The sequence below is a fragment of the Bos grunniens genome, chromosome 5, assembly GCF_055505025.1.
Source record: "Bos grunniens cultivar Pamir isolate PY7600 chromosome 5, Bosgru_T2T1.0, whole genome shotgun sequence".
Classification (NCBI taxonomy): domain Eukaryota; kingdom Metazoa; phylum Chordata; class Mammalia; order Artiodactyla; family Bovidae; genus Bos; species Bos grunniens.
This window is the reverse complement of record NC_141169.1, coordinates 67520806-67809163: the sequence shown is the minus strand read 5'-3', so window position 1 is coordinate 67809163 and position 288358 is coordinate 67520806. Positions and strand designations below refer to the sequence as shown.

The 288358-nt window shown below is 42.8% G+C and overlaps 2 protein-coding genes, 3 long non-coding RNA genes, 1 other non-coding gene and 1 pseudogene across 6 annotated transcripts; 5 read left to right on the top strand and 2 right to left on the bottom strand.

The window, feature by feature from the left end:
• Window positions 1-18829: 18829 nt before the first annotated feature.
• LOC147372333 (U1 spliceosomal RNA) lies at window positions 18830-18993 on the top strand. The gene has a single exon (XR_015164998.1). It is a non-coding gene; the product is annotated as a U1 spliceosomal RNA (small nuclear RNA).
• Window positions 18994-39122: 20129 nt separating this feature from the next.
• LOC147372332 (small EDRK-rich factor 1 pseudogene) lies at window positions 39123-39315 on the top strand (annotated as a pseudogene).
• Window positions 39316-81298: 41983 nt separating this feature from the next.
• ASCL1 (achaete-scute family bHLH transcription factor 1) lies at window positions 81299-84130 on the bottom strand. Its single transcript, XM_086401057.1, has 2 exons — window positions 82777-84130; window positions 81299-82433 (listed from the first exon to the last, which is right to left on the bottom strand). The coding sequence occupies exon 1, from the start codon at window positions 83482-83484 to the stop codon at window positions 82825-82827; it is 660 nt and encodes a 219-aa protein (XP_086257183.1). The 5' UTR covers window positions 83485-84130; the 3' UTR covers window positions 81299-82433; window positions 82777-82824.
• On the top strand, window positions 83515-104873 carry LOC147372330 (uncharacterized). The gene is made up of 3 exons (XR_015164003.1): window positions 83515-83628; window positions 102132-102251; window positions 104430-104873. It is a non-coding gene; the product is annotated as an uncharacterized LOC147372330 (long non-coding RNA).
• A 6789-nt stretch (window positions 104874-111662) lies between these two features.
• LOC147372329 (uncharacterized) lies at window positions 111663-112002 on the top strand. The gene is made up of 2 exons (XR_015164002.1): window positions 111663-111747; window positions 111852-112002. It is a non-coding gene; the product is annotated as an uncharacterized LOC147372329 (long non-coding RNA).
• A 470-nt stretch (window positions 112003-112472) lies between these two features.
• On the top strand, window positions 112473-203166 carry PAH (phenylalanine hydroxylase). Its single transcript, XM_086401056.1, has 13 exons — window positions 112473-113064; window positions 120757-120861; window positions 137785-137968; window positions 158954-159042; window positions 172074-172141; window positions 183402-183598; window positions 187242-187377; window positions 188480-188549; window positions 192032-192088; window positions 195473-195568; window positions 196088-196221; window positions 200355-200470; window positions 202561-203166. The coding sequence occupies exons 1-13, from the start codon at window positions 113005-113007 to the stop codon at window positions 202602-202604; spliced, it is 1356 nt and encodes a 451-aa protein (XP_086257182.1). The 5' UTR covers window positions 112473-113004; the 3' UTR covers window positions 202605-203166.
• A 24129-nt stretch (window positions 203167-227295) lies between these two features.
• LOC147372327 (uncharacterized) lies at window positions 227296-284916 on the bottom strand. The gene is made up of 2 exons (XR_015164001.1): window positions 281695-284916; window positions 227296-228094 (listed from the first exon to the last, which is right to left on the bottom strand). It is a non-coding gene; the product is annotated as an uncharacterized LOC147372327 (long non-coding RNA).
• Window positions 284917-288358: the final 3442 nt, after the last annotated feature.

Sequence of the window (288358 nt, the reverse complement as noted above, 5' to 3'; positions counted from 1 at the left end):
TTTGGCATTGCCTTTAGGATTGGAATGAAAACTGACCTTTTCCAGGTATGGGTGAAAATACCAGAAAATAATTAGGAAGAGAAGAGGAAATGTGGCAGAGCTCATTTTAAGTTGACCTCAAACTTCCAGATAAAATGTTTGGCACTGGATCATGGAAAAAGCAAGAGAGTTCCAGAAAAAAATCTATTTCTGCTTATTGACTATGCCAAAGCCTTTGACTGTGTAGATCACAATAAACTGTGGAAAATTCTGAAAGAGATAGGAATACCAGACCACGTGACCTGCCTCTTGAGAAACCTGTATGCAGGTCAGGAAGCAACAGTTAGAACTGGACATTCAACTACAGACTGGTTCCAAATTGGAAAAGGAGTATGTCAAGGCTGTATATTGTCACCCTGCTTATTTAACTTCTATGCAGAGTACATCATGAGAAACGCTGGGCTGGAAGAAGCACAAGCTGGAATCAAGATTGCTGGGAGAAATATCAATAACTTCAGATATGCAGATGACACCACCCTTATGGCAGAAAATGAAGAGGAACTAAAAAGCCTCTTGATGAAAGTGAAAGAGGAGAGTGAAAAAGTTGGCTTAAAGCTCAACATTCAGAAAACTAAGATCATGGCATCTGATCCCATCACTTCATGACAAACAGATGGGGAAACAGTGGAAACAGTGTCAGACTTTATTTTTTGGGGCTCCAAAATCACTGCAGATGGTGATTGCAGCCATAAAATTAAAAGACGCTTACTCCTTGGAAGGAAAGTTATGATCAATCTAGACAGCATATTCAAAAGCAGAGACATTACTTTGCCAACAAAGGTCCATCTAGTCAAGGCTATGGTTTTTCCAGTGGTCATGCATGGATGTGACAGTTGGACTGTGAAGAAAGCTGAGCGCCGAAGAATTGATGCTTTTGAACTGTGGTGTTGGAGAAGACTCTTGAGAGTCTCCTGGACTGTATGGAGCTCCAACCAGTCCATTCTAAAGGAGATCAGTCCTGGGTGTTCTTTGGAAGGACTGATGCTGAAGCTAAAACTCCAATACTTTGGCCACCTCATGTGAAGAGTTGACTCATTGGAAAAGACTCTGATGCTGGGAGGGATTGAAGGCAGGAGGAGAAGGGGACAACAGAGGATGAGATGGCTGGATGGCATCACCAACTTGATGGACGTGAGTTTGAGTGAGCTCCTGGAGTTGGTGATGGACAGGGAGGCCTGGCATGCTGCGATTCATGGGGTCGCAAAGAGTCAGACACGACTGAGCGACTCAACTGAACTGATGAACATATTACAACTCCTCAGGCAGAGTTTGCAAATATGTAACAAAAGTACAGCCACCACTCTCCTTTCTAGCAACTGATGCAGACATCCTTAATCAACCACCGCACTCTCTCCCGTTAATCCTAGCTGCAGTCTCAGTCTAGCAATCCTCAGTTCAATCCTTCTAAGGCAGAGAGACTGCCTCCCCTTAAAAGACCAACTGGAAACCTCTATTTCATTATTTTCTGTAAGTTTTGTCCCTGATTTAAGCAGATCTGAAACCACGCCTCAGATGGAACTTGAACCCACAGTCTTCCAATTGAAACCACCCAACTCATCTCAGGACTTAATTAAGCTCAGTTTCTTTATATCTTTGTACAGAAGGAATTCAGTGAGAGGCAAAGAAATAGATAAGAAGAAGATACATTAATGGGCTTCCCTGGGGGTTCAGTGGTAAAGAATTTGCCTGCCAGTGAGGAGACAGAGGAAACTTCACATGTTTAATCCCTGGGCCAGGAAGATCCCCTGGAGGAGGAAATGGCAACCCACCCCAATATTCTTGCCTGGAGAATCTCATGGACAGAGGAGCCTGGAGGGCTACAGTCCACGGAGTCACAAAGAGTTGGATATGCCTTAGCAACTGAGCATGCATGCAAGAGATTTATTAACAAAGGACGCTTTCGAAGGATACAAGTGGGCAGTCAAAAGGCTCTACCCCAAGACCTAAGTAGGCTGCATTTTTACAATCAAAGGAAAAGTGGGAAGGAGAGGAAGACCAACTTCTTCCTCTTCCTTTGTAAAGATGTGGCAGGAAGATGGGGCACAAGAGGATGGTCATGTTCAAGGTCTCAGGCAAGTTCCTGAGACGTGTCTGACTCAGCTAAGTAAGGGTTCTTAGCTTTGAGCAGGAAAGAACACAAGAGTGAGTGATAATAAAGGGAGAGCAGGTTTATTGAGAAACACATTCCATAGGCAGAATTCAGTCCATCTCAGAAGGTGAGAGTGGCCCCAGGGCATGGGTTCATCTCAGAAAATGAGAGCAGCCCTGAAGTATGGGGTGGCTAGTTTTTATGGGCTGGGTAGTCTTTTAGGCTAATAAGTGGGGGGATTATACCAACTATTTTGGGAAAGTGATGGGGATTTCCAGGAATTGGGTCATGGCCCACTCTCTGGCCTTTTATGGTGGGAACTGTCCTGATACCTGTGGGTATGTCATTAGCATAGGCTAATGTATTACAATAAGCATATAATGAGGCTCGAGGTCTATGAAAAGTTGAATTTTCTGCCTGCTTGGGTCTAGGTTCTAACTAGTTTTTGTCATGTCCTCAAGGGCTATGGGAGAAGGAAATGGCAACCCACTCCAGTATTCTTGCCTGGAAAATCCCATAGATGGAGGAGCCTGGCAGGCTACAGTTCATGGGGTCACAAAGAGTCAGACACGACTAAGCAACTTCACTGGCTCAAAGGCTATGTATGTATGTATGCACGTGCTGTGCTTAGTCCACTCAGTCGTGTCTGACTCTTTGCGACCCCATGCACTGTAGCCTACTAGGCTCCTCTGTCCATGGGATTCTCCAGGTAAGAATACTGGAGTGGGTTGCCATGTTTCCCAACCCAGGGATTAAACCCATGTCTCCCGCATTGCAGACAGATTACTTACTGTCTGAGACACCAGGGAAGCCCCTTCAAAGGCTACCAGTTCAGTTCAGTCCCTCAATCATGTCTGACTCTTTGCAACCCCATGGACTGCAGCATGCCAGGCCTCCCTGTCCATCACCAACTCCCGGAGTTTACTCAAACTCATGTCCATTGAGCCAGTGATGCCATCCAAGTATCTCATCCTCTGTCGTCCCCTTCTTCTCCCACCCTCAATCTTTCCCAGCATCAGGGTCATTTCAAATGAGTCAGTTCTTCACATCAGGTGGCCAAAGTATTGGAGTTTCAGCTTCAGCATCAGTCTTCCAATGAATATTCAGGACTCATTTCCTTTAGGCTCTATCACTCTAAATGGTTGTGCTCTGCCTCCTTTCCTCCTGTCTCAGATCCACTCTAAGAGGCTTTGGGTCTGGGCCATTTATCTTTGACATGTAGAATCCTGTAGTTAGAGAAGGCAAAAAATTCTCCTGGATGGCTCGAAGAGGGCTTCTGAGAAAAAACTGTTCAGTACACACCAGGCACAGTGTTAGTTTCTTAAGGTCCATTAACACATTCAGTCATTGATACAGTCCTATGGAGGAGCTACCTGTCTACAGCTGGGGCTCAGGAAAGTTAAATAACATACCCAGAGCCACACAGTAAATTGCAGGGCTGAGGTTCCTCCCACCCCCAGAGTCTGGCTGCCTCCAGCACCTACTCCTCACCACCCCGTGCTCCACTGTGTTCTTGCAGAGATTCTCCTGCCTTTGAGGCCCCAGTAATGGCTTGCTTCCTAACAGGTCCCCACAGTGGAGGATAGATTTGCTAGGCTTTGGTTGGGCTGTTTTGTGCAGTGACCAGGGCACACATTTTGTTAGACATTCGGCCTGAATAAGGGGCTCAGGCCTTTAGTCTGTGGCTGTGGAACAGAGAAAAGCTAACTGACCCAGAAGGGGATTGAACTTGTGACCTAGATTTCAGAGCATCAGATTCTAACCACTGGGCTGCAAGACAGTCCCTCTGGAGGGCTGTTTTCTGAGAGTCCTGAGCTGCATCTTAAATCTGAGGCTTTTTCTCCCACCAGCACCCCCTCCTCATTGCTGGAGATTAAGAAACTGAGGTTCACGCAAGAGCAGAGTGAGAAGAAAATAAATCGTGATTTAAATTCATGCCTCTGGACGCGTAGCTTAGCCCACTGAACCCCTCTCTCTTCATCTCTGCCACCTCCATTCTGTGATTTATTTCAGGCGATGGCCCTCTGTGTATGTATAAAAATCCCCCTGAATGCGTTCCCTTGAGGGCAGTCAATGCGTCTCTCTGAAGTTTAGCGCCAATGCTGATGTGTTGCAAAGGGATGAAAAACGTACATTTTCAAGTCTCCCCAAAGCTTCGAGCCAAAAGAAGAAAAAAAAAAGAAAAAGAAAAAAAAAAAAGTTGTCCATTCCCCTTTTTCAGCCCTCGCACTTCAAATGCTAATGAAAAGTGTGTTGTCTTGAGCCGTGAATAGGTCTAAAATGCTCTGGTTTGGAAGTATTTGCATACCGTCTTGAATAGAGAGGCAGCCCGCAGACAGGATTAAGCCCTACACATCAACTCCTCCGAAAGGGAGCTGACAGCGCTGCAGAAAATTGAGTGTCGGCAGAAACTGACTGTAAGGTGAAGGGGGAGAAGTATCTTCTCCAGATATTCATCCTTTCCTCCTTTCTCCCTCACAAAAAATTTTTAAGTGAAAAAATACATAGACTGTACAAAGTCCTAGCAAAGGAATTTGCAAAAAAAAAAAAGGGGGAGGGGGGAATCTTACCCTATCACTTGAAAACCACTTGCATATTTTTAATTGTGCAATTCATCACATGTACACAGTTTTTAAATGGCTGGAGTTGTTTTGCATTTTTTTGGTGTTCATTTTACATTCTGTAATCACTATTCTTTTAGGCGTCTATGTAGCTTTGTAAAATAGTATTTTTATTAGTTACTTAATCTTCCTTTGTTGTTTAGTAAGTTTCTGTTAGTTACAAAAAGTATCTTCTGTGCTTATAGATTTTTGAGTCTGTTGAGTTACAGCTTTAGAATAAATTCCTTTGTGGTTTTTTTTAGGCCTAAATGGTTATGGATATTTTTTTGTATTTTTCTGCATTTTTTGTTTCTCTTTATAGTTTTATGTGTGGCTTATGATTTGTGAATTACCAACTCAGAATGATATCAAATGTGTGTGAATTTTCTAGTTTCCATTCAAATATATAATTTGTATCAATGTTAATTTTTAATGAATGCTTGTTTCTAAAATCTTTTTTTTTTTAACTTTACAATATTGTATTAGTTTTGCCAAATATTGAAATGAATCCGCCACAGGTATACCTGTGTTCCCCATCCTGAACCCTCCTCCCTCCTCCCTCCCCATACCCTCCCTCTGGATCTTCCCAGTGCACCAGCCCCAAGCATCCAGTATCCTTCATCGAACCTGGACTGGCCATTGTTCAGTCTGACTCTTTGCAACCCCATGGACTGCAGTATGCCAAGCCTCCTTGTCCTTCACTATCTCTCAGGGTTTAACAAATTCATGTCCCTTGAGTCAGTGATACTATCCAACCATCTCATCCTCTGCCACTCTCATCTCCTTTTGCCTTCAATTCTTCTTAGCATCAGGGGCTTTTCCAATGAGTCTAACTTTAATATAATTCAACATTTCTAAACATATTTTTACTATTTATTTCATCACTAGCAAAGATTTAAAAATGTTTTAAATTATGTGTTTCCTATTTGTGTTTTCTCATGGATGAACTAACTACCTGTTCTTCACCCATTTCAATGGGTTTGATATGGACCTCCTTTATAAACTTAAATGAATCTTTGCCATTTTTAACATGAGCATTCAGATGCACTTGAGTCATTCTAATCTGTTTCTATTTTATTGTAGTTTTGTTCTTTATTACTGTAAAAGTACTTTCAAATCTTTATATTTCCCAACTAATCAGTTTTTTGGTTTGTGATCCCAATAAATATTTTGTATGGAACAATGAGCTTCAGTCCAAATGTAGGCAGTGGATCAACTTATCCTGAAGCTGAAGGTGGAGGAAGTAGAGGAAACGTGAGACAGCTATGAAGAGCTGATTAAATGGAGCACATCTCCAAATTCAATATCTGGGATTCTATGACATACCTGCCCTTCCTTGTCCTCTTGTAGAACTCAGTAGTCACCAGCCCACTTGTTGGTTACAGGGCAGTATGATTTTCACTCCCAAGAAATCCCGCTTTCTAGACAAGGATGGCAAGGGTTCACTTCACCACCCATCTTTTTGCTAGCGTAACTTAGTTTGTACAAAAGAAGTTAACCATATAGTATTTATTTAGTTTTTTTATAAATTTATTTATTTTAATTGGAGGCTAATTACAATATTGTAGTGGTTTTGCCATACATTGAGATGAATCCACCTAAAGAATTCTTTCTTGCTAGGAGTGAACTGCAGATTAAAGATCCTTCTGCTCTTTAATACCTACAAAATGGCTAGCAGCCTGCATGAAAATGTATTCAATTTATAACAACCTTTTGCCATTTGAGCTGTAAAGGCAAATGAAGAAAAACATGTAACTCTTAAAAGCAGATTAGTTAGGCATCTCACTTCTGGGTCAGGAAGATCCCCTGGAGAAGGGCACAGCAAGCCACTCCAGTATTCTTGCCTGGAGAATTTCATGGACAGATTAGCCTGGTGGGCTGCAGTCCATGGCATCTCAGAGTCAGAGATGACTCTGTGACTAGCACAACACCCTTCTCCTTTTGTGAATTTTAGAGTTGAATTTTCTATCAAGAAAGATTAAATGATACAAGAAATTAATTTTCTTTCTTATGAAAATGACATACACTGTTGCTTTGAAGTAACATTATGCACAACTGGGATACCTATGAGGAGTTTTGAAATCTCTGTCTCAAGAGACCTCTTAAAGCAAGACAGCTACATACAGGTTTGTTAATGGATAAGTACAACTTTCCCTTAAAAAGATTTAAAAGCTTTCTAAAACTATTATGTTTTGGTTTTCTGTATATCATAAACTTTTTGCCCTCAAATAGCTTTTATTTATTTTGGAAATTTTCTAAAGAGACTTTTTTGTTTCTTTGTTGGCTTTGGCCAGAAATGGGTATAAAGGAGATAAAAATGCTGTTTTGGTTTTTTTTTTTTTTTAAGCTCTATCTACCTACTTACCTATCTCTCATTTACAGTCTATCAGGTATGTGCACATCAGGACACATTCATTGAGCACCTACTGTGTACAGTGTTTTCCCCAACGTACTTCGAGGTCACAAATAGATCTCTGTTGCTCTCAAGGAAATAAAAAGATAAATCGCACTAAATGGTAGTATTTGCTATATACTAAATTAGTGGTAAAGGGCTTCTCTGGTGGCTCAGATGATAAAAGAATCCGCTTGCAATACAGGAGGCCCGGGTTTGATCCCTGGATTGGGAAGATCCCCTGGAGGAGAGCATGGCGACCCACTCCATTATTCTTGCCTGGAGAATTCCACAGACAAAGGCGTCCATGGGTTCACAAAGAGTCGGACATGACTGAGTGACTAAGCACCCAAATTAGTGGCAAAAGTAAGAGATCCAGATCTGTGTTGCTCGATACGTAGTACATGGGCTGAGGCCAATCCCCGCAAAATATTTGTTCTGGTCTGAGGTGATACAAATACAGGAACCGAGGATAGGCACTGAGAAATTTTTATAGAAATTTGACAGAGGGATTTTATGCTTATTGAATCTCATGTTTCTGACTTTGTACTATGTATGGCTTTGTTATTTTAGATTCCTTTATTCTAGTATTTTTTAATTATGTTTTTCAAAAACATAAGTAAATGCATGGTAATTTAAAAAAGAAGCCTGATCTTTTACCCTGAGCAACACGGAGATAGCACATATCTACCTATCTATATGTATAATTGTATTATATATATAATTCAATTATGATATGTGTTAGTTGCTCAGTCGTGTCCGACTCTTTGCAACCCCATGGACTGGAGCCCACCAGATTCCTCTGTCCATGGGATTCTCCAGGCAAGAACACTGGAGAGGGTTGCCATGCCCTTCTCCAATAATTATGATATATACCTATCTATATTATATATGCCTATCTGTATTATATGTTATATATATAATATATATATTATAATACCTATATATTCTAAATATACCTGTCTATATGGGCTTACCAGGTGGAGCTAGTGGTAAAAAACCTGCCTGCCAATGCAGGAGACATAAGGGATGCAGGTCAATCCCTGGTTCAGGAAGATCCACTGGAGAAGGAAATGGCAACCCACTCCAGTCTTCTTGCCTCAGAAATTCCATAGACAGAGGAGCCTGGTAGGCTATAGTCCATAGGCACAGAGTCAGGCAAGACTAAAGCAACTTAGCACACATGAATCAATCAATAATCTGAATAATTATATATATATATGGCTAAGCATCCTCTCAGCAAGAAAGTAAAGAAATACCCTATGGAAGCGAGTGCACATGGATCTCCCCTCATCCTCAGTTATGGTCAGAAAAAGACAGTTCTCAGTTCATTTGACACCCTCCTCTTCTGTTTCAGAAGAAATCTCCCACCTTTACACGTATAGAGACTGTCATCTCTGAAGTTATTCATTACCATAATTCAGTCTTAAGGGTTTAGATCCAAAGAATGAAAGTCACATTTCCTGCCAAAACACTAGAATCTTGCAACTATCTTAAGGAAAATAAAACTAGAAGAATGCTAACATAAAAATTTAAAAGATATACTGTCCAAGTTTGTTATATAATTTTTCAAACATATTTGGAGAAATCACGCAAAGGGCATATTCCCATTTTCCATATTTGCTTGACAAACTTCCTATAAAGCTAAAGGAAAATGATTAAAAGTTCATACCTTGATAAAATATAAATACATATTATATATTTTACAAATATGTTATTATATATTATAAATATATATTATACATTTAATTATATTGCATAAATCACATTTTATCACATACAGTATATGTGATACATTTATATAATTTATATGTGATAAAATGTAATTATGTGATTTTATAGATTATTAATATTGATACAAGAATGGATTTATGAAATTTTGGAATTGAAAGAGATCTTCTAATTTCCGCCAGGCATTTTGCAGATGCAAAAACTGCAAATGTATATATAAAGTTATATATAGAGAAAAAAACTGTGCTTAAATAAGTTTGGCTAGCTTTGAGTTAAATAAAGTTACTGCTGCTGGACTTCTTAGAACATCTATTAATATTTTCTGAATAAGAGGTCTCTGAATTTTTGTTTTGCACTGAGTCCAAAGATTATATAGCTGGTCTTGCTGGGCAGGTTTAACTGTCAAGGAAACATTTGCACAGAAACATGAAGGATGGAAGAGAGAAACTGAGGCTATGAAAGGACATTCAGGGCAGAGGGACAAGCAAACACCCAGCCCTCGTGGCAGTGTGCCCAGGGCATTCTAGGCACCTCAAGGAAGGTAAGACATGAGCAAGAAAGGAGAAAAAGCAGCTAAGATCACAGTGATGCAGATGAGAGAAGAGGCATGAGGACTAGCATAGGACCCTGAAAGCCATTGTGAAAATTTTCAGCTTTTCTCTGAGAGGCATGGAAACCCATGAGAAAAAGGGCTTAAACAAAGGAGTGACATGATCTGACTTATTTTCTATCAGGATCACCTTTGCTTCAGGGTTGAGGATAGATTCCAGCAGGAGTGTGAGGGTGGGGAATTGGTGGGGAGAATATTAAGGCCAAAGCAGGGAGCCCAATTAGGAGGCACTGGCAATAACCAAGCAAAAGACGATGGAGGTCCAGACCAAGGTAGTAGCAGTGGAAATGATAAGTTATTCGATACTAGATGTTTTCTGAAGGGGCACAAACCATGCACACAGAAAATTGGCTGCAGTATGTTGGAGAGGGTCAAGATGACTACAAGAATTTTGGCTTACAAATAGGAAAATGGAATTGCCAATAAATGTGATAGAGAATACCGTGGATGGAATGGGTTTTAGGGAAAAACTTCCATTTTGGACATGTTAAGTTTGAAAATACAGACTGCTGCTGCTGCTGCTAAGTCACTTCAGTCGTGTCCGACTCTGTACGGCCCCACAGACGGCAGCCCACCAGGCTCCCCCGTCCCTGGGATTCTCCAGGCAAGAACACTGGAGTGGGCTGCCATTTCCTTCTCCAATGCAGGAAAGTGAAAAGTAAAAGTGAAGTCGCTTAGTCATGCCTGACTCTTAGCGACCCCATGGACTGCAGCCTACCAGGCTCCTCCGTCCATGGGATTTCCCAGGCAAGAGTACTGGAGTGGGGCGCCATCGCCTTCTCCGAAATACAGACTAAACACTAGCATATAAGCAGTTAGGGCTCAAGGGAGATGCTGAGGCTGGAAAACACAAATTGGCAAGTGATCAGTTGAAAGATGGTATTTAAAGTTGGGGGTTGGATGAGATTCCATGGGAGGTGGAACTGATAAAAGTAGGACACAGGTCTGAGCTTTGGGTCATTCTAAAGTGAAGTGACCAGGGAGATGAGAAAATACTCCCAAAGGAGGCTACAAATTTTCAAGAATACCAGAAGCTTTTCAGTCATCATCATCCTCTTTTGATACTCCTAATATTACTACATAATATCTACCTTATAAGGATTTCATAACATTATAGATATTTAGAACAATTACTGGCCCAGAGTAAGCATCAATAAATTATAGCTATTTATTGCTAATAATTAAAAATTGCTCTCTTAAAAAATCTCTCCAGTGAGGAAATAGGTTCAGTAACTTCTGTTGTTGTTCAATCACAAAGTGCCCAGCTCTTTGTGACCCTGTCAAATAGATGGAGCATGCAGCACACCAGGCTTCCCTGCCCTTCACTATCTCCCTGAGTTTGCTCAAACTCATGTCCATTGAGTCAGTGATGCCGTCCAACCATCTCATCCTCTGTGATCTCCTTCTCCTCCTTCCTTCAATCTTTCCCAGCATCAGGGTCTTTTCCATTGAGTTAGCTCTTTGCGTCAGGTGGCCAAAGTATTGGAGCTTCAGCTTTAGCATCAGTCCTTCCAATAAATATTCAGGGTTGATTTCCTTTAGGATTGACTGGTTTGATCTCCTTGCTGTCCAAGGGACTCCCAAGAGTCTTCTCCAGCACCACAATTCAAAAACATCAATTCTTCAGCACTCAGCCTTCTTCATGGTCCAACTCTCACATCCATACACGACTACTAGAAAAACCATAGCTTTGACTAGACAGACCTTTGTTGGCAAAGTGATGTCTCTGCTTTTGAATATGCTGTCTAGATTTGGCATGGCTTTTCTTCCAAGGAGCAAGTATCTTTTAATTTCATGGCTGCAGTCACTGCCTGCAGTGATTTTGGAGCCAAGAAAATAAAATCTGTCACTGTTTCCACTTTTCCCCCATCTATTTGTCATGAAGTGATGGGACTGGATACTATGATCTTAGTATTTTGAATGTTGAGTTTAAGCCAGCTATTTCACTCTCCTTTTTCACCCTCATTAAGAGGCTCTTTAGTTCTCCTTCACTTTCTACCATAGAGTGGTTATCATCTGCATATCTGAGATTGATATTTTTCCTGGCAATCTTGATTCCATGCTTGAGTCATCAGTAACTTCTAGAAGTTCCTATAGCTAATAACTGACAGAAGCAGGGTCACATCCAAGTTATTTTTTTCCTCCAAATTGCTGTGCTTTTCTCACTACTTATCCTATATGACTTAGTTTCCAAATATTTTACATAAACCAGGAAATGAAATGTAAAATCAATAACCAGAAAGCACTTCTTGAGATTAAATAAAGTTCAAGAAACAGGTTGGAATGGAAATAGAAACCGTTATAACGAATTGAGCACTTAACATATGATAAGCATTGTGTTATCCTGTTTAACACCCATGACAGTCCTATGAAAGAGGAAATAATATGATCCTTTTTTTTGTTTGTTTTACAAATAAAGAGTGTGAATCTTGGAGCAGTTAAATAAGTGTTTCTAGAGATGTGTGCATGCTACTTCAGGTATACAGTTTCAGTTTGGGATCTTGGTCAATCTCAGTATTGACAGTATTTACCAGTTCACCTGGGGACATGGTCTAGTGGCCAAAACTTTTTTTCAGGGGTGCCTCTTTATTTCTTTGCTTTCTGTTTTATAAGGTGTGGTTAACAAGTAAACATTGTAAGTATTTGAGGTGTACATTGTGATGTTTTGATATAAGGAAGGTACACCTACTCAGAGGAAGGTGAAATTCTATCAAGAATTTTTTCTGGACACTTTCTTCTTCCTTCTTACCTTCTTCTCTTCTTCCTTCCTTTGCTTCTTCCTTCATTTCTCCATTCCTTTCTTTTTCCACCCCCCTCACCTCCTCCTCCATTCCTTCTTTCCTTTCTTCCTTCCTTTCTCTCTTGCAGAAAGATGACCTGAATTCAGATCCAAACCAACTTTGAACAGGGTTATCAAGAACTGCAAGATGACTCACTCCAGGGTTTACACAAGCAAACAGAAATATTACTAACTCCACCAGATGTAGTAGATGATGAATTTTCTGGTGTTCCTTTGTTTAGTCAACTTTCAGTGTGAATTATGCAAAAAGCCTTCACCTCCATGTCCTTGTAGACCTCTGTTAAAATCCCCCTTTTTTTTGCATACACACTCAAACACTTAGTGGTGTCCAACTCTTCGCCACCGCATGGATTATAGCCTGCCAGGCTCTTCTACCCATGGGATTCTCCAGGCAAGAATACTGGAGTGGGTTGCCATTTCCTTCTCCTGGGTATCTTCCTGACCCAGGGATCGAACCTTATTCTCCTCCATTGCAGGCGGATTCTTTACCACTAAGCCACCAGGGAGGCTCTCCTATGTTATTTTGAAACATCTGTTTGCCTAATCTGTGTTACACTACATGCACCTTAAGGGTGGGGACTAGGCCTTTCAACAACTGATTGAAAGAACTTGGTTTTGTTGCTCACCAACAGTATGACCATAGACAAATTGTCTAACCTCCCTGGACCTGTTCCCACATCTTTGAAACAGAGGTAATAAAATCTCTTCCTTGGATGATTAGAAGAATTAAATATGCAGCACTTAGTCCGTGTTGTATATGATACTGTTCCCTCTTCCTGGAACCTATTCCCCAGATGTCTGCAAGGTTAATTGCCTACTTCCCTCAAGAATCTGCTTGGATGCTACCTTTTCAATGAATATCCTATTTCCCCAACTGTCCTATTTAAATGACCATATTCTCTTTCCCTATCTTGCCCTCCCAATTCCCCTATTATGATTTTGCTTTTTTATAGCATGCATTACATTCTCACATACTGTACAGTTTACATATTTGTTATGTGCTACTTACTAAACTAGAAATTTGATATTTGGAACTTAAGGAAATTCCAGTTTAAAACATCTGTGTCTGATTACCTGTTTCACGACTTACTAGAAATGTGACATTAGCATGTAATGCCTAAAGTTGGCATCATTTAAAATTAGTCCCTGAACACTAAACCTTCTTAATATTTGTTCCTAAAAAGCTAGAGGAATACTTCCCATGGGGCTTGTGCAAGGTTATTTGCAAATATTTGTCTCAAATGTTCTAGCTAACCTGCCACTTTTGGTCACAGCTGAGTAACTTCTATATGACAGACCTTCTTGAACATAACAAAAAAAAGTCTAGAAATAAGAAGTAATTACCTGAAGGGATTACCAAAATGGGCAGAATCTGTGGGTGGATTGACACTAGGAAAAAGAAAGTGGCACTGAGTGAGTTTCCTGTTTTTATAGCAACCCTCAATATTACCGGCTTGAAGAATTAGAAGACAGATTTCAAAGCAATTATAGGAAAAGAGGAGAGTCCCTGGCCAAAGGTAATAGAGAGACAGAGTCATAGTCTGTGTATAAACTTTTGATCAAGTCTCTGGCTGATCTCTAAACTATACATGCATAATGTAGATACAAACTCCTAACAATTCATTCAAAGCTCAAAGGACTGAATTAAAATTTCATCTGTTTCCTACTGCAGGGAGAAATAATTTTATAGCTGAGTTCAGCGAAGTTAACTGAAAAAAACAAACAAAAATCAATACTCCTCAGAGGAATATAACACTATCAAGAGTCTAGACAATGTATCATTCACAGTCTCCAGGATACAACTCAAAATTATTTGACATTTAAAGGAACAGGAAAATATGACTCATAGTTAAGAGACAATGGAAACTGACTCTGATAACAGAGATTTTAGAATTATTGGACAACCATTTAAAATAAGCTATTATCCTCATACTCTAAAGGACAGAAAAACCAGCCAAAAATAGAAAGCATAAAATTCAAAAGGAAATTTTATAACTGAAAGATGTAGTATAAGCAATAAAGTCACTGGATAGATGTAGCATCAGATTCCAGTACCTTGTTCAGTAAGATGACACAGGGACAAGGGTTCATTTCAGAGCCCCTGGTTGGGTCCTCAGGCAGTGGGCTTATTGCCAGCTGCACACCCAGGTGTGGCTCCTACCAGGTCCCTGGGAAGCCTCCTGCCTAGCCACTGAACACATCCCTAGGTGGGCAGGGCTGGCCCTGGACTGTGGTTGAAGAGAGTTAGAACCAACCCACAGACCTGTTTCAGATTACACAACCAAGATTGAGGTCTGCAGACCTGATTCTGAGTCTCCTACTAGTTCCCTAGGTGGGCTGGACTGCTCCCTGACTGTGGCTGGAGAGATTGGAGCTAAGTACAGGGCCTTTTCAGGATCAGTGGGGTGGGGGTGGGGGGGCAGGGCACGCTATAGACAGGTGTGTGTTTTATCAGGCCCCTGTGTGACCAGGACAGTTTACAGACTGTGGCTGGGATGGTCCAAAGTTCCATTGTGGGGGACCTTTCAGAATCTACAGTCTGACTGAAATTGGTGGGCTCGCCTCCAGAGGCTCTGGGACCACAGCTAAGAGGGGTTCATGGCCCACTTCAAGACTACAACTGGGACCAAGTTCTGTGTGCTTATTACACAATGCACAGATGAGTGTGAGTCCTCCAGGGTTCCTGGGTAAGTGGTGACAGGACCAAGATAAATGGACTGTGGCCGAGTCTTCAGGAATACGGAGCTGTTTACAGATCTGTCACCAGGATCGTGGTTGGTGAATCAGCCGCCTGGCACCTAGCTTCAGAATGGTTCTCCTCGGTCTTAGACTTTACCAGGGCTTCACTGTCTCATACCTGGACTACAAAGCTCCCACAAAGATACTTTCGTTTATACATGCATGCTCAGTTACACAGTCGTGTCTGACTCTTTGTGACCCCACAGACTACAGCCTGCCAGGCTCCTCTGTTTCTAGAGTCTTCCAGGCAAGAATCTTGGAGTGGGTTTGCATTTCCTTCTCCAAGGGATCTTTTGGACCCTGGGATCAAACCCATGTTTCTTACATCTCCTGCATTGGTAGGTGGGTTCTACCATGAGCACCACGTGGGAAGCCCCCTTTGTCCATGGATGGATGCCAAATTATTGTTGTTAAGAGGTGGTATAAGAGAGGACATCTTATTTGGCCATCTTGCTTTCATCACTCTCCATAATGTTGGTTTTCTGATCCAATTTTTTTCTATGGCATGTTAGGTTTCTCCACAGAAACAGAATCAATTTTATGTGTGTATGTGTGTGTGTGTGTGTGTTAGTTTCTCAGTTGTGTCCGACTCTCTGCAATCCCATGGAATGCGTATATATATATATAATTACGGAGAACGGCACGTCTAAGTCGTCAGTGTTAGCCAGCAGGCTCCAGACCCAGGAGAACTAATGGTACAGATAAACTCCATAGACCATCTGAAGGAAAATTCCTTCTTGTCCCAGGAAGTTGATCTTTTTGTTCTATTCAGGCCTTCAACTGATTGAATGAGGTACACCCACATGATGGAGGGAAATCTGCTTACTTAAACTTCACCAACATAAATGCTATTCTTATCCAAGAACACCTCCAAGTTGACACATAAGATTAACCATCATTTTATGGCTGCCTATATCATCATTGTCTTCAAGAGCCTTGATGTCACCTGGTAACAATATTTGCATTATTCCCAAGTCTGGTGGCAATGTAAGGGAAGACCCTCTGAAGCCAGGCAGTACTGAGTTTAAATCCTGACTCTGTGAGACTTTAGGCAAGTTTATTAAGCTCTCTGAAACTCATTTCCTTTTCAGTATGATTAAAATAAAAATGTCCTGGAGACATGTAGTTGCTAAAAAGATGAAAATAGTACACACCTAACAGAATGTCTGGTACATAGAATACATTTAAATAAATATTAAATCCCCTCCTTCCTTATTCCCAATTTCCTATAGTTTTCATACTCCAAGGCTATTATCTTTAGATACTTGTTCTTTGTCTTATTCAGGGATTCATTAGCTGTAAATTAGTAAAAGCCTGTCGAAATTAACTAAAAAGAAAAGTGGGGGAAGTGAGGATTATTATAATACTATAAGAAGCACCCTTACATATTTCTTTAAAAAGGAAATTAGATTCAGCTGAGCTTCACTGGGAAGGCTTTGGGGACTGGGCCACATCCATGGTATCTGCCTCATTCATTTCTCTTTGGAGGTTTCTTCCTCTTATTTCTATCTCACTCATCACTTCTCTTCCTTATTCAATTTGGTTTGCATCTAGTTTTGGTCAGAACTGACCGTGTTGCAACTTGGTGTGTGGGTCATTCTCTCAAGAGCGAGAATTTGATTGGCTTCCTGACACCAATAGACTTCCTGACACCAATGCAGGTGTCCATGCTGATCCAATCAGAGGGCAAGATATGGTGCATCCATGGTCACTTAGTTTTGCCTGCCAGGAAAGAGAGTGATAGAAAAGAGACTTCCATAGGGAAAAGCACTCCCAAAATATGTCGACCATTTCTACTTCATTTTCCATGTATCAAATACTGTATGTATGTATATATGTGTATGTATATATGTATATATATATGTATATATATATATTAATTTCAGAGAGATACATACTCTTTTGGGCTTCCCTGGTAACTCAGCTGGTAAAGAATCCCCGGTTTGATTCCTGAGTTGGGAAGATCCGCTGGAAAAGGGATAGCCTACCCACTCCAGTATTCTTGGGCTTCCCTGGTAACTCAGCTAGTAAAGAATCCATCTGCAATACGGGAGAGACCTGGGTTCCATCCCTGGGTTGGGAAGATCCCCTGGAGAAGGGAACTGCTACACACTCTAGTATTCTGGCCTGGAGAATTCCATGGACTGTATAGTCCATGGAGTCGCAAAGAGTCGGACACGACTGAGCGACTTTTCACTTCACATACTCTTTACTCTCCCAAAGAAGGTTTCTTCTCACCATGCTTCCTCCAGAGAAGAAAATTCTGTTTTCCCAAGAGAACTGTATTTTATTTTCCCAAGCTGAGATAATTCCAGTTTATTGAACCTCTTTTTAATAAGACATATTAAAAAACTGTTTGCATTGTTATTGTCCCAAGGGAGCCCTGTGGGCTTACTTTCTTACTTTTTGCCATGCCACTTAATTTAATTATGTCATCTTGTCATTGCTACACATAATCTCAGGGGACCCTGGGAAATAGGGCCATGCTGGATGCTATGCATTCCAAGCATCTCCAATTCTTCTCATCAAATCATAATTTTCTTCAACCTGATGCTGTTTATACAAAACAACCATTCCAAAATGGTAATGGCCACAGGGACAAATCCAAATGGAGATTTAAGGTATTATCTGATCAATTTGATCACTTTTGACAGCTGGTTCAGATAATTAGAGCAGAAAGGAAAAGATCTCTTTTTCTCCAAGGTTTGTCTTTTGGTCTAAATTGTTTATGTCACAGTTTTATATCTTCTCTTCACTTGATGGGTACACCTATGTTTTCTCCAGCCAAAGAGTTTATTATCTAGGCAGCTTAGTAAATTTTCAGCTTTAGCCATTTTTTCTGGGAAGAAAATTTTAATGGGTAAAATTATTCATTTTAGAGTGTACAAGGCCAAAATTGACTCTGGCATTTCACTTGATGAGACCAAGGATTGCATACAAAAGATCTACATACTATGCAAATGTATTTTCTATGTATATGTATAAAGTTTGGCAACTCCCTCCCCTAAGCCCTTAAGTAATGTGCTTTGATTTGAGATAGGTTAATTCAATAAAAGCTTCACTTTCTTTTCTGAAGGCATCTGAGGGGCCAATGCTGGTGTGTTATTGACACTGCCATAAAACAGGGTAATCTCACTCATTTATCAGTTTTTGCTCTGGAGGACCTAAAGCTGAGCTTATTTAGAAACTGAATTATCCCTGGCCCTCAGAGCCAGATGGCAAGTTCCTGTGAAGGTGGAGGAATATTGCTTCCAGGCGTTATTGGAAAGTAATCTCCACACCTGCCATAGCCTATGGAGCAGACTGATAAACACAGAACATGCTACATCCCTCCCACCAACCCACAGCCCCAAACAGTCCAAAGTCAGAACCAGATTCAGCATGAAATGTACAAGTGATGGCCTCCACCCTCCATGCATATCAGTCCCGTTTGACGTACACATACTCAAATACTAATGCTATATTTTCAAAAAGAAAAGTTGGGTTGGCTATCACTTTCCATCCAGGTGCTTAAATAAGTCTTTTCTTCTCCTCATCATTATGAAACGGCATGGTCAAAGACAGAGAAGAATGGGTAACACTCCTGGGTACATTTACCAGAGTATTATTAAAGAAAAGGAATTACTTTGCTTCAAAGGTGGAGATTTACAATACCTGTATAATGTTTCCAAAGGGGATAATGAAAGGTTTGGCCAGAGCTCTACATCTTACACTTACACAGGGGTTTTTGACTTGTTTGTATATGTTAAACACACGCACACAATATATCCATAATATATGGATTCCATATATCCTGCCCGCCTCTTGGAATTATCAAGAGAGTGATTCAGTACTTACCTGGCAGGAAAGATACCATGATTACAAAGGTTGTTTTCCCAGGACAAAGCTTATTCATTGCACTCTGGAGGTGCTACACCCTGCGATGTCCCCAAAGGTGGAAAACTCAACTGCATAATTTGTGGTAGTTGGGGATTGAGTTCGTGCTTTCCCTGTTTAAAAAAAAAATGAGAGAGAGGGAGATAGAGAGAAGGAGGAAGGACGATTCACTCATTTTCTCATTTAATAAGTATGTTTGGTTGAAGGGATCCAAAAACAGAAAAGACATGTCTAGTTTGTAAAGAAATCCATCTTGGAGAAAGGATTAAATTAGGTCATGATATGGATAGTAGCTCACATTATTTTTAAAGTTGTCATTGTGCTAAAATGGTTTCATAATTGTGGGTCTTTTATTTTCATCCAGAACGGCTGGATATAGGTGCTTTCGAAATTATTGGAGCAGGATGATGTATAGCAAAGACATCTGCTGTGTTGCTGTGTTGGTGATAGTTCTAGCTATCAGAATCTTATCATTTTTAAAAAGACTTGTTTGTCTATTTATTTGGCTGTGGCGGGTCTTTGTTGCTGTATGTGAGCTTCTCTAGTTGCAGTGTGCAGGCCTCTGCAGTGGCTTCTTTTGCTGCGGAGCATGGGCTCTAGGCCCACAGGCTTCAATAGCTGCAGCTCGTAGGCTCAGCGGTTGTGTCTCACTGGCTCTGGTGCACTGGGCCAGTAGTTGTGGCACATGGATTTAATAGCTCCCTGGCATATTGGACCTTCCCGAACCAGGGATGGAATCAGTGTCCTTTGCATTGCAAGGCAGATAGAAGCTTATTATTTTTTTAATTTAAATTTATTTATTTTAATTAGAGGCTAATTACAATATTGTATTGGTTTTGCCATACATCAACATGAATCCACCACGGGTGTACACATGTTCCCAATCCTTTACCCCATACCATCCCTCTGGGTCATCCCAGTGCACCAGCCCCAAGCATCCTGTATCCTGCATCAAACCTGGACTGGCCATTCGTTTCTTATATGATATTATACATGTTTCAATGCCATCTCCCAAATCATCCCACCCTCGCCCTCTCCCACAGAGTCCAAAAGACTGTTCTATACATCTGTGTCTCTTTTGCTGTCTCGCATACAGGGTTATCGTTACCATCTTTCTAAATTCCATACATATGCGTTAGTATACTGTATTGGTGTTTTTCTTTCTGGCTTACTTCACTCTGTATAATAGGCTCCAGTTTCATCCACCTCATTAGAACTGATTCAAATGTATTCTTTTTAATGGCTGAGTAATACTCCATTGTGTATATGTACCACAGCTTTCTTATCCATTCGTCTGCTGATAGACATCTAGGTTGCTTCCATGTCCTGGCTATTATAAACAGTGCTGCGATGAACATTGGGGTACACGTGTCTCTTTCAATTCTGGTTTCCTCGGTGTGTATGCCCAGCAGTGGGATTGCTGGGTCATATGGCAGTTCTATTTCCAGTTTTTTAAGGAATCTCCACACTGTTCTCCATAGTGGCTGTACTAGTTTGCATTCCCACCAACAGTGTAAGAGGGTTCCCTTTTCTCCACACCCTCTCCAGCATTTATTGCTTGTAGACTTGGATAGCAGCCATTCTGACTGGCATGAAATGGTACCTCATTGTGGTTTTGATTTGCATTTCTCTGATAATGAGTGATGTTGAGCATCTTTTCATGTGTTTGTTAGCCATCTGTATGTCTTCTTTGGAGAAATGTCTAGTTCTTTGGCCCATTTTTTGATTGGGTCATTTATTTTTCTGGAATTGAGCTGCAGGAGTTGCTTGTATATGAAGCTTATTATTTTTAACAGGAATGCTTCTGACTATTTTCCTTTAGCTGTATTAACTTAATAAGAAATAAGTGCTAGAGGTTTTAAAGCCAGCCAGACCTGCAGTTGACTCTTGGTTTTACCAATAAGTTACTGAGTGACATTGTTGGTGGGGGGAGTAGGGGGAATCACATAAACTCTCTGACCTTTATTGTTCTTATCTATTAAATGGGGATAATAGAATTAAGGATTCTCAAAGTTTTTTTATGAGTTATATATTCGTCTGTATTTTTAAAGCACCTAAGAGAGTGGGTGGTTCCATAAATGAAAAAAAAGATAGACAGCAGTCAGATTTTATTTCATAGGAAATCTGATTATTATAATATGACAAATTAACTGAAGGCCTCAGACAAATTAGGGATTCCCTGATGGCTCAGATGGTAGAGTCTGCCTGCAATGCGGGAGACCTGAGTTAGATCCCTGGCTTGGGAAGATGCCCTGGAGAATGAAATGGCGACCCATTCCAATATTCTTGCCTGGGAAATCTCATGGACAGAGGAACCTAGCAGGCTACAGTCCATGGGGTTGCAAAGAGTAGGACATGACTGAGCAACTTCACTTTCACTTTTTCACTTTTCAGACAAATTAATACCTTTTTGAGCCCAACTCTAGAGAATCGTCTCTCAGAGTTCTTGAAATTTTTAAAAAACTATATATGAATTCCCTAGGAGGTTTTTGTTATATTAAATCCATCTAGAAAATCATTGTATGATATCATTCTCAGTATGCTAGGAGAAAAAATGTTAAACCCAAAAAGAAGATGAGGACTTCAGGTTGCTTTTTTTCCATTCAAGATAATCTGTGAAGACTGGCATGAAAATGCAGATTCTTAATTGAACAAAGACAATTATTTCCAGATTGAAGTACAGTGGTGAATAGCTCTGTGCTCCAATTACCGTCAGACTTTTATTTCCAATGGGAGGCTGAAATCACAGATGAGTTAGCCTTAATTGGGAGAAATGGCTGAAATTGTGGTTTTAATACCCTACTGTAACATCATGTATGTAGGTCATCTTTTTTCATGTATACATGACTGTGCCCTGTTTATGTCCATTTGGGACAGCAAGCTGTGATGGCAAGAGGGATAGCCTTTTTACAAACAAAGGTATAAGCATCCAGAAGTTAATTAGAGCCATAAAACTGTATAGCTTTTAAATAAAGGAGTGGAAAAGTCCATTCTTTTTTATAACTATGTGTGAATTCACTGACTAATGTGAAAACCTAACTCAAGATAGCATTACTTCAAGCAAGATTTCCTCGATCCTGACTCTTCCTTCATAATATATTCCACTTAAGACTATCAAAGAGTAGCCCAGCCATGAATACATAGGCCCCCTCAAATTAGGTCAGGTCTAACAGATTTTCTAAATGTTGAAAAAAATACAAATACAAACGTCAGATGAAGTCTATGCTTTTCAAACAACCAGCGAACACCAAAGGAGAGTTTGTTGTATGGTTGAGTTGGACATGGTGTTGTGTTGGCAGAGATGAAGATATGGAAATGTTATTAGTAAAGATTCCTCTTCTCAGGTTCCTTTTTCACTCCAGCTGGGAATTCTAGAATCGGACACACGAAACCTTGTCACCAACCGTGGTGAATCATTTGTGTCCGTATAGATGTTTCCTGTTTTCAAAGGGATTTCACAAATTATTTCTTTTGATTGATCCTCATTCCTCCAAACTCCAAGCTAGGTGGGGTAAGTTTCATCACCTCTTTTTACAAATAAATAAACTGAGGCCCATATCCTTGCTTAGGGGGAGAGTGAAAGAGCATAGGGCTGGAACAAAGACCCAGCCTTTGATTAATAATAGCCAACCCAAAATGTCACATGTCACCAGAAAGTGAAAGTGTTAGTTGCTCAGTTGTGTCCGACTTTATGTGACCCCATGGACTGGTAGTCTGCCAGGCTCCTCTGTCCATGGGATTCTCCAGGCAAGAATACTGGAGTGGGTTGCCATTCCCTTCTCCAGGGGATCTTCCCAATGCCGGAATTGAACCCAGGTTTCTTGCATTGTAAGCAGATTCTTGACCATTTGAGCCACCAAAGAAGCCCTACATGTCACTGGAGGAACTGTAAATGACTTCCATGCCTTAGCATGTACTTCCCTGGTAGCTCAGTGGCAAAGAATCCACCTGCAATGCAGAAGATGCACATTTGATCCCTGGGTCAGGAGGATCCCCTGGAGTAGAAAATAGAAACCCATTCCAGTATTCTTGCCTGGGAAATCCCATGCACAAAGGAGCCTCATGGGCTATAGTCCAGGGGATCTCAAAGAGTCAGACTTGACTGAGTGACTGATTGTGCACACATGCCTTAACATGCCAGCCACTACACTTCCACTGTCTTTCAGGCCATGGAAACAACAAGAAAAACACTTGTGCTGTCTGTTCTCCTATAGTCATTAGCTTTCATAATTAGGGAGATATATATTGTTATCACCAACCTGCAGATGTGGAAACTGGTGCTCATAAAGGATAAGTGACTTTTTCAAAGTCTGACAATTAGTTAAGGGATGAAACTAGACCCAGACTAGCCTCACTGACTGACTCTAAATTCTGTGCTTTTTCCATTTGCCAGAAAAGACCCAGGTTTTTATTATACCTCCTTTGCTTCTGATGCTTTTCACAAAATGTATTCGTTTGCTCAACAAAAATCACAGCAGTGGACAAAATAGACCCCCAATCCCTGCCCCTATAGAGCTTACATTCTAGTAGGAAAAATAGACAATACACAAAATAAGTGAAAAGATACTGTATGTTTGATGGTTGTAAGTGCTATGGAGAAGCTGGAAAGGATTTTCAGGAGACAGCGAAGTTAAGATTTTAGACCAGGTCATCTGGGGAGGCTTCCCTGAAAGGTGGCATTTCAGAAAGGTTCAGAGGGAAGTGAGAGAGTAAATCTGCATTTCAGATGGAGGAAGAAGCAGTGGTCCCCAGCTCAGTGTTTGCCTGGCTTGACCAAGGAATAGGGCAGAAGTGAAGGAGGCTGGAGCTGTGAGGGTAGGGGTAAAGGAGGAAGACCACAGGTCCTAGGGTAATGAGAGGTCAAACAGAGCCAGGCTTAGGCCAACTTGAGGAGTTTTCAGAGTGAAATGGATGCTATTTGAGTGTTTTGATTAAAGGACACCGTTATTCTGACATGTCATAAGGAAAGCTCTAGGTCCGTGCTGAGAATAGATGAACAAGGGTCCAAATGGAGGAAGAAAAAACAGTTAGAAGGGAAATGACAACAATAACAATAATTATAATATTATTAAATTAAAACAGGCAAAAAATGATTGCTATTGGCTTCCACCAGGAAGATGATAAAAAGTGGTCAGAAAGAAATACGGCTGGCTGTACCCCTGTTGCAGCCTGTCTGCCTTGGTTGCTAAGTGTCTTGGGGACATGAAGAGGGAGGGAGCCCTCCCAGCACAAAGCTCCCAGGAGTGGCAGGCAGTCAAGAGAGAACCTCCTGAGGAGAGGGGCTGGTTGATGACCACATCTGCTCCCCAGATGCCATGCAGCAGGGTTCTCAGGGAGGCTACTCTCTCCCCACACTGCTCCTAGCCAGAGCTCCTTTCTCAGGCCATCTTTGCGCCAATCCTCCTTCATCCCCTTTCTCCCTTCATAGACCTGCAGCATTGACATACCTGGCCACTGTCATCCACCTCGGGCTTCAGTAGTTCTTTCTCTCTAATGAGGTTCTTGGAACTCCAGTTGGCATATCCAATTGTTTATTCTAGCCAATAGCAAATAAAGATCCTGTTCCTAACAAAAATAAATACAAATTGAGCTTTTACTATGTGTCAAAACCTGAACTAAGTGCTATACGTGAAATACTAATATATCTTTCTAACCTTTGTGCATGCTTAGTCATTCAGTCATGTCCAACTCTTTGCAACCCCATGGACTGCAGCCCACCAGGCTCCTCTGTCCATGGGATTTCCCAGGCAAAAATACAGGAATGGGTTGCCATTTCCTACTCCAGGGGATCTTCCCAACCCAGGGATCAAACCCATGTCTCCTGCATTGCAGGCGAATTATTTACCATCTAAGGCACCAGGGAGCCCTTTTAATCTTTACTACAACCCAGCAAGGAAAGTACTATTTTATGTACAAAGAGTATCAGAAAGATAATCAATTTGCCCAAATTCAAATAGCTGGCAAACAAAGACGTTGCCACTGAACTTAGACAGCTAGGGTATAGAATCTTAATTTTTGCTACTGTATCAATCTCAAGTCAGGTTCATGGCTCCTCTGACTCCAAGCCTCTTGGCTATTTGATGCCAGTCTGCTAATATGATTATAAGATTTTGATCACATGTATCCATGCGGCTCAGCAGGAAGCTAGTGCCTTAATGTGCTGGTACCTGGTATTCTAGTACCATCTCTATAGTTAGCTGCTGCTGCTGCTGCTGCTAAGTCGTGTCCGATTCTGTGCAACCCCATAGACAGCAGCCCACCAGGCTCCCCCATCCCTGGGATTCTCCAGGCAAGAACACTGGAGTGGGTTGCCATTTCCTTCTCCAATGCACGAAAGTGAAGTCACTCAGTTGTGTCCGACCCTTTGCGACCCCATGGACTGCAGCCCACCAGGCTCCTCCGTCCATGGGATTTTCCAGGTTAGGCTTTCCACCAATTCCCCAGGGCCATACAGTTCCACCTCTCTAGAAGACAGCTGTTCTTGTTTCTCTGCAAATATTTGTCTGATACCTGGCTAGTATCTTTGTCACATTTCAAAGTTTGTATTTTATCTATTTTAAGTGAAAACTATGGGATAAACTATCATGGGATGAAGAAAAGAGCCCTAAATTGGGATGAGAAGACCTGGTTTCGAGTCCCAACTCCAGCACTAAGGCAGTTGAAGATGCACTCCATTGCTAGACACAAAACCACATATGAGCTAGTCAAGGAAAAGAGGGAATTTATTTGGTCATCCTAACTGGCAAGTCCAAAGGGTGACATTAATTTCAGACATGACTGCATCCAGGGAATTAAATAACAGAGGACTCTGTCTCACTGGATCTATCACCTCTGTCTGCCACTGTTTGGGCTTTGCTCTTGGTATGTTCATTGTATTTTACAGTAAAGATGGCTCTCCCCAACTCCATGCTAGGTTTTTTTTAATACTGCTGCTACTGCTAAGTCACTTCAGTCATGTCCGACTCTGTGTGACCCCATAGATGGCAGCCCACCAGGCTCCCCGATCCCTGGGATTCTCCAGGCAAGAACACTGGAGTTGTTGCCACAGGACATTACAAAAGAAACCAATCCCCCCTCATCATATTCATGTAAACCCCTAAATACAGACATGATTGGCCTTATTTGGGAAAGGTGTTTGACCATGAACCAGCTGCTAGGTCTCAGTTGACGATGTATTCTTCTGGGCAGCCTGGATGATGAGTACACCTCTGCAGTGGGGAATACAGGACAAGCTAATCAACCATCACATCAGCAGGAGACAGTTCAGCAGTAAAAAAAAAAAAAAAATTGCTGAGCAGGTAAATGTAACAACTTTACACAACAATCATGAAAGGTCTTCCCAATACAGAACACATGCATGCCCCTCCACAGGGCAGCCCAAAGCCTCAGCCACCTGCCACATCCAGCTCCAAGTCCTAACTACTGGGTCATATGCAGTCCTCTTCATCAGGTCCAGATGTAACTCCTGTGATACAGCAAGTCAAAACAAGAAATAAGTTACCTGACCCTACACATCTCCTCTCACTCATACACACATATAATACCCTTAGAATACATCGTACACACACACAATATACTCAGTATACATCTTGGCTTTCTAGGTGAAAGGCATTTCCTATAACAAAGGGTTAAATCAAAAGAGCAGAGACTGACTCTCCTGGTGGTCCAGTGGTTAAGAATCCACCTTGTGATACAGGGTACCTGGGTTTGATCACTGATTGGGAACTAAGCTTCCCTGGTGGCTCAGAGGGTAAAGCATCTGCCTGCAATGTGGGAGACCCGGGTTTGATCCCTGGGTCTGAAAGATTCCCTGAAGAAGGAAATGGCGACCCACTCTGGTACTCTTGCCTGGAAAATCCCATGGACAGAGAAGTCTGGTGCAGGCTATAGTCCATGGGGTCGAAAAGAGTTGGACACGACTGAGTGATTTCACTTTCACTTTCACTTTGGGAACTAAGATTCCACGTGCTGTGGAGCAACCCAGCCCACTCACCACAGCTAGGAAGCCCGTGAGCCACAGCGAAAGATCCCACATGACACAACAGAGATTCTGCATGCTCCAGCTAAGACATGACTCAGTCACATAAATAATTAAGAGTAGAGACTATTTAGACCAAGAAATAAAGTACATCTTGTACAGAGGCATGTTACATATTGAATTGTGTTCCCCTCGGAAGAGGTATATTGAACTCCTAACTCCCAGTACCTCAGCATGTGACCATTGGAGACAGGATCATTAGAGAGGTAATCAAGATAAAATGAAGTCATTAGAGTGTGTTCTAATCCAATATGGTGTTGTTATAAGAAGAAATCTAGACACAACAGAAACACAGGTGAACATGAAGACAGCCATCTACAAGCCAAGGAGAGGGACCTGGAACAGCTTCTCCTCTCACAGTCCTCAGAAGAAAGTGACCCTGCTGACACTTTGATTTTAGACTTCCAGCCTCCAGAACTGAGACAATACATTTCTGATGTTTAAACCACCCAGCTTGTGGTACTTTGTTATGATAGCACTGTCAAATGGATATAAGGCCTCTATTGTTTTTGCCTGCCTATCATACATTCCCCCTATGGTTCTTCTGGGGACTTCTTCCCTTCTCCTCTTAGTTCATGTGGTTCTTCTGGATCTGATTCAGTCTATAGCTCCAGGAGTTAGCAATGACCCAGGCTTAATCAATCAGTGTATTCCATCCCCTGACCACAATGATTGGTCAGTGAAAACAGGCCAGGTTTTTTGCTGAAATCTTTTTCAGGAGTTGCTATGCTGGTAGAATGTAGGCCTGGAACTAGTGGTGTTCACCTTGCTAGCATGAGGTAATAACCTTCCTGAGAGTGGACCAATGCCGAGAAAAGCCAGTAAGAGAGATGGGAGTATAAGAATTCTGACAATATATAATATGAGCACCTGGATAGAAGTGTTCCTGAAATTGCATACTCCTCTACTTTTCCATATATATCCAACAACTTCTCTTTTATTTGGATTTGATTTGGGTTTCTTTCATAGCGACTGAAAGAGTTTGGATTAAATGATACTGTTCATTATTCCTAACTTCTTCCAACTGCCTTTTGACTTTCTTTGGTCACATTTTTCTCTGCTTCTTAATCCCATCCTGAATTCTCCATCTAAGAATTCTGCACACACACACACCCCTTTACACTTATGGAGAAACTCCAGTACAGAAGTGAGTTTAAGTAACATTTATGCACCTTTAATCTCCCTTCTTGCTATTCTTTGGAACTCTGCATTCAGATGCTTATATCTTTCCTTTTTTCCTTTGCTTTTCACTTCTTTTCTTTTCACAGCTATTTGTAAGGCCTCCCCAGAAAGCCATTTTGCTTTTTTGCATTTCTCTTCCATGGGGATGGTTTTGATCCCTGTTTCCTGTATAATATCATGAACCTCAGTCCATAGTTCATCAGGCACTCTATCTATCAGATCTAGTCCCTTATCTATTTCTCACTTCCACTGTATAATCATAAGGGATTTGATTTAGGTCATACCTGAATGGTCTAGAGGTTTTCCCTACTTTCTTCAATGTCAGTCTGAATTTGGCAATAAGGAGTTCATGATCTGAGCCACAGTCAGCTCCTGGTCTTGTTTTTCTTGACTGTATAGAGCTTCTCCATCTTTGGCTGCAAAGAATATAATCAATCTGATTTTGGTGTTGACCACCTGGTGATGTCCATGTGTAGAGTCTTCTCTTGTGTTGTTGGAAGAGAGTGTTTGCTATGACCAGTGCATTTTCTTGGCAAAACTCTATTAGTCTTTGCCCTGCTTCATTCCGTATTCCAAGGCCAAATTTGCCTGTTACTCCAGGTGTTTTTTGACTGCCTACTTTTGCATTCCAGTCCCTATAATGAAAAGGACATCTTTTTTGGGTGTTAGTTCTAAAAGGTCTTGTAGGTCTTCATAGAACCGTTCAACTTCAGCTTCTTCAGTGTTACTGGTTGGGGCATAGACTTGGATTACTGTGATATTGAATGGTTTGCCTTGGAAATGAACAGAGATCATTCTGTTGTTTTTGAGATTGCATCCAAGTACTGCATTTCGAACTCTTTTGTTGACCACGATGGCTACTCGATTCTTCTGAGGGATTTCTGCCCATAATAGTAGATATAATGATCATCTGAGTTAAATTCACCCATTCCAGTCCATTTTAGTTCGCCTATTCCTAGAATGTCAACGTTCACTCTTGCCATCTCTTGTTTGACCACTTCCAATTTGCCTTGATTCATGGACCTGACATTCCAGGTTCCTATGCAATATTGCAAAGCCTTCCTCAGCGATCAATGCAAAGAAATAGAGGAAAACAACATAATAGGAAAGACTAGAGATCTCCTCAAGAAAATTAGACATACCAAGGGAACATTTCATGCAAAGATGGGCTCGATAAAGGACAGAAATGGTATGGACCTAACAGAAACAGAAGATATTAAGAAGAAGTGGCAAGAATACACAGAAGAACTGTACAAAAAAGATCTTCATGACCAAGATAATCACGATGGTGTGATCACTCACCTAGAGCCAGACATCCTGGAATGTGAAGTCAAGTGGGCCTTAGGAAGCATCACTACAAACAAAGCTAGTGGAGGTGATGGAATTCCAGTTGAGCTATTTCAAATCCTGAAAGATGATGCTGTGAAAGTGCTGCACTCAATATGCCAGCAAATTTGGAAATCTCAGCAGTGGCCACAGGACTGGAAAAGGTCAGTTTTTATTCCAGTCCCAAAGAAAGGCAATGCCAAAGAATGCTCAAACTACTGCACAATTGCACTCATCTGACACGCTAGTAAAGTAATGCTCAAAATTCTCCAAGCCAGGCTTCAGCAATACATGAACTGTGAACTTCCAGATGTTCAAGCTGGTTTTAGAAAAGGTAGAGGAACCAGAGACCAAATTGCCAACATCCACTGGATCATCGAAAAAGCAAGAGAGTTCCAGAAAAACATCTATTTCTGCTTTATTGACTATGCCAAAGCCTTTGACTGTGTGGATCACAATAAACAGTGGAAAATCCTGAAAGAGATGGGAATACCAGACCACCTGACCTGCCTCTTGAGAAACTTGTATACAGGTCAGGAAGCAACAGTTAGAACTGGACATGGAACAACAGACTGGTTCCAAATAGGAAAAGGAGTATGTCAAGGCTGTATATTGTCTCCCTGCTTATTTAACTTCTATGCAGAGTACATCATGAGAAATGCTGGGCTGGAGAAAGCACAAGCTGGAACCAAGATTGCCGGGAGAAATATCAATAACCTCAGATATGCAGATGACACCACCCTTATGGCAGAAAGTGAAGAGGAACTAAAAAGCCTCTTGATGAAGGTGAAAGAGGAGAGTGAAAAAGTTAGCTTAAAACTCAACATTCAGAAAACAAAGATCATGGCATCTGGTCCCATCATGTCATGGGAAATAGGTGGGGAAACAGTGGAAACAGTGTCAGACTTTATTTTTTGGGGCTCCAAAATCACTGCAGATGGTGACTGCAGCCATGAAATTCAAAGACAATTACTCCTTGGAAGGAAAGTTATGACCAACCTAGATAGCATATTCAAAAGCAGAGACATTACTTTGCCAACAAAGGTCCATCTAGTCAAGGCTATGGTTTTTCCAGTGGTCATGTATGGATGTGAGAGTTGGACTGTAAAGCAAGCTGAGAGCTGAAGAATTGATGCTTTTGAACTGTGGTGTTGGAGAAGACTCTTGAGAGTCCCTTGGACTGCAAGGAGATCAAACCAGTCCATTCTGAAGGAGATCAGCCCTGGGATTTCTTTGGAAGGAATGATGCTAAAGCTGAAACTCCAGTACTTTGGCCACCTCATGCGAAGAGTCGACTCATTGGAAAAGACTCTGATGCTGGGAGGGATTGGGGGCAGTAGGAGAAGGGGATGACAGAAGATGAGATGGCTGGATGGCATCACTGACTCAATAGACGTGAGTCTGAGTGAACTCCGGGAGTTGTTGATGGACAGGGAGGCCTGGTGTGCTGCGATTCATGGGGTCGCAAAGAGTCGGATACGACTGAGTGATTGAACTGAACTGAACTGAATCTCCCTTACTCTACATGAAACTTGAAGGGAAAGGTAGTCTTAATCTGATTTTCCCTATGTCTCCCTTTTAAGCACACATTCAACATCAAGTTAGAGAAAATTTTGCCTTAATGTATCAAGGATATTTTGAGGGAAGAATGTGAGAAAAACATAGGTCTTGGTAAACTTAGTATCACTTACTACTAAGTAATATCAAGTGAGTAATTAAAATTAAGAATGGAATGCCCCAAATACTAAACACTAAAAACGTAGCATTCCCAAACAAGTCTTCTTTTTTGGAGTAAAAATATAATCTAAAAATAAAGAATGTATAAATAGAATGCATGTGTAATTTTACCTTTGAGTATGAAATATTTGATGAAAAAAAAAAAATAGAGCTGTCTGTGGTCCTGAAAATCCAATTATTAAAATCATGGATACTTTTTGTTACTTTTATTACAAGAAGGATGAGACATTTTCCCATAAAAACAGAATGATTCTTAAAGAATTCTGAATCCAGATAATTAATCTCATTTTCTTTGACTTTAAGTACTCCTAGGCAGATGAATTAAGGAAGCAGATTATTATTCTGACAGAGACCTTTAAGTTACAAGAATGTACAGCTACAAAGTAATAGTAAATACAAACAGGAAAAAATACTAAATAGGAACTAGTAAGTGTCATCTTCTTGATCTCAATTATAGTTTTCTAACAAGGAAAAACATTTAACTCTCATCAAAACTTAAGTATTGTCACATAATTTTCTTTGTTAGATTTTTCTTTCTTATATTTATAAACAAGAGCCTTTTCACAATTATGCTACTTCTTTTATTATGATATTTAAATAAATGTTCTATATTGATGTTTTCTTGACGTTTTTCCTATTTTTGGCACATTTTAGAGCTTAGTTTGTTGTATTTTGGATTTTTTTTTTTTCTGTTAAAGTTAGAGGGAAAAGAAACATTTCTGCAATGTGAGCATCTATCTTAGTCACTGAGCTTTCTATAATATGGCTTCCCACGGGGTAGAAGGCAGAAGTGTACCTGTGAAGAAAGTATTACACATTCCTACTACCAATGGGGAAAGCTGAGTTTCACAGCACTTAACATTGTTCAATAAAGAAGTTGCAGGATTCAAGCTAATTTTACATTTAGTGTTAGCCTTCTTCTTGAGGAAGGTGGCCAGGTAGTAAACTCCTGAAGACTTCAATTCATATGGCATCTTCTTTGATAAAGATAAGCCATGAGACCTATGGTCAGAGCATGAGCTTTGTAGTTGCACAGTTCTGCTTTCAAAGTTTGAAGTGTCAAACTGCTCTGAGCCTCAGTTTCCTCATTTTCAAAACAAAGCTGACCATACCTGCCTAGTATAAATGTGTGTAAAGAGTTTAGCAAAGTATCAAAGATGATACATCATAATGTTCAATAAATATTAGCTTTTATATATGCTACATATGTGTGAGATATACAGATAGATGGTTACAATGATGGATGCCTAGCATATAGCAGCTTGAATCCTTAGTAAACAAAAATAAGTGGTTTGGGAGGCTTTGTGGAAGGTTATGTGATAGCTTAGATTCTCAAGTAACATCAGATGCTGATAACAGGAGGTATAAATAATAGTCCCTCTTAATTCTCAGGTGAAACTCAATATGCTTTTGTCAAACTTGGCTTAAACGTTGGTTTGCCTCCATACACTTCTCTTTGCCTCATTCCATACCCTTTCTCTTAGCAACTTTTCTTATTCCTGTGCTTCAATAATTACTTCTAGATGCATTTCTAAATCCAACCAGATTATTGTTTTTTAGAGCTGTGGACCTGTATATCTAACTCCCTAGTGGACTGCTCTGTGTCCTGGGGTCAGTATGTCACAAAATAAGCTCATTATTATGCTCTCTGTCCCTTGCACTTCATCTCCATTCCTTATCCCAGCAAATGAAAATCCCATCAACTAACCAGAAACCCAGATTCTTCCTTACCCTCACATCCAATCATCCCCCAACTACTATTAATTCTATCTTCAGACTATCTCTCCCTCCACATCCCTTCTCCATCTCCACTCAAATCATTCACTGCCTCTGTTTTCCTAGTTAACATCTTCATCATCTCTTGTTTTTCTAAGTGAATTTACAAATGTCAATATCATGTATATCACATTTATCCTCTCTTCTATGTGTACAAACAACCCTTATGTCATAAAGAACCTAATTCAAGATTGTTGAGCCTTTCATTTTAGCTATATTTTCTCTAATATTGAATTCTATTACAAATTTAAAATTAAGCATCATGTTTTGTAATTTTAAGTATTTTCATTAAAATAAAACATGAAACAATATATTCGTGTCTTTTTTTAACTTCTACTTTGTATTGGGATATGGTTGATTACTTGAGTGTGTGTGTTCATGGTCAGTCATATCTGACTCTTTGCCACCCCATGGACTGTAGCCCACCAGATTCCTCTGTCCATGGAATTTTCCAGGCAAGAATACTGAAGCAAGTTGCCATTTCCTACTCCAGGGGATCTTCCCAACCAAGGGATCAAATCTGTGACTCTTGCATCTCCTGCATTGCAACGCATACATCTCATGCCTGAAGAATCCCATGGACAGAGGAACTTGGCGGGCTACAGTACATGGGGTTGCAAAGAGTCAGACACGACAGAGTGACTAGGGCTTCCTTGGTGGCTCAGATTGTAAAGAACCTCCCTGCAATTCAGAATACCCGGTTTGATCTCTGGAAAATATAATTATTAAATATATAAATACATTTGTAGTTCAGTTTTTTTAAAAAACAATCTTTACCATCTCTTTCCTTCTAAATCTCCTTACCCTCTCCAAACCATCCTCTGCCCAACTGCCAAAGCGACATTTTTTTTTCCAAAGCAAGAGACTTTACTAGGAAGGGGCCCCCAGCTGGACAGCAGGGGAATAAGAGAACCAGGAGGACTGCTCTCAAAGTGACACTTTTAACACAAAAGCCTCCTCATGCCGTTTGTCCCCATGCTCACCCTCCTCCAATGGTCCCCTTCCTAACCTCTGTAGTTTGCCTTGACATTTCAAGGGTTTAAAAAGCAGTACTCACTTGAAAGGAGTCAAAAACAGACAGAGATCAAAATGGCAGTTTTATTAATGAAAATACGGTCAAAACCAGGCTTAGGTTTGGGGAAACAATAGCTCCCTAACCCTGTACCCCAGAATTAGATTGCCTAACAGCTGAACACCCACAGTTAGGTTTTTCCATGTAAGGACAGACTTCTATTACAGGTGGCTGGGAATACATCAGAGGGGCTGCTCTATACAGGACAGAAGAGAAATGAAGCCCAACTCCCTAGGCCTGGACAGGAATGAGGGAAGAGACAGAGAAGCCAGGAGAGTAATGCTAATAGAAGTCCCCACTAAGGGAAACGAGAGGCCAGCAGAAATGAGGTTTCTGCTCATCACCCCAACCTCAAGAACAGACATAGCCAGCAAAGCCTTTTATGTTGTCACCAGTTACTTCTCCCATACCTCCCCACCCCAGCCCTCTTGACGGCCTTCTCTGTCGGACTCCCAGATTCTGAAGCTGCTCTTGCTGAAGGACTTGCAAGCTCCTGAACACATCAACTCTTCTCTTGTTTCTCTGCCCTTGCACAACCTCTTCTCTCTGCTAGGAGTGTCCCCTGGCTAGGTTTCTGCTCACTAAAATGTTCTCTCTTTCTCAGCCTTAAAGTCACAGCTGGCTCCTCTTGAAGTCTCCATCGCCTCACTCTGGCAGGATCCCTCTCTGGTGTTCCCAATGTATGTGCCACCCACCCACATCCAGCTGCCTGGTTATCTTTCCTTTGCAAGGTTAGAAGCTCTTTGAGGAGAGAGACCTACAGTTTGATCTTTGAATTAGAACAGCGCTTGGCACACAGACTACCCTCTAATAAATATGTGATGGCTGAATGAATATATACGGACCTTCATTATTTTGCCCCTTCATCATTCCATTCTCCCTCCTTATGGAAACAACAGCTTGATTTTCTCCTTGGGGAGCTAACAACTTCCTCCCCTGCCCCATACAGGGGCAACAAGATCCAATTTGAGTCTGGAGCAGAGGGTCACAGAAATCAAGAAGGGTGGTGCTTAATAATTTTGATAAAGGTGCCCAAAGGCAGCTAGTTGATAATGAAGGATGAATGTTTGTTGAAGTAAAGAAGGGAGTGAAAGGGAGAGAAGGAGGGAGGAAGGGGAAGAGGAAGGATGGGGGAGAGAAGGGAAGAAAGGAATAAGAGAGGGAGGGAGGGAGAGGGAAGAAGCAGCTTAGGATAGGGCTCTGGTCGAACCCTAGAGATCATTGGAAAGAATCTGCGGGGCTGAGCTGCAGTCTGGGAACTGTAAACCCTGGGGTCTGGACTCCTCTTACCTTCTCCACTAAACAGCCCTGTATTTAAATGGCTGCTTTCTCGCCTGGACTATTTTGGTACATCTATTATTGGCTCCCATTTAGTGTCTGTTTATTTAAATCTGCTTTCAACTGGAACATAATTCTCTTGATGATCCGTTGATGCTGCGACACAGTAGGAATACAGATAATTGTCACTGTGCACTTTCTGCTGGAAATATAAAATTATTATCTTTAGAGCTGTGGAGTAGGGTGTTTGAGCACGGATATTAGGCAGCGCGGGCACGTGGGATTTGCAGAGTGCTAATTTGCTGGCTGCTCTGCCGGGCTCCGCGGGGTGTCATAAGAGCCTCCCCTATCCCCCGCCCCGGGGAACTCGGGAAGACACCCAGCTCTCCAGCACCCTGCCATCACTCCGCTGCCAAGAGAATGCGGGTAGCCACTCTCTCAGAGACTTGAGGATTTCTTCATGGTCATCACGGACCAAAGGGCGGGAGGCTGGTCACCGTCTCAGGCTCCACGGCCTTTTGGAGGGGTTGCTGGAACCAGAGGACAAAGTCTGAGCCGCACAGCCCCAGCAGAGAGCAGCCTGAAGGCATGCAATTAGAGCCACGACTGGCTGGGCTGGAGGGCTCGCCGCTGTGCACCCCTTCACGACTCCCTGGCCTCCCGCTCCCCTCACCCATCCCACGCCTCACCCCTTCTCCTCACCTGCTCCCATCATACACCCCCCAACCTCTTACCCGCCTGCGCACCTACCTCCAGCCCTCAGCTCCCCACCCCCAGCGCGCTGCCTCCATTTACAAGCAGCATCACTAATTGCTTTTTAGGGTCCCTTTTCTGCTCTCTGTTCAAAATTCACGGGGCGTTCCCCGGCCCTTTTATGCTACTTTTCTGAACCTTTTCAGCCTCTTTTACAAACTTAGCACTTTCTGTGCCTCTTTTAGTCTTTTCGAGAAGAAAGAGACTTGAGAGAGGGCTTTTTTTTTTTTTTGGCAGTAAAGCTCCTTCTCCTGTACCCCCTCCCCCGCCTCTCCCCACCCCCCAGTCCCACCGCCACCCCCTCCAAAAGCACACGCATTGACCCTCCTCCCACTGAATGGGGCTTTGTGCAGGGAATTTCCGGAACATAGCCCAGTGCCCAGGCCTCTGTGAGGAGAGGAGGGGCCCAGCCGGGCAAGGAGACCCTTAAGCCCACCCCATTACCACGGTCACTGTTTGCCCTGGATTCTCTAAAAGGCCTATTGTTGCCGGTTGCCAGGTATTCCATAGCAACACTTAAGCCAAGCTGCCTACCCTATTTAGGCCCAAAACTTTTCAATGGCCTCCAAAACCCGTGCTTGTCAGCGCCGCAGACCGCTCCTCAAACAGCCTCAGAGGGGAGGGCGAAGCCAAACCATCCCCCAGCCGTCTCTGCCTTTCAAATATCCGTGTTTGAGGCTGCTTGGGGGCTCCTTGTCATTTGCCTAGGATCAGCAGGCCAAACAATCGCAATTAAAATTTCTCTCTCCCCGGACCCTGGCATCTCCCCCTCTCTCTGCCCCCCGGCCCAGTTGCAGACCTCTCTCTAACTTAATATTCAGCTGGGACTGGGTTTCATCATTTTCTGCAAGGGCCTCCTGACTTTCCTTGTCAACCATCTCAAAGGAAATTGCTTTATTATTTTAGGAGAGTTTGGGTGCACTTCCATGCACGGTTTATGCTCCTTCTCATCTCTGGTGAAGAGAAAGATAATAGAATCAGAGTCTATGTTCTAGAAGGAATCTTAATCATGGTCCCAGATGAGGGTCTGGAGGCCCAGATCCAGGAAGAGACTGGCTTGTGTCACAAGTTATTTAGAGGTGGGGGTCCAGAGCCCCAGGTCCCTGACCTCCAATCCCATGCTTATGCTCACTAGGAAGCTCCAATGTAACATGAGAAGGAGATTGGCAGAGTGAGGAAAAAGTACTCTGTGCATCTCAAAAATGAAAACGGGAGGAAGGCAGGTTCCACATTCAGAGGAATGCATGAACCAGCCCTTCTTGCTCCTTCCTTTCCAGGTGAAATGTGAATTTGCCCCCAGCCCAGTTAAAAGCAAGCAACCCTGGAGATGTCAGTTCAGCTCAGTTTTCAGTTCAGTTCAGTTCAGTTGCTCAGTAGTGTCCAACTCTTTTCGACCCCAAGGACTGCAGCACACCAAGCTTCCCTGTCAATCACCCAACTCCCAGAGCTTACTCAAACTCAGGCTCATTGAGTTGGTGATGCCATCCAACCATCTCATCCTCTGTTATCCCCTTCTCTTCCTGCCTTCAATCTTTCCCAGCATCAGGGTCTTTTCCAATGAGTCAATTCTTTGCATCAGGTGGCCAAAGTATTGGAGTTTCAGCTTCAGCATCAGTCCTTCCAGTGAATATTCAGGACTGATTTCCTTTAGTATTGGCTGGTTGGATCTCTTTGCAGTCTAAGCTTTACCTGCTACCTTACTTTCCTCCCACTGGAGATTTATGGCATCTCTCACAGGTCCTGAATTAGATGAGGCTCAACTTAGCATTCTAGAACATTCAGCTGCTCCACCCCCACCAACCCCACACTCATCGTTTGACAGAAATCATCAACTAATTTGCCCAGAGTCACAGAGCACTTAGCATAAAACCAAGCTCTGTCCCACAGCCTGCATGGCCCTGCATGATCTGGACTGGCCCATCTCCTGTCCACCTATTGTATTTATTACCATCATAATTATTGTTTATAGATATTTGGATCTTATTTCTTATTTGCTCCATTCTCAAACATAACCTCAATTAGAACTCTACATCTTGTTTATCTTGTACCCCCAGAGCTTAGCATAGTGTCTGAAACATAGAAGGTACTCAATGAATATCTGAATAAATAAATGAAGATATTTGCTCATTGGTGGTAAATAGGAAAGTTAGAACTCAAGTCTTCTAATTCACAATGCAACATCCTTTTTCCTGAGGGCATTGTAAAATGAGAAAAGGAATAGTGTTTATGTGTTTTTAAGTCCTTCCTTATAACCCAGTGTTTCCCAAACTTTAAAAAAATTATTATTACTGCTCCACTAAATGAGCTTTAAAGATTGTCTTTACCTCATTGTCTCCTATGAAATTATCAGAGATATGTTCTATATCTAATAATGTACTGTGGTCCTTTAAAGGGCTGTAAGTCAGTGTAATGTTTAAGATTTCCCCACCCTAAGGACCAATTTTTGCCTCTTTCAGAGTGATGTCACCTCCCTTGAGAATTCATGTGATAACCAACAACAGTCACTTGCAGTAAAAGCCTACAGATTTCTGATGGTGCTATAAAACCAGTGAATTAATTCTGTGCCTGATGAAAATGGAGGAGGATTGTCTCAGAGCTTAGGTGTGGAAGAATTCTAACCATTGAAAGTGACAAGAATGGGCAGAAAGGATGGTGGATGTGTTAACTTTGGGCTTCCAGCCCAGCCCTCATATTACATACTTCACAAAAGTTTCTAAAAAGATCTTTAGAAAAACCTTTTCAGCTTAGGTAAATGTGGTGTTAAACCACTAATCGTTAACCCCTTTCCTCTTCTTATTCAGCTCTTAATCAGATTATACAAAAGCTTTCAGACATCCTTGGTTTCCAGTGCCAGTGTGTGAGGATAAAGTAGATTTTCTAAACTACTGCCTCAGAAGTCAAAATTGTTAAACTTTTACTGCTGGGTGTAGGTCCACAAAATAAATTCTTCATTAAGAAAAAATGTCAGCACTGGGAGCACCTGTGCAAGTTCAGTCTTCCACACAGACAAATGGGTTCAGCCATGAAGAAGGAAGTCATTGCTCTTCCGAATTGCTCTCTTCCAGGCTCAGTGTGGTGGTCAGCATGGCCTGTGGAAATCAAGGAGAAGTTGCCCGTCAGAAATATGTAAAGAAATCCCAGAAAATTAGTAAGGGGAAAAGGAAAAGCAGGTAGTTTGATTACCTCTCAGAGGAAACAGAAGGAATCTGAAATCATACAACAAAAGCAGAAGGCAGCCAATGAAAAGAAGGCTATGCAGAGAAGAGAAAAACGATAACTATTTAGAAAATCTGGGTGCTACTGCTAATTAGGTGTATCATAAGTTCTATGATGAAGATTTTGTAGAATGAACAGCCATACGTGTGTTATATCCTTGTGAAACTATTTTAAACTTAAAAAACAAAAAAACAGCGCTGCCTCTTGGAAGCACCTGTAGATTAAGAGCTGACATATCTATATGCTTCCCTGATAGCTCAGTTGGTAAAGAATCTGCCTGCAATGTGGGAGACCTGGGTTCGATCCCTCAGTTGGGAAGATCTCCTGGAGAAGGGAAAGGCTACCCACTTCAGTATTCTGGCCTGGAGAATTCCATGGATTGTATAGTCCATGGGGTCGCAAAGAGTTGGACATGACTAAGTGACTTTCATTTTCACTATCTATATACAGTATGCTCATTTATGCATTCATGAATTCACCAAGTATTCACTGAATCCTTCTTATGTCCCAAGCGGTGTGCTAGAAGCTACACAGATATATTATTTTCACAGCATTTTATATGAGTACCAGGTACTAGGGAGCTTCCCAGGTGTCTCAGTGGTAAAGAATCCATGTGCCAATGCAGGAGAAGCAGGAGATTCAGGTTCAATCTCTGGGTCGGGAAGATCTCCTGGAGGAGGGCATGGCAACCCACTCCAGTATTCTTGCCTGGAGAATCCCATGGACAGAGGAGACTGGTGGGCTATAGTTCATAGGGTTGCAATGGGTCCGACATGACTGAGTGCCTGTGCACATGTACATGCATGGACTAGGTTCTAGAGAATGGAATATACTCTTTGTACATTCATGATTAAAGGAATGATTATTACTTGGCCTTGCTGATACATATTATCTAAGCATGGAGTTCTTGATGATGCTACACGAACTCCATAATCTCCTTAATAGAAAAGTTAGAAGTCTATCCTCAGTATAGTGGACATCTGCTTTGTTGCCTGCCCAGCACCCTTCCTTTCCTTCTTGTCATTATAGCAACCTCCTCTTCTTAGGGGAAATAGCTCTCTTATTCCATGTGGTCCTGCAATTATTGCAATTCCGAGTACCCTTCTGTTCACCTGGATGGGAAGACAGATATCCTAGGCACAGACAATCCCTGGCCAATTCATTGCACCGGAGATGGAGAACTTAGCACCAGAGAAACAGAGAACAGCCTTCCTGTGAGTGCTTCTACCTTTTTAGAGATCCAAGTGACACCTCTGGAACCCAGGTTTCCACTTCTACTCAGGGGTCTGAGGGAAGGAAGAATGAATTTTAGAAGTTGAAGGTCCCTAAGACTCTTGAAAGCCACTGTTACTCACTGCTACCACATTGAGAAACAATGAAAGCAGAGGGCAAGTCAGCCTGAATTCTGAAAGGAAGGTCAAGGACCACATTTCTGAATATCAAGTCTAGAGTTGGATCTGAGAGTCAAGTTAGGAGTTTGGGGTTGATTGGAGAAGGTCTGGAGAGCTAATATATCAGGAACTGGCAAAAAAGGTCCTGGATGATCGAATCATACCCAATTTGGTGCCTTTGCTCATTTTATAGGTCAGCAAAAGGTAAATCCAGTGACTAGGAGATCCTGATGCTGGGAAAGATTGAGGGCAGGAGGAGAAGGGGTGGCAGAAGATGAGATGGTTGGATGGCATCGCTGACTCAATGGACACAAGTTTGAGCAAACTCCAGGAGATAGTGAAGGACTGAGAAGCCTGGCATGCTGCAGTCCGTGGGGTCACAAACAGTCAGACATGACTTAGCGACTAAACAACATCAACAGGAGGCTTAGAGGGTCTGAGGAAAGATTGTCAAAGAGTTTTAATTCTTTCTTTTAGAAATTTCTTGACTCATTTTTTTTTTCTGAGAAACGCTTATTGTCCAGGTATTTCTTTCTCTTTCTGCCATTGATGTGCCCCAGATATTTGCATTCAGCCCTTCTATTTCCTCATTCTATTGCCTTTTTCTCATCTACCCCTGTGGTAGGTTGAAGAATCTCCCTCCAAAGTTGCTCACATTCTAATCCCTAGAACCCGTGAACGTGTGTCTTTCTGTAAAAAGGGGATTTTTCAGATATGCTTAAGTTAATGTCTTGGTATGAGAGAATTACTCTGAACTGTCTAAATCAGAAGGGGAACCAGGATGCAACAACAAAAGCAGAGAAAGCAGACGTTGGGTGATGGACTTTGAAGATAGATAAAGGGGCCATAAGCCAAGGAATGGAGGCAGCTTATAGAAGCTTGAAGGGATAAGGAAACAAAACCTCCCGCTAAAGCCTCCAGAAAGAAGGCAGCTCTGCTGACATCTTGATTTTAGCTTTGAAAGACTCATTTCAGGCTTCTGAAAGATAATAAGTTTGTGTTAAGCCCCTTAGTTTTAGTAACTTATTACAGCATCAGTCGAAAGCTAATATAACCCCCATTTCACCCAAATCCATTAATCTGCCATTCTGACCTCTGTCCTGAGCTCCAGTAGTCATTTGTAACTCGTGGTTTGGACATCTCCACCTTGGTGTTTTCCAGGTACTTTAAATTCAACACATGAGTGTTGTCTCCTACTCTTGCTCCTCTACCTGTGCATACTCTCATGTTAACAGCATCACCACCTGCCTGGAAGAGGCTTATTCAACCAAAGAATTCTTTGGTTCTTCTTTTGTTGCTTCTTTTCTATGAAATGTTGCTCCATCATGTTCTCTACACCGGCCTTCCGCTCCAACGACTCTAGTTCAGACCTCTACATTGTAGATTATCCTGACAGTCTACTAATAATCTCCTTGCCTCCAGTGTCTCCCAACAAGTCTACTCGACAATCTTCAGTCTTCTACTTGAAAACATAAATTGGTTATATCACCTGGGACCAACACACCTACAGAATAAAGTCCAAACCTGTTATCATAATCAAATATCCTTGACATTGTGCTCTACCCTTTTTGGTCTCATACATTATCATTCCTTCTCCATCGTACGCACATGCACACATGCACACACATACAGACATGCACTATTATCATAGTAAACTTCACACAATTCTGCCACTCAAAGGTTTCTGTTTTTAAGTACAGCCTTCTATATATAACCTGCATGCCTGTTTACCATCATTCAGTCTTCTTTGCCGGCAAACCTCTTCTAACCTTTCACTGTCAATGCCAGGGTGAAGACTTCCCAAGACCCTCTGCATTTCCAGCCAGAATGAAGAGTCCATTCTGTGATTCCACACCATTGAGTTTATGCTGTTATGATGTTTATCACATAATATCATGGTCTTTCATTTGTACATCTGTGTTTTCCCCAATAATAGGGACTGGGTCTCATTTCATCTCTCTGAAGTTTCAGTTTCACCACCTGAAACTCAGTTGGTAGCATTACCTGTAAGAGGCTAAAGGAGCAAAGTGGACCAGCAATGTACTTTTTCCTTATTCCTGGAAGGCATGAGCGGGTGTAATTTAAGAGTAATGGGGTAAAGTAAAGGAACTCAACTTCTCTGCATAACAATTTACGTTTTCTTTCTCCATGGCAAGAGGTGCTTTGCAAGCTATAAGACCATTGGGTAAGCATTTTATTCTTTCCTGGGGGCTTAGTGTTTACTGGCACTGAGAATTAGTGTTTGCCCTTCAGAGATACATTTATGTGCTTAATGAAATAAGTTAATCTTTGCATATAAAAACCAAGAATGGGATAGCCAAATGAAAACTTGGAATATGTCCCCTTATTAAATAGACCTAACACTATGCCTAGCATAGAGTATGTGTCAAATAAATAGTTCTTGAATTTAAAAAGTGAAGGATTTAGTGTTTTATATGTTTTCCCTTGGACTCTAGAGAAGTCACAATTATCGAAGAGCTTTTAGATTTTTTCCCTTCCAACATTATAATTTTCCCTAATTACTCTTCAATGATTCATTACAGAAAGCCATAATCACTCCTGCAGCTCTATGTGAGGTGGTGCGGGGAGGTTAAAGCAGCAGGACTGTTAGAGAAGAGAGTGGTCCTCCCTCATCCATTTCTCTGGTGCTCTGCGGGAATCCAGGCAGTGACCCAAGGCGGAAGTGGGAGTGAGAGAGAATACAGGACACTGAGCAGCAGATTCCAAAGCTCAGTTCCAGAGAAACATGAGAGGAAAACTCCCACTGTTTCAACTACATACTCAAGGAAGAAAGTCTGGAAGGTGGGTTGGGGAAAGTAAGAGATGGAGGGGTATCAAAGTTGGCTGATACTGTTTTACAAGAGCCAATTGCTAAATTTTTCTGGATTTGTGAGCCAGTTTTTAAATATGACCACTATTAAAAGTTAAATTCAGTTCAATTCAGTTCAGTCGCTCAGTCGTGTCTGACTCTTTTCGACCCCATGAATCGCAGCACACCAGGCCTCCCTGTCCATCACCAACTCCCGGAGTTCACTCAGACTCACGTCCATTGAGTCAGTGATGCCATCCAGCCATCTCATCCTCTGTCATCCCCTTCTCCTTCTGCCCCCAATCCCTCCCAGCATCAGAGTCTTTTCCAATGAGTCAACTCTTCACATGAGGTGGCCAAAGTACTAGAGTTTCAGCTTTAGCATCATTCCTTCCAAAGAAATCCCAGGGCTGATCTCCTTCAGAATGGACTGGTTGGATCTCCTTGCAGTCCAAGGGACTCGCAAGAGTCTTCTCCAACACCACAGTTCAAAAGCATCAATTCTTCGGCGCTCACTCAGCCTTAGCTTACACCAAAATAAACTATTCCAAAATAAGTTATATCCAAAACTGATCATGTTCTTTTTCACTACATATTATTATCTGTGCTCTTGGGGTTATGTCTATTATATCTGCAGCTGTATGGTGGAAATATTACGGAATGCTGTGTTACTAGTCAACTCTTCCCAGCTCTGTGTTCAGTGATATCATTTTGATTGCTTGAAATCAACTGCAATGGAAGGATTTCCAGATAACAGAGAATACTACAAATCAGGCTGCTATTCCCCTCACTACAGAGCCAATGGTTAAATATTTTCTAGAACATCCCTAGTGAATCTTGGTTCTAGGGCTATAGAAAAATTTAATGGAATATTACTGTACTTGAGATAAAAGGGGATTCAGGTTTGTTAAGACCATAGCATGTGAAGGCACTAGGACATACTTTTATTAATGCATTTTAATTTTTTTTACCTTTTTATTTTATTTTGGAGTATAGCTGATAAACAATGTGGTGATAATTTCAGGTGGCATTTAATAATCATCATAATAACCTGATAATATTATTGCTATTTTTATAAACAAGGAAATTGAGACTCAGAAAAGGTTTTTTAATGTTTCCAAAGTCATTCAGCCATATACCTCTTTTAGTTCCAAGGGGAGACAAAGCAATGAAGATTTGGTCCTTGATCTGTAGGAATTTAAACTTGAAGTGAGGAGTCAAGTATAGTCAAGTCTACAGAAAAAGTTTAGTCTAAATTTAACTTTTAACATAAATTGAGCTTATCGAGATAAAAATTATAATACCTCAGGTGAAAAGAAACATAGATAGGATTAGTGGCAGATTGAAGGTTACTGAACTTGAAGATATAACAAAAGAAGCTATTTAAAATTAAATGAGAAGGAAAAAATGACTAGAAAAATAAATAGAACATCAATCAATAGGCTGTGAGAAAAAGCGTGTAACCATGTACCTAAGTAAAAACTGAAAGTGTCTGACTCTGCGACCCCACGGAGGTAGCCTGCCAGGCTCCTTTGTCTATGGAATCCTCCAGGCAAAATACTGGGGTAGTTAGCCATTCCCTTCTCCAGGGGATCTTTCTGACCTAGAGATTGAACCTGGGTCTCGTGCATTGCAGGCAAACTCTTTACCATCTGATCCACAACCTGTACCTACATAAATGGAGTCCCAAAATTGCAAGGGTTTGGTGAGGGGAGTATCTAGAAAAAAAATATTTAAAGAAATAATGGCCAATGCTTTTTCAAATTTAAAGAAAACCATAAACTCAAAATTCCTAGAATCTCAACAAGTCCTTAGTAAAGAAGTATGAAAAAATACCAAGGTACATCATAATCAAATTGCTTAAAGTCAGTTATGAAAAGAAAATCTCAAAATCAAACAGTGGGGGGAAAGACATTTACATACAAAGAAGCAAGCAAAAGGATTACATCAGAAAACTTATCAGAAAAGGATATAAGTGAGAAGATAATGGAACAACATCCTTATAGCACTAAAAGAACAAGGGCAGGGCAGGTGTGTGAAACCCTGCCAACCTAGAATTCTGAACTTGGTGAAAATCTCTTTCAAAAACAAATTTATCAGGCTTTCCTGGAGGCTCAGTGGTAAAGAATCCTCCTGCCAATGCAGGAGACGTCAGTTTGGTCCCTGTTCAGGAAAGATCCCACATGCCCTGAAACAGCTAAGCTCATGTGCCACGACTACTGAGGCTGTGCTCTAGAGCCCAGGAGCCACAGCTACTGAGCCCACATGCTGCAACAGCTGAGGCCAGAGCACCCTAGAGTCTGTACTCCGCAACAAGGGAAGTCACCACAATGAAAAACCCGTGTGTTGCAGCTGGAGAGTAGCCCACACTCCCCACATTAAGAGAAAGCCAGAAGATAACAGCAAAGACCCAGTAGAGTCAAAAATAAATAAATAAAATTCTTTTAAAGACAAACTTATCAGTAGATCATGACCAAGTGAAATTTATCCGAAAAATGCAAAGATGGTTTAATATTTTAAAATCCATCAATGTAATTCACCATATTAATAGACTAAGAAAGACAAAAATACGATTAAGTCCATAGATACAAAAAACTTGTTTGGTAAGATTTAACATTCACTCCTGATTTAAAAAAAAGGAAAATCTTCAGAACATTAGGACTAGAGGGAAGTTCTTAAACTTGATGAATGGTATCTGTGAAACACTTATGGCTAATGTTATAAATTAATGGGGAAAAATTAGATGCTTTTCTGCTAAGAACAGAAAAAAAAGAAAGATTTTCAATTTTTATGTATGTACATGGTTACACATCTTTTTCTCACAGCCTATTGATGTTCTATTTATTTTTCTAGTCTTTTTTCCCTCTCATTTCATTTTAAATAGCTTCTTTAGTTATGTCTTCAAGTTAAATACTCTTCAACCATTTAATCTGCCCCTGAGCCTATCTGTGTTTTTGTTCACCTGAGGCATTATAATTTTCATCTCTAGAAGTTCAAGTTAGGTTAAAAGTTAAATTTAGAGTAAACTTCCTCTATGACCCACCTCCTAGAGTAATGGAAGTAAAAGCAAAAATAAACAAAAGGGACCTAATTAAACTTAAAAGCTTTTGCAGAACAAAGGAAACTATAACCAAGGTGAAAAGACAGCCTTCAGAATGGGAGAAAATAATAGCAAACAAAGCAACTGACAAAGAATTAATCTCAAAAATATACAAGAAGCTCATGCAGCTCAATTCCAGAAAAAAAACAACCCAATCTAAAACTGGCCAAATAACTAAAGACATTTCTTCAAAGAAGACATACAGATGGCTAACACATGATAAAATGCTCAACATCACTCATTATCAGAGAAATGCAAATGAAAACCACAATGAGGTACCATCTCACACCAGTTAAAATGGCTGGTATCTGAAAGTCTACAAACAATAAGTGCTGGAAAGGGTGTGGAGAAAAGGGAACCCTCTTACACTGTTGGTGGGAATGCAAACTAGTACAGCCACTATGGAGAACAGTGTGGAGATTCCTTAAAAAATGGGAAATAGAACTGCCATACGACCCAGCAATCCCACTACTGGGCATACACACCGAGGAAACCAGAATTGAAAGAGACACATGTACCCCAAAGTTCATCGCAGTACTGTTTACAATAGCTAGGAAATAGAAGTAACCTAGATATCCATAGGCAGATGAGTGGATAAGAAAGTTGTGGTTATATATACACAATGGAATATTACTCAGCTATTAAAAACAATGCAATTGAATCAGTACTAATGAGTTGGATGAAACTGGAGCCTATTATACAGAGAGAAGTAAGTCAGAAAGAAAAACACCAATACAGTATATTAACATATATATGGAATTTAGAAAGATGGTAACGATGACCCTATATGTGAGACAGCAAAAGAGACACAGATATAAAGAACAGACTTTTGAACTCTGGGAGAAGGTGAGGGTGGGATGATTTGAGGTAATAGCATTGAAACATGTATATTACCATATGTGAAACAGATCACCAGTCCAGGTTCGATGCGTGAGACAGGGTGCTCAGGGCCAATACACTGGGATGACCCTGAGGGATGAGATGGGGAGGAAGGTGGAAGGGGGGTTCAGGATTGGGAACACATGTATACCCATGGCTGATCCATGTGAATGTATGGCAAAAACCATTACAATATTTTAAAGTAATTAGCCTCCAATTAAAATAAATACATTAATAAAAAATTTAGACTAAATTTTTCTATTCCCCAACACTGATTGGAAGTTCTAGCAAGTACAATAAGGCAAGAAAAACAGGCATTTAAACTGGAAAGAATAATGGAAAACTGTGTTTGTAGATGACATGATTGCCAATGTGGAAAATCAGATATTAATAGTACAAAAAAAATTACAGTAAACTAGAACTACTAGATTGTAGAATACAAAATCAAATACAAAAATCAAGTGTATTTTGATATATTAACAATGAACAACTGGAAACTGATATTTTGCAAAAACAATACCATTTATAATCACATAAAAAATTGTTGTTGTTCTTTAGTTGCTAAGTCATCTCTACATGGACTGCACTAAGCCAGGCTCCTATGTCCTTCACAGTCTCCCAAAGTTTGCTCAAATTTGTGTCCATTGAGGCTGTATGCTATCTAACATACATGTATGCTATCTAACATAACATGTATGCTATATAAGTATGTCATCCTTGATCCTCTTCTCCTTTTGCCTACAATTTTTCCCAGCATCAAGATCTTTGCCAGGAGTCAGCTCTTATCATCGGGTGGCCAAAGTACTGGAGTTTCAGCTTCAGCATCAGTCCTTCCAATGAGTACTCAGGGTTGATTTCCCTTAGGATTGAGTTTGATCTCCTTACTGTCCAAGGAACTCTCAAGAGTCTTCTCCAGCACCACAATTCAAAAGCATCAATTCTTCAGCATTCAGCTTTCTATATAGTCCAAATCTCACATCCATACATGACTACTGGAAAAACCATAACTTTGACTATATAGACCTTTATCAACAAAGTGATGTCTCTGCTTTTCAATACGCTGTCTAGATTTGTCATAGTTTTCCTTTCAAGGAGCAAGGGTCTTTTAATTTCATGGCTGCAGTCACCATCCACAGTGATTTTGGAGCCTAAGAAAATAAAACTTGTCATTGCTTCCACATTCAAAAATGATATTAACAAAATAAAAATAGATGGGAAAAAAATTAAGCAGAGCCTCAAGGATTTGTGGAACAACCACAAAAGATCCAATATTCATATCAGAAAAGGGAGGAAAAAAGGAAGGGTCTTACCAGATGGTCAATAATGAAATCAGATGAACTATATTCTCTGCAGCCAAACATGGAGAAGCTCTACATAGTCAGCAAAAACAAGACCATGAGCTGACTGTGGCTCAGATCATGAACACCTTATTGCAAAATTCAGACTGAAATTGAATAAAGTAGGGAAAACCACTAGACCATTCAAGTATGACCTAAATCAAATCCCTTATGATTATACAGTGGAAGTGACAAATAGATTCAAGGGATTAGATCTGATACACAGAGTGCTTGAATAACTATGGATGGAGGTTCATGATATTGTACAGGAGGCATTGATCAAGATGATCCCCAAGATAAAGAAATGCAAAAAGGCAAAGTGGTTGTCTGGCGAAGCCTTGCAAATAGCTGAGAAAAGAAGAGAAGCTAAAGGCAAAGGAGAAAAGGAAAGATATACCTATTTATGCAGAGTTCCAAAGAATAGCAAGGAAAGAGAAGAAAGCCTTCCTCAGTGACCAATGCAAAGAAATAGAGGAAAACAATAAAATGGGAAAGACCAGAGATCTCTTCAAGAAAATTAGAGATAAAAAGGGTTTATTCCATGCAAAGATGGGCACAATAAAGGACAGAAATAGTATGGACCTAACAGAAGCAGAAGATATTAAGAAGCAGTGGCAAGAATACACTGAAGAGCTATACAAAAAAGATTTTCATGATCCAGATAATCACAATGGTGTGATCACTCACCTATAGCCAGACATCCTTGAATGCAAAGTCAAGTGGGCCTTAGGAAGCATCGCTACCAACAAAGCTAGTGGAAATGATGGAATTCCAGCTGAGCTATTTCAAATCCCAAAAGATGATGCTTTGAAAGTCCTGCACTCAACATGCCAGCAAATTTGGAAAACTCGGCAGTGGCCACTGGACTGGAAAAGGTCAATTTTCATTCCAATCCCAAAGAAAGGCAATGCCAAAGAATGCTCAAACTACCGCACAATTGCACTCAACTCACATGCTAGCAAAGTAATGCTCAAAATCCTCCAAATCAGGCTTCAACAGTACCTTATCCATGAACTTCCAGATGTTCAAGTTGGATTTAGTAAAGGCAGAGGAACCAGAGATCAAATTGCCAACATCAGCTGGATCATTGAAAAACCAAGAGAATTCCAGAAAAACATCTACTTCTGCTTTACTGACTACACCAAAGCCTTTAACTGTGTGGATCACACCAAACTGTGGAAAATTCTGAAAGAGATAGGAATACCAGACCACTTGACCTGCCTCCTAAGAAATCTGAATACAGGTCAGTAAGCAACAGTTAGAACTGGACATGGAACAAGAGACTGGTTCCAAACTGGGAAAAGAGTATGTCAAGGCTGTATATTGTCACCCTGCTTGTTTAATTTATACGCAGAGTACATCATGGGAAATGCGAGGCTGGATGAAACACAAGTTTGAATCAAGATTTCTGGGAGAAATATCAATAACCTCAGATAAGCAGATAACACCACCTTTATGGCAGAAAGTGAAGAAGAACTAAAAAGCCTCTTGATGAAATGAAAGAGGAGAGTGAGAAATTTGGCTTAAAACTCAACATTCAGAAAACCAAGATCATTTCATCCAGTCCCATCACTTCATGGCAAACTGATAGGGAAACAACAGAAACAGTGAGAGACTTTATTTTGGGGGTTCCAAAATCACTGCAGATGGTGACTGCAGCCATGAAATTAAAAGTCGCTTGCTCCTTGGAAGAAAAGCTATGACCAACCTAGACAGCATATTAAAAAGCAGAAACATTACTTTGCCAGCAAAGATCCATCTAGTCAAATCTATGGTTTTTCCAGTAGTCATGTATGGTTCTAAGAGTTGGACCATAAAGAAAGCTGAGCACCAAAGAATTGATGCTTTTGAATTGTGGTGCTGGAGAAGACTCTTGAGAGTCCCTTGGACTGCAAGGAGATCCAACCAGTCCATCCTAAAGGAAATCAGTCCTGAATATTCTATGGAAGGACTGATGTTGAAGCTGAAACTCAAGTTCTTTGGCCACTTGATGCAAAGAACTGACTCAATGAAAAAGACCCTGATGCTGGGAAAGACTGAAGGCAGGAGAAGAAGGGGACAACAGAGGATGGGATGGTTAAATGGCATCACTGACTCAATGGACATGAGTTTGAGTAAGCTCTGGGAGTTGGTGATGGACAGGGAAGCCTGTTGTGCTGCAATTTATGGGATCACAAAGAAGCGGACATGACTGAGTGACTGAACTGAACTGACTAAAATGGATTTGAAGAAATAATCTCTCAAAGTGTCTCAAATTTAGCACAAATCTATAGATCTAAGAAACTGAGTGAAACCCAAGGGGAACAATCCCAAAGAAATTCATATCAAGAAAGAATATAAACTTCTGAAAACTAAACACAAAGATAAAATCTTGAACATACACAGTGCCTGTGTGTGCATGCACACTCAGTCACTTCAGTTGTGTCCAATTCATTGCGACCATATAGACCTTAGCCTGCCAGGCTCCGCTGTCCATGGGATTCTCTAGGCAAGAATTCTGGAGTGGGTTGTCACGTCCTCCTCCAGGGGATCTTCCCGACCCAGGGATCAAACCTCCATCTCCTGCATTGCAGGTAGATTCTTCACCACTGAGCCACCAAGAAACCCCCACAGGACCTATAGGGAAATACCAACTTATTGACTAGATTTACCATCTGAAACTGTGGAAATCAGAACAACATTTTTGAAGCGCTGAAAAGAAACTACTGCCAATCATGTTTCTGAATACTAGAGGACCTAAAATAATCCCAACAAATAAGAATAAAGTGGAAAGAACCACTCTACCCAATAATAAGGTTTACTATATACATATAATAATTAAGATAGTATGGTATTGATGGAGGGATCAATACATAGAATAATAGAACAGAAGAAAGAATCCAAAAAACCCTACATAAATACTCCCAACTAATTTTTGGCAAAGATGCTAGAACAAAACAATGGCGGAAAAATTGCCTTTTCAACAAATAGTACTAGAGCAATGGCACATCCACAGTTATAAAAATGAACCTTAACCTAAGCCTCATACTTTATGCATAAATTAACTCAAAATAGAGCATGAATGCAAGCATAGAATGTAAAACTATGGAACTTTTAGAAATAAAAATGAGAGAAAAATCCTTGCAGCTTAAGACTAGGCAAAGAGTTCTTAGACCCGACACCAAAAGAATGATCCATAAAAGGAAAAGTTAATAAATCAAATGGTAAGAAAATTAGAAATCTCTACTTTATGAACACCATGGGAAAAGGATCAAAAGATAACCTACACCCTGAGGAAAAAAATATTTGCAAACCACATATCCAACAAAAGACAGCTATGTAGGATATATAAGCAAGTTTCAAAATTCACCAGGAATCAATCTATCAATCAACCATTAGCCATCTGAAAAAATGCATATTAAAATCACAATGAGGGACTTTCCTGGTGGTCCAGGGGTTAAGAATCTGCCTTCCAATGCAGGCAACGTGGGTTCAGTCCTTGGTCGGGGAACTAAGATCCCACATGCCACAGGGCAACTATCCCATGCACTGCAACTAGAGAGCCCACTGTGCTGCAACTACTGAACCGACACTCTAGAACCCAGGCTCTGCACCTAGACAAAGCTGAAGAACCTGCACACTGCAGCGAAGACCCAGCACAGCCAAAAAATACAACAACGATAATAATAATAAAAACCATAATGAGATATCATTATACATCTGTAATAATGACTAAAATTAAAAATGCTTATGACAAAAAATGATGGTAGGGATGTGGAAAAATTGAATAACTCATACGTTGCCGGTGGGAGTATAAGGGGGTATATATACTCAGGAAGAGCAGACCACTAGAAGAAAGAGAAAATGCCATTTCAGAATGGGATCTTCACGACCCAGATAATCACGATGGTGTGATCACTGACCTAGAGCCAGACATCCTGGAATGTGAAGTCAAGTGGGCCTTAGAAAGCATCACTATGAACAAAGCTAGTGGAGGTGATGGAATTCCAGTTGAGCTATTTCAAATCCTGAAAGACGATGCCGTGAAAGTGCTGCACTCAATATGCCAGCAAATTTGGAAAACTCAGCAGTGGCCACAGGACTGGAAAAGGTCAGTTTTTATTCCAATCCCAAAGAAAGGCAATGCCAAAGAATGCTCAAACTACTGCACAATTGCACTTATCTCACACGCTAGTAAAGTAATGCTCAAAATTCTCCAAGCCAGGCTTCAGCAATATGTGAACCATGAACTTCCCGATGTTCAAGGTGGTTTTAGAAAAGGCAGAGGAACCAGAAATCAAATTGCTAACATCTGCTGGATCATGGGAAAAGCAACATCTATTTCTGCTTTATTGACTACGCCAAAGCCTTTGATCACAATAAACTGTGGAAAATTCTTCAAGAGATGGGAATACCAGACCACCTGATCTGCCTCTTGAGAAATTTGTACGCAGGTCAGGAAGCAACAGTTAGAACTGGACATGGAACAACAGACTGGTTCCAAATAGGAAAAGGAGTACGTCAAGGCTGTATATTGTCACCCTGCTTATTTAACTTCTATGCAGAGTACATCATGAGAAATGCTGGACTGGAAGAAGCATAAGCTGGAATCAAGATTGCCAGGAGAAATATCAATAACCTCAGATATGCAGATGACACCACCCTTATGGCAGAAAGTGAAGAGGAACTAAAAAGCCTCTTGATGAAAGTGAAAGTGGAGAGTGAAAAAGTTGGCTTAAAGCTCAACATTCAGAAAACGAAGATCATGGCATCTGGTCCCATCACGTCATGGGAAATAGATGGGGAAACAGTGGAAACAGTGTCAGAGTTTATGTTTTTGGGCTCCAAAATCACTGCAGATGGTGACTGCAGCCATGAAATTCAAAGACACTTACTCCTTGGAAGGAAAGTTATGACCAACCTAGATAGCATATTCAAAAGCAGAGACATTACTTTGCCAACAAAGGTTCGTCTAGTCAAGGCTATGGTTTTTCCAGTAGTCATGTATCCATGTGAGAGTTGGACTGTGAAGAAGGCTGAGCGCTGAATAATTGATGCTTTTGAACTGTGGTGTTGGAGAAGACTCTTGAGAGTCCCTTGAACTGCAAGGAGATCCAACCAGTCCATTCTGAAGGAGATTAGCCCTGGGATTTCTTTGGAAGGAATGATGCTAAAGCTGAATCTCCAGTACTTTGGCCACCTCATGCCAAAGTTGACTCATTGTTGACTCATTGGAAAAGACTCTGATGCTGGGAGGGATTGGAGGCAGGAGGAAAGGGGATTACAGAGGATGAGATGGCTGGATGGCATCACTGACTCAATGGACGTGAGTCTGGGTGAACTCCAGGAGTTGGTGATGGACAGGGAAGCCTGGCGTGCTGTGATTCATGGGGTCGCAAAGAGTTGGACACAACTGAGCGACTGAACTGAACTGAACTGAAGATTTGCAAAACTGAAGAAGATAAAGGAGTACCACTTCCATAAAACAGACTCAGGTGGCCTCAGGTGACTGGAGTTTACAGACGAAAAGACGAAAGCTCAGCAAGCACTATCAGCAGCCACACAGTCAGCCCTCAGAGGACAAGATGGCAATTTCATTGGCCCTGCCAGCATCCAGATCCACTTATTTTAGTTAAAGAAGCCTAATTTCTGCCAAAAAAAATTATTTCCTACAATTCTCTAACCATAAGCAGGTCCAGATAAGGTATTCAAACTCAGTGATTTTAACTCTTGAGTGAAGAGAAGTTGGAGTTGAACTTGACTCATTGCAGAGGCAGAACTCGGCAGGATCTTGCTTCCTGGGTTTCCAGAGAGGTCTGCCTTGTGCACCTCACCAAGCCTATGTCTTCAGTGACGCTTTAGTTTTCAAAGCCTTACAACATCTTGCCAACACACTTCCTTTTTCTCCAAGTCACCAGAGTTCATTTTTGTTGTGTGGTTCTAAGAACAAAATAGTAGACTCTAGATTAGTCTTGATTATTCTTTGAGATTCTTTGAAAAGCTTCTGGGGACTCAAAGCCACATGACTAACAACCCCCTTATAGGATCCTATTCACAACTCCTTTATACTCAGGACTCACTTCCTTTCTGCCTACATCTATTCCATTTCTCTTGGAACAGGACTTCTCTCTGTCTCTTAGTTTCTGTTTCCTAGTTGCTTCTGTTGGGGCTTCCCTTGTGGCACAGCGGTAATCGCAGTGCAGGAGCTGCAGGAGTTGGGGTTCAGTCCCTGAGTCAGGAAGATTCCCTGGAGGAGGGCATGGCAACCCACTCCAGTATTCCTGCCTGGAGAATCTCATGGACAGAGGAGCCTGGCAGACTACAGTCCATAAGATCTCAAATGTTGGACTGGACATGACTGAAGTGACTTAGCACGCATGCACGCAGTGGCTTCTGTTTACTACTTAGCCTCCTCTGATGCCATTTCATTGTTCGTATTTCTTTTCAGGTGTCTCCAGCCCAACCTCCTTAGGCGAAAAGAGTTCTCTGGGTGCTGTGTTCACCTGAAGGCTTAGAGCTCCCTTGCTGGTCAGCAATCTAAAGCCATGCTACTTCTTAGATTGCCTCCAGATCATTCCTTTGGGGGGAGCATTAATCTCTCCGATCTAAACAGCTGTGGTCATATTCATATGGCTAGAAAGCATCAAGATTTCTGCGTAAAGTGATTTCCCTCAAAGAGGGCAGTTGGTACAGCAGGTTTCATACCAGCCTTTGTCTGAATGAGAAAGAGTTGAGAGTGAGATGAAGAAGAGTTGAGGATGGACACTAAAAGGCTAAGTTTATAAATGAGGGGTCCCCAGGGGTATCAGCAGAGGGAGCCAGGCAAATGCTTTCAAGGCTGATTAGAGAACCCTAGAGAATACATTGATAGACATTTCGTCTTGCCCTGAGTTGCTCAGGCTGAAACTGGTCTAGGGAAAACAGTCTCATGGTAACTTGGAACAACCCCAGACTGATGGGAGCCAAGCAGGTCACGGAGTGTGCAGACTAGGAGGAGCTAATGAGGGACTTGTCAGAGATCCTGAGTCCTCGCAGAGCCTAAGATGGGCTGACAGCCCTGCCCCTCCCCCAGTAGTGGAGCTTTCAGGAACTTTTGTCCTCCTATGCGGCCAGTCTCCAGCCAGGAGAGTAGCTCTGCCTTTGAGGTTGAGTCACGACTGATGGTCAAACCTGGGTGATGCTCAGTTAGGAAAAAAACCCAGAGAAATCACTCTGGCTTCAGAGAGCACATGATTCCATCAAACCAAAATAACATGGAATTTTAATAATTGGTATTAATTAGAACTTTACCCTTTGCTTTTAAACACCTAACTATAGGTCATCTTTGAGGGATTACTATGGCCAGATAATGAACTAAGCATGATATAATATATAATATTATATATCACTATATATATATACATTATATGTCATTATATATATACATAATTTTATTTCATCTTGACAATAAGTCTTAAAAATAGGGGATATCATTCCTTTCTTACAGATAAAAAAATTAAGACTTAGAAAGGTTATATGATGTGCCCAAAGGCACACAGAGCCAAGACTCCAAATTAAGGCTGTTTAAATGAAAATCTCAGCCCTTACCGCCACATTCTACTTCATCTTTTAGACGCTAAAGAAAGCCAATAAAGGTAACATTTATCAACTCCATTTTTTAAGAGGAGCTATGCTAAGTCACTTCAGTCGTGTCCGACTCTGTGCGACCCCATAGACGGCAGCCCACCAGGCTCCCCCATCCCTGGGATTCTCCAGGCAAGAACGCTGGAGTGGGTTGCCATTTCCTTCTCCAATGCATGAAAGTGAAAAGTGAAAGTGAAGTCGCTCAGTTGTGTCCGACTCTTAGCGACCCCATGGATTGCAGCCTAACAGGCTCCTCCATCCATGGGATTTTCTACGCAAGAGTACTGGAGTGGGTGCCATTGCCTTTTCCGTTTAAGAGGAGAGATTTTAGCAAAATTAAGAGATCGTGAGTCTTGTTTCAGGTCACAGTACTTAGTAGAAACTGGACCAGGACTAGAATCCAGATCTTCTGACACAAAAGAAATGGACAGGCTTTGAAATCAGACAGGCTTACATTCAAATGCCTGTTGCAGAATGTATTTGCTGTGTGTTTTAGGCAAATTTATCCACATCTCTGAGCTATAAAATGGAATTTTTATGCCTACACAAAAGGGGAATTGTAAGAATTCAAATCAATGAGACAATTTATGTACCATTAATGTTACCCTTTTTCTTCCTCTCCAAATTCTCTGTTCTTTGCACCAATCTAGATAAAATAGCACAAGCTTACATGAATATACATATAGGGAAAGGTCCAGCTTACCAATGGATGGTGTTCCAGAGGTTCCATTAGCAGGTATTATTTGGAACCCAGAATGAATCTTCCAAGACAAGAAATTTTAGCGTGTGTGTTGTGAATTCACTTGTGTCTCTCAAAAAAGATAGATTGAAATTCTAACCCATGGAATCTGTGAATATGACATTATTTGGAAAGTTTCTGAAGATGTCATCAAGTTAAGGTCATATTGGATTAGGGTGGAACCTAATCCACGATTAGGTTCCCTGGTAGCTCAGCTGGTAAAGAATCTGCCTGCAATGCAGGAGACCCTGGTTCAATTCCTGGGCTGGAAAGATTCCCTGGAGAACGGATAGGCTACCCACTACAGTATTCTTGGGCTTTCCTTGTGGCTCAACTGGTAAAATATCCACCTGCAATGCGGGAGACCTGGGTTCGATCCCTGAGTTGGGAAGATCCCCTGGAGAAGGGAACGGCAACCAACTACAGTATTCTGGCCTGGAGAATTCCATGGACTGTATAGTCCACGGGGTCACAAAGAGTTGGACACGACTAAGTAAGTGACTTTCACTAATCTAAGAACTGATGTTTTTTATAAGATATGGGGAAATGGGAGAGACATATAGAGAACTGAAGACCATGTGATAACAAATGCAGACATTGGAATCATGCATCTATAATTCAAAGAACATCAAGAATTGCCAGCAACCACCAAAGCAGGGAGATAAGCACAGAACAGATTCTCTCTCAGACTCACCAGATGAAATCAATCCTGCCAACACCTTGCTTGCAGATATGTTGTCTCCAGAATGGTGAGAGAATAAATTTCCATTGTTTTAAGCTACCTTGTGTATGTGCTACTTGTTACAGAAATCCTGGAAATCTAAAGTACATGATAAATTATAAATCCTGAAAAACTATGGTACATTAAGTGGAGTGTCAGCTTTTATTACCCCCAAAATAAAACCAGCACAATGTTTAGTGGGTTAAAATAACACCTATCTACTTAGCTAATGATTGTATGGGTCAGCAATTTGGGCTGGGCTCAGCTGAGCAGTTCTTGTCCTGGCTACACAAGATCATGCATGTTCGGTCAGCTGCTGAGTCATCTAGAATGTAGCCGATCTCTTGAGGCCAGAGCAGAAACAGCTGGTCTCTGCATCACTGACTCTTATCCTCCAGAAAATTTGCCTGGTTTACTTCTGATGGCAGAAGGTCAGGGTTCCAGAGGCACACAGAACAGAAACGCACAAAACCTTTTAAGCTCTAGATTTGGAATTGGCAGGGAATTTTTGTCGTATTATGGCCAAACAAGCCACAAGACCAGTCCAGATTCAAACTGGGGAAATAAATCCTATTTTTTGATGGGAAGATGGCAAAGTCATGTGGCAAATGGACTTGGACACAAGGAGGGGAACAATGGTGACTCCTTTACTGAGAATTTACCTCAAGAGGTACAGAAAGCTGCTGTCGCTGCCCAAGAGGAATCTCCAGTAGCTTTTGTTCAGTCCCTCTACCCCTCACAGATTTTAGGACAAAATGAGTGCCTCCCTTCAAAATGCCATTCACCTCTATGGTCCTGTGTGTCTGCTGAGCACCTCAAAACCTGCTCCCTGTATCTTCCACCTCTCCGCTTTATGTAGTTATTTCCAACTAGCTTTCATTTCTGCATCCTAATAAGAAAGCTCTCCACTACTCTCAGGAATAGTATCTTCTCCTGCATTAGCAAATATTTGGCTAATGGGTGTTTCATTAATGACCAAATGAGGCTTTTGAGTTAAGTACAGTAGCTGACAGTGGCTGTTCATAGTGTGATTTTCTGAACCATATACTCTGTTGGTTCTTGAGTTCTTCCCTCTTTGACTTTCTATAATAATTCACAGCATTATGTGAGAGTAAAAAGAGACCACATATATGAACATGCTTTGTAAAATATAAATGACTGTTGATATGTAATGAGCCCTGTTCCCATGGTTGAGACACCAAACAATGGCCCTTTTGACATATGTAGCAAGATTGCTATTGTCTGCTCGTACCTGCTCTCATCTTGTCCTTCATAAATAGTAGACCACTAATTTTTTTTTTCAGACGAGTACATGGCTATCAAAAAAAAAAAAAATTCTCCAGATCCCTTTGTAGATGAATGTGGCCATGTGACTACATTTTGTGTATCAGCAGATCAAATGTGACTTCTGGGCACATTCCCTTCTTCACCTGGTCAGAACGTGGATGTGGTCATGCACCATCTTGGATCAGATTACACTTGGACAATTATGTGAGAGAATTCCTAGTCCAAGCTGATTTTAGCCAGTAGTATTTTGGGGGTCTGTTCTGTATCCTACCGCCTTATATCTTAATTAGTGCGACATATATATGCCAAGAAGGTGTCACAGTTACTGTGATTTTCAGTCCCTTATTCTAAGATGCTGGAATGCTGCTCAGCTCAGTTGGCCAAAGCACAGTGCTCAGATGAGGCGTGCCACCCCTCCCTGGGCTAGATAATACTGTACTGTTTCCAGCCACCTCTAGCAACCTCCTCTGGGCTGCAAATAAGAACATAGATACATGTGGGCAAATACATCCCTACTGTGATAGGTGAGAAGATTTCAGTGAATGTGTCACCTGTAAACAGTGGCACCGCTTGAAAGGCACAAATGAGAAGTGCCACATGACCCTACAGCCTGGTATAAGTTGGTTAGGTTATTTGGGGGGCCAGTTTGGCAGTATCTATTAAAGTTAAAAATGCTAATGCCCCGTAAGCCAGCAATTTTACTTTTCAGTGTCTATCCTAGAGACAAACTCAAGAATGTATGATGAGGTGTGTGCTAAGGGAAGTATCTGCAATGGATAGTCAGGCAACATTGACAAACAATGGCTGTCTTTAGGATGTAGATGCATACTTTGAAACTTTGTGCAGCTGTTTTTTAATGAGGTGATTCATTTGACCTATAGTAGACATAATAAGCACATCAAACAAGGGATTTCACAGATACTATCAATTAGGACTATGACAAAGTAAAAATTTAAATTAAAGGCATGAGTCGATTTTACATGGATATGGCGAATGTAATGATGTCATAACTGAATTAGTTATGTTTGAGAAAAACTGACCTTCAGCATTGCACAACAGGCTCTGTTTTTCTGTAAAAACTTCAGTGTCTGAAGAATCGAATTGTGTTTGTGTCTGTCTTCTCCATACTCTGTGAACTCCCCAATAGCCTGGACCATCTTTCTCTCCTTTGCAATGGCCAGGGCTATGGACAGAGCCTGTGCATAGAAGATTCTTAATGAGATACTGCCTGTGGACTGAGTGACAATCGTTCTGACACAATGAATTGTAAGATGGCTTTTCTCAATGACAAAGGGCCCTGGAAAGGTTATGGCGGAGTTGACCTGCTTGCTCTAGATCTGCGGTTCTTGACCTTGACACCTAGGGAGCTTTGTAAATTCTTGATGCTCAGGATACACCCCAGAACAATGAACTCAGAATGTCTGTAAGTGGGACCCATGCCTCTATATTTTTCTAGTTCCCAAGATGCTTTCAACATGCAGCCAGAGTTGAAAACCATGGAGTTTGGTGATAAAACTGTCACCAGCTAGGTAAGTAATTGAAAGCCAGTCAATCTCAAAGATGACAGCATCAGTAGATTCTTAGACTGTTAAGGACTTTCTTCTAGAGTATTCTTTTTACCAGATTTCTTCCGCCTTGGATATATGCCTGGCTGACTCCCTCATCTCCTGAAGATTACGGCCAAAATCCACTTTCTCACCAAGGCCTATTCTGACCACTATGTTTCATAATGCAGTCTGCCTCCAATGCCCAACCCATGGTGCTTCTGTTCCCCTTTCTTCTGCCCTAATGTTCCCTTTCCCGTGGTATTCATCATCCTCTACATAAACAATTTACTTATTAATTATCTTTTTTGTTAATGATTATCTCACTCCATTAGAATGTAAGCTTCTTGGGTATAGGGAGCTTTGTCTTTTTTTCCCCCCTAAATAGCTCAAGTGCCTGGAAGAGTGCTAAGTACACGCTGAGCACTCAGTGCATATCTGCTACATGAAGAAAACTCAGAGCCAGAAAAAGCCTATGAGCTTGTTTGCTAAATCCAACTTTCTCATTGAACTGATGAGAAAATTATAGCCCAGAGAGGAGAAGAAATGCATTCCCAGTCATTGAGCAAGGCAGTGGCTGAACTGAAGACCAGACCCATACCTTTTCTTTTTTCTAAAAGATTTTTTAAAACTTTTTATTTTGTATTGGTGTGTTGCCCATTAATAATGTCAGTGGTAGTTTCAGGTGGGGATTCAGCCATTCATATACATGCGTTCACTCTCACACACAGGTTTACCATTTAGACATGTGCACACAAACACTTCCAGACAGTACATGTGAAAGAGGAGCCTTTGTTTCCACCAAGAGTGTTTAGAACTTCACTTTTTGCTGTTGGAGGGTGTTATCAGCATTAGGCCTTGATGAATCCTATTCAAAATTTGGGAACACCCCTGCCTGCTGTCTGTGTAATCACTCAAAACCTAGAGATCAGTTTTTACCAGGCTTTTTTTTTTTTTTTTTTGGAGTGATTTTTGTTTTGTTTTGTTTTCCTTAATCTGGGCTGGAAAAAGAAAAAGAAAAAAAGCCAGGAGATCTGCGCTTTGGATTTTGTAAATGAGCCCACTGCTCATCGCACTCCTCAGCCAGATAAGGCCCAAATGGCATTTGCAGCAATGCTTTGCTATCTCTCGAGCAATCCGGCTCCTACGCGAGCCCCTTGGTAACAGCTTGGCAAATCCGCAAAAGGAATGCGACTATATGGTTTGTGTGTGGACCGCGGAGTTATTACGGCTTCCAGATTGCCGAGCAGGTCATTAATCATAGGCCAAGCTAGGCCATCACAGCCCCAGCACGGTGAAAGCGCCCAGCATAATGCCAGCGAAATCACGTTTCACATAGGGCTCTTGCCGGCGTAGATATGGCAGGGGGAGAGGGAAGGGAAAAAATCAGCCCCCTTTTAGGAAAGAAAACTTCTACTTATCTTTGATTTGCATTCAGTCCTCCCTCAATAGTCCTTAAGCCTGTTATTTAATTCATTTTGGTGCCAGGGTTCATCACAAAGCAAAAACCCTAAGCGAGACCTATGCAGTCTGTGACCTCCAAACCCCCTGTCTTTTCTTGTCAGTTCTATGTCATTTGTGCAGTTGCACTCCACCAATTTGAAATGCTGACCTCTTCCACAGACAACCTTATTCTCCTCCAGTGAAAGAAAGGCCTGGAGCCGACAAACCACTCAAGCGGGAGATGCAAGAAAAAAAGAGGTTGACTCAAAATCAATTTCCACAGCCCACCCAAAACCCACATGCACACACTAAACTTGTGTAATTTTTTTTTTAATTGCTGAATGGATTTATAAAGAGAGGGATCCAAGAACAAAATGTAAAATTATGAATTAGGATGGAAAGAATGGAAGCCTAAACTCTGACCCCCAAAGGACCAGAACAGAGCCCAGGATCTCTCCACTTCCTTATACCTGGACTGCTTGAGTTTGTTTGAAAAGTTGAAAATAAAAAATGTGAGAATATAGCACCACGTCACTGGCAAAGGCAATAGAAGATAAGGCGGCTCTGGGGACACCAGAAAAAGAGATTTTAAGCTATGCATATGTGTACATATATTCTATATATGGCTCATCTGCATTGCAATATCTTTGTGTACATGTATTGCTGGGCACAGGTCCTGACTGCCCCAAATATAGAATGAGGTAATGCCCTGTGACCTGCAGTTTTCAACAGTGAATGTATTTTTCATGTCATGTCTATCACTTTTGTTAAATTTTAGATCTTTTTCCATCAAAACCAGGCACCAGCAACATACTGTCATTTAATTAAAATCTGCATTTATTGAGCACCTACTATGTGTCTTCACTAAGCATTGAGTATATAAAGAACAATCTCTTTTCCAAATATCTAACAGTCTAGTGTGCAAACAAAATATAAAAGCTCTTTTTTATAAATATATATACATTTATATAATGTATATTAATGGGGTTTTCTAGGTGGCACAGTGGTAAAGAATCTGCCTGCCAATAGAGGAGATACACACGATGAGGGTTTGAGGTAGGAAAAATCCCCTGAAGCAGGAAACAGCAATCCACTCCAATATTCTTGCCTGGAAAATTCCATGGACAGAGGAGCCTGGAGGGCTACAGTCTATGAAGTCATAAAGAGTCAGACATGACTGAGCACAATATATATAAATACATTGTATACAATTTGCATTTATATAAGTATATAAGTGTGTGTATATATATATATTCTATGAATAGAAATATGAGTTTCTCCTTTACATGAATCAGTTTTCCTTAAATTTTCTCTCCATGCCTCTATTCTAATGCTAGGATTTTTTTAAGCTGAGGAAAAAAAAAAAATCTCAAGTCAGTTTGCATTTTGCTATAGACTATTCTTTCTGTTCCCTAGACTTTCTGACACCTAAAGAGAAAAAAGGAATAGTTCTCTTCTGTGTTCTGAAACTCAAGGGTTTGTCCCTATTATGAAGCATACACTAATGATCCCTTTTATTTCAGTTACTTTTAGACAATAAATGAGAATTTACAAATTGTTATAGTTGAGTGAGATGAGGCATCATGAAATTCCTGGCTCCTTTTCTTAACAGCCATTGTTCTCAGAGCAGCAAAATGCTCAGTGTAACTCCTGGTGGTCAATATGAAAATTGTCATCATTTCTCTTCTTGATACAGTGGAGTCTACTTTTTAAAAAAAGTGATTCTGGCAACTAAAAAAATTTTTTAATGCAATAAAGATCCTTTTCTTTTTCTCAGTTCTCCACTCTAAGAAAAAATGAAGGACTGTAATCAAATGAATTAGGGAACATCGTGATAAGGGCAACTAAATAACAACAGAATATGTAAAAGTTCCAGAAAAAAGTGATTCATCTGTGTAACATAAGGTCAAAGTAGGCTTCCTGGAGAAAGTGATGTCTGAGCTGGAACTTAAAGGATAAATGAATATACCAGACCAACAACGAGGATGTGTGCAAATGTAGTGAGGAGGAAAAGTAGGATGTGTGCAAGACTGTAAGCTGTTTGGTTTTGCTAGGATATAAAGATCAACAAGGATGTTGGAGATTTGATGAGGCTGCAGAGAGAAGCTAGGTCATCAGCCATTCATTAGAGTAGAAGCTCCAGTAGAGTAGCTGTCCTTTTTGCCTTATTCAGCCTCATATAGCTTAATACTGGCACATAGTGGGAAGCTCTATGGATGTTTGTAGACACGATAAGGTAACTACCTTCATGAACAGTGGGGAGACCATAGGAATGTTTTAAACAAGAGATATGAATGATTATATGTCAGAAAGATCACTTTAGTGGTAGCATGTGACATAATATGTGTCTACATATTATTTTTCAAGTACTCAGGTGACTGCAATGTGGAGGTTTGATTGGAGTGACAAGAAAAAGGAGATTAAGAGTCAGAGGTCCAGGGAGAAATGATAAAATCCTGAACAGAGGCAGAAATGATGGGCCTGAGAAAGCAGGAGCTTAACTAAGAGATAAATACAGGAGACCTTGAAAGTCCTGAAACAGTGAAAAATATATTTAATCAATACATTAGTTACATTTTCAAATAACATGCTTTATATGTTTCATATGTTTCCTTCAACTTCCAGATCAAAGTCTTAGGGTATAATCATTAATCTGGGGGGATAGTCCAATAAATAATGGAATATTCTCCCTATTTCTATAAATTTTTCAGACTTTTTTCTGGCACCAGGTGCCAGTTGAAAGGATGAAAGAGAGGATTAGAAATAATTCTTGGATTTCTGGTTGAAGATATTGGATGAATAACAGTACTAGAAACCAAGATTCGGAAAGCAAGTTTGGCATGTTCTTTCAACCAACATATTCAGAGCCTACTAAATACCTAGTGAAGGATGGACTGAGACCCTGAGAGATTCTAGGAATGGGAAGAAAATAGGAAAGACTGAGAATACAATTCAAACATTAATGCCAGTGCTATGGGATTAATTGCAGGTTCTATTAATGAAAGGAACTAGTTAGAAAAGATTCTCCCAGTCTTGATGGTTCGAAATTCTCGTAATCTTGAAATTTGATTGAGAGCATAATTTTGAAAGGATATATCTGGCATTCTCTCCACTCAGTCTAATTTTGGGTATACCGCTTACTAACTGTGATGTTGGGCAAAGCATTTAATAACTCTGGGACTCGGTTTATCATCTGTAGCTCAAAAGTTTGATAGAGGTTAAGTGCTTCCACCTTTAAACATTCAGTGGCACTGTCAATGATATCAATGACACTTAAAAATACAGAGAAACATAGAAGACTGAAAGGCCTGGGAGCAGAGCCAGCTTTGCTGGTGGGGGTCCATGAACTGGTACAAATCAACTCCCAGGGTGTTGTGATGTGCTCAGTTGCTAAGTCGTGTCTGACTCTTTGCAACCCCATGGACTGTACCCTTCCAGGTTCCTCTGTCCTTGGGGATTCTCCAGGCAAGAATACTGGAGTGGGATGCCATGCCCTCCTCCAGGGGATCTTCCCAAACCAGGAATAGAACACAGGTGTCCCACATTGCAGGCAGATACTTTACCATCTGAGTCACCAGGGAAGCATCTTGAGTCTCTTTGAAACCCAGTATCCATCCTCCCCTTCTTTCTTATTAACAGAATCCCACTTGCAAACTCTGGGAAATAGTGAGCTGCAGCCTGTGGGATCACAAGGAGTCGGACATGACTTAGCATCTGAACAACGGCAACAACAATGTTTGCAGCAGCAACAGTCCTGGCTTAAAAGTCAATTCCTGGCTTCTTTGGCCCCTTCCATTAGCCATTCGATATAGTTTGTTTTTATTCTTTTTTTTTTTTGTCTATTCTCTAATATGTTTTATTATTTATTTATAACTTTTAATTGTATATTGGGGTATAGTTGATTAACAATGTTGTATTAGTTTCGGGTGTACAGCGAAGTGATTCAGTTAAACATATACATGCTTTTTTTTTTTTTTTCAAATTCGTTTCCCATTTAGGTTGTTCCATCATATTTAGCAGAGTTCCCTGTGCTACACAATAAGTCCCTGTTGGTGATCTATTTTAAATATAGCAGTGTGTACAGTTCTGACCTGAGAGATATGATTGGGATTTACAGAGGGGGCTTATAGGAAAGCATTTTAGAGGAGAGCAGCTTTAGACAGCACAACCTTTCTGCTCATTATTCTTCCCCTTCTTGCCTAGAAAGCAGACATGATCTAGAACCAAGGCGGTTATCCTGGGACCACAAGGCGCCAAGCCAAACACTAAATAAGGGTGGCAGCTTGTCAGCACCTGTGGCCTGAGAGTGTTGTGGGCTAGCATACAACCCCAATAACTATATCTGGACCTCCTCCTTGGGAAGCAAGAAGGAAGATCTCTCACAGGTTGGATTTTCTGATCAAAGTGAGGATAACCTCCCTCATAGAGGGATGAATAAGCCCACTTCCCTGCAACATGTTTTGGGGAGAAACAGATATAACAAATGAGTTCTCCCAGGAGTACAAAAGAAGAAAAGCTTGTTTATAAAGACAAAATTAATTGAACATCCTCCAGGATACAGACCATGTTTTGTTCATCTTTATAGCCTCAACATTCATTAGAAGGACTGATGCTGAAGCTGAAGCTCCATTACTTTGGCCACCTGATGCGAAGAGCCGACTCATTGGAAAAGACCCTGATGCTGGGAAAGATTGAAGGCAAAAGGAGAAGAGAGTGGCAGAGGATGAGATGGTTGGGTGGCATTACCATTCAATGGACATGATCCTGGGCGAACTCCAGGAGATGGTGAGGGACAGGGAGGCCTGGCATGCTGCAGTCCATGGGGTTGCAGAGAGTCAGACACGACTTGGTGACTGAAAAACAGCAACATAGCCCCACTGCCCAGTGTAGACATGGCATACTTTAGGGTCAAAGTTTCTATGATGTAAATAAATGATGAAAAGAAGGAAACAGTCTTTTTCCATCAAGGAGTTATTTTATCTCTATGAGAGCAAACATTCACATCTGATGATTTGTCATTAAGTCCACTGGCCTGACTCTTCCCTCCCCAGGTCACATAAAAGCAACCCATGGGGACCTCACATAGAACACATAGGAAGCTACTGACTATTTTATCAATGTGACTGACATCCCCTTAGGAATAAACTAATACCCAGGCTCCTGGAGTGAACTAACTGCCCTTCTGAGACCATCCATGGCCAGCGATGATGACACTGGCCCTAAAAGGTGTGATAATGCCACAGAGCTGAGGAAAGGAGCCACTGGGAGACCAGGGGGCACCCTGGGTGGTCACGCAGGAGGGCAGAAGATAAAGGAGGCTTCTCTTCTTCTCTCCTCTGCCACACTCCTCACCTGGAGGGGGGGGGGCTCCACTAATGCTCAGATCTGAATTATCATTCTATCTGAATGCAAATATACGGTTGGTCAAAAGTTTCATTTGGGGGGTTTCATGCCATCACAGAAAAACCCAAACAAACTTTTTGGCCAATACAATAGTTTACTTGGGAAAATTCCAGGGGATAGTGAAGGACAGGGAAGCTTGCCATGCTGCGGTTCATGGGGTCTCCAAGAGTCAGACACGAATTGGCCGCTGAACAACAGTAATTTAATGCTATTAAGCCCCTACCTAGGAAACAGTTTTCATCATAAAACCAGCAGTTACCAGAAGTAAGGTAAAAAGATGAGAGGAGCAAATTTTAAAGAATTTCTGCGTTCTCCACCTGTGCTCATCTCCAGCCAGGACACAGAGGCAAGTTTCTCAAATTGCCTTAAGCTGTCACCACCATCCACACTCTAGAGCAAGGATATACAATCTATGACCTGAAAGTCAAAGCTTGTTTATGTATAAAAAATGTATTGGAACACAACTATATTTTTTAATTTGCATATTGTTCCTGCTTCTCTCATACTGCTATAGCAGAAAATATTTACTTGCAACTCTTTATGGAAATAGTTGGCTGACCCCTGCTCTAAAAGCTGTCTTGCCTTGTTGTTCACTATTTGGTTTGGTTTGGGGCTGCCCAGCATCTGAGCACCCTTCCATTGGAGGTTCTTAAGCATTTTGGTAGGAAGCAGAGTCCATCTCCTGCTCTAAAAGTGGGCAAGGTCAGACACTGCCTTCTTGGCCTGCCTTGCATCTCTGTGTCGACTAATCAGAAGCTCCCACCCCACATGTAGACTGGATGCACACATGCCTGTTAAGTCGCTTCAGTCATGTCTGACTCGTTGCGACCCTATGCTGTGGACTGTAGCCCACCAGGCTCCTCTGTCCATGGCATTCTCCAGGCAAGAATACTGGAATGGCTTGCTGTGCCCTCCTCCAGGGAAATCTTCCGAACTCAGGGATCAAATCCACATCTCTTACATCTACCTGCATTGGGACGTGGGTTTATTTTTATCACTAGTGCCACCTGGAAAGCCCATAGACTGGATAGCTAGTGTCATAAAGAAGCAAGGACAGCAGAGAATCCATTTTTGTCACAATGGCAGCTGGGGCTATGTGTCCAGCCAACGAGTTTCCACGCAGTGGCACCGTCTCTGCTGGCAGGACATCCAGGACTGTTCCTGGAGATGGTGTCAGTCTAAACAGCAGAGTCCAGAGGCTGGAGGCAGGGTGGATGCAATCTTACCCAGCTACAGTGCGGGGTGATTTTATCGATGATTTTGGCTGCTGCTCAGCCCCATTTTTCCCTGGTCACCTTCTGACTCTGCAGTTAACCTTTTCAGTAATTCTAGGAATGACTCAAAGCCATTTGATAAGTTTCTTTCCAGTTTAAATCAGCCAGAGTTGATTTCTGTTGTTTGCACCTAAGAGTTCTGACATTAAAAAAATATCTTTTTTTTTTTTTTCATATTGGTAGGGTGACTAGCAGATTACAAATCAGCATCACATAACCTGTTTTGTTCTTGCGACAACCCTGGTAAGTATGGTTTTCTGCCCACTTAACAGATGAAGAAACTGAGGCTAAGTGAGGTTAAGTAATCCCTCTGAGTCAACAGTGGAATCCCTTTCTGCTGTGCCAAACAGGCAAAACTCCTTTCATAATGTCAGGCGCACGATCATTGGTTTTACTTTTAAATTAAACAAACCCCATCTCTTCTTCAAAGCCCACGGAGGGCTGAAAGCTCTGTTGTGCCACTTACCAGCATCTTGTCATTTTTCACCTCTTTTATTCTAAGTCCAGGTGGCTTTATTTTTTCATTTGAAAATGTCATCACCACGTCATTAGCAATGCACTGTTACCTGACAGGAGGAAGAAGCATCCCCGGGCCATATGGCTGGGTTTAATCTACATGGTCACGGTGTAATCCCATTGAAATGGCTTCCCTTTGCAATCAAAACTGAATTTCACACTCTACCAAGATGGGGACAGCTCTCGTCTTCCCCAGAGTAATATAGATCTCCCCAGGCAGCCAAGGCCAATGGAAACGGCTTTCTTCTTGAGGCCAGCAGCAGGTGGGGGTCAGAGCTGGGAGGTCAGCGTGAATAGGAAGAAGGGGGAAAGGAGAGGTAGGAACACTTGGGGAGTCAGAGTCGAGAGTAATCCTTTGCATTCCCCGCCTACAGATTACCACTGGGGGCATTCAACCTTTGGCACCTGGGAAAAGTAAATTTGGAACAGAAGTCACCTTTATCCAATCAGTGGTCTTATCACAGTTGTTGCTTCTAAAGTTAGTTATCTGGCATATCTCCCCAGAAAGGCTAAAATTACAGTCACTGTCCAGAGCACACAGTTAATCAGGATTTATCTGTATTTTAAGGAACATGTATTTTGGGTAGACATCCTCCTGTGTTCATTATGAAGCAGTTCATCTCAGTCCAGCATATAAGAATCACTGATGTAAACAGATATGAAAAAGTAATTGACCATCATTGGTGATGTAGCAGAAGGAAAGGAGGAGGCATAAATTGCCATTGGCAACATTGTTTGCTTATTTAAAATGCAATAAATGTAATACCTGATGTGTACTCAATCACTGCTGGTGAAATCCACACTGTTTATATTAATATCTGCTGAAGGCAATTGTAGGTGATATGAATCTAAAAGTCTTCAGAAAACACATTCCCTTTAACAAAACAGTTCTTCAGCTGTGTGTTGGGAACATAGTCTTGTGTAATTGTTTGGTTATAAGATTTTTCATCACAGGATTTATTCACAAATAGCAAAAAATAAAATTAAAAGAAACCTCTGTGTAAAACTACAGATTGGTTAAAGATGTTATTCAATTAACATTTAAAACTATGTTGTAGAAGACTATGTGTGGATTTAGAAATGTGTAACTAGCAGATTTTGGAGTGTTTTTCTTACCTCATAAACTATAAGGTATGGGATTGCGTTGGTCTTTTCCACTACTGTATCCTGAGGGTATGGAATAGGGCCTGGGAAAATATCTGCTGAATTAATGACTCAGCTGATTAATGGTCATATTGGGTTGGCTGGAAAGTTCATTCAGATTTTTCTGTAAGATGTATGGGAAAAACTTGGATTAATTTTTTGGCCAAGCTAATATTTTAAGAAGAAAAGTGAATTATATTGTACCACCTTGTCAAAAAAACCACACATGTAGTTAGACATTGTCTGGTTTCCTTTGGCTGGCAGAATTATAGGCAATGGCTATTCTTTTCACTTATGACAAGATACTTATATCACAGATTATTTCCATGATGTGTGTGTGTGTGTGTATTCAGCTGCTTCAGTTGTGTCTGACCCTATGGGCTGTAGCCCACCAGGCTCCTCTGTCCATGGGATTCTCTAGGCAAGAATACTGGAGTGGGTTTCCATGCCCTCTTCCAGGGGATCTTCCCAAAGCAGGGGCCAAACCTGCAGCTTTTACATCTCCTGCATTGAAGTTTCAGTTTGTGTCATATTCTTCAACACTATGAAAAATACGACTATTACTACTACTATTACAAAAATCACTATTTGCTGTGTGTCTTTTGAGCGTGTCTGATTTTTTTTCCTTAGAAAAAGTACCTAGAATTAGAATTAGCATGTCTGTTGTCATCTGTAGAGGCTGCCTAGCAACCAATTAGCTCTTCTCTGAAAAGTATACCCTCTTTAGATGCCACAGAATAAATCCCCTTCGTGTGTGTGTGTTCTAGGGAAGCAAGGTATCAAACATTCCTGGGAATGGGGAGATGGGTGTAGAGCAGGTTTCTTCTTGATCGGTCCAACAGGAGAAGACTGGGGAAGGTGCCTGCCCAGTGCAGGTGCTGCTTCTCTCCCAAGCTTTGCTTCCATGTCCTTGGAAAGCAGAGATATTATAAAGTGTATGAATGCTGATGCCAGGCTAGTGCAGCCTCACCCTCTCCTAGGGCTGCAGTGCTGGCTCATTCTGTCTTTTCACGGGAAAGACCCCATCGCTAATTAATATAAACCATGAGTGTTAGACTCTCAAGAGTCTTCTCCAACACCGCAGTTCAAAAGCATCAATTCTTCAGTGCTCAGTTTTCTTTATAGTTCAACTGTCACATCCATACATGACTATTGGAAAAACCATAGCTTTGACTAGATGGACCTTTGTTGGCAAAGTAATGTCTCTGTTTTTTAATATGCTATCTAGGTTGGTCATAACTTTTCTTCCCAGGAGCAAGCATCTTTTAATTTTATGGCTGCAGTCACCATCTGAAGTGATTTTTGGAGCCTAGGAAAATAAAGTCTGTCACTGTTTCCACTGTTTCCCTATCTATTTGCCATGAAGTGATGGGACCAGATGCCATGATCTTGGTTTTGTGAATGTTGACTTTTAAGCCAACTTTTTCACTCTCCTTTTTCACTTTTATCAAGGGTCTCTTTAGTTCTTTGCTTTCTGTCATCTGCATATCTGAGGTTTTGAAATTTCTCCCGGTAATCTTGATTCCAGCTTGTGCTTCATCCAGCCCAGCATTTCTCATGATGTACTCTGCATATAAGTCAGATAAGCAGGGTGACAATATATAGCATTGATGTACTCCTTTCCCAATTTGGAACCAGTCTGTTGTTCCATGTCCAGTTCTAACTGTTGCTTCCTGACCTGCATACAGATTTCTCAAGAGGCAGGTCAGGTGGTCTGGACTTTTGAGAGTCCCTCGGACTGCAAGGAGATCCAACCAGTCCATCCTAAAGGAAATCAGTCCTGAATATTCATTGGAAGGACTGATGCTGAAGCTGAAACTCCAATACTTTGGCCACCAGATGTGAAGAACTGACTCATTTGAAAAGACCCTAATGCTGGGGAAAATTGAAAGCAGGAGGAGAAGGGGACAACAGAGGATGAGATGGTTGGATGGCGTCACTGACTCAATGGGCATGAGTCTGAATAAACTCTGGGAGTTGGTGATGGACAGGGAGGCCTGGTGTGCTGCAGTCCATGAGGTCGCAAAGAGTCAGACACAACTGAGCAACTGAACTGAACTGAACTGAACCAGTGATAGATCACTGGTTATACAAACTGTACAGTCTTCACTTTAGCAGTCTTATATCATGTTCTTGAGCTTCCTAGGTAGCTCAGTGGTAAAGAATGTGCCTACCAATACAGGAGACACAGGTTCAATCCCTGGGTTGGAAAGATCCCCTGGAGAAGGGCATGGAAATCCACTCCAGTATTCTTGCCTGAAAAATCCCATGGGCAGAGGATCCTGGTGGGCTACAGTCCATGGGGTCACAAAGAGCCAGACATCACTGAGAATGCCCACATGGTATCATGTTCTTGGGGCATGGCATATTCATATAGTTGGCCTGCCTTTCAAACACGACTGCATTCTGAACATCTTCAGCCAATGATATATTTTCATGAAATAGCTCAAAAGGAGACCTGTTTACACTCCTCCATTATTTTTGGCCAGCAGTCCATGAATTAATGATTATATATCCAGGACAGAATCTGTCTTCAGGAATACGAGGAAGGTGGACCAGGGAAGGAGGAAATGTGACACAGAGAAGGCCATGGAGAGCATCCCTGATCTCTGGAAGCCAAACAATTCACACTTGGAATCAGTGGAAAAACAGTCACTGAGAAGCTGACCACCTGTTGCAGAATTATGAAACCTTACTGGGATTATAAACTTTTCCCACTCACTTTCTTTTTTTTTAATTGGTATCTTGGAACTTGGAAAAACTGATTGTTGGGAGGCAATAGCAGTACTCGAGGTTTGGGAGTTGATGCAAATCTAAATAATCTAGATAATCTTGAGAGATGCAATGGAAGTGCTGGCAATCCCTTGAATTTCTATAAATGGTTTTTTTTTTTTTTTTTTTTGGAAAAATTTGCTTCTAAGACTTGGGAAGAGGCCACAGTTCTGAATCACTTCAGAATGCTGAGAGGACAAAGCTCCTGGAGTGGAGCCCCATGGCCAGTTCTTATACTAGGGCTCACTTTCTCCCAGCAAAGTCATCACTCCTTGGGGTATCTTTTTTGTCTTCCATGAACTGGGGTGACAACCTCCTCCCTACATCATCAGGGGCAGTGAGCAACAGCACAACTATTCTGCTCTTACCAGAGGAGGACCGCTCACTTCTCAGAGGCACTGAAACACTTGCATGTCACCAGGCAGTCCCCTTAACATCCATGAACATGGACTCTGCTTTTGCTCACCATCCTGTGGTCTGAGTACCATAGAACAACAGAAGACAAAATTCCTGGATGTCATATGTTTCATGAATATAATTGGATGTGTGGCATATAATTTTCTGATACACAAAAATAAAAGACTAAATCCTATATCATGTTCAACTGAATTTTCTTGAGTACCTACTATGTGCTAGATACTATGCTAGTCACTTCTACATAGTCTATTTCATTCTATCTTTATAATTAGCCATGCAGACAGGTGTTATTATCTCCATTTATGCAGATGAGGAAACAAAGATTTGTGACGATGCATGGAGAATCCCAGTCAGGTCTCTTAATCCCTAAGTTAAGTAGCTTCTAGAACAACATTTCATTCAAAGAAAATCAAAAGGAATCTAAGGAATCCCTCCCTTCCTCCCTCTTCTCCTATCTCCCTGTCTTTTCTCTTCCTTTCATATGTTTTGAGTATCCAGCACATGCCAGAATATTCTGGAAGCAGGAGATATTCTTGGTAATACAAGGAAGATGGCAAAGAAATGCTCACATATCGTAGCATTTTCAGATGCAGACAGCATAGGTCTTTGGAGAAACTATGGGCTGGATTATGGTGGAAAGAACTTGAAATCTGAAGTCAGACAAACCTGAGTTCAAATTCTGACTCTGCCACTACCTGGGTTTGTGATCCATCCCTCAGTTTTTTCATCTATAAGGCAAAATATAATAATGCATCACCTTATAGGATTGCCCTGATTATGAGCAAAATAAGATGCCCAGAGCTTGGGAAATGCTCAGTAAACAAGACATGAAGTAGTAGCAATTTAAACCATATCCACTGCAAGAAAAGGTCCTGCTCTCCTGCCCAGACCTGGGAGGTCTGTTTATCTGTCCATCCTCACATCTATCTCCTAATGACCTCTTTCAAGCACCTTGTGCTGACTCTTCCAAAGAAGAAGCTGAGTGTATCTCCTCACATCCTGACACTGCAGAAACCACACTCAGGCGGCCTCCAGCTTCTTTGGCTTTGAAATCCCTGCTCTTTTGGCTGGCGGGCGCTTCACGGGGTGGATGGCCAATTCGCCATGGCGGTTTGTATCTGCAGCCGGCCTGACAGGCTGGGAGAGGAAGGCGTTAATGTTTTCTGACAGGCGACCCCTAATTGTGGGAGCTTTTCTTCTTGAGCTTTCTGTGAAATTCTGACTTAGGCGAGCAGCATAACAAAATGGCAGGGCATTGAGCTGGGCTTGCACTACACTGAGCTGGGTGGTTGGGCGGGGGGAGGGGGTGTCTTGGGGGAAGGAGTGCTGGCCCAGCATTATTCATGAAGACTTTCAGCTGTTTTTGTCTTTTAACTAACCTTTGAGTTTGATCAGAGGGCTGACCGGCCTCCCTTTCGCCAAAGGCCCCGCTGGCACCTGGACAATGGAGGCAGACTGTTTTTCCTGGTAAAGAGAAGAGCTGGGGGAGGCCATGGGCTGTGTGTCCTGGAGGTAGGAAGGGAGGGTTGCAGAGGGCAGCTTTACTTCTGTCCTAGTCCTGGGCAGAGGGGTGGTTATTGATAGAACTTCCAACTGCCCCAATATAGGCAGCCGCCCTCCTACTGCTGACTTTCTAGGCTCTACATCTTTATCCAGGAAAATGCACACAGCTTCTAGTTCTCCCATTTGATGTTCAAATCCCCTCCCTTCCCCTCCAAGTAGCTTTCTTCTGCTCTTTCTCCCCCCCATCCCCACCCCTCTTTCCAAAGGACTCATGGGCTGGAGTAAGACTCCAGTCTACAAGTATTTGGGTAGTGCTGGTTTATTATTATTATTATTATTGCAAATAATGATGCAAAGTGGGTGAGAGCAAATAAGTCAAGAAAAGACAAGGAGAAAATGACCCTTGGATGAGGTCAGAGACCCAAAGAATGCTTAGTGGCTCAGTTGGGCCGGACTCTTTGTGACCCCATGAACTGTAGCCCGCCAGGTTCCTCTCTCCATGGGATTTCCCAGGCAAGAATACTGGAGTGGTTTGCCGTGCTATGGAGAATCTTACCCAGGGATGGAACCCAGGTCTCCGGCATTGCAGGTAGATTCTTTACCCTCTGAGCCACCAGTGAAGCCCTATTATTGTAAATAAGAATGCAAAATGGGAGAGAGCAAAAAAGTGAAGGAAAGAGAAGGAGAAAGTGACTCTTGGATGACGTTAGAGACCCAAAGAATGGTGGCAAGAGGGTTCAGGAGCACGGAAGTCATGGTGCAGCCTCCCCACCTGCAGGAGAGGAGGGAGGAGGCGAGGATGACTTGCTCTCGCTTTTGGCATGTGCCAGGCTTTTGTCCCCTGCATCCACTTCCTGCCCGGACCCAAGGCCCAGTCCTCTCCAACGCACTTTGCAGAAAAGTGACTCCCTTCAAGGAGTGTGGGTTGGCGCCTTTCCTCCATCTCTTCCCCAAAATAGTTCTGGTCGCCAGCGCATCAAAGGCTGCTTTGTAATCGGCGGCGGCCAGCAGGCTGCCTGGAGGGGGGCGCACGTGGGACGTTCTGGGAGCTCGTCCCACTGCCCTCTCCAACCTCTCTGTCTTCTTTCATTCATTCTCCTCTCTTCTCTTGCTTTGTCTCTAATTCCTTCTCGTTTTTTCTGCCTCCTCTTTCTCTCTCCCTCCGTCCCTTCTCTCCTTTCTCCTCCATCCCACCCTCTCTTTCTTCTTTTTCTCTCCATCTCTTCTCTCTCCTTCCCTTCCTCCACCTTTGGCTTCCTCTCTCTTTCTCTCACCTCCGCCCTCTTCCTTTTCCCCACCTCTCGCCTCCGAGCGAGTGACAAGCCTCCTCTCCCCGCCACCCCCATCACTGCCATCAGGTAGCCGGGCGAGGTCCCGGCGCGCGCAGCTGACAGCGGACGCATGCCTGCAGCCAATCACTGCCCGGATGCGCTGCAGCCTGAATAAATCATTAAGCCTGACACGCGCTCAGGGCCTGCTCTGTGCTGCAACTTGCTTCCTGCCATTAACCTACACACCCTCTTTTGTAACAACCTAATCTTGCATACAAAGGAAGTAGGAATATAACTTCGACCTGAGCTTAGAGCCCAGCTCTCATCATTCCCAGTGGGAAAAGAACGTTAGTGTCAGCGAATCCACTTCCCTCCCTCCCTTTGACTCCAGATAACCTGGAGTTTCTGGGGAAATCTGAAAACAGATCATTTCTAGGTCCAGGACTGGAGAGAAGGAGAAAAGAGTTCAGAGACTTCTCAACAACTGGAAAAGGAAAATAGCTTGGAGGGCATTAGGTACCTCAGAGAAGCATCCATTGTGTTCTGAAAACAGGTTGCCATGAAACAAGCTGAGAGAGTTCACTCTAGAAGATATAAATTAAGACAATTAAGTCCTAGAAATGTTGACTAACCTTAATCATTTGTCCCTCCCCTTTTATTTATGAGTGCATACATGGATGAGTGAGTGAATGGGTGAATGAAAACAAGAATAGCTTCCCAACAGCAGCATGGTCTTAGTTTATCTTGGTGGCAAGACCTCTTTCTTCACTAGGTCTGGCCCTCTGGCTTCCTGTTGGGTTTGGCCACTAGGAAGCACCACTAGGAATTTGTGAGGTAGGAGGGAAGGTAGGTCTGACCATGTTTATCCCTGCTCCTCACTGACAAGGTCCTCAGGTGCTTTAGCAGTGGCTCTGCTCTTTGGTCTCAGGCCACAGCTCTTGTCAGGACCTTTCTCTCCCATAGCAACAACCCTTGCAGAGATGCAGTGACAGCTTCCTCCTCTGTCCCCTGAAATCCAGAGATGCTAAGGATCCTCCCCTTGTTTCTAGTCTCTGGGTGCTGCATTTTTTTGGTTCCTTTATTTCCACCCACCTCTGTCTCTCCATTAGACTCTTTTTTCATTTGCGCTTTCAAGTGTGCTGCCGGCTCCTGCTGACTCAGTCTGGTACCCAGACTGTTTCCCTGTAGAATCTCAGGGATGTACTTGTTTTGAGTAAGATTCTCAGGGATCATAGGACCATCATCATGAAACTTCCTAGGGCAGAGGTAAACCTAGCTTTATTCAAAACCAAACTCTGGAAGAGCACTTCATCTTTTGGAACTGGGAATAACTTACTTGAAAGTTCGCAAAGTAAGTCAATTTCAGTTTTCTCTTCTAGAAAATGAGGATTTGTCCCTTGCATAGACAGATGGATAGAAAATGAAAGGGCTTTAGAGCTGCCCATGATTATATCAGCATAAAGGAATACCCACCTCTCATGATCTTCCAAAACCAGGTAGAGCGATGGTGCTGGGGACTTGCCACAAAGGTAAACCAAGACCATGCTGCTGTTGGGAAGCTATTCTTGTTTTCATTCACCCATTCACTCACTCATCCATGTATGCACTCATAAATAAAAGGGGAGGGACAAATGATTAAGGTTAGTCAACATTTCTAGGACTTAATTGTCTTAATTTATATCTTCTAGAGTGAACTCTCTCAGATTGTTTTAAGGCAACCTGTTTTCAAACACAATGGATGCTTCTCTGAGGTACCTAAAGCCCTCCAAGCTATTTTCCTTTTCCAGTTGTTGAGAAGTCTCTGAACTCTTTTCTCCTTCTCTCCAGTCCTGGACCTAGAAATGATCTGTTTTCAGATTTCCCCAGAAACTCCAGGTTATCTGGAGTCAAAGGGAGGGAGGGAAGTGGATTCGCTGACACTAACGTTCTTTTCCCACTGGGAATGATGAGAGCTGGGCTTTAAGTTCAGGTCGAAGTTATATTCCTACTTCCTTTGTATGCAAGGAAGAGGCAGAGCAGGGCAGGAGCTGGAGCAACTAGTAAGCTCCCTATCCTCATGGAGTTTACCTTCTAATAGAGGGCAATGGATAGCAACTACACAAACAAATAGGTGGGTTTTTGTTGTTTGTTGGAGTTTGTTTTGCTTCTGGTTTTTGCATAGTAGTAGATGGCAAGAAGGAGAAACAGAAAAATGGATAAAGAGTGACTATAGCCAGCAGAAAGCTGCTTTAGATAGGATGATCATGGAAAGCTTCTTGGAAGAGGTGGTATTTGAGGTAAGCTGAGCTGGGCTTTCCTGGAAAAACTACATCTATTCACAGATTTCTTTTTCCTGTGGGTAAACCTCAAATCTAGGTTGAATTGGATGCATCAACTAACTGACCAGTCCCATAAAAATGAGATACTAGAATAACAACACCAGGTGCTCACATTTACATATAGCTTGTAATCTCCCCCACAAGGCCTTGCGCTAAGTCCTTTTACATAGCATCCTGTTGCTTTGGTGGGTACCACCAGCCCCATGTTGCAAACAAGAAGATGTGGATTCTCTCATCTCACATCCCCAACTCTGCAAGAACAGTGAAGTGTTAATGCACATTGTACTCCCTCTTTCTCAGTCCTAGCCCTTTGATGCTCTAGGCAGAGAACAGACCGGTTATTTTTCCCTCTTCTTTGGTGGGCCCGGCTGCTAACCGAAGATATTTCTCCACTCCACGCACATCCTCCTCCTCGCAATTTAAAATTTTGAAAGGTAGTGTCAGGGAAATGAGATGTGCATCCCAGGAGCTCCAGTACAGCCTCTGATAATACTCGCATTCAACAGTTTTGCAGCCAGCGGCGGGTCTATTTTTTATCTTTCCTCTCCCGCCTGCTTGCTCCTCCTGGTCAATTTCAGGCGACTCCAGTCTTAACTCGGTGGTCTCCAGGCTTTTTTTTTGAATAGTTAAGATTTCTAAGTTAATAAAGTCAAGGCAGTTTTTTTTTTTTTTTTTTTTTTTCTCCAGCATCTCCCTCCCCAAAAAGAAAGCAGGAGAGGGGGCTCACGCTGGGGAGAGGCCGCGACTGCTAGCCGCTGGGGTCTACATTTTGTATTTCGCTGACAGCCCAGGGCCGCTCCAAAGCCCGCCGCGCAGCCAATGGGCAGCGGTGATTTATGGAGCTGACTAATGCTGGCTGAATGCGGCCTGTCAGAGAGCCCTGAATGGCTTCCCTTCGCCGCACAAGCCCCGGCTTTGTGTTGCTAAGCGATTAGAGCAGATGTAATGAGATTTTGCCCAATCCCCGCTTTGCCCTTTCCTAGCTTCGGCAAAATTGTGTGTGTTTTTGTGAATTTTTAGAGTTTGCCTCCGCATTGTGGCAAACAACGGCTAACTTTGCCCCGAGTTTAACGAGACTGGATATTTCCCATTCAGAAGTGAGTAAAAGAACACCTGTCTTCACAAGGAGAAGGGGGGAAAATCCCCTTTGTGGGGGCTGAAACATTATCCTAATGTTATATTCATAGCCATAAATGACTTGCTACACTTTCTTTGCGTACCTTATCTGGAAACTTGCAAAGGAGCTAAATTAAAAGAAAAGGAAATGCATAAGGGTCGGGAAGGGGGGGGGGGGTGGATCGAGGTCCGGTCCTACAAATGAGAAGATAAAAATAAAGCAGGCATCTCAAAAGCATTACTTCCCTCAAGTAAGCTCTAAATTGGCCCACTGCTGGCAGAAAGTCCGATTATTTATGGCGATGAGGAATTTTCTGATTTTTCCCCCCCTTAATTACGCTCATCTCTTTGAAAGGGACTGAAGCCTCAATGTGCATTCTATAGAGGGTCATTTAGCAAAATGACATCAGACGCTGGGGCGTGCTCTGCGCATCGCGGCTTTAAAAAATGATTATTCTGTGCCACTAAATGGTATAGATGTACCAACACAGACTAGATTTTTAACTCTGGAAGACGTGCTGGCCCCCCGCTCTTTGTTGGGTTTTGTAAGATGCATTTTGCGCTCGGCTTTCCGCTTGGCTGGAGACACGCTAACTGAATCTGCAAGTAATGCAAGCGGCAAGCGAGGAGCCCACAAGAGGCGGAGTGGGATTCTGATCACGTCCTTGCTAACTGACAAGAAGCAAGCCAGCCAAAAACCCACCAATTTCTTTTTGAATCTTGGTAATTGGGTACTTTTACACGCAACTCACGCCATTCGGATAGAGTCACAAGCTTAGATAGGCCAGTGTCTCAAAGCGACCACACATTTCTAAGGCTTCTATTTATTTAAATCTAACTCCTGTAAGAAATTTATATCATACGTACCCTTTACTTAAAACCGATATGGACAGCGTGTGCAGTGGGAGAAAGGAGTAGAAAATGCATGGCTGGCAGTGAAGGGAGAAGAACACGCCCACCCCTGGCAGTGTGGACAGGGCTACCTCCCCCAAGCCCAGACTCAGGCAGCACCATCCTTTCTCCCACTCCTGATGTTCATCATCTCATCCAGACCTGCCACAGTTTCACAATGAGAAACTCAGAGTGGAACTAAGGGTTAGAAAGTGGGGTGAGGACCCTCTCCTTCCAGTTCATTTTGGGGGGATTTTTTTCAGTGTACGTTTTATCAAAAGATGACGCAGCTGTTAATCACCACCTATTTGCTAGGTGTCTGCATACATTTGCAGCATAAATGTCAAGGAAAACTATCTATATATGTAGATATACAGGTAAAGATATATCTCCTTGTACAAGTTTCATAGAGTCACCTCAGATAGGCCTGGTCACAGCACTTATCTTTGTCATTTCTGCCACTTAGCATCTTTACACCACCCTCTCCCCCTCCCTTCCCTTTGGCATTTTGATAATAACTTGGATGGGGCAGTAGCGTCAAAGAAGACTTGGAGGCAGCTGATTATTTTCATTTGTAAAAAAAGAAAAAAGTTTTATTACGAAACTAGTTTGTATAAAACAGGGTTATACACGGGATATTTTCTTTTGTAAGTTTGTAATAAAACAGTAAGAAAAAAAAAGGGCAGTGGTAGAAATTTCCCCAAAGGCAACCTATCGAAACCAACTGGCTGCCCCTTTGTGTTTGGACAGTAGCTGCATAAACTTTGTTCTTCTTGAACAGTATTTAATAACATCATTAATACATTAACAAAGTTTCTATAAAGTAAGACACATTGGTGCTGAAGTACATCTGATGGCCTTTCAATCTCACCTATGAGGACAGTTCTTTACAAAACCACATAGGGGAAATGGCAGTTGTAAGGTGAACTACACATCTAAAATATGCAGAGGTAATAGCATTACATGTTAAAGTATCAAGATATACACATTTTAAAACATTTGTACAAAACTCTATAAATTTTTTTCTTTCTTTCTCTCTTATATACAAAAATATCTTAATATATCCCCAAACTGGTTAGGATAGATACAAATAGATTTTTCTTATAATAAAAAAAAATTCACAAAAGATTGGAAGCATTCTATGATCAAAATGGTGGAAAAGATGGTGTGAGGGAGTGAAGATTGGGGAGGGGGGCCCCAAGAGGCTGGGGGTTTTCAAAACCCGCGGAGGGTCGGGGTTTCAAATAGCATACTTTCACTGCAGACAAAAATCCACAGCTTTATCAGGGTGGGGCATACAGAGAGGAAGGACGCCAACCCATTTCTAGAGGGCCAAAGAACTGCGCTTTCAAGAGAGGGCGGGGAGGTCAGCTCTGCCTGTTAGCGGTGGGTGGGTGTTCCTACAGGGCGTGTGCTGCTCCCTTACGCCAGGAACCCACTGCTTTGCACACAAGCTGCAATCCGTGCATCCTAGTCATCCTAGGGTCCTAGTCACTCTATCTCCGTGAATGATTGGAGTGCAAAGATACTGTTCTGAGCGCATCCCTGTTTTGCGAGAGCCTTGCTTCTCAGGCGTGCGGCGCTTAGTTGATGTAGGGGTTGGGGTGCCTGGATTTGTTTGTTTTCTTCTTATTCTCTTCTTCTTTCTTCTCCCTTCCAACATCGCTGAGGAGAAAGCACTGAAGATGCAGGTTGTGCAGGCCCTATAACATAAGAAGAAGGGGAGAGGTTAGTGTCAACTTGGAGGCCAGTGGTGGGAGGAAGTGGAGGTTGGGAGGAAGATCTGTCAGGTACAGCGCCTTTTTTGACAAGTCTAGGAGTCGGTATACCACCTCGGTACTCCTACCCTGCAAGTCCTTGGAGACCTGGGCAAAGCCGCTCTCTGAAGCCAAGGCTGAAACTTACACGCCCGGATTTGAAAAGGACAAACTCACAAATCCTTTCAATCCACCCCTCCCCTCATCTCCGTGGGGGCAGTCGCCCTCCTACAGAAGAAAAAGAATGAAGACAAGAGAATCCCCCGGTTCCGGCCCCTATGCCACCTACCTGCTTCCGAAGTCCATTCGCACCAGGGCCTGACCCAGGCCGAGACCCTCAGAACCAGTTGGTGAAATCGAGTAGTTCTTGTTCCTCGGGGCTGAGAGGGTCGTAGGACCCCTCGTCCGAAGAGTAGGATGAGACCGGCGAGCCGGCCATGGAGTTCATGTCGTTGGAGTAGTTGGGGGAGATGGTGGGCGACAGGACGCCGGCCTGGAAGGCGGCGCTCACCGCGTCGTGCTCGTCCAGCAGCTGCTGGAGCGCGCGGATGTACTCGACGGCGGAGCGCAGCGTCTCCACCTTGCTCATCTTCTTGTTGGCCGCACCGTTGGGTACGTGCTCCCGAAGGGTGGCGAAGCCCAGGTTGACCAGCTTGACGCGGTTGCGCTCGCGCTCGTTGCGACGCGCCACGGCGGCCGGCTGCTGCTGCGGCAGGCTGTAGCCAAAGCCGCTGAAGTTGAGCCGGCGTTTGCAGCGCATCAGTTCGGGAGACGAAGAGCGCTGGCGCTTGACTTGCTTGGGCGCTGACTTGTGACCGCCCCCTGAGGGCTGGCCGTCGGCCGCGGGGCTCAGCTGTGGCGGCGGCGGCGGCGGCGGCGGCGGCTGCTGCGCGCTCTGTGCCGCCGCCGTGGCAAAGAAGCAGGCTGCGGGCGGTAGGAAGGGCTGCTGGGGCTGCGGGCCGGCGCCGCTGCTCTCCATCTTGGCAGAGCTCTCCATGCACAGCGGCGGCCAAGGAGTCGCGCGATCGGAGCGAGCGGGGACACGAGGTGCGGGACGCACGCTAGGGGTACACAGACAGGACCGGGGAGGGGCACGAACAGAGAAGGGAGAGAAGGGGAGAGATAAAGCTGGAGTCCCGAGGTAAGTTACAAAAATACAAAATCCCCGGGAGAGACTTCTTAGGGTGGGAGTGAGGAAGGCGCACACGTCTCCTCCTCCCTCCACCCCGCCTCCTCCCTCCCCTCCTCCCTTCGCAGGTTGGCTTCAGGAGCCTCGCGTGGCGCTCGCGTGTGAGGCTGCCGCTAGCGCCTTCTTGTTTTTTTTTTTTTTTTTTTAAAAGCAAGCAGCAGCAGAAGCAAAAGTCGGCGGTGAGCGCGCTCTGCTGTCTTCTGTTCTTCTCCCCTTAGGGTTGCGCGCTCTTGCGCCCGGTCTCGGTCTCTCCAGCCGCGACTCGGGCTGTTTGTGTTATTTGGTTAACCCCCTTTCTTTGCTTATTTCCTTCTTTTCACTCGCCCTCCTTGGCCGGCTCCCTGTCGCTGCGCCTTCCACGTTCCCTGGCCAGAAGTGAGAGAGTGCTGGGCGGCCGGAGTGCGGCCGCCTTTTCAACGGGACACCCAGCCCCACGCGCAGCGCTGGCCCCGCCTCGCCCCCCACTCCCCGCTGCTGCAGCGAGCGGCTGCAGCCCCCACCCCCCTCCTCTTACCGCCTCCTCCCACTCCACTCCCTAAACTCCCCCTCATCTCCTCCCCACCCCTTTCCCCCTCCCGCCCCCGCCCCCTCCCGTTCCCTGCGCCGGTTCCTTGCAAACTCCCCATTCAGCCGGGTTTGTTGTTGCAGTGCGTGCGCCTGGCGCGTGCCGGACTCCCGGCTGAATAAACAGGCGGCGCGCTCAGGGCGGGCTGCAGCCAGGGGGTGGTTCTGGAAAAGGGGGGGCCAGCGTCACCGGATAGGCGGATAGCTCTGAAAATTGGAGATGTAGGGGTAGACAGGTTTGGGGTGACGCGTCCCGGGATTCTCCTGAAAACTTGGAAAAAAGCACAGGCAAGGGTTTGGGCAGAAAAAGTGACACAGGGCAGTGTGGAGGTTAGGGACAGTAGGACTCCATTTTTCCTGTTTTCTTCTCCTACCCTACTGCCACTCTCTTTGGGGGGGGGGGGGCTCCGATGTCATTGGGAGCAGAAGCAAATTAGCTCCAGAAGTTCAGAAAGATGGGGAGAATTCTGTGGAACTAAGTGACTGTTAAAACTTAGGTTCTGGTACCAAGGCATCCTCTCACTAACTCTGTGACCCTGTTGAGCGGCATCCGCACCGAGCCTCAGTTTCCTCGTTGGGAACCACAGAAGGTTGGGTTACGTGGTCTCTAATGTCCCATTCAGTTGTGAGAACTAGAATATGCTCCCCAAAATTGAACAAGTGTGGAGGAGGTCAAGAAGGGAGGTGATCGCACTGGGAGGGGGGGGGGTTGTGATCAGCGCTTAGACAGGTGTGTACAGCACGGATACTCTTCCAGGGTGACCTCCCGCCTGTAGCATCGCCCCCAGCGCAAGGATTATTTCCTGACCGGCTAGGGGGATGCGTAAAGAGGGGAGCTCTTTGGAGTGTACCCACGGGGGATCTGAGAAAAGAGATGCGGGAGGTGATGGAGCTGGGGAACAGGGTTGGGGGAGCAGCTTCGCCGGTTGTCCGGCGCCGCCACAGGCACCTCGGGTGCCTTGGCGCAGCCTCCATCCCGCCCCAGGCGCGTGCCCGGCGGGCCGGTGGCAGGCGACTGGGAGCCGAGCCCGGCCGGGCCGCGTGCTGGCGCCGCGAGGGGGGAGGAGACGCTTGCAGCCGACGCTCGGCCGCTTGGACGGCGCCCACCCAGGCGCCCTTTCTGGGCCCTCGGCCCTGGCCCTCTCTGGCCAGAGCCTGGTCCAGCTTCGGGGCTCCTTGGGACACAGCGCTGCAGGGAACGCGGGCGCAGACGGAACCACGGGTCCCCCATCTCTGTGCCGCTCCGATGAGGGGAGAAGTCAACTGGGGCGCGTCTCAGGTCACCTTTACACAGGCTGAAAAAAGCAGAGCGTAACCATCTGGTTGATTTGTCTACTAGAAATAGGCAGTTCGGGTTATGGGTGCAGGAATGCTCTTGGTGAGGCATCCTAAGAATTGCTTCTCACTGAACTGCCCTTTGTGGAGATGGGTCTTTCTAAATGATCGTGGGTGACCGATCCTGGGAGCCGCCTTTGGTATGTGTGAGTGGCTGCGAGTGCTGGGGGTGAGGGGTGGGGCCTCCAGAGATGAATCACCTCTCTTCTCGGCCTCAGTTTCTTCTTTTGAAATAGACGGGTTTAGGAAACATAGGACTGCATCGTGCCAACAAAGCTCAGTTCTGTAAACCTCCCACCCACGCAGCCATCTCCCCGACGGGAACCTGTGGCTCGCTGACCCTGACAGGACTGAGCTGAACTCCGTCCTCTGGCCTTTCCCTCCCTGAGACCCACCGCAGAAAAGGAGCTGAGAGGGCTCCCAGATTACACTTGTCTCCTCTTCTGGGAAGGATAAGAGGCCATGAGGCCTAAAGCAGAGGCGCACCCCCACGCTTTCTAACAGGAGGAAGCCTCGGACCACCGGGCAGAGTAAAGGGCCTTCAGGCACATTCCGCCACCCACTTGCCCCAGTTGGAAATGTCGGGTGCGGCCGCTAGGCGGCGTCCACTCCTCCTTAGTAAAATAGAGGTTGAGGGCAGGGTGCAGGGTGGGTAGCCAATAGCAATGCATCGAAGTGCATTTTTCACCTTAGGCTACATCTTGCGCCTTGAACTCCGTTCCAATTCAGATTCTATCCTTCCACACTTGACAAAGTGTTTCGAGTTGTGACCTTAAACAGTCTCTACGGCCCTCAGTTTCCCATTCTGAACCAGACATGCACCCACCAGCTCATTTAGAAACGTCTGGGAGCGGGGAAATTTGCCGATGGCCAGCACTTGTTCTCAGTTTCCTTCCAGAGTGTGGGCTCCACAGGTACACAGAGATCCTCATTATCAGGAATGTCAAGGCCAGAGCCTACTCCCAACCTTACACACGCGTACGTGCGCGCGCGCGCACACACACATACACACACACACGCCACGCAATGGGCGCTCAAATAGAAGCGCCAACTAGTGAAGCCGCGCATTGTAGTGGCCCTACGCTTTGGCCTCCACCCAGGAGCAAAGACAGCGGGTGCTGCGATCCTTCCGGCCAAAGCCACAGAACATTTGTCCCTATTCTTCCCTCCCCAGTCCAGAGCCAAAATCCCTCCCTACTCCTGCATCATCAGCCTGTTTCCTTATAGGCTTTGCAAAATCTCCAGGCTTTCTCTTTCTCCTACTCAAGTAAACACAAAGAGTGCTCCCAGCCACCAACCCCCCTCACCCCAGCACCAACCCACACACGCTCACAGACCTAAGAGAGCTGCCACTTCCTGCCCCAGGCCCAGGGGTCTCCAGCCTTTACACAGGGGGTTAAGGCAGAGGGACTCGATTTGGTATCCAGGCTCTGTTACTTAAGAACTGTGACTTTGAGCTAATAGGGGACACTCTGTCTCAGTTTCCTCATCCGCATGCCCATGGTTAGAGCACCTACCTCCAAGAGGTGTGAGTTTCAGAGAGATGTCCCTGGAGTGCTCAGGAGGAGGTCAAACAGAAAGTGATGAATTTTAATGGCCTTTTTCAAATAAGGAGGAAGGCCCTGTTCACAGAGCTCACCCAGGAAAGCGTTTGTGGGAAGAGGATCCTTGACCCCCAGCTTCCTAGAACCACACTGCCCTAATGCTCCAGCCCTTGGAGAGTCAGTGCCACCATGTCTCACTGTCCCAGCATCTGGGAGTCTTTTCTGTCCTTTTTGAGGAATGGTGGTGATGCTCACTGGCAAATGGTGGTGATAGAGAAACCAATTTTATATTTTTTTAACACACACAAACAGTAACAAGTCAGATCAAATACAGACAAGTTTCATGGCCAGCCCAGGAATGGGCTTCAGCAGAGCCAGTGGCCCTGCCCTCCAGCTGTCTGTGGCTCCAATGACACCCAGTGGGCCTGACAGTGTAAATCTCCAGGCTTTACTTGACAGGGATGTTCAAGGTCCCATTTATCTAGAAATGGAAGGAGAAGAAGATAACTCATGAAAGGAGGGTTCCGTGTGAAGTGCTCAGATGCATAGTCATGTCCAACTCATTGAGACCCCATGGACTGTAGCCCACAAGTTTCCTCTGTCCATGGTATTCTCCCAGCAAGAATACTGGAGTGGATTGCCATGTCCTCCTCCAGGGGATCTTCCTGATCCACGGGTTGAACCTGCATCTCTTATGTCTCCTGCATTGGCAGGCAGATTCTTTACCACTAGTGCTACCTGGGAACACCCAGGGTTCCATACTTTCATCCATAAATGGAGTAGTGGCACTCCCTTTGCTTACCTGTCAAGGAAATAGGATGTTGTTTGTAAATTCACTTTGCAGATCCCTTCACAATTTACAGGGGTTGCCATTGTTGTAATAGGGAGGCAGGACACTGACCCCCTTTTGTGTGAATTACCCAGAATATAGAGCTTCCCACATGGCTCAGTGGTAATGAATCTGCCTGCCAACACAGGAGACACAGGAGACATAGGTTCGATCCCTGGGTCAGGAAGATCCCCTGGATGAGAAACTAGCAACGCACTCCAGTATTCTTGCCTAGGAAATTCCATGGACAGAGGAGACTGGTGGGTTATGGTCCGGTCCAGAGGGTTGCAAAGAGTCAAATACAACTGAGTGATTGAGCATGCACACACACCCAGAGAAGTGGAGAGGTTCCTCTTTCTCCTCCCATGCAAAAAGGTCTTAGTTTCTGGATCTTCAGATCCCTCTTCTATGTTAGGGAATCCTGGAGGTAGATGATCCCTTAGATGAAAACTGCATTCGACATCAGGATCTACATGGGGAATTGATGTTCTTGGTGATGCATAGGGATCAGCCACCCGGGACACGTGAGGTGCTGGGACCCTGAATCTCCTGCCATCTTCTTTCCACCCTGTTGGAGGCCAGGCCACTTTTTCTCACAGGCTGCACTCCCGCTCCCTACTTGTTCGCTTTCTGTCTGTGGAAAGGAGACAGGCCTCATCTCTTTCTCACAGTGGCTTCTGTGCTTTTTCTCTGGAGGGAAAGGAGTTCATGTTAAAAGTGAAACTAGGTTTCCCATTGAAGGAATCATTTAATAGAATTCTATTTAGAGTGGATCCCGAATAAAGGGCAAAGAGAATACAAAGATGAACACAGGCCTTAGAGCCTTGACTTGAACAGGAAATTTTGAGTGCAACCTTCAGTTGTGAACCCCATAAACCAGGGGGAACTTTGAGAAAAGTGAGTGTGCAGGAAATTCATAGCAGACATCCCATTCCCAGTAGCTATCATCTGTCTTGGGGTCTTTGCTGCCCCAAGCCTGTGCTGACACTGTCCTACCCAGGGAAAAGGAGAAGTTCATTACTATGAAGTCTACTCTCTCCAAGGCACCCTGCCCAAAGCTACTTCAGAAGCTGCCCAGCCTGGGTTGAGTCGACCAGCCTGGGATGGCCTGTGGGAGTAGGGGAGGGGATTTGGCTGAGCCTCTGGGTCGCAGCAGCCAGGCCTGCACCTGCATTAAGGAATCCAGGCTCCAAACCCATCTATTTGCTTTTTCAATACGCCTTACAAAGGGAGGGGAGGGGGAAAAGCTTGAAAAACAAAACAAAAAAAGCACAAACTATTATTTTCTCGTGGCTTTTTGGTGAGGGAGGGGAGCTGTGGGGAGAGGAGGAGGCAATTTGCAGCCACCCTCACAAATCCTTTTGAAGTTCTTCAAATAAGAAGTGATGCTGCAAAGTCTTTATTTATTTTTTTCTAAAGCCCCATTTACATTATGATTAAATACCTTCCTTGGATAAGCATAAAGAAAGTCGTTAATCTATATAGCTCTCCAAAGCACCAATACATTCTGAACTTTTGTAGGATTTGTTACACCCTATTTTGTTACAGTAGGCCAGCTCCTCTAGGTCTAGGCACATGGCTCTCCTCCCCTCCCCCCTTCCCCACCTCCTCCAAGAAAGGAAATAAAGTGAAGGTCTTTCACGGTAAACAAAACCAGCTGATTCTTCACAGAGAACCCATGAATAGCTGGAGAAGGAAAAAAAAAAAAAAACTTACAATAAATGGTGCATTTTTTCTCTGCTGGGTATAGTATTCAAGGATCGGGGCAGTATTCAAACAGAGGTCCATTTTTTGCTCAGCAAGAGAGTTTAGAAAGGGAGCGTGGGGTCCATTCAGCGCTTTCCCCCCTTCACAATCACTGGGTTCTATGAAACCTATCTTCCGTGCCTTGTCCGAGTGTTTCTGGGGACCAATTAGTGCTTTGTTGCACGGCTTCTTTGCTGAATCTTTGAGCAGCAAGAAAAAGCGCTCTCGACTCTCCCCTTATTTTGACCATTTCAGTCATTACTCAGTGTAATAATTAATATGACAACTGGACGCTCCGGTTTGTATAGAAACACCTCAGCGACAGGAGCGAGCGTGCAGTGGGTGGTAACGAGCGGCACATCAGCCCGGAGAAGCCACACACACACAAAAAGGAATGAATGGCCAGGGAGAAAGAGAAGGAATAAAGATAAAATAGTTGGCACAACGCAGAAGAACAGAAAACAGACGCGAATGCAGAGGGGAGGGGGAAGGGGGGACAATTAGAAAGGGAGGGGGAAAAACACCCGACGGAGGTTAACTTACTTTGAAACTGTTTTCTAAATAGGACCCTGGACGTGAGTGGCCGGTTGTCAGCCCAGTGCGTCCTCCCCCTCCCCCTCCAACTTTCTGAACTCTCTTGGAACTCAGTGGGGAGTGGGGGGCTAGGGTGCGGAAAGGGGGTGAAAGGAGGACTCCTGTATCCTTTAGGTTCTCCCTGAGGTCGCTTTAAAGGATGCACCCAACACACCACTCCGCCCAAATCCCCTACTCCTTGTTTGCCTTCCATTTTTGCGAAAATCTTGCTTTCGGCTAGCAATAGAGAAGATGTGGCGCGAGTACAGAAGAGAGTTGAGTGCTGAATTACGTCCCTGAGGGTAAGTTTTGGGTAGAGGGCACTTCTGATACACCCCCAACAACTCTGCGACGCTGCCTCCTGGAGCAGCGTCCCGCGGGGGCCCTGGCAAAAAGGGTCTCTCCCGGGTAGCGTGCAACCAGCCTGCGCGCTGCGCCTGCGTCCCCGCAAGTGCGCCCCGGGGTGGCGACCCGCTCCGTGACGGCATAATAAATAATTAGAGGGTTTAAGCGCGTTAGACACAGCTCATGCTAATGAGTCAGATAAGGGCTCAGTCTAACCCGAAGTGACAGTTTGCATATCGCAGGAAAGAAAAAAAAAAAAGCCCGGTTATTTTTCCTCCCCCTAACTTGATCGCCTCTTATCAAATTTAGGCGTCCCCAAACCCATATTCCCCTGATTCCCTCTCCTCACAGCCCCTTGACCTCCTGCCACACACGCAACACGCACACTCCACCCCCATTTTGACCCTTCCTCGTCTTTCACCCTGCCCGGCCTCCTGGTGACAGGGCAAAATCCCTGAGTGTCTCTATCTGACCTGCCAGGAAAGTTCACTCCCAGCGCGTTCGGGCCAGACTCAACCCCCAAGCGGAGATGGTTCGTGTGTCTTTCTTTGCCAAGTAGGGAAAGCACCGACGCACGCATCCTCAGGGAAGGACTTTGAGACTCAGGCTCAGAGGCCTCTGAGAGCTCCGAGGGCCCCCGCGCTCACTAGTGCGGGCGAGGGGCGCTACCTGCTGGGGAGAGGAACGCGGGCGCCCCCGGGCCCTTGAGCTGGAGCTCCCGAAACGCTCCTGCCGTCTCCGGAAAGCAGGGGCAGTTTGCCGAAGTGACTGAGGTCAGTCGTGTGTCCCCATTGTGTGGCCACGTGTCCGGTGTCCATCATCACCTCCCCGAAGTCCGAGCTCAGCCCGACTCCTTGCGGCGCGGCCTGGGAATGCTCCCGCCTATAAATCAGCCGGTGGCTGCGAGCCGTCGGCACCTCGGCGCAGCCCTGGACGCCCGCCCCGCCGGCCAAGCGGAAAGTTTGCTCGCACCAGGTTAGCTAGAAAGCCGAGGCTGCCAGGGCCCAGGGTCCGCTTGAGCAACTGTAAGCCCCCGCGGTGGGGCAGTGAATTATTTCCTCCCTCCCCACCTTCTTCCCTAGCATTTGCAAAATCTTTGGGGGGAGGAGGTGGAGGGAGGGGAAGAAGGTAATTTTTGATACATGGTTATTGTCATGGAACCTTCAACACACAGCAGTAAAAACAAAATTAAATGAGTTAATATTTGTAAAACGCTGAGAACAGTGCTGGGCATTGAGTGAACACTGTTTATACATTTGTTAAATAAATGCAGGCATCCTAGGAGATGCTCTGCTCATCTCAGAGGTTAGAAAATATTGCTTTGATTCCAAAATGATCAAGGTGGATATGCTTACTGATTGGTCAAATAACTATTGAACATAATCAGAGATAAATAAGACTATCTGCCTTCAGTAACCTTCTAGTTTAGCAGACAAAAAAGGAAGAGTAAAAGACAAGAACGTCCATTAAAACACAGTTTGAAAACATTGGAGAGCCCTCTACCTTCTTCCCTCATGGACTGTTAGTGTGGACTCCACCCCCAATCCCTGCCCCTTGTCGCCCTCTTGGTTAATGCAAATAAATACACAGTCTAGGTAAAAAGTGGACTTGTTGATGCAAACAGAACCAGGCCCTCTTCCCCAACCAGATGATCACTCCCAGCTTCTCCTGTGTGACAGTTCATGAGCAGACATTAATGAAGTAAACACACACATTTTTAACACCTGTTCAGTTCAGTTCAATTCAGTTGCTCAGTCATGTCCGACTCTTTGCAACCCCATGAATTGCAGCACGCCAGGCCTCCCTGTCCATCACCAATTCCTGGAGTTTACCCAAACTCATGTGCATCAAGTTGGTGATGCCATCCAGCCATCTCATCCTCTGTCGTCCCCTTCTCCTCCTGCCCCCAATCCCTCCCAGCATCAGGGTCTTTTCCAATGAGTCAACTCTTCACATGAGGTGGCCAAAGTATTGGCGTTTCAGCTTCAGCATCAGTCCTTCTAATGAACACCCAGGACTGATCTCCTTTAGGATGGATTGGTTGGATCTCCTTGCAGTCCAAGGGACTCTCAAGAGTCTTCTCCAACACTACAGTTCAAAGCATCAATTCTTCAGTGCTCAGCTTTCTTCACAGTCCAACTCTCACATCCATATATGACCACTGGAAAAACCATAGCCTTGACTAGACAGATCTTTGTTGGCAAAGTAATGTCTCTGCTTTTGAATATGCTATCTAGGCTGGTCATAACTTTCCTTCCAAGGAGTAAGCGTCTTTTAATTTCATGGCTGCAATCACCATCTGCAGTGATTTTGGAGCCCCAAAAAATAAAGTCTGACACTGTTTCTACTGTTTCTTCATCTGTTTGCCATGAAGTGATGGGACCAGATGCCATGATCTTTGTTTTCTGAATGTTGAGCTTTAAGCCAACTTTTTCACTCTCCTCTTTCACTTTCATCAAGAGACTTTTTAGTTCTTCTTCACTTTCTGCCATAAGGGTGGTGTCATCTGCATATCTGAGGTTATTGATATTTCTCCCGGCAATCTTGATTCCAGCTTGTGCTTCTTCCAGCCCAGCGTTTCTCATGATGTACTCTAACCACCTCTAGTGAATGTCAAATGAAGTGAAAAGGCAAGTCACTTGAAGTCAGAGACTCCAGGTTCTGGAATTTTCCAGCTCTGTGCCCTTAGGCAAAAGGCTCACCTTCTCCTAGACTATTCTCAGGTACCAAATGAGGGGACTGAGTAAACCACCCCCCCAATCAATCCCCCCTCCCCCGCCTTCACCTCTAACTACACAACTACACAGACAATAGAGGCATGGTCATCTACCCTTCTACTGACAACAGCTTTCCTCTTTGAGCAGACAAACATCTTTTGCTGATCTTTACTGGAAGAACCTTCAGAAGGCACATAACCTCATCCAGAGTTTCAAGATAGAGGCCAGCCCTTGCTAGTGCCAAGATTATGGCTCCTAGTGGCCAGAGGCTGAATTATAGGGTCAGCATAACTTTAGCCCTGGGGGTTAGATGGGCCATTGTCTCATGGGGATTCACATGCAAAGAAAAGAATACCATCACCCTGGGAAACAGGATTCCCCTCGACTGCCTGAGCAGATTTTGGTTTGGGATTTGGTACTTGGTAAGACGCGACGTCCTCCTTGCTGGGTTGTGTGAATCGCTCGCCACCTGCTGGTCATTTCGTGAACTGCGGCGAGGACTGCAATTCCATACCTTATACGTCTGTTTTGCAGTCGCTAAGTCGTGTCCGACTTTTTGCGACCCTATGGACTGCAGCACGCCAGGCTTCCCTGTCCCTCACCATCTCCCAGAGTTTTCTCAAACTCATGTCCATTGAATCGGTGATGCCATCCAACCATCTCATCCTCTGTCGCCCCTTCTCCTCCTGCTCTCAATTTTTCCCAGCATCAGCGTCTTTTCCAATGAGTTGGCTCTTCTCATTAGGTGGCCAGAGTATTGGAGCTTCAGCTTCAGCATCAGCCCTTCCAATGAGTAGTCAGGCTTGATTTCCTGTAAGATTGACTGGTTTGATCTCCTTACTGTCCAAGGGACTCTCAAGAGTCTTCTGCAGCACCACATTTCAAAAGCATCAATTCTTCCGCGTTGGGCTTCTCTTGTGGCTCAGCTGGTAAAGAATCTGCCTGCAATGCTGGAGACCAGGGTCCGATCCCTGGGTTGGGAAGATCCCTTGGAGAAGGGAACGGCTACCCACTCTAGTATTCTGTCCTGGAGAATTCCATGGAATGTATAGTCCATAGGGTCGCAAAGAGTTGGACACGACTGAGCGACTTTCATTCGTACTCACTGAGCCTTCTTTATGGTCCAGCTCTTATATCTGTACATGACTAATGGAAAGACCATAACCTTGACCATACCTTTGTTGGCAAAGTGATGTCTTTGCTTTTTAACACACTGTCTAGGTTTCTCATAGCTTTCCTGCCAAGAAGCAATCATCTACTAATTTCATTACAAGTAGATTCTACTAATTTTACCCCATACAGTTCAGTTCACAGAGCATTGTGCTGTCTGTATCACATCCACACAATACTTACATTAGAAATATATGAGATGCCTATTAATGTTCAGATTATAAAGCTTCATCCCAGACCTACCAAGTCATAATCTGGCCAGCTGGCCTTTTAACAAGCTATACAGTAATCATTTGGTACTCTGCAGATGGAGAATTAGTACTCTAGAGGTGTTCCAGGTGATAAGACATAGTCTTCATTATTCAGAGCTATGAAGAATTAATATTCTGATAAAGAAGTTACACTAGTTCCATAAATATACTTTCTGGGGATGAAGGGGTGTCCCAATGACTTCTGAAGGGAGTGGAGATGATTGGTAAGTTATTACAGAGATGGTCTTTGATGCTGGCCCTGAAGCACTGATGGAAATTTGCAGTGGCAAGAAAAGGTCTATGGGAGCAATCTACCCAACACAGAGCATCTAGCTTCCTTGACTTTTGAGACTTCAGCAAGCTTAACCGCCACTCCCCTTTGTTACATCCTGGGCGTGGTCTGCACTCAGAACAGCTCCACCTTGGAAATCTTAACTTCCCATCCATTCCTTCTCATCCTTGTGTTTTATTATCAAGTATATTCCCAACAAGGAAAGAAATTCTGCTTTTTTTTCATTTGAAGGGACTTGTCCAAGCATATCGGAGAAGGCAATGGCACCCCACTCCAGTACTCTTGTCTGGAAAACCCCATGGATGGAGGAGCCTGGTAGGCTGCAGACCACGGGGTCGATAAGTCGGACACGACTGAGCAACTTCACTTTCACTTTTCACTTTCACGCATTGGAGAAGGAAATGGCAACCCACTCCAGTGTTATTGCCTGGAGAATCCCAGGGACGGGGTAGCCTGGCGGGCTGCCGTCTATGGGGTCGCACAGAGTCGGACACGACTGAAGCAACTTAGCAGCAGCCCAAGCATATGATATTTCCCCCCAATTTTATAATTAATTGACAAGTTAAAATTGTATATATTTAAGTTGTACAACTTGAGGTTTTGATTTTCATATCGCAACACTCAAGTAATTAACATACTCATCAGTTCACATAATTACCATTTTATTTTTCCTCTCTCTCTCTCTCTGTCTCTTATGTGTGTGTATGTGTGTGTGTGTGTTGAGCAGACTTAAGATCCACCTGCTTAGTAAATTTCATTTATGCAATACAGTACTGTTAACTTTGTTGTGCATTAGCTCTCCAGAAAGGAAATTGTTTTAATCAGGGGCTGAAGAAAACTGAACACTTAGGCCACATTTTCAAGACTTCTGACTTTGAATCTAAGAGTCAGTGACCTAGGACAGAAACAGTAGGAATGTTCCTGGAAAACCTTAATTCTAGACAACCGGCAATAGCTATCCATGCAAGTGACAGCAAATGACTTGAGTGCATCTACTAAATACAGATTAAATGGATCTTCATCTTAACTTCTCCTTAGGTTGATCTCAAAAATGTCTGGGTCACTGCATTTAAATATTTATTCAGTACACTATCATATGTAAAATAGAGAGCCAGTGGGAATTTGCCATATGACTCAGGGAACTCAAGCCGGGGCTCTGTGACAACCTAGAGGGGTGGAATAGGGTGGGAGGGAGGTTCAAGAGGGAGGGGCCATATGTATACCTATGGCTGATTCATGTTGATGCATGACAGAAACCAACACAATATCATAAAACAATTATCCTTTAATTAGAAATAAATAAATTAAAAAGCAAAATAGAAGTAAAACCATAAAAGAGCATGCATGGAGGCATCTCTGAGAATGGCACTATTTTCATTGACTCAGCAGCCCAGAAGTCATCTTTGACCTGTTCTCACCCTCACCCACCATATCTAAATTGACTCTTTCAACCTTCTAAGTCTTTCTCAAATGCATCTCATTTTCTTTATCTCGTTTTAGTTCAAGATGTCCATTTCTTGCCTGAACAACTGTAATTACCTCTGAACTGCCCTTGCTATGCTTCCCTGCCCTCCATTCCACCAGTCGGAGTGATTTGTTATAATGCAAATATCATAAAAAGTGTTAGTTGCTCAGTCGTGTCTGACTCTTTGCAACACCATGGACGGTAACCCACCAGGCTCTTCCGTCCATGAGATTTCCCAGGCAAGAATACTGGAGTGGGTTGCCAGGCCCTTCTCCAGGGGATCTTCCTGACCCAGGAATTGAACCCAGGTCTCCTCCATGGCAGGCAGATTCTTTACTGGCTGAGCCACCAGGGAAGCTGGCAATCTCATAGAAAAGCACTGTTTTATTATATACTTCATTGGCTTGGAAATTCTTCCAGGAAAAATATTAAAAAAAAAAAACAACAACTCTTTACTTGGTCTATAAGAATCTGCATAGCCTAGCTCTCTCTAGCTCTCTGGCTACATCTTCAACCTTATTCCCCATTGTTTCTACCATATTTGACTTTTGCGTATACTTCTCCTTCTGCCTGGAAGGTTCCAGACAGTTCCAGATTCTTCCCTTCTATTTCATCTAGGTATTCTTAAATCAAGAAAACCTCCAGGGGAAAGCTTCATATGGTATCATGTGTGTCTCTTTCATGTTCTCTGTTACAGCTGTAAATTTGAATTTATCCCTGTAATTTTACTAACCCTAAAAAGAACATAAACTCAGGGAAGCATTTATACCTGGAACTAGAATAGTGCCTGTTTTCCAGCAAAACTTTAATACATATTTTTAGGTTGTATGAATGAATCTCACTGACTTCTAGTCCCCCTAAGTATCGTCTCAATCTTAAGAGTTCAGCTAGCTCCCCTCCTCCCACCAGTGAGACAGATGCAAAAAGAATTAGAAAAAAATCAAGGTCTAAGATCATGCATGTAACTGGGCTGCATGCCTCTCAAATTAATTACTCTATGAATAATGATCACAACCACTAAGACCGTAGCTTTCAAATGGCCAAGCCTACCGAAACTCTACAGGCACCAGGGATCTCTGAGTGGACAGAGGTGTTTATACCACCCTTGCCTTCCACAGAAGGCTCTTCTCTCACTCAAGAAACAATGGGAAAGGATAATGGGTATTTTTCTCAAGACTAACATCACCACCCCAGGTCTTTTGCTTATATCTCAGATTCCTCATCCATACAACATGAATATCCAAAATCTATTCCCCTGGATTCTAGAATGAATTAAATAAGATGGCCTCTGCAAAATGCCTAGTACTGAATAAATATTTAAATACAGAATAAGTATATGTTCCTTTCTGTTTCCAGAGAGGAGGAGACAGAAAGAGTAAAGCTGAGGGATAGCCTTTTATGTCTAATTAGAAATTCAATATGGCTTTGGGAAATTTTTCTAGGCAAGCTCCTTTATTCCTTGCAAATTTCCTTCCTTATATACATTTAAATGGAAAAGATAACAACCACAGCAACAAAACCTGTTCTCCCAATCCCATAACTAGAGAAAATTCCTCTTTCTCATTCTTTTTTGTTGTTTTTGCATGCTTCCTGACATATTTACACAATGTGGAATACAAGACTTTATGTTTTACTTTTATCAGTCATGAGTTGAATTGTGTGTATTTGGAGTATGATAAATGTTTATGATTTTAAAAAATAATTTTTATGACTATATCTATTATGTGAATAAAATATAATGTAATTAATTCCCCTATTGATGAAGTTTTCAGTTCTCCCCAAACTTTTTTGGATCTGAACAGTTTTGTACATATTTTTCTACATTCTTGATTAAACTAATATGAATGAGCACTTAGTATAATGAACCAAACACCATGCTTAGTCCTGGAATTTAGAAAGACTAAGATTTGGTCTCTAGACTGAGAGTTCTTAATCTTGAAGGAGGAGACAGAATAGTGAAAATAAGGCAAGAGAATTTATGTTTAGTTATTGATGTAAAGTCAAGATGCTACCTGAGTCAGGGAGGGGTGATCACTCCCACCTGGGGGCAGTGCTTTTTGGAAGAGGTGGTATTCGCCTTGACCAACTGAGTGCCAGCACTTACTTGTAAGCCCCACTACTGTGGCAGCTTCCCCTGGCTTTGACTTTGGATTCTTCTTAGACAGAATCTTACTCTGATCTGCTTGGATTTGGTGCCATAGCACTAGTGACCAGTGGCTGAGCCCACTCTGCCCCAAAGTGTCTTCAGCCCCGGGACTGACCTTGGTGTCCTGCCTCTGAGGCATCTGGCTTCAAACCAGTCCTTCTTGTGCTTTTGCTGCTGTAGCTGTTGTTGATGGGATGGTGGTAAATGTTTAACAACCTGCTGACTTCACTCCTGATGTGTGGTGTTTGCTGATTTCCATGGAGTAAATATTCCTGCTTTGGCAGATTTCAAGCTACCAATGTGAGTATGAAGTTGAGGACAGAGATGCAGTAGCATATTCTTATGTAGTGTTTTTACCACACAGATAAAATTGATGTAAATACCTTAGGAGCACGGATAATAAGATTTAGTAAAATAATTATGAAATAATGTCTTGAGGATTTATTACCTTTGTTTTAAATATAACTTATTTAATTTTAAGTTCATATAATTTATAATCAGGGATGTGTTTAGCAACAATCTCACAGAACTGAAGAATGAGATGTCTCATGTCTATATAAGCAGGCTTTAGTACACCATGGCTATAAATAGAAGAACTGGCTCTGCCCACCTCTCAAAACTCAGCTCACCCCTCTCTCCCCTTTACTATCTACTTCAGTCTTGACAGGCCTCTGTCTGTTCCTCAAAAAAGTTCCATTACTCATCGTTTTAGAGATTTTCTAAAATGTTCCCTCAAGTGGGATCCTTCTGCTCTCTCATGTTTGCATTTGGAGTTGAGCCTTCTCATAATTCAATTCTCAGTTCAAATATTACCTGGTTGAATAGGTCATCCTTTTGCATCCAACTCAAATTGGCCTCTTCAGAACAGTTTATTCCCTTTATAATATCTCTTTTTAAAACTTTATTTCTTCTTGGCCATCATTAATACTGAGTGTATCTTGTTTTTTTTCCCTTCTTGTTTAGTTATTATATTCCCCTTAAAAAAATGTGAAATCAGTGAGAGCATGGACTGTCCTGCTCACCAATGTCTTGAACTGTACCTGATGGTCCAAGAGTGTATTCAGTCACCAGGTCAGAAAGGTTCCCTGGAGGAGGAATGGAATATACTCAACAATTTGTTTAATGAGTGAGTGTATGACTGACAACGTATGAATGATACTCAGTGACTTCAACCTGATGTTGCCAAAAGGGCTAATGGCTCCAGAGTCTTAAGATTTCTATCTATGTCTATCTATCTATCTATACATATATATATTAAAAACCTTTGATCAAGTGCACTTGGATTACCAGCTGATTTTATTATAACCCAGGGAAATGTCTGAGTTCTGCTAATAATTCCTAGAATACTTTGCCTTAAATCTTACTTTGATGGAAACCACTATGTATGTTGATTATTAGTTTGTGTGAGCATTGATTGATTGATAGTGATCTTCAGATTTCTGGGTGATCTGTGTGGGAAATGTTAGACTGAAAAGAAGCAGGCCATAGGAATGAGGTTCTAAAGAAGCTCACGGCCAGTTGACTTTGCAAGGTGTGAAACGTGGGGGTCTCCAAAATTTTTTCCAATGAGGCACTGCACTGTTTTTTAAATTCTGATGAGGAAAGAGTAGTTCTTGCATAGATAAATCCATCTTAAATATTATTCTCACATCTCGCATATTGTTAGAAGTAGACTTGGCCGTGAGTGGCAGAAATTTCAAAATAACATGGGTTTAAACAAAATAGAAGTTAATTTTCCTCTTATGTCAGTGTCTAAGGCAGTGGCCCAAGGCTGCTGGAGCGACGGTCCACAGTGTCGAGCATCAGGCTCCTCCTGTCCTGTTCCTTCACTTTTTCGCTCTGAAAAGCGTGGCTCCCATTCCTATGCTCACCTCACAATCCAATATGTCTGCTCCATCTCCAGTCAGCATTTCTGCATTCCAACCTGCAATAAGGAGAAAATAAAAGAAGAAGGACAGGCTTCTTTTAGGAACAATTCCTAAATGTTGCACAGACTACTCTTTGTATGTGCTATGTTGTTTCAGTCCGACTCTTTGGGACGGTATGGACAGTAGCCCACAAGTCTCCTCTGTCCATGGGATTCTCCAGGCAAGAACACTGGAGTGGGTTGCCACCCCCTCCTCCAGGGAATCTTTCTGACCCAGTGATTGAACTTGTGTCTTTTATGTCTCCTTCATTGGCAGGAGGGATCTTTACCACTAGCTCCATCTGGGAAGCCCCTCTCTTTGCATTTCTTTGATCAAATATTAGACCTGTGGTCACATCTAGCTGCAAGGAAACCTGGGAGATGCTTTTATTTTGGGAAGCCTTGGGGCTGGATAGCTAACATTCTGAGCTTCTATTTCCTGAGAGAGAGAGAAAGAAAATGGGGCAACTCGCCACAGATGCCACATCTTTGTTTCTTCTCCATCAAGTGGGTTAAGCAGTTCCCAAATATCAGTGTAACTACTAGGCTGACGTGTCAAATTTCCATGAAATTGGCCGGTAAGGAAACAACAAACCCAAATGAATCTAGGCAGTAAATTTCTCAGAGCACAGCAGGCAAAGTGTTTTATGTTCATGTTGGCTCCCGTTGTCCCTCAAGTTCATGGGCATCAGTGCAGAGTGAATCTGGGCAGATGCTGAACACACGTTGGATCTGTGTCACAGCAGAGGAACAAGGAGCTCAGGAAACTCCGATCTTATTTAAGGATTGATGGCAACTTTCCCATCCTCCTCTCCAAAGTGAGACATTATCTTTGCCTTGGAACATATGAAAATCTTCTCTGGGTAGAGGAGAAAGCTTTATTATCATGGGATGTCTTCTGGGATGGAGAGGTTCTCTATCTACCATGCTGAACAACATTCTGCCCTTTGACACACAGAATCTTATCTCCCAGCTCCAAGGCTGTTTGCTCTGCCAATATCCTTGAAAAGGGGAGTCCAAGATATGTAGAAATGCTGTGAAAATTACCTCTCCACATGCTCATTTTCTAAATTCTGCACAAATGCATACCTAATTACACACGTAAAGGAATATCCAAATTTGTTTGAGACCTATAGTTCCTGTTATTACTCTAATGGTATGTTAAATGTGATTGTTTCGTGGTTGGTATTTTGGAGCCTGACACTCTATGCAGGACATTCTAAGAGATGCTGAAGCCCATTTTGCAACCCTCAGCTCAACACTCACTTTAAGGATTTATAAGGGGAGTCTAGGAGACTAACACAAATGGCTGGAATAGAAAATTTATTAGAGAGAGATTTGTTAGTGTGCTGAGACATCTTTCCTTTCCACTGACTAGTGTGCTGTCACGTTTCTCGTTTCTTTTTTCCCAGTCTCCCAATTTATCCCTCCCTACCCTCCCACCCTGGCATCCATAACGTTGTTTTCTGCCTCTGTAACTCTATGTTTTGTAGATAAGTTCATCTGTACCCATTTTTAAGATTCTACATAGAAGCAATATCATAAGATATTTATCTTACTCTTTCTTCCCAGACTTCTTTCTCCTTCACCTTACAGCAAGTTAGGGAGGTTAAAAAGAACCTGACAGAGACCATGGCCTTTGTCCTCTGGAATTTAGGGGATGGATGAACTATGCCTGACTCTTGTATAAAGGTAAGAAACTCTCTAGCTTATTTGAATATTAAACATGAATGTATGGTCACAGTGAAAGCAAGCTAGACTCCTCCGTTGGAAGGACAGAGGTATGTCTTTCTTGAACGAGGCTACATGGTGAGATGACTCCAAAGAGACAATTCACTGTGGGATGAACCTCTTTAAGTCAGAGGCCGTCACTCAGACCACAGAACCATATTTAAAATCCCCCAATAGGAAATCTCCAAGCTAAATACAAGACTCTCTGTTAGAGAAATAATCAGAATTGAGACATCTTTTGTGTGTGTGTGTGTGTGCCAGAGAACACCAGTACTAGATTATACCTATAGATGCTTCCATGAAGAGCAGGTATCTTCCACAGTGCAGTGTAACGGGTTGGGGGCAAAGTTTGGGGATAAAGCCCCAGGTCTCTGTCCTGTCCAATGATTTAAACTGTAAAGGGCAGGGGTATAACTCAAGGTATAAATAATTCACAGAAAAGTAAATAGACACCTTGCTCAAAGTAAAAGATATTCTAATTAAAACCATAATGAGTTTTTTCCCCTTCAAGATTTTCAAGGATTTTAAAATTTGTAAGTGCAGAAGAGGTCTCGTGGCCGGTATAAGGCCACATGTGTGGGTTCTCCTCTCACAGTGATGAATTCATAAATGTTCTTGGCTCAAGTGGTTCATATTAGTGTGAAGAGATGGTAATAAGGAAGTTAGTTCTAGGTTTTGTACCATAGCATCTTCATCAGCTTATGCAATGGATGGCTGAGGTCAATGATTTCTGCTTGATCCAGGAAAGGCTCTGAGATCCAGACCTGTCTTAGTCTCATGGTCATCAGTTGGTGTGAAGGCAAGTACTGAGCTTCCAGAAGGTCTGACAGATCTCTCATTCACTCAGATATTCTAGTCTGCCTGTGTGTACTCACCCAAGAAGGCTATAGCCCTGCTCATCCCCAGATAAGATTGATGACCATTTTGCTGTGAATCCTGACTTGGCAGATTTTTAGGTTTCTTCAAGTGATGTCTGGTTTTTCTGTGTATCTGAACCTACTTGTTAAGACTTGTCAATACTGAGGTAAGCAAACTCATATTGGGCTGGAAAAATTATAGGAAATAGATAAAATAAATAGGTAATAAATAAATAGATAAAATAAATAGAAAATAGATCAAAAATAAATAGATAAAATAGATCAGATAAAAATATTTATCTGATAGTGTATGAACTGTCAGAACCCATAAAGACTGGAAAACTCTTCATAATGATTTGCCTGAGATAGTCCCAATTTATACCTGCTATGTCAGTGTAATTATCACTAGCACCACTTTCACTATCAAAAAATTCTGATTTAGATGATAAATTATATGGTCACCCTCTGGAGGATAATTTGCCAGTATCTATTGAAATGATATAGCTCCATACCTTTTGACCTAGAAATTCTACTCACAGTCTATTTTCCATACAGACATAAGCTAACATACATGTAAAATGATGCACATAAAAGTTATTTATCACAGCATTATTTGTAATAGCAAAAGATTGGAAACAACAAAACTGTTAATTAACAGAATGCTAATTGAATTATGATAATTTATACAAAGAAGTACAATGGAGCTATTAAAAAGAGTGATGAGGAATCCCCTGGCAGTCCAGTGGTAAGGACTTCAAGCCTCCATCGCATGGTGCACGGCTTCAATCTCTGGTCAGGGAACTAAGATCTTTCAGGCTGCACAGCTCTGCCAAAAAAAAAAAGAATGAAGAAGGTATATAGTAAGCAGGATGATCCCAAGACATGTTATTAAGATAAAAGTTTAAAATGCCAAGGTACCACATATGCTGTGCTACTATTTGAATGGAAGAGAAAGAATACATGTACACACACAAATGCAAACATATATTTGCTTTAAAGTCTCTGGAAGAAAATGATAATGTTGGTTGTCTCTGGGAAAGAGAATCAGGCAGCTGAAGGATGTGTGAGTGTGAGAGAATTTTCATTATTTATGCTTTTACTTTTGGATTTTTGATCTACATGAGTGTGTAACTCTGCAAACAAGTAAATGAAATTAAACATTATATCAAAATGGAAAAAATAAATAACAACTTAGAGATAACCAGTGTCTTAGTTTGGTCTGCTATAACAAATATACCACAGACTGGGTGGCTAAAATAGCAATCACTTTTATCTCTTACAGTTTTGGAGGCTGGGACAGGATCAAGGTGCTAGCAGATCTACTATTTGGTGAGAACCCCTTTCCTGGTTTTCAGATGGCCATCTTCTTACAGTATTATACACAGTGAAGAGCAGAGAGAGAAGAAACAGGAGTGCCCTCCTCTCATAAGGGCACTAATCCCTCTCATGAGGGCTCCACCTTCACATCCTAATCACCTCCCAAATTCCTCAGTTCTAAATACCATCACACTGAGGATGAGGCATCGCAATATGAACTTTAGCGGGGACACAAACATTTCAGGCCATAACAACCAGCAAAGAAAAACAAATAGAAGGGGTAACTTTTTTATCATAAGAGCAAAACTTGATCTGTTCTTCCATAGAAAGATTAAAAAGGAGAAAATGAAATTAAAAGAAAGTGTAGCAAATGGAAAATATGAAATAAAATAAAAGAAATATGCCCTAATATACAAGTTGTTATAATAAATTTAAATGGGTTAAGCTTACTAATAAGAAGAAATTTTCAGATTAGATTAAAACACAAGATATGTATGTATATTATAATCTCTGTATAAATATTTGAACGTGTTGTTTGTGTTCTATATCAGTTTTTTGATCTGATCTATTAACTTCTGAAGTGAGCATGTTAAGATATCTATATCTATCTATATCTAAGAAATAAAGATTACCTATTTTTTATATTATATCTGAAAATGTTGAATATCTGAAAACAAAAATTGGCCACATGTACTTGGTCACCAAAAAAGCTTCAATAAACCCCAAAGAATCATAGTGACAAAGACTGGGCTCTTTAGCCATGAGGTAATTCAGTTAGAAATTTTAAAACTGAGAGCTAAAAACATCTCCAGTATTTTGAATTTAAACAACAGACTACTAATAACTCTTGAATTATGGAGATCATTATATTCAAAACTTAGAACCAAACAATAACAAAAACACTAACTGTATCAAATTAATGAGACACAGCCAAAGCAGTACTTAGAAACACTTCATTTTAAATGCATTTATCAGAAAACAAAGAAAATTAAAAACAAATAAACTAAGTGTTCAACTCAAGAAGTTTGGAAAAGAACAACAAAGCAAGTTCAAACACAACATAATAAATAAAAGTGGAGAAAAACAATGAACTAGATGACAACACAAACAAGAGGGAGGAGCAGTCTTATGAAATGCTGACTCTTACTGGGCAAACATCTGGCAGGATAAGAGAAAATTCAGATAAACAAAATACAAAGTAAAAAAGGAAAAATAAATATAGACACAATCAGTTCAGTTCAGTTCAGTTCAGTTGCTCAGTCGTGTCTGACTCTTTGTGACCCAATGAATCGCAGCACACCAGGCCTCCCTGTCCATCACCAACTCCCAGGGTTCACTCAAACTCATATCCATCGAGTCAGTGATGCCATCCAGCCATCTCATCCTCTGTCGTCCCCTTCTCCTCCTGCCCCCAATCCCTCCCAGCATCAGAGTCTTTTCCAATGAGTCAACTCTTCGCATGAGGTGGCCAAAGTACTGGAGTTTCAGCTTTAGCATCATTCCTTCCAAAGAAATCCCAGGGCTGATCTCCTTCAGAATGGACTGCTTGGATCTCCTTGCAGTCCAAGGGACTCTCAAGAGTCTTCTCCAACATCACAGTTCAAAAGCATCAATTCTTCAGCCCTTAGCTTTCTTCACAGTCCAACTCTCACATCCATACATGACCACAGGAAAAACCCCCCAAAATAAGAAAAGAATGTTATAAACAGTAATATGTTAGTTTTGTTGAGACCTTGACAGAATGAATTAATTTCTGAAAAAAAAAATACAAACTGAGAAGAAACATAAAATATAAATATGCCAATAAAAGTAAAATAAATTGGACTATATTACTTTTCCTGCTTTCCAAAATTTCGGTCCAACATATTTACAAGAGGTCCTACCAAATCTTCAAGAAACAAATACTTTCTATCTTCTATAGGTTATTCCAGAAATTATAAAAATGGGTAAGTTGTACAACTCCTTGTGCAGGATTACTATAATCTTGATTTCAAAATAAGATGATGGTACAAGTAATAAAATTTCAGTTTCATTTCACTACTAAAAAGAGATGGGAAAATCTTATGTAAAACATAAGCTAACCATATCTACTAGTGTAATAAAAATTAATATATTATAATCAAAGGTTTATCCTGGCATATAAGAAGAGTTTAACACCTACAAAATCTACCAATGTGATTCATTATATTAATAGATGAAAGGAAATACATCACATCATTTTCTTGGTAGATAGAGAAAAAGCATTTGCTAAATTCAATGCTTTATAATAAAAACAAGCCTCAGCACACAAAGGCAGAGAGATTTTGTAAATCCAATGCTTGTCATAACATCAAAAACCTACATCAAGTATATTATTGATGGAGAAACTTTGGCTGCGTTCATAAATTTGGATCTAGCATGTATGTCTACTCTTGACTGCTCCTGTTTAATACAAGTGTCCACAGATTATCCCACACATTCAGGGTCAAACTAATCAATGTTTCAGATGAAATATGGAAGAGTAAGTGTGTACTGATACCCAAATAAACTTTTGAAAACATACAAGCAAGAAAGGGGACCTGACAACCAAATATTAAGATATATTACCAGATCATATTGTAATAATAAATGTAGTATGATACTGACACACAAGAAGAGACATAATGCAATACACCAATGGAATAAAATTAAGCTTTAGAGAAAGACTCAGGTACAAACGGCAATTTCATCTTGACTCAGAAAATTCTGACATAAAAATTGGGGGAAATTTTTTGCACTTGTTATAGAAAAGCTGACTTGTGATTTGGAGAGAGAAGAAAAAAAAAAAAAGCTGGGTCATTACTGTATCTCATATACAAGAGATCCAGAAAGATTAAAGATCTGAATGTGAAAGAGAAAACTCAGGATGACAGAAGAAAGAAACAGTGTCATAGCAACATAGGAATAAGGAAGGACTTCTTTAAAAAGATCCCAATAGCACAAGCCACAACATTTTTAAGATCAATTTTTTATTATATGTAAATTATAACTTTTCTCAAGGAAAGACACCAGTTGACAGTTAACTGAGAGTGATTGGTGACAAGATGATATCTTTAGTGATCTGAGAAAGGCACAAGGCCTAATATCGAGACTACACAAATTATTCCTGCAATTAAATGCAAAAGCCAGGAATCCTAATATAAAAATAGGCAAAGTGTTTGATAAAGAACTATTCAGAGCGGAGCCTGGTGGGCTGCCATCTATGGGGTCGCACAGAGTCAGACACGACTGAAGCAACTTAGCATGCATGCATTGGAGAAGGAAATGGCAACCCACTCCAGTGTTCTTGCCTGGAGAATCCCAGGGACAGAGGAGCCTGGTAGGCTGCCGTCTATGGGGTTGCACAGAGTCGGACACGACTGAAGCGACTTAGCAGCATTCAGAGTGTAGTTCTTAAGTACATAGATGCTCAAACCCACTCATTAGACGTGTGTGTGCATGTGTAGTTGTGTCTGACCCTTTGCAACTCCACGGACTGTACCTGCCAGGCTCCTCTGTCCATGGAATTTTTCAGACAAGAATACTGGTGAGGGTTGCCATTCCCTTCTCCAGGAGGTCTTCCTGACCCAGGGTTCAAACCTGAGTCTCCTGCATTGACCGGCAGTTCTTTACCAGCTGAGCCCCTGGGGAACATAACTTTTCATATTGAACATACTGGCAAGGAATCAGACATTTGGAAAAGACCATATTGAGGATACCTAGCAACAGGAACCCGTTTGCTGTGCTGGTGGGAATGTGGACTCATACAAGCCATTCAAAGGGGGCAATCTGGCATTACTTTGTGAAATTAAGGATGCATGTTTCCTACGATTCAGGACCTCATCCTTCTATCCCAGAAAAAATTCTCACACAGGATGTGAGAAGACAAGGATGAGGATATTTACCACAGTATTACTGTTGAGGGTGGTGTAAAGTTAGAGACAGCCTAGGATTCATCACTGGGGAATGGAAAAATCAAATATGGTAGTTACACAGTGTGAAATATACTACACTAGTTAAAGGAGCAAAGAGTTACTACATTCAGTAGCATGACCATGTTCCAAGAATGTAGAAAGAAAAAAGTTAGAAACCAGAAAATCTATAGAAAATCTATATACATGGATATGCTATAGTAAATTTATACTGGGGCTTCCCAGATGGCTCAGTGTTAAGGAATCTGCCTGCCAAGGCAGGAGACACAGGTTCAAACCTTGGGTCAGTAAGATCCCCTGGAGTGGGAAATGGCAGCCTTCTCCAGTATTCTTGCCTGGAGAATCCCAGGGACAGAGGAGCCTGGTGGGCTACAGTCCACTGGGTCACAAAAGAGTTGGACATGGCTTAATGACTAAACAACAACAACAACAAATCTATATTATGACATCACTCATATTCATGAAAAATACGTACACACACCAATATTTCCTTGTAGCTAATAAATCCACGACTAAATATTAAAACATGTTAAGGATGTCGTATCTAGGGGAAAGGAATGGGAATGTGGCATGAAGATAAAAGAGAATGAATAAATAAAACAAGAGACAGGCCTTGGAGGTTTTGATTACTTGCCATGAACTCAGAGATTATGATTAACTCAACTCTCTACCTGTGAGGTTAAATGACAAGTTTTTGATAACCTGCAGTGATTGGGAAATCTTCAACTTCCAAGTGAAGGTCAACTCTAAGTTTACCAGGTATACAACTGCACATCTTGCGACATGGTGCCTACCTCTTCCTGGTCGGTCAGCAAATCTCAGTGGTGGACAGGCTGAATTCTCTCTCTTTTTGTAAAAAAAAAAAAAAAAGAATTTATTTATTTTAATTGGAGTCTAATTACTTTACAACATTGTAGTGGTTTTTGCCATACGTTGACATGAATCAGCCACGGGTGTACATGCGTCCCCCATCCTGAACCCCCCTCACACCTCCCACCCCCATCCCTCAGGGTTGTCCCAGTGCACTGGCTTTGAGTGCCCTGTTTCATGCATAAAACTTGGACTGGTCGTCTATTTCATATATGTAATACACGTATTTCAATGCTATTGTCTCAAATCATCCCACCCTTGCCTTCTCCCACAGAGTCCAAAAGTCTATTCTTTACATCTGTGTCTCTTTTACTGTCTTGCATATTAGTGTTTTTCTTTCTGACTTAGTTCACTCTGTATAATAGGCTCCAGTTTCATCCACCTCATTAGTACTGATTCAAATGCATTCTTTTTAACAGCTGAGTAATATTCCATTGTGTGTATGTACCACAGCTTTCTTATCCATTCGTCTGCTGATAGACATCTAGGTTGCTTCCATGTCCTGGCTATTGTAAATAGTGCTGCGATGAACACTGGGGTACACGTGACTCTTTCAATTCTGGTTTCCTCAGTGTGTATGCCCAGCATTGGGATTGCTGGGTTGTATGGCAGTTCTATTCCCAGTTTTTTAAGGATTCTCCACACTGTTCTCCATAGTGGCTGTACTAGTTTGCATTCCCACCAACAGTGTAAGAGGGTTCCCCTTTCTCCACGCCCTCTCCACACAGGCTGAATTCTTGGCTGTTCCTTTTACACTAATTTTCTTAGGGCTCACCACCACCCTTGTTCACAATAGCAACACATTGTATTCCATCCCAATTTAAATGATAGTTTAAAAAAAAAAAACAGTACAAAATTCATGTCATCAGCAATCTCATGGTAAGTGAGTTTTAATCTTATTGCATGGATAAATTTCCCCTTTAAGCCAAAACAATTTTGAAAAGAAGCTACTAAATGTTTTTCCCTAAAGCAGCAGACAACTAATTGTGCTCTTCTCCCAACACAGATCTGGGTCATTATTATAAGAGAGGAAATTAAGAATTTTATTTTTAGTAGATGAGAAAAGAAAAAAGAAGTGCTATTATTTTGTTGTCCTAAAAATCATTGCTGTTCTTAATTTTAGAAGGGAAGGAAGAGTATGTAAGAGCCAGTGCCTTGGAACTGGGTGAAATGTAGTTTGGCTTTGAACTACTTATTTAAACTTTCTGTGTCTCAGTTTCTTTATTTATAAAGTGGGGATTCATAGGTCAAGGTTTTGGAGGGGAAAAATGAAACCACGCATGGGGAATGCTTGGCAGTGTCTACTATACAGTGTGTACTTATTTAAGTAAGAAGCTGTTATTGCTTGCTTTCATTCATTGCATGCCTCTTAAATAGCAACATAACAGGGTTGTCACATTCATTGCTCTCCTTAGTATGGCAGCAACATCAAGGGATGAAGTGATGTTTGCAAGGCAATCTTGGGGTGGAGGAAAACTCTTCATCTCACGTCTGTGTGTATGTGCAAGCTTAGTCACTCAGTCATATCCTACTCTTTGCGGTCCCATGGACTGTAGCCCACCAGGCTTCTCTGTCCATAGCATTTTCCAGGCAAGTATACTGGAGCAGGTTGTCATTTCCTGCTCCGCGGGATCTTCTAGACCTAGGGGCTGAACCTCATGTCTATCACACTAGGAAAGCACTGGAGTCCGATACAGGATATGGATTCTCCCGAGGGTGGAAGTCAAGGTCTTGCTCGTCTATGTTCAACAACATTGATTCTCCATCTGACCACAGGGAATATTAATCACACACCCAAAGACTCCTTTTGGACATAAATTATACTTCCGTCTGTATTCACAGCAACCAGTAGAAAGCCAGACAGGTAATAGAGGCTCCAAGAATCCTTAACAACCCGCCCCATTTTATTTTATTTTTTTGCCTCTTAAATTTATTATTTATTTATTTTTAATTGGAGGATAATTGCTTCACAAAGTTGTGTTGGTTTCTGCAGTACAACAACACGAATCAGCCATAAACACATATATACCCCTTGCCTCTTGAGCCTCCCTCCCACCCCACCTTCATATCACCCTCCTGGTCATCACAGAGCACTGAGCTGGGCTCCCTGTTAAAACCCTATTTTAAAGACAAACTGAGGCAAGGACTTGGCCAAAGTTAGAGGTGGAATCAGGAGTCAATCTGTTTGTTTTGAATCCCAAATCTGAGATTTTTTTTTTTTTTAATTTTTTGGCAGGTGCCTGGTCATTCCTTCAAAGAATTATGGGAGGGGAATGGGTGGATTTCTAGCAGCCTCTCTTATTGGCTTGTTGACTTGTTTTCCCTTAGCCCATTACACTCTCCTGGCTAAATATTAGGCAGAGACTCAAGGCCTTGACAATCTTGATTTGTTTTCACATCTTTTCTGAACTTCTGTCTTTGCAGTGTTGTTTTGCCTGCTGGGAATGAATGTCTCGTCTCAGTGTCAGAACTGAAAAAGTGGAGGTGAATGACATCTTCCTGCAGATTAGCCCATCCCCCTATTTTATTTTCTTCAGAAGGCTTAACTCTGCCTAAACTTACTTATATGTTTGCTGTCTGTCTTCCAGAATGGTGGAAGCATGGTGGGGGAGGCAGGGTCCCCCCTGCATCTCCATCACCACCTGGCACATAAGAAAGGTCCGCAGTAAGCATCTGCTATGGTATACTTTTAAGCAGTATCCCCCAGTTACTGAGTGTTGAACTATACTGCAAGAACTCTGCGTGAGTACTAACTCCTTTTGGATTCTGTAACCTTGCGGCTCCTAGCCCACCAGGCTCCTCTGCCCATGGGATTCTCCAGGAATTCTCCTATCCCATGGACAGAGGATACAAGAATAGTGAAGTGGGTTGCCATGCCCTCCTCCAGGGGATCTTCCTAACCCAGGGATCGAACCCTCGTCTCTTATGCCTTCTGCATTGGGAGGCGGGTTCTTTACCACTAGGGCCACCTGTGAGGGTGGAGGGTGGAGGGGGAGTGGCTCAGAGGGCAAAAACTCTACTTAATGTTAAAGGTGTCACCTCGTGTTTTCTCTTACCCACAGTCTTACTAAAACGTCCTGGTAAGGCGGTGCTACCATCCTCTTCTGCGTGCTCCCTCCCAGCAGAGATGTAAACAGCTCAGTGACACACTGGCTGCATTTCAACCCAGGTCGTGCTCTCACCTTTGCTCCTTAGCAACAGTGCCCAGTATTCACAACGTCATCTATTTAGTTTTCTGAAGTCAGACCCCAAAAGTCGTTTCTTTGGTGGTTAATAGAAAGGAACCCCTCCCCAAACATCAACTAAGATACTGACTCTGCTTCTTATAATTTCATCAGGCAGCCACAGATTTACTCCAGTGGCAGAGAATCTGTGCCCAGGCTTTGGAGAGTCCTGGAAATGCCCAACCTGTCTAATCGCCAGGGCACAGGTGGTCCTGCCTCCCTCGCTGGCCTTCCAACATCCCAGGAGGACAGCCAAGTTCGGCCTCTCCGCGCCCGCCACACCCTCCCGGGCCGCTCCCCCTGCCCCTCCCCTCTGGGTGGCCCAGGTCCCGACCCAGAGCCCTGCAGCGTCAGCACAACGCCCATCGCGGGGCGTTCCTGCGGCGGGTACGCGTCAGGAGACATCTTGGAGGCGCTCCTCCCTAAAGCCAGGTTAAAAACCTCAGCACCACGTGTTGTTTGCGCTGTTTGCAAATCTCCCTGCGGCTGACGGCCGGTAACTGTAGAGAAGGCCAGTATGTCAGCTCTGGTCCTGGAGAGCCGAGCCTTGGGCGGGAAACTCAGCGACTTTGGACAGGTGAGCCTGGGGTGGGGTGGTGGGGGGCCCTTAGCTTCGCAGGGAGGGGAGTTTGCACCCCTCCCGCCGTGGAAAGAGGTCAGAGCAGTGTTGGTGTTTCAAACTCCCATCAACTCACCAGGACATTGAGAGTTCATTTGAGGAGGATGGAAACGTTTAGGAAGTTGACAGATGACACATGTGCTCAACACGTTTCCCAAGGAGAGGACATTCCCAAGGAGAGGACATTCCCAAGGAGAGAGCTCATTCAGGGAATGAGCTGCAGGAGTTGGGGATCGGCTTTCAGAGCTGCCACGGATGGACTCTCTGTGTGTCTTTACATAAGTCTCTGTCGCCTTCTTTTTCTTCTGTACATTGGTCCTTAACAATCTGGAATGGGAGTTGGGGTCCACCCGGATTTACTCTTCTGTGATGTTTACACGTGTTCTCAGCCAGGAATCAAAATGGCAAAATTGTAAGAAATTGTATCCTTTTTTTCACCTTTGGGAGAAAACGCCATGTCCCAGACTTACTCCCACCTGGGGAAGGAGAAAATTAAACACAGAGGAAAATATTCGAGAGTCAGCCTTGAACTTGGAATGTAGGAGAACCTTAAATGTGGCAAGAATAACGACCAGGGTGCATTCTATTCTCTAGAAAGTGTTTCCTGTCCCTTGAGGTGAACAACTGCAGAGTATGTTCTTTAATTGACTGGCCACATTCCCAGAATTTAGGGTTCAGACTTAAAGCCCACCCCTGGGAGATAAGGTGGGTCTATGGGGATTTGTCATCTGTAGGATTATTAAGAACGATTTAAAGACCGGGGGGCTGGAGGACAGAGGATGATTGATGTTTTAGTATAACTAGAGAGTGCGGAAAAGTGGACTTTTTTTTTTTGTTGTTTTTAATCCCAAGAGAAAGACTTCCTTTGGAAATGGTATGTAGGACTTGGGAGACAGAACTTCATGTTGAAGAGGGACGCCATGGGTGTCAGATCCCAGAACAGACCCCAGCTGTGGTGTTATTTAGCTTCTGTGCTGCTGGCTGTGGGATCCCCGCAAGCATGGCAGGAGGTTAGGGGCAACAATCTGGTTAGAGAGCCATGGGAACTGAAAACTTCATTTACAGAGCACTTAGAAGCCTAAGAATCACAAATTGTCACTATCAATGATGGCGGGGGGTGGGGGGGGGTGGTGTGTAAAGAGGAAGGTTTAGAGAGTGCCCTGTAACACCTGTGTGTTGAAAGCAAGCTATTTAACTTTGCAGAGCCGCAAGTCTATTCATTTGAAAGGTTGGAATAAAAATACCCATATCCTAGAGTTAGTATGAGAATCAAGTGAAATAATATCTTTAAAGCTCTTAGCACACTTTCTGGAATATAGGAGAAGTGCCAGGGGTATCTAGCCAGAAATGATTTGTTTGTTCAACAAAATGTGTCAGAATACTGGCAGGAGGAACACACACTGAGTCAAGCCCAGTGGCTGGTGGAACTTCTTAGTGGAAAGGTGATGGGCCCAGGATCAGGTGACGTGGACTCTGTGTTTAGTTTGCTGATGTTGTGTATCATCAAGAAGTCCCCTAACTGGGTGAAGAGGCTCAGTTTGGGATCTGTAAAACAGGGGGAGGGGGCTAGGAGGTGGGGGAGGTGGGTAGAAAATAGTCTCTAGGAGGGCTTCCCTTGGTGACTCAGATGGTAAAGAATCTGCCTGCCATGTGGGAGACCCAGGTTTGACCCCAGGGTCGGGAAGATCCCCTGGAGAAGGGAATGGCTACCCACTCCATATTCTTGCCTGGAGAATTCTGTGGGCAGAGGAGCCTGGTGGATTACAGTCCATGGGGTCGCAAAGAGTCGAACAGGACTGAGCTACTAACACCTTTGAGTCTCTAGGACTCCAGCTCTGACAGTCTACAAAAAGACACATTTATACCTTCCTGAAGCTCTAACCCAGATAAGCAGAATGCCCTAGGTGTAGTCCAGATAGAAGGCTGATCTACACATGCAAGCACAACAATCCTGCAAGAGATGTCCGGCTCGTTCGTTCACTCAACTCAACAAAGACTTATTGAGCACCTACTCTAAGCTAGGCACAGCTAGCTGGTATAAGGTCTGCCCTGGTGAAACTTCAATTCTTTTGGAGGAGACAAGACTGTAACATTTAACCAAATGAACTTATAATTTCATGTGGAGGATAAGTGCTGTGAAGAAAAATAGAATGGGGCGACGGATTAAAAGATGAAGGAAACTCAGAAATCATAGCTCTAAATGGCACAGAATCAGTGTTCAAACCCAGGTCTGACTCCAATACCCTGTGCTCTGCAACCACACTGCTTCCTCCTGTAGATAAATTCTGCAATATACCGGCTTAGTGTGTCCACAGCAGGATTTCTGCTCTTGTTTCTGGGTGTCTTACACTGTAGATGTGTGTTTGTATAATCACACATGTGAAAACACACCTCTGCCCATGACCCCCAAAAGCACTAAGGTCAGCTGTGAGTACCCCTGGAATATCTTTGCTGTAGATTAATTGCTTGTAGTTATGAAAACTGCTTTTTTTCCAAATATATTAACAATAGAATGTATTTGTTAGACAAAAGCAAAAAGAACTTATTTCTGTTGTTAAGTGTATTTCTCTGTTTAGTTCAGTCACTCAGTCGTGTCCAACTCTTTGACACGTGCTACCATGGACTGTAGCACGCCAGGCTTCCCTGTCCATCACCAACTCAAACTCATGTCTATCTAGTTGATGATGCCATCCAACCATCTCATCCTCTGTTGTCCCCTTCTCCTCCTGCCGTCAATCTTTCCCCATCATCAGGGTCACTTCTTCACATCAGGTATCCAAAGTATTGGAGTTTCAGCATCAGTCCTTCCAGTGAATATTCAGGACTAATTTCCTTTAGGGTAGACTGGTTGGATCTCCTTGCAGTCCAAAGGACTCTCAAGAGTCTTTTCCAACACCACAGTTCAAAAGCATCAATTCTTCGGCACTCAGCAGAATATAGTCTTTATATTCCAACTCTCACATCCATATATGACTACTGGAAAAACCATAGCTTTGACTAGATGGACTTTTGTTGGCAAAGTAATGTCTCTGCTTTTTAATATGCTGTCTAGGTTGGTCATAGCTTTTCTTCCAAGGAGCAAGCGTCTTTTAATTTCATGGCTTCAGTCACCATCTGTAGTGATTTTGGAGCCAAAATAATAAAGTCTGTCACTGTTTCCATTGCTTCCCCATCTGTTTTCCATGAAGTGATGGGACCGGATGCCATGATCTTAATTTTCTGAATGTTGAGTTTTAAGCCAACTTTTTTCATTAAGAGGTTCTTTAGTTCTTCTTCTCTTTCTGATGTAAGGGTGGTGTCATCTGCATATCTGAGGTTATTGATATTTCTCCCAGCAATCTTGATTCCAGCTTGTGCTTCATCCAGCCTAGCGTTTCTCATGATGTACTCTGCATATAAGTTAAATAAGCGGGGTAACAAAATATAGGCTTGATGTACTCCTTTCCCGATATGGAACCAGTCTGTTGTTCATTGTCCAGTTCTAACTGTTGCTTCCTGACCTGCAAACACATTTCTCAGGAGGCAGGTCAGGTGATCTGGTATTCCCATCTCTTGAAGAATTTTCCACAGTTTTTTGTGATCCACACAGTCAAACACTTTGGCATAGTCAATAAAGCAAGAGTAGATTTTTTTCTGGAACTCTCTTGCTTTTTTGATGATCCAACGGATGTTGGCAATTTGATCTCTGGTTCCTCTGCCTTTTGTAAGTCCAGCTTGAACATCTGGAAGTTCATGATTCGCGTACTGTTGAAGCGTAACTTGGAGAATTTTGAGTACTACTTTGCTGGCATGTGAGATGAGGGCAGTTGTACAATTCTCAGTGATCAAAATTCTTTTCTTCTTGGTTGCTAGTAAAGATTTTTTTTCTCTCTGCTTTCTTTCTCCTTTTCTAGTTTTTAAACTAATTTTCTGTACCTTTATGCATCCTGAGTGTACATGTGTTTTTAAGTCAACTCACATATCTATTTGAAGCAAATAATTACAGGTTATGAGCCAGTTTAAACACATTCTGGAAAAGATTTGTCCAAGATCCCATGCTGGTCCACAGAACAGTACTGGAATCAGAATCCACCCAAGATCACATCATTTCACAAAATTCCATAAGCTTCCTTTCAGTTCAGTTCCCTCAAGCTTTGAAAAGGGGAGCTATTGTTCCAGTTGGGTCACTGGGATTTAGATTAAGGATTTTGGAGTTATTGGACTTAGGTTCACTTTACAGGCTCTGCCGCTCATTAGCTGAGTGTCCTTGGACAAGCCACTTAATCTTGCTGAGTCTGTTTCCTCATTTCAAAATAATAAGGGTGGTGGTGTCATCTGCATATTCAGGTTATTGATATTTCTCCCAGTATATATATATATATATGCTGGTATATATATATGTACTACAACTTTATCCATTCATCTGTCAGATGGACATATCGATTGTTTCCAGGTCTTAGCTATTGTGAATAGTGGTGCTATGAATATTGAGGTGCATGTATTTTTTTGAAATATAGTTTTGTCCAGATATATGTCTAGGAGTGGGATTGCTGGATCATATGGCAATTCTGTTTTTAGTTTTATGAAGGACCTCCATACTGTTCTCCATAGTAGGAGCCTGAGTTCTTAACCTGCCATGCACTGCCTGTGTGCTCTCAGGTGAGTCACTTTCTTTGGCCCATAGTTTCCCCAAAATGAGATTGTGGACAAGCCTATCTCTGTGAGTCAGTTATTCTCAAGTCCCATGTGGGCATCAGGAGACAAACGGAATACCTAGATTGAGGAGGGATTATTCACCTTGGCTGAGGAGTACAGAAGTTTTCTGAGAGAAGTACTACCCGTGGGGCTTTTGAGGAAGGGTAATGGATTTGAAAGGGGAAGAGGGTAGGATGCAGTGCATTTCCTGTAATGAGGTGTTGAAAGGGGAAGGAGGAAGTCAGTTTTCTGGAAAGGAGTTTCCTGAGGGTGAATCTCAGGAGATGAGGCACCAACGAGACTTTTGAAAATTCGAAAGAGGTATTGTATATTGTTGGCTATGTTGTTGTTCGGTTGCCAAGTCATGTCTGACTCCTTGCGACCCCATGGACTGTAGCCCACCAGGCTCCTCTGTCTATGGGGATTCTCCAGGCAAGAACACTAGAGTGGGTTGCCATACCCTCCTCTAGGGGATCTTCCCAACCTAGGCATCAAACCTTGGTCTCCCACATTGCAGGCAGATTCTTTACTGTCTGAGACATCAGGGAAGCCCTAAATTCTGCTAGGAGCATCCAATCACTGCCAATCACTGAGGGCTGGATTGTTGTCAGTGGGAACCAAAGAAAGGCCTGACCCTGAGAGCCATTTCTGGAGAAGGTCAGGCTGGCTGGGTGGAAGTGGGGAGGTGGTGGCTGACAGAGTTCCATACATTCACATCTGAATCGCACTAGTCGTAGGTGACTTCTGTTGAAATGTTCTGTTTCCTGGAGGCCAACAGGAGAGGATAATGTTGCCAAGTGAACTAGAAATAGAAATGTTTCGTCATTTCAAGGAAACTGGGAAGAACTGAAGGCTTAGTGTTCTCTCCTAGGCAGAAGACTGACATCAGAGACTGATTTGTGTGTCTCTGGCAGGGTCAGAGACAGAAAGTAGAGTCCACAGGAAGTTGTGATTCATGGACAGAGTGCTGGCATCCAGTGACATGGGCTCCACTGCTAACTGTGCAGCTCTGGATGAGTTATTTAAATTCTCTAAGCCTTCCTCTTGTCATCAATAAAAACGGCACTTGGAGAAAACCTATTTTCTAGATTGTTATCAAAATTAAATGAGATAATCCAAATCAAGTGCTTATTATAATGCTTAGGACAGTATACTAACCAGGTGGTACTAGTGGTAAAGAACCTGCCTGCCAGTGCAGGAGACATGAGACAGGAGTTGAATCTCTGGGTTGGGAAGATCCCCTGTAGAAGGGCATGGCAACCCACTCCAGTATTCTTGCCTGGAGAATCCCATGGACAGACAATCCATGGGGTCACAAAGAGTCAGACATGACTTTATAGGGCTTTTAATATATGGTAGATCAAAAAAAATTTTTTAGAAAGATAGTACTGTGGTCCATACAAAGATATATAACAGTTTGGTCTTGCTATTCATCTAAGGCTCCCTCTAATCACACTTACTGATAATTTTGGTTCTTCGCCCACACTGTTTCAGGTGAGGTTCTGGGAAAATCTGAATTCTCTGAATTAAAAGAATTTCATCAGTGGCCACACAGAGATTAAGATGCCAAGTCACCAAGAGCCTGCCCAGCACAGTCTTCTCACTGAGATAACGCAACATCCATTCCACTAATTTCATTGACTTGCTTATAAGAGAGTAATTGTTCTGCATGGAGTTTTTGTTCCCAGTTTTAGGTATATGATGTTTATTTGAAAGCACACATGGAACTTTGTGTATTATTGTAAAACCTAATTTAATCCTTAACTTTAACATTTTAAGATTTTGGCCAACCCTTTCTGGAGTGGCAACCCTAATCCCACCTTAATTTGCTGTCACATGGCTGGAGAAAATATTAGATCCTTGACATTCTTTGCTGTTTTAAGATGTCTATCTTCCAGTGGGTTAATTGTGTGCTCTTATGTATTCTGTGACTCCTTTTCAACAATTGGTATCTCAGATCCCAGCATCTGGGAACAAGTTAATGCTCCTGCGAGCTCTTTCCTGAAGGCCAAGAAATCTTTTGTGGGTATTTTTAATATTTCCATCATTTTGAATGCTTTTATTAATATTATATTTTAAATATTTTCTGTCTTTCTTTCATCATCTGAATACTGTTTTGATAGGGCTTGGCATGATTATACATTAGCCTGATTTCTCACATGAGGAAATTAAGAAGGTTAAGCTGTTGGTCCCAAAGTGCTCTGGTAGGTCAATGGAAGAGAAAGGATTCCAACCCATGTCTTTGGAGCTAAAAGCCTGTGTGTGTTCTAATTTTAGTATTTTCTACCCTCTGTTTCTCAGTGTTTTCCTGGACAATTATTGAACCATCATACCACCTTTAAGATCTTTTTCTACTTACCTTACTTATTGTGTATGTGTCTATTACGTAAAAATTTGGGCTGCTGATGAATGGGGCATCCTCTTATTCATTTATTTCTCTCAGAGCCCTGATTGTACCTCGTACTTGTAAGTGTCACTGAAAGGCAATCTTTAGAGTGACTGGTGACATCAGTGAATAATTGTGTGTGTGTTAATTACTCAGTTGTGTCTGACTCTGTGACCCCATGGACTGTAACTGGTCAGGCTTCTCTGTCCGTGGAATTCTCCAGGCAAGAATACTGGAGTGGGTAGTGATTCCCTTCTCCAGGGGACTCTTCTCAACCCAGGGGTTGAACCTGGATCTCCTGCATTTAGGGCAGATTGTTTACCATCTCAGCCACCAGGGAAGCCCCAGTGAATAATTAGAGTTTTCTAAAATTGAAATATGATCTGTGAGCATCATTTAATGTTTTACTTTCCTTGATTTACTTATTTTCCCTTGCACATATACTTCTATATAGCATGTATGTAGCTCATTGTATTCCAAGGCTTAACTAGTAGAGAAAGTTCATGCTCACTTCTTCCTTGGGGGTTTCATAGGACTGAATTGTTGAGCTGTGAAGAAAGCATTTTACCCAAGTGCATTTACTCCTATAGGAAATGAGCTATATTGAAGGCAACTCTGATCAAAATGCTGTATCGCTGATCTTCTCACTCAAAGAAGAAGTTGGTGCACTGGCCAGAGTATTACGTTTATTTGAGGTAAGTGCTCTGTTCATTTCTGTTTTAAATAATGGCATAGCAGACTTCTGTGTTATCTTCTGGTTGGATGCAGTGAAAAGAACATAGAGTCTAGAACTGGAAGACTTGATTTTCAGCTTAGGCTCTTACATTACCCAACTGTGTGATCTTAGATAAGTCTTTCATTGTCTGTGAGCTAAGGTTTCTCCATTTCATAATTAGGATCATTCAGAATCATGGTTGCACACCCAGGAAGCCAACACTGGACTCCCTCTTCCTGTATCAAACTTTGCTTGAAGTAATTGAGTTGGCCTTCATATTTACAAGTCATACCGCCTTCAGATTCAACTAAAATTTCTATCTGGGGTTGGTTGAATCCACAGATGTGCAGCTCACTGGTAGGGAGGACTGACTGTATTCATTATGCTAGTACTGCCATTTTATATGAGGGTCTTGAGCATCCAGGGATTTTGGTACCCATGGGGTCCTGGAATCAGTCCTCCACGGATACAGAAGGATGACTGTACTATTCTCTCAATGTTCCCAAAGCACTTTTTAACTGTGGACTATAGACTAACACTTTCACAGCACTTATTTACCTTGTGAAATGCATACATTTCTGATTGATCCCAAGGATTGTTTCTTCAGGCAGGGAACCTTGTGTGAGTCATCTTTATATCCTCTATAGGCTCAGTTTATATATATAAAGTGTTCAGTTAAGAATGAAATAATATATGGAATCTAGAAAAATGGTACAGATGAACCTATTTACAGGGTAGGAATAGAGCCGCCGATGTAGAGAACAAGCATGGGACACACTAGGGGGAGGAGAGAGTGGGATGAATTGAGAGAGTAGCACTCACATATATACAGTACCATGTGTAAAACAGATAGCTAGTGGGAAGCTGCTGCAGAGCACAGGGAGCTCAGCTCAGTGCTCTGCCATGACCTAGAGGGGTGGAATGCGGTAGGGGGTGGTTGGTGGGAAGGAGGCTTAAGAGGAAGGGGATATATGTTTAGTTATAGCTGATTCACTTTGTTGTACAGCAGACACTAACACAACTTTGTAAAGCAATTATACTCCAATATAAAATCATAAATGAAAAAGAATGAAATTATATTTAAATGTGAGCAAAGGAAAATAGACTTTCAAAAATGCTTTTGCCCTGGATTGCAAGAAGAAATATTTTTGAACCAAATAATTTTTTACCCCTAGTACTTTAGGGGTGACTCTACCTGGTGACTAAATACATAAATAGGTGAAGAGACAGATCTCCCAGCCAGAAGAATGCCAAATAATTTAAACAGATACTCTGGAGTCAAAGAAGGAAAAGAATATAACTCTTCACTCCTTAGGTGTGGGCCATACAGAGTGACTTGATGAAATGGCCCTTCACCTCTGTGATCTTCTTTCCCTAAACCCATAACCCCAGTCTAACCATGAGGAAAACATCAGACAAATTCCAGTTAATGAACAGGGTACAGAATACTTGACTAGTACTCTTCAAAACTGTCAAGGTCATCAACAACTAGAAGTGTCTGGGAAGTTGTCCCAGTCCAAAGGAGCCTCAGGGGATATGACAACTCAATATAATGTAGTGCCCTGAGTGGGACTGTAGAGCAGAAAGAGGACATGAGACACAAACTAAAGAAATTCAAATAAAGTATGGTCCTTAGTTTGTGAAAGTGTATCAACATCAGTTCATTAATTTTAACACATCTTCAGTACTTATACATGACACTAATATTAGGGGAAATTGGCTGCAGAATATATGGGAATTCTCTCTACTAGCTTCTTACTTTTTTGTAAATCTAAAGTTGATCTAAAAAATAAAGTCTATTTTAATGAAATTAAACCTGGCTATCCAAAGTGAGGAAGAAAAATATCTGCCTGAGAGCAAGAAATGAGTGTAGAAAAGAGAGACAGAGAGGTTTCTGAATGGCAAGCTGATCCTGAGAAAGACTACATCTGTAAATACAGGAATGTCACATTTTTGTCTTTGTATTACACGGTTCATAAGCATTTTCCTTGTGAGAGTCAGAGCTTAAGGTTAATAAATTAAATAATAGTAAATTAACAGGATGTTTTCAACCTAATAAATAAGCCACAAGTAACTATTTACCAGGATGAAATGCACCCAAGAAACATGGCCTGCACGTGGGATGGTGAATGCCAAAGTTCATTGACTGTGACAGGTTGTTTAATGTGTGCCTTTGTTTACTCATCTATAAACTGGAACTAATGATCCATACCTCCCTAGGTCCTGGAGGTTGTATATGCTACATAAAATGCATGGTATGACTCTGAGTCCACAGAAGATTCTCACATGATGTCTGTTCCTTTACTGCTTCCAACTGTTATCTATGAAACCCATGAGAAATCTTTGAGACTGTGTGAAGAGGAGAAAGATGTTAGAAGCCTAGAGATATTCAGGAGCCTTGATTTAAATTTTTTTCCCAAAAAAGTAAAAATAAAAAAAAAATAGAATGAATGGCTTAGTGTGTATTGTGAGCATTTACAGCAAATTGCAATGACCGAGAGTCAAGACAGGACCATTTTAAAAAAAGCAGAATAGCATAGGGTGGCAAAGAGGCAGACACGACTGAGCTAGTAATCACAGCACAGTAAGCACAGCGTAGCAGAACCAAGGGGTTATGGTGGCCACAGTGTATTTGTATACTTCACATCTATCATGATACCCTCAGTGAGATGGAGAAGTAAGTGTTAGATACAAAGCCTTTAAATTGTATGCATGTGTGCTTGGTCGCTCAGTCGCGTCTGACTCTTTGTGACCTCATGGATTGTAGTGCACCAGACTCCTCTGTCCGTGGGATTCTCCAGGCAAGAATACTGGAATGGGTTGCCATGCCCTCCTCCAAGGGATCTTCCCCACCCAGGGATCAAACCTGTGTCTCCTAAATTGCAGACAGATTCTTTATTGCTGAGCCTGTGGGGAAGCCATTTATATTGTGTAGATGATGCTAAACTTCTGGATCATATAAAATGAAATCATTTTCTGCCAGAAAAAATAAAAATAAAAAGAATAAGGATGAATCTAAACTACACTTTAGGGCAGTATTTCCTAAACAATAGTCTATCAAATGCCACATATTATTAGGTGTTTTATTAGATGAGAGTTCCAAGGTTAAATAGGGTTGGAAAATTCTGCATCTAGATTTTGGAGACCCCTCATGCTTGTGAAAATATTAAAGAGTTTGGAAAGCCCTGCAGAGTGGAAACTTATTCAGTGTTACCTTACTCAGCATTTCCCAAATTTTTTTGACCATGGAACCTTGTTCAAGAAAGACACATTACCGTTTTGCAGGCACTAGTATCCCATTGAACTTATGCTATTATAGAGTTAGGAGGTCCAGACTCTCAGTTATGAGTGAGATTTGGGACCCACAGCATTGGGATTCAGACTATGTTGTCTGGAATCAAACTGTTTGGGTTGAAAATCCAGTTGTGCCACCTGTGAACTGGGTAACCTTAGGAAAGTTATTTATCCTCTTGGTGACTTAGTTTCCTCATGTTTAAACTGAAGGTAATAAGATTTTTTTGTAGGGCTGTTGTGAAAATTAAATGAATTAATACAGGCAAAGTACTTAATGATAGTATCTGTCACATAGTAAGAGCTCAATAAATGTTTGCTCTCATTATTTCTATGCAGTATCATTTTGGAGAGTCAGGGAGCATCAGAGACTTACATTCTTAGCTCTCTGACAGATAGCTAAAGGATTAAGATTAAGGTTAATTGATTTGAAAAGGGATTATGGGGTAAGGAAACAATAGTTTCATTCAAATATTTGAAGTGCCATCATGGAAAAAGAATGGGGCTTCCCTGGTGATTCAGATGGTAAAGAATCTGCTTGTAATGTGGGACACCTGGGTTTGATCCCTGGGTGGGGAAGATCCTCTGCAGAAGGGAATGGCTACCCACTCCAGTATTCTTGCCCGGAGAATTCCATGGACAGTGGAGCCTGGCGGGCTACAGTCCATGAGGTCAAAAAGAGTCAGACAGAAGAATACTGCTTATTTTTTGTTACTTCACAGGCAAAAGGACAAAGCATGAAATTACAGGGAGCATATTTCAAATCACTTAAAGGCATCATCTCTACTGTAGAAGAGAACTGGAAGACATTGATTTCAAGCATTATTACTATCAAAACAGCTAGTAAAAGGCAGGGCAGAATCAATGCAAAAATTATGGTATAAATAATCTTACCTTTCCTTAATAAAGACAAAGGAAAAATCCATTCTAGTTCCTCCAAAATTGGCAATGGAGGAGAAATGTTATATGGCGGAATCACCTGTACCTGTGAGTACCTTGCTAGGTACTCTTGTAGTCACCTCCATCCTTAATGAGCACGACTGTATTTTCCATAGCTGATTAACACCAAAGTCATCATCCCACTAAGTGGTGATACTGCCTGCCAGTGGGCTCATGGTCTATTAGACCTCAGCTAGTAACAACATCAGAATGCAATGCAAACCTGGAGAGGTGGGATGGGTGGCGGTGGGAGGGAGGCTCAAGAGAGAGGGGATATATCTATATCTATATATCTATATATCTATATATCTATATATCTATATATCTATATATCTATATATATATATATTGGAAGTGAGAAATAGATTTAAGGGCCTAGATCTGATAGAGTGCCTGATGAACTATGGAATGAGGTTCGTAACATTATACAGGAGATGAGGATCAAGACCATCTCCATGGAAAAGAAAGCAAAAAAGCAAAATGGCTGTCTGGGGAGGCCTTACAAATAGCTGTGAAAAGAAGAGAAGCGAAAAGCAAAGGAGAAAAGGAAAGATATAAACATCTGAATACAGAGTTCCAAAGAATAGCAAGAAGAGATAAGAAAGCCTTCTTCAGCGATTAATGCAAAGAAATAGAGGAAAACAACAGAATGGGAAAGACTAGAGATCTCTTCAAGAAAATCAGAGATACCAAAGGAACATTTCATGCAAAGATGGGCTCGATAAAGGACAGAAATGGTATGGACCTAACAGAAACAGAAGATATTAAGAAGAGGTGGCAAGAATACACAGAAGAACTGTACAAAAAAGATCTTCATGACCCCGATAATCACGATGGTGTGATCACTGACCTAGAGCCAGACATCCTGAAATGTGAAGTCAAGCGGGCCTTAGAAAGCATCACTACGAACAAAGCTAGTGGAGGTGATGGAATTCCAGTTGAGCTATTCCAAATCCTGAAAGATGATGCTGTGAAAGTGCTGCACTCAATATGCCAGCAAATTTGGAAAACTCAGCAGTGGCCACAGGACTGGAAAAGGTCAGTTTTCATTCCAATCCCAAAGAAAGGCAATGCCAAAGAATGCTCAAACTACCGTACAATTGCACTCATCTGACACGCTAGTAAAGTAATGCTCAAAATTCTCCAAGCCAGGCTTCACAATATGTGAACTGTGAACTTCCTGATGTTCAAGCTGGTCTTAGAAAAGGCAGAGGAACCAGAGATCAAATTGCCAACATCCGCTGGATCATGGAAAAAGCAAGAGAGTTCCAGAAAAACATCTATTTCTGCTTTACTGACTATGCCAAAGCCTTTGACTGTGTGGATCACACTAAACTGTGGAAAATTCTAAAAGAGATGGGGATACCAGACCACCTGATCTGCCTCTTGAGAAATTTGTATGCAGGTCAGGAAGCAACAGTTAGAACTGAACATGGAACAACAGACTGGTTCCAAATAGGAAAAGGAGTACATCAAGGCTGTATATTGTCACCCTGCTTATTTAACTTCTATGCAGACTACATCATGAGAAACGCTGGACTGGAAGAAACACAAGCTGGAATCAAGATTGCCAGGAGAAATATCAATAACCTCAGATATGCAGATGACACCACCCTTATGGCAGAAAGTGAAGAGGAACTAAAAAGCCTCTTGATGAAAGTGAAAGTGGAGAGTAAAAATGTTGGCTTAAAGCTCAACATTCAGAAAACAAAGATCATGGCATTCGGTCCCACCACTTCATGGGAAATAGATGGGCAAACAGTGGAAACAGTGTCAAACTTTATTTTTCTGGGCTCCAAAATCACTGCAGATGGTGACTGCAGCCATGAAATTAAAAGACGCTTACTCCTTGGAAGGAAAGTTATGACCAACTTAGATAGCATATTCAAAAGCAGAGACATTACTTTGCCAACAAAGGTTCGTCTAGTCAAGGCTATGGTTTTTCCAGTGGTCATGTATGGATGTGAGAGTTGGACTGTGAAGAAGGCTGAGCGCCGAAGAATTGATGCTTTGAACTGTGGTGTTGGAGAAGACTCTTGAGAGTCCCTTGGACTGCAAGGAGATCCAACCAGTCCATTCTGAAGGAGATTAGCCCTGGGATTTCTTTGGAAGGAATGATGCTAACGCTGAGACTCCAGTACTTTGGCCACCTCATGCGAAGAGTTGACTCATTGGAAAAGACTCTGATGCTGGGAGGGATTGGGGGCAAGAGGAGAGGGGGACGACAGAGGATGAGATGGCTGGATGGCATCACTGACTCGATGGACATGAGTCTGAGTGAACTCTGGGAGTTGGTAACGGACAGGGAGGCCTGGCGTGCTGCGATTCATGTGGTCGCAAAGAGTTGGACACTACTGAGTGGCTGATCTGATCTGATCTGATATATATTGGACTTCCCTGGTGGTTCAGACAGTAAAGCATCTGTCTACAATGTGAGAGACCTACGTTCGATCCATATACTCACAGCTGATTCGTATTTTATAGCAAAAGCCAATACAACATTATAAAGCAATTATCCTCCAATTAAAAAAAATAATAATACAAAAATAAATAGAGGTTCATTAACTCAAAAAAAAAGAATGCAATAGGCTTGATATTTGCATTGGAGATACAGAGGTATGGTGTTTACACGCATTGGTTGTGTGGTGACGGAGGCAGTGAGGCAGATGGTTTCGTGGATTGGGGCCAAACAATTAGGAACATACTCAAACCTCTGTCTGCTAACCCCCAAAAATCCCACTGTCCTCAGTACATTGATCTTTCAATTCTCTGCATTTTCCAAAGTTCTCTTTATTTTTAGCTTCTACTCTCTCATGTCCTGAGCCTACTTAGAAAAATAGTCTCCTGAGAGCCTTTATTGCAAGTGGCTTAGTAATGGGCTATAAAATTAGAATCAAACTCCTGGGGGAAGTTGCAGAGAAGAGGTCTCCCTTCCTCTGCCAGAACCCCACTAATCATTTTACCTCGAATTCCCTAAGGACGGGAATAAGCCATCAGGCGCATATACAGAGCTCTGAAGTGCATGATGAGTGTGCTCAGTTGTCATCATTTAACTGATGGAGACACACAGGTTCAGACTAAGCAAGCTGCCCAGGGCTAGACTCTTAGAGCTAGAAAATCCTTCCAAGTTCACCCTCCATTTTCACAGTAGATTTGAAAACAAATCTATATATGTGTTTACAGTCTAAATGTTTACAAGTACAGTCTGTATTTGTCACAGTCACTTTCTGTGTTCCCTCTCTGCCCAGATGACCCACATCCCACCCTCATAAGATACTCAATCAGCTCATACTGTCTCATTCATGCATTCCATTAACCTTCTGTGAGTATCAGCTGTTATCAGACCGTATATAGGTGTTGAGGAGACTGGGATGAGTGAAGCAGTCATTCTCTGCATCTGCAGAATGTGGAGAAGCTCAGGCTTCCATGAGCATTCTTAATCTAGGCTGGGGGAAAAATTTGTTAAGAAGTTTCTTGCAGACATAATGTTTAAGCTGAAACCTAAGGGACTGACTAGTGAGGTAAATGGGGGAGTAAATTCCAGAATGAAGAGACAAATGACTTGAGGGGAGAGAATAAACGCATGGCCAGGTCATGGAATCCTTGAATCCTTTACCATCCAGCAACCTCAGTGTTCCTGGGAACAGAAGCGGGGTTGCAGAGGAGAGGTTTGGCAGATAATAAGATGTTTACTACTCTCAAGTTTGGACTTTAGGTCCTGCCTGTGACTTCTGGGTCTGGTGAGCAGGACAGCATCAAGACTGAATCACGAGGGTTCCTTTTATCCTTTTCACCTTGGTGCAGAGCAGTTGTGGCAGTAACATGTTTACAGGGAACACTCCATATTTAATCAAAATAAGAAGAGCATTGCGTTTCACTGGGGAAAAGTTCTTACAACCCAGATGACTTTTTCATCTTATTTAAACCCCCAAATATAGATAATAGTATAAAGAATGTCCATGTAACTCACTTCCTGTTTAAGCAGTAAATCATTACAGGAATGACTTAAATCCCTGGGTACCCCTTCCCCATGTACCTCCCTCCTCAGAAGTAGCTATTAATCTGAATTTGATACATATTATTCCCATGCATCTTTTAAGACTTTGTTATATAAAGATATCCATTAGGATATATGGCATAGTCTTGCAAGTTTTGCTTTTTTGAAGTAAAGTTGATTTACAATGCTGTATTAATTTCTGGTATACAGCAAAGCAATTCATTTGTATATGAACATATATACTTTACGTATATAGACTTCATATTCTTTTCCATAATGGTTTATCACAAGATATTATATATAATTCCTTGTGCTATACAGGACCTTGTTGTTTATCCTGTAAGCTTTTAGTCTTCATAAGATTGGAGTCATATTGTAATAGTCTGTCTGCAGTTTTCTTTTTGGGGAGAAGAAGGGGGACATTGTTTTTGAGATTTGTGCATCTATTTCTGCTCATTCATTTTTTCCCCTCTCTATTTTCCATTGTATGACTATACTTTATTTCTTATTGATGGGTCTTTAGCTTGCTTCTCTTGTGTGTCCATGCAGATGGTTCTGCCTCAAACATTTTGATGGGTTTGATGATCCAGTTATTGAATAGAGGAACCTCAAATGGAAAACTGGCACTGGTTTCGGCTGTTTACCTGTTCAAAACCAGGCATATTTGAGAAACAGTAGCATGAAGCTGACTTTCTACACTTTCATCATAAAGTTCAGTCCCACGTTGTGAAAATGTAGACGGAGTGCTGTGGTCCATTGATGGTACGTGGGTTGTGATTGCTCATGGATAGCTTGGACTGAAACAGGCCACTGGACCATTTCGATTTTATCTCTTCGGTGCCAAAAAAAAAAAGTGGGGGTAGAAAGGGGAACCTGGGACAGGACAGCTCTTTCCTGTAAAGCCTTGAGAAGAGCCTGGATTAAGCTGCTAGCCCGTTTCTTCCCCAGGAAAGGGGTTCCCTCTGAAACGGACACAGTTCCAACCACATGGAGGGGAAGATGGGGAAGAAATAACCCAACAAAGAGGGACAAGACCAAGGGAGGGGAAGACCAGGAACTGACAACAGAGATACTCCCAGGGGAGGCGAGAGTGGGATCCTAAAGGATGGTTTCCAGGGGGTGAATCCTGAAAGTTAACTTGAACCTGCCTGAGAACGCGCCTCTAGCGTGGAGTTGGGGAGGGTCTTGAGCTCACTCTAGACTTTAATAATTGTGCTGCTCCTGTTTTCCTGAATGTTTTTGGTTTCCTATTTAGCCCAGTAGGTTTAATTTTTAGACTCTTAGTCAGCTGGGGCTGTTACTGGACCTCTGACAAGAAGAGATCAGTAAAATACACAAGAAGCCCTGCCTGTACCTCTGTGAGACTTCTCTATTTTTCTAACTGTTATTTCTCACCCCAGATGTTGTGGCCATCCCCAGACTGTTTCTGCTTTTGCCCCATTGCAGTCTTTCTTCTTTTTTTGTGCCCCACGGTTTGTGGGATCTCAGTTCTCTAACCAGGGATTGAACCTATGCCCTCTGCAGTGGAAGTGCAGAGTCCTAACCACTGGATCACCAGGAAGTCCCCAGTCTATCCTTAAAATACCTGCCAGAGTGCTTCATTGAAAACATGAGTCAAAATCTCTCTCTCCCTCTGCCGTACTACCTCTCATAGCACAATGGCAACCCACTCCAGTACTCTTGCCTGGAAAATCCCATGGATTGAGGCCTGGTAGGCTGCAGTCCATGGGGTTGCTAAGAGTCGGGCACGACTGAGCGACTTCACTTTCACTTTTCACTTTCATGCATTGGAGAAGGAAATGACCCACTCCAGTATTCTTGCCTGGAGAATCCCAGGGACGGATGAGCCTGGTAGGCTGCCGTCTATGGGGTCACACAGTCAGACACGACTAAAGCGACGCAGCAGCAGCAGCAGCATCATAGTTGATTTACAATGTTGTGTTAGTTTCAGGTGTACAGCAAAGGATTTAAGTTACATATACATATACAATACATATACATATATTCATTCTTTTTTCAGATGAAAGTGAAAGTCTCTCGGTTGTGTCTGACTCTTTGAGACCCCATGGACTATACAGTCCATGGAATTCTCCAGGCCAGAATACTGGAGTGGGTAGCCTTTCCCTTCTCCAAGGGATCTTCTCAATCCAGGGATCAAACCCAGGTCTCCCCCATTGCAGGCAGATTCTTTACCAGCTGAGCCACAAGGGAAGCCCAAGAATGTTGGAGTGGGTAGCCTATCCCTTCTCCAGTGGATCTTCCTGACCCAAGAATTGAACCAAGTGTCCTGCATTGCAGGCAGATTCTTTACCAACTGAGCTATCAGGGAAGCCTTTTTCAGATACTTTACCTTTATAGGTTATTACAGAATATTGAGTAGAGTTCCCTTTGCTTACAGTAGGTCCTTGTTGTTTATCTATTTTATACACAGCTTCTTAATGTCACTCCAAGTGAAAAAGTTAAGATGATGGCCGATAGGTTACTCTTGGCTGCTTCTCTGCCTCGTGGCCTACTGCCCCCTGCCCCCTGCTCATCTGCGCCTGTCACACTGGCCTCACTGATGGTCTTCAGTCATACTGTGAAATGGCTGACCCCAGCACCCTTCCACTTGCTGTTCCCTTATGACTTGCTTCCTCACTGATTTTAGGTCTAGACCTCCATGTCACCTGTTTATTTTTGGGGGATTTCACGACCCCATTGTTTAAAATGGCACCTCGATTGAACCTCTGGAATAGTCTGTCCCTCTTCCCTGCTTATTTTTGTATGTTCCATCTGAAGACTGTATATTTTATTTATTTATCATAGTTATTATTTGTGTCTTCCTTCCAGAATGTAAGCTCCAGGAGGGCAGGGATTTTTCCTGCTTTGTCTGCTCTTATAGCCCAGTGCTTAAGCCCTGGCACCAGGGAGGTGTTGGATTGAATGAGTTATGAAAGGCTCCTGTCTGTTTACCTGAGACCAGTGATATGGACCATCATCTGTGACTGTCTTTGGTGTTGCCTCCCACCCCAGAAAGCTCTGAAACCGACAAGGACATAACTTCATTTGAGCTTATGCCAAGGCAACAGCCTGTAGGAGGTCCAATAACTCAAGAAGCTCCCCTTTTCCAGTCTAATCTCATCTGAAAATATGCTCAGCATTTCATTCTCCTTTTGGAAACATACTTTCAGGGAAAAATCTGAGAAGAGCTTAAAGTACAGCAAATATTAAAGGGGAAGTGACTCGTCAACTTAATGTGTTTCAGTTTCCAGGAGAATAATATCTGTGCCAGGTTGAGAAAGGTAGGGCATACTGACTTCTTACTGAGTCACTGTGATTGAAGCCACAATGGTGCAAGGTGCTTTCTCTCTTGCTAATGCTCATTAAGCTGCCAGATAATATGATTTTTATATTAAACATGGAAAATAAAAGTTCATAATGTCTAACTAATGTATCCAAAGGTAGTGAGTACAGAACAGAATTTGAACTCAGATTAGTCCCAAAGCCCGCACCTTTTGCATTATCATTCTTCTTTCCTTGAGAAATGAAGTGGAAGAGGAGAGGAAGGAGCTTGAGTTCAAGAAAAGGTCCAGAAGCACGAATCCACTTTTCACATTTCATCATATTCATTCTGTATTTCATCTACTTGTGATGAATCCCCCTTTAGGAAGATTTTCCTCATGGGTGGGAGCACAAAAGGGTTTCTGGTCAACCCTTGTTAAAATAGACCATTCTTTTCACTTTGCTTTTTTCTGGACCCCACACTCTGTTCAAGAGTCCTGAGTCATCAGGTTGTTGCTCTGCCTTCTTGTATGCAGAAATTAACTACTGGGCAAATTGTGAAATTGTCTTTGCAGTGTTGAACTCTAACTTTTCTTGCCTCTGCCAAAATGTCCACGAAGATGTGATGAGTGTGCATGGGTCAATTTTTAACTTGAATAGAGCCCTCGTTTGAAAATACAAATTCAGGGACTTGCCTGGCTGTCCAGTGGTTAAGACTCTGTGCTTCCACTGCAGGGGGTATGGATTCAATCCCTGTTGGGGAACTATGATTCCAAATGCCATGTGGCATGGCCAAATAAATGACAATAAAAATTCACTTCTTAAAAGGTAACTATGATCATATTCAGATTTGGAGGTTCATTTCTAAAGCATTTCTTAGCAACCAAAATTATTGTTATCTAAGGATCCACACTATTAAACCAGAGAAACACCACTAAGGAAATTGCATGCTAAGCTAGAGAGCTAATTGATTCAAATGGGAAAGAAATCATCTGAAGAATTTAGCTGGGTGATCTTAGCCAGAAATTTCACTCACATTAAAAAGATACGTGGATGAAACTGGAGCCTATTATACAGAGTGAAGTAAGCCAGAAAGAAAAACACCAATGCAGTATCAGTTCAGTTCAGTTCAGTTCATTCACTCAGTCGTGTCTGACTCTTTGCGACCCCACGAATTGCAGCACACCAGGCCTCCCTGTCCATCACCAACTCCCAGAGTTCACTCAGACTCACGTCCATCGAGTCAGTAATGCCATCCAGCCGTCTCATCCTCTGTCATCCCCTTCTCCTCTTGCCCCCAATCCCTCCCAGCATCAGAGTCTTTTCCAATGAGTCAACTCTTCGCATGAGGTGGCCAAAGTACTGGAGTTTCAGCTTTAGCATCTAACGCATATATATGGAATTTAGAAAGATGGTAACGATAACCCTGTATGTGAGACAGCAAAAGAGACACAGATGTATAGAACAGTCTTTTGGACTCTGTGGGAGAGGGTGAGGGTGGGATGATTTGGGAGAATGGTATTGAAACATGTATATTATCATATGTGAAACGAATCGCCAGTCCAGGTTCGATGCATGATGCAGGACGCTTGGGGCTGGTGCATTGGGATGACCCAGAGGCATGGTATAGGGAGGGAGGTGGGAGGGGGTTTCAGGATGGGGAACATGTGTACACCTGTGGCAGATTCATGTCAATGTATGGCAAAACCAATACAATATTGTAAAGTAATTAGCCTCCAATCAAAATAAATTTATATTAAAAAAAGATATTTTAATTTTCGTTGCATGGGTAATAGTATGAAACTGTTGGCAAATAAATGGAAGTTACACATAATCTTGTCATAACATCATGATGCCTTTCATTCTAGCCTTTTTTCCTTGTGTTGGACAGAAGTTTTAAAACATATTTTAATTATCTATCACATACCTATATCCATCATAAGTATTTTCCCAAGGGTCTGTCATTTAAAAGAGAAAGTTAAATTTTAGTAATAAATATTGTCTTTCGAAAAGTTGAACTGTGATCAAAAAGAAAATAGAGACAAAAACACCTTGAGGCCCATCAGTGGAGTTGTTCAGTCACTAAGTCATGTCCAACTCTTTGTGACCTCACGGGCGACTTCCCTGTTCTTCACTGTCTCCTGGAGTTTGCTCAAACTCATCACTGGAGACCATCACTGTGGGAGTGCTTACTGGCACTTTGTTTTTAATGGTTTCAGGGTCTCCAGTGAATGATTATAGACTACAGTCCATCTTATATCCCACTATTATGTAGTCGGGTTACAAATTTTGGTAAAAAGTTCTCCCATAAGTTAGGTCTCTAGAATTATAAAAACTGAGTCATGGGGCATACATTGTTTTTATTTTTTTAAATTGGAGCAAAATTGCTTTGCAGTGTTTTTGTTTCTGCTGCGCAATGAAGTGAATCAGCTGGAAGTATACGTACATTCCCTTCCTCTTGAGGCTCCCCCTCCTTCCCTCCCTTCCATCCCACCCCTCTCGGTCATCACAGAGCACTGAGCTGAGCTCTCTGTGCTGTACAGAAGCTTCCTACCAGCTATCTGTTTTACTCATGGTAGTGTATATACAGCATACGCTGTCTTCTGGCTGTTTCCAAGGTGAGAGGCTTCTCCCTGGGAAGTGGTGTTGTGTTACGAGGGGTGGGATAGAAGTGGGGAAACTCAATCAGTGTAGTTTCTGCCTTCCAGCCTTTAAAATTTTTTTTTCACTCTACACCCCTTCCCACCTCCTATACCACCCGGCCTCCCTTGCTGTTCCACAAATGAACATGGCCAAGGTGCATCCACTCCTATTTCTTGGCTTTGCTGTTTTTTCTCTGCTCTTAACAAAGCAGGAATTGGTTAAAGTTTAAAGTTACTTTAAACTTCTTTTAAAGTTTCAGCTTAGGTCAATAGGCGGAGCTTAACCATTTGCTTTCATCCAGAGCCAAGATGGATGACATTGCTCTTTGTTTTCATTAGAAAGTCACCTCTATTTGCAAAGAAAGCTTTAGAGCAACTGCTATCTGCTCTTCCTTCCTCCACGTGATCTTCTCTGTCTCTGGTCAGGAGTCCCCACATTGGGTTACCTGGTCAGGGGTATGTTCTTCTGCAGCTGGTGCCCATGTATAATGGCTTCATCATGTACCCCTGAGAATTATGGGGAAGAAGGAGCAGGAAGCAGTGCCTGTGTAGGATTGCTTCTTATTGTGTTTACTCCCATAATGTTTTCACTTTGAGGGATGTGGCATAATAGTAATAAGAATGATGAGACCTGGTATTTGTGGGATGCTCATCATATCCCTGGCAGGACAGGGTGTGTGGTTAAAAGACCAATGTCTGAGGTTAGAGAAAATGAGCTTCTCTCTCCAGCCACTTTTTTTTTTTAAATAGGTGTGTAATTGCTTTGGGCTTCCCAGTGGCTTCCCTGGTGGCTCAGATGGTAAGAATCTGCCTACAATGCAAGAGACCCGAGTTCCATCCCTGGGTTGGGAAGATCCCCTGGAGAAGGAAATTGCAACCCAATCGAGTATTCTTACCTGGAGAATCTCATGGACAGAGGAGCCTGGCGGGCTATAGTCCGTGGGGTTGCAAAAGAGTTGGACGTTACTTAGCGACTAAACAACACTAATTGCTTTACAATGTTGTATTAGTTTCTGCTGTCCAATGCAGTGAATCAGCTATATGTATACATATATCCCCTCCCTTTTGGACCTCCCTGCTACCCAGCATCCCCCATCCCAGCCATCTGGGTCATCACAGAGCACGGAGCTGAGCTCCCTCTGTTACACAGCAGCTTCCTCTCTGGCCCCTTTTAACAAAGCATCTTTGTCTCTAATTTCATTCTTCACATCTTCCTTAACCTCTACAAAGGATTCTTGAGAAGGTCACAGAAGATAATTTGAAACTGTAAAGTGGTATTATTTGAATATCATTACTGTATTTAAGTATCATTACTGTAATTATCCATGCGCTCTTCAACCATATGCCACTAACCATCGAGGAAAAAGATGCACTTCTTGAACTCTAAGGTTGATGAATTTCATTTCTTTGCAATTATAGAATTATTCAAGTTAAGCATTTTTTTCTGGGTACATTTTGTCCATTTTAATGTTTGGAGAAATCCTCTTTTAAAGAAAAATTAATAAAGAGGATAGTCCTTGATTTTCTTCACAAAGAACAACACTGTCAATGAAATCAGAGTTTTGAATAAGTAATAATGAAAACCACACATTAAAATTTGAGGGCCAGTTTAAGTAAGTGACTCTTTTTTTACTGATGAACTCAATAAGGGCTAAAGTATCACCAGCTAGAGACATTGTAGTTGAGAAGCTGTATTAAGTGATTATTATTTGTGGCATTAAATGCACATGAGTCTTCCCTTCTCAATGAGACTTCATGTGTCCATTCTATTAAATACTGCAAACTGCCCCGTTGCACTCCAAGACTGCCTGTTCCCTTCACCCTGCTCTGCATTGTATTTTTCCCTAGGCTTTATCATTATAATACATAAATCAGTTATCTTTTTTGTTTGTTGTTTGTATCTTCAAAACTTGAATGTAAACTCTATTAAAGGAAAATATCTTTGTTTTGTTCACTACTGTATCGCAGCCACTTAGAAAGTGACCAGTACCTGGAAGGTGCTACATATACGTTTGTAGCATAACTGGAATGAAAAGTAATTATATAAAAATATGAGTGGTATTTGTACTGGATAAAATAAAATTTTAACTGAGCATGTTTTAGGTACCTGACAGTCTGTATGTATTGTCTCATCCAGTGTTTCCTACAAATTTATGAACCAGGTACCATGAATACCTGGAGAAGGGCATGGCAGCCCACTCCACTATTCTTGCCTGGAGAATCCCCTGGGCATAGAAGCCTGGCAGACTGCAGTCCATGGGGTGGCAAAGAGTCGGACACGACTGAGTGACCAAGCACCACAACTACCCACAAAATTACAGATGGAGAAACTGATGGTTAGAAATATAAAAGTACATTTTCTAAGGTCTCATAGCTGACATAGTTAAGAACCTTGATTTAAACCCAATAAGCCTGACTCTTGTGGACTCTATCCAAGCAGAATAGTGTTGCTTCTGTGTACCAAACTGAAATCTTATGTTTGCAATTCTAGGCCTTGAGCAGATTTCCACGTGATTAAATTCTGTGACATTTGAACTATTTCCCCAACATTTGGTTTGTTATTTGGTTTTGCAGAAGAAAAAGTAAATAGTTTTTGCTGTGTTAAAGGCTTTCTTCTACTCTTATATTGGACAAAAAAAGGAAGAAAGAAAAAAAAAGAGAACTCTTCTTCCTCACTTCTCCACATTTCGTTGTGTTTGCTCTGGTTTTGTGTTTGGTCTGTGTCAATTCCAGTTACTGTCCCCTTCATACTCCCTTAACTTCTCTTTTCTAGGAGAATGATATAAACCTGACCCACATTGAATCAAGACCTTCACGTTTAAGGAAAGACGAGTATGAATTTTTCACCAATCTGGATCAACGCAGCGTGCCTGCCCTGGCAAACATCATCAAGATCTTGAGACATGACATTGGTGCCACTGTGCACGAGCTTTCCCGGGATAAGAAGAAAGACACAGGTGAGAGGCAGGAATTTCACAAGGTAAATAGCTCTACATCCTCACCATAAAGTAACGGCAAAGAAGGACTTGCCTGGGAGCCCAGTGGTAGGACATTGCCTTCCAATGTAGGGGGTGCCGGGTCCATCCCTGGCTGGGAAGCGGCGATCTCATATGCCTTGAGGCCAAGAAACCAAAACGTAAAACAGAAACAATATTGAAACAAATTCAATAAAGATTTTAAAAATCATGCTCGTGCTAGGTTGCTTCAAAGTTGTGTCTGACTCTGTGCAATCACATGAAAAAAACTTAAAAAAGAATAATGTCAAAGGTAATCTCAACCATGAAAGACCAGGATTTAGTGAGAGGATGTAGTTTAGGGATGCAGAATAGGGATGTCATAGTTAGACATTTAATAGCTGTTCCTTTTCCCCTTCCTCAAAATAGCTGTTTCTTATATTAGTTGTCTTTAGTTGCCTTCTACTGCAATTTTTATACATTTTTCATTGGTGGATTTTTATGCTCTCAAAATTTCTCTGCCTCAGTTTCCTCTGTAAAATGAAAATTTTTGAGATTTAAAAGGTCAATTCTATAAAGCCTGTGTGTAGCTTTATGTTGGGTGACAGTTACAAGGCAGAAATCTCATCTTATGGCTTAGAGGTAGGATGGTTAGGGTGTCCAGGGTGCTTTCTATTTAAATATGGTGTCAGGACAAATTCTTTAGTAATCTCTGTTGCGTCTCATGGTCTCTCCCCATGTGCTTCTCATGAGCTGGAGCTCTTTGATTCCTTGTTCTTAGGACTTTCATTGTCTCTTCCACTAGATTACAAGCTCCTTGTAGGCAGGGAGAGTCTCTTACCTACATTAATATCCTTAGAGTTACATAGCTCTCAGCAATTATTTGTGCATGAATGACTAAATAGAGTAATTGTCAAGACTTGCTCTGCCCACTTGTTTACTTACTGAAATTGCTACCGAATCCAAACTGGTTCTGCTCTGTCACACGATGGACCAGTAAATCAGGAGACAAGTTCTTGGGGACAAGGAATAGTGACTTTATTCAGAAAGCCAGCAGACTGAGAAGATGGCAGACTGATGTCTCAAAGAACCATCTTACTCCAGTCAGAATTTGGGCTATTTTACAAAAAATAGCCCGAATTATATTTTTATGTTAGAAAGAGAAGTTAGTTGTCTATTGTAAACGTCTTGGTGCAGGAATCCTTTGTTCTTATAGGTGTCCCTGTAGGTCAGGTTATGATGTTCCTGTGAATCTCCAACAAAACAAATGTTATTCTCTGTTTTGCAACTTTTTACTCATATATGTATAAAGGCCTGAGCCCTGAGAATGGGCTATTCTGTATATTTTAAGTTCTAGGCAACATTCTTTTACAAAAGGTGGAGAGCCAGTGTGATTAACCACTGGCAGCAGAGCACAAAGGTTAAAATAACAGAAACATCTAATATGGAGTCATATTTGTTCTTCCCTATTACAAAATATTGCCCTGGAGAGGAGTTAGGGCAATAGAGTGTAGGAATTGCATGGGCTTGGCCTTGGAGAGGCTTCGGTTCAAGCCCTGCTTTTTTCCACTTATTGGCTTTGAGACCCTTGACAAGTCTCTTTAACAGCCCTGACCTCTATTTTTCATAGGACTTCTGTGAGGATTAAATGAGATCTTGCATAGTCAGTGCTTAAAACAGTGCCCAGCTGGGTAAATGATAGTATGTGGTGGTTGTTGAACTGATGAGCTGTGCTAATAGATGACTAATAACTAAAGACCAGAGTTTCCATTAGGGATAATGCTTTGCGTTGTATAGTCCTGTTGATTTTGACAAATACATAATGTCACGTGTTTGCTATTTCATGTCATACAGAATGGTTTCAGTGCTCTCAAAATGCGCTGTGCTCCACATGCTCATTCCTCTCTCCTTCCCCTTTCTCCCTGGCAACCACCCATCTTTTTACTGTCTCCGTGATTTTGACTTTTCCAGAATGTTATGCTGTATGAATATGGAACCACAGACTATATATGCTTTTTTAAAATATTTATTTATTTGGCCGTGTTCGGTCTTAGTTACATTATGTGGGATCTTTGGTTGCAGACTCTCTAGTTGTGGCATGAGGGCTTAGTTGCTCTGAAACTTGTGGGATCTTAGTTCCCCGAACAGGAATTGAACCTGTGTCCTGTGCATTGCAAGGCAGAATCTTAACCACTGGACCACCAGGGATGTCCCTACATCCTTTTAGACTGGTTTTTTTTTGTTTGTTTGTTTCATTTAGCAGGTTTCCTTCATGCCTTTTTGCGACTTGATAGCTCATTTTTTGGTAATCACTGAAAAATGTTCCATTGTATAGATGTACCGCATCTCATTTATCCATTTTGCTCAATCTATTGAAGGATATTTTGGTTGCTTCTAAATTTTGGCAATTATGGATGAGGCTGTTAAATATTCATATGCAGGTTTTTCTGTTTTCAAAGTTTTCAACTCATTTGGGTCACTACTTAGAAGTGATTGCTGAGATGAACTATTTTTTCCTATATAATCAAAAAATTTTTTCTGTTGTAAAATCTAAAATCAAAAGCTTTTTTTGGCCACAGCATTAAAGACTAGCTCAAGAGGATTTCAGGCTTCGAAGTTGAAGTTAACATGTTAATAATTACTGCTGCTGCTGCTGCTAAGTCGCTTCAGTCGTGTCCGACTCTGCGACCCCATAGACGGCAGCCCACCAGGCTCCCCCGTCCCTGGGATTCTCCAGGCAAGAACACTGGAGTGGGTTGCCATTTCCTTCTCCAATACATGAAAGTGAAAAGTGAAAGTGAAGTCGCTCAGTCGTGTCCGACTCTTCGCGACCCCATGGACTGCAGCCTACCAGGCTCCTCCGTCCATGGGATTTTAAATGAGACATAAGACTGCACACTCCTCCCCCCACCCCCCTGCCCCACATAGGCCATTGAAACATTTTCTAAAAGACTCCTCTGAAGCTATCCCAGGGGATCTCTTCTCTTCCTGCCCTTGCTCTCTGTGGCTGTAACCAAGACCAGGAAGTCCATCCTGGGTGTCTGCCCTTGCTGAGAGTGGCAGCCATGCATGCAGGCTCTGATCACTGGTGGGGAGCGGGGCACTTGGCATTCCTCCTCAAATTAACCCTATCGGCTTCCCTTCTTCTTCTACCTTCTGAGTGAGCTGCTTCTCTGATGACCTCCTTCTCTTGCTTTTCCGGCCACCTGCTCCCAACAGGAGCCTCAGGCCCTCAGGGCAAAGGGCCTGCCGGATCCTGGGGCGAGCTCTGCCTCTGCTGGGAGCAGGTGGAGGCCGGGCCAGCTGGGGCCCTGGGGTAGAAATTCAAAGCAATTGACAGGCAAGCAGGCAGCCCCTCAGGGAGGCAGGGAAGATGTACATAGATCAGCTGAAGGGCTGGCAGCCTGAACTGGAGGCTCAGAAAGCAGATGTGGAAGAGCAGTTAGGAGCCCAGGCTCCGGAACCAGGACATCCACTTGGTGTGATTTGGGGCAGATTATTGATCATCATAGTTTGTCACTGTATAGAATTCAAGTAAGAAGCCTCTGTCTTGCAAGATTAATGAAATAACACCAGTGGTGTATTGAGGACAGCCCAGAGTACATTTAAGGGCTTAATAGAGGTTCGCTATTCTTGTGTTATCATCATTATTATAAATAATGACTTGAGCATAGGAGCCATGAAAAGCCAGCCGGTACACAACTACATTTTCAGAGGTTCTGGGAACTGGAAAATGACCTCAGAGGTCATGCAGCCCAACATCCTTCTTAATTTTTCATCTGTTAAAATCAGAGGCCACAACTTGTCTTCAGGCACAGAGTGAATTCTGTGCAGTTGTGGGCAAGCAGGTGTGGAGCACCGCTCTATGCCGAGCACCGTGTTTGGAGCCAGAGGGAGAGAGAGAGCTGGCAGGGCCTGTCCTTAGGGAGCTCACAGGCTGATAAGGGCAGCTGGGCAGCCACGTGAATGCAGAAGAGGGGTGGGTGCTGTGATGGAGACATGGCTGGTAGAATTCGGCCTCAGTTCCACCTTAACTCTGAGGACCCAGCAAGTGTGAAAGTGAGGAAGCCCACACTCTGGCATCGAGGCACCGCATCATCAATGTTGGGCTCATCAGAGGTAGAACGTGACACAGGTCTGATTCCCTGGTAGGGCCCAAAGTGGCAGGGTATTGATGTTTAACATTGGGTTGATATTTTACCTAGTGAGGAAAACACTGCTCAGACTAACCCTCCAAAACACTATGTGTCTCAGGACCCTTGTTTCTTTGGATGGTTCTTTACCCCAGCCCATATTGGTTGCCCTTCCCTGGCATGGTTTCCTGACCCTTGCACCTGCTGAAAGACATAGCCCTTTGGGTTTCTGGGTTAGTTTTTGTGAACTGGAGTCTGGGCCCAGAAACAGATTTTTTTTTTTTTTTTTTAGGGGAAACAGCCATCCCTTTGCAGAATTGTTCTTTCCGTCAAACTCCATGGGAGGATGATTAGGAGAAGAAAGCATCTTCATAGATCTGAACCTTTGATTCTTTCATTCAACAAAGTGCCCTTTCTACTGAGGGGCTCAGATCTCAGGGGTGAGTCTGACAACAGGCTGAAGGAGGGGGAGATCTGAACCCCTCAAATCAATTGGGCTAAATCACTTTCCATTCTAGTTGTTAAACCATTCAAAAGGCCGTATGGGTGCTAGAAAATGAAAGTTTTCAGTTTCTTAATTGCTAAAGTTCCCCACCCAAAACAGCTTAAGGGAAGGCTAATTATGGTGACAAGTTAAAGAAACCCCAACCTTCTCAAATGGCTCTTGGCTGATAGGAATTTAATAGGATTTTAATCCATAGAGTCTTTTGAATACTTGAGGTCTATTCTCCTGTTCCCCTGTCTCCTGATGACCTCAAATCCTTCTTCAACCCAACATGAAAGAGTGTTAATATCTTCCATCGATTAGTCTACTAATCCTTTTACCTTTCTCTTTGAATCTTTTGCATGACATTACATTTAGCTGGTGGGGCGGGGGGGATGTAAAATTCCCACATGGAGCCAGATTGCAGCCAAGAGAAGCAGATGGACAAAATGTCTTGGCTAGACAGAGGTGTAGGATCATCACCTTTTGAGAAATTTATCTGTTTGGAGTTATTTTCCAAGAGCAGTTGGACTTGAGAGTTATTTTCCAAGAGCAATTGGGTAGATTTTGTTCAAACTGGGGTCACTATAGGAGTATTGGTGTGGAAACAAAGCACGTCCAGATTGCCAGGACAACTATATTTTCTGTGTGGAGTAGAAAGGCTATTTATTTACTTATTCATCTATCTACTACCTATCTAGCCTGGAGGTGCTTATGATTTTGTCTTTTTTATTTGGATTAATTCCTGAAGCAATGATGGAAAAATTATTGCAGAAGACAAAATAACATTGTATTTATTGCCTCCTTCTTATACATTATATTTATTCCCTTACTCTTCTTTGCCCCTCTCCCCTCCCAGCCCACTTGAGTTTTTCTCTTTTCTGCTTCAACATCACTGCTGTGAAAGGCTGATAAGGCTGAAGTTTCAGATCCATCATGGGAGGAAGAAGGGTAGGGTTCCTTAGAGGAGTCTGAATAGCCCCTGGGATTGTGGGCAGAATTGTACCTGCTTGCATATATTTTAGGAGAGAGGATTTTCAAAGGGGTCATGGTTCTCAAAGAGTTGAGATCCTGTAGAGAGAAGCTGCTTAGGGCAGGAGGGGGCTCCAGATGGTCAGGATATTTCTCCATTTCTACCACTGCACCTGCCTTTCCTCTGGCTCTTCCTCTGCTCTACCCTTCCATTTCCATCATCTTCCCTTTATCTCCCTCTCACTTCGGGACCTCCTCCCTTTCATTTCACTTGGCCCCACGTGTGTCTCAGGGCCGGGGATGCCCATGGACCTGGGTCTGCTGGAGACCTGGGATCTGCATGTTCATAAAGACATACAGGATTGATTGGCAGCCTTTTCCAGTCTACCTAGATGCTTGCTACCTGTGGCAACATCGCTCTAAGTCCTCTGGCAGCTGGGGATGGGACTTTTGTTTCAGTAGCCTGCCTCATCGTGACAAGCATGCCCACAGCTAAGAGGACAAACCTGTTTGTGAAGAGGTGGCAGCAACCCTGAAGCTGGAGGCTGCCCTAGGGTTTGCCCTCTTGTAAGCTGTCAGAAGCATGTCTATTCATGGTGAGGGAAGATCCTGAGTAAATGCGGTTTCTGAGGCCAGTCTGCTTCCTAGGTTCCAGGGCTTCAAGCTGAGGAACATTATAAGATTATAAGCAGGCTTTCATTCTAACAGGAATTCCTTATTTGCGGGCCAAATCCAAAATATTTTCCCCTTAGGTTGTCTCACTGAAGCTTTGCAACTCAACTGGCCAGAGTAAGCAGATAACGTGATTTTTATTCTCCATATTAGGAAATGAGGCAGAGGTACACTTGAATGGCAGTGTGGATTTTGGAGTCTTCATTTTTCCAGTTCAATTCCTGGGCTGTAGTTTTATGGCCAAGTTGCTCGCCCTCTGTAGGCCTAGCTTTTCTTGTCTGTAAAATGAAGATAACTGTGTGCCAGTTCAGTTCAGTTCAGTCGCTCAGTCGTGTCCAACTCTTTGCAACCCCATGAATCGCAGCACGCCAGGCCTCCCTGTCCATCACCAACTCCCAGAGTTCACTCAGACTCATGTCCATCGAGTCAGTGATGCCATCCAGCCATCTCATCCTCTGTCGTCCCCTTCTCCTCCTGCCCCCAATCCCTCCCAGCATCAGAGTCTTTTCCAATGAGTCAACTCTTCGCATGAGGTAGCCAAAGTACTGGAGTATCAGCTTTAGCATCATTCCTTCCAAAGAAATCCCAGGGCTGATCTCCTTCAGAATGGACTGGTTGGATCTCCTTGCAGTCCAAGGGACTCTCAAGAGTCTTCTCCAACACCACAGTTCAAAGCATCAATTCTTCAGCGCTCAGCTTTCTTCACAGTCCAACTCTCACATCCATACGTGACCACTGGAAAAACCATAGCCTTGACTAGACGAACCTTTGTTGGCAAAGTAATGTCTCTGCTTTTGAATATGCTATCTAGGTTGGTCATAACTTTCCTTCCAAGGAGTAAGTGTCTTTTAATTTCATGGCTGCAATCACCATCTGCAGTGATTTTGGAGCCCAGAAAAATAAAGTCTGACACTGTTTCCACTGTTTCCCCATCTATTTCCCATGAAGTGATGAGACCAGATGCCATGATCTTCGTTTTCTGAATGTTGAGCTTTAAGCCAACTTTTTCACTCTCCTCTTTCATCTTCATCAAGAGGCTTTTTAGTTCCTCTTCACTTTCTGCCATAAGGGTGGTGTCATCTGCATATCTGAGGTTATTGATATTTCTCCTGGCAATCTTGATTCCAGCTTGTGCTTCTTCCAGCCCAGCATTTCTCATGATGTACTCTGCATATAAGTTAAATAAGCAGGGTGACAATGCAGTTGTGTAAATTCTGTGATATGATTGTACAATGTGCCTGGCATAAAGGATCCATGCAAAAAGGTCAGGAAACTCATGCCTAGTCTTTTCTAAGGATCCCCAGTGAATCTCATGGTGGAGACAGAGTCAGAACCTCCAAAGTCCTGATCTTTGATAAAGAAAGGCTACCATGATGTGCTATTTGGATCAATCCAAAAGATGGTGAAGATTACAAAGAATTAGACTAAGAACACCCTTTTTCTCTGTACAGATGTGTTCCCTCAATTGAAGGAGGTAATAAGAGAATATGAAATGCTTATTATGGAATGTCAATTTGCCATTGATGCTGAGTTGAGGGAGCAGCATAGCAAGTAAAAAAGAGCAACTACTTGAAAAGAGTCAAGAGCCAGGATATGAATTCCTATTCTGTACAATGCCAGCTAGGCTTGATCTCATCTGACTTCCTGCCAGCTGGGATACCTCATTACCTCTTCTTCCTCATCTGTAAAATAGAGCTGAGATTCACTCTGTCACTTTCTGGGTCTCACAAGGGCATCATGCAAAATACTCTGTATGTTAGGATGTTTGATGGATTGTGTTGAACTTGCTTGAGTTGAAGAGGCCCTTGATCTTAGATATCCTTAAGCCTTAGTAAGGGGGGAGCTTTATGGTCTGTTGCTGTTGTTCAGACACTAAGTCATGTATGACCCTCTGCAACCCCATGGACTGTAGCCTGCCAGTCTCCTCTGTCCATGGGATTCCACAAGCAGTACTGGATTTCTTTCTCCAGGGGATCTTCCTGACCCAGAGATGGAACCCATGTCTCCTGCACTGGCAGGCAGATTCTTTACCATTGACCCATCAGGGAAGCAACTGCAGCTTAGTATCAGGCTATTTGCTACCACCAGCTCCTTGGGGTGGACACTCACCAGGCTAATAACAAATAGAGAGTTGGTGGCAGCCACTCTTTCACTGGGGCTGGCCCCACCAGAAGCCAGGGAGTCAGCTTCCTGTGTGGGATGATGTGAAGGCCCCTGGGGATGATCTCTCATTCACAAAGATGACTTCCTGTGAACATAGCTTGGGTGTTTGATATTATGCACGTGACTCTGTGTTATATTGGAAATAGCACTGGTGGGGGGCTGCTGTCTTTGGGGTCGCACAGAGTCAGACACGACTGAAGCGACTTAGCAGCAGCAGCAGGAGATGGAAGGCCAGTTTCACATTCAGATTTCTTGCTTTTTCCTCTTTGTTCTTTTCTTCCCTCCTTTTCTTTTTTCCCTTCTCTTCTTCCTCATCCTTCTGACAACATTCATTACCAAAAGCAGTAGCCTCTTTTTTGTCATCTTCCTCTTTGAAATATTTGTAACATTTGACAGCATTTTTCTCCCTGGAATCCTCTCTCTCCTTCATATTTGCTAAATCACATGGGTCTTACTTATTAAAATTCTGACAATTGGGGTTTTCTTCCTTTTTCTTTTATATCTTCTCCAAACTCAGAGTCTTCTTTACCACCTTCTTGTCATTCATTCACATTTATGCCCCAATTCAGTGGATCGTTCATCCATACAACTCATATATATTGAATACCCATTCAGCGGCAGCCACATGGAGGGATGCATTAGGGAAAATCAGTCACGTGTGGTGTCTTGACTCATGTGTCTTATGGTCTAGGAGGCTGCTGTTCAGCCATGTCTGTGTAGGGATAGGGGAGTGGCTGTTTGCCAGGCACACCAAGGATCTACACTGAGGCCAGTCTTGAGCATGGTGGGGAGAGGGGAGCAAGGGTTGGGGAGGGGCTCCTGTGGGGAGACAGACATTATATGGAAGAGGCTTTAGATACATTCTGTTTGAGCCAATGTAGGTTGACCATAACTCCAGAGGCAAGTAGCTGGTAATCAGATCTCACTGCGATGTGGAATTCAGTATTTGGGAACATAGTGAACATTCCCATCAATAAGTAAGTTAATAAGATAAGTGACATCTTAAAATGGCTGTAGGGAGGATAGCTCCAGTTTAGATTGGTGATTGGAATACACGCCCTTTTCTTTGTTCATCATTCACTGGCATCTCTCACTCATTCCATCCATTTATTCATTTTGACACCTTTTCAGTCTTTACTTCCTGGTAGATGCCTTTTACCCACCTGGTTTCACTCTCATAAGTGAGCCCTGCCTCCACCATGCTTCCGTTTGGTCCAGGAGGAGGGAACTGGCTTGGCACCATCATCTGCATTTGGCTCACCCATTCTTGCCAAGACCTTCACAGAGAGTGTTCCTTCTTCAGAAAGAAAATGGAAGCTCCTTAAAGGAGAAACCTAATGCCCTTAAAGGCATTCATCCTTCAGGAGGTGGGCACACCAGCTCTGTTGGGGTTAGTTTGGTGAAGGCTTCTCTGCTGGGCTGGAGGCCATGGCCTCAGAAAAGACATCCAGGAGCCTTGGAAGGGGGCGGGGGGGCGGGCAGGGCAGTGAACACCCTTCTATTTTGGGCCTTGGAAGCTGAGGATTTATTGCTCTCCCTGAGACAGGCTGGAGGCAGAAGTCTGGGGCAAGCCTGGGTGCCTTGCTGGCTACACCCTGGGGCTGGTGAGCATCTGGTGGAGGGAGGGGGTCAGATGGGATTCAACCTGCACCTTGAACTGCTATAAATCTTCCTGGCCAGGAAGCAGGCTCCAGCCAGGCCTGTGGGGGTGGAGTGGTGGTGGTGGTGGTGGTGATGCTTTTTGCTCAGGAGCACCCCCGAACCAGCCACTCCTCGGCGTCCGGGCTGAGCAGTTGACCCCGACTTAATGAGACTACAACGTGGGTGTCCAGGGCCAGCTCTCCCGTGGGCTGCTTCCCTTGGAGCCAAATCAATATTTATTAATGATCTGCCCCCCTCACCCCACCCCCGGATGCCTCTGGCTTCACAGAGGCCCTCTGTTGCACCAGCCTGCCTGAGTCATTCATTAACCACTGAGCCCCGCCGCCTGTGAGGCCGTGGAGGGGCTCACAGAGGCCAGCCCACCGCGGAGGTATTTGCAAAGGTCATTAATGAGCTAATCTGATTTCACTTTTCCAAACAGAAGCCTGGGTCGCTGGGGTCAGTCTCTATTCCCAGCTTTGTGAGTGAGTCTGGTTGGGAGGGAAGAGGCCTGTGACCATCACTGAAGAAGAGAAAGGGAAAAGGAAGGGGTCTTGGAAGAACTTAGAACTTGCATGTTAAAAAGCTACCACTTCTAAAGCCAGGGTGCCTGATGGAAGGTGAGGAAGACCTGGGGCTGTCCTAGGGATTTTCTATCAACCCCTCTAAATTCCTGTCTTAGTTTGTTATTTCCTCCCTCTCTCTAGATGGGAGAACAGAAATCTAAAATCAAGGGTCCCCACCCTCACTTTATTCTAAGCCAGCCCAGTGGTTCAGTGCACGAGCTGCCCCAGTTCTGATTCCAGGCCCGCCAGCTCTGTCATCTTGAACAAGTCACCTCATCTCTCTGACCTTCAGTGTGCTCCGTTAATAATGCAAAAATAATCCTGTCTACCCCCCCAGGGCTTCCCTGGTAGCTCAGATGGTAAAGAATCTGCCTGCAATGCAGGAGACCTGGGTTCTATCCCCGGGTTGGGAAGATCCCCTGGAGTAGGAAATGGCAACCCACTCCAGTATTCTTGCATGGAGAATTTCACGGACAGAGGAGCCTGGTGGGCTACAGTCCATGGGGTCGAAAAGAACTGGACATGACTGAGTGACTAACACAAACGCCTGCCAGGGTTACTCTGAAAATTAAAACAGACGGTGGAAGTCAAGTGCTTAGCACAGCATTTGGTGGCCGGGAAGCTCTCAGAAAGTGTAACTTTAAAGGAAAAAAGCAGTTACTATAACCTTGAGACTGGGAAAATTGGAAGAACCCATAAGTTGATGATGGGGACATGGCTAAGTGTCCTATCCTGGCCATCAGTGGACTGCGGGACCTTACTTAACCAGACAAGTGTGTTCTGAGCCTTTTCTGAATGATGATGGGGCCCAGAAGCTACCAGGAGCCCCTGGACTTCGATGAGGGCCCCATGGCCTCACAGTGACACCTGGGTCTCCCTGACAGTCTCCCTGATGGCATCCTAGACATTGTTAAGCTGCTTCAACCTTTGTTTTCTCTTTGCCAAGACTTAACACCTGGAGGATTTCCTGGTGGCTCAGATGGTAAAGAGTCTGCCTGCAATGTGAGAGACCTGAGTTTGATCCCTGAATCAGGAAGATCCCCTGGAGAAGGAAATGGCAACCCACTCCAGTATTCATGCCTGGAAAATCCCATGGATGAAAGAGCCTGGAAGGCTACATAGGGTCCATAGGGTCGCAGAGTTGGACATGACTGAGCAATTTCACTTTGCCAAGACTTGAATCCTTTGAGTCTTTGCAACCCTCTCAAGTTCTCTGATTTTTTTTCCCACCAAGAGGTCTGAACCAAGCCATGTGGCCCAAGTACAGAGCGTTTTCCTTTTGGAGGAGAGGAAAAGAGAAAAGGAGAGAAGAGAAGAGAAAAGGAGAGGAGAGCAAACGAGAAATCAGCCAAAGCTGAAAGTAAGCTGGTTCTGCTGCCCTCTGGCGTTCAGCTGGAAGCTGACCAGCACGCCCAGCTCTGAACCTGGGTGGGGACAAAGAAGCTTGTCTCTGGAGCAGAGCCTTGTTTCTTTGGGAAACAGTAGGGTCAGGCATTTGGGGAGCTGAAGAAACACAGTAACTGTGCTTCCGAGAACAAGTCAGGCTGACACATAGATTGACTGAAAGTGTATTTTCATGAGTGCCCTAGCCAGCGTTAGCCCTCCACATAGGCATATGAAACACCAAAAGGATCATAGCAGATATGAATCCAACAGCCTACATTTTTTGCAGAGGAAACTGAGCCCAAGATCAGAAAACCTGTTAACATCAGAGCAGAGCCTGTCTGAGAAGGTGCTTCTGACTCCTGTCTCCCTTCTTTCCTCCTGTTCCCTCCCCTCCTCCTCTTCCTTCACCCCTTCATTCCTCTCCTCCTTTTTCTTCTTCCTCATCACCACTGAACTTATCCCGTCCTAGTGGTTAACACCGATGGAACACTGACTGTGGCCAGTCGCTCTGCTCGAATGTGTCCCATTTTCTCTAGCATTTAACACAAGTGTGTGCATGCTCACTCGTGTCTGACTCTGAAACCCCGAGGACTATATAACCTGCCAGGCTTCTATGTCCATGGGATTTCCCAGGCAGGGATACTGGAGTGGGTGGCCATTGCCTCTTCTAGGGGATCTGCTGACCCAGAGATTGAATCTGCGGCTCCTGCATTGGCAGGCGGATTCTTTACCACTGAGCCACCTTAATGTACGTAATGATGCAGTAATATGGAAAGACAGTTTTAATTCATTTTGTGGTTAAAGAAACTAAGGCTCTGAGAGATAAAATGCTTGCTCAGTTACACAACAGAGTAAGTGGACAGATTCCTAGCCTCACTGGAAAACATTATGCTCTGCTCCCTGTATTATATTACTGCTACTGCTGCTGCTGCTAAGTCTCTTCAGTCGTGTCCGACTCTGTGCGACCCCATAGACGGCAGCCCACCAGGATCCCCCGTCCCTGGGATTCTCCAGGCAAGAACACTGGAGTGAGTTGCCATTTCCTTCTCCAATGCATGAAAGTGAAAAGTGAAAGGGAAATTGCTCAGTCATGTCCGACTCTTCTCGACCCCATGGACTGAAGCCTACCAGGTTCCTCCGCCCATGGGATTTTCCAGGCAAGAGTACTGGAGTGGGGTGCCATTGCCTTAAGGGCAGAGTAAAAACAAAAGCAAAGTCCCCGGAGTTTGTAGCTGAACAGTCCTAATACCGACATTCCTCCTCTATCGTGTTTTGCTTTACCATGCTTCACAGGTACTGTATTTTTTACAAATGGCAGGTTTGTGAAAGCCCTGTATGGAGCAAGTCCACAGCCTTCATTTTTCCAACAGCGTTCGCTCGCTTCCTGTCTCTGTATCCTATGCTGGTAGTGCTCACAATATGTCAGCCTTTCTCATGGTTGTATTTGTCATGGTGATCTGAGATCACTGATGTTACTGATGTTACTACTATGACTTGCTGAAGGCTCAGATGATACTTAGCATTTTTAGCGAATAAATATTTTTTTAATTAAGACATATACATTGTTCAGATGTAACACTATTGCACACTTCATAGACTACAGCACAGTGTAAAAACACAACTTTTATATGTCCTGGGAAACCTCAGAGTTAATGTGACTCACTTTACTGTGATATTCTCTTTATCATGGTGGTCTGGAACCAAACTCCCAGTATTCCCAACATGTGTAAGTGCTCAGTTGCTGCAGTCATGTCTGACCCTTCGCAAACCTATGGACTGTAGCCTGCCAGGCTCCTCTGCCCATGGGGTTCTCCAGGAAAGAATACAGGAGTGGGTTTCCATGCCCTCCTCCAGGGGATCTTCCTGATCTAGGGATTGAACCTGCTTCTCCTGCATCTCCTGCATTGCAGATGGATTCTTTACTACTGAGCCATCAGGGAATCCCTATTTCCAACATGAATCTGTATTTATTATGTGCCAGACTCTGTTCTCAACAGATCACACATATTAACTCTTTTAAACTTATGTCTTCCTATAAAGTGGTACTTTATTATCCCCACTTTACCAGTAGGAAGACTAAAGCAGGGTTAAGTATTTGTCCACTTGACTTCACATTCCAGGATGTCTGGCTCTAGGTGAGTGATCACACCATCGTGATTATCTGGGTAGTGAAGATCTTTTTTGTACAGTTCTTCTATGTATTCTTGTCACTTCTTCTTAATATCTTCTGCTTCTGTTAGGTCCCTACCATTTCTGTCCTTTATTGAGCCCATCTTTGCATGAAATGTTCCCTTGGTATCTCTAATTTTCTTGAAGAGATCTCTAGTCTTTCCCATTCTGTTGTTTTCCTCTATTTCTTTGCATTGATCGCTGAGGAAGGCTTTCTTATCTCTCCTTGTTATTGTTTGGAACTCTGCATTCAAATGGGTATATCTTTCCTTTTCTCCTTTGCTTTTCACGTCCCTTCTTTTCACAGCTATTTGTAAGGCCTCCCCAGACAGCCATTTTGCTTTTTTGCATTTCTTTTTCTTGGGGATGGTCTTGATTCCTGTCTCCTGTACAATGTCACAAACCTCTGTCCATAGTTCATCAGGCACTCTGTCTGGCAGATCTAGTCCCTTAAATATATTTCTTACTTCCACTGTATAGTTATAAGGGATTTTATTTAGGTCATACCTGAATGGTCTAGTGGTTTTCCCTACTTTCTTCAATTTCAGTCTGAATTTGGCAATAAGGAGTTCATGATCTGAGCCACAGTCAGCTCCCAGTCTTGTTTTTGCTGACTGTATAGAGCTTCTCCATCTTTGGCTGCTGGAGAAGGCAATGGCACCCCACTCCAGCACTCTTGCCTGGAAAATCCCATGAACAGAGGAGCCTGGTAGGCTGGAGTCCATGGGGTCGCTGAGTCGGACATGACTGAACGACTTCACTTTCACTTTTCTCTTTCATGCATTGGAGAAGGAAATGGCAACCCACTCCAGTATTCTTGCCTGGAGAATCCCAGGGACGGCGGAGCCTGGTGGGCTGCCATCTATGGGGTCGCACAGAGTCGGACATGACTGAAGTGACTTAGCATAGCATAGCATAGCATATCTTTGGCTGCAAAGAATATAATCAATCTGATTTTAGTGTCGACCATCTGGTGATGTCCATGTGTAGAGTCTTCTCTTGTGTTGTTGGAAGAGGGTGTTTGCTATGACCAGTGCATTCTCTTGGCAGAACTCTATTAGCCTTTGCCCTGCTTCATTCTGTACTCCAAGGCCAAATTTGCCTGTTACTCCAGGTGTTTCTTGACTTCCTACTTTTGCATTCCAGTCCCTATAATGAAAAGGACAGCTTTTTTGGGTGTTAGTTCTAGAAGGTCTTGTAGGTCTTCATAGAACTGTTCAACTTCAGCTCTTTCAGCATCACTGGTAGGGGCATAGACTTGGATTACCATGATATTGAATGGTTTGCCTTGGAAACGAACAGAGATCATTCTGTAGATTTTGAGATTGCATCCAAGTACTGCATTTCAGACTCTCTTGTTGACCATGATGGCTACTCCATTTTTTCTAAGGGATTCCTGCCTGCAGTAGTAGATATAATGGTCATCTGAGTTAAATTCACCCATTCCAGTCCATCTTAGTTCACTGATTCCTAGAATGTCGATGTTCACTCTTGTCATCTCCTGTTTGACCACTTCCAATTTGCCTTGATTCATGGACCTGACATTCCAGGTTCCTATGCCATATTGCCCCAGAGACCACATTCAAGCCTAGGTTGTCTGCCTGTGTAATCAGGGCCTTAACCATAGCTAGGTTGTCTCTCCCTGAGAAACGGGGGCCCTGATCTGGGCTGGGGTCAAACTCTGGCTGTTCCAGTCCCCTTGAGCAATGGCAAGCTCGTGTAATGTCTCTCTGACCTTCGCCCTGGGGTCTGGAGCCATGAGATGTTATATAAAATAGTATCTTCTTCCTTTTCTATTTCCTGGCACTGATTTTTTCTTCTTCAGGGACTTCCTGGCATTGTTATATTTTAAAATTTATTTATAGCTTATTCCTTGTCACTCTCTCTCGGATGTGAGCTCCACAGGAGTGAGGAATCCACTGTATTCACTCCTCAACATCCAGAGCCTGGCAGTATAAGTGCTTAATACGTAGTCATGAAAACTCCTTTGGGAGGGCTAAGGGTCCCCCAAGTCAGAAGATGGTGCAGTGAGGAAAGGCTGGCTTGCTGTATCTCCAAGGGCAGCTGTTACTGCCAGAATTATGGATAAACTTCTGGCAAAATAGAGGCTGTGAATGAGCAGGGACAGGCAGTCTTGGAAGGGAAGTGACAGGGCAGCAACACACTAGAGAAACAGGGAGGGTCTTACAGGGGGTCCTGAGTCCTGACTGACTACGATAGGACATCCTTCCTTATGCCCTCCCAGACCCATGGAGGGAACAGACCCCATTTTCAGTGCTGACAACAGAGATCCATCATGCAAGGCCCTGGATTCAAGGAGAAAGAAAAGCTTGGAGAGAATTCAAGTGGCAAAGTGGGAAGTCAGGTCTCATCTTCAGGGAGCTAAATGCGGGGCTGAGTCATCCCAGACTCCAAAGTCCAGCATCTGGGACAGCGGAGGGCTGTGGAGCAACTTCTCCTCCCTGCCCCTCGGCTTCCTCTTATGAAAATGGGGGTGATAATAATACCAACCTCACGGAGCTGGTATGAAAATTGGGTGAGGAAGGGTATGTAGTGTTTAGGACAGCACCTGGCACGAAACAAAAGCTCTGTGAGTCTTAGCTGGAATTACTACCACAATGTCTGTTCCTGTTATTACTATTGTAGGGAGCCTACCTTGAGAACCGGGCTGGGCTTAGGGGCATGCAGACCTCCAGGTGGGAAACTGTAAAGAAAATCAGACAGTCAGGCTCCAGAGCCAGCCCCTCTGCCCAACCTCTGTGCTCCCCACCCCTGTACCTGGCAGGATGGATTTTGTGGTCCAGACCTGAGATCACAGCATCATCCAGGCCCAAGTTTGAATACTGAATCCACTGTTTCCAACAGTGTGTGTGTTTGGGTTTATCACTTAACCTCTCCATATCCCAGTTTTTTCATTTTCAATATGGGATACCAATAGTACCACCAGGCTGCCCTTGTGGCTCAGACAGTAAAGAATCCACCTGCAATGCAGGGTTTGATCCCTGGGTCAGGAAGATCCCCTGGAGAAGGGAATGGCAACCCACTCCAGTATTCTTGCCTGGAGAATTCCATGGACAGGGGAGCCTGGCGGCCTACAGTCCATGGGTCTCAAAGAATTGGACACAACTGAACAAATAACACACAGTCAGTTCAGTCAGTTCAGTTGCTCAGTTGTGTCTGACTCTTTGAGACCCCGAGGACTGCAGCACACCAGGCCTCCCTGTCCATCACCAACTCCTAGAGTTTACTCAAACTTATGTCCATTGAGTCAGTGATGCCGTCCAACCATCTCATCCTCTGTCGTCCCCTTCTCCTCCCGCTTTCAATCTTTCCCAGCATCAGGGTCTTTTCAAATGAGTCAGTTCTTTGAATCAGGTGGCCAAAGTATTGGAGTTTCAGCTTCAGCATCAGTCTTTCCAATGAATATTCAGGACTGAATTCCTTTAGGATGGACTGGCTGGATCTCCTTGCTGTCCAAGGGACTCTCAAGAGGCTTCTTCTCCAACACCACAGTTCAAGAGCATCAATTCTTCGGCGCTCAGCTTTCTTTATAGTCTAACTCTTACATCCATACATGACTATTGGAAAAACCATAGCTTTGACTAGATGGATCTTTGTTGGAAAAGTAATGTCTCTGCTTTTTAATATGCTGTCTAGGTTGGTCATAACTATTCTTCCAAGGAGCAAGCGTCTTTTAATTTCATGGCTGCAGTCACCATCTGCAGTGATTTTGGAACCCAAAAAACTAAAGTCTGTCACTGTTTCCATTATTTCCCCATCTATTTGCCATGAGGTGATGGGACTGGATGCCATGATCTTAGTTTTCTGAATGAAACTTGAGCTTTAAGCCAACTTTTTCACTCTCCTCTTTCACTTTCATCAAGAAGCTCTTTAGTTTTTTGCTTTCTGCCATAAGGGTGCATATCTGCATATCTGAGGTTATTGATATTTCTCCTGGCAATCTTGATTCCAGCTTGTGCTTTATCCAGTGCAGTATTTCTCATGATGTACTCTGCATATAAGTTAAATAAGCAGGGTGACAGTATACAGCCTTGACGTACTCCTTTCCCAATTTGGAACCAGTCTGTTGTTCTATCTCCAGTTCTAACTGTTACTTCCTGACCAGCATACAGATTTCTCAGGAGGCAGGTCAGGCGGTCTGGTATTCCCATCTCTTGAAGAATTTTCCACAGTTTGTTGTGATCCACACAGGGCTTTGGCATAGTCAATAAAGCAGAAGTAGATGTTTTTTTCTGGAACTCTCTTGTTTTTTTGATGATCCAACTCATCGAATAGTACCCACCAATAGTACCCACCCACACCAATAGTACCCACACACACAATAGTACCCACCAATAGTACAAATACTAAGTAAAGTATTTGGAATTATACTCAGTGTTAGTTAGTTTTTATTATTAACAGAGGAGGAAGAAAGATTAGCATCTAAAATCTATGGAAAGGAGGCTGTTAAGTGGACCTTTATTACTTGTGTTCACATAATCATCTTGTTTTGATGGAATGCAGCTGTTTCCTGTCTGATGCTCTAATGTGTAGACCATGGGTGACAGTTCCCCAGTATCACCACTAGATGGCACACATGTTCTTTCCTGCCTGACTTGAGCAAAGCCAGACAGAAATAACACGCAAGCAGTGGAAAGCTACCTTTTATCATCCTGACGCTGGGCTGCATCCTTTGCCTACATTCTCATTTACTCCTCACAGCAGTCCCCAGATTAAAGGACATATTTCACCAAAAATGCTAAGCACAATTCCTGGCATATTGCTGCCATTTTTACAGAGTTGAGACTGAGACACAGAGAGGGTGAGTAGGCAGCTGGAGCCTGGGTTCTAAAAGGTAGACACAACCGGCTGCAAGTTTAGCATCTTTTTCCCTGAAATTTCCTCCCTCTGTTCCCTCTGCACATAGAACTACAGTGCAGTCTGGTTCCTAACTTCATGGAACTTACAGTCCAAAATGTCCTCATCTCTGTTCATTCATTCCTGGGACAGTTCCGCTCTCAGTGTGCCTTCTTTCTTGAAGGCCACAGAGATCTGGGTGCTGCCACCTGCTCTGCAGGACCCAGTCACTGTGGGTCACACCATTCAGACCCCGCCTTCTCTCCCACTGTACTGCTACTGCTTCAGAGCAAGCCCGTGGGTTTTTAGGTACTGCCCAGCATCGTCAAATCCCAAACTGCTGGATGGTGTTTATTCCATGTCACCACGGCTTTGACGTCAAAATATTTTGCAAGGTTTCCTGGAGGCCCTTGGGAGGGAGATACATGAAAGGAAGATGGGTAGCAAGAAGAGGGTTCTTGGGCTTAACTGGTGCTTACAATAGAAGGCTTCCCAGGTGGCACTGAAAGAAAGTGAAAGTGAAAGCTGCTCAGTGGTGTCTGACTCTTTGTGACTCCATGGACTATACAGTCCATGGAATTCTCCAGGCCAGAATACTGGAATGGGTAGCCTTTCCCTTCTCTAGGGGATCTTCCCAACCCAGGGATCAAACCCAGTTCTCCCACAATGCAGGCAGATTCTTTACCAGCTGAGCCACAAGGGAAGCCCAAGAATACTGCAGTAGGTAGCCTATCCCTTCTCCAGGGGATCTTTCCGACCCAGGAGTTGAACTGGGGTCTCCTGCATTGCAGGTGATTCTTTATCAATTGTATCAGGGAAGCCTCGTGGTAAAGAACCCACCTGCTAATGCAGGAGACATAAGAGATGTGGTTTCAATCCCTGAGTTGGGAAGATCCCCTGGAGGAGGGCATGGCATCCCACTCCAGTATTCTTGCCTGGAGAATCCCAGGACAGAGGAACCTGGTGGGCTAAAGTCCATAGGGTCACAAAGAGTCAGACATGACTGAAGCGACTTAGCATGCATAGAATGCATATTCCAAAATATATCTGGAACATATATCACATGAAATATTCTGCTGCTAAAGTAAACCATCAAACACCACTCCACTGTGCCATGATAGGTAGACAAGAGATGAATTTTGAGATCATTCAGAGAAAATCTTCAGGAAAGGGAATAGGTGAGGGAACATGTTTTAAGTGAAATAAGCGAGACAGAAAAAAAAAAAATACTGAATGGTATCATTTATATGTGGAATCTTCAAAAAGAAAAAAAAAGAAAATTCATAGAAACATAAAGTAGATAACTGGTTACCAGGGGCTTAATGGTGGAGAAATAGGGAGAAGCTGGTAAAAGGGTACAAACTTTTCAGCTATAAGATGGATGAGGTCTGAGACTTGCCCAGCGGTTCAGTGGTTAAGACTCTGTGCCTCCAATGCAGGGGGCACGGGTTCAATCCCTGGTGATGAAACTAAGATCCCATGTGCCGTGTGGAATGGCCCCCCAAAACAGATGGATCAGGCCTGAGGATCTAATGTAAAACATGGTGACTGTAGTCAATAACACTGTACTGTATTGTTGAAATTTGCAAAGAGAATAGAACCCTCAAAAGATAAATATGTATGGTGATGGATGTGTTAATTAACCAGATGGGGGGAATCCTCTCACAATGTGTATGTCTCTCAGACCATCATGATATATGTTTAAGCTATCGTCAGGTTTTGTTACTGGCTTATTCAACTTCAATGTTGAATAAACCAAGAAATATATACAATTTGTTTCCAAGGAAAATGAGATTTGACTTTTGAATAGGAATTTGGGGGTTATCTGGGACCCCACTTGCCAGCACCATGGGCTTGCCTCATTGGAGCTGATCCCCTGCTTCTGATCTTGGTGGCCACGTTACACCCATCTGCTAATCAGGCCTTTGCCCTTTCTGTGTTGCAGTGCCCTGGTTTCCAAGAACCATTCAGGAACTCGACAACTTTGCCAACCAGGTTCTCAGCTATGGAGCTGAACTGGATGCAGACCACCCGGTGAGCCCGTGGCCCCGCCCATGAGGCTCCCTAAGTTCCTCCCTCCACCCCCTCCACCCCCTTTCAGCAATGTGTCTTTGTTTGCTTGTACGACAAACATTTATTGAGTGTCTACTTAGACATCATCATTATCATGGTTATCTTTGAAGCAAATACAGATCACCATCCAGAAACTATTATTTATTTATCATATACGTATGTAAGGGATGTGTATTCATACATGCACAAAAACACACATGCACATATGTAAATCACCTTTACTTCTGATTTGGTCCTACCACAGAGGTTTAAATCAAATGCTTGGGCAACACTAAACTACTAACAACTCCACCAGGTACAGTGGGGCAGTGGGGGGTGGTGATCTGGAACTGGATTTCAAAGCCTGAGAACAGCCATATAAGGAAGCAAGAGGCTCTATGAGCCGAGGGAATAGCATATGCAAAGGCTCAGAGTCCTGAAAAGTATCTGGAATATTTGGACATGAATCTCAGCAAACTCCAAGAGATGGTAAAAGACAGGGGAGCCTGGCGTGCTGAAGTCCATGGGGCGCAAAGAATCAGAAACAACTCAGTTACTGAACAACAACAACAATATTTGGGGAATGGCTGAGTTGATGTATAGGCATGAGGGTGAGAGTGTCAGGAGATGAAGCTGGGCGGTGGGTTATGGTCAGATTTTAAAAGATCTGATGTATCAGATAGAACATTTGACTGTATCCTGTATCCATTCATATTTTTAAGTAGATGACCAAGGTTGGAGTCTTATTCTCCTTTTTAGGGCAGAGGACTCTAGAAGGAGCAGCCTTCTAGAGGCTGAGAAGCAAGGCTTCTAGAGGTGAGAAATGCCACCATCATGTTGACTGTCATTTACTCTCCAACCAGGCAGATGGTTCCTCAATCTTTAAACGACTTGGAGGCTGTTTTCATTAGCGATGGTTACTGTAACTCACTTAGAGCCTCTGCATTTTATCAGGACTCTGTTTCTCCTCCGTCTCAGCTATGTGGTCTTTACAGCTGAGCAGGTTGTGAACTTGCTCTTCACAAAGGCTCTTTTCAGTAAGCAAAGCTGATGTTCCCATTGTACTGACTGAGTGACTGAGGCACAACAAAAGTAAATGACTTCCCTAAGTCATCCTAAACTTTGGATCCTTCACCTCTTTCATCTGTGCTCATAGTACCTGAGGACAGAAGTCTAACCAGTGTCAGAAATTCAGGCCCTTTCACAGAGACGAAGAGCAAACTATTTGGGCAGGCTAGCCTTTTAAAATATGAACAGTTGTCGCTTGTTCCAGTTCAAATAGTAAACCCCTTAGAGTGGACTCAAAAGTGCAGAAAAGCGTGAGGAAGAATATGAAGATCATCCCTAATCTTAGTTATTTCTCTTTTTCTCTTGGTTCTATTCTGCATTTTTTTTTAACATGGAGAAGGTGTTTTATAAGCAGAAGCAAAAGTGAATTTCCCCCAGCTCCTATACTTCAAAACAGAAAAAAAAATCACCTGTTATACTGTCCAAAATCATCAATATTTTATTAATTTATTTATTTAGACACATGTGAGTACACATGGCGCTTCCCAGGTGGTGCAGTGGTAAAGAATCTGCCTGCCAAATGCAGGAGATGCAGGAGACTCGGGTTCGATCCCTGAGTTGGGACGATCGCCGGAAGTAGGAAACAACAGCCCACTCCAGTATTCTTACCTGGGAAACCCCTTGGACAGAGGAGCCTGGAGGGCTACCGTCTGTGGGGCCACAAAGAGTCGAACACGACTGAGCATGCGCGCACACAGCATGAATATACATATTTTAAGTCAGTGCTATCATGTCCTAACCCGCCCCCAACAGGAAGCTTGTAGGAGGTTTCAGTCTTTTAGTCTTAGGATGATTCGGCAGTGAATCCTCCTGCCTGTGCATCTTTATGTGAACTTCCCAGAGCTTCTTTGATTCTTATTTGTGAAATTATTTAAGGATAGAAACTGGATTTCGGGCTCCTCATATCTATTACTTAAACACCTGCTCCCTGCAAAAACTAGAGGTAAAGTTGCAGCATTTGGAATCTCGTCCCATCTTCCTGGGTAGAAAGCAGCCGAGTGGAGCCCGGGAAGAGGGGGCACACAAGGAGATGCTCTACATGCCCCATGACACGTCTGGGGCAGACCCACTTTGCTGCCTGCCCAGGGAGATGAGCATCTCCAAAGACTCCATTTCTCAGAAATGCTGTCGGGCCACCCTGACCCCGTCCCTGGGATGTTTTCTCCTCTTCCCAAGCTCCCCACCTCCCGCTCGGCTCCGTGTCCCTTCCGCCGGCCACATGCTGGCTCCCTCAGAGCAACGGGGTAAGAGGCCAGTCCTCAGAAACGGCCCGTTCCCTCTCCTTACCCTCGTGTCTCCTCAGAGGCCCTCAGGGCTGGTCTTAAAACTCCCTGGAATTCATTTTCATTACAGACCCAGCCCATGTCTTTGGCTCCCTGGCCTCTCCGTGTCATGCTTTTTATCATAAAAATGCGATTTATCAGGTACACAGTCCCCCTGACAAGGAGGCCAGGCTCTCTGTGTTCCTTTCTGTGACTTTTCATCAGATCTGGGGAACTGGCGGGCCAAAGACAGAGTAAACCCTCCAGGGTGCTTCCCCGCAGCCTCCAGCCCTGCAGGGCCTGGCCTCGCCGCGAGGGGTGGCTCGGGCGTTCTTCCCAAAAGGACCCTCTGTTCCTCCCGGTCCCCTGGTGTTCAGACTGACCCCCTGCCCTTGGCAGTGTCCACTGACACCTGACCCAGCATCTCACTCTTGGGCTTTCAAAACAGCCCCTTGAGAAAAGAGGACAAGGAAGACTTGTTCCCAAAATGCAGGGTAGAGGGCACCTGCCTTTCAGCAGGAATGTGGAAGGGGCCAGCTCACCTGCCTTCTTCTCCCAGCTCTCTCCTGCCTTCCCCCTCACCCCACCTTCCTTCCACAAACATTGATTAAGCAAATAACATCCACAGCTAATGTTTCTCCAGTGAGGACTGTATGCCAGATGCTGTGCTGAATGCTTTACCCACATTTTCAAAATTTCAATGTTATAACCTCCCTGGGAGGATTGAATTCTCTCATTTTCAGAGGAGACAACTCAGACGAGCAGGCTGTGTGGCCTCATGTGTATGTGGACTGTGTCCCAGGCTGGAGAGGAAAGGGGCTGGAAATGATTAGTGAGACCTGGTTCCTTCTGCCCTCCACAGGCCTTCGGTCATGGGGTGGGGTGTCCAATTTTCCCAAACGGATGCCAGAGGGGGCTAGGATACAGCCTCGCAGGCGGAATTCAAATGGGTCTAGTTATTGTTTTTTAGATCATGAATTAATTTGGTCGCTTTGGGTCTTGTGGGATCTAGTGCCCTGACCAGGGATCAAACTGGGGGGCCCCCTGCATTGGGAACAGAGTCTTAGCCACTGGGTCACCAGGGAAGTATCCCAAATTGGTCTGTTTGATCCCCGTTTCTAAAATGGACTCTCCTTTCTCTGACATCTCCCAGCCTCTGTGCTCCTGTTCATGTCATTTCCTTTCTCTGGGATATTTTTTCTTTTCTTTTTTTTTTGGGATATTTTTTCTTATCCTCTCACTTCTTTGCCTGCTGGCAAACCTGTCTTTTCATCTTTTAAGGCCCAGCTCACATACCTTGGCCTCCCTAAAGCCTTCCTCCTGAGCACTTTCTCCTGGTCAAGTTTTTCACACTGATGCTGCAGAACTAGGTACACTGAGTTTTATACTCTGAACACAGTATCAGCTCGAAATAAATTCATTGCCTCAGAGGACTTCTTTAATGGTCATATGCACAGTTCTTAAATTGTAGTCTTTGAAAAAAATTCTCATGATCAAGGAATAAAGTCTGTATTCCAGACTCTCATTTTAAGCATCTATAAGTTCCATTATCTCACTAGAAGGTTTGGAAAATCCTATAAAAATGAAACCCATTCAACCTCATGTTCCTTAAATTTATTTACCCATGGAACCCCCTTTTCATGGAATACCTAGCAACACCATCTTGAATGGTAGTGTTCCATGGAACATAGTTTGAGTTCAGTTCAGTTCAGTCACTCAGTTGTGTCCGACTCTTTTCGACCCCATAAACCGCAGCACGCCAGGCCTCCCTGTCCATCACCAACTCCCGGAGTCCACCCAAACCCACGTCCATTGAGTCGATGATGCCATCCAATCATCTCATCCTCTGTCGTCCCTCAATTCTCCTCCTGCCCTCAATCTTTCCCAACCTCAGGGTCTTTTCCAATGAGTCAGCTCTTCGTATCAGGTGGCCAAAGTACTGGAGTTTCAGCTTCAAAATCAGTCCTGCCAATGAACACCCAGGACTGATCTCCTTTAGGATGGACTAGTTGGATCTCCTTGCAGTCCAAGGGACTCTCAAGAGTCTTCTCCAACACCACAGTTCAAAAGCATCAATTCTTGATTTGGTAAAATCGTAACACACAAAGTATATGATTAAACATCAGATTTAAAGAGATAGTACATACTATCAGTTCTAAGGTCCCTGTGGACTAGAATGGTTTGGGAGGACTTCTGGAAAGAGGGAGATCTGAGGTGAACCCTCTAGTAACAAGGTCAATAGTTGCTGTTCAGTTGCTAAGTCGTGTCTGACTCTTTGCAACCCCATGGACACCAGGCTTCCCTGTCTTTCACTGTCTCCTGGAGTTTGCTCAGATTCATGTCCATTGAGTCCATGACACCATTCAACCATCTCATCCTCTGCTTCCCTCTTCTCCTTTTGCCTTCAATCTTTCCCAGCCTCAGGGTCTTTTCCAGTGAGTCGGCCCTTCCCATCAGGTGACCGAAGTATTGGTCAAGAGGGCCAAATGCTTATCATATGACCCCCAAATCTCTATGAATTAACCCAGTAAAAGTTCATTTCCAGTGTAGGTCAAAAGGGAAGTTTCCTCTCACACTCCTGCAGAGATCAAGTGTCCTTCGATCTAGTGGCGGCACCCTCATCTGGGTCCTGGGAGCCGTCTCCATTCTGCCAGGCATGGGAGAATTGCTCCTGGGAGGTATTTATGGTCCAGGATGAAAGGTGACTCACATCCCTTCACTTCAGTTCCACTGCCTGCAGCTCAGTCACAGGATTGCTACTCCCTGAAAAAGAGACCAGGAACAGTGGTTTAGTAATGCTGTCTGAAAGCAAAAGGGCTCAGATCTTGGGGACCCTCAGCAGCCTCTGCCACATAGACCCTAACCCCATAGGTCCCTCTTCCGGTTTTCCTGGCACCTGTTGCTGCTGCTGCTAAGTCGCTTCAGTCGTGTCCGACTCTGTGCGACCCCATAGACAGCAGCCCACTAGGCTCCCCCATCCCTGGGATTCTCCAGGCAAGAACACTGAAGTGGATCGCCATTTCCTTCTCCAATGCATGAAAGTGAAAAGTGAAAGGGAAGTCGCTCAGTCGTGTCCGACTCTTCGCGACCCCATGGACTGCAGCCTACCAGGCTCCTCCGTCCATAGGATTTTCCAGGCAAGAGTACTGGAGTGGGGTGCCATCACCTTCTCCATCCTGGCACCTGTACCTGCTTCTAAACTGAAGATCTGCATGAGGCGAGGCTTTCTGGTGGGGAAAGCATTAGCCAATACAACTGCTTTTCTGTGTCTCTTTCTACTTCTTGATTTAAATCTCTCAAATTACTTTTCAGTATTTCCAGAACATAGATGCTGAGTTTCCCTGCTCTCCAAGAAGAGCCTTGCTCTTTCCTGAAAGCAGGACTATCTTTCTAATACTTCTCTTTCCCTTTTCCTTTGCCCATCCAACCTTCTCCACCCCAGGGTCCTGTCAAGGTCTGTTCTAAGGATCAGTCAGAGAGTTGAGTCATCAAAGACTCCTTGTGCTTGTACTAAGCTGCTCTGTCAAAGCATAACTTTTAAAAAGTTAAAAACAACTGTCACACAGGTAGATAGTAAACATCTCTCAAAGATCTATGAACTCTGGAGTAAGGGAATCAATAACATGACAAGGACAGTGCAAAGGAAGATATAAGAGATGAAAACATATGGTCATTGAAAAATGGGATGCTAGAATGATATTACAAAGATGGGTACACGTGATTAATGTCCTATAAAACAATAAAGTCACAACCACGAGTGCTTTCTGTTGGACAGAAGTCATTTGCAACTTGATCATAAAATAAATGTTTTGCAACTTAAAGGTCCGTCTAGTTAAGGCTATGGTTTTTCCTGTGTATGGATGTGAGAGTTGGACTGTGAAGAAGGCTGAGCACCGAAGAATTGATGCTTTTGAACTGTGGTGTTGGAGAAGACTCTTGAGAGTCCCTTGGACTGCAAGGAGATCCAACCAGTCCATTCTGAAGGAGATCAGCCCTGGGATTTCTTTGGGAGGAATGATGCTAAAGCTGAAACTGCAGTACTTTGGCCACCTCATGTGAAGAGTTGACTCATTGGAAAAGACTCTGATGCTGGGAGGGATTGGGGGCAGGAGGAGAAGGGGATGACAGAGGATGAGATGGCTGGATGGCATCACTGACTCAATGGACGTGAGTCTGAGTGAACTCCAGGAGTTGGTGATGGACAGGGAGGCCTGGCATGCTGCGATTCATGGGGTCGAAAATAGTTGGACACGACTGAGCGACTGAACTGAACTGAATCTTCTTTAAGGGCTTCCCCGGTGGCTCAGCGGTAAATAGTCTGCCTGGAATTCCAGAGACAAAGGTTTGATCTCTAGGTCAGGAAGATCCCCTGGAGGAGGGCATGGCAACCTCCTCCAATATTCTTGACTGGAGAATCCCATGGGAGAGAGGAACCTGGCAGGCTACATTCTACAGTGTTGAAAACAGTCAGACATGACTGAAGTGACTTAGCATGCATGCAGTCTTTCTATAAGTCAGCCCTACTGAAGCAAAATCATACTGTTCAACACCCCAAGTAAAAAAATTGCTGAGATTAAGGTGAGAGATTCCAGGTGGACTGCGGGTGATGTTACGACTTTGCATCCTGTAGACTTCTCTCACCATCGTCCCATCCACTATGCCTCTCTTCTGCCTCCCCCCACCACTCTTTCACCAACAATATATTTTCCTGTCAAAACATACTTGGTTACATGCAGTGCAACCAAAATTGCTGCTATTAGCTTAATTGAGACAGGGTGATTATAAATAAATTATATGCAGTCCTACCGAAATTGCTGCTATTAGTCCAAATTGAGATGGGATGATTAGTCATCACCAACTGTAGCTTAATTCAGAGTGTCTTCCGCGTGGTCACAGAGCCCTGTGGCCACCTGGCAGCCCAGGGGATGCAAGGCCAAATGCCTGAGAGGTGGGCTTCCAGGCTGCAGATCTCTTTTGCTGGTAACAAAACAAAAGTCTGTGCTGCCTAGTTGGCAGGGTTCCTTTGAACATTGTTAATGGACTTCTTAGAAACTTGAAGTTGGAAAAGACCATAGTTAGAAAACTTGCCATATAGAAAATTTTTATAAAATATTAGTATACCTAATTATATAAATAACATATAATAATATATAAAATATTATGCAATATAAAATATAGTATTATATTTGGATGTGTATAGCTCACTGTATAAATCTTCTGTCCATTCCCATAATGATTTGAGATGGGTTTTTAATATTATTTTACCTTTTTTCTAATTATAAAAGGGGTAGAGATAAATTGGGCTTCCCCAGTGGCTCAGCAGTAAAGAATTCGCCTGCAGTGTAGGAGACGCTGGTTCAATCCCTGGGTCAGGAAGATCCCCTGGAGGAGGGTGTGGCAACCCACTCCAGTATTCTTGCCTCGTGAATCCTGTGGACAGAGAAGCCTGGTCGCCTGTAGCCCATATGTTTGCAAAGAGTTGGACACAGCTGAAGTGACTGAGCATGCATGCCAAGATAAATTTTCAAGTCGGGATTAACATATGTTGTTGTTGTTTAGTCACTACATTGTGTCCAGCTCTTTTGTGATGACCTGTCTCTTTTGTGATGGTAGCCTGCCAATCTCCTCTGTCCAGGCAACTGGAGTGGGTTGCCATTTCCTTCTCTATGGGAGCTTCCCGACCTAGGGATTGAACCTGTGTCTCCTGCATTGGCAGGCAGATTCTTTTCCACTGAGCCACCAGAGACTGACATATACACACTGCTATATATAAAATAGATAACTAACAAGGACCTACTATATGGCACAGGGAGCTATACTTAATATTTTGTAATAACCTATAAGGGGAAAATCTGAAAAAGATATGTATGTATATTTATTCAGTTATACATATATATAAATGTATAACTGAATCATTGTGCCATATACCTGAAATTAACATGATATTGCAAATCAGTTATACTTCAAATAAATAAATAAAAATGAAACAATAAAATAAACCCAACTGCAAAAAAAAAAAAAAAAGGAAGGAAAAAGAAACCCACATTCACAGTAAAAAAAAAAAATACTGTGTATTTTTACACATTAAAAATACATTTAGAAGCCTAAGTGGCACGGAAGAATAAGAGTTCCCATTTCATACCATTGATTGGATTTGGGTGTATTTATTCTATCATTGTTTTTGTTCTATTTAAATAATCCCTCTGACATAGTTGCTACCTATTGGAATACAATGTTATGTTAAGCTTTTTTTTTTTTTTAATTGGTGGAGAAATCTTTAAACTACCTAGACAAAATACATTGAAGGTAAAAGAAAAATGAGCCCAATGGTAAGAGAAATTGTCATGGGCATCCCATTCTGGAGACATCATAATAAAGTGGAAATCCACCGGTTAAGCGAATTTGAATTCTTCACTCCTCTCCCTGGGTAACTATCTCAGACTTCAAACCACATCTCACCACCTGGCCAGGACGGGAAAACCCAAGTGGAGGTGCTGTTTCTGCAGTTAAAGGCCCCTCGGCAAATGGCTCTATGGGCTTCACTTTCTGTATATCTACATCAAAATATAAAAATAGATATTCTCCAAGGCAACTTTACAAGTGCCTATGCTTTGTATTTAGGGACAGGGAAAAGCCATGACCATTAAACAGGACTTGTAATGAGGATGACTGTAAGTCAAGCATTAATGACTGACAAGCATTAAGGTTAAATTTTGAGTCTTTAAGTTTGGAGATGTGTTCTTCATTTAGCCCAGTAGACAGGTTCCTCAAAGTGTTTGTTAGCGCTGCTTGGAAATAAAATGATAGAATCCAATTTTCTTTAATTTATTTTTATTTATTTATTTTTGGACACACCACAGGGCATGTGGGATTTTCCCTGACCAGGGACCGAGCCCTTGGCCCCTGCACTGAAAGTATGGAGTCTTAACCCGTGCACTGCCAGGGAAGTCCAGTTTTCTTACTGTATTGTCCCAAAGCAACTTACTTTCATCCAGAAGAACTGGGTCTAGCAGTAGTTTTAAGTTTTCAGATTCCTAAGCTTTCCTGCTTGTAGTTAATGATTTAAAATCATTCAGTGCTTGAGGGAAAACACTATAGTTATACTTTGTGATAACTATTTTATGGAATCTTTTCTAAGCTGAATAACTGCTTAATTTGAGATTTAGTTTTGGAGTGAAAAACTAAATAATATGGAAATTTTACTTTACTTTTTCAGTGGGAAACATTTAGATTTTTCTTTTTCTCAAAAAAAGAACTATAAATATCCTAGGAAACAAACTAGGGAACTTCTTTCTCCCCTTCCTTTCTCTCCCCCTCTATTTATCCCTCCCTCCGCCTTATCCTTTTCTTCCTTGTCTATTTTAACAAGTGTTGGTGGTTCTTTCCATATGCCAAACAGACTCTGTATGCTATGGATACTCAGGTGAAACTACATTATATACATGGACCCCTGGTTCTTTGGAATTACTGGTGGAGTTGGGTTTTATAAAACAGTTCACTTCAGTTCAGTCGCTCAGTCGTGTCCGACTCTTTTCGACCCCATGAATCGCAGCACGCCAGGCCTCGCTGTCCATCACCAACCCCCAGAGTTCACTCAGACTCATGTCCATCGAGTCAGTGATGCCATCCAGCCACCTCATCCTCTGTCGTCCCCTTCTCCTCCTGCCCCCAATCCCTCCCAGCATCAGAGTCTTTTCCAGTGAGTCAACTCTTCGCATGAGGTGGCCAAAGTACTGGAGTTTCAGCTTTAGCATCATGAACACAATAACCAACCAACCAATCAAGTGAAGCAGAAAACAATATCTAAAAGTCAGAGAATACTTATCCTTTAAAAAGAGTCTTTAAATATTACTCTCCATGGCATAAACCTTTGTTGTTGATTCATTAATGCCTTGGTTTGGAGGGATGGTGGGACATAGAAATTGCAAGCTAAAGTGATGGATGGTACGGTTTATTGGTAGATGCTTGGAGGGAACAAAGCAAGGTTCTAGAGTGATGACACTGATATCTTGTTTAACTAAAATACAGATTATAATCAAATTTTTTTGGAAAATGGTCTTTTTTCTAGCTTTTTTGAAATATAATTGGCATACAGCATCATGTAAGTTTGGACTTACGACCTGCTGATTTGATATGTGTGCATATTTTAAAATGATTGCCATATGTGATTACTATATATATTGTAATATGATTACCATATGTAAGGTCAGTTAACACCTCTATCTTCTCACATAATTACCATTCTTTTCCTGTGGTGAAGACATTTAAGATCTACTCTCTTATCAGCTTTCAAGTATAAAGAGTAGTATTTTAACTATAGTCATCATCCTGCACATTAGATCCCTAGAACTTGTTCATCTTGTAACTTGAAGTTTGACCCTTTAACCAACAGCTCCCTGTTTCTCCCACTCTCCTCCTCTGGCAACCACCAATTTACTTTCTGCCTATGAATTTGGCCTTTTTAGATTCCACATATAAGTGATGTCATACAGTACTTGGTCTTTCTCTAACTTATTTCACTTAGTAAAATGCTCTCAAGTTCCACCCATGTTGTCAGAAGGTTTTTCCTTCTCTTTGTATATATGTACCACATTTTCTTTATCCATTTATCTGTCAGCGAACACTTCATTTATTTCTGTATCTTGACTGTTTGAATGGGGATGCAGTGGACATAGAGGTGCAGGTACCTCTCTAAGAGTGAGTTTATTTCCTTTGGGTATATACATACAAGTAGGATTGCTGGATCATATAGCAGTTCCATTTTTAATTTTTTGAGGAACCTCTGTACTGTTTTCCAAAGTAGTTATACCAATTTACATTCCCATCAGTAGTACACAAAGGGTTCCTTTTCTCCACATTCTTGCCAACACTCATCTTTTTGATAATCAGATCAGATCAGTCACTCAGTGTTGTCCGACTCTTCGCCACCCCATGAATCGCAGCACGCCAGGCCTCCCTGTCCATCACCAACTCCTGGAGTTCACTCAGACTCACGTCCATCGAGTCAGTGATGCCATCCAGCCATTTCATCCTCTGTCATCCCCTTCTCCTCCTGCCCCCAATCCCTCTAACAGATATGAAGTGATAGCTCATTGTGATTTTAGTTTCATCTTACTGATGATTGGTAATGTTGAGCATCTCTTCATGTACCTGTTGGCCATTTGTATATCTTCTTTGGAAAAATGCCTGTTCTGATCCTCTGCCTATTTTTAAATCAGACTATTTGATTTTTGTCTATTGTTTGAGTTTCTTGTATATTTTGGATATTAATTCCTTAGCTGATGAAGAGTTTGCAAATATTTTCTCCTATTTTATTGATTGCCTTTTCATTTGGTTAATTGTTCCTTTTGCTGTGCAGAAGCTTTTCTGTTTGATGTAGTCCCACTTACTTACTTTTGCTTTTGTTGCTTGTGCTTTTGGTGTCATATTCAAAAATTCATTTTCTAGGCCAAGGTCAAGGAGCAATCCTGAGAAAGAACAAAGCTAGAGGAATTACATGCCCTGATTTCAAGCTATATTACAAAGCTATAGCAATCAGAACATTTTAGTATGGGCATAAAAACAGACAGATGAAGTAATGGGACAGATTAAGAGCCTGGAAATAGACTCATGCACATATAGTCAACTAGTGTTTGATAAGGGAGTGAAGAATACTCAATGGGAAAGGATAGTCTCTTCCGTAGATGGTGTTGGGAAAACTGGACATTCATACGCAAAAGAATGAAATTAGACCCCTGTCTTACACCACTCAAAAAATGAACTTGAAATGCATTAAATTAAGACCTGAAATGATAAAACTCCAAGAAGAAAACATAAGGAAAATGTCCTTTTAACCAACTGGGATCATCTCCAACTCTAAGATGTGACCTCCCCCAACCCTCAACACTGAAAGACACACTTGGCCTCTTTTCATTCAGAAATGTTTACAAATTGCTGGGGAAAGGCTGCCTGCAAGTCAGCCTCAGAGGAGAAACTAGTATCCTGTTTATGCCCTGGGGCAGAATCTTAGTTAGTCAGGCCCCTGCCAAGTTGTAAAGGTTGATATTTCCTGAAGTGAAGTGAAAAGATTATGGAACTGAGTGATTCAAATCCTAACTTTACTGGACTGCTCTTCTCTGAACCACTCTTTATTCTGGAAAGAAAGGGATCATCACACTGGTTTACCTTACATGTTTCTTGTGAGAGTTATAAACTCCTAGCATGCACAGACTGGCACATAATAGACACTGAGTAAATGGTATTTTTAAAGATTGAAATACCAGTAAGCGTTTACCTGTTAGTCTGTTAAGAAGTTAGGAGACAGTGCTGGACTCATACCATTGGTCAGGACTTGAGTGGCTGTTGTCTATCTTCTTCCTAGACATTTACCCTAAGAACTCTGCCTAATTTAGCACATTTATAGATTAGAAATGCTATAGATGAGATTTCTTTAAAACCCAGACACCATTTGTGCTTAGGAATCCCAAGGCAGAGCTCGCATTGAATTGAAAGTGTGGCTAGTAATGTGTCACTCATGATATCTTATGGGACAATTTATGCTCAGATTAACTGAGACTTTATTTTCAGAGTATAATCAGGGGAAGGCGAGATGAAGTGTCAGTGGTCAAAGGCCTCCATTCAAAGAATGTGTAGATAGGCCAGGTTTCAAAGCCTGAAGAAATAAAGTGTCTCCTTTCTTCCCAGGGATTTAAAGATCCTGTATACCGAGCAAGACGGAAGCAATTCGCTGACATTGCCTACAACTATAGACAGTAAGTCTGCTCTGTGTGTTGGTGGGGGATGGGGAGAAGACCATACTCTCCTTTGCCCAAAGCTGGAAAATACCAGCTTGGAGAATCCTTCCCTCTGTGTATGTTTGTGTATGTTTAAATCCTCCCTTTAATAACACACATTTAAAAATTCACCACGAGATAAAACAATATTACCCCCTACACCAGGGCCCAGCTCTCTCCCAAGCTTTGTTGTGTAATTACGCAGTGACATCTGACATAATTATAAAAGGCCTCAGTCCTGAATAAAAGAGCCTCTGGTGTTTCTGCATTAAACCGGGAAAAAGGAGAAAGAAGTATTTACATTCAAGAAGGAGTTGGCTGCTTTACTGAATTAGTCAATCATTGGAGGTTTCAGGAGAGCCAAGCCTCAGGGTTCTACTTTGATCTGACCCAGATGCGAAGGGCAATTTTAGAATGAGTTTATTTTTTTCTCTCTGGGATTCTGCCAGATTTTAGCCAGAGGAAAATGCAAATATTAAATGTTATTTGGGAAGAGAATTGTTTTGCTATTTTGAGTTCTTGGGAACTACAGAAATGCTCCCATGAGAAACTTAGTGTTTCGGGACCTGAGCTCCATTCCTGAGTTAAGGGTTTGAGAAAAGACGTGCTCAAGAAGAAACATACAGGGTTTAGAACATGAGGTAATGGGACTTTAACAGCTTTGCTAGAATATGGGGAAGATAAAGGAGATGCTAACGCTTTGTATACAGAATAAAAACGACCTTCACAAGGGAAAGGCTTCCAGAGAAAATTTCTTTATCTGAATGAATCCTGGTAGTAGAAGGATCCAGAACAGTGCTGACCTTAGTCATGTCTAGACCCAGCTGGACTTTGGCTTGTGGCAAGCAGGAATCACAGAATGTGGTGACCTCTCTCCCGTGTCCCCATCATGACCCCAGCATGGTCAGGTGGACACATCAGACACAGACAAGAGTCCTTCTTCAGATAGTGAATAATAATAGGTCATTTTTAATCTCCTTGTTATGTCTGGGGCTTTGCTAAATGCTTAATGTGCATAATTTCATTTAGTCTTAATAATAACTCCCCATTTTTCAGATGAAAAAACTAAAGCTTTAGAATATCCCGTAAATAACTTGCCAAAGTCATAGAACTGGAAGGTGGCAGAGCCTGGTTTTGAACTCAGGCTTTTTTAACCACAAAGTCATTCTCAACCACTTCCTTGAGTGTCTGGGGAGTCTCCAAGTCAGGAGACCACACTTCTCCTGATGTCCAAGGAGCTGCTTACGGGGTGCATTCACTCCTTCTTGGCTGTTGGGACTTGAGGGGGAGAAACTCAAACCACCTCTTTTCCATAAAAATATTATACCTGGTGAATAAGTGTGGAATTGGTTGAATGCCTCATGATTCTGGATGATCATGAGTTAAACTGGCTACTGAAACCCATCCAGAGATGGCTGGTACTCAAAGGCACACCAGATATTTTCAGGCAGTTTTATACCTCATGTTCAGTTCAGTTCAGTTCAGTTTAGTCACTCAGTCGTGTCTGACTCTTTGTGACCCCATGAACCGCAGCATGCCAGGCCTCCCTGTCCATCACCAATGGCCAGAGTCTTCCCAAACTCATGTCCATTGAGTCAGTGATGTCATCCAACCATCATTTGTTATCCCCTTCTCTTCCTGCCCTCAATCTTTCCCAGCATCAGGGTCTTTTCAAATGAGTCAGCTCTTCGAATTAGGTGACCAAAGTATTGGAATTTCAGCTTCAACATCAGTCCTTCCAATGAACACCCAGGACTGATCTCCTTAAGGATGGACTTGTTGGATCTCCTTGCAGTCCAAGGGACTCTCAAGAGTCTTCTCCAACACCACAGTTCAAAAGCATCAATTCTTTGGTGCTCAGCTTTCATTGGAGAAGGCAATGGCACCCCACTCCAGTACTCTTGCCTGGAAAATCCTATGGACGGAGGAGCCTGGTAGGCTGCAGTCCATGGGGTCGCTAAGAGTCGGACACGACTGAGCGACTTCACTTTCACTTTTCACTTTCATGCATTGGAGAAGGAAATGTCAACCCACTCCAATGTTCTTGCCTGGAGAATCCCAGGGACGGGGGAGCCTGGTGGGCTGCCGTCTATGGGGTCGCACAGAGTCAGACATGACTGAAGTGACTTAGCAGCAGCAGCAGCAGCTTTCATTATAGTCCAACTGTCACATCCATACATGACCACTGGAAAAACCATAGCCTTGACTAGATGGACCTTTGTTGGCAAAGTAATGTCTCTGCTTTTGAATATGCTGTCTAGGTTGGTCATAACTTTTCTTCCAGGGAGTAAGCGTCTTTTAATTTCATGGCTGCAGTCACCATCTGCAGTGATTTTGGAGCCCCCCAAAAATAAACTCAGCCACTGTTTCCACTGTTTCCCCATCTATTTCCCATGAAGTGATGGGACCGGATGCCATGATCTTAGTTTTCTGAATGTTGAGCTTTAAGCCAACATTTTTACTCTCCTCTGTCACTTTCATCAAGAGGCTCTTTAGTTCTTCACTTTCTGCCATCAGGGTAGTGTCATCTGCATGTCTGAGGTTATTGATATTTCTCCCGGCGATCTTGATTCCAGCTTGTGCTTCTTCCAGCTCAGCGTTTCTCATGATCTACTCTGCATACAAGTTAAATAAGCAGGGTGACAATATACAGCCTTGATGTACTCTTTTTCCTATTTGGAACCAGTCTGTTGTTCCATGTCCACTTCTAACTGTTGCTTCCTGACCTGCATACAGGTTTCTCAAGAGGCAGGTCAGGTGGTCTGGTATTCCTATCTCCTTCAGAATTTTCCAGTTTATTGAGAGCCACACACTCAAAGACTTTGGCATAGTCAATAAAGCAGGAGTAGATTTTTTTCTGGAACTCTCTTGCTTTTTCTGATCCAGCAGATGTTGCAATTTAATCTCTGGTTCCTCTGCCTTTGTAAAACCAGCTTGAACATCTGGAAGTTCACGGTTCACGTATTGCTGAAGCCTGGCTTGGAGAATTTTGAGCATTACTTTACTAGCGTGGAAGATGAGTGCAATTGTGCAGTAGTTTGAGCATTCTTTGGCATTGCCTTTCTTTAGGATTGAAATGAAAACTGACCTTTTCTAGTCCTGTGGCCACTTCTGAGTTCCAAATTTGCTGGCATATTGAGTGCAGCACTTTCAAAGCATCATCTTTTAGGATTTAGTGAAGTGAAATTCACTTCATGTAGTGCTTTCACCTCGTGTAGTGAGGTGAAATTAAAAGACACTTGCTCTTTGGAAGAAAATATATGACAAACCTAGACAACATATTAAAAGGTAGAGACATTGCTTTACCAACAAATGTCCATCCAGTGAAAGCTATGGTTTTTCCATTAATCAAGTATGGATGTGAGAGTTGGACTGTAAAGAAAGCTGAGCACTGAAGAACTGATGCTTCTCAACTGTAGTGTTGGAGAAGACTCCTGAGAGTCTCTTGGATAGCAAGGAGATCAAACCAGTCAATAATAAAGGAAATCAGTCCTAAATATTTATTGGAAGGACTGATGCTGAAGCGGAAACTCCAATACTTTGGAAAAGACCCTGATGCTGGGAAAGATTGAAGGCAGAAGGAGAAAGGGATGACAGAGGGTGAGATGGTTGGATAGCATCACTGACTAGATGGACAGGAGTTTGAGCAAATGCCGGGAGTCGGTGAAGGATAGGGAAGTATGGCATGCTCCAGTCCATGGAGTCACAAAGAGTTGGACATGACTGAGTGACTGAACTGAATAGTGAAGTGAAAGTCACTCAGCCGCATCCAATTCTTTGTGATCCCATGAACCTCCCAGGCTCCTCTGTTTATGAAATTCTCAAGGCAAGAATGCTGGAGTGGTTTGCCATTCCCTTCTCCAGGGGATCTTTCCAACCCAGGGAACAAACCCACGTCTCCCACATTGCAGGCACATTCTTTACCAGCTAAGGTACCAGGGAATCACCTCATATAGATGAACCCCAAATGGTTAAGTGATGTACTGAAGGGCATATCTCTCATTAGGGACTGAACTTGTCCTCCATTTTAAAGCCTGTTTCTGACCTCATCTCCGCTCATCTCTTTTGAACTTCTGATGCTGTTTTCCATCCCTTCCTTCTTTGCTTTTGTCTTTTATCTCAACATCTGTTACAGTTGATTCTCATTCTTTGAAGGTTACTTGCTTACATTGATTTGAGACCCCTGCAAACACAAGGGATTTCCACACTCACCCCCAGATATGTGCAGAGCAAGGAAAAATGTGAGTCTCCTGATGCATCAGTTCCCAACTGAGGTCAAACAAGGCAACACTGCCTTGTTGTTTCGGCTTTTCTACTGTAAACAAGTGTTTCTTTTGCGGTCTCTTTAGAGCCATGTTTGTTGACTTTTTGTTCTTTTGGTTGGTAATTTTGTTGTTTAAAATGGCCCTCCAGCATAGAGCTGAAATTCTGTCTCATGGTCTTGAGTACAGGATGGCTCTGACATGCCTAATGGGAAAAATGTGTGTTCGATATGCTTCCTTCAGGACTGGGCTGTAGTGCTGCTGGCTGTGAGTTCAGTGTGAATGAATCAACCATACATTAAGTAAGGTGTCTTTAAACAAAGGTACATGCAAGACAAGGTTGGGATTATGAGTTGAAAATGTGATCTGGGTCCTGCATTTCACATAGGAGCAGCGGTTCAGTGTTCACTTACTCAGAGTTCATGGTGTCTTGATGGAACAGAACTTCTGTCAGTAAGGAGAATAAACTCTGTTTTGCTCTCTGAAGGTTTCCTTCCCTCCTTCCTCCTTCAGGCTTCATCTGTCTCCTCTGGCCTCCTCCTCCTACCCCAGAAATCATCATGCCTTTCAAGACCCAGTTTTGACCCTCTTCCTTGGGCTCTGCCAGCCTCCATGCCAAACAGCCCCACATTCTGGCCTCTAGCACCTTCCCAGTCATCCTCCCACATGGAGGTCAAAATCCTGCCCCTTGAGTCATAGACTCAAGTTGATCCAATGTGTTTACTCTCTTCCAGGACACATGCCAAGAGCAAGACCAACAAACTCCATATCCTCTGGGGATTATTGAGAAAGACAGACAATGACAAAAAGAACAATACATGCGATCCGTATGACCAAAGTCAAAACACGGGTGTCACAAGGCCATATAATTAGGAACTTTAATTCTGACTGGAGGGTATTGGTTAGAGGAAGTGACATTTAGACTGAGAACTGAAGATGGAGTAGGAGTTTATCGGCCCAAGAGAATGAGGAAAGTGAACGGGAGGGTAGGTATGGTTAAAAACAGGACTTTTGTTGTAAGATGTATATTTGGGTCCAGAACTGAATTACTGGAGGCAGTCAGAAAGCAGCTAAACCCTGTTAGCAACCTCTTCTTGGCCCATCCACCATGGGATGCTCTGGCTCCTCCCTAAGAATATTTAGCAAAAGTCTTAAAACATCAGTTTGAAGAGGCACTGTCAAATTACTCTTGTGTTTAGGGGTACCAAATTATTTGCCTTGGTAATGATTACATGTATGGGGACTTGGTGTAAAATAAGACTGAGTGAGGAAGCTGATACTTTCCTGGACTATAGGTGCTGGATTATCTTGAATGCCATCTTTGGTTGGTGGAATAATTCAAAACCAGTATCTTCTCCTTAAAATACGGTTTTGTTTTTGTTTTTGTTTAATTTTTTTTGGAAGAGAGATCCCAATGGGCTGAAATCTTATTTCAAGCTAAATTGACAATTTTTATTTCAAGCCAAATTAATACTTTCCCTCAAATATCTTGGTTTATTTTACTTCATGAGATCATAGTTTGGTAAAATAATTGATGATATATTCAAAGACTGAGGATCTTGTGTAACCTAGGTCTCTTGGTAGAAGAAGATGGAAGCAAATGTGCAGAATTTAATTCCTAAATAGACCATGGATGGACAGAGGAGCCTAGCAAGGTCACGTGATTTAGTGACTAAACAACAATAAATATTCCCAGAACATCATGGGTGTTCAATAAATATTTGTTGAATGAATACACAAACCTAGGAGACCCTATGACAGTAGAGATTCAAAGTACCAAGTCAAAGATGGAGCTAGGGATTGTGTCTAGAACCACTTATAAGGCAGCTGCTGCAGAGTTTGATTGTTTCTGGAGTGGGGCTTAAACTTTAGAATTTTATCAAAGAATATGCTAAATGGACTATAAGAATTTTTATCTTTTAGCCACAATTGAACTGAAACAAAAGGGGTGTTTTATTGGCTCCTATAAGTACAAAGTGTAAAGGGAATAGTTGAGGTGGATCTAGGACTCCACATCTCATTCTCCTTCCTTCCCCCTGACTCTGGTGTCCTCTGTAGTGACCTTGCTCTGAGGCACTGGCCTTATCTCTCTCAGAAGTGAACCTAGCACCTCTAGGCTGACACCACAATCTGGCCAAAGGTTCTATCTCTTTTCAACAGAATCAACAAAAGTTCTTTCACTGAGTCTCATTGGCTCTGATCAGGAAATGGGCCTATCTCTCAGCCAATCACTGTGGCCAGGGAAATGAGACACTCTAATAGGCCAGGCCTGGTCACATGCCCCCTCTGAAGGTAGGAAGGGTGGAGTCTCCTCTTACTTGAACCTGCAGACCGAGAGGGGAGAAGGGTTCTTTACTGCAAGAATGGGAATGGGTATGGAACTCTGGAACAGCAAATGTCAACCAAGGGGATATCTCATTGCCTAGTATGTTACAATTTCCTGAAAATTTGTTGCTCTTATAGCAGAGACTGTTTTCTAAATGAGACTCTGTTACGGTGATAATTTCCAACTATCCAATGGTATTGTTTGTCAGCACCAGTGTTAGGTACTTTATACATAGCATTTCACTTACCTCTCCACCATACCCTCCAAAGAGTTACTTGTTATTAGCCCATGTCCTGGTTGTATAGGTTCAGAGAGGTTTACTAAATTGCCTGAGGCTACTCAGTCAATGGCAGAACAAAGCAATCTACTTACCTCTGACCTTTTCCAAAGCCTATTTTTTCTCTTGGTCAGCACTTAACCCCTGAAACAATGGTGCCTCTGTAGGCAGGTCTTTTGTGGTGTTCTTTTCACAGTTCCAACACCATTATAGACCCTCTGGGCTTTTAATTCTTAAAGAAAAATTGGTCTTTTCCCCCTACCCTCTGCCCATCATTTCATGGAACATAACAGTGACTTTGCTTTAATGTCTTTGGAAGAGCTACAACTCTGAAAGGGCAAGAGGGACCTAGTTTCAAGCCTGAAGACGATCTATAATTCTAAGGTAAACAGTCTTGCCTTGTCCCAGACACTGTGTACCCTGTTAGGAAACAGGCCAGCAGCCCAGAGAACAGTCATGGGCCTTTGAAGTCAGGCTTTGTTTGGTTTTCATTTTTTGCTGTTCAGAATATGGCTCACTCTTAGCTGGTTTTCAAAAGGACCTTTTGAACTAATGACGATTGGATAATAGAGTGTCACCTGGGAGTATATTGGAATCCAGAAGCCTGGGCTCTCCCCTCCCTCACAGGTTCAGGATATGAGGGGTTCAGTTCAGTTGCTCAGTCGTGTCCGACTCTTTGCGACCCCATGAATTGCAGCACGCCAGGCTTCCCTATCCATCACCAACTCCGGAGTTCACTCAAACTCACGTCCATTGAGTTGGTGATGCCATCCAGCCATCTTATCCTCTGTTGTCCCCTTCTCCTCCTGCCCCCAATCCCTCCCAGCATCAGAGTCTTTTCCAATGAGTCAACTCTTCGCATGAGGTGGCCAAAGTACTGGAGTTTCAGCTTTAGCATCATTCCTTCCAAAGAACACCCAGGACTGATCGCCTTTAGAATGGACTGGTTGGATCTCCTTGCAGACCAAGGGACTCTCAAGAGTCTTTTCCAGCACCACAGTTCAAAAGCATCGATTCTTCGGCACTCAGCTTTCTTCACAGTCCAACTCTCACATCCATACATGACCAATGGAAAAACCATAGCCTTGACTAGACGGACTTTTGTTGGCAAAGTAATGTCTCTGCTTTTGTATATGCTATCTAGGTTGGTCATAACTTTCCTTCCAAGGAGTAAATGTCTTTTAATTTCATGGCTGCAATCACCATCTGCAGTGATTTTGGAGCCCACCAAAATTAAGTCTGACACTGTTTCCACTGTTTCCCCATCTATTTCCCATGAACTGATGGGACGAGATGCCATGATGTTTGTTTTCTGAATGTTGAGCTTTAAGCCAACTTTTTCACTCTCCTCTTTCACTTTCATCAAGAGGCTTTTTAGTTCCTCTTCACTTTCTGCCATAAGGGTGGTGTCATCTGCATATCTGAGGTTATTGATATTTCTCCTGGCAATCTTGGTTCCAGCTTGTGCTTCTTCCAGCCCAGCGTTTCTCATGATGTACTCTGCATAGAATTAAATAAGCAGGGTGACAATATACAGCCTTGACATATTCCTTTTCCTATTTGGAACCAGTCTGTTGTTCCATGTCCAGTTCTAACTGTTGCTTCCTGACCTGCATACAAATTTCTCAAGAGGCCAGTCAGGTAGTCTGGTATTCCCATCTCTTTCAGAATTTTCCACAGTTTATTGTGATCCACACAGTCAAAGGCTTTGGCATAGTCAATAAAGCAGAAATAGATGTTTTTCTGGAACTCTCTTGCTTTTTTGATGATCCAGCGGATGTTGACAATTTGGTCTCTGGTTCCTCTGCCTTTTCTAAAACCAGCTTGAACATCTGGAAGTTCACGGTTCACATATTGCTGAAGCCTGACTTGGAGAATTTTGAGCATTACTTTACTAGTGTGTGAGATGAGTGCAATTGTGCAGTAGTTAGAGCATTCTTTGGCATTGCCTTTCTTTAGGATTGGAATGAAAACTGACCTTTTCCAGTCCTGTAGCCACTGCTGAGTTTTCCAAATTTGCTGACATATTGAGTGCAGCACTTTCACAGCATCATCTTTCAGGATTTGAAATAGCTCAACTGGAATTCCGTCATCTCCACTAGCTTTGTTTGTAGTGATGCTTTCTAAGGCCCACTTGACTTCACATTCCAGGATGTCTGGCTCTAGGTAAGTGATCACACCATCGTGGTTATCTGGGTCGTGAAGATCTTTTTTGTACAGTTCTTCTGTATATTCTTGCCACCTTTTCTTAATATCTTCTGTTTCTGTTAGGTCCATACCATTTCTGTCCTTTATCGAGCCCATCTTTGCATGAAATGTTCCCTTGGTACCTCTAATTTTCTTGAAGAGATCTCTAGTCTTTCCCATTCTATTGTTTTCCTCTATTTCTTTGCATTGATCGCTGAGGAAGGCTTTCTTATCTCTTCTGGCTATTCTTTGGAACTCTGCATTCAGATGCTTATATCTTTCCTTTTCTCCTTTGCTTTTCACTTCTCTTCTTTTCACAGCTATTTGTAAGGCCTCCCCAGACAGCCATTTTGCTTTTTTGCATTTCTTTTCCATGGGGATGGTCTTGATCCCTATCTCCTGTACAGTGTCATGAACCTCCATCCATAGTTCATCAGGCACTCTATCTATCAGATCTAGGCCCTTAAATCTATGTCTCACTTCCACTGTATAATCATAAGGGATTTGATTTAGGTCATACCTGAATGGTCTAGTGGTTTTCCCTATTTTCCTCAATTTCAGTCTGAATTTGGCAATAAGGAGTTCATGATCTGAGCCACAGTTGGCTCCCGGTCTTGTTTTTGCTGACTGTATAGAGCTTCTCCATCTTTGGCTGCAAAGAATATAATCAATCTGATTTTGGTGTTGACCATCTGGTGATATCCATGTGTAGAGTCTTCTCTTGTGTTGTTGGAAGAGGGTGTTTGCTATGACTAGTGCGTTCTCTTGACAGAACTCTATTAGTCTTTGCCCTGCTTCATTCCATACTCCAAGGCCAAATTTGCCTGTTACTCCAGGTGTTTCTTGACTTCCTACTTTTGCATTCCAGTCTCCTATAATGAAAAGGACATCTTTTTTGGGTGTTAGTTCTAGAAGGTCTTGTAGGTCTTCATAGAACCATTCAACTTCAGCTTCTTCAGCATTACTGGTAGGGGCATAGACTTGGATTACCATGATATTGAATGGTTTGCCTTGGAAACGAACAGAGATCATTCTGTAGTTTTTGAGATTGCATCCAAGTACTGCATCTCAGACTCTTTTGTTGACCATGATGGCTACTCCATTTCTTCTAAGGGATTCCTGCCCGCAGTAGTAGATATAATGGTCATCTGAGTTAAATTCATCCATTCCAGTCCATTTTAGTTTATGATTCCTAGAATGTCGATGTTCACTCTTGCCATCTCCTGTTTGACCACTTCCAATTTGCCTTGATTCATGGACCTAACATTCCAGGTTCCTATGCAATATTGCTCTTTACAGCATCGGACCTTGCTTCTATCACCAGTCACATCCACAGCTGGGTATTGTTTTTGCTTTGGCTCTGTTCATTCATTCTTTCTGGAGTTATTTCTCCACTGATCTCCAGTAGCATATTGGGCACCTACCGACCTGGGGAGTTCCTCTTTCAGTATCCTATCATTTTGCCTTTTCATACTGTTCATGAGGGGTAGGTCTAATATATGTACTTTAGCAAACTCTCCATAGTTTTGTTATGTCATAGCAACAGATGCTGGGTAAGCAGATTTTTTACCTAGCATGAATTTAAATATTCTTATAACATCCTAGGGGCAGAAATACCAAATCCAGCAAGTTTATGCCCACTCAACAAGGGATCTCAAACTCATGGTACATGTAGTAAATCCACTTGAGCTCACAGGTATGGTTGCTTTAGTTGACAATACAAAACACTATTGTTTTGCTTGAGCTTGGATGCTTTTGTTCAGAAAGAGGATGTATTCTTCACTTGTCTCAGTCCCCATCCTCCTATTATCTATCCCTGCTACTTTACACATTTATGTTAAATGCTAAATGTTAAATGTACTTCTGAAGGTAAGTGCATTTCCACACTGGGTAAAGAGTAGAAGATAGAAGAGCAGAAAAGCCCAGTGGTTTCCCAAAATGAGAAGAAATCCTTGGTGCAGTGGGTAAGGTTGCAAGCTTCTGTCCTTGCTTAACCAAGTCACATGAAAATTTCCTGTATCAAGAAGTGGAATTTTCCTCTTTCAAATAACTTATGAAATAGGAAATCCACTGTCTTCTGGGGTGGCAGCTCAGGGACTTTGGACCCATGTCCCTCTGCCCAAGCTCCTTCACCTTCTCCTCTGCACCTGCCCTGCTGCTGACAAATATTTCATGTCTGTTTCCTAGTGGGCAGCCCATTCCTCGAGTGGAATACACGGAGGAAGAAAAAAAAACATGGGGGACGGTATTCAGGACCCTGAAGTCCTTGTATAAGACCCATGCTTGCTATGAGCACAACCACATTTTCCCCCTTCTGGAAAAGTATTGCGGCTTCCGCGAAGATAACATTCCCCAGCTCGAAGAGGTTTCTCAGTTTCTGCAGAGTAAGTGCACATCTGGGTCAAAAGATTGGGGGCTGGGGATGGAAAGGGGAAGAGAAGGAAATTTAGGCAAGTGTGATTGTGTTCGTGCTGATGCAGGCAGGTTGATTTTCCCAGGAAAATGAATATTTCACTGCTGGGCTCTGCCTCCCTGCCAGGCCCCACCAGTATAACACTGTCATCCAAGAAAAGGCATCCAGTGTGGATTTTGCCATGTTTATATCCCTGAAAGGTTTTTCTAATACTCAAAGCCCAAGGTGTCTAGTCAGGGTTCTCCCCGCAGCTCCTGCTATGTTATGAGCTGGCTGCAGTGTGCATTTGTGTAAGATATGTACTATTGGTGCCAAGAGATCTGAGCCCTGTCTATTTATCTGGTCTTTGGAATCTTGTTTTGATCCTCTCTAGTTGGGAGAACCTTCCTTAGATTAATCATTTGTCAAATGGAGACCATCCACCATTTAGTCTTTCTCACAGGTAAATTGTGAGAATGAAATCAAATACTGAACGTGAAAGCCTAGCGCTCATGTGTAGTAGGTGCTCACTGAGTTTGGGATGCATTGCAATCTGAGTAACTCAGTAGGTAAACAGGTGATTGAACTGACCTGCCCATCATTTCAGGGGAGAAAAGTGTTTTCTTTTCTGCCAGGAGCTGTTGACTCAGCAAAACCAAGATAAACAGTCAACACATGTTAAACACCTACTATGTGCTAGGTAAAATGTGGGAAATTAGGGAGACAGACCAGGTTATAGGTTATAGGTTATAGAAGGAAGAGTTTTCTATGCCTCAGAGCTATGCAGAGACGATGTGGCCAGCTCTAGGGCAAGAAGCCAGGGAAGCTACCTAGTAGGGAGGGAAGTGGGAGCTGGACTAGATGGGGAGTGAGTTGGATGACCTTTTGAATCCCTTCTATTTAGAGTCTTTACTATTCAGATAAAGAGAAGAGCAGGGCTCAAGCAAAATGAACTTCAACCTGAGGGTCTAAGACACATAAGCCAAGGGACAAAGGAGTCTTAAAGATATTCTCTGGCTAATTACCTGTGTTGCTATGGCCAATAACAAGAAGAATACAACAGCAATGCTAGCAGTTGTGTGTGTGTGTGCTCAGTCATGTCTGACTGTTTTGCAACCCCAAAGACTGTAGCCCATCAGGCTCCTCTGTCCATGGAATTTTCCAGGCAAGAATACTGGAGTGGGTTGCCATTTCCTCCTCCAGGGGGTCTTCCTGACTCCGGGATTGAACCCATGTCTCCTGCATTGGCAGCTGGATTCTTTACCATTGTGCCACCAATTTGTGGGGTGGCAGGTGGGGGTGGGAAAGAAGTATGTGCTAAGTCATTCCAGTTGTGTCCGAGTCTTTACAACCCCATGGGCTATAGCCCTCCAGGCTCCTCTGTCCACAGGGATTCTCCAGGCAAGAATACTGGAGTGGGTTGCCATGCCCTCCTCCAGGGGATCTTCCCAACCCAGGGATCGAACCTGGGTCTTCAGTGCTACACATAAATTCTTTACCATCTGAGCAACCAGGGAAGCCAGTGGACTATATACTGCACCAGTGCCTAGGAGAGAAGTACAGTTCAGTTCAGTTGCCCAGTTGTGTCTGACTCTTTGCAACCCCGTGGACTACAGTATGCCAGTCTTCCCTGTCCATCATGAACTCCCGGGCTTGCTCAAACTCCTGTCCATTGAGTCAGTGAAGCCATCCAACCATCTCATCCTCTTTTGTCCCCTTCTCCTCCTGCCTTCAATCTTTCCCAGCATTAGGGTCTTTTCCAATGAGTCAGCTCTTCACATCAGGTGGCCAGTGTATTGGAGTTTCAGCTTCAGCATCAGTCCTTCCAATGAATATCCAGGACTGATTTCCTTTAGGATGGACTGGTTGGATCTCCTCGCAGTCCAAGGGACTCTCAAGAGTCTTCTCTAACACCCCAGTTCAAAAGCATCAATTCTTCAGTGCTCAGCCTTTTTTATAGTCCAGCTCTCACATCCATACACGAGTACTGGAAAAACCATAACTTTGACTAGACAGGCCTTTGTTGGCAAAGTAGTGTCTCTGCTTTTTAATATGCTGTCTAGGTTGATCATAGCTTTTATTCCAAGGAGCAAGCTTCTTTTAATTTCATGGCTGCAGTCACCATCTGCAGTGATTTTGGAGCCCAAGAAAATAAAATGTCTAACTGTTTCCATCGTTTCCCCATCTATTTGCCATGAAGTGATGGGACCAGATGCCCATTGGAGAAGGCAAGGGCAAACCACTTCAGAATTCTTGCCTTGAGAACCCCATGAGCAGTAGAAGAGAAGCATCAAGTAGCGATTATAGAAACAGACTCTGAAGCCAGAGTGCTGGTAGCTGTGACCTTGGGCAGAGCTTTAATCGCTGCATCTTCTCAGGTCCCCCATCTGTAAAGTGCAGAGAATAGGAGCTCTACTTCCTAGAGTTACGATGAGGATTAATTCGTGTATATAAAGTGCTTAAACCTGTGTCTGACACATGGTGGGTATGATACAGTGTTAGCTATTACTATGGAGAAGGCGATGGCACCCCACTCCAGTACTCTTGCCTGGAAAATCCTATGGACGGAGGAGCCTGGTGGGCTGCAGTCCATGGGGTCCCTAAGAGTTGGACACGACTGAGCGACTTCACTTTCACTTTTCACTTTCATGCATTGGAGAAGGAAATGGCAACCCACTCCAGTGTTCTTGCCTGGAGAATCCCAGGGACGGGGGAGCCTGGTGGGCTGCCGTCTATGGGGTCACACAGAGTTGCACACGACTGAAGCGACTTAGCAGCAGCAGCAGCAGCTATTACTATCATGATCATGGTCGTTACCATTCTCCTTCCAAGTCTGAAATTAGGGAGATTGAGAGACAGATACAAGAGCCAGAGGATGGGTGATCAAAATGGTATTGGTATTTTATTACCAATAGAAGCTGCTTCAAGAATGTGGTATAGATGTGTAGGCAAAATGGACTTTCTAATGTTTCACCCCTGGCTTAGGTAAACTAACTTGCCAATTAATTCAGTGGCACAGTATCTAGTCATTGGCTGGCTAAAAGCAGACTAGAATGTGTTCCTGTGTGGACAGTCAAGAGAGAAAGGGCAGAGAGGGTGAAGTTGAGAATATTCATTTCCTCTTCGCAAACTCTCAGTCAGAGAAGTCACTGTTCCTCATGGGGTATACCTATATGAGCTATATGGAAAGCACTACAGAAAAGCTAGAAGTGCTCCTTTCATATTCTTCCCTCCTGGGAAGCAGAATGAAAATTCCCTGCTACTCTGGAAACATGAGAAGTAAGGAATAAGTGTTCCACCCTAACAAACAGTAATGAAAGTTTAAATTTACTGGAAGTTTCCATGTGCTAGGCTCTAAGTCTTTTATACTTATTAGCTCTTCTGATTCTCAGAATAATCTTAAGAAATATTTCCCCACATTTTGCCCATGAGAAAACAGGCTCAGAGAGGTGAAGTGGCCTGACCCAGATCACCCAGCTAGAAAGTACTAAAGCATAGATTTGAAGTCAGTTCTGCTTGGCGTCCATGTCCGTGCTCTTGGACAGTTGAATGTACTGCTTTCCTCCCCAGTGGTCTTCAGGCCCCTCTGGCTCCCTGTGATGGGCTCTGAGTTTTCTTTCTCCTCTGCTTCCCAGGTTGCACTGGTTTCCGCCTCCGACCAGTGGCTGGCCTGCTCTCTTCTCGGGATTTCTTGGGTGGCCTGGCTTTCCGAGTCTTCCACTGCACTCAGTACATCAGACATGGGTCTAAGCCCATGTATACACCAGAACCGTGAGTACTGTCCTTTTGCTATCAGTTTCTAGCCACAGTGAGTTGCATCTCACCCGGCTCCAGGAACAAGGCTGGGACTCACTGTGGGCTGGTCCACAGGACTCATTGCCTGCATTGTTTGATGATAGTGCAACAAGGGAATTTCATCTCTTCTGGGGATTTTCCCCATCCAAATAGACTGTACTGATTGGAGATTTAGGCATCTTCTGAATCAAAGGTTCAGATGAGAGAATGAGAGTTCACATTCAAATTCCAAAGAGACTGTAGAAAAGTCAAAGCTATGAAATGCCAAATGGGAATAGGAACAAATGACAGCCAGGTGGTCTCAACACTTCCTGATTCCTGGATCACATCTAGATGATTCTCATCTCTTTGCCTAGGTTGGGTCTCAGCTGAAGATACAGAATGTCTGGCCACTATGCTTCTTATTTTTGCATGTAGCCATCTCCTTAGACAGCTAGAACTGAAGTAGTTTATGTGATCAGTCAGCAGGATACCCCAAATGATCTTTCCCAGCCTACAAAATTCATTACTAGAAATCAGAAAAGACCTATTACTAGTAAATCTGGCACCTAGAGTGTTAAATAAATGTAAGTTTCCTCCTGTAACCAGTGTCAGCCCCCTCCAGGATAAGACAGGAGCATCATTAATATTATTATTGTTGTTGTTACTGTTATTATTACTTCTACTATTATTATTTAGTTCTCATGGAGAATAACTGAGCATATTGTATCTGCCCAGGGATGTCAATACCAAGGAGAAGACTTGGGATGGGAAGTGTTTGTGATCCACAGTTCATTCAGGTGTATGGCTGCCCATAGGTGTACTGGCTCTTTTGTTCTGCATCCCACTGGGCATATGCTCAAAATCCCCTGGCTACTGTGTTCTGTCCTGTCCCTTACATTTCTTTTCCCTTCTTCTTTTTCTCTTGTATCTTGTTTCAACTGATACCAAGCCTTACATACCCCTTATTCTTAGGAATGAGGTTATAAGACTGAATGAGTTGCTTGTTGCTTTCTGCCCATTCCTTGTGTAGAAAGACTGAGTCCTGCATAGCTTATAGCCCTCCTCCCCTCCAAGCTCTGTGCTTTTTGTTTTTCAGGGACATATGCCACGAGCTCTTGGGACATGTACCCTTGTTTTCGGATCGCAGCTTTGCCCAGTTTTCCCAGGTGAGCAGTTAATTTCTCTAGACTTCTAGTTACAGGGTGAGACCTGGATTGCTCAGATAAATTGAACCCATGGAGGGGCTCCCATGTCCTCTGCGAGGGTGGAATCCAGGTATAGTTCTGTGACCCCATCACAGGTGGGAATGTGGTCCCATGGGGCTGGCTAATTACCAGTTTCAGGGACCACAGCATGGAGCTGGTGATTTGGTTGTCCTAGGAATTGTGTGTTATTGACTTAGCTAATTTCACCTGTCCTACTGGATGTAGTTTAAGAGCCTTTTCATCTGTGAAAACCTCCCAGATCCCCATGCAGAAGTAACCTTGTCTTCTTCCAAGTTCTCGTGGATCCTTCCCCTCATATTTTGGGTCTTTGCCACTTTCTACCTTATCAGGCAATCATTTTTGTATATGTTTTAAGTAAGTAAGATGGCATTTGCCAAGACTCTAGTGCCAATAGGCTGACTCATGGCAAAAAATAAAGAGCCAGCTGCCTTCTCACCATCATCAAGGCAGCAAGCTAAGCTTTGATTCATCTATTACAGTGGTAAGCAGGCTCAAAAATGCTTTTTGGATGAGTGAAAGAATCCTACAAATTCTCTTCTGGCACTGAGAGGCAGCCCCAAACCATGGCTGGGCAACTGGGATGGTGGGAGAGTGGAATGGTAGTGCTGAGTAGCCCGGAGCAAGTTGCCAGTCACCACAGAAGTGGATCAATAAAGAGCCCTTCCTGATAGTCTCCTTCCTCACAAGGAGGAATAACGATCAAATAGAATGACCTATGAGCAAATGCTGGGCCAAGGATGAGTTTCATAGTAATGGGATTGTATGTGAATCACTTAAGCATATTCCTTTAGCCAGAAAGAAAGAACTATTTCTACTCTTGAATGAGGAGGCTGCTACATGGCAGCTGAAATAAACAGAGAGCAAAATTAACTGCTTACTGAACAAGGAAAAACTGTACTTTTTAGACACAGCCTCTCTAAACAAAGAAAACAACTGCTTTTATGTGTGTTAGATGCTCAGTCATGTCTGACTCTTTGCGACCCCATGGATTGTAGCCCACCAGGCTCCTCTGTCCATGGTATTCTCCAGGCAGGAATACCAGAGTGGGTTGCCATTTCCTCCTCCAGGGGATCTAACAAACCGAGGGATTGAACCCCTGTCTCCTGTGCCTCCTGCATTGGCAGGCAGATTCTTTGCCACTGAGCCACCTTATGTGGGCTTGGGGGAATTGCGAAGTTCAGAGATTGTTGGACTTTTAGAAGTGGGAGTGTTTAGAAATTAGGTGAACCTTTGCTGTGCAAGTGTCACCACAGGAGTAGCTGACTTTCAGAAGTGTGGTTCCTGCTGCCAAGATGTCATAGATTGCTATCAAACTAGGACTGGAAGTTTTTATTCTCATTACTAAAAGTTTTACTTCCCAGTCAGAGGCTAAATGGCCATCCTCCTTAAGCCATTTCCAATTTGGGGATCCCCACAGAGGGGTTGGAAGTTACCTGAGTCAGCAGACAGGAGCTTCTGGCTCATCCATGTTCCTGGTTCCAATTTTGACCTGGGCAGTTCCAAAGCAGAGAGTTATTTTGAGTTCCCTGAGCATATTCTTTTTTGATCTAAAAGCAGGACTAGTTTCCCACTGGAGTGCAGAATGGACTGGGGATGAACCACTTTGGGTTCCTTGTTTTAGGCAAGATCTGGGCTCACAAAGAATAGTGGCTATGAGAACAGGGAACCCTTTCAACCTGCATTTATTGATGATGACTTCTGTTAGACTTGGGCTTCCCGGGTGGTGCTAGTGGTAAAGAACGCGCCTGCCAGTTCAAGAGACGTAAGAGACGTGGGTTCAGCCTCTGAGTCGGGAAGATCCCCTGGAGGAGGACATTGCCTCTCCTTAAAGGGATTTTTCACGGGCTGTGCATTTGGCCTGTACAATGCTCTTTCCTCCGCTATCATCAGAGCCAATAACAGCCTCACTTTCATCAAGTCTTTGCTCAAATATCACCTTTCCAATGACGCTTTCAAATTGTGGTGCTTGAGAAGACTTTTGAGAGTCCCTTGGACTATAGGGAGATCAAACCAGTCGATCCTAAAAGAAATCAACCCTGAATGTTCATTGGAAGGACTGACGCTAAAGCTGAAGCTCCAGTACTTTGGCCACCTCATGTGATGACTGACTCATTAGAAGAGGCCCTGATGCTGGGAAAGATTGAGGGCAAGAAGAAAAGGAGGTGACAGAGAATGAGATGGTTGGATGGCATCACCGATTCAATGGATATGAGTTTGAGCAAATTGAGTGAAGCACAGGAAGCCTGGAATGCCTCAGTCCATGGGGTTGCAAAGAGTTGACATGACTTCGAGATTGAACAACAGCAACACAGTGATTTTTTAAAACCATTCTGGAGCCTTATTTAAAATCACAGCCTCGGGACTTCTCTGATGGTTCAGAGATTAAGAATCTGCCTTCCAATGCAGGCATTCGAAGGTTCGATTCTATCCCTGGTTGGGGAACTAAGATGCCATATGCTGCAGAGCAACTAATCCCGCATGCCTAGAGAAGCTGCATGCTGCACTTACTGAGCCTGCAAGCTGCAACAAAGACCCGGTACAGCCAAAAACAGAAGATGAAGGATAGGGCAATCAAAGCCCCCGACCCCACCCCTGCTTCTCTGGCACGCTGGATCCCCCTTGTCCCTTTCTCCAAGAGAAAGTTCTTCTTTTCGAAGAACTTATCACCTTATGACATGCTTATTATTTACTGTTTATCCACTTAAATGTAAAAGTCAGGAATCTTTATCAATTTTGTACATTGCCCGTCACATAGAAGGCATTCAATAAATATTTTTGGAATGAATGAATGCATATTAGTAGGAAAGAAATATAATATATATGCACACACACATATATATATTTGTATATATATGTATGTGCTTTGTCTGCTGCAAATCAGTCTGGAGCAAATGCTGTAAAAGAGTCAGAGACCACTAGGGGCTTCTGAGTTGGGACCTGTAATAAGAGGTGGCCCGTGACATCTCAGACTCTCCAGCTATGCATATACCTGGACAGATGTCAAGCACTTCACAGCAAGTCTCCTATGGTATCTTCAGGGGGCTTGATGAAGTCCCATCTGGTGCACCAGGAATATTCCACTTGAACTGTGGAAGGATAATCAGGACTTGAAACATTAGACACAACCTACCGTGTGACCTTGAGCAGGTCATCTCTTTTCTCTGTGCCTTGGTTTTCTCTTTTGTAAAGTGAATAGAGGACCAAGTGATGGAGAAAGGCTTCCTCCATCCTTGAGATCTGTGATTCTGTGAAGTGTGGTCAGGGAAGCCTTGACAGAACAGTTGAGAGTCTACCTGGGCCCTTCTGAATGTATCTAGCCACCCATCCCCTTCCTGTGGTCAAATACGAGGTTGGATCTGAGAGTCAAGGTTGAAGGTCAGCAGACCCCAGCCATGTCAGTGCCGGTTTCTCTGCCGTTACAGGAGATTGGCCTTGCCTCCCTGGGTGCACCTGATGAGTACATTGAAAAACTTGCAACAGTAAGTACCCTCTCTCCCTGGTGGATGGTGGGAATGTCTTGGGCCTTTGAAACTTTGCTGCTTTCCTGAAAGCCAGATCATTTGAAAAAAGAAAAAATCTGAATGCCTTGCTTACATTTGCACAAGTGACATTTCACATTTTGACTTCTTCTTAGTGGTTTGATTTTGAAATCAACTACATGCAGATGTTTACATGTAACTTTAAACAGTATGTCTTGAAAGCACCAACAGGCTATAATGATAGTCGTTGAGAACCCCCTTGAGTGGGTAGGTAGTCGTCTAGATTCACATCTTTGAAAACAAAATATTTACTTTCTACCTAACACTGGAGCCAGCATTGGATCTTTCCTTTCTCAGATCCAAGGTAGAAGTGGGAACTGGCTTTTCCCTTCTAACCAAACACTCTCTTCCCCAGGAGTATGATGACTGTCATCCATAGACACCATGGATGAGCACCACAGCAGGGGCTTTCCTTCCTGTAGACCCCTTTCCAACTTGAGTGATTCCCTCCCTAACCTCTAGGCCACATTTTTAAATAATATGCTCAGCTTGGAAGAAAAGAAATAAAACTATATAACGGAACTAGGGACTACAGATTAATGCACACATATCATTCAGTTCAGTTCAGTTCAGTTGCTCAGTTGTGTCTGACTCTTTGCCATTCCATGGACTGCAGCACTCCAGGCTTCCCTGCCATTATGATATATCTGTTTAGAAGTTTGTGAATTTAATTTAAGAGAAGGTTGAAACCTCCCAGATCCTTTCTCACTGCCCAGCTGCTCTGAGACCTTGGGCAAGTAGCTTTTGCACCCTCACCTCTAAAAATGGATACAATTTTTTATATCATTTCCATCTCAAAAGTACATCATGAGGATCTTGAGGATCAAAAGAGTTAAATTTGTGTGGATGTAAGTTTTTAAACGCCAGATGCTGTGGTGATACAAAAAGCAACTTTCAAGGAAACTGCAGAACTTGATCGAACCTCTCATTTGTAAGAAAAAAATAAACTCAAACACAGAGCATTAAGTTACCTGCTGTAATTATGATAAAAGTATTCATTACCAACCTAGCTTCTCAAAAATAATCTTATTATTAATATACTGATCTGGGAATAATCTTGGGCCCCTTGGTCTGCCCTTGAGATGCTGTGTCACTGTATGTATGTAACTTGACCTCTCTGGGTTAAAGATGTCTCATCTGTATGTGAGGAGCTCAGACTGACTCTGTTCTGACAGCCTTCCCAGGTTTCACATTCTCTGCAGTTGCTGCTGCTGCTAAGTCGCTTCAGTCGTGTCCGACTCTGTGCGACCCCATAGATGGCAGCCCACCAGGCCCTGCCGTCCCTGGGATTCTCCAGGCAAGAACACTGGAGTGGGTTGCCATTTCCTTCTCCAATGCATGAAAGGGAAAAGTGAAAGTGAAGTCACTCAGTCGTGTCCGACTCTTTGCGACCCCATGGACTGCAGCCTACCAGGCTCCTCTGTCCATGGGATTTTCCAGGCAAGAGTACTGGAGTGAGTTGCCATTCACATTCTCTAGTGCAATAAACAGACTTCCCTTGAAACCCTGGGCCTTGGCTTTCTCTTGGCCGTATAGTAGGAAAGAAAGTGAAAGTCACTCAGTCGTGTCTGACTCTCTGCGATCCCATGGACTATACAATCCATGGAATTCTCCAGGCCAGAATACAGGAGTGGGTAGCCTTTCTCTTCTCCAGGGGATCTTCCCAACAGGGATCAAACCTAGGTCTCCCACATTGCAGGTGGATTCTTTACCAGCTGAGCCACAAGGGAAGCCTGAGAATCCTGGAGTGGGTAGCCTATCCCTTCTGCAGCGGATGTTCCTGACCCAGGAATCAATTCTAGGACCTTATTTCCCAAGCCATTTATCTGGGACATGTTGCACTGGGAGCTATTGAAAGAAAAAGACTTGGTTTTTTGGGAGGCTGAGTGCAGTGACTGACAGGGTTTTAACACAGATTTTTGGATGGTGGGGATATTGAATAATAACCTTAGAACTCTGAGGCCAAATAAGGAAGCAGATAACTCAATAAAATGCAGTGATGAAGTTTATTGTGGGTAACTTTTTTTTTTTTTTACCACAAATAAGATCTTTTATTTGTCACCATTAAGAGTCTGCATTTTAAACCGATTCTTGGATTAGTGGCTCGTATCCATCAGCTCGTTTAACTTTAGCACCTGTCTCATCCCTGGTAGCTTTTCCAGAACTACTACCTTCTGTATTGTGGGTAACTTACATGCAGGAAAGGGTGGGTAGACAGCAGCCAGAGGCTTTGGCAACCACACTCTATGCCACAAAAAGGGTACGGGGGATTAAAGGGGCCAACGCTACAAGATCAAGTGCAGCCAAATTAAATTTATTAATTAATTAAAGGGGCCAAAGCTAAGGGTAGAATCTGATTACTAAGAGAGAAGCAGGTTCACACTGTCAGGAGTAGGGGTTTTTTCCTCCCCCGGAAGGTCTCATGACCATTATTTCTTGAGAAGCATTACCCATCTGCCTCAGCAAAAGTTTTTATATATCAGATGAAGTTTTTATATCAGATAAGAAGGATAAAAGTTGATGAGGAACTTATTTGGTGCAGTCCTTGTGAGTAGACTAAAGTTCAACCATGCAGAAAAGGATAGGGTTAGGACTTCAGGCTTAGATGGAGCTGACAAAATGGAGTTGGCGTGGTTCAGCCACACAGATGACAGGATACTCCCTCACTGATTCTATCATGACCCAATTCCCTACCTCCCACTGAGCCTGATGGGATTGTCTGGTAACTCCAACCAACTTGGGGGAGCAACTCCCTCTAGCTGATGCCACAGAGAAGAAAGCGGAAGGGGTGGAGGAGTTCCTGTCATAGAGAGTGGCTTGTTGGGAGTATCCTTTGGGGGCTTCCTTAATGCTCTCCCACAACTTCCCATCATATCTTGCATTCAGTTCAGTTCAGTTCAATCACTCAGTCGTGTCTGACTCTTTGCAACCCCATGGACTGCAGCACAGCAGCCTCCCTGTCATCCCTGGAGCCTGCTCAAACTCATGTCCATTGAGTTGGTGCCATCCAGCCATCTCATCCTCTGTCATCCCCTTCTCCTCCTGCCCCCAATCCCTCCCAGCATCAGGGTCTTTTCCAAGGAGTCAATTCTTCATATCAAGTGGCCAAAGTACTGGAGTTTCAGCTTCAGCATCTTGCATTCAGCCAACTCTTAATTCAACAGGTAACTGGATAGGGTAAGGCATAGCACACAAAACCATGACCCCAGATCAGGCTGATTCAGAGCATAGACCTGCACAAACTCACACCTGGGCACCTTGTCTCTGGCCCTGGGTCACCTGCTGCTTCCTTGTGTATGCTTTCAACTTGACTTTCCATTTCAGATTTACTGGTTTACTGTGGAGTTTGGGCTCTGCAAGCAAGGAGACTCCATAAAGGCATATGGTGCTGGGCTCCTGTCATCCTTTGGTGAATTACAGGTATGAACTGAACAGGAACTATGGATGGATTTGAGAGTGGTAGGTACAGCAGACCATTCATTTTCCCTTTATGCTGTCAAAACCCTCTTATATCCACTTTGAAACTGAACCTTGGAGTTTCTCCTCAAGTGATTGACCTCTTAGCAGCTATGATTTGGTCATGACTATGGGATTTAGAAATTGAAATTGAACTGCAGATACATAGGTCTCCAAACCAGAGGGGCCTCCTGAATCTAGGATTGAACTGTGCATTGGGACATAGACAAACACATGCTAGAAAATGTGGCTGCTCCCACACCCTCTGTTGATCAACCTTACCTGAAAATGGTTGGGGTAAAATATTCCTTTTGATCCTGATTACTGTCTAGTATGTGCAAATAATTTAGTTCATCTGCATTGGGACTAGGGTATGGAAGGAATCAGGATAAGGTGGGAGGGGATGCACAAATAGCCTAGGGGACGCGGCAGGGACCAGCAGCCCTGACGTAACCATGACGACTTTCCATTTGGGACCCGCAGTATTGCCTATCAGACAAGCCAAAGCTCCTTCCTCTGGAACTGGAGAAGACCGCTGTCCAGGAGTATACGATCACAGAGTTCCAGCCTCTGTATTATGTGGCTGAGAGTTTTAATGATGCCAAGGAGAAAGTGAGGTGAGATGGTAACCACGGTGGGCCAGCAGCCCTTGGGACCTCCTGACTTGACCTGGTGCCGCCGGCCTGTGGGAGGTTGGGCAGGAGAATGGACTCCAGTGCCTACAGCAGCGGCGTGCATCGGACAGTATTCTCTCCCCACCCTCTCTCTTTCCACTCCCTGTTGAGAGAAGTGCCTTCCTTTGCAGGACCCCATTTCATAGCTTGTTAGCCAAACATGATGATCCCTGCAGACAGGCCTACCACCTTATCCTTGCTCAGTGCGGCCACCAGGTCCACCCCTGAACTCTGCTATGTTCAGAGTGGCCACAGAGGTACCCCCGTCAAACAGCCCTAGGTGTCTTCTCACCCCACAAAGTCCCTTGTCACTTTAATCTCCCACGTATGTGCATAACTCACCCCCCACCCCTTCAGCCTTTCAGTTCAGTTCAGTTCAGTTGCTCAGTCGTGTCCAACTCTTTGCCACCCCATGAATCGCAGCACGCCAGGTCTCCCTGTCCATCACCAACTCCCGGAGTTCACTCAGACTCATGTCCATCGAGTCAGTGATGCCATCCAGCCATCTCATCCTCTGTCATCCCCTTCTCCTCCTGCCCCCAATCCCGCCCAGCATCAGAGTCTTTTCCAATGAGTCAACTCTTCGCATGAGGTGGCCAAAGTACTGCAGTTTCAGCTTCAGCATCATTCCTTCCAAAGAAATCCCAGGGCTGATCTCCTTCAGAATGGACTGGTTGGATCTCCTTGCAGTCCAAGGGACTCTCAAGAGTCTTCTCCAATACCACAGTTCAAAAGCATCAATTCTTCGGTGCTCAGCCTTCTTCACAGTCCAACTCTCGCATCCATACATGACCACTGGAAAAACCATAGCCTTGACTAGACGAACCTTTGTTGGCAAAGTAATGTCTCTGCTTTTCAATATGCTATCTAGGTTGGTCATAACTTTTCTTCCAAGGAGTAAGCATCTTTTAATTTCATGGCTGTGGTCACCATCTGCAGTGATTTTGGATCCCCCCAAAATAAAGTCTGACACTGTTTCCACTGTTTCCCCGTCTATTTCCCATGAAGTGATGGGGCCAGATGCCATGATCTTCGTTTTCTGAATGTTGAGCTTTAAGGCAACTTTTTGACTCCTCTTTCACTTTCATCAAGAGGCTTTTTAGTTCCTCTTCACTTTCTGCCATGAGGGTGGTGTCATCTGCATGTCTGAGGTTATTGATATTTCTCCTGGAAATCTTGATTCTACAGCCTTGACGCCTTTACCCACACTTACCCTTTTTTGTGTGTCTTTCTCTAACCAACTTCCTTAAAATCACTACCCAGCCCTCTCCCCCCAAGTAGTCCTTACCCACGCTGTGATTTACTTTTATCCCTAGTACTTATTAATGTCTAAAATCTTGTATGATTTAAGGTCTATGAGGATAGGGAGTTTTGTCCTTTCTGTTCTTTCCTTCCACTTCAGGAACAGTGCCAGACACATAGCAAGCACTCGGTATTGCTATTGTCCAGTTGCTAAGTCATGTCAGGCTCTTTGCGACCGCACAGACTGCAGCACACCAGACTTGCTTGTCCTTCACTGTCTCCTGGAGTTTGCTCAAACTCATGTCTATTGGGTCGTGATGCCATCCAACCATCTCATCCTCTGAATTAGTGAGTAATTGGCAAATGTGCCAATCGCAGAGGCAATTCAGCACCAGACTGGTGGAGTGGTACCAAGACTCTGAGACTCTCAGCCCTCCAAGAAGATGGCTCTGCCATCAACCTGCTAGAGCCACACTGCTCCCAGCAGGAGATAGTCTGGGCAGAAGGTCTACTTAGACAGGGCAACCATGAATCCATTTTTACCACTTCTTTTGCTATATCTTAGCAGTGATGCATAATAAATATAAGTCTTACAGGCTTCTGGGATCCCATGAAGCTGGGCATGTCAGCTTTGAATGCACCAGACTTAGGTAACCAACAGTAAAATGGTAGCCCACAAATGTACTTTCTTTGACCCCAAATGATTCCCTTTACTCTTTTCTCCAGGGCCCTTAGGTCCTTCCTGCCATTCTTTCCCATTTTTCTCCTAAATTTTCACCCTTACTGGGAACCTAGTCTTCCTGTAGCCCTAAAGGTTCCACTTTGCCATTCCTGGGACTCCTTTAGGGTTATGGATTTTTGTGAGTTCATGCATTAATCCACCAAGGTAATTATAGTCACAGGTAAGGTGGTTCAGACAGTAAAGAATCCACCTGCAATGAATGAGACAGGGGTTTGACCCCTGGGGTCGGGAAGATCCCCTGGAGAAGGGAATGACTAGCCACTCCAGTATTCTTGCCAGGAGAGTCCCATGGACCAAGGAGCCTGGTGGGCTACATGCCATGGTGTCGGACACATGTGAGAGACTAACACTTTAACTTTTCTAGATGCCTGGTAGCTATTTTGTACCAAACACTGTTCTCGGTGCTTTTCAGATATTAATTCATTTAGTCATTAAATAAGATCACAAATTGCAGATAGGGGTACAGAAACATTGAAGGGGTAAGTAACTCACTCAGAGTCATACAGCTAGTAAGTGGCTGGCCCAGGGTGTGGACTCAGGCAGTGGAACTCAGAGCCAGTACTCTTAACTGCTGAGTTGCACTGAGATTCCCATATGGACAGGCCCTTCAGGAAGTTCTCAGCCCCAGGCCAACAGGGAAGACCTTGCCAGGACATGGGCCTCTCTTTGAAATCCCACCAGCTCTGCTAGTGTTCACTTCCCCTGGTGACTCGGTGGTAAAGAACCTGCCTGTAATGCAGGAGACACGGGTCCATTCCCTGGGTCAGGAAGATCCCCTGGAGGAGGAAATGGCAACCCACTCCAGTATTCTTGCCTGGAAAATCCCATGGGTGGAGGAGCCTGGTGGGCTATATAGTCCATGGGGTGGCAGAGAGTTGGACATGACGGAGCGCACTCACTCACTGCTAGTGTCTAGAGCCCAGAGGAGACACAAAAGCTCTCATCTGCTGAGAGCTGGCTCACAGAATGAAAGAGAATTCTAAAGAACACAGTTCAAAAAAGGAAGGGATCTGAGCATCTCTGGGATACCCTCAGAGCATCCCGACTAAAAGAAACCATGCCAACCATTTTCAATTTCGGTATTCAAGTTCTAGCAGAGATGGGTCTGAGTTTGTTCACACACCTGGCTGCTTGATCTGAGGAGGGCTGAGTGGGCCTCAGACTGATAGTTCAATTCATATACCCGCAGTGGGGGAGGTCGATTCCCCACAGAAAAAATAAGGGGCGCCTGGGAATAAGAGGGAAGAGAGGAAGAGCAGGCAGAGCCACAGGCGTCTACTACTATTCTGGTTCATGTCACCAGCTGCACTGAGAAAGCTTTTTCCAAAGAAGAGATGGGGAAGGATACTTAACCACTTATTCTTCATGCATCCATAGTCACTAATAAAAGATTCCTCCCAGGCCCAGGAGTGATGCGCCAGGGAGGGCCAGGCCAGATTCAGACTACCCGTGTCCTTTCCCTTCTTTATAATGTATTGCCAGCATGGCCTTAGTAGTTATTTAGCTTCCTCAAGCCTCGGTTTCCTCATCATAAAATGGGAATAGTAAAATGGTACCTTCCTCTTAAGGTTTTTATGAAGACTAATTTAGTGATAATAGTTGTTAAGAGTATAAAACAGTTGAAACTTGCTATGGTTCTCAAACATAGGAGGCCCTCAATCCATGTTGAGTTTCATTCATAGTGTTGTCTTCAACTTTGGGAACCATGTTTCTTTCTTTGCATTGATGGTCAAGCATCTCAGAGATTTTTTTTTTTCTTCTATAACATTCTTTGGCTAGGTTTTACTTACTCCTTTTATTTTGTTTAATGATAAGAATTTGGTCTTATTGTATACTGTGCTTTTATTGTAAGCTACTTCTGACATTTTGGAGGCATGTGCATAAGTGTGTTTGTATACACACAGACACACCTACCACATACAAAGGCTTCCCAAAGAAGACCTAAAACTCCATTTCACTTCTCAGCCCAGTACTAAAGCCCCTGGTGAGGTTTCAATGCTACTAATAACCAAGTGAATGCCAATGAAAAATCTTTTAAAATTATTTTTCCCCAAATGGTAGCCTTCATTCAGACCTATGATTTTGGTTTCAGGAACTTTGCTGCCACAATTCCACGGCCCTTCTCAGTTCATTATGACCCATACACTCAACGGATTGAGGTCTTGGACAACACCCAGCAACTTAAGATTTTGGCTGACTCCATCAGTAGTAAGTAACATATGCCCTTCGAGGCCATTCTCTCATAGAGGATTGTGTTTTCTTACCTTCGTCAGAGGAACAGTAAGAAATGTATTAAATATTTAAGAAAAGCATTTCCAGGGAAGCCACTGACTTATTGAGAGAGAAAAACTTAGCAATAAAAAGCCAGAATTGCCTTGAGTGTCCTTTCTGCTTTGACCTTCCTGGACCCCATGCCACCTCTGATGACCCACCACCTTTCCACCCTGGCTTGTTGCTGCCACGTTCCTCTTTCTCCTTTGCATTTTCACTCCTTTCCCTCTAAGTGTCCACTGGACCTTACTCTGCCTGGAATACCAGCTCCTAAGGATAAATTTTTATCTACTTTATCAGCCACAGAGTAGTTCATCCATTGACCTTTTATTTTTTCTGGACAACAAGAATATTATAATAGTTGTTCTTAAAAAGTCATTGTGCTATTGTGTTCATCTCCTGATTCTTTCTAGCCTTCAAATTCCCCTCGAGCAACACTGACCAGCTCTTAGTTCCCATGCTTTCCCCTGGCCTTTGCCTATACAGTTTTTGTTTAAAATACTCTCTTTACCACTCCCATTTAGGGACCCCATCCCAGTTTATCTTTTAATCTTCATACATGTCTCTTCTTAGGGTAAGCCTGGTTTGGGTGTCCCTCCTACGTTTTGGCCTTCCCATAGATCCCTCTCTCAGAGCACTTATCATAGGTTTTTTATTTTATTTTTATTTTATAATTGTTTGCTTGTCTGTCTCTCAAACTAGACTTTAGCAGAGGGCCATGTCAGGTTTGCTGTCAAATCCACAGCAGTTATCCATATTCCTAAAGATCATATTAAGTACTCAAGAGCTATTGAATGAATGGAAAAAACCACCAAAGGATCAAGCTTAAAGGGAGAAGTTCTAGTCCGAGGGGTGGGGAGTTTCTATCTGTAAAAATGTTCTAACAAAGGCCAGAAGGGCTGGTGGGCTTGGCGTATCCCTCTCTACCCCTGTGATGTTGCCTGAGACCACTGCTAATATGTAGAACTAGCCCATTATACTCATTCACATCAGGTATGGCCTCCCTCCCATAATGAGCCATTTTGATAAAGTCCAAGGCTGATTCCCTCCCATAGATGCCATCTTGAACACTCAGCTGGAATAACCTGTTCACCGAAGAGGCCAGCCAAGGGCTCTGGAGGCTGGGGTGTGAGAGAGAAGGGTTAGGCCATAGCTGTTTTTTCTTCTCTCTTTCTCATTTCCCCTGAGAAAGCGAAAATACTTTAAAAGACTATTATTTATAAGAGGTTTCTAAAAATCACTGAATGACAGATTTAGGAACTGGAGGGTCCTTAGAGTTTTGTGACCTTATATAAGGCCCCATCATCTCTATACTGTCCTCAGGACCTAGGCAGGAATAAGGCTGGTCTGTCTCCAAGTCCCCTTCCACTTCTATGAAGAGTCTGTGTCCTTGTGGCCCCATGGCATGTGAGAACCTGCATGAATGAAAGTGACTCCATCATACCTTACTTAGTCTGGTGGTCTGGCGATCTAGGCTGAGTTATCTGCTTGGACCATGCCTTCTCCAACCTCGTGTGTCTCAGAATCACTTGGAGAGCTAGTTAGAAATGGATAGTCCTGAGTTGTACTCCAAGACTATCCCTGAATGTGTGATATGAGTCAGGGATTTGTATTTGTAATGAAGCCCCAGTGAATCCTGACATGGAGTGGGGATGGGGGGCTATGTGAACCCTACTTTTAGGTTCTGTGGCTTAGCCCCTTGCGAGCATCTGTGGATGGTCATGTGAAAAGGAAACTTAAAAGCTAGTGATTTCCCTGGGGAGAAAACTATTAACTCCTTCCCTGAGAAATAGACTATGGAAAGAAGAATCTTAATTACATTAATAGCTCTTAAGCACTTCCTACAACTTGGAATCATCTGTAATGGCTCAGATTTTATCACCCTAACTAAGCTGTCAGCTCCTTGAAGATTGGGGTAGTACCTAGTGTATCCACACACCCCACTGATTCCCTAGCCTTTTACACACTGCAGATACTTGAAGGGTGTTTGTTTACAGTATAAGTGGCTCCTTTGTTTTTCTTTGTAGGTGAAGTTGAGATCCTTTGCAGTGCCCTCCAGAAATTAAAGTGAAGTCACGGACAGAACCTAAACTGAGAATCTCTCAATGGAAATCCACCTACTTCTTTTATTTCATCTTAAAAAGTGTAAAAAACAAGTCTTAATTCAAAATGACAGCCTTAAATCCTTTCGAGAGCAAGTTGGCGGGTCAACAAATAAAATCATATGAAATGACAGCATATTAATAATACCCAAAAGCATAATGGTAGATCTTTTGGGATCATCTGTGATTTAGAGATGATAATCTCATACTCTGAATTGAATTAAAAATCAATAACCTGTCACATTTCATCAAAGTTAATGAAAATTTGGGACCTGTTTTATTCAACCTTCCTAAATACTTTCATTTGCTGTAGAGAATTCCTAAAGGGATCTATCCCTCACTGTGAAACACAAGCCTATCAGAATTGAATTTCTGGATTTAATATAAATTTTAACCTACAAAAGTCTTTTTCTGTTTCAGGGAACTATGATTCTACTTACTGCTTTGTTATTTTGCCTATGTAGATTTTCTTTAATTCAGAAGCCTATTAAAATCAATACAAATATTAAAATTCATAATGTAATATCAAAATATTTCTGTATGTTTTATTATCATCATAAACACTGGTATGGAAGGTGGTAGAACTTTCCATCTGATTCAACTTGCAGTATCATTTTCCAATCAATCAATTGTCAAGTCTGTTTGGGGAGACATTTTGAAGACATTTAAGATGCAATGCATACATGCTAAGTCACTTCAGTCATGTCTGACTTTTTGCAACCCCATGGACTGTAGCCCACCAGGTTCCTCTGTTCATGGGTTTCTTCAAGCAAGAATACTGGAGTGGGTTGCCATTTCTTCCTCCAGGGGATCTTCCTAACCCAGGGATAGAATCCAAGTCTCTTAAGTTTCCTCCATTCGCAGGTGGGTTCTTTACCACTAGCACTACCCAAGAAGCCCCTTTAAGATGCAGTAGATGTTAATTAAAATCCCAACTGGTAGATTTTCAGTAAATATTCATTGAATTAATACATTATTAAATAGCAAATCTTCGACAAATTTGAGAATTTTAAATTCATTAAGAAAAACTTTAGAGTTTTCTCAATTTTGTAGTTTCTTGGAATGAAATAATCCTCTCATTGCCTTAGAAATATATTAGCTGGATAAACTTATAACGCGAAAGAATGATCAGAGTTTCAGATTTCCCATCCATTGCAGGGGATCATTGTGATAATCTAAGTCAAGTCTGGGCAGTTGACAGATTTTGACTTTTGTTGCTTGTGCATTTTATGTGACTACACAAATATAAGAAACAGTGGGGACAAAAGCAGTGTCTTAAAAGCTTTGGTTTGAAATTCTCACCCCACTTTATCATTTTATCATGGAAATAGTTAAATCATCAATGATTTTTATAATACTTCTGCAAGTGTGATTCTCAGACCAGTTGTATCATTATCAACAGTAAATCCTAGGCACAATCTGAGCCTTGTTGTTGTTCAGTCACATCTGACTCTTTGCAACCCCATGGACTGAAGCATGCCAGGCTACCCTCTCCTTCACAGTCTCCCTGAGTTTGCTCAAACTCATGTCCATTGCGAGTCAGTGATACCATTCAACTATCTCATCCTCTGCCCCCGCCTTCTTCTCCTTCCCTCACTTTTTCCCAGTGTTAGGGTCTTTACCCAAATAAAATATCTGGGGATGGGACAGAGACTTGTGTTTTAAAGCACTACAGTTTATTCTCTTATGCCCAGCCAAGCTACCTCAAGTTTGAGAAGCCCTGATTTCTGGTGGTCAGTTCTGCCACTTGCTAATAATGTCATCTTGCATAAGTCTCTTCTCCTCTTTGGACGTTGGTTTTACTCTGACAATGAGGAGTTAAACTGGATGAATCAAGATCCCTTCCAGCCTTGAAATATAATTCAAATGCTAACGTGTCTTTAAACAGCTGTCACTAATCTATTAATGGGTGTAATAATACCCGCCCAAGTATGCCAGGCGGGTGGAAAGAAGAATTTGGTCTGAATGTGTCTGCAGTTTCATTGCTTTGAAAGGGGGATTTTCTTTCCTCTATTTCCTCATGCCTTTGAAGAACTCATTGACAAGCTATGATTCTAAAACTGGAAGTGGACTTTTTCTCTGGTGTTCATCTAGGGTTCAAATACCCTGCAAAGGAACTATTTTGATAACTATTTTTTTGCTCTGCTCAGTTGCTAAGTTGTGTCCAACTGTTTGCAACCCCAAGGACTGTAGCACAGGTTACTCTGTTCATGGGATTTTCCAGGCAAGAATACTGGAGTGGGTTGCCTTTTCCTTCTCCAAGCTGTTTCTTTACTTCACATTAAAGGTAAGTTAGAACAGTTCTTGATTTTGGTACTGAAATATTATAAAGTATTTTATACTGGCTATTTTATTTTGTAGTGATTTTTAGTCCTACTGAAGATAATTTAGTGTGTTCTAAGTGAAAGCTTAGGCAGGAAGAAATTATGTATTGGATGGAAGCTAGTCTCTGAAATTTTCATGTGTTACTCAGTACTTAGCTTTTTTCATCTGGATATAAAAGGTACAGCAATTGGATTCAATATATTTCCATGTGTTAGTATTATTATTTGTTCAATACACAGTAAACAGTTTTTAAGGAAACAATAGTAATGTTTTACTGACAGCTAATCTTGCTATGTCCAAAAAAATAAATATATGGAAGAATATTAAAACTGTGTAGTATTAGTGTTCAGTGAATTTCTGAAAGGAGGAAACTAAATTTTAATTCTAAATTTCTAAGTTATATCATTTAGTTGTGCTTCAGAGAATCTACCACTAAAATATCATCTTCATGAAGTCAAGAACCTTTATTATCTTTTTCACCACTGGAAAGCCTTGGCATGTTACACATGGTAGATGCACAATACTCTTCAATCTTTAAAACTTTTTCTGAGTTTAATCACAAGGAGTGTCGTGAGATTGTCTCTCACAAATAAACTATTTTGCGAGAAAAATTTGAGAACAACTAAACTTGTGATTTTCCCATTTAAAATCTATTGAAAAATATTATTCTAGGCTATGACTTTTTAAAAGAAAAATATTATCTCCTGTTTAAGCTGGGTTATGGCTAGGTAGTTTGTATCTTACACTGCTTCAAAAACTGACATTTAGAAATGCTTGTTGTTGCTTAGTTGCTAAGTCATGTCCAACTCTTTTGCAACCCCCTGTACTGTAGCCTGCCTGGCTCCCTTGTCCAAGAGATTTCCCAGGCAAGAATACTGGAATGGTTTGCCATTTCCTTCTCCAGGGGATCTTCCCCACCCAGCGACTGAGCCTGCGTCTCCTGCTTAGCAGATGGATTCTTTACTGTCTATGCCACCAGGGAAGACCGTGGAAGGTCTTAATAAATGTCAATTAATAAAGGGGACAAAAATGCATTGGTGAAACTTCAGAGTTATCCACAGTGGGGCTGAAATGGTCAGAAAGCAATAAGTGACTTGTCTAAAGATTGCAAAAAATCACAGGAGACAAAATAAGAAAGCTTAGTAAAATATGGACTGTTCAAAATAAGAAGGAAAAAAAGGTGATCAAAACTTTCGCCTCTCAATGAAGTCTGCACACACACACACACACACACACACACATGATCACTGCCTTTTAATAGCTTTCCCATTCAGTTTCAAAAACTATAAGCCATAGTAGATTTGATACATGTTAGAAATGAAACTAGTAGTTTCTGTGCCTTGAATTTTTACCTCATTTATAGTCTTACTTTTAACTTTGCTAGCTTCAAGGCACAGTTTACCTTTTCACCTGTAGGAAGCACAATTATTTTAAAAGAATAAGTTCAGAATGAGAAGCAATTGCAGAGAAAATTGATTCTAGCTCTCCAGGGTCTATACAAGTCATCTATAACGTTATCATTGTTCAGGGTTACTCTTTAACAATATTTGTTTTGTATGTGTCTTACACACTGTTTCATTTATGACAACAATCTCTGAGTAATAGAACACCTATGAAAAATAAAGAGACAAAATGTACCTCACTGAGAGATGGACCCAAAAGGAGATGAAACTGCAAGAAGAATAATACCTGCTTGTTTTCAGGTCTGTCTAAATGGGTAAAACGTGAATGGTGATTCACATGAACTGCAGTGTGTATTTTTTCTCAGATCATTCTTAGGAGAGAGGTGATGCCCCAAAATCAGTTTCTTTCATAGAGGTTATTAAAATTAGTACATGCTTTGGATGTCTATAGTTTATTCTTCCCAGAAGCAAATTAAAGACTATCTATTCAAGAAGAAATAAACTTAAGTCTTCTCTGAGGCTTCTTTATTCCTACAGGTTTTCAAAAAATGTCAGCTGCATCCTGTCTTTTTCTGCAGTCACCTTTCAGATGGAGAGAGTGCTGGCGAAAGGCTTACTGTCATTGTTCCTTGTGAGTTGTCAGGGGAGAATAGAGTTTAGACTTAGAAAGAAACGATAAGGAATGTACATTCCTTTGTTTTCAGTTTTTCCCTTATGGCTCTCTTCAAATATGTGGCCCTTGGGTTTCTTTGAAAAGAAATTCATCCTATCATACACACACACACCCCATTCCTTTGACCTCTAAGAGTCTTTACAAAAGATGAGTTGGGGGCTGAGTTAAGGTCTCTACAGATAAAGACACATAGGACATACTTGGGGGTGGGGGGAGCATGTTTTAAAGCATTTTTTTGAAAGCCTCCAGCCATTGACACCACCCAGAAGGAGAGAATCAGCTTGGAACAACAGCAGTACTTGCAAAGGGTAACTGTTGGCTTAGTAAGGCTTTCAATTGTCTCTAGCATCCAAATACTCCTTGCGCCCACCAGCACTAAAGCTGTGGAGACTGCTAAGTTCCATTTCTTTGGCCTAACAAAAAATCAAATTTCCAAATGAGGAAGCTGAACCTTTCCCAAACTTCCCATCCTCAGAATGTCCTTTGGAAAGGGAGGGAGACAAGAGGCTCCTGTAAGAGTGTCATTTGGGGGAGAAAATAATTCCCCAGTGCACAGGGAAGTCTGGGATTACAAAACAGCAGATTACAGAATGGTGGTGTTATGAACATGAAGTGCCAGATAAGAGAAAATGTGCCTGAGGTTGGAGTGGAGGAGTGCATGCTAAGTCACTCAGTTGTCTCTGATTCTGCAATCCTATGGACTGTAGCCCACCAGGCTCCTCTGTCCTTGGAATTTTCCAGGCAAGAATACTGGAGCAGGTTGCCATTTCCTCCTCCAGGGGATTTTCCTGACCCAGGGATTGAACTCTAGTCTCTTTTGTCTTCTGCATTGGCAGGCAGGTTCTTTACCACTAGCGCCACCTGGGAAGAAGGTGTAAGTGAAGGGAAAGGGCCCTACTTATCTAAGCCTCCCGAAGGTGAGTGTCTCAGCACCGCGGACAGCACCCACTCCCAGCACGGGGAATCACTGACCTGGCTGCTGCTGCTGCTGCTAAGTCACTTCAGTCGTGTCCGACTCTGTGTGACCCCATCGACAGCAGCCCACAAGGCTCCCCCGTCCCTGGGATTCTCCAGGGAAGAACGTTGGAGTGGGTTGCCATTTCCTTCTCCAATGCGTGAAAGTGAAGTCGCTCAGTTGTGTCCGACCCTCAGCGACCCCAGGGACTGCAGCCTTCCAGGCTCCTCCATCCATGGGATTTTCCAGGCAAGAGTACTGCAGTGGGGTGCCATGACCTGGAAGAGGATGGGAAACCTTAAGGCTATCATTTCACTAAGCAAAAGTAAGGAGAAGGGGGGAAAAAAGTAGAGGAGTAAGTACACAGATGAAGCGGCAAACTGTCTTGCTCACTACAGGCTGAATAAATTTTGACTGGGTAAAGGCAAGGCAGGATGGACCAGTGGGTCATGGTCCCACTGGTAACAATGCATTATACAGATGAAAGTCAGGTATTATATTTTTGTTAACGGTACACACCCACATTTGAGATCGGAAGACATAGCATCTTTTAGTAGCACTGCTCTGATGACCCTGATTCAAATGCCAGTTTTTCCATCAGGTTGAACCTACTTTGACAGACACTTAATCTCCCTGAGTTACAGTTTCCTCCTCTGTAAAATGGGGAAGAGGTACGCTCACCTTATAAGATTGCCACATAAATCAAATAACATATTATGTGTGTATATACACCTCTCAATCATTTTTAGTAACATTCTAACAATTTTAAATGTTCATTTATTGCTATTGTTCAGTCTCTACGTTGACTCTTTGTGACCCCATGGACTGCAGCACTCCAGGCTCCCTTCTCCTTCACTATCTCCTAGAGTTTGCTCAAATTCACATCCATTGAGTCAGTGATGCTAGCTAATCATCTCATCCTCTGCCATCCCCTTCTCTGTTTGCCCTCAATTTCCCCCAGATTATTATGCTGACATAAAGCACAAATGAACTCCCATGAAATTTGGTTATTATTATTATTGTGGTTGTTTTGGTCAAATAACAAGATCCCAATTGGCCCATTTTTTTCCAAAGAGATGGATAATTGTGGAAGTGCCCTACAATAAAGACTATTTTGTTTACACTTGAGAAAGGAGTTTGACTAAATCAGAATATAAACCTTTCAACACAGTCCAAATTTATGTACACATATACATAAAAGTTGTGAGCTATAAAATAAAGAAATGTACATCAACTCAAAGCTAAAGCTCTATCTTGTAAAAGATAACTTTGCAGATTGAAATGGAAGTTTCCTGTTTGAAGTTCAAAGCAATAGACTTTCACTCCTTTAATCCCATTTCTGCAATTCCCACATCATTGCCTGTTTTCTTTTTCCTTCTGGAGCTATGGCATTACCAGCACTGTTTAAAACCATAACCTCCAAAAGCCAGCATTCACTCTTCTACTAATGACACTTCCTTCTGCTAGGAATATCATGTTGTGCTCATTCTACAAGATTGTTAACATAAACAAAATTGAATTGAAATCATCATTCTCTTGATATGTTGTTTTACTGCGGAACCAACACAAGAGAATTTAGCTTCACTCTGCTGCCCAGTTTAAGGTCACCTTGGGCAGGCTTTTTATCTTTCCAGGGGCAGGAAGTAGAGATCATTAAAAAAAAAAATAAAAGTAGCTGGTACTATGATCAAGCCATTTCCCCCTCTGAACATTTTGCTCCAAAGTCAACCCAAGGAGCAGCCAACGTAGAAGACCAGGTGGAAATAACAATTCTTGCAGAATAGAATGAGTCCCTCAAAGATGTGGATGTTATAAGAAGGTATCCTTATAAAAGGATTATAGAATAAATGCCTCCAAAATTTGTCATGAGCTATATACTTTGATAGAGAGAAGAGAGACCCAACCAGTATACCAGTATACAAAGCTTAAAAACACAAAATTTATTGCACTTTCTGGGTTTAATTCAACAAGTAGTTTATTTGGCTGTCTACTTCCTGCTCAGCCCTGGACCAGGCTCATTAAAAAGATTACTGGGAGGGCAGTTAGGCAGTGCCTGCCTCCATGAGCCCTCCACTGGAGTGTTGGTTTAGCTGGTATGTTTCCACCTCTGTACCATCCCGTTTCCTGACCTCCTTTTCTCTTTCCTCTCAGGAGCTCACTGAGCTGAAAGATATCACTTTCCATGCTTCAGTCCTAGCTCAGACTCTGTTCAGATGGAACCAAAACACAAGCTCCACTTTTACCTTTTTAATTGGAGTATAATTGCTTTACAATGTTGCATTAGTTTCTGCTGTATAACAACACGAACCAGCTGTATGTGTATGTGTATGTATGTGTATATATATATATATATATATATATATATATATATATATATATCCCCTCCCTCTTGAGCCTCCCCTCCCACCCCTCTAGGTCATCACAGAGCATCGAACTGAACTCTCATTGCTACATAGCAGCTTCCCACTAGCTATCTATTTTATACTTATGGCAACCCACTCCAGTGTTCTTGCCCGGAGAATCCCAGGGACAGGGGAGCCTGGTGGGCTGCCGTCTATGGGGTGGCACAGAGTCGGACATGACTAAAGTGACTTAGCAGCAGCAGCAGTGTATATATGTCACTTTAAGGGGTTCAAACCTCACTGACCCAAAGATCCGGTTTTTATTTGACAAAATTAAAGCTTCATCCCCTGGACTTACAGGCCAGGGCAGTGAATTTTAAGCCAATCCCAAATTCATTCCACCCTGAAACTTTCAGGACCAGTTTCAGGGGCTTGGGGATTGCGAGTAAAGCAGGAAAGGGCCATGTGGCTTTTCTGCCTGAACTGGGAATGGTGCTGGAGGAGGAATCGGAGGAGGCAGGCTAAGAGAGTGGGAGGCATCAACATCTTTTTAATTCACAAGGGGAGATAGTACTAGCAGGAAGTGGAAAGACTTTCAGATTCACCCTGACAATTGGCACATGGTTGGGAAGGTGCGGAAACGCGGCACTCAGACCTTAATTAGCCTGCCTGCAACTGGGTTAATTAAAACCAATTCCAATACCATAGCTCCGTTTTACTGCTTTACCCGTTTTACTGTAATACGGCTGGGCTGCTGTTGGCCTTAGACATCCACGCTTTGATGTCGGCCAGGACCATGGATAGCTGCCATCCGTAGGTCCTTCTGTCCTCCCAGCCCTGGGCAGTCTCCAGTTTCACCCGGGAGGACCAGGACTGTGGCTGTCCGAATCGACTTCCTCTTGCTCTGCTCCCTCCCCACCCACCCCTGCGACTTCTGGGAGCCTGGAGTCAGGCCTTGAGCTAAGAGCCCTAGGAAAAGTCCGAGCCAGAGGGCCAAGAAGGGGGTGCCCCGCTGAGTACCCAAGTCTGCAGTGCAGGAAGTTCAGCTTCCGCACCCGAGAGGCATCACCCAGGGAGATGACAGAGGAGAAGGCGGCCACGGGACCCAGGAGACCTCAGGGCGGAGGTGATCTTGCTTTTCTCCGGAGGGCGGCTGGTTTGTCAAAGACTGCCCAAGCCCTCTAGGGGCTTCCAAGGGAGGGAAGGGAGAGAGATGTGTTAGAAGCGTCTCTGCACAGTGGAGCTGAGATTTCCCAGGACGGTAAGTTCAATCTCCCCATTTCCCCCTCCACTTCCAGTCTCTAGCCCCTGGAAATGTGGCTCTTTGTGGGGAGGTGTTGCTAGATGTGGAATTCTCTCCATATTAGTCTTGCATCTCAGTGTCCCCATTTCACCAATCACTGGGTGGTCTCCACATTCCCTCCCTCCTGTCTTTCCAGATCTCACCATCCCCAGGTCCTGTAGAAAGAGCTGAGAGTAAGGTCGGGTTACCAGGGCCAGCTGGGGGTTGAGGTCTGGAGGTCCTTGCTTTTTGTAGGAAGGTAGGGAGGGAATTTGAGATCCTTCTGCTTCAGATTGGTCTTCTTTGCTGGCTTCCATTGTAAGTGCAGAGGCAGAGCTCAAGGAGAAAATTCTTCTTCTCCATCCAAGACTAAGGAAGCTTTCCACAGATACTGTCTTTGTTAAGGAGCCGGAGCTTGCTTTGTGTGTGTGTGGTTGGTGAGTGTGTGGCAGAAAGCACAAGAGGCATATTTCAATCCAACTGAGCAGCATCTTCTAAGGTTTTGGTCTCTGTGAATCCCCAAAGGGCTCAGGGCTGACCCAGGAGACAAGTCGGGGTTGAAGGCTGGACCTATGACAAGGTTGAGGGGGCGGGGAGAAACGATGGAGGAGGGGGGAGAGAAGATGCCCCTGGTATCAGAATGGGGATGCAGATACACAATATTGCCTTTGGGGATTTATAATTTAAATTATTGCTACTATTAGTTGTGGGTATCTCAACTAGAATCAGAAGCAGGAATTATTTGTGGAAGGGGGTCTGGGACTCTGAAAAGTAAATATTCGGTTATGTTTTATCTGGGTGGTTGGGGGTTGGAGGGCATTCCAACCACCTGACACCTTCAGGCAAGTGCTAAATGCGCTAAAAAGATGAATTGGGCAGTGTAAAAAAGTATGTCAACTTGATTTCTATCGCACTTTTTGTATTAACAAATATTTTGAAGTAAGCCAAATGTCCAACAATAAGAGATTGTTTAGACAAATTATAACCTATATACTGGAATATTGTATTGGTGGGGGTGGTGGTTTAGTCACTCCATCATGTCAGACTCTTGTGACCCCATGGACTGTACCCCGCCAGTTTCCTCTGTCCATGGAATTTCCCAGGCAAGAATACTGAAGTGGGTTAGTAAAGTTAATCACATTCTTTTTGTTTGTTTGTTTGTGTTCTTAAAACCAGTATATAAGCTAAAGAATGAGAGCAGTCTCTGACCTCTATCCCAGCCGCAGTAGTAACCCTAACCACTGGTGACATTCTGGTGCTTACAAGTCTTTTTTTTTTTTTCTTGTAATCATAAAAAGGAGAATACTCTTCTTAAGGAAGATTGTTGGGGGAGCACCTCAAAAGAAAATGAGGTGAATCTGTAAAAACTATCAGGGAATCCTAGGAGGTGTGGTTAAGTGAAAAAAATAAAAGCATGATCATGTTTTAATTAAAATAAAAAGCTGTCAGTACTGTGTATGCCTATATTTAGTCTACAGGTATATTTTTTATACTCACAGAGGGAAAAGACTTTCGAGCACCAGAATGTTGCCAGTGGTTAGAGTTATTACAGAGACTGGGATAGGGGTCAGAGACTGCTCTCGTTCTTTACCTTATATAGTGGTTTTAAGAAAAGAAAAAAAATGGTGTGATTAAAGACAATTTCAATTTTTTTCTGTTGTTTTTATTCTCATTATTTCAGTATTTTTTGTAATAAATAAATACCACTGAAATGAGAAAGAAACAAGCACACAAAGATGTCAATTACTGATACATCTCTCCCTTTTAGTCCTTGGAAACAAAACCCCTCTGTCTAGAATCAAAATTTACTCCCAAGGCTAAGGGAGCTTTGTCCCAGCTGGAAATTTACATGAATATGACATTTCTAAGTCCAGTGTCAGCCTGTCTATTGATGACTTAAAACAAGAGCTCAAAAATATGCATGTTCACCCAGAGGCTTATCATTAAATTTTTGTGTTTATACTTTCTGAATCAAAACTGAGTGGAGATGCCATTTCCTTGGATTAGCTATGCTCGCTAATTTTGTCTCCTTTTAAAGGTAGTTCCTGGAATTGCCAAGTGCTACATCTACTCAAAACTTTGTTCTTATAAATCTTGCTGACTAAGAAGACAGCAGAACATAGTGATTAAGCAAGGGCACTGAAGTCAGATTGAACCTTGGGTTTTCCCATTCACTGAATATATGGCCTCTAACAAATTATTACCACTTGTGTTTCTGCTCCCTCATCAGTAAGTTGGGAATATAATAGTAAATACCTCGTAGATTTATTAAGATAAACCCTTTAAAGAGTTTAGGAGAGTGCTAAGTGTCAGCATCAATTATCAACAACCCTACCTACAAAATGCTAAATCAAGGGGCAACGGAAATCAGTTAGAAGCAACTTGGATTTTTTTTTTCTGGATAAAAATATCCAGCATAACCATGAAGAATGGAGCTAGACAAATGGGAATTGATTAAGGAACCTACATAGATGGGAAAAGATAATGATTTTTAGAGTCAGATGCCCTGGATTCAATTCCTGGCTTTAGCATTTATCAGCTATTTGCATGTGAGCAATTATGTTACCTCTCAGTACTTTTGGTTAATTACAAAATGACAGCAATAACAGTGCCCACTTTATATAGTGGCTGTGATCATTAAGTGAATCTAAGCATTCAGTAAGTGGTAGCTTCTACCTGTTTCTTGTCCTCTAAGGCAAAATTTCTTAGACACTGTCCGTTACCCACTCATATCCCTCTATCCTCTCCACTTCAGTTCAGAAAAGCTTGACTCCCAGCTACCAGCTCCTGCATTTCTCTTCCTGAAAGTTTTATCTGGATTCTAAGGCACTTTGCCTGCCCTATGGTAAAAAAGAGTGCCTGGAAATTAATAACTTACCATCAGCTTTCTTCCAATGACCAATGAGAGTTGGTAGTGTTTTTTTTTTTAATGTATATAGACACTGGCTCCCAGAGTTTCCTCAGTGAGATGAAGCTCAGCTGCCCAAAGTAAGAGCTGTTGATCACACGCCCTTTAGTCATTGCCTTTCCTTCCCTGTGTCTCTTTCCTAATTTTTCCATCTTCAGTTCCTAAATAAACTATTTGTACTGGAATCCTTTTCTCGGGTTCACCTTCTGGAAGAACCCAAAGTAAGACAGAGGCACATAATGTTTCAGTAATGATTATAGTGGTGACTTGAGTTTCTCCTACAAGCTTCTACATTGTTTTGTTCCACGATGGCCATTCTTAAGCCTTATTCTATCACATAATTGCTCTCTTTTTTTGCTCAGATGTCTTCATTTCTCTTTCTTAAATTTGCTTTGATTCCAAGGAAATATATAAGCTCTTGACAATTGCCACTACCTGGTGATCAAGCATGGACACAATTTGGACCATTATCACTTTGTGTGTCTGGAATGTTTCGTAGCTTACAGTGTGTACTCTCCAAAGTTCTAAAATGGGACTCCAGACAGGCTTCTCATCTGCACTGAGAATACAATCACTCTCAGGCAGGAATCTGACAGGCAGACCCTGATCTTTCCTAATAATATGGCTGGAAATATGAACCTGGATTTAGACCAGTGTGTAGGTACTGCACAATCTCTGACCCCAGGCATATAGACAAAGGGAAATTGGACTCTTTTGTTCATGAGTATCTTAGAAGGAACAATTGCACACAGTAGAGCTGGTAGCCTGAAGCCACATAGGTTAGGGTTTCATCCCAGCTCTTTCACAACTAGCTATGCAACCTTGAGAAGTTTATCTTTCTAAACTCTGATTCTCCTCATTTGCAAATTCAGGATAATAATACATATATACATACCTCACAAGGTTTCTTAGCAATTAAATATGCTAATACATATTAAGGACTTCCCCAGTGGCTCAGTGGTAAAGAAATTGACCCGCCAATGCAGGACATGTGGGTTTAATTCCTGGGTCAGGAACATTCCCTGGAGGAGGAAGTGACAACCCATTCCAGTATTCTTGCTGGGCAAATCCCAAAGACAAAGAAGCCTGGCAGGCTGCAGTCCATGGGGTTGCAGACATGACTTAGTAACTAAACAGCAAGTACATATTAAGTACTTAACACAATGGCATATGTCTAAGAAATGTCAGTCCTCATTTTAACTAATAATAATAATAACAACAACATCTTGTAGAGGAATCATAGAATACCATATAGTATACAATGAATTTATACCATCTGGACACTGGAAGAAGATTGTTGACATCCTACAGCACAACAATCCTAACTGAGGTAAGGGGAGGTAACATTTTACAGTCTACACAATTGGCTTCAACAAACAAATGTAGACATTGTTCAGCACATGTTAGATATGATTGTTGGTGTTGCTGTTGAAACTACAGGCAAATGGTAGAGCTAGCTGTTGAAAGACATAAGGCTACAGGTCAGTACAGAGCCTATTCACTGTCACCTGGCAGGTGGCCATTTGTTGTTTAGTCGCTAAGTCATGTCTGACTCTTTTGGGACACCGTGGACTGTAGCCTTACCAGGCTCCTCTGTCTATGGGATTTCCCAGGCAGGAATACTGGAGTGGGTTGCCATTTCCTTCTCCAGGGGATCTTCCTGAGCCAGGGATTGAAATCTTGTCTCCTATGCAGGCAGATGCTTTACTACTGAGCCACGAGTGTAACCCACAGGTGGCCACAGGTAACATCTAACACCAACTGAGAAAGGAGACCATCTCTCTTCTCCAGGCCAAGAGTATGCGCAGGGCCCTGATTACCTTGGAAAGGAAGGCAGGGATTCCTGGGTGCAGTCTGCCAGAGGCAGGGGTGGGTTGCATTAGTGTGGCACTGAGCTGGAAGTACATTGAGACAGAGAAGGAGCCTGGTTGCCTCCTAGGTGCACTCACAGGGTAAATACCTTGATTGGCTAGGTGATCAGTCCCCAGGATACAATGAGCATCCATATATGCGGGTCCCATTGCTGCTGGTGGAACACAGGTAACATTTACCCTAGAAATTTCTGTCCCTTATCTCCAAAGCCCCATATTGGAGACCCTATTCAGAGTGAACTCTTACATCCTATCTTATCACACTACTGCTTTATTTTAATTTAATCTTTTAGCGGTGCTGGGTCTGCATTGCTGCACGGGTGTTTTTCTAGTTGTGGCGAATGGGGCCACTTTCTAGTTGCAGTGCATGGCTTCTTATTGCAGTGGATTTGTTTGTTGCTGAGCATGGGCTCTAGGCACATGGGCTTCAGTAAGTAGTTGTAGTTCCCAGGCTCCAGAGCACAGGCTCAGTGGTTGTTCAGGGGCTTAGTTGCTCCACATGTGGGATCTTCCTGGACCAGGGATCAAACACATGTCTCCTGCATTGGCAGTGGATTCTTGATCACTGAGCCACCAGGGAAGTGACACAGTATTGCTTTCTAAGGAAACATCATTCTTGTGGCAAAGGGGCATGGTTGAACAATTTAATTCCTTACTGGAATCTTTGTAAAGTGCACCTAAAGGTAATTCTATTTCTTTTCTTATAGCAAAACATCCTGATACTCCACAATTTCTCTCCTTTCTTTCTCCTGTACTTAATATCTCTCCAACATACAACCTATGAAGCTTATCTTTCTCTCTTCTGTATTTACCTTCCTATCTACTTCTGACTTTCTGGCTCTAAAGATAACACAGTGTCATGGTTCAAAGCATAGTCTCTGGAATCAGATTGGCTAGCTTTGAATCTTAGCACTGCCATTGTTTGTTTATAGCCTTGGACAAGTTGCCTAATAATATTAGTTGACATACATTGATTTTTACCTTGTACCAGGCAGGTATTAAGTAACTTGCCCAAGGTAACTTAGCTCCTCAGTGATAGAGATAGGACCTGAGCTCAGGTGACTTGGCTCCAAAGCCCACACTCTTGGAGGCTATTCTCTTCTGCTATGATATGCCTCAGTTTTTTTGATCTTTAAAATGGGGATAATAGTAATACCTCCTCATGGCAAGGAATGCTATGTGCTGCTGCTGCTTAGTCATGTCCGACTCTTAGTGACCCCATGGACTGCAGCCCACCAGGCTCCTCCATCCATGGGAGTTTCCAGGCAAGAGTACTGGAGTGGGGTGCCATTGCCTTCTCCAATGCTATGTGCTAGTGAATGGTAAAGCTATAACTAAATTAATTTCCTCAACTGAAGTTCAGAGAAGCTAAGTTACTTCCCTAATAGTCACATTAATAAATTGCTAAAGCAAAGTGGATTTAAATTCAAATCTATACTACTTCTAGACTAGTCATTCAAACCATACTCAGCCATCTGCTAATGTTGTAGAATTAAACATGTTTCTCTATCTCTCTGGGCTTCAGTTTTCTCATCTTTAAATTCAGGATGAAAAAACCTGTCCTGTCCACTTCACAAAGTTGGGATAAGAATAAAAATCAAATATGACAATGTAACTTATAGGCCTTCAAATGGCATGGAAATAAAAGTTAAGGTACCACTAGAGCTTTCTAGAATCTTTCCCCTATGTGGCACACAGCTGGAAAATGAAGAAAGTTTGGTGGACGCACCAGACACCCTCGAATTACCCGAGGACACCACAGATGACCATTTAGTCTACGGGGAAGTGTATTAAGAAAACCTATTGAGGAGAGGACAGGGGGTGACTGCCAGGGTCCCTGGAGCCAGAGGCACAGGAGAATCGGAGCACTGCCCCTGCTGCACACTGAGGATGGGAGGAGAATCTCTGTTGTACTGAAGCAACAGTGTACTTAAGAGATTATGTATGGAGAAGGAAGCGTCGATAGTTGGGCTCATGGAGAACCCAGTTACCTATACATCCACTCTTCCCTCATCCCCGTCCTAACAGAATCACTAGGATTGCCTTCTCTTAGGGAACAAGCTGCCTCATTCATTTGTTCAACAAATATTTGTTAATTACCTACCATGTGGCAGACACAATTCCAAAGAATATGAGAAAGTCTTGTGGCATCTGCATCCTGACATATAAGGACACAGGAGGCGAGACATGAAGTAAAGAATGTAATCATTTTGTGTGATAAGGGCTATAAAGACAATAAACATGTAATTGTTAATGAAAATAAGTTCTGATGATAGGTCACTATATACTTTTGGCAAATAATCTGAAGGTGTTCAAATAAATCAAAGACATTACTATAATAAACCTTATATTCTCATTTGCCTACTTATATCAATAAATACCTAAATTTAAAAAAAAATTTTAAACACACAAGTAGAAGCAATACTGGTTCCTGACTCATTCTAGCAATAAGTAAATTAGTTCTGTATGAACTAATGGAGGTTAGAAAAATCTTAATTTACCTAATTAATAAACACATTTCCAATTAAAGTGAACTTTTATAGTTTTTTAATAATTTATAAATTTACAAATAATATTTGTACATTTTACTCAATCTAAAAGAAATATTTTAATGCTTAGGATCTTATAGTAACAAGAAAGTTTTTAAAAATACACTCACCTTTAACTTATATTCATATTTTTATTGCAAAGATCAACAAAATGCTTTAAAAAATGAAGCATGTATATCATTGGGATAAAACTCTGTATGCAATATGGAATGGAAATATGACTTTTTTTAAACAGGAAGAAACAAATTTTCTAACTATAAGCAAAGTGTTTATTCACATATTTTGAGTTGATTATGGTGAGTTTGGTACTCACCATTTGAATGGAATTCAGATTTCATTGGATACCTATAGAAGTATGGTCTATGGTTTTATTTTATTGTTTTTTATTTTCTTAGTTTTATTTTAAATGTCAATATTTTAATACACGAGGAATTAATATTCTTGGCAACACATGATAAAATAATAACTTCAAAATATACAAGGGGTGTGTGTGTTAGTTGCTCAGTCATGTCTGACTCTTTGCAACCCCATGGACTGTTGCTCACCAGGCCCCTCTGTCCATGGAATTCTCCAGGCAAGAATACTGGAGTGGGTTGCCATTCCCTTCTCCAGGGGATCATCCCAACTCAGGGATCGAACTTGGGTCTCCTGCATTGCAGGCAGATTCTTTACCATCTAGGCCACCAGGGAAGCCCCATAAGGGGTATATGGTTTTATGAAATTTTTTTTCTTTTTAAATTTTATTTTTAAACTTTACAATATTGTATTAGTTTTGCCAAATATCAAATTGAATCCGCCACAGGTATACCTGTGTTCCCCATCCTGAACCCTCCTCCCTCCTCCCTCCCCATACCCTCCCTCTGGGTCGTCCCAGTGCACCAGCCCCAAGCATCCAGTATCGTGCATCGAACCTGGACTGGCGACTCATTTCATACATGATATTATACATGTTTCAATGCTATTCTCCCAAATCTCCCCACCCTCTCCCTCTCCCACAGAGTCCATAAGACTGATCTATACATCAGTGTCTCTTTTGCTGTCTCGTACACAGGGTTATTGTTACTATCTTTCTAAATTCCATATATATGCATTAGTATACTGTATTGGTGTTTTTATTTCTGGCTTACTTCACTCTGTATAATAGGTTCCCGTTTCATCCATCTCATTAGAACTGATTCAAATGTATTCTTTTTAATGGCTGAGTAATACTCCATTGTGTATATGTACCACAGCTTTCTTATCCATTCATCTGCTGATGGGCATCTAGGTTGCTTCCATGTCCTGGCTATTATAAACAGTGCTGCGATGAACATTGGGGTACACGTGTCTCTTTCCCTTCTGGTTTCCTCAGTGTGTATGCCCAGCAGTGGGATTGCTGGATCATAAGGCAGTTCTATTTCCAGTTTTTTATGGAATCTCCACACTGTTCTCCATAGTGGCTGTACTAGTTTGCATTCCCACCAACAGTGTAAGAGAGTTCCCTTTTCTCCACACCCTCTCCAGCATTTATTGCTTGTAGACTTATGGATTGCAGCCATTCTGACTGGAGTGAAATGATACCTCATAGTGGTTTTGATTTGCATTTCTCTGATAATGAGTGATGTTGAGCATCTTTTCATGTGTTTGTTAGCCATCTGTATGTGAAATTTTTGTAGGGAGTGTGTTGAGATAAAAGTTTGAATAAAGACTGTAATCCGTAGGCTGCATTATATTCCATGGCCCCTAGAGGGAGTCTCTTCCCAGTTCCACTCAAGGACAGTTTGGAAGGATGGAGAACACTCATTTGCACTGATTGTTCCATAAATTATTAAAATGCCCTGGATGGAAAGTTCACTGGGAGGGAAATGCCGCATAGTACAAATAGCACTGGATCTAACATAAGTTGAGTCTGCTTGTAACTAGCTCTTAGGCTCTCTGATCCATTGTTTCCCCATTTGAAATATGGACACAAAACCTGCTCCTCCTAATCCACAGCGTGCTAGAACATAGCGATGAAGAACACAGACCCTTGGATCTGACTGCCTAGGTTTAAATCCAGCTTTGCCGCTTACCAGCTGGGTGACTTGATGCATGTTTTTTTATACCTCTGTGCCTTGTGTCATCTAATAAAAAATGGAATAGGATCAATAATAGTGCCTACTGAGTAGAGTTGCTGTGATAATTAACCAAGTTAATAATTATAAAGTGCTTTGAATAACTCTGGCACAAAGATATTATTTTTACATATTATCTTAGTTATTACTATCATGATAATCATTCACATGTTTATTGAGAAAATCAAATGGGACAATGCACAGGAAGTGCTTTGAGTCCTCTGGCTGCTACAAAGATAAAAGAAATACCGATAAAACTGTATTGGCTGTGGTGCTGTCAGCAGCAATTACAAAGCAAAACCTACTAAAACTGGCTTAACCTGTGAGAGGATTTCTAATTTCCCATAACACTGAGTCACCTGTGAGAGGATTTCTAATTTCCCATAACACTAGCTCCACAGATGTGACAGTCGGGATTCTGGTGCTATTACTCCAGCCCTGTCCATGAGTTTGCTTGGTCTTTTACAATGACATCCCTTATGCTCACACAGGATGGCCACTGACAGAAGCTGAAGCCTTGTTCTTCCCGTCTGCAATGGTCTGAATGTTTATGTCCTACCCCCAAATTCATGGAGTCTTCCCTGGTAGCTCAGCTGGTAAAGAATCTGCCTGCAATGCAGGAGACCCCAGTTTGACTCCTGGGTCGGGAAGATCCACTGCAGAAGGGGTAGTCTACCCACTCCAGTATTCCTGGGCTTCCCTGGTGGCTCAGCTGGAAAAGAACCCACCTGCAATGTAGGAGACCTGGGTTCGATCCCTGGGTTGGGAAGATCCCCAGGAGAAGGAAACGACTACCCACTCCAGTATTCTGGTCTGGAGAATTCCATGGACTTGCGACATGGGGGGTTACAAAGATTTGGGCACAACTGAGTGACTTTCACTTTCATTTTCCCTAAATTCATACAATGAAACCCTCAACCCCAAAGATGATATATTTAGAAGATGGTGTTGGGGGCCAGAGTGAGGCACTCGGCCCGTGGCAAAGGTCATGAGGAAGGAGGCTCGACATACGCAAAGGCGGGATCGAGCCTCAGGAGTCCCCCTGGAAATCCTCAAGCATCTACCCCCATAACCAGAGCCTGCCTACTTTACTACTTTGTGCTCTCACCTACACCTCTGACTTTATGGGGGGCTGTCCCCCACCACCTCTTTCAGAGAAGGAGTTAACCTAGAGCTCCAGTTAATAAAAACTCCTGGGCGTAACAAGAGTGTTTTAACCTACAAACTCCTCTGAAGGTTCTCTGGCCTGCCTGACAGGCTTGTTCCGGCACATGTGATTGCTCACAGCCTCCCAACCGTGAGAGGCACGAGATGCTTTAAACCTTCTAAAAACAGGTTCCTTAGAAAAGTTAGAAAACTATTAGTATAAGTATAATGGGCTGATTAGAAATTGTGTTGGTGAAGGTTTTTTCATTTGTTGAGCCAATGTTTGTTGCTAAGTCTCCACATCCCCTGCCCTTACACACATTAATGAATATATAGAAGAAATAAGTATTAACTTTTGATATTAATCATGTTAGACCTTAGGCTAAATTCTTTCCTTAACTAAAACCCACTACACCCTCACCCTATAGGAATGTAACTTTATTTGGGTGGCATCTGTTTTAAGAATAATCACCCCTGGAGAAATAAGTGTCCTGGTTGACTGACCGCTGTCACAAGGAGAGGGTCATAAATTGTCAGCAGGCCCCCTGGCCAGAAGATGATGTAACACCCCTAAGACCTCTGTATACATTTGTATGAAGCACCTGACTTTGATAAAAGTCAGGACTGCTGACCCCGCGTGACTTTTACATAACATCTCAGTGTATAAAAGTAGACCATGGAAAATAAAGAATTGGGATCAGTTTCTCGAAGTACTGGTCTCCCCATGTCGCTCTCTCTCTCACTCTGGCTGAGTCTCCATCTGGAGTGTGGAACCCGCCATGCTTACTAATTTTGCCTGGGCTTCTAAGATCCGACCAGGGAGGCCTCAGTGTCTCCTTTCCTTTGGGAGAACGGAAGGACGCCTGCGGCCTACGTAAGTGGTGCAAACTTCTTGTCTTGAAGTTTTATTGGTCTCCCGCGTAAACCAAGCTACTCAGCCTCTTTTCTCCACTGAATTTTCCTACTGAGCTATCCTCATTCTATTACTCCTTACATCTTTAACTAATATCTAATTGAAGCTATTGTATCCTGATCCTCGCCGACGCCGTCCCCGCTTCGAATACCCTGGATCAGCCGGGGCTGGACCCCGGCAAGATGGGACCCTTGGGAGCTGCTTGGGTCATGAGGATGGAGCCCTCATGAGTGGGGTCAGCATTCCTTAAAGAGACCTTACAGAGATCTTCAGTGGCTCAAATAGTAAAGAAATTGCCTGCAAGGCAGGAGACCCAGGTGAAATCCCTGGGTCGGGAAGATCCCCTGTAGGAGGGCATGCCTAATCCACTTTATTCTTGCCTGGAGAATTCCATGGGCAGAGGATCCTGGTGGGCTACCGTCCATGGGGTCACAAAGAGTTGGACACGACTGAATGACTAACACTTCCACTTTTTCAAAGAGACCTCACAGAGATCATGGAAAGGGAGACAGCTAGAGGAAACAGCTAGAAAACACTGGCTAAGAATCAGAAAGCAGGCTTTCACTGGAGCCCTCTCACCAGAACTCTGGTGCCTTGATCTTGGACTCTGCAGCCTCCAGAACTGTTAGAAATATACTTCTGTTATTTATTTTACAGATTTTTTTTGATATGCACTATTTTTTAAAGTCTTTGTTGAATTTGTTACAATATTGTTTCTGTTTTGGTTTTTTGACTTTGAGGTATGTGGGATCTCAGCTCCCCAACCAGGGATCAAACCCACAGTCCCTGCATTGGAAGGCAGTCTTAACCACTGGATCACCAGGGAAGTTCCTCTGTTGTTTATAAGCTACCCAGTCTGTGGTGTTTTCTTATGGCAGCCTGGATGGAATAGGAAACACCTTCCATCTAATTAGCCTGCCTAAGTAAATTAGGTGCCCATCTCTGGATCAGAAACATTTGTTAAGGAAGTACCATGCACTGAGTGCCTTCATCTGGGGTGTCTGAATTGATTGCTGGTAAATGGGATGCTGTGACTAAAGTAGTCAGGATCCAGCCCTTAAAACTGGAGATGTGAGTCATGTGACATCTTAGGGTTACAGCAGGAAGTAGGTGGCATATTAGAACCGGTTAGATGAGGAAAATTTAATCAAGTGGTCATTTATGAGGTTGTGGGCAAAGCTGAAGAAACTCAGCAATGGCTAGTGCAGTGCCCAGGGGCTGACAACAACAGAGAGCCACCATTGCCCCTCAGCCTGAGCAGTCCAAAGCTCTTATTAGAACACACGCCCAGGGCATTGGATGGTGAGGGCGACCCAAGAGGATCTTTGTCCATTCATAAAGGGATGCTGTCAGCCTGCAATTACTTAGCCATGGAGAAAGCCAACAGAGTAAATACTGCAACCTTACTCTTCTTCCGGTTGCTGAAATTCACAGGGCCAGAGATCCATTAATCCCACCAATGCATGCCCAGGTCAGAATGGAGAAGGATAAAGACGGATTTGGAGGAGCAAATGGAAGAGGGAGCACAAAGGAATACTGAGCACACTCAGACCATGAAGGGGAGGGCAATGATCACTCAGCAAAAACCATGACCTGCTGGGAAAGAGCAAGGGAAATGCTGGCTAGATAGCTAACAGGATTCACTAGAATGATCCTTATTCAAAATAACCATAGATTGTTTAAAATTGCAGACATCTCTTATTTGGAAGTAAATAAGGGAGCTGCACCAGAAGATAACAAAAGGCTGAGCTGCCACTAGTTGATGAGGAATACAGGAAAGGGGGACGTACTGACCTTTCAGAGAAAAGTGAAGAAATCCATTCCCATAAGGGATTGCAAAGAGAAGTGGCTGTTCCCTTGATAAAGCCAGAGAGGGCAAGCCTAATGAGGCCTAAGCCAGTTACATGGTGTAATTTACTGAATGGTGTTGGCTGCCTTGCAATGTTTCAAAGCAATTTTTTTGTTTGTAATACATGATTAGTAGGAAAGGATTTCGATGTTGCCATTTTCCAAAGGAAACTTGACTACACTTGGTAATAGAGAAAAATAAGTCTCCTTGGAAAGTCTCATATTTCAATGCAAAGCAGTACCCTAAGTCAGAATTTACACAACGTATTATTGCCTAATGTATGAGGATCAGCTAATTAATTCAGAACTAAATGTCAAGATAAACAGACCCAATCCCGAAGGGACTCCAAGACTTAGTGGCAACATCAAGTGTCCATTAAAAACCCTACATCAGTGATTCTCAACACTGGCTGTGCATTAGAATAACCTAGGTAGCTTTAAAATTTTTCTACACCCAGACTCCACCCTAGAGCAATTAAATAAGAATCTTTCAGTGGGGCCCAGGAATTGGTATTTTTTGAAAAGTTCTCTAAGTGATTATAACACTCTCCAGGGGTTGAGAAGCTCTGGTCTACAGGATACTTACATCTCTGGTGGATGCGATATGCCTAAATCAATCAGATCGCTTGCTTTGCTAATTAACTCATCAGTTCAACTCAAGTAGACATCCTGGAATGTGGATCTGCCTTGCTGTGTCTTACAGCCAAATACTGAGGCCGCTCAACAAAAGGGTTAGGAGGGGGGGCTCTGAGATCAGGCTGTGAAAGTGAAAGTGAAGTTGCTCAGTCGTGTCCGACTCTTTGCGACCCCATGGACTGTAGCCTATCAGAGTCCTCCATTCATGGGATTTTCCAGGCAAGATTGCTGGAGTGGATTGCCATTTCCTTCTCCAGGGGAATCTTCCCAACCCAGGAATCGAACCTGGGTCTCCCGCATTGCAGGCAGACGCTTTACCGTCTGAGATCAGGCTGCCCACGTCAAATTCTGAGTCTATTCATGGGCTTATGTGACTTTGGGAAAATCACTTAACACTTTCGAACCTTAGTTACATAATCTGTACAATATAGGAGGGGCAATGGTAGACATTACAGCATAGATTGTTTTGAGGATTAATTTAGAATTCACAGAAAGTATCCCCCATAGTACTGATAAGGATCCTTTGGCCCAGAGACGGTGAGTAACTTGCCCAAGATTATCCAGCTAGAAATTGACTGAAGGGCTTCCCTTGTGGCTCAGCTGGTAAAGAATCTGCCCACAATGAGGGAGACCTGGGTTCGATCCCTGGGTTAGGAAGACCTCCTGGAGAAGGAAAAGGCTACCCACTCCGGTATTCTGGCCTGGAGAATTTCATGGACTATAGAGTCCATGGGGTAGCAAAGAGTTGGACACAACTGAGCGATTTTCACTTTCACTTTAATTGACTGGATTAGGATTTGAACTCGGGTCTGTCTGTCTTTGTGGCTCATTCTTTGTCAGCTGAGCCATCTTGCGTCTCTGGAATGACACTCCTCAACATTAGGACTGCTGTAACTTCTCCTAGGGGAAAAAAAAAATCCTTGCTAAACAAATGGAACCGTGTCCCAGGAGTGGTGCTTTCTCAGCTTGTCTCTTCCTTTCTAGGACAACACAGATCTGGAGCACAGAAGTTAAGAGCAGACATTATGGCTTTGGGCTACGGAGAGTAAGCAAACCAGTCAGGCAGTGTTCCTGGGTCCATAGCTTTCCCTGGAAAGAGAACTATTTTCCTTATAGGAGTATTTTTTATCTTGAAGGATGGGTCAGCAGTAGTGTTGCTCCATGGAGAAGAAAGGGCAATGTCTGCTGGTGGTGCTCTGCAGAAGACCCACTCTCTCGGTGCTCAAGCAGTGAAGGGTGATGAGTGGGTGGATGAACTGCTCACAGTCCACCTCTGAGATCTGAATATCAGTGCATCCCCACTGAGAACCTGATACTTCCCTACGCTGGCCAGGGCTCCACAGCCATCGTGGTCCCACCCTCTCCTGCCCCAAGTGGGCACACTCATACGTTTTTTTTTTTTTTTTCTTTTTGAAAAGTGTGTGAAAATTCTCAGAAAGAGAATATTTTAAACCAGATTTACATTTATATATTTAAAATAACCAAGCTGCAAATACAAAATAAAAATAATAGCCTAGTCTTATTGAGAGGCTTTGTAGCCCAAGCTTTACATGTATTATTAACCCATTGAAGGCTCACCATAACCCTGTGAGGTACTGATCTAATCTTTCAGCTGAGGAGACTACAGCCCAGAGAGGTTAAATAATTGCCAGGTGAATTCTGTGGTTGATTTCTGGTATCTATCAGATCCCAGCAGTAAATAGAAGAGATACTAAATTGGGTAAATCAGGAAGAGTTTAATATTGGAACTAGATATGCTAGCTGGGCTTCCCAGGTGGCACTAGTGGTAACGAACAGATGTGCCTATGCAGAAAAACTCAGTCCCTGGGTTGGGAAGATCCCCTGGAGGAGGGTATAGCAACCCACTCCAGTATTCTTGCCTGGAGAATCCCATGGACAGAGGAACCTGGTGGGCTATAGTCCATAGGGTCACAAAGAGCTGGACATGACTAAAGCAGCTTAGCACATACATACACTCTAGATAGAGTGGACAGGGTATAAGGAAACTGAGAAAGCATAGGCAATACCTTGGCCCCAGACATAAAAGGAAAGAGCTCTGCCAGGAGCTATGACTTTGAGTCGGGGGAGGTACCAAATACCCACAGTTACTCTCCTCCCTTCTATCTCCCTCCAGTCTCCCACAGTGCTTTCCATCAGCCGAACCCAACTGCAAGTAAGAGGACAAGAGACCCGTGATTCAGTCCATACAGGTTGACCTCCCTGGGGCATGGGAGAGGATGGAGGAGAATAGAGAATGGATCTGGAAAAGAAAACAGAAAACATTCAGCGCACGTGTTATCTCAGTTTGGACAATTAGCTCTTCTTGCTCTAGAACTTGAAATTGAAAACAGAGAGACAGAGAAATTGTCATTAAAAATGAATACCGTTAATGGTGCATGACAGAATGTCCACCAGTTTCTGCTGCCGAAGAATCTTGACCTTTTCTGCTTCCATTTCTTCTACAAATTGGTTGCTCAGCGATCCAGGATGTTTCCAATATGTCTCTTACTTCTGCCTAATACGATGGAAGTCATTTACTGTCACTTATAACTGAAAGGTCCCTAATGAAGCAATGCCCAAATTTTTAGTATTGGCATTTAGATCACTGCATTTATGGCTACATTCCCAACTGTACTCAAGAAAAGGACTTATGTAGAAGAAGAGGAAGCGGAGGAGAAAGGGGAGGAAAGAGAGGAGATCGGGGAAAGAAGGAGAAAGGAAGGAGGAGGAAGGGTGGGAAAGGGAATAGAAAGAGAACAAGAACACAAATGATTATAAATACTTGGAAAGTAGGAACTTCTTCAATATGATCCTGCTGAGAACCACTGTCCCATCACCCACATTCTCAGATGGCTCTTTTGGAGAAAAACTTAATTATTGGATTGTAATTTTTTAGAGTTAGCTATTTTGCTTAATTGAATTTGCTAGTTAACTGTCCATAACCTTTGAATTTTAATCTAAGCCATATTACCTGAAATCTTATATAGATCTGCAGCAGTTGCTTGAGATCCCTAAAGGGCAGATTGGAGAGAAAGAACTCAGTTGGATTTCTTGCCTCTCATTGAGAGAAATCAACCAGGCAATCATTTAGTTTGCAAACATTTGTCAATTACCTTGTTGTATGTGCGTGGAGGGTTCCAATCAGGACATATAAAAATGAAATGACAATGTCTTTTCATGGGAGGTGACTTACAGCCTTAGCTTTTAGTACCCTCTGCCTGGCGATATCTATTTTATACTTAGTGTTTTAATAAAGAGCTCTTTTTCCAAATTATTTTAAGATATGTCTGAACAGAAAAACATTTGTGTGTGTGTGTGTGCATTTCACTTTCTCTTAATTGCACCTGTGGAGACACCTTGGCTCTTTAAACTCCAGGTTTCTGACCAAGACCTTTCTGACCACCTGGGGGCAGCATAACCTTACACAGAAAAGCACCTTGAAGGAACCAACTGGCTTTCTGAACTCCTGGCTTTCAAACACAAGCCTTTTAAGTAATGTTTCCCAAATGATTGACTCGAGAAGTACTATATTTGAAGAAATGGTTCTACAATTAAACAAGTTTAGGCAACTCTGGTTTAATCAAAGTTAACATCTGAGATTTTACCAGAAAAGCGTATGAAATGTTCTGAGAAGTCTTGCAGGGAAGACATCTTCTAACTCGGATGGGAAGTTAATTTGATGAGAAGGCTCTTGTCATTTAATCTGTTCTCAAAGTTAATACTACTCAACCAAGACTAAAGCGTATATTTAAAGTATATCTCATGTTGATGTTTGATAGAAAACAACAAAATTCAGTAAAGCAATTATCCTTCAATTTAAAAATAAATTAATTTTTTAAAAAAGTATATCAAGTACCAGTCAGAACTGAGTTTTCTCTAGAAGAAAAGGAAAGGTAGAGAGGTAAAACTAGAAATTCACAGGCTTCAGCAGGGAAGCTAAACAGAAAATCGAGTGTTCTGAGAAAATGGGGAAATACCTCTTCATGGGAATCCAAAAATAAGACTGAGATTCTAAATAATGTTGGAGAATTAAAGCTGGAATAAGACTGGTACCTCTGACCAACACAAGGCCTTTTTAGAATAAAGTTACAACATCTGCAAAACAAAAAGTATTGCTCACCATCCAATTATACAAGGATCAAGTCATTAGCCACTGTAGTCGCTGACCAACAGTGCACCCTGAGAGGCGTGAGCATATGTGCTCAGTTGCTCAGTTGTGTATGACTCTATGTGACCCCATAGACTGTAGCCCACCAGGCTACTCTGTCCATGGGATTTCCCAGGCAAGAATACTGGAGTGGGTTGTCATTCCCTTCTCCAGAGGATCTTCCCAACCCAGGGATTAAACCCAGGTCTCTTGAGTCTCATGCATTGGCAGGCGGATTCTTCACCACTGGGCCACCTGGGAATCCCTGAGAGGAATTCAGGACAAAAAGCCAGATGAGGCATTCTGTGTTTTGGGAAAACAGGCCCCCTAGATAGTTGATATATATCTCAGGAAGAAGTTTAATGAGACGAGATTCTTGCATCTTTCCAAACATAGAAATACTCTAAAATGGTTAACTAATATATCTATCTTTATCACTAACAGTTATCTTTACTTAGATGTGTGTTTGAATGCAGGTATTCCCCAGCCGAAAATCATATATATGATGGCTTCTCCCGCTCCTGGGGACAGTTTGCTCAGAGCTATTGAGAGACTGTTTCCCAGGCTATAGTCTTCAGTAAAGTCTCTGAGTCCCTTGGACTGCAAGAAGATCAAATCAGTCCATCCTAAAGGAATCAATCCTGAATATTCTTTGGAAGGACTGTTGCTAAGCTGAAGTTCCAATACTTTGGCCACCTGATACAAAGAACTGACTCATTGGAAAAGACCCTGATGTTGGGAAAGATTGAAGGTGGAAGGAGAAGGGGATGACAGAGGATGAGATGGTTGGATGGGATCACTGACTCAACGGACATGGGTTTGAGCAAGCTCCAAGAGTTGGTGATGGACAGTGAAGCCTGAGGTGCTGCAGTCCACAGGGTTGCAAAGAGTCGGACACGACTGAGTGACTGAACTGAACTGAACTGAAAGTCTCTGAATAAAACACCAAAACCCACAACTCTTACATTGTGCATTTTATTTTTTTCAGTCAAAAGTTTTGGGTGACCATAAAAGAACCCAGAGCAGATTTCTCTTCTTCTCCACAACTCTATGAGGGTCCAGAGCCATGGTACCAGCAAGGGACCCTTATGTCCATCTGCCTCCTCGTCAAGTCCAAGTAACTCAGTAAGTCTTTCCTGTCTCAGATCTTCCATCTTGGTTGATCCTGAGTTTTATTCTGTGATGGTCAAAGAGGTACCTGAATCTGATCTCTCTAGAATTTGAAACTCTTAGTGAGTATTCTTATTTTTGTGACCATATTGTTATTTGCATTAAGTTCAATAAGAATCTGTTCTTCCTAGGACATAATTGGAAACATTGTATCACCAAGGTTTTGAATGCAATGATATATTTGAGAATATATGCAAAACCAAGTATGACCAGTTAAAGAACTAAGGTAGACTTTGGGAACCAAAAAGCCCCTTTGGCAAAACAACCTGGTAACTTGCTCACAGGATTCTCTGCATCCTTACAAGGTGAATAATGAAGGTCACTTCTTGGCAAATGTAAGAACCTCAAAATAGTTGGGGAACCTCAAGAAGAGAAGAATTCACCTAAATATGCAGGCACTGTAAGCAAAATCTGATGGCAAGTATTTGTCATAGCTTTCCTTGCCTTGAGAGGCCTTTTAAGTTCAATTTGAGATTCCTGATGAAAAGTTCCAGTGAAGACAATTTAAAAGAGCTTATATGATCAATTACACTTGTGTAGTAATCAAACCAAATTTATTGAAACCAGAATTACTTTGACAACAAATAGTCTTAATCTGGCTATATTTGATGGAAATAAGGGTCAATTTTAGAGAAAAAAAATGTTTCAGTGAATATTAAGTTCCACTGTTGTTCAGTTCAGTTCAATTCAGTTGCTCAGTCATGTCCGACTCTTTGCAACCCCATGAATCACAGCACGCCAGGCCTTCCTGTCCATCACCAGCTCCCAGAGTTTACCCAAACTCATGTGCATCGAGTCAGTGATGCCATCCAGCCATCTCATCCTCTGTAATCCCCTTTTCCTGCCCCCAATCCCTCCCAGCTTCAGAGTCTTATCCAATAAGTCAACTCTTCGCATGAGGTGGCCAAAGTATTGGAGTTTCAGCTTTAGCATCATTCCTTCCAATGAACACCCAGGACTGATCTCCTTTAGGATGCACTGGTTGGATCTCCTTGCAGTCCAAGGCACTCTCAAGAGTCTTCTCCAACACCACAGTTCAAAAGCATCAATTCTTCGGCGCTCAGCTTTCTTCACAGTCCAACTCTCGCATCCATATATGACCACTGAAAAAACCATAGCCTTGACTAGACGGAACTTTGTTGGCAAAGTAATGTCTCTGCTTTTTAATATCTAGGTTGGTCATAACTTTCCTTCCAAGGAGTAAGAGTCTTTTTTAATTTCATGGTTGCAATCACCATCTGCAGTGATTTTGGAGCCCCCAAAAATAAAGTCTGACACTGTTTCCACTGTTTCCCCATATATTTCCCCTGAAGTGATGGGACCAGATGCCATGATTTTCATTTTCTGAATGTTGAACTTTAAGCCAACTTTTTCATTCTCCTCTTTTACTTTCATCAAGAGGCTTTTTAGTTCCTCTTCACTTTCTGCCTTAAGGGTGGTGTCATCTGCATATCTGAGGTTACTGATATTTCTCCTGGCAATCTTGATTACAGCTTGTGCTTCTTTCAACCCAGCGTTTCTCATGATGTACTCTGCATATAAGTTAAATAAGCAGGGTGACAATATACAGCCTTGACGTACTCCTTTTCCTATTTGGAAGCAGTCTGTTGTTCCATGTCCAGTTCTAACTGTTGCTTCCTGACCTGCATATAGGTTTCTCAAGAGCCAGGTCAGGTGGTCTGGTATTCCCATCTCATGAAGAATTTTCCACAGTTTATTGTGATCCACACAGTCAAAGGCTTTGGCATAGTCAATAAAGCAGAAATACATGTTTTTCTGGAACTTTCTTGCTTTTTTTCATGATTCAGTGAATGTTGGCAATTTGATCTCTGGTTCCTCTGCCTTTTCTAAAACCAGCTTGAACACCTGGAAGTTCACAGTTCACGTACTGCTGAAGCCTGGCTTGGAGAATTTTGAGCATTACTTTACTAGCGTGTGAGATGAGTGCAATTGTCCATTGTTGTTAACTGCCTTTTAATTGTCTTTGAGTTTTGTATTTAGAGGCTAAGACTTATTTCCATGAAATTAAAAGCCGCTTACTCCTTGGAAGGAAAGTTATGACCAACCTAGACAGCATATTCAAAAGCAGAGGCATTACTTTGCCAACAAAGTTCTGTCTAGTCAAGGCTATGGTTTTTCCAGTAGTCATGTATGGATGGGAGAGTTGAACTGTGAAGAAGGCTGAGTGCCAAAGAATTGATGCTTTTGAACTGTGGTGTTGGAGAAGACTCTTGAGAGTGCCTTGGACTGCAAGAAGATCCAACCAGTCCATTCTGAAGGAGATAAGCCCTGGGATTTCTTTGGAAGGACTGATGCTGAAGCTGAAACTCCAGTACTTTGGCCACCTCATTCGAAGAGTTGACTCATTGGAAAAGACTCTGATGCTGGGAGGGATTGGGGGCAAAAGGAGAAGGGGACAACAGAGGATGAGATGGCTGGATGGCATCACTGACTCAATGGATGTGAGTCTGAGTGAACTCTGGGAGTTTGTGAAGGACAGGGAGGCCTGGCATGCTGAGATTCATGGGGTCACAAAGAGTCGGACACGACTGAGCGACTGAACTGAACTGATTTCCTAAGTGACTCCTTGTAACTATGTTGCATTATTGTAAAGTTTAATTGAATTATTAAAAGCACATTCTAAGCTTGTTTTTGAAGCTTATCTTTTTTTAAAAAAAGTATCTATCTTTAGATGAGGATTAGATGCCCATGACCTGCAACCAGGAGAGTATATATACTGGAACAGATACCATGTAAAGAACTCCCTTTGAAAGGTCCTTAGCAAGTACTTTTAACTAGCTCAAGTGCAGTGGGGAAACATGAAAGAAACTGACACCTAGGTTTCTATTTTCCCAATTTAAAGGGGACCCTGCACTGGACTAGTCTATAGCAAGGATGTGCATGCATGCTAAGTTGCTTCAGTTGTGGTTGACTCTTTGAGACCCTATGGGCTGTAGTCCATCAGGCTCCTCTGTCCATGGGACTCTCCAGGCAAGAATACTGGAGTGGGTTGCCATGCCTTCCTCTAGGGGATCTTCCCAACCCAGGGATCGAACCTGTGTCTCTTATGTCTCCTGCATTCTTTACCACTAGCGCCACCTGGGAAGCCCATAGAACCACATAGGCGGGTTCTTTACCACTAGCGCCACCTGGGAAGCCCATAGAGAGGACTGTTGACCTCAAAATCACCTTAAAACAATGTTCATATAGAGGAGAAATGACACTTATGCCAGGACCAGAAGATGACACCAGAAGTAGACAGTTATCCCAAGGTGCTAGACTTGACCCATACAATTATTTACACTATTTTCTTGATTTCTCGAACATCTTGCATATGAATCGAATGTTTTTCTATCATGGGCATGACCCTATGCAGAGCTTAAAAATGAATCCAGTTGTTGACTTCATAGTAAATTACCTACGTCTAGTATTTCTGGTTTACCTTGGTGGATTTCTCTTCTCCAAGGCTCTGATTAGATGGTTGTCAGAAAGTTATTTTAGAAATAAGAAGTTATACTTCTTTTCAGGCCACTATTGATATTACTAGATAAGATCCTGTTATTTGGCTAGTCAATCATGCTTGCTATGACTCTGGCCATATATGTGACTTTTCTTTAAAAGTTACTGAAGCTAAATTAGAGCAATGAGCTAAATTTCAGTCAAAAATCATAACCACCCACTTATTATGAGGGACTCCCCCTAAGTTATGGGATGGATTTGTATGGGTAAGACCAGGTTATAGTATTTAGGTTTAAAGGCCCCATTACATCAGGGTAATTAGATCATACAAAGGATAATCAGCCTAATAACCCTAGGAAACTGGGCTGGATGCCTTATAAACAATGCAAATATATCATTATCTTTAAAAATAGCAATGGGTACAGAACAGACTGGATCAGACAACTGGGATTATACTGGACTGCATCTAATGAAAACTCTTGGCTTAAATTCTTGTGTGTGACCTAATTTGTGCTACTAGCTATATTATATATTGTATTTTGCCAATTTTATAATATCGTTGTTTTACGTATTACCTAATGCATGACCAAGTCTCTGACAAAAATAATGATGACTAAGATACTTAAAATGATTGCCCCAAAACATAGTTCCATTTACAATTAAGATTATTGTAATAGTATAACTCTAAGTTATACTTATAAATTTATACTTATAAATATGGGAAGAAGCAACTAGGGAGAATCATTTCCTGGACCATAACAGGCTAGTAAAGACAGGTGGTCCAGAGATTTTTATGGCTACTACTAACAGAGTCCAGTCCCATTGTAGCACATTGAATAACCTATCAAAGAAACCCTTACCTGATTTATGAAGTAGCCTTCCTAGCACTATGAGACAAATTGGTCATGAAGTGCCTTCCATATGCATTTATGACCGATAGGGAGGACTGTAAAATGAAGACCGTTGCTCTCCATCCTGTTCTACAAAGACTAAGTCATGAGCCAGTGCAGCTGCAGACCTACAGTGCACCCTGAAAGGAACTCACGCCCGAAAAAATCCCAGATGAAGCACTCTGTGTTTTGGAAAAATAGGTCCCTTAGATGTATATCTCAGGGAGAATTTTAATGAACTCAGGTTCTTGCATCTTCCCATACACAGAAACACTCTAAAATCATTAACTGAGATATCTATTCTCTGTGCCCAGCAGTAATCTTTTACCCAAATGTCTGCTTGACTGTAGGTATTCCCTAGCTAAAAACCATATATATGCTGCTTTCTCCCCTCCCTCTTGGAGAAGTCCCCTCAGAGCTACTAAGAGGTTGTTTCCCAGGCTATAGTCTTCAGTAAAGTTCCTACATAAAACCAAACCCCACAACTTTTACATTGTGTGTTTTTCTTCCAGTCATCACATGTAAGGGACAGTCTGATAGACTGTATTTTCTAAGAGTAGTATTTTCTAAACCGTAGTCATTCATAAACATACTAACTTCCTGGTTTTTTTCTATCAAGATTTATCCAGTATTTTTCATAAATTGTCTTATACTTTTGTATAAATTATTTTTTTAAAAAACTTAATATCTGAAAATTCATTGTTTTGGAGGAATAATTATTTTTCTAATGTGTAAATTTAAAAATAAATAATTGTCTATGTTCCATCTAAAGTAATATGTATACCATTATTTTGGAAATGCTTTTCTAAAGGATAAAAACTTTCCAGTGCTGTGAATAATGAAAAGGGTACAGTTGAGACTGAGTTGTAAAAGGTTAAAACAAACCTGAAGAATGAGACTATTGGTGAGAGATGAAATAATACACACACACACACACACACACACACACACACTCTGAGGTATAATTTTAAATTCCTTTCTAATGTTCTAAAAATACTAGTTATACTTTTGCTTATATTTTAATATTGTAGTTGAATAAGCAGATTATCTACTTTGATAAACAGATTATTTTTCTTAGTTCTAATAACTACAATGAAAATATAAACTGTCAAGTCAAAAGAATGACCATTATATGGAATATTTTATATATGACAATGCTGGGCTGGAGGAAGCACAAGCTGGAATCAAGATTGCTGGAAGAAATATCAATAACCTCAGATATGCAGATGACACCACCCTTATGGCAGAAAGTGAGGAAGAACTAAAGGGCCTCTTGATGAAAGTGAAAGAGGAGAGTGAAAAAGTTGGCTTAAAGCTCAATATTCAGAAAACTAAGGTCACGGCATCTGGTCCCATCACTTCATGGCAAATAGATGGGGAAACAGGAGAAACAGTGTCAGACTTTATTTCTGGGGGGTCCAAAATCACTGCAGATAGTGATTGCAGCCATGAAATTAAGAGATGCTTACTCCTTGGAAGGAAAGTTATGACCAACCTAGACAGCATATTAAAAAGCAGAGATATTACTTTGCCAACAAAGTTCCGTCTAGTAAAGGCTATGGTTTTTCCAGTGGTCATGTATGGATGTGAGTGTTGGACTATAAAAAAAGCTGAGTGCTGAAGAATTGATGCTTTTGAACTGTAGTGTTGGAGAAGACTCTTGAGATCCCTTGGACTACCAGAAGATCCAACCAGACCATCCTAAAGGAGATCAGTCCTGGGTGTTCTTTGGAAGGACTGATGTTGAAGCTGAAACTTCAATACTTTGGCCACCTGATAAGAAGAGGTGACTCATTGGAAAAGACCCTGATGCTGGGAAAGATTGAGGGCAGGAGAAGAAGGGGATGACAGAGGATGAGATGGTTGGATGGCATCACCAACTCAATGGACATGGGTTTTGGTGGACTCTGGGAGTTGGTGATGGACAGGGAGACCTGGCATGCTGCGGTTCATGGGGTCGCAAAGAGTCGGACATGACTGAGCAACTGAACTGATATTTCAGCTTTGTGTCAATTTTAGCTTTATGGTTTTTCAGAAATCAGTTTTCAGTTTTTAAAAACATCTTTTGCTTCTAACAAGTACAATGTGTATTCATATACTACAAAGCTCACTTTACCAAGCAGCGTTTCTTCTATCCATAGATTAATCTTGGTGCTAAATAGTCTTCCATATTGTTATTTCACCCAGAAATTGAGATACAGATAATTAAACCTGTTCCAACAATATCAACCAGAAGATTATTTGATAAAAAAAACAAGACATTCCCTGTAAGAATATTATCCAATAGAACTTTCTTTGATGATGGAAAAGTTTGACATCTCCACGTGAAACAGGTAGCTATTGAAATGGAATTGGTATAATGCGATGTAGCCCAGGATCTAAGCATGAGCAATAACTGTTGTTGTTGATGTTCAGTTGCTAAGTCCTGTCCAACTTTTGCGACCCCATGTACTGCAGCATGCCAGGCTCCTCTATCCTCCACTATCTCCTGGAGTTTGCTCAAATGACTATTGAGTCTGTGATGCTGTCTAATCATCTCAGCCTCTGCTGCCCCCTTCTTCTTTTGCCTTCAATCTTTCCTAGCATCAGGGTTTTTCCAATGAGTCATCTCTTCACATTAAGTGGCCAAAGTATTGGAGATCAGTTTCAGCATCAGGCCTTCCAATTAATATTCAGGTTGACTTCCTTTAGGATTGACTGGTTGATCTTCTTGCAGTCCAAAGGATGCTCAAGACTCTTCTCCAGTACTGCAATTCAAAAACAATTCTTTGGTTCTTAGCCTTCCTTATGGTCCAACTCTCACATCCTAACATATGGAAAAACCATAGCTTTGACTGTATGGACCTTTGCTAGCGAAGTGATGTCTCTGCTTTTTAGCATGCTGTCTAGGAGATGCAGGAGACGTGGGTTCAGTCCCTGAGCTGGGGAGATCATCTGGAGGAGGAAATGGCAACCCACTCCAGGATTCTTGCCTGTGGGATTCCATGGACAGAGGAGCCTGATGGGCTAGAGTCCATGGGGTCACAAAGAGTCAGACACAAGTTAGTGACGGAGGACACATACACACAGATGTTTGTCATAGCTTTCCTTCCAAGGAGCAAGCGTCTTTTAATTTTATGGGTAGTCACTGTCTACAGTAATCTTGGAGCCCAAGAAAACAGTTTGTCACTGTTTCCAATTTTTCCCCTTATATTTGCCATGAAGTGATGTGACTAGATGCCATGATCTTAGTTTTTTTTCTTTTTTTAATATTGAGTTTCAAGCCAGCTTTTTCACTCTCCTCTTTTACCCTCATTAAGAGGCTCTTTAGTTCCTCTATACTTTCTGCTATTAGAGTGGTATCCTCTGCACATCTGAGGTTGTTATTTCTCCCGGCAATGTTGATTCCAACTTGAGATTCATCCATCCTGGTATTTCGCATGTTGTACCCTGCCTACAGGTTATATAAGCAAGATGACAACATACAGCCTTGTTGTACTCCTTTCCCAATTTGGACCAGTCTGTTGTTCCATGTCTGGTTCAAGCTGTTGCTTCTTGATCCACATATAGGTTTCTCAGTGGGCTGGTACTCCTATCTCTTCAAGAATTTTCCACAGCTTGTGATTCACACAGTCAAAGGCTTTAGCCTAGTCAGTGAAGCAGAAATAAGTTTTTTTCTGGAATTCCCTTGCTTTCTCCATCATCTGATGAATACTGGCAATTTGATCTCTGGTTCCTCTGCCTTTTCAAAACCCAGCTTGTACATTTAGAAGTTATTAGTTCATGTACTGCTGAAGCCTAACTTGAAGGATTTTGAATATAACCTTGCTAGTATGTGAAATGAGTGCAACTGAACAGTAGTTTGAACATTCTTTGGCATTGTTATTCTTTGGGATTGGAATGAAAATGGACACTTTCCAGTCCTGTGGCCATGCTGAGTTTTCCAAATTTGCTGACATATTGAATGCAGCACTTTAACAGCATCATCTTTTAGGATTTTAGGATTTTGCTAGAATTCTGTCACCTCCACTAGCTTTGTTTGTATTAATAGTAATGGTTCCTAAGGCTCATTTGACTTCACATTTCAGGATGTCTGGCTTGAGGTGAGTGACCACAGAATCCTAGTTATCTGGGTTACGAAGATCTTTATTGTATAGTTTGTCTGTGCATTCTTGCCGTCTCTTCTTACTCTCTTCTGCTTCTGTTAGGTCCTTATCATTTCTGTACTTTATCATGCCCATCCTTGCATGAAACATTCCATTGATGTCTCCAACATGATAGTCACATACAAATCACACAATTGCATAACCAAAAATTAACCTGAATAACCAATGAATTTTTCACTATTTCTGTCTGAACCTCAGATTGGTAGAACAAATTCTAACCTATTTAATTGGAGTCATGCATCTGTCTCTTGTGGTAATGTTATTTTCAGGTTCTCTAACAGCAGTTAAGTTCTACTCATTTTCTTTACTACCACTTGATTGTAGTATAAAAATTGCAAATGCAACTTGAGTTCAATCACTTGATAAACATTTATTGCAAGCCTATTCTTGGCAAGATCCTGGAGATGCAGTACTAAACAAGAAAGAAATGGTTTTTGCCTTCACAGAACTTAAAGTCTAGCTGGGTGAGGCATGGTGGTATTAAGTTTCATCAATGAGAAAACGACCTTGTGAAAGCAGTGCCCCAATAATTCAGAAACTAAGGTGCCCAGAACTCCTCAGACATGTATGCTTAACTCTTGTACCCATGTAAGAGGAAACTAATCTGAAAGTCAGAATCTATTTACAATCTATTTACAAATGTGTTTTCTCTTTTCCCTACGTTTCAAGTGATGATCCCTTTCCAAGAGCTAATTATACACCCCAGAAGATTTCAACCTAGTGAACATACTCCATTTTTTAACATTTTAAAATTTTCTTTTCTTTTTTCCTTCCTTTCTTTCTTCATTCCTCACTCCCTTGCTTCTTCCCTCCCTCCCTTCATTCCTTCATACATATTGAGTTTATATTTTGTGAAGAGAGTTTATGAATATATTATATATATGAGTATATTCTTATGTATATTATGAATATATTCTTTGTATAACTTTTTGATGGCTCCAGCATGCAGGCTTAGAGAGTTTGTTGCTCTATGTGTCAATCCCCTTGGCATTTTAAAGCAAGTGAATAGAGAGGTTAAGGCTCGGATCTAGCCAAGCATGTCCTTTGTATCACCAATGGATAATCTTATATGGCAGAATAGAGCCAAATTGTGCACCTCAGATATACTTGTCAATTTGATGTGTAAGACCTGTAGGCAGGGAAGTTACAATTTATAAAATAACAAGAGCTTGGCCTGGAAAGCATATTAAAATTTTGATCTTGAAGTATAATATATCACAATTACAGGGCTAGGTAGGAAATAAGAATATGTAAAAATGACTGAGCTCAAGGCCTCTGAGGATAAACTGCTTGTATTCCTATCAAGCTAGCTCCTGGCTAGTTTTGCTGTCTATTAAAATAATTTGTTGATGAAGCAAAATTAGGGCAGCTTCATCTAGCTGTTGCTGTTCAGTTGACCCGATGGATTGTAGCACACCAGGCTCCTCTGTCCATGGCGTTCTCCAGGCAAGAATGTTGGAGTGGGTTGCAGTAGGTACTGGTAAAAGCATAGTATTTAGGACCTAAGATTTTTTTTTAGAGACTATAAACATGTTTGAGAGCTAAAAGGAAAAAAAGTTTGACTCCAAAACATAAAAAGAAAATATCAGAATCAAAATTAATATTTAACTATATTCCTACAGAGTGTAACATACCAATGAATTAACTGCAATTCAACTATTTTATAGACAATTTATTTAGTTTGGGATGTGGATTATGGTTGACTTTAACATGCTTGATAGATGTGATGGGTAAAAGAGTAAGAGTACCTAGAACTCAGAAAAGAATGTCAATACCAAACTTTGCTGGCTGTCAAATTGAGTCACTGAGTTGCTAATTTGCAAGCTCTAATTATATGATGGTTATCCAGATAAGACAGTCATGTCTAAAGAGGTCAAGTGAATTGGACAAGTTCACATAGCTACACAGAGGCATGTCCCTGACTAGAACTTTTATCTCTTGAGTCCTGCATGAGGTCTTTTGCACCCAATGTCATCTACAACTGATTTGTTGGAATACTTGTTAAAATGCATACTCACAGACTCTACTGGGCTCTGTAGAGTCACAGACTCTACACAGACTCTACTCTACTCACAGAACATCTGGGGTTCAAACTCAGAATCTGCATTTTTCCCACATAACACTGCCTATCATTTTATATTTCCAGGGACACAGCTATTTAGCTAGTCAGCTTTGGTCAGTTGATTGAGCCAATTTATTGCCAGCGAGTTGATGACTTGGATTCAGTCGACCTGTTGGTATAATGTGGACATGAAAGCCTAAAATTGGTTTCCTCTTTTTTTTATATATTTATTTGACTGCATCAGCTCCTAGTTGCACCATGCAGGATCTTTTATTGCAGTGCAACAGACTCTCCAGCTGCACAGAACATGGGATCTTAGTTCCTTGACCAGGGATCAAACTGACATATTCTGCATTGCAAGGCAGATTTTTAACCATTGGGTCACCAGGCAAGTCCCTAAAAATGGTTTCTTTTTTTTTTTTTAAAAAGACCCTAAAATGGAGAAACAATATTGTTTAGATTCTTTCCTCAACTGTGACGTTAAATGAGGTATTTCAAAGCTGTCTTGGAAGAAGACCTTTGGGCATGCTAGTAAAAAAAATACCAGAGGAGAACTGTGATAGAGGGTAATTGGGGGCTGAGGTGAAAATGCTGAAAGGCTCAGAGATAAGCCAGTCACCCTTCTGGTCTCTCGTCTTTTTGACTTTTTTCCCCTAAATACATTAGTTCAAACTAGTGAATGTACAAATGTATGGAATGTTTCAAATATGTAAGTACCAGGCACTGTCCTAGGTGCTGAGGAACCCATGATGACCGGGTCAGACACAGTCCTTGACTTAAATTTGCCTACAGTCTAGCTCAGAACAAGATAAACAAGTATTTAATCCCAGCTCTACCACCAATAAGCTGTGTGACCTTGGATAAGCCTCCTCACCTCTCTGGACTTGCATTTTCTTATTTTAACCTCTAGCTCTGCCTAGCCCTTATAGGAAGCACCAATGACCTTAGAAAGTGAGAGGCTACCATCTACATGGACATTTCATTGCTGCTCATGCCTCTGTCTTCCTACCAGTCAATTTTTGTTTAATTCAGAGGTAGGCCATGCCAGGCCAGTGAAATGGCTGTCTTCTCCACATGGCCCCACCCAGGGACTCGTGGGACCAATTACATCAAAGTTTTCTTGAAATTTGCTCTCTAAATTAGCTTGTATGTGCTCTGGCTATGAGAGAGGGTCACATCCATTACCTCACGGCTGTGATGGCTCCAGCAAAGTCCCCAGGGAGCTGGGCAGCCCACCACAACCTTCTCCAAGGACTTTCAGAGGAGCAGTGGCAGGGAGCTTCCCCCGTGCTGCCCTACCGGTCCACAAAAAGAAAAAAAAAATGACCCTAGAGTCCAAAGATTCACTTCCAAAACAGCCCTGAGGCTGAAACCAACCATGGTGGCCGACTGGTGGGAAGAAGCGGGTAAAACGACACCACGGAAAAACTGACATTTGTGGATATTAAGGGAAAATGTGCATCCTTCCAATTACAAGCTTAACCAAGTCAGGAAAATTATGATGGGAGCATTTCATGAACATTTAAGTTTAATCTGGGCTTTCCCATTATTGAGTTAGTCCAGGATACACACTCTGGAGAATCCTGTATACTCCAGAGTGTCTAACTATACACAGGAAGTAATAGTGATGCATAATCGATGTTGATTTAATCAATCTGTGTTGAGCAACCATTATGTGCTTGGCATCATCGTGGGCACCAGGGGTACAATAATGAACAAAGCACTCTTTGCTTTCATGGGGAGACAGAAAATAAAACCAAAGTGGTTAACAAAAAGCTATATACACAAGTTTAGGTAATGATAAGCCTGTGAAGAAAAGGGAAGCCGGGAAGGGGTAGGAAATAAAAGAGAGGGGGAAGTGAGGGGTAGGGAAGACTGCTTGACCGAGACATACTACGAGCAGAAACTTGAGTGAAAGGAGGGGTGACCTAGAGGTGGGTATCTGAGGAAAGAGCTTCACACAAAGGGAAGAACCTGACCCAGTACCTGGCGGGGCTGCTGTGTGTTTTAGGTTCAGGGAAGTGAAGAGATGTGTCCAGGGCCACACAGCAAGTTAAGTGACAGAGCTGGAAGGTGCCTCTACCTCAGTGCTGTTTCTTCTAATTGTTCCTGGGGTTAGTCATTCCTAAACTTCACTTGACTCCCCCCGTATCAGGCACACCACCCAAAGCTTCCAACAGCTCTGAGCTCTGGAATTTGATTCAAATCCTTGGAGACAGAACTTGGTATTAATACCTGGCTCTCATAAAAGATTAGATGAAGCCTGTGCCCAAAGATATTCGGGTCTGAAAGCATCTGGAGGCAGTGATGGGATTTATTTTCATTGTACTGTGGGAGCTCAGCCTCTCCCAGGCACTCTTTTAGGCTGCTGTCTCCATTTCCTTCTTTCTGGGGAGAACTGGATGCGGGAGGTGGGGTGTCAGTTACACCCTCCCTGACTAAGGAAATGTGCAGAGTGGAAAGACAGCCATTACCCCAGGCTGGCCATCGCCTCCTTAGCAACAACAGCCGTGTACACATTCACACACAAACACTGCACCAAAACAAGCAAAGGTCACTCTCTCTGGTCACTTCCAAGAATGATCTCAATTTTTCATAAAACAATGTTTATAAATTAGATGGAATCCCGGAGCAATCCGGGAATAGAAATAACCATTTTATGAGGCTTCTTGCCATTACATTATTTCTTGTTTGCCTCGAATGAGCAAAATAGTGTGCAGCCCACCTCTTTCAGAGCCAAGCAAAGACCTTTTACCAAGGATCCAGCCAAGTGAATCTGAATGGAGAGGTATCCTTGTTCTAGCAGGAGCTTCCATTTACAGCCTTTTGACAAGAAGCACCTTGAGGTCAAGGGCTCTGCCCTAGTCATTTTTCCATTCCAGCAACAAGCACAGTCCCTAGCACACCATGAGCATTTAGGAAATAATTTTGATTGTTGAATTACTGAATAAGTAACTGAATCAATGAAAATGAAATAATGAATGAATAGTCTGATGCCCAGGGCTAGTTCCAAAGAAAATGAAGATACTCAACAAGACTACAAACACTTTTGAGCCCTTGTTATATGCCTGGGCTTTATGTGAGATGACACTGAAGAAGTATTCCATGTTCTCCAACCTGCTTCCTGCTCTCACTGGCTTTTCCTTGGCCCCTCCAGACTTCCATGCTGTTCACCTGTGACACAGGCTGCTCTTCAACCCTAACTCAGAATATATTTCCCCTCTCTACCTAGAAAATGTCCACTGTTACAGCCTCCTGGATTTAATTGGCTGGCATGTTGATGAACTACACACATTAGTTGAGCTCCCTCAGAGGCAGAGCCTGAGACAAGGATTCAAGTGTATGTGGTTATTTGGGAAAAAGGGATAGAAGAAAAGACAGTCAATGAAGAGTACATTATTAAGCAAGTTATCACTATAGACAATCAAACTTCAGTCGTATGTAAAAATTTGGAAAAAACGGTATAAGAAATATGTCACCTTGCTTAACGTTATCCCACCTGGAAGCAAGAAAGTGGTATTTATTCACCAACTTAGTGATTGTTACCTGTTGCTGTCATTGTTGTTCAAGCACTTATGTCTGACTCTTTGTGACCCCATGGACCACAGCACACCAGGCCTCCCTGTCTCTCACCATCTCCCAGAGTTTGCCTAAGTTCATGTCCATTGCATCGGTAATGCCATCCAGCCATCTCATCCTCTGACACCCTCTTCTCCTCCTGCCCTCAATCTTTTCCAGCATCAAGGACTTTTCCAATGAATTGGCTGTTCGAATCAGGTGACCAAAATACTGGAGCTTCAGCTTCAGCATCATTCCTTCCATTGAGTATGTAGGGTTGATTTCCTTTAAGACTGACTGGTTTGATCTCCTTGCTGTCTAAGGGGCTCTCAAGAGTCTTCTCCGGCACCACAGTTCAAAGGTATCAATTCTCTTGCACTCTGCCTTCTTTACAGTTTGGCTCTCACAACTGTACATTACCACCGGGAAGACAATAACCTTGACTATATGGACCTCTGTGGACAGAGAGATGTCTCTGCTTTTCAACGCCCTGTTAATTCTCTGGCACTTTCAAGCTCCTTGAACATGAGCAGATTGGCCTTCCTTGACTTTGGAGAAAGCACTCAGACAAGCAGTGCTGATATTTACAGTCAGAAGTTACCAGGGCATAGTGAAGTGGTAAAGCTGAAGATGGGCCACTGACCACATTGGCCAACCTAACTGTTAGATGGAGAAATGGATGATCACATCCACCATAAACACCCTCCTAAAGGGACCTGACTTCTAAAGAAGACTTTGAATGGGATAATGTCTTAACACAAATGAATGCTTCTCTTATCCAGTTGGAAGACAAAAGAGGAAGTTGAGATTTGGTGGCGGAAGTGGACAGATGAGTCTCCATTTAAATATGGCAGGTGCAGGAGGCTTTCCTGGAATTTTGGGTGAGGTGAGCACTACTTTTATAACAGAGTTATAATGCAGCCAATATTCTTTACAGGCGAGAAGTTGACCAGAAATTAACTAGCCTCTATCAAACCCATTCATGTTAGGAATTTTGCCTTTCAGCTACCAGAGAAATTCTGTGTCTACTCAGAGCACTACATCCCTCAGTTGCAGGACATATCTAGATTATCAAAAGGCTAGTTTCCCTTCCTTTCTCCTCCTTGTTTGCTTACAAACCTGTAAGAGAGAGAACTGATAGTTTCACGGAGCTTTTTAACATGACATTAAAATCAAGAGGAAACTGAGAGGTCATCCTACAAACCTGTCATTTTATAGCCTGGAAGCTGAGGCCCAGAATGTGGAGGTCACTTGCCCAAAATCACGCAATGATGAGTGCTAGGTTTGTTTTGTCAGGCAGAATTCAGTCATGAAAACTAAATCACTCTAGGTTTGTCAAGCAAAAAGTGATGTAACGCAGGGAAATACAAAACCACTGGAAAGGTTAAGGGGGCAAGAGTCAGAAATGGGCTGTCACTAGTTTGTAAGCTGTGGTTTCAACAGCCATAGAACTTTGCAAGCTGTCCAGAACATGGAAACCAGTTCCTTTCATGGACCTGAGGCATGCAAATGTCAAGAGACAACTTCAAAACCTCCTGTGCTTACTTAGCATCACATGCTGATCCTTCCAGAAGGAAATGATGGCTTCCGTCTCTTTCACCTTCCACATTTGCCACTCCATCTGGCTGGCGGGCTGTAAGCCACACTTAGCAGTGTGGTGAGCTCCTGTTTGTAGGCATATATGCAAACCTAGGTGATAGAGAGTACCTCTGCTCAGTGGTGAATGCATCTCCCAAATAACAAGTGGGAAAGAGAGGTGAGAAAGAGGGCTGGCATTGGCTGGAATTCGGTACCTGATCCCACCCTTGACAGCAGTTTTAGAGACCCTGACAGTGTAGAATTTTCAATGTCATCATTTGGTCCATCACATTCCCTGTCTTTCTGTCTCCCCCATGTACGTCAGTCTGTATTGCTGTATTACAGGTGTGTAGTGACAAATCTGGGCTTCCCTGGTAGTTCAGCTGGTAAAGAATCTGCCTGCAATGCAGGAGACTGGGGTTCAATTCCTGGGTTGGGAAGATCTGCTGGAGGAGGGCATGGCAACCCACTCCAGTATTCTTTCCTGGAGAATCCCCATGGACAAAGGAGCCTGGCAGGCTACAGTCCATAGGGTCATAAAACAGTTGGACATGACTTAGTGACTTAACAACAACATTGTCCTGAACCTCAAAGCATGTTAGTTTCACTACAATCTGGAGTTTTCTACCTTCGGGGGGAAAGCTCTGTCTAAACAATTTCCACCTGATCCCCTCTCCCTTAGCCAGAGTTAGAATTGACCCATCAAATGCCAATGGGGTCATTTCAGTGTTTGGTTCACAAACAAGTGTGCAAATTATAGGACACAGTATAACTGCAAGTCATCCATTAGAAACCACTACAGGACTATGAATTCTGTGTTCAGTGCAGTCCTTGTACCAAACTTGGTGACGAGGCTTTTAGGAAGTCAAGATTCTCAATTCTTTTTAAGCATCCCCAAGCTTCCTGTTACCTTGTTTTAAACTCTTCTGCAGGCAGCACACATTCCTAATGTCTTTCTCACTCACTAATCCACACTTACTGACAGTCACTTCTTCCTAGGCTATTGCTCTCTGTTCTGAGATGAGGATGGCATTATTACATAATTAAATTCTTGTTAACTTCTTACTGAATTAATGTTCAATCTCATCTAATTTATGAAATACTAGAATCAATTTAAAATGTGGTGTTCCTCGTGGATTTGTTAGTGCTATTATTATTACTAAATGATACTATTAGTAATAATTATTAATGATGATGGTGATGATAACACTTCACCTTTGCACCTCTGCAGAGTCTTGGGGTCATCAAATTATTTAACTATTTATTTTCTAAGGAGGGAACGAAGACTCAGATTAGTTAAGACATTTGCCCAAGATCATCCAACTGATTGGCTGCAGAACTGAAAATAAAACCTATGTCTTTTGGCTTCCAGTTCATGTCCTTTTAATTGTGTACATCACTGCTATAAGGAAAAGCTTACAGAGGTTCCTGGGTAAGGATGACTGAGGAAGAAGGGTAAACTGAGTAAAAGGACTGATCCCATGGTGGGTCCCTCGGTGCCGTCAGATAGACTAGCAGACTTTCACAGCAAAATATCCATTCTGGTTCACAGAGTGGTCTGATTTCTGAGCTTTAGAGGTAGTTAAACACTCATTTGGGGGGCTTCCCCAGCGGCCCAGCAGGTAAAGAATCTGCCTGCAATGCAGGAGATGCAGGACACTTGGGTTAAATCCCTGAGTCAGGAAGATCCTCTGGAGAAAGTGAAAGTGAAAGTGAAGTCTCTCAGTCGTGTCCCACTCTTTGTGACCCCATGGACTGTAGCCTACCAGGCTCCTCAGTCCATGGGATTTTCCAGGCAAGAACACTGGAGTGGGTTGCCATTTCCTCTGGAGAAGGGCATGGCAATCCATTTCAATATTCTTGCCTGGAGAATCCCATGGAGAGAGGACCCTGGCAGGCTATGTTCATAGGGTCGCAAAAAGTCAGACACGACTGGAGCAACTTATCATGCATGCACACAAACACTCATTTCTAAATCCATCAGTCTGGCTTCCTGCCTTAAGAAGCATAGTCAGGGCTACCATCTCCATGCAGACTGGACACTGCACAACCCCAGGTGGTACCATTCCCACAATTAGGCACTGTAGATGCATGTGTTCATCAAGAAAGCTTCCTGGATGATGACAGTAAAATGTTGTGTTCTAAAAAAAATTGGTGAATTCTGATAATTTTCTGAGACCTGGAGGTACAGCTTTTTGAAGAAGGGGGGTTTTTCCTTTTTAATCTTATTCACTCAAAGCTGAATAGGTGAACAGTTGTCATGCACACAATCTAGGGTCCAGATAGATGGAAGAGATGGAAAAGAAATTTGCCTCTCATTTGTGTTTTTATCGATTTACTCATAGTTCATCCACCCATGCATTATGCATCTGTCAACTACGAATCAGCACTTGTCAACAGCATTGCCGGAGACTGAACAACAAGGGCGTTTGTCATCTGCCTCTGTTAAGATTGAACCCTGTGCTGCTGCAGCTATTGACCTTCAACACTCCCTGAGGGAGTTGAGGGTGGAGTGAGTTACTCTGTGCTACCAGGAATCTGGTGGGACAGGTCTTTAGACAGTTGGATGTTTTCAGGAACTGATTTCATGATCCCAATCTTTGCATTTCCTCATAGGTAGAAGAGCACTAAATTCCTTCATGATGACATCTGATCTTTGTGACTAGCAGAAAATCTTGTAAAGTAAGCACTTGATTGCACTGAACTCTCCCTTCACCAAAATTTTATATAGTGACCTTCCCCCACTACCTCTTTGGAGCAGTCTCTCAGAACTAACTGAGGTGCTGTCTCCTGGGCTGTAGTCCTTATTTTGCCCCCAATAAAACTTAACTCACAACTCTCAAGTTGTGCATCTTTTTTTAGTCAACATATTTTTAAAAACTAGACTTCAGGGGTTAGTCTGTGCTGGACAGTGTGCCCGACACTGGGATGCTTCAGGCCCAGTTTCTGCTTTCTGAGAACTCAGTCTCATGGAGAATCAGACCCTATAGTGCGTGCATGTATAGCTGTTCATTCATGTCTGACTCTTTGCAACCCCATGGACTGTAGCCAGCCAGGCTCTTCTGTCCATGGGATTCTCTAGTGAGAGTATTGGAGTGGGTTGCCATTTCCTTCTTCAGACCTTTATAGCAGTGTAGGGTTTTACAGACACCCAGAGGCAGGAAATGTAACCTAGCCTCACATGGGAACAGACAGAGTGAGGAAAATCAGCAAAAGTCACTTTCCTACCCAGGTGGCATGAGGGGGCTCCAGGCTGAAGGAGCAGCATGTGCAAATCCCTGGAGGTAACAGGCTGTGTCCTCAGTACCTGCCATGTATTAGCTCATATAATCTCAGAGCAATCCTATCAGCAGAGCACTATTATTTCTCAATTAACAGATAAGGAAAGAAAGGCACAGATAAATTAGGTAATCTGCTAAAGGCTCAGTTCAGTTCAGTCACTCAGTCATGTCCGACTCTGTGACCCCATGAATCACAGCACGCCAGGCCTCCCTGTCCATCACCAACTCCCGGAGTTCACTCAGATTCATGTCCATCGAGTCAGTGATGCCATCCAGCCATCTCATCCTCTGTCGTCCCCTTCTCCTCCTGCCCCCAATCCCTCCCAGCATCAGAGTATTTTCCAATGAGCCAACTCTTCGCATAGGTGGCCAAAGTACTTGAGTTTCAGCTTCAGCATCATTCCTTCCAAAGAAATCCCAGGGCTGATCTCCTTCAGAATGGACTGGTTGGATTTCCTTGCAGTCCAAGGGACTCTCAAGAGTCTTCTCCAACACCACAGTTCAAAAGCATCAATTCTTCGGTGCTCAGCTTTCTTCACAGTCGAACTCTCACATCCATACATGACCACTGGAAAAACCATAGCCTTGACTAGATGAACCTTTGTTGGCAAAGTAATGTCTCTGCTTTTCAATATGCTATCTAGGTTGGTCATAACTTTCCTTCCAAGGAGGAAGCATCTTTTAATTTCATGGCTGCAGTCACCATCTGCAGTGATTTTGGAGCCCAAAAAAATAAAGTCTGACCCTGTTTCCACTGTTTCTCCATCTATTTCTCATGAAGTGATGGGACCAGATGCCATGATCTTCATTTTCTGAATGTTGAGTTTTAAGCCAACTTTTTCACTCTCCTCTTTCACCTTCATCAAGAGGCTTTTTAGTTCCTCTTCACTTTCTGCCATAAGGGTGGTGTCATCTGCATATCTGAGGTTATTGATATTTCTCCCAGCAATCTTGATTCCAGCTTGTGCTTCTTCCAGCCCAACGTTTCTCATGATGTACTCTGCATAGAAGTTAAATAAGCAGGGTGACAATATACAAACTTGATGTACTCCTTTTCCTATTTGGAACCAGTGTGTTGTTCCATGTCCAGTTCTAACTGTTGCTTCCTGACCTGCATACAATTTTTCAAGAGGCAGGTCAGGTGGTCTGGTATTCCCATCTCTTTCAGAATTTTCCACAGTTTATTGTGATCCACAGAGTCAAAGGCTTTGGCATAGTCAATAAAACAGAAATAGATGTTTTTATGGAACTCTCTTGCTTTTTCGGTGATCCAGCGGATGTTGGCAATTTGGTCTCTGGTTCCTCTGCCTTTTCTAAAACCAGCTTGAACATCTGGAAGTTCACGGTTCACATATTGCTGAAGCCTGGCTTGGAGAATTTTGAGCATTGCTTTACTAGCATGTGAGATGAGTGCAATTGTGCAGTAGTTTGAGCATTCTTTGGCATTGCCTTTCTTTGGGATTGGAATGAAAATGGACCTTTTCCAGTCCTGTGGCCACTGCTGAGTTTTCCAAATTTGCTGGCATATTGAGCACAGCACTTTCACAGCATCATCTTTCAGGATCTGAAATAGCTCAACTGGAATTCCATCACCTCCACTAGCTTTGTTCATAGTGATGCTTTCTAAGGCCCACTTGACTTCACATTCCAGGATATCTGGCTCTAGGTGAGTGATCACACTATCGTGATTATCTGGGTGGTGAAGATCTTTTTTGTACAGTTCTTCTGTGTATTCTTGCCACCTCTTCTTAATATCTTCTGCTTTTGTTAGGTCCATAATATTTCTGTCCTTTATTGAGCCCATCTTTGCATGAAATGTTCCCTTGGTATCTCTAATTTTCTTGAAGAGATCTCTAGTCTTTCCCATTCTGTTGTTTCCCTCTATTTCTTTGTATTGATCACTGAGGAAGGCTTTCTTATCTCTTCTTGCTTTTCTTTGGAACTCTGCATTCAGATGCTTATATCTTTCCTTTTCTCCTTTGCTTTTTGCTTCTCTTCTTTTCACAGCTATTTGTAAGGCCTCCCCAGACAGCCATTTTGCTTTTTTGCATTTCTTTTCCATGGGGATGGTCTTGATCCCTGTCTCCTGTACAATGTCATGAACCTCAGTCCATAGTTCATCAGGCACTCTATCTATCAGATCTAGTCCCTTAAATCTATGTCTCACTTCCACTGTATAATCATAAGGGATTTGATTTAGGTCATACCTGAATGGTCTAGTGCTTTTCCTTACTTTTTTCAATTTCAGTCTGAATTTGGCAATAAGGAGTCCATGATCTGACCCACGGAAGATAAAGACCAGACATAGTGCTTGAACCCAGAGAATCCATCTACAGAGTTCACAGTCGAGAGACACCATAGGTGCTTATTGTTTGTTGTCCAGTCTCTAGGTCCTGTCTGACTCTTTGTGACTCAATGAACTGCAGCATGCCAGGCTTCCCTGTCCTTCACTGTCTCCTGGAGTGTGGTCAAACTCATGTCCATTGAGTCAGTGATGCCATCCAACCATCTTATCCTCTGTTGCTCCCCTTTTCTCTTGCCCTCAATCTTTCCCAGCACCAAAGTCATTTCCAATGAGTTGGCTCTTTGCATCAGGTGGCCAAAGTATTGGAGCTCCAGCTTCAGCATCAGTCCTTCCAATGAATATTCAGGACTGATTTCCTTAAGAGTCTTCTCCAGTACCACAGTTCAAAACCATCAATTCTTAGGTGCTCAGCTGTTTTTATGGTCCAAATCTCTCATCCATACATGACTACTGGAAAAATCATAGCTTTGACTCTGTGTTTAAGAGAACCCAGTTTGGCAATTGCTGAGCATTGGAGGTGGTAAGATATGAAGCTGGAGGACTCCTGGGATGTGAGTTAAGGGGACCCTTCATGGCCTGGGTGGTCTAACTCAGGGCTGCCTGTAAGAACATGAGCCTTATGTCTTCTTTAGCTCTATGGTGACTTCACCTTTGTTTCCTGCTGCTTCCTGGAATCCACTGCCCAGTCCCCCAAGAGGCACATACCTAACAAATTGTGAGGACCCCAGGAAATGATTCATCTTCCCCATTCTATGTCTGTACTGACTCCAGAGACATTTTCCAGAAGTTGCTTTGTCAATTTTTAACTAAATTTCCATCTCTTGTTTTGTTGCTATGAAGCTTTTTTCCCCTAAATGTTGAGTGATGGGAAGGGTGACCCGAAAACCAAATTTCAGTTCTTGGAGGGCTCTGGTTTAGATTGATTCCAGTTAATTGTGAGTCTACTCTATTGGGTTATTGCATTACTCAAGTTCCAAAAAAGCTGAAAGGAATGCATACATTTCAAAAAAATCTGTTACTTGCTCTCTCAGAACTTTTTGTCAGAGTCAAAATTTATCCTTGAGAGATTATTAGAGAAAAATAAGATTAAAATTTAACTGAAAAATAACTTACTCTGTACATGTCCTAAGTGTAATAGTCCATTAAAATCACTATGCAAGTTCTTGCCACTGTTCCGAGGGTTTGATCGAATGAACAGAGAGCACTTAATTTATTTTTTTGGCTCTATCCTGGGTTCAACAATTGTTCAACCATCAGATATAAATACTCCAGCTATTAAAACACCAGGTCACTGCACACACAAGTTACAAAACTTATTTTACCAAACACTAAAGTATTTCCATGCAAAACATAGCAAAAAGAGCTTAAGAAAAAGTCCCTCTGAAAACCAAAGTGGATATTTTGCTACTGACCATGGAAAGTGAAGGGCTTCCCTGGTAGGTCAGTTGGTAAAGAATCTGCCTGTAATGCAGGAGACTCCTGTTTGATTCCTGGATTGGGAAGATCCTCTGGAGGAGGGCATAGCAACCCACTCTAGTATACTTGCTTGGAAAATCCCATGGACAGAGGAGCCTGGCGGGTTACAGTCCATGAGACTGCAAAGAGTCAGACATGACTGAGCAACTAAGCACAGCACATGGAAAGCTAAGAACTATCCCTTTGATCCACGGCTGCTTGGATGAGCCCCTTTGTTGGAGAGGGCACTGGCCTGGGGGTCAAGGGAGTGGGGAGGAGAACTCAATACTAACCCCATTCTACCATTACCCAACCCTGAAGAGTCCCTTTACTTTGGGAACATCAGTTTCTTATCTAAAATGGATTGAATGCTATGATCTCTTGTTTCATTGGGGAAATAAGACCAAAACTTTGATACTAATATAGATAGGCAAGCCTCAAGTAAGCCTACATTATATTTAATCAGGTTTTATAAACTTTTTTTTTTTTTTTCCGTAAAGGACCAGGTGGTAAATATTTTAGGCTTGGCAGATGTAGCACTGTGTTTTGTTATATATATGTGTACATATATATATATATATATATATACACATACATACATACATAATCTTCATCTACAGTTAATGGCTCAAAGGTTGCCAACCAAACCCTTGGAATTTCCTGAGCCATAAAAGCAAGGGGAATATCTTTTGCTATGATGTTTGCTCTCTTGTCCTCAGTTCCTGAAAATGCTTCAGAGCCATACAGGTAAAACAACAGTATCTTGTTATTCATAACTACTCCCTTTCTATAACTGGGTTTATGCTAATGAAATGACTTTGCCATGTGCCTAAGGATAGAGGCTGGTTGCCAAGGGAACCAAATGGAAAAAGAGGTTGGAACTTTCAGACCCACCTGATTTCTGGGGAGAGGGGAGCAGCTAGAGGTTGTACCTAAGGTCAGTGAGTTAATCAATCGTGCCTATGTGATGAAGTCTCCATACAAACTCAAAAAGTATGGGGCTCAGAGAACTTCCATGTTCCATCATGGGAGGTCCCAAGCTTCATGAGACAGAAGCGTCTTTGTTCAGGACATTGTCCTGTGTATCTCTATATCTGGCTGTTGATTCGTAGTCTTTAATATCCTTTGTAATAAGTTGGTAATGTAGGGAATAAACAGGTTTCCTCAGTTCTATGAGCTGTTCTGATAAATTACTCAAAACCCAAAGAGGGTGTCATGGGAGCCTCTGATCGACAGCCTGTCATTCAAAAGTATAAGTGACAGTGTGGACTTGCAAGTGGCCTCCTGAGTTGTTGGAACCTCCAACTTGCAACTTGGGGTTGTGACTGGTGTCTAACGTGGAGGGCACTCCTGTGGGACTGAATCCTTTACCTGTGGAGTCTGTCTGTATATCCAGGTGGACAGTGACAAAACTGAGTTGAATCCTCAGACACCCTGCTGGTGTCCAAGAATTGCTTGCTGGTATGGGGAAGCCCACACATACACACAGACACAGACACATACAGACAAGCACATGTGCATACACGTGCACACATTAGAGTTAGGCCCAGAAACATAACTTAGCAGGCCATAGTGTTCGTGTCACCACTACTCAACTCTAAGCCATCAAGAAAGCAACCATAGACAGTATATAAGCAAATAGGCATGGCTGTGTCCCAACAGGACTCTAAAAAAGCAAGCCACAGGCAGGACTCTGTTTACAACCTGATGGAGAGGATGGCTGCAGGGATCTCATTGGGAAAAGAGAGGCTCCAGCACCCTGCTCCAGCCCCACCTCGCAAAGGCCACCAAAGCTGCCCAGCCCAGCCCACCTCCGAGGAACCAGAGAACAGACTTGGGGTATGTCTCCCTCAAGAATGGGGATGAAAGAGTTAAGGAGCCAGGGACAGGCACAATTGTTTCTTTCTAGGGAAACAATTCAGACTTGGGAGCTTGCTCTGCCACACAGCTGGAAGTCATTACTGCAGAAGTTTTTAAAGTGAAAACGTTTTATTTAGGCCCCCGTGAAGGTTTTCTTAGGCCAAGGGTGAACTCTGTGCTCACGCTGCTGCTGTCCCCAGCCAAGAGCTTTGGTCAGCCCTGCCATGAGCTGTATTCTAGAGCCCTCCTTGCCCTCTTACTGACCCTCTGGCCACCTGGCCTCATCCCTCTCTCCTCCAAGCCTCTTTCATAAACTATCAGTCTGCTTAGGTCCTCTCTGGAAAGCAGGGCTGGCCTGTGCCAGTAATATAGAAAACTGTGTAGCTCAACAATGGGAACGTTTACCTCTCATCAAGCTGGGATCCAAAAATGCCAGTGTTTTAAATGAACTTAAAAGTCTCTCTTGATGGACATGAACTTGGGCAAACTTTGGGAAATGGTGAGGGTCAGACAGGCCTGGCATGCTGCAGTCTACGGGGTTGCAAAGAGTTGGACATGACTGGGTGACTGAACAACAACAAGAGTCTCACAAGGCTTCCCAGCTGGCGCTAGTGGTAGAGAATCTGCCTATTAGTGCAGGAGATTTAAGCGACACAGGTTTGATCCTGGGTTGGGAAGATACCCTGGAGTAGGAAATGGCTACCCACTCCAGTATTCTTGCTTGGAGAATCCCATACAGGGGAGCCTGGCAGGCTACAGTCCACGGGGTTGCAAAGAGTTGGGCATGACTGAGCGACTTAGCACACGTGTCTCTCACCCAGAGCCTTGGGTACAGATAGAGTGGGAGGGGTTCACAGATCAATGAAAAAGTCAGGTCACCACACACAGTGAAAATCAAGTGGTAAAAACAGACTCCTTCTTTCAGGCCGATTCAGACAAAGGAGACAACGGGGTGGTTTGCCTGGTATGAATGAGTGTAAGTCTCTAAAAGTAAAACTTGATAAGCAAATGCCTTTATTTAACTAGACACCTTTTTTCTCTTTTTCCCTTACATTTAGGCTAAAGAAATTACAGTAAGGAAGTGGCTGGTGTCTGGGTTTGATAAACAGTGTTTACAGCTAACCTCCTAGTACCACAATGTCTGGGATCCTGTCAACAGGTCCATCTCGGCCACAGTTGGGTAGAATGGTGATGGTTTTAAGTTCAGGGTAACTCTCCTTGGCACTGCAGGTTCAGAACTGTCACAATTCAGTGGCATTTTTCATCTTCTGTGTCACCAAAGCAGGGGGAGGGGACTCTCAGACCCCTGATAGGATCATTTATAAGACTGGCAGTGCTGGCTTCTCTGGTGAATCTCCTAGTTTATCAGAAAACTGCTAAAAGGAGCAGCCCTTCCTCCAAGCACTAGGTTCAAGATCTAGTAACTTTAGGTAACAGTGGGTAATTCTGGTGAGGTCAGCTGTCCTTTCAGAAGCCCAGTGGCAGAGCTACATGCGGCCAGCATAGAAAAAGTGTACAGAGGATTGAGAGGCACAGACTTGGGTCTGAGCTCTCAACCAATAAATTCATCATTCAGTATGCAAATTTTGAGTAAGTCAACCAAAATATCCCAGAGTCAGGAAGGAGATAATAAGAGCCGTCATGTAAGTGAACATTTGCTGAGTTCTTACAATGTGCCAGGAATGGTGCTACACGTCTTCCAAGCGTTATATGAAGCACATGCAGCTGCTCCCATTTTACAGAAAGAACCCAAGGCTCAGAGAGAAGATGTTGTGCATCCTTCCAGGTGAGCCCCCAAGGTTGTGTCTGTGAATGCTCCTAGGAAGGGCTCCTGACTTATGGCAGCACCAGGCAGGGCTGTGACTCAGCCAAGAGCCAAGATACAGACATACTGGTTGTTAAAATTCATAAATAATCTGAGCAGCTGCTATAAGCTTTGTACATGATCCCTTATGATCCAGTCGCTCTCCTGGTGTCCCAGAACATTCTAGAATCCAGTTACTGGAGAGTTAATACCTGGCCCTGGGACCTGCTCCAGTCTACCACTGATATCATAACTCATGAGTGGATTCCACCAATATTTGTGCTCAGTTGTGTTCAACTCTTTGTGACACCATGAGCTACAGCCGGCCAGGCTTCTTTGTCCATGGGATTTCCCAGGCAAGAATACTGGAGTGGGTTGCCAGCTCCTCCTCCAAGGGATCTTTCCAACCCAGGGATCGAACTCATGTCTCCTGTATTGGCAGATGAATTCTTTACCACTGTACTGCCTGGGAAGCCCCGGACACCATCAATATGTCTGTGTGCTCAGTTGCTTTAGCCATGTCTGATTCTTTGTGACCCCATGAACCACAGCCCACCAGGCTCCTCTGTCCATGAGATTTTCCAAGTAAGAATACTGGAATGGGTTTCCATGCCCTCCTCCAGGGGATCTTCCCGACCCAGGGATTGAACCCAAGTCTTCTGCATCTCCTGCATTGCAGGCAGATTCTTGACCACTTGAGCCATCGGGGAAGCCCAGAGCAGTTGTTAACTAGTTTGAATACCATCCCTGGCCCCAAGCATGGGCAGAACAAGAGGTAGTCTCTAGGAAATTTGTCCAAGGATATCAGAAATATTCCTTTCTCTATCCACTTGCTAATGCTTAAAATTAGACAGAACTTTCTCTGCAATTTATTCATTTATTCCTTCATCACTGCTATTGTCTGAATGTTTATGTTCCTCTAACATTCATGTGTTAAAGTCCTAACCCTCAAGTTGATGGTTTTAGAGGATGGGAGGTACTGGGTCATGAAGGCAGAGTCCTCATGAGTAGGATTTAGTGCTCTTATAAAAGAAGGCTTTTCCACCATGTGAGGATATGACAAGAAGGTGCTATCCATGAACCAGAAAGTGGGTCTCCATCAGACACAGAATCTGCTGGCACTTTGATCTTGGACTTTCCAGCTTCTGCTGTTAAGTCGCTTCAGTCGTGTCCGACTCTGTGCGACCCCATAGACAGCAGCCCACCAGGCTCCCCTGTCTCTGGGATTCTCCAGGAAACAAAACTGGAGTGGGTTGCCATTTCCTTCTCCAATGCATGAAAGTGAAAAGTGAAAGTGAAGTCACTCAGTCGTGTCCGACTCTTAGTGACCCCATGGACTGCAGCCTACCAGGGTCCTCCATCCATGGGATTTTCCAGGCAAGAGTACTGGAGTGGGGTGCCATTGCCTTCTCCTTCCAGCCTCTAGAACTGTAAAAAAAAATTTTCTATTGTTTATAGGTTACCAGTCTATGGTATTCTGTTATAGTAGCCTGAACAAACTAAGACGATTCAGTATTTGAGACATTCCTATTATATGCAACTAAGCACACAGCACAATACGTGCCATGCACCTGATTAGGCTCTGAACAAACAGCAGAATACAAGAAAAAGAGCAAGAGAGAATAGAAATAGAAAGAGAGGGCGAGAAAGGCAGACCCAGACAGAGACAGGGAAAGGAAGAGAGAGACTGGAACTTATCACCTATGGTCAAACATGCAAGCACTTGAGGAATGTTCAAGATTGATTCATTCAGCAAAAGTTACCAGCCCCCCAAAATGCAGCAGGCTGTGTTCTAGGCACAAGGAAACTACAGGAAATGAGACCAGGACCCTCCATGACTGAAGCTTCTTTTCTCATGGAGACAGAAAAACGATAGACATGAACCACTTGCAAACACAGTTAGCCATAGAGAGTGAAAGAAGAACAAGGAGGGGACCTGAAGTTCAGGGTGTCCAGGGATAGCTGTTTCATTATGATAAAGATGATCTTGTATCCCCTTTCAATATTTCAGCTATTATTTAGTAATTATTAACTGGTAGTATCTATAATGTGACCATATCATTCCAGGGCAACGTGTCACGGTAGTTTATAATCTAGCCTTGTAAAACCTCATAGACTTCCCAGTTACTCAATTCACGATGCAAAGGTTTCAACAATAAATCGTAAGATGCATGAGGAGTTGGTGAGTGTCTGCATTTCCGATGGCTCTGAATCATCGTTTTGAACCATAGTTGCTATTAATTATGTCAATTGCATGGAAGGCTGAAAGTACAGAAAAGACTGAGCTGAAAGGATGTTTGGCCCTGGATACTCTTTGTAAGTAGTCTTTTCTCCTTACGAAAATATTTATGTCATTTGGTTTTCTTATCACGTCATTTTTTTAATGTAGGACAAAAAGTGTCTGTCTAATGGAAAAGGTCCTATTACTTTGGTTCTACTTAATCAAGATGTTGCTGTAATTCAGATATAAGCAATCTTCTTGTTCCAAAATTTGAGGCAAACCTCCTGTACTTTTCTTACGAAAGCTGGTCAGAACTATTGCTCAAAATCTGGCAAGACGTAGAACAAGACGTAGAACAAGCTTTTTAACTGTTGAAAATCCTGAAGCCAGCTCCAGAAAATGCTGGGCGGAGAACCTCATTGTCATCTTTGAGTTTCAGTATTGAGAATTCTCACTTCAGTGTTTCTTAATTTTAGCTTTCATAATACTGGCACTACCAAAGGGTGCCAAATTCAGTTGATAATCTTAGTGTTGTTTTTTCTTTTGCTTCTTTCTGGTTGTCATGCCCTGGCTTGAGAGGAGAGCTTAAGGAAGAGCAGCAGCTTGGTGCTCCTTTAAGTGTCTAGGTTTCCAAGGCAGATTTTCTGTTCAAAAGGCATTTGCCGCCATGTCTGTGGGCAGCCTGATGGGTAGAGCATAGATGAACTCATTAACTGTCTGAGACTGGACTGATTTATTCCCTTTTATAAACGTTCTTTGGCCACAAGTAAAGACTACTACTAGACAAGGCAAAGCCTATGAAAACTAATTTTAAGCCGACAGACTTCCTGCATTCTAAAAATACCTGAGATTTTGGCTGTGTGTAGGAAATGGAGATTTCCTTACAAGACCATCAGACTTGAGATGGATACTCTCTTTCCTGACAGCTACCTACTTTGAGCCACTAGGAAAATGTACTCATTCACTCAAATGGATACACTATTCTATTTTCGCATGATGCAGAGACATGATCTTTAACCCAACTGGGAGTGCTTTTATTACCTATTTCCTTTTATAAATATTGGAACATTCATTAAATAGTTTTTGAATGCCAGATCTATGCCAGCACTAATTCTAGACCAAAAGTTTCCAAACATTTTGGTCTCAGAACCCCCTTACATTCAAAAAATTTTGAGGACCCTGCAAAAGCTTTTGTTTATGTGGGTTATATCTATAAGCATTTACCAATTTCTAAATTAAGATGAAGACAATTAAAAGTTGATTGAAGTTAAAACGTCCATTATATATTAACAAAAATAATGATAAAATTTAATAAAAGAGCTCTATTAAAAAAATAACTAGTGAGAAAAGTGATATTGTTTCACCTTTTTGTGAAGTTATTTAGTACCTGTTTTCATCTGACAGTTTTACCTTCACTCTGCATTCAGCCTGTTGGGATATGTGTTTTGGTTAAAGCATATTTTAAAAATCTGTTCCTCATATACTTATGTAATTGGAAAAGGGAAACTGATATGATAGCCTTTTTGGATAACTATGTATAATCTTCTTTGATGCTAAACTAAAACTCAATTAGTAATAAGTTCTTAAAAGTTAGCAGATTTTGAAACCATATCAATTGATTTTTCATACTCTATTTCATTAAAATCCATTGGTCTATCTTGCACTTAGAATGTATCCTTTAACATCATTTTGTAACTTCATGCATTGTCCACCATGAAAATGACAGTTCCCTGTGTTATTCAGGTAGACTAAAAGTTGACACATTGCGTTATATGATATATTCTATTTTTTTTAAAATCACACATTTGTTAGTATCACCAATTTCACCAGAAAGTGTCTCAAAGTATTGGGAAACTATCAAAATGAGGATGGCAGATGCAAAATTTCCAACATTCTAATTTTCACTTTTCAATTATATCACAGGGCAACTACACTATCAGCTGTTTTCCTTGAAGTGACATTTTAATTCATTTTTGGGAAGATGTCTGTTGGATCCTCAGATATAAATAACCATAGTTTGACTATCAGTCATTCTTTAAAGTAACAACGGTGTTTCATGAAAAACGCACCTAGTACAGCTCATGCCAAAAACCTAAGTGGAAGTGAAAGTCACTCAGTCATGTCTGACTCTTGTGACCCTGTGGACTATAGCCCGCCAGACTCCTCTGTCCATAAGATCTCCAGGCAAGAATACTGGAGTGGGTAGCCATTCCCTTCTGCAGGGGATCTTCCCAACCCAAGGATTGAACCCAGGTCTCCTGTATTGCAGGCAGATTCTTTACCATCTGAGCTTATATCGAACAATCACATAAATGCTTTTCTTCAGCAAAAACGTTCTTTGTCATGCAAGGGGAATACTTTAAGGTTGCTTTTTTTCCACCACATAGAATGTTAAAAGGATGTGTACTCAAGGGTCACAATTTTAAAACAATAATTTTTCTTGCTTCATCAAGGACATTCTTTAATGAAACTGGCTTTCTGCACCCCCTGGCCCCCGCCCCTACAAGGACATTATAGCGAGGAACACATGACTTATTCATGGAGTTTGATAGCACCCCTTGACTCGTGCTGTGGAGCCAACAGCTTTACCCACCAGTGCCTTCATATAATCATTGCAAAATATCAACATAATGAAAAAGACATTTAGTGTCTAAGTAAGGACAGAAATGATATGGATCTAACAGAAGCAGAAGATATTAGGAAGAGGTGGCAAGAATACACAGAACTACACAAAAAAACTTAATGATTCAGATAACCATGATGGTGTGAGTGATCACCTAGAACCAGACACGCTGGAGTGCAAAGTCAAGTGGGCCTTAGGAAGCATCACTACCAACAAAGCTAGTGGAGATGATGGAATTCCAGTTGAGCTATTTCAAATCCTAAAAGATGATGCTGTGAAAGGGCTGCACTCAATATGCCAGCAAATTTGGAAAACTCAGCAGTGGCCACAGGACTGGAAAAGATCAGTTTTCATTCCAATCCCAAAGAAAGGCAATGCCAAAGAATGCTCAAACTACTGTACAATTGCACTCATCTTCAGTTCAGTTCAGTTCAGTCACTCAGTCGTGTCCGACTCTTTGTGACCCCATGAATCGCAGCACGCCAGGCCTCCCTGTCCATCACCAACTCCCGGAGTTCACTCAGACTCACGTCCATCGAGTCAGTGATGCCATCCAGCCATCTCATCCTCTGTCGTCCCCTTCTCCTCCTGCCCCCAATCCCTCCCAGCATCAGAGTCTTTTCCAATGAGTCAACTCTTCCCATGAGGTGGCCAAAGTACTGGAGTTTCAGCTTCAGCATCATTCCTTCCAAAGAAATCCCAGGGCTGATCTCCTTCAGAATGGACTGGTTGGATCTCCTTGCAGTCCAAGGGACTCTCAAGAGTCTTTTCCAACACCACAGTTCAAAAGCATCAATTCTTCAGCGCTCAGCCTTCTTCACAGTCCAACTCTCACATCCATACATGACCACAGGAAAAACCATAGCCTTGACTAGACGAACCTTTGTTGGCAAAGTAATGTCTCTGCTTTTGAATATGCTATCTAGGTTGGTCATAACTTTCCTTCCAAGGAGGAAGCATCTTTTAATTTCATGGCTACAGTCACCATCTTCAGTGATTTTGGAGCCCCAAAAAATAAAGTCTGACACTGTTTCCACTGTTTCCCCATCTATTTGCCATGAAGTAATGGGACCGGATGCCATGATCTTTGTTTTCTGAATGTTGAGCTTTTTTTTTTTTAATTTAATTTTATTTTTAAACTTTACATAATTGTATTAGTTTTGCCAAATATCAAAATGAATCCGCCACAGGTATACATGTGTTCCCCATCCTGAACCCTCCTCCCTCCTCCCTCCCTGAATGTTGAGCTTTAAGCCAACTTTTTCACTCTCCACTTTCACTTTCATCAAGAGGCTTTTTAGTTCCTCTTCACTTTCTGCCATAAGGGTGCTGTCATCTGCATATCTGAGGTTATTGATATTTCTCCCTGCAATCTTGATTTCAGCTTGTGCTTCTTCCAGCCCAGCGTTTCTCATGATGTACTCTGCATAGAAGTTAAATAAGCAGGGTGACAATATACAGCCTTGACATACTCCTTTTCCTATTTGGAACCAATCTGTTGTTCCATGTCCAATTCTGTTGTTCCATGTCCAATTCTAACTGTTGCTTCCTGACCTGCATACAAATTTCTCAAGAGGCAGATTAGGTGGTCTGGTATTCCCATCTCTTTCAGAATTTTCCACAGTTTATTGTGATCCACACAGTCAAAGGCTTTGGCATAGTCAATAAAGCAGAAATAGGTGTTTTTCTGGAACTCTCTTGCTTTTTCCATGATCCAGCGGATGTTGGCAATTTGATCTCTGGTTCCTCTGCCTTTTCTAAAACCACCTTGAACATCAGGAAGTTCATGGTTCACATACTGCTGAAGCCTGCCTTGGGGAATTTTGAGCATTACTTTACTAGCATGTGAGATGAGTGCAATTGTGCAGTAGTTTGAGCATTCTTTGGCATTGCCTTTCTTTGGGATTGGAATGAAAACTGATCTTTTCCAGTCCTGTGGCCACTGCTGAGTTTTCCAAATTTGCTGGCATATTGAGTGCAGCACTTTCACAGCATCATCTTTCAGGATCTGAAATAGCTCAACTGGAATTCCATCACCTCCACTAGCTTTGTTCATAGTGATGCTTTCTAAGGCCCACTTGACTTCACATTTCAGGATGTCTGGCTCTAGGTGAGTGATCACACCATCGTGATTATCTGGGTCATAAAGATCTTTTTTGTACAGTTCTTCTGTGTATTCTTGCCATCTCTTCTTAATATCTTCTGCTTCTGTTAGGTCCATACCATTTCTGTCTTTTATCAAGCCCATCTTTGCATGAAATGTTCCCTTGGTATCTCTAATTTGCACTCATCTTACACGCTAGCAAAGCAATGCTCAAAATTCTACAAGCGAGGCTTCAACAGTACATGAACTGAGAACTTCCAGATGTTCAAGCTGGATTTAGAAAAGGCAGAGGAACCAGAAATCAAACTGTGAACATCCGCTGGATCATAGAAGAAGCAAGAGAGTTCCAGAAAAACATCTACTCCTGCTTAATTGATTACGCTAAAGCCTTTGACTGTGTGGATCACAACAAACTGGAAAATTCTTCAAGAGATGGGGATGCCAGACCACCTTATCTGCCTCCTGAGAAATCTGTATGCAGGTCAAGAAGCAACAGTTAGAACCAGACTTGGAACAATGGACTGGTTCCAAATCAGAAAAGGAGTACATTAAGGCTGTATATTGTCACCCTGCTTATTTAACTTATATGCAGAACACATCATGTGAAGTGCCGAGCTGGATGAAGCACAAGCTGGAATCAAGATTGTCAGGAGAAATATCAATAACCTCAGATATGCTGATGATACCACCCTTATGGCAGAAAGCGAAGAGGAACTGAAGAGACCCTTGATGAAAGTGAAAGAGGGGAGTGAAAAAGCTGGCTTAAAACTTAACATTCAAAAAACTAGGATCATGGCATCTGGTTCCATCACTTCATGGCATATTTCCCATCTATTGACGGGGAAAAAATGAAACAGTGAGAGACTTTATTTTGGGGGGTTTCAAAAGCATTGCAGATGGTGACTGCAGCCATGAAATTAAAAGACGCTTGCTCCTTGGAAGAAAAGTTATGACCAGCCTAGACAGCATATTAAAAAGCAGATCTTTGCTGACAAAGGTCGGTCTAGTCAAAGCTATGGTTTTTCCAGTATTCATGTATGGATGTGAGAGTTGGACCATAAAAAGCTGAGTGGTGAAGAATTGATGCTTTTTAAACTATGGTGTTGAAGAAGACCTTTGAGAGTCCCGTGGACTGCAAGGAGATCAAAACAGTCAGTCTGAAAGGAAATCAGTCTTGAATATTCATTGGAAAGACTGATGCTAAAGCTGAAGCTCCAATAATTTGGTCACCTGATGTGAAGAACTGACTCACTGGAAAAGACCCTGATGCTGGGAAGGATTGAAGGCAGGAGGAGAAGGGGATGACAGAGGATGAGATGGTTGGATGGCATCACTGACTCATCACCGGCCATGAGTCTGAGCAAGCTCCGGGAGCTGGTGATGGATAGGGAAGCCTGGTGTGCTGCAGTTCATGGGATCGCAAGGAGTTGGACATGACTGAAGGACTGAACTGAACTGATTATTATGAAAATAGTTTCATCTGTGGTCCATGGACCATACTTTGAGAACTACTGTTCAAAGCACTGAGGATATTTATAAAGTACCTGCTATCATGGGGATTATATTTTTCTGGAAGCCAAGCCTTGAGGGAGAAGATGATACACAAGTAAATTCATAAGCTAACTGTCAGAGAATTAAGTGCTACTATGAACGTATACTGGTTTTCCAGGTGGCACTAGTGGTAAAGAACCTGCCTGCCAATGCAGGAGAGATAAGAGATGTGTGTTCTATTCCTGGGTTGGAAAGATCCCCTGGAGGAGGACATGGCAACTCACTATAGTATTCTTGCCTGGAAAATGCTATGGACAGAGGAACCTGGCCAGCTATAGTCCATAGGGTCACAAAGAGTCAGATTCGACTGAGCGACTTAGCATGCACACATGTATGACCATACAGCAGAATGGTGTGCTACAGAAGAGAGATTATAATAAGAAGGTAACCTTACACTGCATGGTCAGGGGAGGTATCTTTGAGGTGATGACCCTGCAGTGGAGCTCTGATAGATAAGAAATGACCAGTCATGTAATGATCTGGAGGAAGAAATTTCCAGACAGAGGGAAGTGGTAGTGCAAAGCTCTGATGGGACTGAGTTTGGTGTGTTCAGGAAGGCAGAGGAGGCCATTGTGACTGAAGCTAGTATATGAGGCGCCTAGTGGCAGGGGATGTGGATATAGAGGTCACCATTCAGAGGTCCACCTGCTAAGTGGCATACTGGTGTGCTGACTAGAGCATGGAATTTGCATTCAAGTTCTGGTTCTGTTATTTGCTAGTGGGGTGACATTGGTCAAGTTAGAGTCTTTAGGTTGGTTTCCTGGGAACCAGGCTCTGAAGTCGAGATTTGCATGCAAAATGTTAACTGAAGAGGCCCCAGGGATCCACACCTAAGGGAAAGGAAGGAACATGGACTAGGAAAAGGCAGCAGTTCAGAAACTGTGATGAACATGTTAATGTTGATTGAGAAACTGTGAATCTGGGGTAGCTTTTCAGAGATACCCTGAATTGAGGCAAGGGGCTGAAACTTTGTGCCAGTTTCTTGACAAGTCAGTTGATGTGGACTATCCCCAGAGGGAGGTCTGACTTTGTGCAAGATAACTCCCTTCCCTGGGGACAGACTCAGAGGTGACCCATCAAAAGCCTATAGTTTTGGCAGGAGGAAGGGGAAGTCTTAGTGCTAAGGGGAATCTGGGTGGCACACTACAACATCCACTACACTTAGCCTCTCAGAGTTTTCGTGTCCTTATCTATAAACTGGAGACAAAAACTGGAATAATGGAGTGACTTAAATAGGATAATGTATAAGGAATTATATAAATCGCATTTACTGACAATGTGATTATGCAAATGGGGATTGTTGATATTGCAAGGAGTTTATATGACTTTAGTGTTTCTGCCATGAAACCTTTATGATATTTGAACCTACTTGTAGTATTTTTATTATACAGTAATTTATCTTAATAGCTGGACTTTTGGAGACAACACTATTTTAACAAACTAGCAGGTAGACTGCTGTCACAAATTACTGGATCACATTCTCATGTTAAGGGCTTCCCTGATAGCTCAGTTGGTAAAGAACCTGCCTGCAATACAGGAGACCCCAGTTCAATTCCTGCATTAGGAAAATCTGCTGGAGAAGGGATAGGCTACCCACTCCAGTGTTCTTGGGCTTCCCTGGTGGCTCAGCTGGTAAAGAATCCACCTGCAATGCATGAGACTACGCTTTGATCCCTGGGTTGGAAAGATCCCCTGGAGAATGGAAAGGCTACCCACTATAGTATTCTGACCTGGAGAATTCCATGGACTATATAGTCCATGGGGTTGCAATGAGTCAGACACGACTGAGCAACTTTCACTTTCACTTCATTCTCGTGTTAGCAGATAGGAGATTTGCCTGGTTCTCACCAGTAATTATTCTTTTCAGTCATTATTGTCTTGCTAATAAATTTAGGAAATGTATGGATGTGAGAGTTGGACTGTGAAGAAGGCTGAGTGCCGAAGAGTTGATGCTTTTGAACTGTGGTGTTGGAGAAGACTCTTGAGAGTCCCTTGGACTGCAGGCAGATCCAACCAGTCCATTCTGAAGGAGATCAGCCCTGGGATTTCTTTGGAAGGAATGATGCTAAAGCTGAAACTCCAGTACTTTGGCCACCTCATGGGAAGAGTTGACTCATTGGAAAAGACTCTGATGCTGGGAGGGATTGGGGGCAGGAGGAGAAGGGGACGACAGAGGATGAGATGGCTGGATGGCATCACTGACTTGATGGACGTGAGTGTGAGTGAACTCCGGGAGTTGGTGATGGACAGGGAGGCCTGGCGTGCTGCGATTTATGGGGTCGCAAAGAGTTGGACACGACTGAGCGACTGAACTGAACTGAGGCTAGGGATTTCTTGAGAGGAAAGAAAAGATTCCATGATAAATAAGTTTAAGAAGTTTATTTACTGCAAATCTTCTTGGGGCCTTTAATAAGCTAATATATTTTGATCTCTAAGTATGGAATATAGCATGAGGCATAAGACACTGAATAGTACAAGAATGCATATATTTTTTTCTGTTAATAACTAAAATTCTGAAAAGCTGACTTTGAGTCATTTTGATTAAAATTGAATAAAATGATTATAGGACTTCAGTGTATCTCAAAGTTCAACCTGTCATCTAGTTCGTCCACATACCTACCCACCCTAATGTTATAGACATTCAAACAAAGGCAAATCCAAGGGTTAGTACAGTGAGGTAATTCTATTTCCAGGAAACAATTTCTGGAGAAACATACTAGACTGAGCATGATCCAGCATTCAGCCCATCACGCTGTCAGGCACATCATCACCTCTTGGTCCAGGCAAATCACACTGACAAGTGATTCCTGATCTGTATGGAGGCACAACAATTTCTCTATCAGTATATTATTTGGCTCCTCTCAATACATCAAGCAGAAGTTTAAATTTTTTTTTAAGATGTGAACTATAAAAACAAATTTCATTGCAATCAAGGCCTAATCAATTCTAGTTTCTTAAGGAAATACTTGACTGTTGGCAAGCCAGGACCTGGTCATAAGGCCCAGATAAGGTGTGGACAGGGCCTGGAATGAAGACCTTCTGATTAAATAATGGGTGAGAGGGAGAATGGGCTTCCCCAGTCAGTTCAGTTCAGTCACTCATTAATGAACCGCAGCACGCCAGGCTTCCCTATCCATCACCAACTCCCGGAGCTTGCTCAAACTCATGGCCAGTGATGAGTCAGTGATGCCATCCAACCATCTCATCATCTGTCATCCCCTTCTCCTCCTGCCTTCAATCCTTCCCAGCATCAGGGTCTTTTCCAATGGGTCAGTTCTTCACATCAGGTGGCCTAGGTATTGGAGTTTCAGCTTCAGCATCAGTCCTTCCAATGAATACTCAGGACTAATTTCCTTTAGGATGGGCTGGTTGGATCTCCTTGCAGTCCAAGGGATTCTCAAGAGTCTTCTCCAACACCACAGTTCAAAAGCATCAATTCTTCAATGACCAGCTTTCTTTATAGTCCAACTCTCACATCCATACATGACTACTGGAAAAACCACAGCCTTGACTAGACGGACTTTTGTTGGCAAAGTACCATCTCTGCTTTTGAATATGCTGTCTAGGTTGGTCACAGCTTTTCTTCCATGGAGCAAGCGTCTTTTAATTTCATGGCTGCAGTCACCATCTGCAGTGATTTTGGAGCCCAAGAAAATAAAGTCTATCACTGTTTCCATTGCTTCTCCATCTATTTGCCATGAAGTGATGGAGCCAGATGCGATGATCTTAGTTTTCTGAATGTTGAGTTTTAAGTCAACTCTTTCACTCTCCTCTTTCATCAAGAGGCTCTTTAGTTCCTCTTCACTTCCTGCCATAAAGGTGGGTCATCCACATGTCTGAGGTTATTGATATTTCTCCCGGCAATCTTGATTCCAGCTTGTGCTTCATCCAGCCTGGCATTTCACATGATGTACTCTGCATATAATTTAAATAAGCAGGGTGACAATATACAGCCTTGATGTACTCCTTTTCTGATTTGGAACCAGTACATTGTTCCAAGTCTGGTTCTAACTGCTGCTTCTTGACCTGCTTACAGATTTCTCAGGAGGCAGATAAGGTGGTCTGGTATTCCTATATCTTGAAGAATTTTCCACAGTTTGTTGTGATCTACACAAAGACTTTGGCATAATCAATAAAACAGAAGTAGATGTCCCCAGTGGCTCAGTGGTAAAGAAGCTGCCTGCAATGCAAGGTGCTGAGGAGATGCAGGTTTAATTCCTGGGTTGGGAAGATCCCCTGGAGAAGGACATGGCAACCCACTCCAGTGTTCTTGCTTGGGAGATCCCATGGACAGAGAAGCCTGGTGGGCTACAGTTCAGGGCATTGTGAAGAGTTGGACACAACTAAAGCAACTAGCAGGCACAAAAGGAAGAAGTGGAATTTGAAGGGAAAGTGGAGCAAATGTGGAAAAAAAGCAGGTGTCTTTTGGTTTCAGGCTGTAGCAAAGGCAAGTGTAGATGCCTGTGTTAATTCTTGTTCCTCTTGTCTGCTCACTACAATACTGGAATTAATTTTCTTAGATCATTTAATGCAGATTTTAAAATTTATCAATAGGAAGTGTGCACTGTGGTTGATTCACATAAGAGGAGATGGGATAAAACATGTAATAAGGCTTTTTTTGGTTCTATGATCCTAAGATGTGCTGTCTGTTTCTGAAGAGGCCTTGGTTGGGTAGGATACCAGACCAGGAGCCAGAGACCTGAGTTGAAATCTTGGTTTTATCATGGATTGACTGACATAGTCTTTTGGGCAAGTCACTTCATTTCTTAGGACCTTGGGTTTCCTCCTCAATCCCAGGTAGAGGCTGAACTGGATGAAGTAACTCCTAGCTCCAGCATTCCAAGTGTCTTTCCCTCTTTGACTCTTAAACATTTCTTATATTCTTAAACATTGATCCACTCCCCCGTTTATTATAGGATCAAGGCCAGAGTCCTTCACCTGCTGTTCAAGGCCCTCTAGCTTCTGACTCCATTCTGTCTTGTCAGCCTTATCTTTTAAGCTAGCCTCTTCCTATGTTGCTTGGTCATGTCTCTTTGTGACCCCATGGACTGTAGCTTGCCAGGCTCCTCTGTTCATGCAGTTCTCCAGGAAAGAGTACTGGAGTGGGTAGCCATTCCCCTCTCCAGGGGATCTTCCCAACCCATGGATTGAACCTGGGTCTGTTGCATCACAGGCAGATTCTTTACCATCTGAGCCAGCAGGGAAGCTTTCTTGCCATCTATTCAGACTCAGTTCACATGTAAGACCAGCCCAAAGTACCATCTCCATTCTGAGTTGTCCTTGACTACGTTTTCTGGGAAAGATCCCTAATCCTCTACTGCTGATGACCATTACCTTGTCTTTGGCCCTCCTTGCTTACTGGAGAGTACTCTTAGTTCTTCTTCCCCATAGAAATGTTTATCTTCACAAGTCTACTAATATATTGGCAAGATAAAATGGAAATTGTTCTTAACTCAGGACCTAGTAATGAAGAGAACATAGAGGAAGTTTTTTAACTAAAGCTTTTTGACTGATTGAGGATTTTTAAGGTTTCTTATTGGTTTTAGCCACAGTGATGGATTAATTCACAAATTCTAACTTGGGTTGATGGGATGGTGACAAGCAACTCACCTCATGTGGGCCTCTTTAGATCCTTATTAATTATACTACCATTTCCTTATCATATCTAAGTTCTATGCATTCTCATAGTATTTACCAGTGCTTCATAAACACAATTTCATCCACTCCTTACAATCACTCTCTACAGTAAGAACTATTTGGTGGTGGTCAGGAAGTCTTGTCAAAGAGATGTTTAAGTCACTTGTCTTTGGTCACACAGCAAAGTTGAATTTTGAGGACTTTCTGAGTTCAGGGTCAACATTCTTTCCTGGAGTGGCCTGGAAGAACATACCATTTTTTTGTTGTTCAGTTGCTCAGTTGTATTTGACTCTTTGTGACCCCATGGACTGCAGAATGCCAGGCTTCCCTGTCCTTCACCATCTCCTGGAGATGCTCAAACTCATGTCCATCCAGTCAGTGATGCCATCCAACCATCTTGTCCTCTTTCATCCCCTTCTCCTCCTGCCTTCAATCTTTCAGTCCTTCCAGGGAATATTCAGGATTGATTTCCTTTAGGATTGACTGGTTTGATCTCCTTGCAGTCCAAGGGACACTCAAGAGTCTTCTCCAACACCACAGCTCAAAAGCATCAGTTCTTCAGCATACAGCCATCTTTATGGTCCAACTCTCACATCCATATATGAATACTGGAAAAACCATAGCTTTAACTATATGGGCCTTGGTCGGCAAAGTAATGTCCCTGCTTTTTAATATGCGGTCTAGGTTTGTCATAGCTTTTCTTCCAAGGAGCAAATGTCTTTTAATTTCATGGTTGCAGTCACTGGCCGCAGTGATTTTGGAGCCCAAGAAAATAAAGTCTGTCTACTTCAGCATTCTTGCCTTGAGAACCCCATGAACAATATGAACACACAATAATAAGGCATTATAAAGTGCATGTCATATCCAAAATGCTACAGAAAATCTACCTACAGTGTTCTCATTTGCAGGCTTTTAGTATCTGACGAGGCTGGGCTAAAGGAGCACTCCTCATCTCATGGTACCACTGTGGACAGAGAATGATTTATAATATGGAAAAGTATGGCTCTCTACTTTGGAAAGCCTAAGAGAAATTATGCAGTAAATGCCGACAACTTCAGTCTGTAGGAATTGGTGTGGAAGAGACTAAGGATTATAGAAGTGGTTGGACTACACCTGAAAGCTACTGATTTGAGGAGACTTCATATTATGCAGGAGAAGCAGTACAGGGATGCCCTGCAGTAAGTGATCACTGGTGACTGTCAAAGGAACATTGACAACTGTCAGTGTGACTTTGGGCAAGTCACTTAACATCTCTAAGCCTTATTTTTCTCCATCTGTGAAAGGGATACAGCAAAATCTGCTTCACATGTTTGTTGAAAGGATTAAATGGTATAATTCATTTACTGGCCATATATTTGCTGAGTGCTTATTATAGACCCTTAGATACTAGTACAAGACTGAAGCAACTTAGCAGCAGCAGGAGCAGCAGCAGATATTGGGAATTCAGTAGGGAACAAATTAGACAAAAATATTTGCTTCCAGAGATTGTCCAGCAGAGACAAACAATGAATAAAATAAATAAGTGAGGGCTTCCCTGGTGGCTCAATGGTAAAAGAATCCACCTGCCAATGCAGAAGACATAGGTTTGATCCCTGATTCTGGAAGATCCCGCATGCAGTGGAGCAAGTAAGACCGTGAGCCACAACTACTGAGTCTTTGCTCTAGAGCCTGGGAGCCACAACTGCTGAGCCCACACGTCACAACTACTGAAATCTCGCCTGTCCTAGAGTCTGTGCTCCACAACAAGAGTAACCACCACAACGAGAAGCCCGCACACCATGACTAGAGAGAAGCCCCCACTTGGTGCAACTAGAGAAAAGCACATGCAGCAACGAAGACCTAGCATGGCCTAAATAAATAAATAAAAATTAAAAATAAATAAAGCAGGTGGATTCTTTACCAGTTGAGCCACCAGAGAAGCCCTAAAATAAATAAGTAAATCATATACTACGTTAGACTTTGATAAATGTTAGGGTGAAACAGTAGATAAGGAAGTGAAGGAGAGGGTGCTGGTAGGTTAGGAGGGGTCAGAGAAGGTCTTTTTAAGAAGATCACATTGGAGCAAACCTAGAGTGTATACGGGAGCAAGCTATGTGGATAGCAGAGAAAAAGTAAGAGGGGTGGTCCTGAGGCAGAAATGTGTTCACATAAGAGTGAGGAGGTCACTGTGGCTAAGCAGAGTGGATAAAAGTAAAGAGTAGTAGGTGACGTTACAATCAGGTCTTACAGGTAATCATGAGGACTCTGGCTTTTAATTTACTGAGTGAGGTGTGATGCCTTCGGGAGGCTCTGAGTAGAGCAGTGATGTGATCTGACCTAGGTCTGAACAGCATGACTCTGGCTGCTGTGTGGGGAACTGACTGAGGGAACAAGAGAGAAAGCAGGAAGGCCACTGAAGACTGTGGTAAAAATTCCAGCCAGAGACGGGAAAGAGCCTTAGTGCAGTCACTCTGAAAAGGAACACAATTCTCCCACAGTGTTCTGTGTGGACACCCGCTAAGTACACGTTAGTGTTTTCTTGTGTATCAAGGTATACTGAGCAGCTGTGGAGACAGACTTCCCTTGCTGTTTGGTTGGGACCAGACATGGAACACCAGACGCCAACCCCCATAGGCCAACTATAGAACATTCTCTGAGCCAGCTAGCCACTGTTAAAATATTCTGGGAACTTCAGCCAGAAATAAACACTTCACTTCAGTCGTGTCTGACTTTTTGCGACCCTATAGACTGTAGCTCACCAGGCTCCTCTATCCATGGGATTCTCCAGGCAAGAATGCTGGCGTGGGTTGCCATGTCCTACTCCAAAATATCTTCCAGACCCAGGGATTGAACCCACATCGCTTATTCTTCTGCATTGGCAGGTGGGTTCTTTACCACTAGGGCCACCTGGGAAACCCAGTGGCACCATTCAAAGCAGGGAAGATGCCCTGCACACCCGAGGGATGCCAACTCAAGCCTTTCTCTTGTGGGGGAGAAGGCATGCCTTCTTTGTTTCAGCAATCAAGCAGATCACATTACAGATCAAGTCAGATTTCAGTTTCCCTGGGGATCAGGTTGGCACTGGCATCATTGATGTAGTAACACCCTGGGAAGTCCTAGCCTGGTCTCAGTTGGGAGCATAGCGACCAGACCACAAAAGAAAACAACATTCACAAGACAGTTTCCACTGTAATGAAATTCTCATTACATAGACTTGGCTCCTCTGCTACTGAGAGGCAGGTGGAAAGGTCTTTTTAATTAAATTACTATTTTAAAATGTTTCAGATTACCTTAAACAAGCATGGGCAGATGACTGGCTCCCTCCCACACTGCCTAGCCATCTGGTCTGACCAAGCCATTCCATGCTTTCAGCTGGACATACCTTCCATGAGGTCTTCACCATGGCAGCTACGTAGTTGGCTTTGCCAACCCCGACTGAAAAGCCAGGCACGCTCGCCCCATGTTCCCATGCTAAAGCACTTCATTTCAGGATTTGGTGAGCAATGCAGCCTGCCCCAGGTTATCCCAGACCTAGCAACCCACAACCACGCAAAAACACAGAGGTTCCCCTAGAGGCCTTCTGCAACAGTTCTGTGGCCAAGTGCATTTTTTGGCACCTGGAAACACAGCCTTCTACTGGAAAAGTTTGCTTGCTACCCACTCTCTAAAAGCTAAGAAATAGGGCCAAGGTTGCAGAGAGGCTGTACCCATTGAAAAGCAGCCATCTCAACTGTCTCCCAAAGGGGTGAATGTCCAGGAACAGAAGTTCATGTGGCACAGCACTGGTCTGTCTTTCCTTGGGGAGCCATTAGTCTCCTTTGAAATGGTTCCCATGTTGCCTGGACTTCTGTAGCCTGTGTAGGATTGGATGAAGAATGCAATGCCATTTCTAGAACAGAAACTCTTAAGGGAAAGGACCTGGAATTGCTTTTGTGTCCATGAATGTGGTTGGAGAAGTCCGGAGAGATGGCATTACTGTGTTACTCATCCAGAGGAAGCAAAATATTGGTAGCTATAGTGACAGCAGTGGCAGGACCAGGAGAATCAATCTAGACGATATTTATTTCTTCTCCCCATGGAATTGTGCCATGACTAGAGACCATAAATAAACTCATTTAAACTTCTAGTTTCTGGAATTCACCAACCTTCAGAAGTATGACTGTAATAGGCAAAATTAAGCATACGCCCCTCCTGATGTTGTTCTCTGCTCCTAGCTTCCATACTGAGACTCCCATGAAGTATGCCTCATCTTTACTTCTACATGAACCTCTCTTCTGTGCCCACTATGTAACTAAGATTTTCAGTCTTTCCAGATCGAAGCCCTTAGCAGAAGATTTGATATTTTCCCAGGATAACTTTTAACATATTATCTTCACAAATGCAGTTACCCTACTGAGCAAACTCAAGAACAGACATGTCTATCTGTCCAAACCCAATTCCCATACTGAGTCTACCATCTTAGAATAAAAATAGATTGTGGGACTTCCTATCAGTCTAGAGGCTAGGACTCCATGCTCCCAATGCAGGGGGCATGGTCTGGATTTGATCCCTGGTCAGGGAACTAGATTCCATATGCCTCAACTAGGAGTTTCCCAGCTGCAACTAAGATCAAAGATCCTAAGTGTCACCACAAAGACCCAGCACAGCCAAATAAATTTTAAAAAATCTTAAAAAAATAGACTGTGCTTTGATGTCAGACAGACCTGCATTTGGATCTCAGCTTCTCTAACTACTAGATGGGTTGCCTTGATGGTTTTATGACCTTTTAGAAACTCCTCCTCTGTATCTCAGAGACAGTTACGCCTACCATTATGAGTTGATTACATTAAAAATACTCAGCATATGTCAAGTGTTTTGTTCAGTGAGTAGATAAATACTCAATGCAGTTCGTTCCCTGGGTCAGGAAGATTCCTGGAGATGGAAGTGGCAACCCACTCTAGTATTCTTGCCTGCAAAATCCCATGGACAGAGGAGCCTGGTGGGCTACAGTCCATGACATCACAAAGAGTTGGACAACTGAGCATGCAAGCAACAACTAAACCTTACTATGGCATCCAGAAGTGAACGATCTTTAAGAAATTCATTAATAATGCCACAAAAGTAAAAATGTGCATATGGAACAGTATTTAAGTATGTCAGAAGTAATTACCAGAATATTACATAGCCACATTAAATGACAAAAGTCTCTAGAAGATTAATAATGAAGAAACATGGATTCAATAATAGAAAGTAGTACCCAAGGTAAGATGACTGAATTAATAACCTAGAAGCAAGGACCACATTCCAGTCAATGATTTGGAGTAAGATACAGAATGCATGCTTATCATATCTGCAGATGGCTAGAGGTTAAGACAGAGAGTGAATATTTTAGGTAACAGAATCAGAATCAACAAGCATGTTGACAGTTAAATTGACAGGCCAAGAGGAAATATAGTAAAGATCAATGCAAGTGTCTGCACTTGGTTCCAAAATAATGAACAAGGTCCATCCATGTTATTGCAAATGGCAGGATATCCTCCTTTCTCATGGCTGAATAATATTCCATTGTTAACACATATGCCACATACTCTTTATCCATTCATCTGTCTATGGACACTTAGGTTGTTTCCATGTCCTGGCTATTGTGAATAGTGCTAGAAAGGACACGGGGATGCAGATATCTCTCCAAGATTGTAATCACATTTACTTTGGATATATAATCAAAAGTGGCATTGCTGGATCAAATGGCCGTTCTATTTTTAACTTTTAGAGGAAACTCCATAGTGTTTTTTGCAGTGGCTGTATTAATTTACATTTCCACCAGCAGTGCACAAGGGTTCACTTTCTTCACATCTTCATCAACACTTGTTATCTATTGTCTTTTTGATGATAGTTTTTTAGTTTGATGAGTTCCACTTTTTTTTTCTTTTGTTGCTTGGCCTTTTGGTGTCATAGAAAGAATCTTCTCCCTATAGCTTATTCTAGGAGTATTGAAGTTTCAGGTCTTATGTTAAATCCTTAACTTCTTTCCATGTAATTTTTGTTAATGCCTCATTTTTTGAATGTCTGACTCTTTGTGACCCCCTGGACTGTAGCCCACCAAGGTCCTCTGCCCACAGAATTCTCCACAGGCAAGAATACTGGAGTGGGTTGCCATTTCTTTCTCCACTCATTCATATAAGAGGGGTAGAATTTCATTCTTCTGCATAAGAATATCCAGTTTTCCTAACACCTTTCTTTTAAGAGACTGTGCTTTACCCATTGAGTATTCTTGACTCCCTTGTCAAATATTAGTTGACTGTACATGCCAGGATTTATTTCTGGGCTCTCAATTATGTTCCATTGGTCTAGGAGCCTATTTTTATGCCAGTACTATGACATTTTGATTACTGTAGCTTTGTAGTACAATTTGAAATCAGGAAGTGATTCCTCCAACTTTGTTCTTTCTCAGAATTGATTTGGCTGTTCATGGTCTCTTGACATACAGGTTTCAGAATTGTTTTTCTATTTCTGTGAAAAATGCCATTGGAACTTTGATGGGAATTACATTAAATCTATAGATGGCTCTAGTTAGTATGGGAATTTTAACAATATTAATTCTTCCAATTTCTGAATACAAGAAACCTTTCCATTGATTTGTGTGTTCTTAGTATCATTTGGCATTATACTAAGTGATATAAGTAAGAAGGGGGAAAACAGTGTACAACATCACTGTATGATATCACTTACATGGAATCTAAAAAAGCCAAACTCATAGAAACAGAGAGAAAAATGGTGGTTTTCCAGGGGCTTGGGCATGAGGGGAAATGGGAAGATGTTGATCAAAGTCTACAGACTTTCATTTATAAAGTTATAAGAGGAGTACGTTCTGGGGACCTACTGTACAACATGATGAGCGTCGTTAACAATACCGAACTATATACTTGAAAGTTGCTCATGGTGACCTTAAACGTTTTCATCACGTTAAAAAATGATAGGTGTGTGAGGTGATGGATTGGCTAATGTTATGCTGGTAATCATTTTGCAATACGTATGTCATATCAACATGTCCATCTTAAACTTACAGAATATTATGCATCAGTTTTGTCTCAACAGAGCTGGGGAGTAGGAACAACATTCTCTACTAGGAAGAAAAAAAAAAAAAGGAATGAACAAGATGGGAAAGGATATTATAATGCTCATGTGGATAAAAAAGGCTTATGGATCTTAAGGACCAGTGAGCTCTTTAGAAACACATACAGTAGTTCAACTGCACAGAAAGCTAATGAAAACACAGATTGTATTAGGAAAATCAGAACAGATATAATGAGAGAATTTTATATGAAACTGGTGTCCCCAAACCTAAGTGGGCATATAGACAAATCAGAGGCAAAAAAATAGGATGGTAAATAAATTTTGCATAATATTATATGATTGAAAGTACTGGGAATGTTTGAAGGCTGTCATTCTTTTCAAATACCATATATAGAGAGGGAACATGTAAGGTGTTTCCCAGAATGGGATAGTCATACCATCACCAAAACATTAATAATACATTAATAATAATGTTATTTAGTAATGTGCTAATGCAAGTAATTCATATCATTAATAGCATACTGATAATGCAGTTAATATTTATTAGAAAAAATAGAAAACAACCATATCAAACCTACGATTTCATGGATATTATTGCTCCGTTTTGAGATTAAAATAGGTGTTTCAGTTACAATGAGTTGAAAGAGAAAACAGTAACCTTGTAACAGTGTTGAGTGTGGCGGGGTGGGGGGGTGGCGCTTCCCAGGTGGTGCTAGTGGTAAAGAATCCACCTGCCAAAGCAGGAGATGCAAGAGAAGCACGTTCGAGCCCTAGGTCGGGAAGATCCCCTGGAGTAGGAAATGGCAACATGCTCCAGTGTTCTTGCCTGGAAAACTCCATGAACAGAGGAGCCTGGCAGGCTACAGTCCATGGGGCCGCAAAGAGTTGGACATGACTGAGCGACTGAGCACACAGCACCATGTGTGGTGTGAGTACTATAGAAGTGATATAGAAACACGAACCATGTGGAAGCAGATCAGATTTCTGGGTGACCCCAGGGGAAAAAGTGAAAACAAATGGGTGGAAACTGCCTGAAGCAGATTTTAGCTCAACATATAGTACTTTCCACTCAGTACACCACCCTTATGGCAGAAAGTAAAGAGGAACTCAAAAGTCTCTTGATGAAAGTGAAAGTGGAGAGTGAAAAAGTTGGCTTAAAACTCAACATTCAGAAAACGAAGATCATGGCATCCGGTCCCACCACTTCGTGGGAAATAGATGGGGAAACAGTGGAAACAGTGTCAGACTTTATTTTTCTGGGCTCCAAAATCACTGCAGATGGTGACTGCAGCCATGAAATTAAAAGACGCTTACTCCTTGGAAGGAAAGTTATGACCAACCTAGACAGCATATTCAAAAGCAGAGACATTACTTTGCCAACAAAGGTCTGTCTAGTCAAGGCTATGGTTTTTCCTGTGGTCATGTATGGATGTGAGAGTTGGACTGTGAAGAAGGGTGAGCGCTGAAGAATTGATGCTTCTGAACTGTGGTGTTGGAGAAGACTCTTGAGAGTCCCTTGGACTGCAAGGAGATCCAACCAGTCCATTCTGAAGATCAGCCCTGGGATTTCTTTGGAAGGAATGATGCTAAAGCTGAAACTCCAGTACTTTGGCCACCTCATGCGAAGAGTTGACTCATTGGAAAAGACTCTGATGCTGGGAGGGATTGGGGCAGGAGGAGAAGGGGACGACAGAGGATGAGATGGCTGGATGGCATCACTGACTCGATGGACGTGAGTCTGAGTGAACTCCGGGAGTTGGTGTTGGACAGGGAGGCCTGGCGTGCTGCAATTCATGGGGTCGCAAAGAGCTGGACACGACTGAGCGACTGATCTGATCTGATCTGACTCAGTTCATTCCAATGGGTTACCACAAACGTGAAGCAGCTCTCCAATCCACAGGCTAGAGAGCACTTGGTGGGATGGAGCAGGGGAGATTAAACAGTCAAGTAAACAGCTGAACTAGGTGACTTTCAGGCCCCCTCTGGGCCTGTTATTGTGGGACTGAGTTCTCTATCAAGTTCACTCAGCACAGAGACTCCTGGCCTTTTGGTGTTAAGGAAATCTGTTGTTTGTTTCACTTTATTTGGAAAATTTTGGGAGGAAATCAAGACTGCATTATCAGAGATGCTCTGGGTTTCTATTAGACGGGCTGGTAATGACTGCCTTCAGGGCATTAATTTCAGCTAATAGCCATGGTACCCATATCCAGCTGTGACATATTAGGGGGAAGTCATCACCTCATCCATCCCCACTTAGTTTAGTCTGGAAAAGAAGACCATGTTCCCCAATAATAAAAACAGGATCTGGGGAAAGAATGAAACTTCCCCTTAAAGGAGAAGAAAAATGTGTGTTCTCAGGCCACTGATTTTTTTACTATCTGTGCATACAGGTTTGAAGCCTTGGGCAAGTTACTTTATATCTCTGAACTTCATTTTTTTTCTCACCCTTAAAATGAGAATACAATACCAAATACCATGGATGCTAGGAGGATACATCATGTCATTTATCACAGACTAGGAGTTCATTAATTCATATATATTCTCGTCAACCCCTTTTTTCTCATCATGATTATTATTTATGTAACAAATGGAATTTTAGTAATAATGCTTCTAATTAATTTGGCCACTCATTAATTTGTTCAGCAGACATTTCTGAAGGTCATGAAACCAGGCACAGTGCCAAGTAAGCACAATGATATTCTCCATTACAGAAACTAACAATCAAGCTTGACAGCAGTCCTGTTGGTAAGTTGTTAAATTGTAATAATGCTCTACATTTAGCCCCTGCCCTGTGTGTCACAAATACATTCCCATAACATAATCTCATTTAAATTGTCTCCCAAATCCTGGGATATAGCAGCTCCAGGAAGGCAGAAACCATGTCTGTCTTGTTGATTACCACATTCCCCATCCCTAGCACAGAGTCTGGGGACATAATGGGGACTCTGTAAGTATTAGTTGAAAAACATAAAGGAAGGAATTGATGAATCAATGAAATAAGCTGAAAAGAGAGTAGTAGCATCATTTTACAGGCAAAGAAATAAAGCGTCATTGGCCTTGGTATTTACTAGCCACTGAGTAAAGGAGTAATTTTGCCAAGTAAACCACTCCTGGGGGAAATGGCATCTAACCCTTCCATTTTCTTGCATACTAACTAAAATAAGAACCAAGTAATGAAAAATAAATGTAATCTTCAATAGCAGCGGTAGTAATAACGTCTACAGAATGCTTACCATGAGCCAGGCTTTGTTCGAGGAACTTCATGAGATCGTGGTGACACCCTCTTGGATGGTTCGGGTAATGTCTTTATGGCTTATTGTATCTTCATTTTGTTTCGGTGGAGCCTGTATTGTCCCTTCTTCACATCTTCTTTCAGTGGCAGAAATTACAAGCTGCTCAAAAGTAGGCTCTTTGTCTTATTCAGGTCTGCATTCCCAGCATCATGTTGTACCTATGAGCAGGTGTTCAATATACTTTTTATGAATAAATGAAAGAACGGTCTAACTGAAGGTCAGAAATGGAAATGCTCAATGGAGCTAAGAGTCATGAGAAAATCTGAAGAAGGGGCCATTTGAACAAAGCCTCAGTTGAACTTTGATCAACAGTGAGTGTGAATGATGTATTAGGGGAACTGTAAGAAGACCACACGTCCTGCCTAAAGACTGGGTTGAGATGTGGGGTGGGGCAGAGCTGGATGACCTCTTAGCCTCATATGAGATCTTCCAGTCCTTGGTGCCATGAACCAGATACTCTGTTTCAGTCATCACCCTGTTCTTTTGCCCTTTTGTGCTTTGTTTAGCTCTCCTGGTTTACTACTGAGTTCTATCTTTGCAAGCAAAGTGGAGTAATCAAGCCCTATGAGACAGATCTTCTTTCATCATATGAGAGCCTAAGGTAAGAACTGTGTGTTTTGCCCACTAACATTGGCCAATGTATGCCGCAGGAACAGTTGTCCCAGGGGACGTCATGGATTTGTGAGAAAACAAAACAGAAAAGGTTTCAGCAGTCAAATATGTGTGGGAACTGGAATTTCATCATTGCATAACTTCCCAGAGCCTTTACTACAGAAGCCTTCATTAACACTGCTTCTGCGAAGGGGGCTTGGGGAACATGGCATACAGAGAATTCCTAATTTTTTAACCATGGGCCCTAGGAGGGGTATGTGAATGGAATATGACATAGGACTGGTGATTTATAGAACTTTATATTCTACAAGAAGTACCATATTAGACCTTATCATTAGAAAAATATTTGTCTAATTTTTACAGTCATTGGATACTTATTAATTCATGGACCTTCTGTAAATACGGGAATGTTTCTTTCCCCATACCTTCTCCGATCTTCTTCCGGAGGTTTTGTCACAAACGCTCTCTGATCCCCGCGTCTGTCCATTTTGCACACTAGAGGGCAGCGTTGAGCCTGTTTAGAATTTCCCACACTGGGGACTAAGAAAAAGTATGATGAAATTGGCCTTCCTTTTCACATAAATCAGGGGGACTAAGCGCCCAGCAGCTGTTGCTCTTACTGTGAAAACCATTGTGATGGGCAGGATTTTGTTCAAAATCCCTAAATTCAAAAGTTCTCGAAAACCCCAGGCCAACAATTCTCCTTAAAAGTTTCTCTGTCCGGACTTGCGTGCCTGGGAGGATCAAGTCTTCAGCCGGGTTCTCTAGAGGTTTGCGGGTGAGGGCAAAATCATGACAGAGTATACAAAATGAACTGAATAAATAAAGAGATTGCCTTCTTGTAGCCTATCTTCAGTCTTACAAAGGTTGGAGTGGACTTGAAGCATGCAACAGAGTTTAGTCACAGAGATGCTTCTTAGCCTTTGTTTAGTTTCTGCATGAATTCTATGTGTCTCCCTAGTTAGGCCCAATTATGGCCTTCTCATCTTCTACTCAGTTGTCAAGATTCACTCCCAACTCTGTATCTCCTTAAAAATTAAAACCGGGGGAGTTTCCATATCTAAATTTTTATGCTTAGCCCTGAACTCTTATGCTTAGCCCTGGATTATTAACATCTTAGTGTGACCTTTTAAGAGCTTTTGCTTATGTTCTTCTATTTTATCAACTATATTGTAGGGCCTATATGCCCCTGTAAGGACTCAGAAGCTTGACTGAAAGAAACAGACATCTTCTGAGTTTCTACTATGTAACAGGCCCTGACTTAGGTTTTTCCATGCTTTGACTCAATTAAACTGGATTTCTACTGGCTATAATATCAGTGCCCTTTTCACAAAGTTGTAGATCATCCAAGAAGGGCATCTGAAACGGCAGGACACAGAGCGACCTTACCTCTAGGTTTGCCTATGATAGTCCTGGTTTGCATCTGTCATTGGGGCGTAACCATTAACAATGCCTCCTTTCACTCTCAAAGGCACCCCCAGCTTGGTCCAGAAGTTCTAAGGACTCAGACATTTCAGGTTTGGATTCTGGTTCTTCCACTCACTAACCGTGTGACTTCAAGCAAGTTACTTAACTTCTCTAGGCTTCACTTCCCTCCATGTAGAAATCAGGGGTGAAAATGCCTTCCGAATAGGGCTGTGATGAAGATTAATGCTGTTGTTGTTCAGTCCCTCAGTTGTGTTTGACCCTTTGCAATCCCAAGGACTGCAGCACACCAGGCTTCCCTGTCCTTCACTATCTCCCGGTGCTTGTTCTAACTCATGCCCATTGGGTCGGTGATGCCATCCACCCATCTCATCCTCTGTCATCCCCTTCTCCTGCCTTCAATCTTTCCCAACATCAGGGTCTTTTCCAATGAGTCAGCTCTTTGCATCAGGTGGCCAAAGTATTGGAGCTTCAGCATCAGTCCTTCCAATGAATATTCAGGGTTGATTTCCTTTAGGATGGACTGGTTTGATCTCCTTGCTGTCCAAAGGACTCTCAAGAGTCTTATCTCGTACCACAGTCCAAAAGCATCAATCCTTCGGCACTCAGCCTTCTTCATGGTTCAACTCTCACATCTGTACATGATTACTGGAAAAACCATAGCTTTGACTATATGTGTTTAGATGAATAGCTGGCACATAGTAAACATTCAAAAATGACAGTCATGATTGTCAAAATGTATTCAATCACGTGAGCAACCCTAGAAGGGCCCAAAGTGACTGCTGTGTGAAGTGACTCAGAAATGAGAGAGAAGCTAAGGAAGGAGTGAGTACTGATTTAAGAAGAAAAACATCATATGTAGTGAGTGGTGTGTTATAGCAGTGATTTTTAAGGTGTTAATCCTGGGCCAGTGGCACCATCATCCTTCAGGAGCCTGTTAGAAGTGCAAATTCTCAGAGCTTCTGAATCAGAAATTTGGGGGGCAGGACCTGGCAATGTGTATTTTAACAAGTCCACCAGGTGATTTTGATGTGTGCTAACTTTTGAGAACCTTGGTTTTCCTGGAAAGGTGAGGGAACAGCAGAGAAGCTTCAGTGAGCAACAGAAAGATTAAGCCAGAAAAATTTATATACAGAAAAATTTACATTAAAGTCCAGATTTCCAGCATCCCTCACAAATTCAGAATATTTGGTGCCTCTGGGTGATCTCCTCACTGGAGCACTTTTTAAAAAAATTTTAAATATATATATTTATTTATTTTTGGCTGTGCTGGGTGTCTAGTTGCAACAAGCAGGGGCTGCTCTCCAGTTGTGGTGCTTGAGCTTCTCCTTGGGGTGGCTTCTTGTGAAGCACAGGCTCCAGGGCACGGGAGCTTCAGTAGGTGGGGCGTAAGAGCTCAGGAGTTGTGGCCTGAGGGCTTAGTTGCCCCGTGGCAGGTGGGATCTTCCCAGACCAGGGATCAAACCCACATCCCCTGTATTGGCAGGCAGAATCGTTACCACTGGACCACCAGGGAAGTTCCCAGCCACAGTTGACTACTCTGGAGAAGCAGCTGCCCCTTTAACCAGAGCATGGGGCCTGCAGCTTCCCCTAACTTCCATCGAGCCAGCTGTACTTCCATGTGTGTTACCTGTCCCTGTTCCCACTCATGACTTAAGACACACCCCCTGCTTTTAGATGAGAAAGTGATGGGTTGGAGAGTTTCCATGATTTGCCTAAGTGTGTGACCCAGGCTCCGGACAGGACATGTGTTGGGGGTGGGTGGTCTCTGACCCTTTGAACAGGGTCTTGAAAGAGAAAGAATTTGAGACCCCCGAAGGCGGTCTTGCTTTTGCTGAGGTTCGTAAACTGTCCTGTGTATCAGAATCCACTGGGTCAAAGATTTTCGATGTAGCTTTCCACAGTCAACTCCCCAGTCTAGTTTAGTAGGTTGGGTGGACCCAGCTCAGGAATCCATCTGTAACATAAACTTCCTTTCTTCCTCCTACTTTACCCCCATCCATGTGATTCCAGAGAAGGCAATGCCACCTCACTCCAGTACTCTTGCCTGGAAAATCCCATGGACGGAGGAACCTGGTAGGCTGCAGTCCATGGGGACGCTAAGAGTTGGACATGACTGAGTGACTTCACTTTCACTTTTCACTTTCATGCATTGGAGAAGGAAATGGCAGCCCACTCCAGTGTTCTTGCCTGGAGAATCCCAGGGATGGTAGAGCCTGATGGGCTGCCGTCTATGGGATCACACAGAGTCAGACACGACTGAAGCGACTTAGCAGCAGGAGCAGCAGCATGTGATTCCAAAGCAGGTGGTCCAGGGAACACACTTTGGGAAACATTGATTCCATGTGGAATCTATACTTAGGGATGGAGTATGCGGAGGTTGAGGTGAGAAGCCCAGAACGATATCTCATCACAGTCTGTGTGCAGAGAAGAGGGTCAGAGACATATGGAAAGTTGAGTACAGAGATTTTAATGTGGTATAAAGGTGGGTTCTAATAGCATGAGAAAGTTTTTTTTTTTTTTTTAAATATATTTGGCACACAATGTTGTGTAAATTTAAGGTGTTCTCAGGGCTTCCCATGTGGCACCGTGGTAAAGAATCCACCTGCCAATGCAGGAGACACAAGACATGTGGGTTCTTTCTAGGTCAGAAAGATCCCCTGGAGGAGGAAATGGCAACCCACTCCAGTATTCTTGCCTGGAGAATCCCATGGACAGAGGAGCCTGGAGGGCTACAGTCCATGGGGTTACAAAGAGTTGGACATGACTGAGTGTGCACATGCAACGGCAAGGGTTCTCATGTTGATTTCATACTTTCATAGAGTGTAATATGATTGTCACTGCATCACAATTAGCACCTCCATTACATTATACAATTATCATTTCTTTTTAGCCAAACTTGTTAAAACAGAAAGTAATATGGTAATTATAATACTAGGGGATGCAGGGTTGGGGGCTCAGACAGGTATTGTTTAAGGGCACAAATTTACAATGAGTAGTAAAAAAGTCCTGGAAATCTTATGCATGGTATAGTGAATCTAGACAATAGTATTGTATTATACTCATCCAACCTGTTAAGAGACTAGATCTTAATCATTCCAACCACTAAAAAAAAATTTAACCCATAAAATGTAACTGCCCTGAAGCAGGTAGTCTAGGCTTTGATAGAAAATAAAAGAGTGATGGTGGCAAAAAAACAAAATAAAACAAAACCAGGGGGTGAGAGATCATGGTAAGTGTTAGCAGTGAGTTATCAAGGCTGAAAGATGAGACCAAAAAAACGTCACCCTCCGTGTCTCTTGCAGGACTTAAGAGTGGTAGCGAAGAGGGAATTCACAGGGCCTAGACTCCATCTTAGGCCTGTTCATGCTGATCATGCTCGGCCACCTCTCCAGTGGACTCTGAACTCTGTGTTTAGTACCTATGGAAACGACAACAGAAGGATAAGGCCCACTCCGGACAGGCCATAAATTTTTCTGTGACTATCGGAGTGTAACCTCAGGCTTATTGATCATTGGCCAATTGTTTAACTGTTTGAGCACACAACACGTGAATGATGGGGTTATTGGGATTGTATTTACCCTTCCTTTGTTTACGTAAGTCTCAAGGAATTTGGAGTGGTGGGTTCACACACACACACGGGATATAAAAGATTTTCACAAATGCTGGTTGGGGTCCTTGGCTAAGAGGAGACTCTGCCTTGGGCCCGCCAGTGTAATAAACTGCACTCCACTATCTGCATTGTCCTTCTGAGTGAGTTTGTTTCCTGGAACGCGTGGCTACAACAGTAGCATGTGAGTTCCCTTTGAAGGATACTCTGACCAGGTGTACACGCGTGTGTGCTAAGTTGCTTCAGTCATGTCCGACTCTTTGCGACCCCGTGGCTCCTCTGTCCATGGGATTCTTCAGGCAAGAATACTGTAGTGGGTTGGCATGCCCTCCTTCAGGGGATCTTCCCAACCCAGAAATAGAATTTGTGTCTCTTACGTCTCCTGCATTGGCAGGCTAGTTCTTTACCACTAGTGCCAGCTGGGAAGCCCACTCTGACCATCCTATAAAGAAACAAAACGAAGGGGGAGCCCTGGCCTGGGGTCCTCCCAGCCTCCGGCCTTCTCTGACTTCCTACCCTTTTCTCTACAGTTTTCTACTCCTTTCCATCTACTTACATGATTTTTTTCTCCTTCCCTTCTCTATCTCTTTGTCTCTCTGTGTCTCTTTGTCTCTTTCTGCTCTCTCTCTGTTCCTTTCTCTTTCTGGAACTCCTCCTAATACGTAACTCACAAACAATGCAAATAGTGATAGCAATTCAGGAACAAAACATCCATCACTATGCAGGGAGAATCCAGGAGAAGAAACCAAACGCCTGAAAAAAGTTTCTAAAGTAATAAGTCCTTGTCAGACTCCAACCAGCCTGGGCCTCCAAACGGAGAGGCAGAGGTATTTGTCTCCTGTTCCAAAGACAAGAGCCACAGCCCACAGAGAGGTTCCGCTCCCACTGTGCTTTTTCCTTTGACCACTGCTGTCAAATGTGCTTTGTCATGTCCTCTTAGCACCAGGCCTGGCGCAT

What these genes read in the sequence shown, in the direction of transcription:
- ASCL1 (XM_086401057.1), bottom strand. Translation starts at nt 83,484, where the DNA reads ATGGAGAGCTCTGCCAAGATGGAGAGCAGCGGCGCCGGCCCGCAGCCC.
- PAH (XM_086401056.1), top strand. Translation starts at nt 113,005, where the DNA reads ATGTCAGCTCTGGTCCTGGAGAGCCGAGCCTTGGGCGGGAAACTCAGC. An exon ending in ATTGCCTACAACTATAGACA is followed by an intron (nt 172,142 to 183,401) that starts GTAAGTCTGCTC and finishes TCTGTTTCCTAG; the next exon opens with TGGGCAGCCCATTCCTCGAG. An exon ending in TTTGGCTGACTCCATCAGTA is followed by an intron (nt 200,471 to 202,560) that starts GTAAGTAACATA and finishes TTTTCTTTGTAG; the next exon opens with GTGAAGTTGAGATCCTTTGC.